At 39.1% G+C, this 269,642-nt stretch overlaps 4 protein-coding genes across 8 annotated transcripts in view; 3 read left to right on the top strand and 1 right to left on the bottom strand.

The window, feature by feature from the left end:
• The first annotated feature begins 18,610 nt into the window (after window positions 1-18,610).
• draxina (dorsal inhibitory axon guidance protein a) lies at window positions 18,611-84,330 on the top strand. Its single transcript, XM_039756156.1, has 7 exons — window positions 18,611-18,779; window positions 34,272-34,772; window positions 34,941-35,137; window positions 57,183-57,306; window positions 70,158-70,253; window positions 73,126-73,215; window positions 84,008-84,330. The coding sequence occupies exons 2-7, from the start codon at window positions 34,286-34,288 to the stop codon at window positions 84,118-84,120; spliced, it is 1,107 nt and encodes a 368-aa protein (XP_039612090.1). The 5' UTR covers window positions 18,611-18,779; window positions 34,272-34,285; the 3' UTR covers window positions 84,121-84,330.
• A 20,292-nt stretch (window positions 84,331-104,622) lies between these two features.
• LOC120531094 (angiotensin II receptor-associated protein) lies at window positions 104,623-130,881 on the top strand. 2 transcript variants are annotated; one of them, XM_039756158.1, is made up of 5 exons: window positions 104,623-104,818; window positions 104,940-104,974; window positions 126,001-126,112; window positions 126,376-126,571; window positions 127,904-128,322. In XM_039756158.1, exons 1-5 carry the CDS (start codon window positions 104,792-104,794, stop codon window positions 127,975-127,977), a joined length of 444 nt encoding a protein of 147 aa, XP_039612092.1. In that variant the 5' UTR covers window positions 104,623-104,791; the 3' UTR covers window positions 127,978-128,322. The 2 variants fall into 2 exon arrangements, with proteins under 2 accessions (XP_039612092.1, XP_039612091.1); XM_039756157.1 differs by lacking the exon at window positions 127,904-128,322 and adding an exon at window positions 129,704-130,881 and having other exon boundaries at window positions 104,666-104,818.
• Window positions 130,882-151,584: 20,703 nt separating this feature from the next.
• On the top strand, window positions 151,585-186,652 carry icmt (isoprenylcysteine carboxyl methyltransferase). Its single transcript, XM_039756163.1, has 5 exons — window positions 151,585-151,833; window positions 158,278-158,366; window positions 177,769-177,938; window positions 182,795-183,012; window positions 186,378-186,652. Exons 1-5 carry the CDS (start codon window positions 151,615-151,617, stop codon window positions 186,558-186,560), a joined length of 879 nt encoding a protein of 292 aa, XP_039612097.1. The 5' UTR covers window positions 151,585-151,614; the 3' UTR covers window positions 186,561-186,652.
• A 1,292-nt stretch (window positions 186,653-187,944) lies between these two features.
• Window positions 187,945-269,642, bottom strand: part of rnf207b (ring finger protein 207b) — an 82,361-nt gene continuing 663 nt past the window's right edge. Inside the window, exons 1-19 of one of the 4 annotated variants that reach the window (XM_039756160.1) lie at window positions 269,344-269,446; window positions 268,214-268,404; window positions 216,453-216,585; window positions 215,984-216,128; window positions 215,710-215,791; window positions 215,185-215,260; window positions 214,933-215,058; window positions 214,476-214,522; window positions 212,593-212,665; window positions 198,212-198,280; window positions 197,614-197,682; window positions 197,189-197,313; window positions 196,310-196,487; window positions 195,708-195,893; window positions 195,533-195,584; window positions 194,222-194,339; window positions 191,980-192,072; window positions 191,506-191,584; window positions 187,945-190,176 (exon numbers count right to left, since the gene is read on the bottom strand). In XM_039756160.1, the coding sequence (XP_039612094.1) occupies window positions 190,066-190,176; window positions 191,506-191,584; window positions 191,980-192,072; window positions 194,222-194,339; window positions 195,533-195,584; window positions 195,708-195,893; window positions 196,310-196,487; window positions 197,189-197,313; window positions 197,614-197,682; window positions 198,212-198,280; window positions 212,593-212,665; window positions 214,476-214,522; window positions 214,933-215,058; window positions 215,185-215,260; window positions 215,710-215,791; window positions 215,984-216,128; window positions 216,453-216,585; window positions 268,214-268,404; window positions 269,344-269,439 (2,049 nt within the window). In that variant the 5' untranslated portion in view covers window positions 269,440-269,446 and the 3' untranslated portion in view covers window positions 187,945-190,065. Of the gene's footprint in view, window positions 190,177-190,715; window positions 191,585-191,979; window positions 192,073-194,221; window positions 194,340-195,532; window positions 195,585-195,707; window positions 195,894-196,309; window positions 196,488-197,188; window positions 197,314-197,613; window positions 197,683-198,211; window positions 198,281-212,592; window positions 212,666-214,475; window positions 214,523-214,932; window positions 215,059-215,184; window positions 215,261-215,709; window positions 215,792-215,983; window positions 216,129-216,452; window positions 216,586-266,980; window positions 267,892-268,213; window positions 268,405-269,343; window positions 269,447-269,642 lie in introns of those variants that run through there. The other 3 variants (XR_005634060.1, XM_039756161.1, XM_039756162.1) reach the window with 3 other exon arrangements.

Genomic DNA, 269,642 nt, shown 5'->3' on the forward strand with positions numbered 1-269,642 from the left:
AACCTGTGCTGTTTCTAGCAAAGAGGATTTAGCCGAGTGGCCTGCAGTGGTACGAAAAGTGCAGCCAACGGACTTGGTTAAGGTGTGTTGTTCCTTTAAGGAATGTACTGTTGAAGAGACTCATCTTAAGGACTTTCACATCTGGAAGGTGCAGGTACAGAAGACTAAAGATGTGCAAATTCTCGTCCTCTCACACTTTATTTATTTTCTGGTATGTTTTTTCTTCTATTCCTCCATTTTTTTGATAAGCTGCTGCTCCTATTTTTTCATGTTATTCGTAACATTTCTGATGTTATTATAACACTAACCAAGAATGAAAAGAAGTGTTGATAGATGTCAAATGTTAGAATAAGCAGCGTTGTAAGACATTTGAAAATGATTAGTTGTTTGACGGGATATCCATGTAGGCCAGCCAACTGAGGGGTGCGATGAGCCAGGAGAGTTCTTGAATGTTACATAATAGAAGATGAAGGGTGAACATTGAATATCACTGTTGAAATGCACAGATGTTAGGATTCTTCATGGTGGGTCACTGGCTGGCATGTGGAGTCAGTCTGTGAGACTTTCTCAAGCAGACTCATGGACAAAGTTCAGGACAGTGGGTGCTACAAAACTGAATGAGGGTTTGGAAAAAGCCAAAGATCTGCATGGGAGAAGGAGACCTTGACCTGTTTAAATTCAGAAACACCAAAGCCCTTTGGATCTTTGGACAGTGGGCTAGAAATCCGCAGTGTAGCCTTTGACGTAGTGCAGAATATGGGGCCCTCCCTGAGAAAAACCATTTACAGATGATCCCTGATTTAACACTCCTATTTAGCATTCTCGCACATTTAACATTCTTTAAATGCAAGAACAAAGTCTTCTAAGGCAACATTCATGCTGCAGCTAAAAGCTACGCAATCCTGATTTTTTGTATTTTGACTTCTCAGATTAATTTTATGTCTGATTCAAATCTGCCAGTCCTGAATATACCCCGCATACCTAAAATGAAGCAGTTGCAGACTAAAAGATGTTGGTTGCTGCTCTGCTTCACATCATTGTGGTGGGCATGTATTAAATCATGAAACCATCTTGATGGCAAGTGTGAACGCCTCCCGGGCACAGACAGGCGGACATCTTGTTTTAAAACCACCGCACGTTTATTATACAAATTATTTACAGTACTTAGGTCACCAAGACCCCCAAATAATGGTCACAAAGACCCAGTCACGTGCACAAACCCCAAATAGTCCTCAAAATCCTGGCCACAATGCCTTTCTTCGGGCCGCCTCCACACTCCTCTTGCTTCGTCCTACTTCCACCCGACTCCAGCCCCGAATGAATGGAGACGGCCCCTTTATAGACGACCCGGATGAGCACCTGGTGTTCCCGGCATTCCTTCTCTGACCACGCCCCAGCGTGGCGGAAGTGTCGGCTGTCCTCCCGGCTGCTCTCCGGGCATCCTCCAAAGTCTTCCCCCCAGCACTTCCTGGTGTGGCGGGAGTGCTGGGGAAACAAGTCCCCAAGGCATTGGGGTGCCTCCTGGCGGTGACCACGGGCTCCTACAGGGAAGGGCTTCCATGCCCTTGACCCGTGGCCCCCAAAGCAACCCGGAAGGCAAACCCCACGTGATCCAGGCAGGGCTCTGACCCTCTTCCGGTCCCTCCTGGCGTCCCGGCCGGGTCATGGCCCCTGGCATCCCTGACACAAGGAAGAGAATGAAGAAACAAAAAGCTCTGAGCTGCTGGTTTGTACCCGTTTATGACTAACGGTATTCTGTACATAGACATCCTAAGGACTGAGAAGAGCGTGATGGGACAGATTTCAATACAGAACAGTTGGTGTGAGCGCAGAGTAAATCCCTTTGAAAAGTTTTTGATTCCATATTGCTAATCACACTTCTTGAAAGATCAGATCAGTTTCAAATATGAGTGAAAATGCAGGAATGGAACTGGATATTTGGTTTCAGAAATTAAATGCAAGGTGGTGGTTTAATAACGGCGCAGTTCGTACCCACAACATGGTGTCAGTCATTAAAATAACAAGCAGAAACAACAAAAATGACAATAATAATTGAACAGATAAATTGACTACTTCAAGCTGGGGAATCTTAAATTATTCTAAATCTCTAAATTATCTGTAGTTAAAATGTATATAAAAAATCTAAATTGGACTTCACTAATGGGATCAGAGAAATGTTTTGGTTTTTATTTTCTTGTCGTGAGTCCCTATAATGGCACCACATGAACGTCTTATTGTATTTCAAACTTTCCTGCCTCTTGACTGAATTCACTAACTGTTCAAAAGAACGTTTCTTCACAGACCAAATTAAATGAAACCCACATCATGCTTGGTCAGTTTGTTGTAATTTGGGAGAAAACTGCTTTTTGCATTACCATATAATAATGAAACATTTTGAGACTCCAGTGCTGACGTTTCCTTCATTCTGTGTTATTTTGTCCTCGGTCAGGTTGCTCTGCACGGCTTTTACTAAGCTTGTGGTCTTCGACATCTACGGAAAAGCCTCTTCTGCCACATTTGCCGCGATGCTCAATTCACCTGACGTGCAGAATAATAGTCTGCTGCATTTGTGACATGGGCAGCACTTCACCAGTTCCCTTTTCCAGTGAAGACGTTCTCTGTAGCAGTTTGGCCTGTTGGGCAGCGCTCAGTACTTTTCTTTTTATTACAATGGATTTCTTTTTTGTCAGCCTGCTAACTTGTGCAGATTTTAAGCTTTATCGCACTCACCCATCTGATGCCATTAATGTCTCACATCAGACACACCAGATACTCGCACAATATATATTTTAATTTTTTCATAAATATATTCTGATGAGGGGGCACTTTGGGTCTGGAGCCATAAAGGCATCATTGCATCGATTGGTAGCATTTGTGAATAAATGAAAAAAAGTACTGACTGAGAGAGTGGACTCAATTTAACCAGCCCCTAGGCAGTATGGCTTCACCTGTTAGCACTGCTGCCTCATACTTCCAGAGCCCTGGGTTCCAATCCTGGCACAGTCACTCTTATCGTGCATTGGCCCAGTTTTCCCAAATGCGTGTGTATTAATGGATGACAGTAAACACAGCAGCAAGAGTGAGTGTCCTCTGCGATGGACTAGCACTCCGTCCAGGGCTGCCTTATGTCCCATGAAGGTTTGAAGATGGAGGGACTGCTACACCTTTCACTGACTTCTTCTAGAGACACCACTGCTGGAGCTAAGATGATGGCACAAACAAGCATGTCTGAATAAGCAGCAATTTAGAAGAATGCGTCCATGTTTTTGTAATATCACAATGTGGCCCTTGAAATTCAAGAACCTACAAGTACACTTTTTTTCTGAAGTTTGCTATTGAAGAGGATAATTTGTGTATTTGACTCCAATTCTTTCCTGGTTTAATGAAAGTTCTGTGTTTGCTGTTGATCTGAAGGTTCAGAACCCACCAGCTGCATGCATTGTTCTTGTCCAAGATAAAGTTAAGAGGTGAGCTGCATCTGCAGATCGCTCTGTGCATTTCCTCACTCATTTTCAATTTACTCCTCCTTCTTTTGGCTGCTCCTGTTAGTGGTCGTCACAGCGGATCATCTTCTTCCATATCTTTCTGTCCTCTGCATCTTGTTCTGTTACATCCATCACCTGCATGTCCTCTCTCACCACATCCATAAACCTTCGCTAATAGGCCTGCGTCTTTTCCTCTTCCCGTTTAAAGCTCTATCCTTAGCATCCTTCTCCCAATATACCCAGCATCTCTCCTCTGCACATGTCCAAACCAATGCAATCTCGCCTCTCTGACTTTGTCTCCCAACCGTCCAACTTGAGCTGACCCTCTAATGTACTCATTTCTAATCCTGTTCATCCTTGTCACACCCAATGCAAATCTTAGCATCTTAAACTCTGCTATCTCCAGCTCTGTCTCCTGGTTCCTGGTCAGTGCCACCGTCTCCAACCCATATAACATAGCTGGCCTCACTACCATCCTGTAGACCTTTCCTTTCACTCTTGCTGATACCCGTCTGTCACAAAATACTCCTGACACTCTTCTCCACCCATTCTACCCTGCCTGCACTCTCTTTTTCACCTCTCTTCCACAATCCCCATTATTCTGTACTGTTGATCTCAAGTATTTAAACTCATCCAGCTTCACCAGCTACTCCCTGCATCCTCGTCATTCCACTTACCTCCCTCTCATTTACAAACATGTATTCTCTCTTGTTCCTACTGACCTTCATTCCTCCCCTCTCTAGAGCATATCTCCTGCTGTCCAGGGTCTCCTCAACCTGCTCCCGATTATCGCTACAGATCACAATGTCATCAGCAAACATCATAGTCCATGGGGACTCCTGTCTAATCTCATCTATCAACCTGTCCATCACCATTGCAAATAAGAAAGGGCTCAGAGCCAATCTCTGATGTAATCCCACCTCCAACTTGAATGCATCTGTCACTCCTACCGCAGACCTCACCACTTTCACACTTCCCTCGTACATATCCTGTACAACTCTTATGTACTTCTCTTCCATGCCCGACTTCCTCATACAATACCACAGCTCTTTTCGAGGTACCTTGTCATATGCTTTCTCCAGGTCCACAAAGATGCAATGCAACTCCTTCTGGCCTTCTCTAAACTTCTCCATCAACATCCTCAGAGCAAACATTGCATCTGTGGTGCTCTTTCTTGGCATGAAACCATACTGCTGCTCACTAATCATTATCTCACTTCTTAACCTAGCTTCCACTACTCTTTCCCATAACTTCATGCTGTGGCTCATCAATTTTATTCCCCTGTACTTACTGCAGTCCTGCACATCCCCTTATTCTTAAATATCGGCACCAGTACACTTCTTCTCCACTCCTCAGGCATCCTCTCACTTTCCAAGATTCCATTAAACAATCTGGTTAAAAATTCCACTGCCATCTCTCCTAAACACCTCCATGCTTCCATAGGTATGTCATCTGGACCAATGGTCTTTCCATTTTTCATCCTCTTCATAGCTGTCATTACTTCCTCCTTGCTAATCCATTGCACTTCCTGACTCACTATCTCCACATCATCCAACCTCTTCCCTGTCTCGTTCTCTTCATTCATCAGCCTCTCAAAGTACTCTTTCCATCTGCTCAACACACTGTCCTCGCTTGTGAGTATGTTTCCATCTTCATCCTTTATCACCCTAACCTGCTGCACATCTTTCTCAGCTCCGTCCCTCTGTCTAGCCAATCAGTACAGGTCCTTTTTTCCCTCCTTAGTGTCCAACCTCTCATACAACTCATCATACGCCTTTTCTTTAGCCTTTGCCACCTCTCTCTTCACCTTGTGCCTTATCTCCTTGTACTCTTGTCTACTTTCTGCATCTCTCTGACTATCTCACTTTTTCTTTGCCATCCTCTTCCTCTGTATACTCTCTTGTATTTCCTCATTCCACAACCAGGCTTCCTTTTCCTCCTTCCTCTTTCCAGATGTCACCCTTACTACATCTGCTGTAGTTTCCCAGCTGTCTGGTAACTCTTCACTGCCACCCAGTGTCTGTCTCACCTTCCTTTTTCAACTTCCACCATTTGATCCTTGGCTCTGCCCTCACTCTCTTCCTCTTCTTGATCTCCAACGTCATCCTACAGACCACCATCCTATAACTACACTTTCCGCCTGCCACCACTTTGCAGTCTTCAATCTCCTTCAGATTGACTCTTCTGCATAGGGTCTACCTGTGTGCTGCATCTTCCACTCTTGTATATAACCCTATGTTCCTCCCTCTTCTTAAAATCCATATTCACCACAGCCATGTCCATCCTTTTGGCAAAATCCACTATCCTCTGACCTTCTTCATTCCTCTCCTTGACACAATACCTACCCATCACCTCCTCATCTCCACTGTTTCTTTCGCCAACATGTCCACTGAAATCTGCTCCAATCACCACTTTCTGTCCCTTGGGTACACCGTTTATCACTTCATCCAACTCACTCCAGAAATCTTCTTTCTCATTCATCACATATCCAACTTGCGGTGCATATGCACTAACAACATTTATCATCATACCTCCAGTTTCCAGCTTCATAATCATTACTCTATCTGACACTTTTTTCACCTCCAAAACAGTCTTGACATACTGCTCCTTCAGAATAACTCCTACCCCATTTCTCCTCCCATCCACACCACGATAGAACAATTTGAATCCACCTCCGATCCACCTGGCCTTACTCCCCTTCCATTTAGTCTCTTGCACGCACAATATATCAACCTTCCTTCTCTCCGTCATATCGGCTAACTCTCTCCCCTTACCAGTCATACTGCCAACATTCAAAGTTCCTACCCTCAGTTCCACTCCCTTTACCTTCCTCCTCTCCTCTTGCCTCCAGACACATCTCCCCCCTCTTCTTCTTCTCCTTCGGCCAACAGTAGGCCAATTTCCTCCAGCACCCTTTTTCATTTTACTCCACTTCTTTCTTTTTCATCTTCATATGTTTATTCTAATTTAAGTGCTTCAATTGCAATGTGTATGACTTTTTTTTGTAATTATTTCAGGGGAGAAGCCACAATGACAAAGGAGAAGCTCATCTATCGTGCAGCACTGCAAGTAATTGGCACCTTAACATGGAAATAGTTCTTTGTGAGAAGTTTCTGATATCTCTGTGAATTTATCCTGTTTCACATGTTATCGTATAAATAGGACTAAACTCTGCATTGTCGTCATCGATAATTCATGTAATCGCCAGTTTAACAGTGCTCTCTGCTGCTTCAGGAGACTTGCCTAACATTGCAGGTTGCACTCAACAATTCTAAAGTGGCATTTCACTGCTTTGTGTGGTTCTTCATTGAAGCCTTACTTGACAGAAGCACTGTTTCATTCTGGGAAGGGTTCCTCGCATGTCAGATTGGCTTCTTGAGTTTTGGAAAGGTTCCCAATGTGTCGACAAAACAGAAACCATTAATGTATGGTAGGTGACCGAGCTGGGTACTAACAGATCAAGAATACCAGAACTTAGTTCATGTTGATGGATGCAGCAAGCATCCTTATAATATCAGGAGCACACTGAGAAATTATTACAGTTCAGCGAAGGTTTTTGTGGAGCCTGATACTAATCTCAATAAATAAAGGTTCTTTCTGGAACCTTCCTGTAGACGGTTCTTTAAGGAACCAAATATGGGTCCTCAACGGCATGGCTTTGAAGAACTGCTTTGGCACTGTTATTTGTTTCAGATTGTGGACACTGTCAGTGTAATGTTCATGTAAAAGTAATGGCTGGTGATGACGTTTAACTCTTTTTTGCTTAGTTTATTGATGTTGTACCATTTTGCCAAAGGAGAACTCCATAGGTGGACTTGCATATGTAAACGGGGGTTTGTAAGAAACCACGTCTGCCTTAACAGAGTTACTCACCTCATCCCAGTTTTGTGTGTGCAAGTAACCTCACTCGGTGTGGTCTGTTGTGTGCCAGGCAGGTAGTGGTGGTGCTCTGATGGTGCAAACGCTGGCCTTTCAACCAAGAAGTCAGAGTTAAATCCTGCCTGCTACTTTTTCATTATTCAAAGACATCCCTTGATACTTTTGTCACAGCCCTGAGCCCTTCAGGATGGGGCCATGTTTTATCTGGGTTTATTAATATTCTAATTTGGGGTTCTTTGCATTTAAAGGAAGAACTAAGAGAATTTTCTACAAGGAAGCCTTCCAATATTAAGAACTGGTATGTACAACATGCAATACATTTCTGGGTAAAAAGGTTTGCTTGTACAGTAGCATGCAAAAGTTTGGGCGCCCAAGCTTGAAATGTCTGTTACTGTGAATAGTTAAGTGAGCAGAAGATGAACTGATTACCAAAAGGTCAAAGATGACATGTTTATTTAATAATTTAATCAAGATTACATTTTTATTTCCATCATTCATAAGTGCAAAATACCAAAAAAATGAAAAGGGTCTGAAGCAAAACTTTGCCACCTGACATGGTCCATACTTAGTAAGACCCTCTTTTGGCAAGTATCACAGCTTGTAAATGCTTTTATAGCCATCTAAGAGTCATTCAGTTCTTACTTGGGGTGTTTTTGCCCATTTGTCCTTACAAAAGGATTCTAATTCTGCAAGATTCTTGGGATGTCTTTTGAGATCTGTCCACAGACTTTCAATTATGTTTAGGTCAGGGGACTGCGAGGGTCATTGCAGAACTGTCAGCTTGCACCTCTTGAGGTACTCCATTGTATATTCTGAGGTGTGTTTCTGATCATTATCTTGTTGTAGGACCCAATTCTCTTATTAACCTCAACTTTTTTTACAGATGGTGTGACATTTGCTTCCAAAATTTGCTGGTATTTATTTGAATCCATTCTTCCCTCTACCATTGACATCTTTCCTGTGCCGCTGGCTGCAACACAAGCCCAATATATGATCGATCCACACCCATCTTAATACGTGGAGATGAGTCCTTTTCCTGGAATTCTGCACTCTGCTTTCTTCAAACATAGCTTTGCATACTTTGGCCTAAATGTTTTATTTTGACTTCATCAGTCAACAGAATTTGTTTCCAAAATGTATCCGGCTTATTTAGATGTTCATTTGTAAAATTCAGGCATTTAATTTTGTCTCTAGGATGCAGAAAAGATTTTCTTCTGCTGCCTCTACCATGAAGGTCACATTTGTTCAGGTGTCCCTGCACAGTAGAATAGTGCACCACCACGCCACAGTCTGCTAAACCTTCTGGAAGGTCTTTTGTAGTCTAACAGGGTTTTTTACTTGCGTTTCTAGCAATCCAATGAGCACATCGTTCAGGATGTTTTCTTGGTCTTCCAAACCTCAACTTGAACTCCACAGTTCTTGTTAACTTTCATTGAAATATGTCATCTTTTAATTTTATGCCTTTTGGTGATCAGTTCATCTTCTGTTCACTGAACTATTCACAGTAACAAGACATTTTAAGCATGGGTGCCCAAACATTTGCATGTCACTGTATATAATTTGTTCTTGTGCTTTTATATTTCCACTTTCTCAGGTAGGGTACCATCTTGCGGGGTCAGACATGATTGTTCAATGTGAGCACACAAATAAGGACAATGCGTTCAAAAGTGTGTAGTGAATAGTGATGAAATCTGCTACTGAAAAGGCTCTGGCCACAGGACTTCTTCCTAAAACACCCACCCCCAATTCCTCCAGTCCGTGCACTTTAAACTTTCAGGATTTCAACGAGAGAGCAAAAGCAACTAAATAAAAGACTTGACGGTGAGAGAAAATAAAAAGCTCAAATTGGTGGTACCTTTTCAGGAGCTCCGTAGCACAAGTCAAACGAAGCGTAATGATTGATCTAATTAATATGACATCTCTCTGTCATTCTGACTGCTGCATCACTTATATGACATAAAAACAACAAACAGAGTTTAGATAAGCAGTGTGGTCTGTGGATATACAACATGTTAAAAAGCTTTTCCAATTAGACACTAAGGTTTCTTCAGTTATTCATTTAGACATTCATTCCAAAGGTGGATGTTGTGTAGATTCATCTGCGCATCTACTGGAGTTGTTACACATATTAGTTAGTTCGGGTGTTTTGAGCACTGAAATCTATATCTCCTGTGGCTCTTTGTTATCAACTCTCTTAACGGCAGTCCTTTTGACAGAGTGTGGCACACCGTTTACTCCAAACGTATATATTTTGCAATTCATAATATCACAAATGTAGCAGCTAATTCTTTCAAATTCACATGGACTCCTACACCAGCGATTCTCAAACTGTGGGGCGCAGCTGAAGCTGTACAATAGGGCGTCGAATAAATGAACAAGACATCAAAATTAATTTTTGACATTTTTATTTCAAATTTAAATTTGCAAGCATATAATCACAACGAATGCATTATAACTAAAAGTAAAGTAAAACATTTCTAAGGTATAGATCTAATGGCAAATGTGTGCCTGCTTTAAAGTACACAGCCTGTCCAGGTTTGGTTTGATATTCGAGATCGACACTCTGAGCTCCTTTTCTATTTGAAGTTTGTTTCTATGATGAGCGGCGCTGCTGCTGCTTTTATAGTCACGTATTTTCAATCCAGAAAGTTCGAGATGTATCGGTATCTGTCGCGAACATTCGGGTAACAGTAGATCAGGTGATAATGCGGCACAACTGCACCACATTGGCAGCGTAGCCAATATTGCCAAATTGAGTTAAATAATTTACTGCATATTGGGTTATTTTCATTATACAACTAACAGCGGTATAATATTTGTCAGACGAAAATACGTTCGTCTCACACAGATTGACTTCGTTTACGAGATTTTAAAAAACTAAAACATATTTAATCGTTTCTTTACATAAAAAATAATTAAATAAGAATAAATAATGTATTCTTTGTTTTTTGGGATTAGAATTGCTACCAAAAACCACACAAGGCATTTTGATAATTATTAAAGCACTTTAAAAAAATACGAAAGTTTGAGAACCGCTGTCCTACACTATTGTTGTAACACTGAACAAGGGAGAGCGTAGACAGGACCGCAACAACATATCACTCTGTTCGACTAGTCGTCCATTGATGTTTTTGATTGCCAATGGATAATCTGTTGCAACACAAAAGGTTTTCCCTTGCAACAGGCTATTTTTATTTATGACACATGCAATGTGCTCTCTGCACCCACAACACACATTTATATGTTGAATGAGAGTCTTTTTAGGAGACTTTTCGACTTTTTCGAGCAAAGCTTGCTGTCTGTCAGAGCAGGTTAACGAGCGCACCTCTGCTCTTTGCAGTTTAAAATCACCACCCCTGCTTTGAGTGCCGCCTTCACAAGGTATTGGATTGGTTTAATGGTGTGACACTCAGTGAGCCGTCTAACTGTGTGCAGTTTTAGACACAAATCACTCATGGCTGTCTCTAGACGTACAGATTCTACGTATGGCTCTGAGAGACTAGGTACTTTCTAACTGCTGAGCTCAAGCTCCCTTCAGTCCTGAACAGATTTGAAAATGGACTTGTGGATTTCTGTGTTTGCTCATTTCTTATCTACAGGAGTCTGCTGGTCACGCATTCAGCAGCCCATTGAAACACCAGCTTTAGCTCTGAGTGTATGCCAGCACTGCAATGGCAATTTAACAAGCAAGTATGTCTATGAGAGCTAACACAACCCCAAGCGGCAGCACACACAAGGTGAGCTTAGACAAACACTTCTTCTTAGACATACCCAATATGGAAGCACCAAAATTTACTTAAATAATATTTTTCATTTGCAGTCAGATTAACAGCTTCCTCTAAAATTTGGTTTATGAAATTTTCTTAACTGTAAAATAGGCTTTCAAAATATTCAGGGAATGCTTTACCGGCAAGTGACACTAACAGATATGTTGGATCAAGTGGGATGTGTGCTCTCTTTTTATTTGTATTATTTTATAACACATGCCTGACAGTGTTTTTTACCTTCCAGAAGCATTGATATTTTCTCGTTGTAATTATCTAGTCCAGAAGTTGTAAGGGTTTTCCTGGCGCTCATCCTCCCCGAGGTGTCACTGGCTCAATAGAGAGCTCTTGATTCATTAGGTTTCCTGCCGCTATTATTCATAATCCACAGCACTAATGACTGCTATTGTTACATGGGAGATGCTCTACTTAGAATCATTTGGTGCTTTTTGGTAATGATGAGCGCAATTCGGGGGCTACATATTTTACTAGTGATCATTATGCCTGTATGTTAAAATAGCTTTTCAGGTAATGGCAGATTGCCTTTAGAAGTTTACTTGAAATCAAAAAGCCATGTAAACCAGAAGTCCCAGATGCAGACCCAGAAGTACACTTTTGTGTTCATGGAGCCAGCAATCCGTCTCCCTGTAATTTATGTCATTAATTCTCTGCCTAATTGCGTGTAGTCCCCAGCTGTTCGTCATGAGTTTGGACGAGCCCTTTCGACCGGAGATCATTCAGGCCACCTGCAGAAGAGCGTCATGAGGGACACAGGTGTAGGCCAGTCGGTCTAACAAGCTCAGCATGGAGGGAGAATTCAGTCAGGATGGCGTCTACAGCTGCCAGAAGTGGTAGTGGGGGTGGAGGCGGGGTATTGATCTCAAGAGACAAGCTTGATAGTAGAGAATAAGCAGGGCAGCCTTCAGCAGGTTTAGGAATTAATGCCATGAAGTGCTTACGTGCAGGCTGGCCAGTAAAAAGACACTTTAGAAGAAACAGTTGCTAGAAATCTCCAACCATTTGGTGTTTTTCTTTCCTCGAAGTATATATACATGTGTGCTTTTAAACACATGTGGGTGGCTGAAGATGATTCAATTAAGTGTCTACCCATTGTCGAATTAGTTCAAGACCTTGACACTTGCACCCTGTCCTGGATGAGTTGCTACACATGGCTGTGGAATTTGGAAGGAAAAGTTGTGCTGACCATGGGGAGATGATGTGAACACCATCCAGAGAGCATCTGGGTCAGGATTTGATTTCAACCTGGGCAACAACGCTAGCCATTGTGCCTGAGCAGGATTTGAAGGGAAATATACAAAAACTGTATAAAGGTCCCATCTTGTACACCATGTTGCATTCATCTTGTAGATTGTTAGAATAGACCTGAAGACAGTGACTTGTAAAGCCACAGAGTGTTGTAGAGTCAGCTACATCTGGGGGGTCAGTTGGCGTAGTAGGCATAAGTTAATGCCACAACACTGGAAGAAGGCAATGCCCATCCATGAACAGACCTATAAATGAGCTATCCGGCAAGTATGGAGTCAAGTGTATCCAGCAATTCTAAAGCTTCCATGACCTTATAAAATAACATATAATCATATCTGAGGTGGAATTAGAGATATTTTACAATGGACGCTTATCTACTATGCATGGATGTGAAATACCCATTATTACATGAAACTGGTAAAAGCCAAATTGTGTTTGCAAGATTGACAGCTAGTGGGATACTAAGAATTTTAAACTGGTGGCAGGGCTAAAGTGCAAGCAGGTGTTACTGTAGAATAAAATGGAGGGGTGGACAGAAAGGTTTGAGCCTGACGGGTTAAGAGAAACACCAGTAAGACTAAACACATTTTATTAATCATTCTAATCCCGTTAACACTACCACACTCCTTATGAAGCTCACAAGAGTAGCAAAGGTTTTGCCTCACTTGTGCAACTGCCCTTCTGCACCTGACTTGATGTCTTCATTATTGGCAGAGCATCATGTCCCATGAAGGAACACCTTCGGATTTAGCAGTGGGGTAGTCACCCAGGGCCAGGTGTGGTGTGACATCTCTTCAAATCCACAGTTTTGCAGAGTGGTCTTTATAACACTTGAAGTTTGTGAAGCAGCATGGAGAAGGTCATCAGCTTTCCTTCTTGCTTTTTCTCTGATTGCCTCAAATGACAAAGGAAACCAACATAATAGGGGCAGGACAGCTTCTGTGAGCCGATTGACATGTGTAATCAATGAGGACTACACCCACCCTCGCCATCATAAGACACATTGTACATGTGATCTTGTCAGCACTGGCTTTGACTTTTCATTTTTTGGTGTGTAGAGTTATTACAAATCCATAGGCCACATTGTTATCTACTTGTGGGAATGCATCCAAGTTTCATCTCCATCATCTTCAGTTCAGGAGTCAACATTCTACCTACTCCATGTGCCCATACCTGGCCCATGTCTGATTATTCTGAAGAGTGGGTTCAGGTACCACCCAGTGCAGGGGTAATGAAGTCCTGTTCTGGGGCCCCTTGTGCTGCAGGTTTTCATTTCCGTCACTTTCATATTCAGTAAGACATTTGACCTAAAACTGATCTCATTGTTTCATTGGCCTGACTTTTTATCTTTCTTCTCAGTAGAAAACCTCAGGAACGTAAGATTTATATTTATCAGGAATATACAAATATTTGAGGGTGGCACGGTGGCGCAGTGGGTAGCGCTGCTGCCTTGCAGTAAGGAGACCCAGGTTCACTTCCCGGGTCCTCCCTGCGTGGGGTTTCCTCCGGGTGCTCCAGTTTCCTCCCGCAGTCCAAAGACGTGCAGGTTAGGTGCATTGGCGATCCTAAATTGTCCCTAGTGTGTGTGCGTGTGTGAGTGCCCTGCAGTGGGCTGGCGCCCTGCCCGGGGTTTGTTTCCTGCCTTGCGCCCTGTGTTGGCTGGGATTCGCTGTAGCAGACCCCCGTGACCCTGTAGTTAGGATATAGCGGGTTGAAAAATGGATGGATGGATATAAATATTTGTATTTTTGCCATAGCACTTACCTCTCTTTCATCATTTTCTATTAAACTACCTGTTTTGCTTCCTAAAGTCAGGCATTTTCTAATCCACTTAGTCTTGAACAGGGTCACTGGAGTCTATCGCAGATAGCACAGGGTGCAAGGCAGGAACAAACCCTGGACAGGGTGCCAGTCCATCACAGGGTGAACACACACGCACGCACACCGAAACCACATACTAGGGCCAATTTTGTACACCAACCCCTTGGCATCCATGTCTTTGGACTGTGGGGGGAAACTCACACAGACACAGCGAGAACATGCAACATTGAGTTTATATAAGAATATTGTGAGATATGAGGCAGGGTGCCTCATATCCCTCCATGCAGGTAGGCCTCCTATCTGCAGCAGCACTACCACTGCACCACCATGCTGCCTTACTCCCTAAAGTGTATCCTCATAATGACAACTGATGACAAGCACAGCAGACATGACAGTGCACAGCACTGAATTCTGAAGGGCGTTAGGTGTGTGAAGATGTCAGTCCCACTAAAACAATCATCAGTAATTAACCAAAACAACTGGAAAAGTGGAATGGAAATTATCATTGTTATCATGATTGTGATAAAAGACATGAAAGGATCTCTAACTCTAACTCTACAGAAATGCTTTCTACATTCCAATTAAACATTTCAGAAAACCAGTTTTGTCCTTTCCATATTGACCCCAAAACATTGAAACTGAGAAGAAAGCAATTTGTTCAATTAATGCAGAAGCCCAATTAAAAGCAAATGGACTGAACTTGGGAGCCATAGCCTCTGCCATCCCATACACCATCACTCTTTGATTCAACATCACAATCCACTCTCCTGTGCCATCAGTGTCAAAGCCTGGCCATGCTATGGGTCAGCTCAAAGAGACATCCTGCCACAGTGGAGTTCAGCTGCTTGTCTCTTGATTGGTGCCGACTGCTCTGATCTCTGAGCGCATATTGTTCTCCAGTGTTACAAACTCCATGAAAAAGTATAAGCCATCGCTGCTAGAAACTTATTCTCATATCCAAAAGCTCATTTTGGGCCATATTTGCAAAATCAGGACTATAGAGCATCCCTTTGAGGTTCAGGCTCTTGATCAACCCCTCATACACTTATTGCTTGTCCATTCATGAGATTAAAGTTTAAAATTAATTTCAAGATTGTGCAGAAACTTAAGCCTAATCAAAAGCATCGAAGGAACCAACCCCATATTTGGTACCAGTCAATTGCTGGACACCCTGGCGTGCAGGCACACTGAGGTAACTTAATGTCACAAGTCATCTTTATCTGCATGCCATCTGTACGTGGAAGTAAACCAGCAGGTCAGCGGAAGGGCCACCCAGGCAGTGACCAGGCTAGGAATCAAGTTAGTATACACACAGTAAAATGATCATCATTATAATCATCATCTGCCTATCTAGTGGAGAATCCTAAAGAACCTAACCTGTACGTGTTACCGTAGGTGTGGAGTGTGGGAAGAAAATGTGCTAATGCCATAAAGGCCAGGAGTAACACAGTGTTTTATAGCTAAGACACAATTCATGAAATGACTCCCCGTTTCCCCAAAACCATCAACACAATTTCAAAATCACACACTCGTCTGTGTAACCCTTAAATGTCCATGTCAAAATTAAATATAACTCCCAAAAACTTTCACTTTCCATCAAAATCAACCTTTGCCATCATATGACACACACATGAAGTCAAAAACACAAACACTGGTGCTAACCACAACACATTAAATGAAAAAAATCATAAACTTATAACAAAAACCTTTCATGTTTGGGAATTTGTGCCCTTTTTTAGACTTGTAACTGACAGAAAATTGCAGGCACAGCAAAAATACAACAAATTGTTGTTTGAGTCAAATGTTTTATTTGCACTGAGTATTCCCAGCCTCATTGTAAACACAATGCAATACACAGGACATTGCAATGTTCCAAAAACACAAAACTGCAAAGAGCAACGTAGTCTAAACAGTACAGTGGCCAGCTTTGTCTCCATCTCTTCTTTGAAAAGGGTTGGCCACCACACTTCGTCCACATCATGTTAAATGTCATCCCTTGTCAGATGGTGAGGAAAATATACTTGTGTGTGTCGGACCCACCCATGAAATGACTGAGAGCACAACCTCCCACATTAGCACTGTAGATATGAAATACCAAAGCACAGCCATTGACATGTTTTCTTGTCTGAAAGTGCAGACAATAACTGCCACTGTGTAGTGGTTCACATTTGACTGGACATGTCCTTCAGCCTCTGCCATTGTTGTAGCACAAACCAATCAGGAATCAATACGGCATGTACCAGTGTGGCACCTGTTTCATCTGAAATAAACTGTCTACCACCTCTTCCTCCTCTTTTTTCTCACTGTCTTTTTCTTTGATGTTGTTTTCCACAAACTCACACTAATCACACAGGACTTGACACGGAAGACCGACATAGACGCCATAATAAAAAAGGCGCAGCAGCGGCTGTACTTCGTGGGACAGCAGTCTACCACAGGAACTGCTGACTCAGTTCTACACAGCAATCACCAAGTCAGTCCTCAGCTCATCCATCACAGTGTGGTTTGGATCACCAACTAAACAAGAAAAGAAAAGGCAACGGCGAATAGTCAGGTCTGCTGAAAAAATCACTGGCACCATTCTTCTCACCTTATTGGACCTGTGCTAATGTAGAATCATGAAGGGGGCCAAGAAAGCTATCAGTGACCCCTCACATCTGGGCCACAAACTTTCTGAACTTCTCCCATCTGCCAGGCATTATAGACATGAGAACAGGTTATAGATATAAGAAGAGGGCCATCAGGCTCACAAATTGTTAATGGTCCTTGCTCACTATGGGCACCTTGCCTCATATCTCGCAATATTCTTACATAAAGTCAATGTGTATACATTTCAGTATTTCCTGCACTGCCTTGCACCTTGTTTACAGTATGTGTCTTGTATTTACTGTAAGCCATGTGTGTAATTATTGTGTGTGTGTGTATCTGTCATGTAACTGTACCGGGGTGCTGCCAAAAAAAAAACTCAAATTCCTTGTATGTGTGCAGTATTGGCCATAAATGTGAATCTGATTCTGATTGTCTGTCTCACACCCTATCACTCTCACTCGCACTATGTTTCTCCCTCTCATTGTTTGGATCCTTTGTTCCCAAAACATTGGGGTATCCCTGAGCCTATTTACAGTCTCAAATTCTGACTGGTGAGTGAACCGTTTTGCAGAATCGAGGTTACACCTGGATAAAGGAGTGTGAACCGAATTCAGGTTGTGCTGGCTTGAGTTCAGTGTGTTGATTGCTGATGTTTGCAGAATGAGCACAGGGGGAAATCTGAGATGAGGACACTTGTTTATGAAGTAAGGGCAGATCCAGTGAGACCTGAAGTGATGCAGTAGTGGATTTTGTTGATTGAAATAGTTTTAGTGTATTAGCAAACCAAAAAAGACTGCAATATTGCTTAAGACAAATATTACAAGTTACAGTAGTAAACAAATATGCCCTCCATCAATTGATTGGTAAGCCATGTCAATCCAGCCCATGCACCATTACTATATGGCTTCTGTAAGGTTTCTTGCACCCCACCTCTCTCCCTCTCTCTGTCTCTGTTCTCGTGATATATTGAACATATTTTTAGAGTTTAGTTCATGTGTGGCACAGTGTGTTTGCATTGTAACCATTTTAAATATTTACATACTCCCAACAAGAAGAGAAGCGTTGCCTCAGGGTGCATCTTTTAAAGGTACTTAAAGGATGACGGCACTCAGGCAGGGCGGTTGATCCGTCCTCAGGTGTGTGACTGAAGTGGAGAAGGTAGATGAGAGACAGAGATTGGAGCAGTGTTGGGGATATGCCTACGCAGTTTAGAAATTTGAATTCCTCAGATTTTTGGCTGGAATTAATGCATTCAGGTGACAGAATGGACACAAAGCGACAAGGCTTTCAGTCAATGAGTAGGAGAAGGCAAATGTGAAACAGCAGAGAACTTCGACTCTACAGTTCTTTTGAAGGCAATATATACAGTATATAGTAAATGGCATCCAATCATCCAGTATATGAACGAAAAATGAAAACATTTTTAGTTAGTTTATATATATTGTACCAAATACACAGCATGGCGCTGATTTTATCCACTCGCCAATAGTAGCGTAAATTTGTTTAATTGTAAATACTGAGGAAATGCTTCCTTTGCAGTTTATGGGAATTCCCAGGATGTGTCCGAGAATGAAGTTTAGACCGGTAATGAAATTTTTAAGAAATGATTCTGGATCGTCAGGAGTCGCACAATTCCTGCAAACCAATTCCAGTTTGTTTCATTACACGCCTACCTGTACGCTGCACTTGCTGCTGTTCGCTAATAAACCCCAATTCTCCGTTTCTCTTCTTTCTGTTCGTTTCCTCCTCCTTTGTCTAGGGGGGCTCTTTGTCCACTGCCCCACCCCCTCTTCCTATCTGGAAGGTGCGCTGACGCGCGGAGCGGAGGCGCGCGCACTGCGCACTACTCCAATAAAAGAAGACGCTAAACTGCTTCCGTCCACATTCTACACCGGCAACACCAAGTGTGCGAGTTCGCAGTGAATGCAGTCGACGTGGAGTAACACTTTCGAACATTAAGCTCTAAACTGTAAAGGTAAGGAAGTTTACGGCTTCCGTTCCCCGCATTGCTCTCCTACTCCACACGCAGTTTGACAGCTGCCGGCGTGCCACTTGGTACGAAGCGCTAGAGTGCCGGAGAGCAACGAGCCGAAGACTGCTGCCAGAATTAGATTTCCGCGCTCTTTTTTATATGTGTTGCACCATATTCATTTGAGTTCGTAATTGTTTTCAGGTTACTACTTAATTATTTTCAAAGGAAGCACGAAAAAGCCAACGTGTTGCAGTGTGGAGCTACATATGAAATATATGAGCTGACCAAGCAGATGGTGACAGATCCCGCATCCGATGGGCACGCTGATTTAATGATTGAATGCACAGCTGCGCGCGCCGCTCTCTTGAACCGGAGGAACGCTATGACATCTCTGATTCGCCGCGACTTTCTCCGCCAACCTTGCAAAGTTTCCAAACGAACTGCCCATGTGCTGAGCCGTAAACCGAGTGGAACCCACCTCAGGTATAATGCATTAATAACAAAAGCCGTCACTTTACTGTAAATACCGATCCCGGTGTCTGCCACGAGCGGGGTGTCAAATGTTGAGTTTGCTGGCTGGAATCTTCTCACCCGAGCGCGATAGTCCGGCACACACTGTCAAAGCTAAGATGTGCGCCAACGGGGTTTGACCCCCGGCATATCGGCTTTAATTTAAAGCCAACGGATGCGAAGAGTGCGGCAACATATGAAGTACATGAGTGAGAAATCAAAGCGAACAGTGTGAGATTAAGCTGAACTGTAACGACTAATGATGTTGTAATCAGGGGGTCCTCCCACAGCCCCAATAATGTATGTGCTGTTTAGACTAATGTGCGACAGTCGATACGATGTGACTGACTGTGTGGGGACACCTTGCGCTACTCTGGCGATCAGTCCGGACTGGACTGGACTGGACGTGACTTCAGACAGATGATGCCGGCTCTCTTACACCAGGCAGGTTTGAAAATGGGTGATAATCAGACAAAAAGAGAATATCAGTATTGATGCTCATGGAGCGTTTTATACCCAACAAATGACTCCTTGTGTTACAGTTTTACGAATTTATATTTTAAAAAATATTTCTCTGTTACTAATATTCTCAAACTATAAATATCGCGCGCAGTCGGAGCCCCTTCCAGCGGCACTGAGAGCTTTTCAGGAAACAACAATATGCTCGCCAATCTGAGCACATCCTGTCACATCATTGAATTGATCTGGTCATTAATTGAAGTAACAATTGGTGAAAAGCCATTTAGCATGGCGCTTAGTGATCCTTCTGCCCACTTAATTTACATCCTCATTCAACTCCAGAGTCGCGGGGAGCCGGAGCCGATCCTGGCTGCATCGAGCGGGCGGAGGTTACCAACAGTAGCCCTGGCTTAAGTCGATCTCACAAAACCGTTGATTAAAATTTAAAAGAACGCTTTTCGGACACAGATCATCTTATAAAGTACAATCATGAATCAGGCGGCAAACATTCGCAAATTTTTCTCCTAGATCACAAAACATAACAGGAGCAAGGAACTGACAGACTTGGAACGTTAACGAAAAATTAGACCAAGAATGAAGAATAGATGGAATATCTGTAAGTGAATAACTATATTTGAACAGGAAAACTGAAAGAAAGAGAAACTTGAAACAGATAGGATAAACAACAGTTACATGCAGGACTGATAATGTGAAACTTTCAAATGGGAAAAGTCAAAGAAGCGTGAAGTTAAACAACGAAGGGGACGAATTGATAATGAACTGAATACGGCAAGCTGGCGAGAAAGGGCGAGGAGGAAAAGAGCCGCGGCAATGAAGATATGCAAAAATTTAGGGAAGGGAGGAAATCTTAGAAGAGAGAAATCGATATATTTATGTAAAAGGTTACGCCAGGAGCCGCGGACATGTGCAGTATGCCCATATCCAGAGGTGCTTTGTAATTGTATAATTATTATTAGTGCCATGTTATTTAAAAGTATTAAGTTGTAGTTCATACTATTATGATTATTTATATAAGCCAACCTCCATTACTGCTTTATTTATTGTGCTTCTGTAAAATGCCAAATTTCCCTTTTGGGACAAATAAAATACCTCTCTCTCTCTCTCTCTCTCTACATAAGTGAACTACTTGCACTATTTATCAGCCTGTCAGTTTTTCCGCACGCGTTCACATTGTTCGTTCAATCTTTCTTATCGATCTGTTCTGTCCATCTAAGGCAAGTGTGTTAGAAACAGGATACGTGCCCGACGTAAGCCATATTTTTGTTTGCACTCTACTATCTCAAGATTTTATCACGTCCCATGAGATATAGCTTGTAGTGTCGTACAAGAGACGATGGGCTGGAAAGAATGCGTTTTCTGGTGTCTGAGAACCGATACTCGTCATTGCTATAGTTGAAATAAAATGTATTGTCTTCATCTTAAAGGTTCCTGCTAATTCTCAATTCAGTTGTTTAAATTAGGAGATGCGGATTAATGTGTGAATCCTTTCGATTCGTGCCTTCTTATAAGTTTTTAATTTTTATATAAATAGAATACATTTCTGTGAATACATAAACCGTTGTCCCAAGCGTTGGTGTAAGAAAAGCCGAATTTAATGAGATCATTTTGTCGAATGAGTATTAATTGTGCCCTTTTACAATTATTAGGTAGAGTCTGAGTCATCGATCATTTCTTCTTTGGCCGAGGGGTATTAAGTCTAAAGTGGCTCGCTCTAGCGAGACGCCAGATATAAAAACACAAATGCGGTGTTGTCAGCTGCTTAACTCGAGCTTGGTGGCAGGCAGCCTCTTCGAGCACATATAATCTTCTAATAACTTCATATCAAGCATCCATCAGATCACTGATGCGCCCAGTTCAGATCGGCCTGACCACAGAAACACTAGTTATTCTTAAAACTTATTGTTTACCGATGAAATTGTAAATTGTTTTGATGCGATATCTCACATAAATGTAAACTTGACGTAAGTATAACGGTGAAAATCACATATATGCCAAGCTAGTCTATAATTGGCTTCGCTGGAAGCTTCTTTCTTTCTTTCTTTCTTTCTTTCTTTCTTTCTTTCTTTCTTTCAGACGCACTATATGGTTAGGTCCTTAGCCTCCTTATGACAGTTTCTTTTCTTGTCGCAGTGTGGATTCCCGCGTCACTGTTGCTTGAGCGAGGTGCCACCCGAGGGAGTGAGCTAAGAATCCTGTTAAGGAAAAATGAAAATCATCCAACGCACTGCTGCTAATCTGTTTTTATAATTGGTGGTACTGGCCAGCATTTACTGGTGCTTGTAAACTTGTATGTTTATGGATCATTTAATGCCTCGTATTATGTGTGATCTTTGTGGAGATGGTTTTGTTCCTCTAAAGCAAGGTCAATAACTTTCTGATGCTAATAATGTCTTATTTTTTAATAGTTTGATTTGTATGGCAAATAATTGACAATCACGAAATCTATCTATCTATCTATCTATCTATCTATCTATCTATCTATCTATCTATCTATCTATCTATCTATCTCTTACTCAGGGACATGTAGGGACTGTTTTTGGAGGGGGTAGCTCAGGACATGATTCATAAACTATGAGCAATCAGTTGGAACTGTAATAAAATATATTTTAGGGGGCTGTACTCCTATGTTCTTCCTAATCATAGATCAGTGTTAGTATTCACTTTTTGGTGCCCCACTGTCACTTTGCTAGAACTGTGTATCTCATTTTCTGTTCTATAAATTATTAAAGGCACAAAACCTGAGCAGACTACCTAAAATAAACAGAAAAGGCTGACTAGAACTGCACAGTATCAATTTTAATCATGAAATTGCACTCACAATGCAATACCCCTTCTTGCTGGTCACCCAGACTGTCTTTTCTACATCCCCTTTGGCTCTTACTTTTGACATTTTTTAATAGAAGATTGTCACAGAGGGTACTATGACAAATTGGTGTAGGCAGTGTTGAATTAAAAGCAGAATGCCACAGGTTCAAATGAAACTACAGCTCAATGTGAGATCCAGAACTTAATACTGTATTTAATTTCTGTGTTCCATACTAAGGATCTGCATTAATGCAGTAGAATTGAAATTTCTTTGCAAAATTCCAGTGAGATGATGCCTATAATGAAGGGCACTTCATAAAATACAGATTGCTTGAAATGTTCTCTCTGACTCATTCTGGCTTTTGTGCTGTGATTCCATAAGCACCGGGAGGGTCTCTGCTGATTTTGAGGTCACTAAGTTATGGCTGACCTTGCGAACTTCTCCGCTGTTAATCCGCTAAGACTGAATTCACTTCTTCTTCTTCTTCCCTCTCCCATGGAGAAGGGTGTTACAAATAAGGTTACCGTATAAGATTAAATAATAAAAGGAGATTGGTGGTTCTTTTTTAAGGCACTCCACTAGAATAAAAATCCTGTATGAACAACCTTGTTCCTTTTCCCATAACATGCTCTTTCTAATGATCGTTTATCCCCTCATCTTCTGGCCTGTTTGAGTTTGTGATACCTTTACTTCTCAGTGGTCGGAGGTCAACACACAAAGCTCAGGTCGGGAATTTGCTCATATTTGGGCCTCCCATGCTGGTTGCCGTTAGAGATGGATAGACCAGATGGTTACTGGATGATGGGGGTCTCAGCAGGTGAAGTAGCAGCGCTATTATTGAACACAATGAACTCCCCCAGCATTTCAGCATGTGCAATATTCTCCTGCTATTACACTCCTAACAGCTCTCCAACCACCAGAGCCCCCTCCTGTCATCCATGGAGGTGCTGGGTAATCCTGCCGCCTCCCGTGAAAATAAGGCACACCATTCAGAATGTTGCATGATTCATACTGGAACAGACAATGCTGACCAACACTCCTGTGGTCAGCCAAACATTTATCTCCCCAGAAACCACACATTCTAATCACTCATGTGAAAAGCCCTCTGTTCCCAAAAAACAGCTGATTGGTTCCCACATCCATAAACTACTGCATGCTGAGACATTATGGTTGGAGGAAAATTGGGACGACCTTGCCTTTCACTTTCTCCTCTGAATGCAGAACTTGGCTTTGCACTGAGTACGAGTACGTGCGTGCGCATGCGTCCCTCGCTCCCAGGTGACTGGACAAAAGTCGTCCATTTCAGATGAGTACATTTTGATATCACTAGCTTACAGATTTCTAAGATTATTTACCCAGGCATTTTTCTAATAGTACTCAATTGTAAGCTCCCTGCTGTTTCATTTTTTTCTACTTTGACAGTTTATTTTGTCCCTTTCTTCACTCACATGGTTTTCATAAAGGTAGTTTCATCCAATGAAATGCTGGAGCCTGAATGTAGACAGACGAGTGCACCCATTTTATCAAGCTTTAGTGCAACCATTTCTTTCTATCCGCAGATGGTGTGGGATTTAGTGTTCATTTTGACGCTTCTGAAGACCGTCTATACAAGTAATATCTTGTTGAACTCTTTCACATTTTATTTATGGAATAGCTAGACAATTCTGTAGCTCCAGAAGTCCGAACTTCACTAATTTTCATAATGCTTGACAGATGTGTTGCATATACAGTAGATGCAAGTAGACGTTTTACTGTCCTCTGTAAATGTGCCAGTAATGACACTAGAAACTGTAGAAACCTAGCATTGTGACACGGTCACACTACCCTCGCCACAGTCCTGTCTTCTCCTGGATTTAATTGTGCCTCCTTGCACTTAGATGTACACCTTAGTTCTGTATCTCAGCTGATTGGGGTACAAAGTCTATTTTGCTCAATTTTGAGTCATTGAGGTGTTACTCTTGTTTATTGTTTGCTTTCTTTTCTATGCCTGTGCTATGTTCCATGTGTTTTTTGGGTGGTCCCCCATGAGGCAAGGCCACCTGCCAATTACAGACATGAACTACCCCCCACCCCATAAATCCAGCGGGTCTTCCACAGTTCTTGGTGGTTCATTTTGAATGTGCCCAGGAGTTTTTGTGAGTTATGTTTCTTCTGTGCTCACTGTGATTTGTTGGATTTTCGACCGGTTTGCTCTGCTTTTTGACCTTTCTTTGCATTCTGTGTTGGGACTTTTGTTCAATTTGGATTGCCTTGCTGGCAGCTCCTTTATGCCTTTTGTGTTTTTTGGAGCTTCATAGTGTGATAGAGATTTATTTGTGAAAATTACTTTTGATTTTATTAAGATCCTGTGTTTGTCCCCATTTCTAGCCAGGGTTTGACAGTAACTTTTTAGGACTCTTGTCCTTTGGGACAAGATCGTAACACTGAGGAGCTACAAAAAAGTGACTGAAGCTGTATCTTCAGAATAAGCAGCTGTTAAGTTTTTCTAATCATTCAAGTTGTTTGTATGAAGGTTACTTTGTTTTACCTCAGTTAACATTTAACAATTATTTTATGATATATTTGTTTGAAATTGTGTCAATTTCTATTATTGCTGTTTTATAGTCTACCATTCACCATTTTGTTTTTGCTGTCACCATCATTTTTGGCTCCATTTCCACAATGTTTGCCCCCAGAAGTTGCATCATTTGAGATCATTAGCTTTTTAAGGCGAATCTGCATGCTTTGTGGTATCCATGACTGTATTTATATCCTTTCTCAGACGTATTAAGTATATACTTTTAATAGAATTTCTTTTTTTTTTTTTTTACTTCTCCCAAAATTTGTGACTATGAAGTTTCCCTTGTGCTTTGGCTTTGATGGTCATTATTTGGACTTGCTGGTTTCAACGTGGTTTGGATCAGCTCCCGGTCCTTTATTTTTAGCCCTCCTGGTCTGTCTACCTCTGGGAAGAACAGCAGTTTTGCAAGTGGTAATTGAGACAAGAGAACACATTAACAAACACAACAGTAACTCTACATAGATGTGGATATCCAGTAGAATAATGTTCTCTCAATGTTCTTTCACAATGCATTCAACAGATAAAGCAGTTCAGATGTAACATCAATGTATTCTTCATCCAGAAGTGAATTCTGTGTACTCCACATGTCCAAACTTGAGCAACCGAAGTACAGTTAAAGTAGAAAGGTACACGCTACTCTTGAAAGCCTGTTTGCAAAATAGAAAGATGGAGGGCTGGAAAATCTTATTGCAGAGGAAATTCAGACATGATTGCTCATGGATGGTGAAATTGTGGTGGCTGGGAATCCAAGTAAGAATGCTGGTTATCAAGGCTGACAGTAGTTTGAGCTCATTTTTGTTTATTTCTTTACTGCTTCTTTGTTATTTTTATGCTTGGGCATCTCCTAATGTTTTCCAAAATTCAAAATGGGCACACTATTGTGAGTGAATTGAAATGACAGGAATCATGATTATAGTAATTGCCCAAAGCGTGCATAGATGCTCAGCATATGATGTCACACAATTTTTGACACGGCAAGATTGTCAGCTTGCTATACAGTACAGGCAACTAATTTCTTATTTTTTGACTTTTACAAAACCTAAGTATTAGTCTTGTGTACCTTTGCCTGTCGCCTTCTTTCTTTGTGCTCAGTAGCAGCTAGTAATGTGGAGGCACTTTCTGCTCAAGTGAGTAAAGCAAGTTTGTGATTTCTACAATAAGGCCATTGTGTAAGCTGCTTGGTTTCCATTCTGGTGCTAGGGACTGCCAGGGATTGCTTTGGTTTTATTCAGATTGGTCAACAACAGTAGTTCCCAATCTCAGCCCTGGGAGTCAGCTGTTATTTCCCAGTTTCTATATTTTGGGTTAAATTAAGAAATTACAAAACTCAATTTTGTAATTTTTAGTAAAATGTACTAAGCAGTTATATGTACTGTAGATGTTATAGTTTGTTTGTTTTTTTCTTTTCTTTTTTACTTTTTAACAATATTTTCATCCCGATTTTCATTCTGCTTTTCCAGGTTTTCTGGTTATTTAATCCATCCATCCATCCATCCATTATCCAACCCGCTATATCCTAACTACAGGGTCACATGGGTATTTAATTAATTTACTAATTAGTGGGTCTGAAGCTTAAGTAACTGCAGCCTTTCATCATTTAGTGTTGGCTGCCTGGGTGTCAGCTCTGCTTGTTTTTAATTGTCATTAGGGTACAATGAAGGGAGCAAACTCCACAGAAAAAAGGGCAAAAGTATAGAAAACAACAAAAGATAATTAAGCATTTAAAGCTATAGTAAAAATAGAAATATTTCTAAACTAGCCGTCCCCTGTGGCTTCACCCACGTAGTAGTGAAACAGGACAGTGAGGAGGGGCTTGCCCAGCTCCCTACTCCTGACGTCCCGCTTCCCCCTCCCCTCGGCCTGCAGCCTCTGTCTCAGATTAACGCGGATATATCGCTCCTGCAAGCAAACTATGATTCTTAGCCCAATGAGAGAAGTCGTAAAATCAACCGGAATGTTCAAGCAAATTATAGAAAATACCTGATCTAAATCCATTAAATAGGTCTCTCATTTGCTAGCTAAACCGAGGTAAGGAACGCCCCAAGGCTGGTGTGTGAGTGAGGAGGGCACTGCCCCCCTCCCCTTGGCCCACTGCATGTCTCTTGGATTCACGCAAATAAATCAGTATTGCAAGCGAACTATGATGTATAGCACAATGAGAGAGAATCAATCGGAATATTCAAGCAAATTATAGAAAAAAACCGATCTAAATCTGTTAAGTAGTTCTCTCGTGAAAAGCAGACAGACAGATGTTGGATTTTATATATATATATATATAGCAGGGGTCCTCAATCACAGTCCTGGAGGTCCACAGTGGCTGCAGGTTTTTACTCCAACCCAATTGCTCAAGTAACACTTCTGCTTCACTTTGGTTGTCTCACTCATTAAGGTTTTGAACCTTTATTGCTTATTTTAGTCTTAAACAGCTGTATTCTTGTTTTTTAATTGCTCCTAATTGGGAATAACATGCAAATAACAAAAGAGACCAGCATTTCTCCATTTAACTTGTTACCATTTACACCTCTTTGTATTTATCATGCACTATTGGGTTTAATTAAATACTTGGAAGGAAAGGGAAGAGAAAAAAGTGAAGGACTGAGAATTACTCATCCGTTTTAGCCTTTAAATCATTTGGATGACATCCTTAGAAAGGGGAAGAAAATCTAGGATATGAGAATGACCTGACATAGCAGTGTTAAAGCACTAACAAGCCATGAAATTAAATTATTGGCAAGAATTGCTTTCTAAATAAGCAACCGGGTTAGATCAAAAACCTGCAGCCATTGTGGCTGTACATACAGATGTCTTATAAATGTAAAAATCCTACTGCTGTGGTTTTCTGAATGTAGAATAAGAGAAGAGATAACAAGACCTGCTAATTAAATTAGATCAGTTAGTTTCACTGATTGTGAATCTAGTTAGAACAAAAACCTGCAGCCACAGCGGGTCCCAAGGACAGAGTTTAGGAACCATTGGTCAGCAACATCTTGAGGCCATTATGCTGTTTGTGCTACCTTATCTAAAATAAATCAATTCATTGCCAATCTCTAATTTAAAATAAATGGTGTCACCCGGGGTGTTTGTCTTTTTCACAATGTAGTAACTTGATATATTGTAATGATAACTCATTTGTATCTAAGAACTGCACTGTCTACCTGCTCGTTATTAAAAATGTGAACAATTTCTGCTTGTAAGTGTGATGTCTGGCTTAGCTCAGGCCAGCTGAAGCTCATCTTCAGTCCAGCACATAAAGCAGGGTCATGAAAGTAAAAATGACGAATCATGAAATTTTACCCTTTGTAATTCTTTCTGCTTCTGTAGGTTGGTCTTGAGTCTGCTGAACTGAAAAGATGTTCCTATTGCTCAAGTATCTACTATGGCTATTCTTCAGTCCACAGGGATGTTGTGACTGCATTCCTTAATGTAAAAGATTAAAGTATGTTAAGAGTAGTTTATACTATGAGCGGTCACTGCTACATGTGCACCAAATAGTATCATTTAACCAAAAACAGAGATGAACACGAGGGAAGAAGCTCAAGTGATATCGAGATCAGTGGTTGATCCTCTAAATGGCATCATTTGTGATTGGTTAACAGCATTACATGTAGTTGTTAATCCATTTTTGTACTTTGTAGCTCTGCTTCTGTGGCAGATATCACATTGATTCACAGAAAAGTGTTGAGCAGGTAAACCATTACACAAAGAATTTGTGATATGAAAGTTGCTATGGATGAAATCATCAACTAAACAAATACATGTAAACATGACATCCTTTGTTTGTACAAGTTGACCAGCAGCAACAACGCTAACTTTTTTTCTCTTTTGACACTTGTTTTCCTTTTCTCCAGCGTCTCCATCCTACCCAGCCACACCTCATGTGGTTTGCTGCTATTGTGAGAAACATACTGCATCATTAGACAAAGAAAGCATTTCTCTCACTGTATCAATTAGGCTGTGTTGTTTTCCTGACTCAAAAAATCTTGGTGTCGAACTCCTGCTTGAAAGTGACCACAGAGGACCCTGTTAACAAAATGCAGATGGACATATTCTGTATTTCATGGTGCATTCTTTGTAATACAGTAGTGTGTAGCCCTTCAGGCGTCTGCTGACTGCATGCTGTGTGCAGTAAAGCAAATTATACAATGTTCACAGGAGCTGGAATAAGTGTAAGAGCTATGGCCTCTTCTCACCTGTCAATATTATTTTTATTGCTTATTTTAACAAAGGTTAACACAGGAAGTTTTTTGTCTGAGGGATGCTGTTTTTTTATCCAGACATACCATGCTTAGTTATGATTCCTATTCTAACCTCAATGAAGGGCATCTCTGATTTCTTGTCAGACGGGCTCGTTGTGTTGTCAACCATGTGCATGGAGTAGTGCTCATTTAAAAGGTATCTGGCTGAACTCTGCTGTGCTGCTGGCTCTGCTTGACTGGAGCAGAGGGCACTGCAATGGGCAGGCTAGGCGTTAGAGAGAGGGCCAGGGTTGAGGCTTTCTAAAAGACGTTAGCCTGAAATTACTGGAGCAATCATTGTGAAGGTCTGTAATGAGACACGCCGCATAAATCAAGTGAATTGATTGTAAGAGCACAACTACAGCGGCCCCATTCCCGGGAGGGTTACACATACACACACACGGTATCTTTACTGACCTCTATATGTTTTTTGTGTCCTTGTGGACATGCACATATGCCATTTGGCTTTTTTACACATTATCAGCTTTTTTTCTTGTCTTTTGTTAACCAGACTTTTGATTGGCTGCAATTGCCTGCCAACCTAAGAGCTGCCTCTTAGAGGGGTCCACATTCGCTCTCCTCATGCATCTATAGTCAGCTCTTTGTGAAGGGCAGCTATTGATTATGTGGAAGCAGAGAGCAGGCCAAGTAATAAAAACTACACATTAAATCTAAATTAGAGAGTCTCAGCAAGGTAGATTTTGTTAACCCCTTAAGTGTGTAAGTATTCCATTTTTCTGTGCATTTCATTTTATATGGTAGTTTTGCTGCTCCCTGTTTATCGGTTATGTCATAATATAATAGACCTTTCTTGTGATTTTTATTTTTTTATTCAACAGTTGTTGTCTGTTTGTTTTTTTTTTCTTTGGGTACTCTGGTCTTTGCTCACAGCTCAAAGATGTGAAGAATAATCTTTTTTGAATGTTAATCATAAAACTTTTTTTTTCTCGCGATAATGGAATGTAACGCATATAGTTTAACACTTAGCTTTTTGGATACCGTATGATTACTGGATAGCTGGACACTAAAGATTTTGTGTATGAAGTGCAATCATGTTTGGGCAAGAGTGTAAAGAAGATGTAGGAGACTCTGAAGGAGGGCACCAAAGTACGTGGACAGCTACTGTATGATAAACTCATAACTACAGAAGCAGGTTGGGGTTGCCCAAAAATAATCAGATTGAATCTCGGTACTGAACCTGTGTTTATGTTGGTCATTGCAGTTTGACATAAAGTATTGCAAAGCACACATGGAACAAATCGTCCAACATGATTACACTGCTAGCAGCAACACGTGATGCAAACAGGCTTACATGCAGTATGTGTATACATCACACACATTGTTATCACTTGCTATTATTGTGGTTTTCTGTTGTCAGCTTGGCAGTTTATGGTTGCAGGAGCACCAGGCACAAGGAATAAACTAACCTTGGATGGGCAATGACTCATGATTTGAGAGGAATGTAAAAACAAGCATCCTTATTTTCCAATGTCTAAAATAAATTCAAGGAGGTTTGTAACTCGTGTTCAGAGAAGCCTATCAGACCTCATTTTGGCCCTTTTCTACACTATATAAGCAGGCCTCTTTTTTGGCAGTGTATTTTTTCTGGTTTACTTTAGGCCTTTCCTAGGATCTAGATCTGGTCTGCATCCTTTCATAAAGCCTACTAAGAACATTTCACTGAAGCAGCCTTCTTATAACGAGGATTCTCTAGAATGAAACCTGAAATTTTCCTGAGGCGAGGTTTTACTTTCATAAGAGAAGTACCAGACTGGGCAGAGTATCCACGATATTACAGTTCAACTGACCTGAGGAATGACAAGGGAATATTGTGCTTTGGGGAATCAGTAATACTATTGCTGTCTCTGATAGAAATGGGCACTGTATGTTACGAGAATGCAGATTTTATAACCTATGACACAATCTTTTTCTTTGGAGTAATCCCAGAAGTGATGGCTAAACACTAGATCCTGGCTCGGAAGTGACCCATCAGCATCAAAAGCAAGGTTTTGTGGGACTAGAGTCAGGAGCAGCTGTAGAATGAAAGTGGCCTGTGAGAGGGAGTGCTGTTGTGTTGTACTTTGGAGGTGGGCAAGTCAAAAATCCCACCAAGATGGACAGGCACAGACTGTAACAGCTAGACCCAGTAGGTATGTGGGGTTTACATTCCCATTTTGTCATTTGTGTTAAATAGAAGACAAATAAACTCACAGTTTTGACACTTTGGTTCCCTTGGTGTCTGTTCTGAATGTTGCGAGACACCAAAATGGCACTGTTTGCCACAGGTATACTGCTGTCATATGAGTTGTTTTTGTAGAAATTTACCAATATATTTAAAAGTACTTTTGTGCTGATACGCTGTGATGCAGACATCCCCCTGCTAAGATGTTTTGACTGTGAAATTTTACTTGATTCGTATACTTTGTTTTTCATATTTACACACTTTTCATCCATAACTACAGTTTTCTAAATTGAATTTTCAAGTGCAATTCATGATTATTCAAATTCTTGGTGGCACTGTGTCTTTCAGCTCCAAAGTCTTGGTTTCAGATTCTCACTTGGACAATGTCTGTTTTTTTCTCCAACATTACAACAGTGTGTCTGTTAGATTAATTGGTGACTTTAAATTATTGCTATTAGAGAAAGTTTGGGTGTGTAAATGAACTGGGTTGGGCTGGTTGGAAAGTGTACACATGAGTACAAATTCTTAAACCCACTTCAATTCAGGGCAGTTTAGAGCAGTGGGATGTGTGGGAATAAAGCGACAGCACAAGGTGCAATTCAAGAAACAAATGTGTGCTGGGTTGTTTTGAAAATGAATGGATGAATTTAAAAGAAGTGCAAAAGATAAACCATAAAGTCATATTAACTTCACACAAACAAGAAAACGGTCAGCCAGTAATGTAAAAGTGTGATGATTGCCTGGAATATCCCACTGACAAAAATGGTCTCAATGGAAACATGGAAGAAGTGTACCTCTCTAGGACCAGTAATGATCATTAATTGTTTCAAGAAAGGGGGCCTTTAGTGAGAGGCATGATCAGTCCAGTAACACAAGTGGACTTTACTTTAAAAATCCCAATCTCACCCACAGCATTTTTATTCTGAGGTTGATTAAAATGTACTGTACAATAATCAGATGTGTCAAAGTGTAACATAACGGAAGAAGGTTAAGAACACTTGGTTTAGAGGATACAGTGAGGACTTACTGTCTTTTCCTCCGTGCATTGTTGAGAACTGGCTAGCTCTCTGGAGGCTCCTAGATGCTGCCGTGCTAGGCCCAGGCCTTTCAGATGTTAATTAGTGTGGAGTCTCACTTCTGAGAGAAGAGACGTCTCCCCAAATTGGAATTATTGATGTTTTCTTGGGGCTTACATTTTCAGAGACCAGGCAGCGCTCTGTGCAACGGGGTATGTGACTGATGAGTCTGTCAAGTCAGCCTGTATAAGTGGAGTATCAAGATCACCCTGGGGAGGAGGGGAGGTCGAGGAATTAAGGCACTGGCTGTCATTAGGTGATGATGATCTCTGGTGGGGCGCGAGCACTCATGCTGCTCAGCAACCGTCCTCAAGAAGGTGGTCCCTCGTCTGATAGCTGGGACGCTGAGAGGGCAGCCTGGTCTCACTGCGATGCTTGCTGTTAATTGCTTTGATCCACTGTGTATTTACATTTCAAATTAATGACATCCAGATGTTCCGGCTTTGCTTCTCTTTTCTGTCCTTCAGGCATTATCTGTGATCTTTTAAGTGGGAGTGCAGAAGAGAAGAGCTGCCAAAACGTCCACAGACATGTGACCCTCAATTAAGCCACCTTGCTTATTACGGCTTTCATCTTGTCAAATTCAGAAGGATCCTGCCTATGGCAGAAATAAGGCAAGAGTGCAGAGAAAAAGAATGAAGCCAGTAGCCAGAAATCTTGGATCTATAAATTGAGGTCATAGTCGTCTCCAGGGCCAGAAGGTTGCACATATGCCATATTTATTACACTTCAGTGAAGGTTTTTCATCACTGTCTCACTCCAAGTCACACTGTCAAGTCACAAGTCACATCAACAAAACCAAGGATATGATTTTTGACATACACCACACCAAAGAGCCTGTGCACTTGTTCACTATTCAGGGAGTGGATGTCAAGGTGATACACTGCTACAAGTACTTGGGTGTTCACTTCAATGACAAGCCGGACTTGTACACAATCTGTAGCAATATATAAGAAAGGGCAAATCAAACTCTTTTTTCTTAGGAATGTAGGTAGTAATATCCTTTGCGTATTTTATAACTTTGTGACAGCCAATGCAGTTTTCTACACTGTACTGTACTGTGCCAACAATATCACTTGAAGAAATGTCCACAAATCAACAAGCTGATTAAGAAGGCAGGCTCACTTATGAGAAGTGCTCACAACATACTGTAAGTAGTAGAGGAGGATAGAATGAACACAAAACTGATGGCCCATGTGATCAATGCTGCACTTTCCTCTCGCTGACACAATATCTTTGAGAACTTTTAACCCAAAAATTATTCAATAGATGTTTGTCAAGAAACACTAATGGGGCTCCTTCATGCCTATGGCAATATGTCTTGAGTGGTCTATAATTTTTAACCAAATGAAAATATCTTTTTTTGGGGGGAATTTTTGTGGATATTTTATGGGGTTGTTGTTGATGTTGTTGGTTAAATATTTTTATATTTATTGAGCTTCTGTAAAGAGCTACATTATCCACTTTGGGAGAAATAAAATGTTATTGGTCTATACTACATGTATACATTGAACCCACAAAGAAATGTTGTAAGTTATTTTTTAAAACTATAACATCTTTGACTTACTCAACTTTATTTTACATAACACCTTCCCAGTAAGCATCACCCAAAGCAACTCAAATCCATGTTCTTCTTCATCCTACAGGGAGCATTGTGGAGATGATGGATTCCTTTTCATACTGCCTGCTCCCTGCTCTTCTCTTCGTACTTTTACTTGTGCCCATCAACAGTTTTGAGTTGGAACAGATAAACACTAGAAAAGCTTCTTCTTCCCAGCAAGTATCAAGTGGAAACTCCTTGCAAAGCTTTCAAAATCCAGACCTATGGCATCACCCCCTGCAATCCTCACACCGCCGCCGGCAAGGCGTCTCGCCCACAACTGGCCGCAAAGATAAGTCACAGGCTGGGATGCCTCCAACAGGGACGAAACAGTTGAGTCGCCTAGATGACGATGCTGCTGGCCTGGAAAGTTTGAGTCATGGACACCAGGAGCGAAGACCTGCTGGTCTGCAAGATGGCAGTGAAGGAGTTTTTATGGGCTTTGGAATCCCATTCCATGACAGTGATAACCACGCCCCAGGGTCAGGAAGAAAGCACAAGGAACACAAGAAACATGGGCGCAAAGACAAGAACAAGCATAGCAAAGGTAAGTTTTGAGAGGAATGAGGCAAAAAAGAAATGAGGGCAAAGATATCAGTAGGGAATCTAATAATAAGAACCAGATAAAGTGGGGAGTTAGGCATAGTTCATTGAATGCACTCCAGGAAACCTACTTATTATTATTTCAGCTGGTCTCCTCTTTATGCTTCTGCAGGACGCTACACTGAACCAGAGTTCAGTCCACTGAATAAGGAGGTTGAGGTGTTCGGAGCAATCCCATCTAGGCATCCAAATGTGGAGGAGGAAGTCCCCTCGATGACAACATCCAGTAGCAGCCCTTCCAGCAACCAAGTGACTGCAACAGTGAGCGAGGAGCCTCTTGCAATGTCCTCGGCAGCCCCACAAACACAGGTACAGCCCGGTGGGTTATGCATGCTTTCCCATTCTTTGTTGTCTCCTATCCGATTCTGCACTCCAGCTGAATAAATAATGGCAAGAGCAATGTGTTAGATAATCCATTCCCACCAGGAAAGGTCAAAAGTCAAGGTGACCTCAGATAGAACACAAAACAGGAGGAGTAGGGTATTTTTTGCTCATTTTTTCTTGACTATGACAGTAATTTCCATCTCCCGCCTGCTGTGCAGCGCTGATACAAGTCGTAATTAAGCCGGATCACAGCAGAAGGTAAGCAGCTTAATTAATATATGTTGAAAGGAAGACTAATTGAATCAGGATGGGGAGTTTTAATTAAATTTGTCCCCAGTTTTCATCTGTTTTATTTCTATGTGCCGCTGATTCAGCTCTCATAGGACCAGCACAGCATCTGCTCACCTCCAAGCTCAGAGTGTACATTGGCACTTACATGCAAAATGGAGAGTGCTCACAAATATTGAAAGAGTACCGCACACTTCACACACACACTGAATGTGTTTACATACACTTTAATAACCTAGTTATTCACATAAACCTGATTTCTAAAATGCCATGTAAACCCGATTAACAGAGGTATATTTGTCAGAGAATAACCCAGTCATGTGACAATTGTGACAGTTTAGGGTTTCCTCGCACCCCTGTACCCTCAGACCACACGTCAGACACCAGATAAAAAGTCCAATTATTATTTATTATAATAATAATGTGCACAAAGCACGCTCCTCTCTACAATACTCAATAAACAAATACACAATAATCAATAAACCAATCCTTCACTCCCAGACACTTAGCCACCCTGCCTCCCAACTCAGCTCGTCTGTCTGGGATTTCCCACAGTCCTTTATAGTCCTTGACCCAGAAGTGTTTGACCCTCAGTCTATGTGACTTTGTATCACTTCCGGGTCAGGTAAAAACTTTTCTTCAACCTGGAAGTACGTCATTCCTCCCGTTCACGTGACCAGGACGCAGGTTATAGGGCACATATGAGTCTCCGAGCCTCACTACAGCGACTCCTTGTGGTCCCCAAGGTATCCAGCAGGACTGTGTATACAAACTACAAAGTCCATGAGGCCCTGCTGGAACTCAGGGCACGTCCATGCTGTTGGGAGATCTCCTCCTGGCGGCCTGGGGGTGAGGGCCGGCAACTCTTGCCGGACATCCATCACGCAATGTATAAACCCTTAACTTGCAATAAAGTATTTTATAGTCTGTGCATGTCCATTAAACTCTATTTGCCAGCTTTGCTTCGCACACACTCAACTGCCACAGGTTGAAGGATCCACAAAGATCAGTTTCCTAAGCAAAATGCTCAGACATTCACATTATTGCTCCTTCTCGTTGAAATAACCGGTTTCAAAATTTCAGATATTGCTAAATCTATATTAATGAACTGGACATTCAATGCTAAATTCAGCAGCACAATTTCAGGAGCAGCAGCGTATTAAAAGTAAGGTTACATTATTTGATTACTTTTTACAGTAACAAGTAACCTAACGCAATACTTAATTGAAGTTAAAATATCTATGTCCCTCAGAGTTCAGTGCAGGGGCCAATGCTCTTTTAAACATAAACAGATGATATGGATAGGAATATAAATAACAATCTAGTTAAGTCTGCAGTTGATACTAAGCTAGGCAGAATGGCATACTATCTAGGATCAGTCGAATCATTACAGAGGGATCTGGACAAAATACAGGAAGTACAAATGTTAAGTGTAAATACACAAAGGTACACAGTATGAGAGGAACCTGGGTTTATGTTTGACTTGACCATCCAGACTGTGTACAGAAGCTATTATGAACGCTAACAGAATGTTAGGTTATATAGCATGAAGCTTTATAAAGCAATAGCGAGTACCTGGAGTACTGTGTGCCATTTTGGTCTCCTGGTTGTAAAAAGACATAGCAGTGCTAGAGAAAAGAGGGACTAGGTTGTTTCCCAGAAGTTTTGAGCTATGGTGAAAGATTAAACAAAGTAAACTTTTTCAGTTCAAGAAAATGAAGACTAAGACGTGACATGAATGAAGTGTTTAAAATAAAGAAAGAATTAGTACAAGTGGATCCAGGCTGTTACTTTAAAGTTAACTCAACATGGGAACATAGCTGGAAATTTGTTAAGGGTAAATTTCTCACAAACACTGGAAAGTTTTTTTTTTTCACTTGGAGAAACATAGACATGGAATAAAAAAGTAGTAATCTTTGAGACAGGACACGAAACTTAGCTCTCAGAAAAGGAAAAAAAGTCAGAATTGAAACCTAGATCCTCAGAGTAATGTGGTTAATTAAGATCATTACCCCCTGCACTTCCCTTGACAAAATGTGCTGTAATGAAAGGCAATTTTTTAGTACATGTTTTTTAAGAAAGTCAACCACTCTTTTTCACCTTGTTGGTTAATTAGCCAGAGACAAAGCATACACATAAGAGAAGAACACTCCATATGGGATGAGGTTATCAATGAAGCCCCTCAGGGAACTATGCTTGGACTGTTACAGTTTCTAATTTGTATTAATTACATTGATCCTGATTTTTTGGTATTTGTTACACTATATAGTTAGCAAACATAAATAATTCACAGATGACTATGAAATTGAAAGGGGTGGTTAGCAAACATATTTCAGAAACATTTAAATAACCCTTAAAACTATGTGGACACTTGGAAAATGCAGTTTAACATAAAAAATGTGCAAAGTTCTAAATGTAAGTAAAGAAACATGTTGTAAATACAGCCTCTGAGAGGGATTTAGGGACTTGCATTCTTAATGTGCAGAAGAAGTTTAAATGGAAAATGAAAATGAAATATTAAGTTATACTGTAAAAATTGTTGAATATAAATTAAAGGATGTTATTCTTAGACTGTATACAGTGCTAGTGAGACTGCACCTGGAGTGCCATGTACAATTCTGGTCACCACGCTACAATAAAAGAAAAGCAGCAGGAGATCATCCAACAGCATCTCTGGGCTGAAGGCACATGGCATTAAACCTCTTTATTCTTGAGCAAAGAAGACTGAGTAAGGACTTCTTCCAGGTCCTTAGAATTCACAAAAGCTTCAAAAAAGATGATTCAGTTGAACATTCTCAGCTAAACAGTGAAGGACATACTCAAGGACACTTGTGGAAACTAAGAAGAATTGCACTTAAGACAATCGAGAAAGCATTTCTTCACACAAAAGTTTATGTGAATCTTGAACAAGCTAATGAATTATGAAGATGAAGCATAAGCCTTAACAACTTTAAAATGTAGTTTGGATGAGATGTTAGGACAACTTAGCTATTAGAGCTAACCAAAACAATCTAAATGGACTGACTAGCCTCTTTGTTTATGAAACATCTTTTATTAAATGTTTGGCTTAAGGAGGTGCAGGAATTGATTTACAAAGTAAGGATGTGCCAGTCATGTATAGTTTGTTGGAAAATGTTCTTAAAAAGTATTCTCCCTGTTTATAAGAAGGAAGCAACTTCTTAGTGATTAGTTCAGTTGCTTTAGTGCTCCAGACACCAGGGTTTGATTCATGGGTGTTGTCCCCTTACTAGGGCTGCAACGATTAATCGATGCAATCGACGACGTCGATTACAAAAAATTGTCGACGCAGATTTTTTTATTGTCGACACGTCATGAACAGAACCTTCAATAGAGGCTCCAGTCACAAAGAACCACATTGGCTTTTGTAACTGCAATGCACTACATGAACGTCTGGGGGCAGTATCATTTGTTATTGTTTGGCAAGACTGCACCCAGTCCTACCAACGAAGAAGAACATCTGAGGAGAAGAAGAATGCAGAGGAAAATACCCATGGTTGCAATGGCGAGTCAGATAGAGAAGGGGGAAGAAGATGGAAAAAAATTGAGACAGAAACTTTCTAAAGTGTGGGAGCACTTCACCAAAAAGAAAAAAAAAAAGTTGAATGCAGATTATGCAAAGCGGAGCTTTCTTTTCACGGCAGCACCACCACGATGCATCTAAAATGCAAGCATCCTGGAGCTGTGGTGCCGCCGTCTCTTGAGAGGTAAGCTTTAGCGAGTAAAGTTAGTGTCACATGTTAACGTTGATGTTTGTACTATAATGTGTATATCAAGGTTTCGACAATGATAGTTAACCCTTAAATCGACACATACTTGGAGGATAATGCACCCCTGGACACCAAATACTTTTTAGCTGCACCTTTTAAGTAAACGTCACAATTCACAAAGAAACTGTAAAATTTTAATTGAACACATTTTTTTTATTGCAAAGAGCATCACAATTACTGCAACACTGATCATTTTACACACTGCAAATTAACTGTAAAAACTATTAAAAAACTACTGCAACAATCTATTATTATATGTTCAAGGCGCAACTGAAGCCATTGATGAAATTCAGTAAATCACCGAGCCAACTACACTTGAAGTGGCTGCATGCAAACACACAGAGGTAAACACTGATGATTGCAGGCTCATCTAGTGCAGTGGCTGAATAACAGAGACAGTGGTGCTGCAGTTCTGCCAGGGTCGGCAGTGGTCATGAGATGGCTGCTCAACGAATGTACAGCACTGACTGATCAGCTCCGGCTACAGCCGGTTGCAGTATTCAATGAATATACATCGCTGAATATACTCGGCTTCGGTGTGCTAGAAAATTGCACTGAGAAACAACTTTAGCAGGATGCGGAGTTCAATGAATGTACATCACCACATGTATGTCGCCGCATATACTCCGCTTCGGCGTGCTTCCAAATTGCACTGGAAACTGACTCTTGCTAGTTGCGGCGTTCAACGAATGTACATTTCCGAATACACTCGGCTCCAGCGTGCTGGCAAATTGCATTGGAAACCGACTATAGCCAGTTTAAGGGTTAAGTGTATATAATTTCAGTTATGTTTGCTAACATGTTTGGAGCTATAGTAAACGAGTGAATAGGAGTAGCTGAGCTGTCCTAGTTTTTTTTCTTCTTTTTTTGTATAATATTTGAGTTCATATGAATAGTAAACCATCTCTAACTAACGTTAGGTAACTTGTGTTTTGGAGTATATCAGTAATTAGCTTGTTACATATTTTAGTCCATTATTTTTTTTTATTTTGGCATAATATAGTACATGATGTGATAAACTACAACACTTTTCCTTCAGAGTGTGATGATTAAAATATCTTCCTCTGTCTGCAAAATCATTCTTGTGTATTCCTGCTACCTCTACTCCCTCTGAGCGTCTCCTCTCAGCAACTGGGAACATTGTCTCAAAGGAGAGAGCCAGCCTCACACCAGAGCACGTCGAAATGCTCACATTGCTGCACTGCAATCAGGAATATATGAACTGAATCTTTTATAAACTCTACATTATTGTTTTATTTTATTTGAATTGAAGCTTTATTTAAACTTATGGACTTTAAGACACACCAGTGGCCATTTTTGGTTAAGTTAAATGCACTTTTTTTGTTTAAACACTATGTGCACTTTAGTTTGTATTGTTTAATGTATTTCTTGTTAATGTGTTGGTCACACTAATATAAAACATCTGATTATTTTCAAATTCATATGTTTCACTGATTGTTATTTTAACTTGATTATTATTCATTTTAATCGTATTAATGCAGAGACATCAGGGTGACATTCACAGGTGGACAGACGTGAGCAGATGAGGTAAGACATGCACTGGAGCCCAGAACAGGATGTGCAATCACAGGTCAAGGCATCAAAATAGTCAGGCAAGAAATAATCATGACTCATCGACTAATCAAAAAAAAAATTGAACGATTAGTTGACTATCAAAATAATCATTAGTTGCAGCCCTACCCCTTACCCATAAGCATTTTCTCTGTGCATTTTAAGATGATTGTTTAACTAAAACAAGTCTAGCATGAGTAAGTGTGTGGCACCTGATTAAGCCAGGAGAGATATGTAATAGAAAATAATGTTTAGAAAATTGAAAGGTGGATTTTAACAATAATACAGTACTGTATGGCCTAATTGGTTTAATGGGTCATTATAGTCATGAGTGCAGTGTATATTGAAATTATTATTTGCATGTAGTAATCAACATGTTGCACATCACCACTCTAGGATTAGTGAATATTACTTCCTCACCTCAAAACATTTGTATTCTTTATTTGAGTTGGTCAGTATTTCACATTTTGTAGCAGACAACTGAAGTTTAATCGATTATTAAATACTTTACTAACAAATGCAGTGAGATCTGCTTATTTTAGAACAAAATCACAGTAATAAGGGTATTTCCTCTTGGGATAAATAAACTGCTATATGTCTTTTTGCCTGGTATATAAATTTATAAATGATCTGTTCAGACTCACACATGTAAGAAATGTCACGGATAAAGGAAACTGTTCAGATCAACCAGGCTCTTCTGGTATAGTCCCTCTTGTGACAAAAACACTACAACGAAGGAGGAATGTGAAATAAGGTATGTCCACAGTTTATATCCACAAGTTAAGGCTGCATTTTGAAAATCTGCAATGATTCATTTATGTGAATTGTTCCAGAAGCCAATTCAAACATGTAAAGGCATTTTATTTTTTTCTGAACATATCTGCAAGTTGTCTGAATCAACAAATTCAAATTCAGAAATCAGCTTAACAGAATTTGATAATATTCCTGCTCATTGGGTAAACAAAAACAAAAGCAAGAATTGGAAAGTGATTTTGATAAATGTTTATACACCCAATGTCGATCACAGGGAATTCATGCAAAATGTGTTTGCATCCATTCCTAATGTAAACACTCACAAAATTATAATGGCTGGGGATTTTAATTGTGTTTTAAATCCACTCTTAGATAGGTCTCCTGTCACAGGGGTGATAACATCTAACACTGCAAAGACAATTATAAAGTTTTTAACTGACCACAACTTATCAGACCCCTGGAGGTTTCTAAAGCCAAACTCAAGAAAATATTCCTTCTACTCACCAGTGCATCATTGCTACTCCAAGAACTGATTATTTCTTTATAGATAATCATTTCTTGCCTACGATTAAATCTTGCAAGTACGACACTATTGTTATTTCCGACCATGCCCCTCTGATCTTGGAGCTTAAAATCATTATGCCCCACATAATCATCTTGCAGATGGCGTCTTAACCCACTTCTATTAGCAGACGAGAACTGTACAGAATTTATATCAAAACAAATCAGTTTCTTTCTAGAGACAAATACATCTTCAGAGGTCTCTGCAGGAATACTCTGGTAAACTCTAAAGGCCTTCTTAAGAGGACAGATTATTTCATATCTTTCCTAAAGAAATAAATTAGAAACCAAGAAGGTATCAGAGCTAACCAGCGAAATTACTAGAATAGATCAAGAACATGCCAGGTGTCCAAGTGAGGCTCTTCATAGGAAAAGGCAGGCTCTGCATGTAGAGCTCAACCAAAGAAACTGAACAACTCATTTTTAAATCAAGACATCAATACTCTGAAAATGGAGAGAAAGCTAATAAGCTCTTAGCTCAACAAATCCACAAGCAAGAAGTTCGCAATGCAATCCCAGCAATCACCAACATGAATGGAGATAAAATCATTGACCATAAAAATATAATGCACACATTTAGAGACTACTATAAATCCTTTTATTCTACTGAGTTTAAAGAAGACAACACACAATCTAATGTATTTCTGGATGCATTACAGATACCACAAATAGATTTACTCTTTTTCTTATTCTATACTTTTATTGCAGAGGAATTGGATAAACCTCAATCAGAATTACTAGATGCTATAAAGTCACTTCAGAGTGGGAAAGCAGCAAGCCCTGATGGCTACCCTGTCGAATTTTATAAGAAGTTCTCCACTCAGCTAGCTTCCCTCTTATTAGCAACATTTACAGAAGCTAGATACAATCAAATTCTACCTCAAACTTTTTGCCAAGCATTAATCAATGTCTTTCCTAAACAAAATAAGGACTTATTACAATGTGCATCATACAGACCAATTTCACTTCAGAATAATGATGTTAAGATACTCTCCAAAGTCCTAGTCAGAAGGATGGAGAAAATGCTGCCTTCGGTAATATCACAAGATCAAACTAGATTTATTAAAGGCCGACACTTAGCATCTAATCTTCGTTGCCTGTTTAATGTAATATATTCACATGCAAAGTCAAACACCCCGGAGTTATTATTATCGTTGGATGCAGAAAGAGCATTTGATATGATTGAATGGAACTACCTTTTCACTACAGTAGAGAAATTTGAGTTTGGCCTGAACATTTGTGCATGGATCAGACTACTGTATACCAACCCAGAAGCTTCATTTTGTGTTAACAACATTTATTCAGACTACTTTAAACTAGAACGTGATACCAGACAAGGATGTCCCCTGTCACTATTACTTTTTGCAATCGCCGCTGAACCACTGGCAGTTCACTGTCAAAATGCTTATCAGATAAAGGGGATTATCAGAGAATGACTGGAACAGAAAATTTCTCTATATGCAGATGATATTGGTTTGTATATATCAGACCCACAAAATACTGTGCCTGCGGTCTTAACAGCACTTACAGAACTTCAAAAGATTTCTGGTCTCAGAATTAATTTGACTAAAAGTGTGCTCTTTCCAGTAAATTCTCAAACATACAATATTAGATTGGGCACCTTCCCTTTTATCATTGCAGATCAGCTTAAATACCTAGGAGTAAATATCATAAGTAAATATAAAGCTCTTTATCAACAAAATGTCGCTGTCTGTATGGAAAAAATTAAGCAAGACTTGCATAGATGGTCAACCCTTCATCTCACTCTAGCTGGAGGAATTAACATTGTTAAGATGAATATCCTTCTCTTTTTATTTCAAAACATTCCAATATACATCAATAAATCATTTTTTAAGCAATTAAAAAGCATAACCATTTATTTGGAACTTAAAACATCCACGTATCCAAAGAGCGACCCTACAAAGACCTAAGGCAGAAGGTAGCATGGCTCTACTTAAGTTTCAGTTTTATTACTGGGCAGCAAATATACAAGCTATAAAAACCTGGACACAAATAGATGAACATACACAGGCTTGGTGCGTAATAGAAATAAAATCCTGCAGTACTACTTTATATTCCCTGTTTTGTGCCCCTGATAAATGCAAGTTATCGCCAATATACTAATAACCCAATTGTGCTTCACTCACTCAGAATATGGAACCAATGTAGGAAGCATTTTAAGATGGGGAATCTTTTATCTGTGGCACCTCTGCATGAGAACAACCTTTTTCAACCCTAGCAAATATATGCAGTTTTTAATATCTGGAAAATATCCATCCATCCATTATCCAACCTGCTATATCCTAACTACAGGGTCACGGGGGTCTGCTGGAGCCAATCCCTGCCAACACAGGGCGCAACACACAAACGCACCCACGCACACTAGGGACAATTTAGAAACGCCAATGCACCTAACCTGGATGTCTTTGGACTGTGGGTGGAAACCGGAGCACCCGGAGGAAACCCACACAGACACAGGGAGAACATGCAAACCCCATGCAGGGAGGACCCAGGAAACAAACCTGGGTGTCCTAACTGCGAGGCAGCAAAGCTACCCACTGAACCACCGTGCCACCCTATCTGGAAAATATTTGGGATTAAATTACTTAGAGATGTTTATATAGACAACATCTTTGCATCCTATGAACAATTACATTCCAAATTTAACTTTCCAACAACACATTTCTTTCACTATCTTCAAATTAGAAACTTTGCTAAACAGAATCTGCCCGATTTTCCTAATCACCCACCCTCTATGCTGGAAAAAATATTGATCAGTTTGAGGAATCAGACAGTATTTCTGCAATATATAAAATTATTTTACAGTCCCTCCCTTTCAAAGATCCAACAGGACAATGGGGAAAAGGATCTCTCACTCATCATATCAGAAAAGAAGTGGAAGGTAGTAATGCAGAGAATTTACTCGAGCTCCATATGCACAAAGCATACACTTATTCAACTCAAAATTATATATCGAGCACATCTATCTTGCTTAAAACTGTCCAAAATGTTTCCAGGGCAAGATCCAACCTGTGAACACTGCAATCAAGTACCAGCCTCACTGGGTCACATGTTTTGGGCCTGCACCAAATTAACATCATTCTGGACAAAATTTTTTAAATGCCTTTCAGACAGCCTTGGTGTCCCAGTCCCTCCTAACCCATTAACAGCTGTGTTTGGTGTTCTTCCAGATGGGCTTAAAGTGAAGAAGGACAAACAAACTGTAATTGCCTTCATTACACTATTGGTACACAGAGTTTGCTAACCTGGAAGAATCCTAACTCTCCTCTGTTAAGTTAGTGGGTAACTGATGTTTTATATTATTTGAAATTGGAAAAAATCTTATTCTCACTTTTTCAAAACCTGGCAGGATCTAATCAATAATATTTTAGAATAAGCTCTTAAAGCATTGAGGAAGCAGATTCTTTTCTCATTTCTTTTTCTTCTCCATTTATCTTTATCCACTTATTAAACTCATCAATTTACTTATTTTTGCTATCTTTAAGTTTTATTCCTTTGGCCATGCTCTCTTTCTCAGGGGTGGGGGGTTGATTTGTTTTCAATCCTATTCTTTGTAAAAATTGATCTATTTGTATGGAATGGTTACAATAAAATCAATAAAATAAAAAAAAAAAGAAAGAAACTAGCCTATTTCAGCACCAGGCTGCAGTGCGTGCATAAATAAGTGGTTACAACATATTATGAAAAATGTACTAATTAAACAACATTAGCCATGTTCCAAATGTCTGGCCCTGATGACCCACTGTGCCTGCTGTGTTTGTAGTACATGAACTGACGGTCTTTGAGTCCTTTATCTAATAGGACCAGAATTAGTGCCAAGGCAGGTTGATCCATTATAAGCAAGAATGTTCATGTACTCATGCCAGAAAATGTGTTTGCCAACTTGCCACACAGTAGCTACTGAGACCATTACTGCAGTGAAATCATTGTTTTTGCAGCACATTATACCCTAGCTTTTATTTTGTTCTCTGGATTATTTTTACATTATGCACAACAACATTTTTCATTCATCTTCTTCAATATTTGCCTATACGTTTAGGTAGTGTGGTGTAGTGGTTAAGGATTTATACAAATTTCAAACTTTAAACCCTGAGGTTATGGATTCAAATCCTGTTACTGACACCATGTGACCATAAGCAAGTCACTTGAACTGCCTGTGCTCCAATTGAAAAAGGCAAAGAAATATAACCAATTGTATAATAGATGTTGTAAGTTGCCTTGGATTAAGCCATCAGCCAAATAAGTAAAATGCAAATGTAGATTTTTATTACTAATCACAGTTTCTTAGTCTCTTGGACCCTCAGCATGAGTGCTGTTTATTTTCAGTCCCATTTTACTTTTAATTCAATTTTGCAATAAACAAAACCATTGTAAACAATTAAACTGAGTGATTATTAACATCACTCATACAATAGCAGCAATACTTCAACTGCTGTCTTGATGTCTGCATGGAATTTGTGAAGGCATTCCTATCAGCATACCTGAACATTCCATTTAACACAACTTTTCCACTATCAGCCATTAAACAGGGAGACACTAGCCCTGGGGTCTCCAACCTTTTTTCCCTTGAGTGCTACTTTTACAAAATGAAAATTGCCAAGAGCTACTCATGTTTCCTAACATTTATTCTCATACTTTATTTCAACCCAGACAAACTGAATAAGCTTGTTTTGCCTGAACATTTACAAAGTGTTGGTGTCCACAACTCACATTTTGCATTAAAACATCACAAAAAAAATATTTAGTCCACCTGAAAGTGCATTTTGTACGTCTGTATGCATTTTCTAGTGTATCTGACACTATTGAATTAAAACATGAATGCTGTCAAAACAAAACAATGCAATTACAAATACACAGATATGACTTATTCATTTGTCATTTTGTTCCATGTCACTGTTTCACTTTATTCACATGTCCAGTTGCATGTGTGATGTGTTTTTCAGTTAGTCAGATGACTGGCACTGCATGGAGTCAACAAGAGAGGCAGGTGTATGGTGGAGTGAAGCTACTTAGGTTCACTCTTATGGAGTCATTTAAATGTTCATCTGTTAGTCTTGTTCTGAACTTTGATTTCATGACATTCATGTCAGAAAAGGCAGAAGTATGGAGACCCAAACAAAGTAGACATTTTCAGAGCTGCGTGGTGAAGATTCTTATAATTATCTGGCTCTACTAAGCTCCAGAAATGCTGAGAATGCTGTTGAGACTTTAACTGCACATTATTTTGATGGTTTACTAATATATGATATATACAATCCAATGTCTCTCTGTCTGTCAGCTTTTCACGAGAGAACTACTTAATGGATGTGGATCGGGTTTTTTCTATAATTTGCTTCCAGTTGATTCTGCGACATCTCTCATTTCACTATGTATCATAGTTCGCTTGTGGTACCGATTTATTTGTTCGAATCCGAGAACCACGAAGCGGGGCGAGGAGTGGGTGGGCTCTCCTCACTTACTCGCCAGCTTTGGGGTGTGTTCCTTAACTCCGCTTAGCTAGCGAACGAGAGAACAATGATATTCAACTTTGATATTTAAAATAAAGTGTTACTTAGGTCTTGATGAGTTTGATTCTTGATATTCTCTTAAGTGTATGCCACATTGAAAAGATAGATTGCAATTCAGATTGTGGATCGTGATATGATTTTTTTAGAAAGATCGCCCACCCCTAATTTGTCTAATCAAGTTTTCAGATTTATGTTGGATTCATTAACCCTTTGGCGAGCTACCGGTAGCTTGTAAGCGACGTGTTGGAGACCCCTGCACTAGGTAAACCTGGTTTCTGTTTTGGTTGCATTGCATTTTCCTGAAGAAAGTTTGTTTGGTAACAAAGTGCAGGATATAGTTGATCATCAAATAAGCTGCCAGAAATTAATATTGTGAGCAGCATAAAACAGTGGGTAAAAATCAGGTAAAGTTAAAAGAAAAACATCAAAAAGAACAATTAGTTCTGCAGTAACTTCCTCCATATCACCTTTGTGAGTAAGTAAACAAATGTTTATTACTTGAATATAAAGTAATCAGCATACAGTTCATGCCTCTTTTAGCTTTCTTGTTTGCAACTCTAAAACACCTGGAATTTTAGCCTCATTGTGTTTTCTGGTGTTTCTTGGGTCAGTAAAAGCTGTTATATAGACAGTGTTATAAACAAACTGTTTCAAGGAACCTTCAGAAGAACGTTAGTAGAAATAAACAAGAACCCTTTTAAGCTGCCACTAGCTGAAAAGCGACTAGTAAAATGTTTGAGAGAGGATACTTCACTTGCATTGCTTCTGGTGTTAAATCTCAACAAGTCTGTGTAGCCAGTTTCACAGTCAACTGAGTGTGCATGCCTGCAAAAGAAAGAAGTGCCAAATTCAAGAATACTTTGTAGAAAAACTTAAGGCAACAGGTACAGCAAAAACTTGCAATTATGAGACTGCAGAATGAAAACTGAACACAAATGTCAGCTCATCATTTTTTAGTTGACCTGTTACATTATTAGGTAGTAAATGTACACTCACTGTGCTGGCTTGAGCTGTGGTATTCTAAAAATGTGCTGTTTTTTACATATACCAGCCTTGAGAGGTCAAACTCAGACTATGCAGACTAAGTAAGGCTTACTTTACTTGATGAGATTATTTATTTATTGGAATTAAAGTAACACCAGCTATAATCAGAGAGACAATGTCTCTGCACTTTGTCGGTATCTTCTGACAGGCCTTTATTCTGGGACCCTCAAAACAAGGCAGCTGCTGAAATACACTACGTGTGTTACAGCACAAAATAAGTGTTTCACTAATTAAGATTATGAATATTTGGCAACCATTTCCAGTACATTTCAGGTAGTTTACAGCAGTTGTTCTCATACTCCGGCTCATCGACCCAAATGTGGATATAGGATTTGCTCAAACTGACTTCTGTTTTTACTTGGACTTCAAGCCAAGTTTAGCAAGCTGTTATTTCCTTCTGTGTTTTGTGATCAATGTAGAAATAATAAAACTCATTAATTTTGCATTACTTACCCAAGACCAGGACACAGGGGCAACAGCCTGAACAATGAGGCCCAGACATCCCTTTCCCCAGCAAAACCTGCCATTTCATACTGTGGGATCTCAAGGCACTCCCAGGCCATCTGGGAGATATAATCCTTCGAGCGAGCCCTGGGTCTTCCCTAGGGCTCTTCTAAGTTGGTCATGCCTGTAAAACCTCCACTCCATGCTGGAACCACCTCAGTTGGCTCATATTAATGTGGAGGGTTAGCTGCTCCACTCAGAGCCTCTCCCAGATGTTTGCAATTCTCACCCTATCTTTAAGGAAAAGCCCACCCACCCTGTGGAGGAAGCTCATTTAGACCACATGTTCCCTCAGTCCCATTGTTTCTGTCATTACCGAAGGCTCATGACCATAGGTAAGCATACAGACATGGATTGACTGGTAAATCAGGAGCTTTGCCTTTTGGCTCAGCTCCTTCTTCACCAATACGGATAAGTATAGCAACCGCATAACTACACTTGCTGCCACTATCCATCATACAGTCTCACCATCCCTTTACCCCTCATTTCTGAACAAGACCCTTAGGTTCTTAAACTCCTCCATTTGAGGCAGTAATTCACCTCCCACTTAGAGAGGACAGTCCACCTTTTTCCTACTGAGGACCACTGGCCACAGATTTGAAGGTGCTAATCCTCATTCATGCTGCTTCACACTTGGTTGCAGACCGAACCAATGCATACTGGAGTTCAAAGCCCAAAGAATCCAACAGGACCATGTCATCTACAAAAAGCAGTGACGTGATTCTAAGGCCATCAATCTGCTTAAATAAGTTTGTTAATTTTTTATTAAAATGTATCACGCATTTATGTATGATACATAATCTTTTGTTAAACTTGGTTTATAAAATTTTCATCATTATCATGATTTTAATTCTCCTTTTCCAAGTCGTCTGGTTATTCAGTCCATTATTTATTCAAGAAAATATTAGTGGGACTGGTGCTGAAGTAGTTGCTACCGTTCAGCTTTCAGTGTCACTTGTTTTGCTCATTGTTAAATGGTTGAATGAAAAAAAGAGAAGAGAGAAAAAAAAACACCTATCTAGTTAAACGAGATACTGTATGTTAGAAAGAAAATGGTTCATTCAGGCTCCATCCACACTGGTATGTTTTCTGTTTAAAAATTCATAAATTTGTCTCCATTTTTGCCTGTCGTTCATACTATCCCAGTGTTATTAGCTGACAGCAACAAATACTTTTGAAAATGCTCTCCAGAGCCAGAGACTTTTCAAAACAACAGCATAGCATTTCAGTGTGGACAGGGAAAAAAGATTTCTGAAAACGCAGACTACATTGCACTCTGGCTAGTTTGTGCTTATTATGCGGCTCTTCCTTTATTGGATCCTGTTCTTTACAATGTCTCATTTTCTGGTTGGTCACCCATCATGGAAGAAAATCATAGTCCAACATAGTGGGCATAGACGAGTTGCTTTCCATGTCACTTGTTGTATTGCTTACCTGTGTGCATCTAAATTGCATTTTGTGTAACTTTCACAAACTGTGGTTAAGCTACTATTCACAGTGAACCAAGAGTCGCCAGTCATGTACTGTATATTCTCAAATTCTCCCACACATTCCATCCAATTGACATGCTACAATGTGGGTACGTATACTTAGACTATACTTGAATGATGCACACTCACTGTGGTCACTGTACAATTACTTTTGGAAAATTTGATGGCCATATCAGAAAATTGGCTTATGAGACTGCTCACACTACAAGACAAACTGACTGAAATTCTTCCAATCATTTGACAGCCCAGTTGTGAGAGGCAAGCAGGCATTACAACCACTCTCTTACTGTAAATGAAATGATGGCAGATGAAGCTGAAATTTGGGCCAACTCAGAAAATCAGTTGGCGATCTCCAACTGTGCCAAAATTGCACGGTGTATGCCTGGTTTAAGACGTCTATGCTGTGCGCATGGCCAGTATAAAAGAACGATTATGTCATATGCTTTTTTTTTTTTTTTTATGGCTGAATATAGTTTTATAAACAATGAGAAAATTGATGATTTTTTGTTTAAAAATGTAAGTCTTAAATGAAAAAATAGTAATGCTGATGTAGCCTGAGTATGAAAGTGAATGGAATGAACATCTACAAAGTGTTTTATTTGGGGGGAGAAGTATAAGATCTCTTAGATACTACACATTTTCTATATACTGAAAAAGTAATTTTAAAACTCCAGAATGGGTCGTTATTAAAGAACTATTTTTTTCTAATAATCACTACTGCCTCAAAGCACATGGACTGTGGTTCACATCTTATCTAGCATTCCCACTGTCAGGAGTTTGCTTGTTCTCTCTGTATTCACACAGATGTCCTTTCACGCTGCAAAGCTATGCAGTTTTTAATGAAATATTTCCTGCAGTTAGTAATTCACGTATGACTGATGAGTTTTGCAAATACCCTTGATATTACATTCAGTGTGAGATAAGTTAACTTGTATTTGTTCATCAACATTAGACATCCACATTATATTATTTTTATACAGTATTATACATTTGATTTACTTTCTGTTATTATAACACATTGAAAGTCCCAGCAGTGCTCATTTTAGCTACTTTTATCAGCATGCAGTAAACACAAAGTCTGTGTTTGTACGTCACTGCTGGTTTGACACACAACATAGCTGTAAAGAAGAGATGAAAGAAATAGAAACTGCATTTTGTTTAGTTTTGTATGCTATTCACTGATCAGCTTCTGTCCAATGGACTCAACTGGTGTCTCAGATGGTCTGCAAAATCAAATCGGTTCAGGTCCAACACACCTAATCTGTTGTTTACTTTTTTTTAAAGTATGTTTAACATGTATGAGAAATCACAACCTACTCTCTCAGGGTTCTTTGGGTGGGAGCTGAGCTTTCGTTTTGATCTTGTCACTTGTTTTGTTTTTGTTAAGTGTTGTATTTTATGTAAGTGTTTGTGTACAAGACATAAGTATACCAAGCTTTGTAGATACAATGCAAAGATAAAAGTAAAAATACTAATAACAAACACTTTTGAAAACAATAGCAAAAATGTTTGTGTGGCGCTCAAAATATTTGCATATTCTAATCTTACTTTTTGTCAAATCTGACAGGCTTACTGCAGATTTGTTTATTGTATTCTGAAAGATGAAAATTAAACCTTTAACTTTAAAACAAACTTTGATAATAACCTTATCGACACACCTCAAGCCACTTTGCGACACCAAATTTGGAAAGATGTGGTCTAACCAGCCCCTGTTGTAAACCATCATCCTGTGTTTCTACCCCCCGAAAGAAAGACAATCATGCAGTTTTTGAGTACACGGTTATCTGTGCCAAGTCATCTGGTGGTTCAGTGGCCTCGGTGGGTGATGTTGCCACAGAGGTGCTACCAGTGCTACCCTCCTGAGCCTGGCTGTTAGGTCCTCTGGCCTCAAGCTTGGTCCAAGCTTATCTCCTTTTCTATTGTGGTTTGTTCTGCTCTACCAAACCGTTTCCTAATATTTGTGTGGCTTATTTATGAACCAATTGTAATTTGTATAAAATGAAACTAGAGGGCAGTGGTAACTGCCTAAAAGAAGACTTAAATTCAAGGTGTGAACAATATTTTTAGTTTGCAATAACTGATGATATACAGTATTAATTTGCTTGCTGCATTCACATAATAAAATCACAGGAAAACTATCACATTTTACATGTTTTCCCTTATAGTATTTTTTATTCAGTTAATCTTTATTATGTACATTTTTATTATAGAAAATACATGTACTATGTAAAAATGTTTGTTCCCTTGTGGTGCTGACCATGTCAGAAGCATATGGACAAGAAGACAGGAACAAGTGCCAGATGTGAAGCACATATACTGATTGTTTTAGGCTGAGCATAAATTATAGACCTATCCATTGAAAATAGTTATACTGTACTGCACTACAAAGCTGCTAATTCAGTATTAAGAGTTTCATTCATCAAAATGCTGTACAGTATATCATTTTCAGACAAATTGAGGAAATGACCATTACTTTCTGGTTAAATGCAAAGCAGAACACTGACAATTTTCAATTTATTTTGCTTTGAAAAAAAATATTTTAGAGCATAGTACATACAAATGCACAAACCTGCTGCTACATTATTACCAATACCTGGCAAACTGTGAAATTTTAAGCTCATCCTAAATCCTGTTACAGTTCACTATTAAAAGTATGTGTACACAATATACAGTATAAGACAAAATCTCAGCATACAGTTTATGCTGAATGATTTCCACAACCACATCAGTGCAATATTCCCTGCAATCCAGTTCACTATGAAGAAAAAAAAAATAAACCAATGCACCAATTTCCTGGACATTTCCATTGAAAGAGGTAACAATGCCACCCTGATTACAAGTGTTTATTGCAAGGAATGTTTTGCAGAGAAAATATTACACTTTGCTAGAAATCACAATTCAGATGAATTCACACCCATTGTAATACCAAGGAGACGAAAAAGAATCGAAGATGCTCTCTTTTCCAACTGTTCACATCAAACGGCTGTCCAAAGACATTCATCAAACAATGCTTACATAGTCGATGCCAGAGACCCCAGCAAACAATCAACTGTAACCTGAATCCCCATCCCACTTGGCACACTCTTCCTTATCATCATGGGGTATCAGAAGATACTGCATGTATCCTGTCCAGATCCCTCAAACACTTTGCACATAGTCCTGTTTAATGCTAAAAACAGGAAATTGTCAGCACAGACACAGAACACGGTATACAGCATAACATTTCTAACATATATACAGGAACATCACAACGCTGTCAGAAGGAAGAATTCAGTGTCTTTAATTTACACACATACAGGTTCCACCAGACACAAATTTAAATGGGAAACTAAAAGTGCCAGAGGACTGGCTGCATCTTGGCTATCCAATTAAATTGACATTAAGAAACATTTGGATATGAACCAAGCATATCCAGGCTTGAAAACAAGAACATACACAAAATAAATAAGACCCTCTGATCCCCTCCTTATTAATCCCCCTCACACATCCACCTACCCTCCTCTCCTTATTTGCTATATATTGTCTTATATTCCTGTATGTCTAATTATTTTCCTCTGATGATGAATCCTGATAGGAGTCACAAGTTTAGAAAAAAAAAAACTATTTTAAGATACGTGAATCATTGTCTCCCTTGCGGATTTCCAGCTACAAATATGCCTTTAACTATAAAGTGCATTTCACTATAAATGTTCAGTGTATGTGTTAGGAATTAACCAGTTCCAAAAACATGGTTTATAAATGTTGCCAATTCATAAGTCATGTGTATGTGCTGATAAATAGTAATAAATAACTTAATAAAAGTAACACTTACGTCCTGGGTTCAAATAAATGCTTTCATTACCAATAAATCTTCACATTGGCTTCCTATGAACAAGGAAAAAAATCCTTCTTTCTTCTTACTTCTCTTCTTCTACTCACCAGACAAGCATTGTCCTTTTCCTCTCCCAACTACAACCTGCCTGGATGAGGTGGAGGGCTTCTTTAACCCGGGGCCCAGAAGTACTTCAGATGCATCAGCAATGTAGTGAGGAATTACTGCCATGCCAAGCTGAACCTGCCTTTGACAGAAGAGATGTCTCTAAACAGCACCCTCTAGTGGCTTCAAAGGACCACCCTGTATTAAGGAGGGAAAAATGAGACTAACCATGCTCATTACTAGGCTGGTCTACTCTCTCACCGTAAGATTAATACACACACACACGCACACATATCCTGTTCACACATGTACAGACTCATGAAGGATACCTATTTGCCAGTCACTCTGTAATTCTACAGTATATAGCATCCCATCCACATAAGTATATGTGAGTGATGCTTACAATGCCTGTCACTTCTCAGTACTCCATGTAGAGACTCACAGTCTTTGACACTAACAATGTACTGGTGTCCTTGAGACACATGAAGCTTCATACGCCTTTTGGTTATATGCCACTTACTAACCAACGTTATCTTCCTTCTTCTAAACTTGTACTTCTTATTGAGGTTTGATCTCTAAGCCTTGATAAACACTGCAGGGATGAACAAATGGCAATCTCACCCTGCATCAGGTGCCCTAATATTTATATTATTACTTCAGTCATTCTTGATATAAGACAAGGTATACATATGTAAAAGCAATGTGGTAGGTATTAAGATTTAATAATACCAATAGAAGAAAATACAGTGCAATAGAAAATAAAATAGATAGCAAAGTCTGGTTATATAATCCTTGAAAAGCTTACTGAAAATCAGCAATGTTAGGAGTGCCCACTATCCTAGTGGCCATTTGATTCAGTAATCCGTGTGATGCATGAGTTTCGTACTTGGGCGTCTGGATGAAACGGGTTCTTTGTTTTTTTCTGACATTTCTCACTCTATGTTGTCGATTCCCATGTCATTCCTTCTCTTTTAACCTCAGACAAGCAATATTTACTGTGTGTTAAAATCTCATGTGGTGCATTACACACATGCAATAGTTTATAGCTATCCTGGTGACTGATGGCACTTCCCAAAACATTTGATTCTGTGCATATCAATACAATCTCTTACTGTATCCATTTTTTACCATGCTTTTATAAAATTGTCTGACTGTTTTTAACTAAAAGCACCATAAGTTTCTTCAGTAACAAAGCAGATATATTAAGGTTATACATTACTGGTATAATACAGAAAGAATGTACAAATGTTTTTGGGTTCTGACTGGGAAAAAGAATAGCAACCATCCCAGCTGGGATGCACATTCCACCGATCTATGCCAGGTAAACTTACACCATCCACCCCAGTCATAATGTCAGTCCATTTTTAACATCCATCCATTATCCAACCGGCTGTACTATTACAGTATTTATGGCAACTCTTCTGAAAGGGAAGTAACTCTTATCACATTCTAAAAGAGAAACGTACATTTGAACATACTGGACAGTAAAATAGGTGACATTTTCTAAAGTATAATGTCATTGTGGCATGGGACTCTTAGTTGACAATTGTTCTACACCAGTAGTTCAAAAAAGTTTGAATATGGCATTTATTGTGTTTTGCATTAAAACCCTTATAGTCATTCTACATTAATGTGACCTGAACCTAAAAGAAAACTGCACTGTTTTAGGCCAAGATTTATTCTTTCCTGTGCCAGGTATAGAATATTTCAGAACATTGTGGCCTGCAGAGGGTGCTCCTGCCGCCCAAACCAGACACAGACAGATGCAGAACACACATGCTTTTATTTTTTCTTTGTAGGCAATGCTTTCCTTCGTTTCCCACCTGTACAGTATAGTTCAACACTAACACAGTACACAAGACACACTTCTCTTCCTTTCTGTTCTCTCTCTCTCACCTCCACTCCTCCTCCTCCTCGAGCAAGCTTTGTCCACCTCTTCCCGACTCTGGCTCTCAGAGTAGTGAGAGCTGGCTCCTTTTATAGGGCACCCGGAAGTGCTCCAGGTGCTCGACGATCTTCTTCCAGCAGCACTTACGGGTGTGGTGGAAGTGCTGTCACACAGGGATCAGCCATTCCTGCAATGCCCCCTGGCAGCACTCATGGAACCCAGTAGAGCTGCTCCAAACTCCAACTCCCCAGGAGCCCTTTGGGGGTCCGAGGCACCGCTGCAACACAGCGGGGCTGCCCTCTAGCAGGAGCAGGAAGGGGATGGTCCTTCCACTATATAGGCATCCCGGCCGGGCAAGGGCCCCAGCCGTACGCCACAATGTATATTTTAAATGTAACTCATTTTAATTCATGGCAACAACTGAGGGTTTTTTTCTGTATTAGATTCTACAGTAGATTATTCTGCTTCAATTTCTAGCTAAATCTGTCCTTTTCTAACTTTGGTACTTTAAATGATTCCTGTTGTGTAGTAGTAGTTCAGACTGTAAACTCAAATTCGTTTATTTCATTATTTATCTATCTAGAATAGCAGTACGTATGTTGTAAACTGAACAATCTATGGTTTCCATTTCTACTTCCTTCTTACAATGTGTCATGCTTTTGCTAATTCTTTGCTTCTTTTTTTGCTGTATTTGCAAGAGGCCTTCAGAGACCCGAGTGAGACCAGATGGTGAAGTGATGCCTACGCTGGACATGGCTCTTTTTGACTGGACGGATTATGAAGACCTAAAACCCGATGTATGGCCATCTCCCAAAAAAAAAGGTGAGAAGGACTGCTTGATGAGGACAGTAACTTAGAATATTTTATTATAATGTTATGAAAGGCAAGTGTATTTACCGTCAGTTGAGAGGAGCTGTTGACATTTTATAGAATGTGCTTTTGATTTTATCACATTTTCCTTAGTGGTTCTTCCAGTACTTTGTTTTTGGTGTTGGAATTTTTGTCTATTTCTTGACTGTGCTAAAATATTCCTTTGGACATACTCTACTTACATATTTAAAGACTGACTCGTGCCTGACCCAAACAATTAATTTTTCCTGAAGCAGTTCTTAGCAGTCAGACCACCTCAGCAAGGTTGTACTATGGTTGTAGAAGAAGAAGAACTGTCATGGAGAGTTGTGATACCTTGTGGCACAGACTAACTTTATATATTTATGAAACCTACAGTAGTTAGTTATGAACATGGCTTGCTTTTATCTTTTATTGAGACAAACCAATTCATCATCCTGAGCAGCAGACTGTGTGTGTGGGGTGTTTGAAAAAAGCAGCTTCTTCTTTGTTCTGTCTTTGGTTTAAAAGCATCTGTTTTAGGTTTAAAGACTTTTGAAGAACAGTACTTAATTTTAATGAACTAATGTCCCAATGCTTGAGAGCTTTAAGTGTAGGCTCACAGGTGCATAATGCAATAAACAGTAATGTTTAAATTGCAGCATTTTCCTTTTCCTTAGAAAGTGAAACATTAGCTTACATAACTTCTGTTTTAATGGTAGGGTGCTTTTTGACATTACCATAAGAACTAACAAGCTCTGGGTTGCCTCAATTGAATTTCTATATGATTGTGTACACTCATTTTCAATATACCAAAAAGAAAGGTGTTAACTTTAAAAAGATTTTTACATTTATGCCAAGTTATGCATAGTCATCCACCCATTATCATTATTATTAAACTACATAATGCAGTTTAGGGTGGAGACCAGAGCCTGTCCCGGCATCCATGTCACTAAAGATCATGCACAATCAATGATTTTATTCCCACATCCCAAAAACCTGTCAGGTGTATTAGGTTAATTAGTTACTCAAATTGATCCGGTATGAATAAGTGAGTGTGTGCTAGTATAGCTAATGAAGTCCGGATGAGCTCTGACACCTCACCACTACTGTATTGCCCAAAATGACTAAATGGATGGACAAAACCATTGCTTTTCCAACTAGCAGAATATAAGTTTTCCATATACAATTGAAATGCATGCTTTCCACTGCAATAATACAGTGGGGTCCTGGATCAGTGATCATTCGGGATATTTATATATATATATAAATCTATACTAATAAAAGGCAAAGCCCTCACTGACTGACTGACTCACTCACTGACTCATCACTAATTCTCCAACTTCCCGTGTAGGCAGAAGGCTGAAATTTGTCAAGCTTATTCCTTACAGCTTACTTACAAAAGTTAAGCAGGTTTCATTTCGAAATTCTACACGTAACGGTCATAACAATCGATAACGGTCGACAACGTCCGCCATGTTGAATTTTCTTATTTATGGCCCCATCTTCACGAAATTTGGTAGGCAGCTTCCCTGCGCTAACCGAAACAGATGTACGTACTTATTTCAGTGGTATGAAACCACTGTCGGCCACCATATTGAACTTTCCAACGTCACTAATTCTCCAACTTCCCGTGTACGTAGAAGGCTGAAATTTGGCAGGCTCATTCCATGCAGCTTACTTGCAGCAGTTAAGCAGGTTTCATTTTGAAATTCTACGCATAACGGTCGACAGTGTCCGCCATGTTGAACTTTCTTATTTATGGCCCCATCTTCACGAAATTTGGTAGGTGGCTTCCGTGCGCTAACCGAAACCAATGTACGTACTTATTTCGGTGGTATGATGCCACTGTCTGCCTCCATATTGAACTTTTCAACGGTCTTTGTTACATATGGGTCTATCTTCAAGAAATTTGGTACGCGGGTTCCCAACGCTAACTGAATCCTACTTACGTACATATACACCGTACGTCCATAGCCTGCAGCTCGGTCATCGTGTGAGGCGGTGTTGGGTCCCCCATTCCAACGCCTCCCACGTTGTTGGCTGCCTGCCTATATAAGGCCGTCCGTCGCTCCAGTCTCTACATTCCCTTCCTTGCTTCGCCACGGGATTCACGTCTCCCTGTTGATAACTACATCCTTTTTATTTAATCCACGGCTTCTCCGCTGTTTTATTGTTCATTTATTATGATTATAGTTATTGTGTAGGTATTTTAGACTTACTTTACATTGTTCAGGTACCCATTTCCTTTATCATTCCAACCGTACCCTCATTAACATGTCTATCGAGGTGATCACCATCAATCAAAGAACTGTCACTTACCGAGTGGTTTCCATGCCTGGAGATGGCACCTACCTTTTCCATTCTCTTTGTTACATATTGCCATATCAGGCTCACTCTTGATATCCGGAGGAACATTGTGTCTTATGTATTGAATGACTGGGACAGGTTCAAGGTGTGGAATGATGACAGTACAGTAGATAATTATACTACACAGGAGCACTATAGGAGTGAAATGCTCAAGCCCTTCACCTATGGATCTGCATGTGAGTTGATGGCTGCCACTGAATTGTTCAGTTGACGCTTTCAAGTGTACCGAAATGGCCAAATATTTTACACCTTTCGACAACCGCCTATGCCTCTTAAACATCTTAGATTCACAGGTGACGATTTCAGTAGTGGACACTTTGATGTTAATGAATGTTTAAACTCTCAAAAGCTGGATGTGAAGTTATCAACGAAACCGGTTGTATACTTACAATGCTTGACAGATGCCGAATGTCTCTTCAACACAAGTTCTACAAATACTGTTGTAATTGAAACAAACCACGAAACTCAAACCGATTATGACAGCAGCAATCCAAGCTGTGAGATTTGAAACAAGATTACTGTTCACATGGCCAACTGTACGTTGCATGCTCAAGAGTAAGCTCAGCGCACAGCTTGGTCATATTACAACCAGAGGGCCGAACTCACAATGTGGTATACAAAGAGATCCTTAACAAATAATTATTGGTATATTTTCCCTCAGTTTAAAAAGGTTTAATTTTCTTCTTAATAAAAATTTTAAGGCAGTACTTCAGCCGCTGCGAAGCACAGGTATTTTGCTAGTATATATATAAATATAAATATACAATATAAGTATACAATATACAAATATAAATATACAATACATATATTGTGGAAATGGCCCAGACACAGACAGGAGGACATGTTGTTTCACCCGTAAACACGTTTATTTACAAATATTTACAAGTCTTCTGTGCACACGCATAACCCCCCAAAGTCCTGGCCAAACAACACCTTTCTTCGGGCCGCCTCTACTCTCTCTTCGCCTGCCTTGTCCTGCCTCCACCCGACTCCAGCCTCAAATGAAGGGAGGCGGCCCCTTTTATTAGCATCCAGATGTGCTCCAGGTGAATTCCGGCAAACATCCACCGACACGCCCCTGTGTGGCGGAAGTGCCGGCTGTACTCCCAGAAGCTCTCTGGGCGTCCCTTCTTCTCTTCCCCCCAGCACTTCCTGGTGTGGCGGAAGTGCTGAGGTCCAGGGCTGCAAAGGCATTGGGGCGCCCCCTGGCGGTGACCACGGGCCCCTACAGGGTTGGGCTTCCAAGCCCTCTACCCGTGGCCCCCAAAGCAACCAGGGTGGCGGCCCCCACGTGATCCAGGGCAGGCGCAGACCCTCTTCCGGTCCTTAAGGGCGTCCCGGCCGGGTCGTCGCCCCTGGCATCCCTGACAATATATATATATATATATATATATTGTGGCAGACGACCAGGGATCTTGCCCCACTGGGACGTCTGGAAGAAGGATGGACTAGGAGAGCGGCACTACTCTTTCCTGGGTGCCTGGACGGTCCTAGAGCCCTGGTGGACAGTGCTTCCACCACACCAGGAAGTGCTGCCGGACCAGGTATGGTGTATGCCCGGAATGCTTCCGGGTGCAAGGGCAGCACTCCTCAGTGTGGCGGAAGTTCATCATCGTGCACCTGGGGCACATCCAAGGCAAGATAAAAGGGGCCGCCTCACTCTATTTGGGGAACTGGAGTCGGGTGGAAGAGGACGGGAGGTTGCGAGAGAGGAGTGGCGGCGGCTAAAGGAACAAAGACTGAGTAAAGTGTATAATTAGTGTAAATAAAGAGTGTGTGTGTTTGGACATTCTGATGTCATGTCTGTCTGTGGTCAGGCTATCTTTTACAATATATATACAGTATATACTAGCAAAATACCCATGCTTTGCAGCGGGGAAGTAGTGTGTTAAAGAAGTCATGAAAAAGAAAAGGAAACATTTAAAAAATAACGTAACATAATTGTCAATGTAATTGTTTTATGACTGTTATGAGTGTTGCTGTCATCAAGGATTTGATTATCATTATTTCTTTCAACTAGGTTCTTAATTGGGAGGATGTGTTGTGTTCAAGTTGCATTCCGTGTTTATCAAACGTTGTAAAGATAACCGGTTACATTCATTGAAGTATTCACTACCCAAAACGGCACTCGTGAATCTAAGATGTTTAACAGGCATTCCCGGTATTAAGTTGTGGATTTGCCTGCGAATATTTAGCGGCAGCGTGTCTATGAACGTAATTTAAACTTAAGCTTTACACCTTGCTTTCCTATTGATATGCCTACAAAGGCTTGTTCAGCTTCAGAGGGTTGATCCTTTCTTACTGCATCAATAAGCAGCTCGTCTTCCTCTTTATCTGAGACATCACACACTGCATGCACGGGTTTACCTTTCCCAGTCCTGCAAACTTTAGCGAAGTGGTTCAATTTACCACATTTTTTACACTGTCTTCCTTTAGCTGGACATTGACTTTTTCCACCGTGTGCTTTGTTTCCGCAGTACCTGCACTTATGAATATGCTCGTATGCGTCACTCGCTTCATCTTCTTTTGCTGCCTTCTGAATTGTGTAATCCGTTTTTTGTTCATGGCTCTTTAGAGCTCTTGCTTGTTGTCTGCGTACTGTGTTCACAGTCAGTTCACGTGAGGTGCTCGGAGTACATGCATCGAAGGTTCTCAGCTGTGCTTGTGCTTTCTCGCACGATCTTGTGATGTCCACGGATTTATTTAATGTTAGCTAAGACCCAGCACTTAAAAGTTTCTCTCGCACTTTCGCTGAGTTTGTGCCAAACACTAGTCTATCCCTGACCATCTAATCTTCTTCTGCATAAGCACAGTCCTTCACCCGCGAATGTTTAGCGGCAGAGTGTTTCTATTGGTTTGCCGCTGACAGACGGCCTTATATGGGCAGGCACTCAATTACGTAGGAGGTGTGATGATGAGGGACGCAACTCCGCCTCACACAGCGACTGAGCTGCAGGCTATGGCCAGTATATATGTACATAAGTAGGTTCCAGTTATGACCGTTACGCGTAGAATTTCGAAATGAAACCTGCCTAACTTTTGTAAGTAAGCTATAAGGAATGAGCCTGCCAAATTTCAGCCTTCTACCTACACAGGAAGTTGGAGAATTAGTGATGAGTGAGTGAGTCAGTCAGTCAGTCAGTCAGTGAGGGCTTTGCCTTTTATTAGTATAGATATATATATACTGTATTCCTACACTTTAAGTTCTGTAGTGAAATGAAGTGAAATGTCCGTTTATCCTATCCCTTTCTCATTCTCAAATGGGTAGCTTATGAAAAAAATAATACAATATCAAGGTTCAAAATACACAGAAGAGGTGTAGTACTTTATTTTGCATTTCTCATATGATTCAGTTCTTTGACATTTCAGCTGATAATGTACATTAAATAGGCAGATATATTCTGTCATTTACCTTAAGTGTCATAGACATAAGTGTTTTTTGTGTAGAGAAATATATTTGAAGTTAGTGTTCTGATTAAGGATAAGGTATACAATAATAGCAAGACAGGTAAACAAAATAGAAATTCTGTACATCCTGAAGATTCATGAATAGTATCTTATCTTTATATTTAATGGTTCACCCTGCAGGCAAAGTGATATTTGTTTAGTCTGTTAACCAAAAATGTTTTGTTTCTTAAATTGGGCATTCACATCATAGATATAGAGTGTGGTGAGCGGCTGGGGGCTGTGCCCAGCCGGGACACCTAGAAGGACCGAGAGAAGGAGTATGCCTCCCCCGGACCATGAGAGGGCAGCCGCCCTGGTTTGTATGGCGACCACAGGAATGGAGCATGGAGGCTCAACCCTATAGAGGCCCGTGGCCTCCACCAGGGGGCACCCAGACAAATAAGGAACCCTGGACGTCAGCACGAAGAAATACCAGGGACACCCGGAGTGCTTCTGGGTGCTCATGTGGCACTTCTGCCACACCAGGAAGTGCTGCAGGAAGCTCATAATGAGGCACCTGGAGCACATGCAGGTGGGAATAAAAGGGGCCGCCTCCCTCCAGTCATCAGCCGGAGTAAGGTGGAAGTGGACGAAGCTCAGAGGAGAGGAGTTGAGGTGGTGAAGGAAGGCTGGACATTGGAGAGGCCCGGACTGGGGTGATTGGTGAAGGAACATTGGGTTGTGTGCGGGACTTTATTTATTTGTAAATAGTGTGTAAATAAACGTGTGTGTTGGACATATTGGTATCTGCCTGTCTGTGCCAGGGCTGGTCTTCCACATGAGGAAAAACAAATAGAATGTTAGCACAACAGGTACATATAGTAGAAAGAAGGCTACATGCCTCATTACTGAAATTAATGCTGCTAATGGATAAAACATTGATTAAACATAATAAATCAAACAAGGTGTTTAAGAATTATATAATAACAGTATGTGAATAATCTGTCTCCAATAAACAGTTTCCACAAAAGAACTGACTTCTTCAAACTAGTAATCAATACAGGGTTTGTGGAAAATTTTGTCGACTGAAATTCTAATCAGTATTTCAAGAAGACCTGAGAAATGAGTTGCTACCAGAAGCATACCTCTATGTCTGTTTTTATTTAAAATAAAACAAAACCCTGAATCTTAAAGACTCATTTCTATTTTAAAATGTGACACCAGGATTCTGGCAAAAACATTCTCATCAAGAGTAAGAGTTCTCTATCTATATACTGTATGAACATTTTGATTCTTTTATTTCACACTAACACAAATATTTATGAATCACAATTTGGCAAATCCTTTAAAGACGTTCAAACTGAGAGCTTAAAGGAGGTGCATTCTAAATGGTTCAACATATCTCATAGATGGGAAATTAAATGCAGTTAAAATTATTCTCTTTCTAAAACTCCAATATGTTTTCAGTGTATTTCTGTTTAGGTAGCTAAGTCCATTTTAGAGACTATTTACCATAATCTACTATACAGAAAAACACTAAGGTCTGTGTGTCCAGTTCATTTGAGCAGTCTGTTTGGTCAGTACAAGTTTGAGACACATAAGGATGAGTAAAGGCATATGAAGCATACTGGGAGAGTCACCTTCAAATACAAGAAGTATAAATGCGAACATTGTGAGAACAGCGCCTCAAAAATAGTGATAGAGTTTGTGAAGCAGGCTTTATGGGAACACGCTTGAAAGAGAGGGAGCGCCAGTTAACAGGCGTTCTCAGTCACAAATACAGAGGAAAACCACAGAAGGTAGATGTTGAGGAAGAGATAGCAAATATTTTTTAATTATTCTATTACCTGTCTTTGACAGGTACCATGGCTAGTTTAATTATAAAAACATAATAATATATCTAGAATCATCAGAAGCAAATCCTTCTTGATATTGTTTTTTTCTCACAAGATTCTGCCAAATGTTTCTTTTCTTGGCTTTTTCTAGACATTGAAAAGTCCAAAGTTAAGTGAACATAGGTTCATCTTGGATGGTTTCGAGCCACATGTGCTTTGGTCTTCCATCTGTACACTTTCATTCTTGTAGTAGTTCTACAATACACATCCACAGGGTTGTTATGTGATCAGGCAATTGATTGTTCCAAACAGTGTACCTGAGTGGTCACAGTTGTCTGTTTCTCATGATAGTTTTCTGATGTGTTTGCTAACCTCTTTATGTATCATACAGATAATATTGAAAAGATTTGTCATGGACACTAGTTATTAAAAGCATCTAGTTTGTTCTTATCTGAGTTTGCCATTGCCCACAATCCTGCACATAGTGCAGGGACTGGTATTATATACCAATTGTACAGAAAACTTTTGGTCACAAGTGATATGTTTGAATGACAAATAGCCCTGTCTGGTGTTTTCATACAGTTACAAGCACTTGCAGTTCTTTGAGTGACTTCTGATTTGCTGCTGTCAATATTGTTTATCATATTAATGAGACAGATGAATGAGTCAACCATCATTATACTGTGATAGCAAATGTGAAATGTACTGGAATTTATTGTGTCTGCCCTAACTCTGTCTCAAAGCAGTTTAGTTCTACGTCAACTGGACTGGCTTCATGCTGTGTAATATGGAGAATGGGCAAAAGCACCTCCACCATTTAAAATAGCAGTGCCATAGCAGATGCAAAGTCTGGCTTGGTAAATGTTGTGCCTAGCAGTGAGGTGTTTACTTGAGTCTTGAAAAATGCTCCAATTGATCTCAAATCAGTCTGACAGTTGACCATCTATGGGCATGAAGCTGAATACGTCAGTGTCCTGATCTTTCATTAGACTAATGGTGTTTTTTGAAAACCCCTGGACCTATCAGTATGATTAAACCCCAGGTACCCGCAGACTTGGCATATCCTATCTCCTGGGACATTGATAGCCATGTCCCAAGGATGGTCTAGGACAATGAGGACACAAACAACAACAAATGGTGAGAAGTGCTTTGTGCATTTTATTCTCAATTAAACCAGACAGTGTGCAAAAGGTGCAGTGCAAATCTTTAATAAATAAAATAATTATTGGAAAAAAGTATTGTCTTTGTGGAGGATAAAGTTCATGAATAAATAAAGTTAATAAATAGGTTAAAATCAAGGATTAAATAAAATAGTTAGATTCAGCTATTGTTTTTTCCTTATCTTTTGTCCAAGCCCCAGTGTAACTCTCTCTCTTAGATCCGATACCTCTGTTCACCAAGATGGCCTGTTCAGCAGACAGAGATGCTGGAGTGCATGGTCCTCACTACCATCCCTAAACATATATGGTGGCCATCAAGCTCTGATCCCTTATCCCACCATCATCCTTTGGGATATGTGAAACAACTACCAGAGCAATCAGCCACTCCTGCTCCTTCACAGTGCTCAGCAGGAGTCAACTGACCACTCGAGTGACGTTCCCTTCACTCCACATGGGGCTTCCCAAGCATCTTGCTTCCTTTCCTCTGCACTGGCCTATCAAGGCATTCATTCAGTTCATCTCTCTCTTGAGTTTTCTCCCCCCACCTCCTCCACATCCTTGAAGTATTTTCTTTCCTTTTCACTTTCAACCCCTTTTACGCCCATTAAGTACAGGTGTGGCAAATGACCTACAGAGCATCAATGAGGGACAGCCACACTTACTGCTTAGGTGCATGTTACACATAATTCACTATTTCCCTAATGGCTTTCACCTACACTCAAGGGATTGGAGCTGCCTCACTGTTTTACTAAAACCCTGCACAAATCCTGGACATGCTTCCACAGTCAGAAAAAGACAAAACTTTCACTGAGTCGATCATTCCTTGAGGTTAAAGTAGGTAATCCAAAGTGGACAGTTGTGCTCAAGTCTTGCTTCAAGCAGAGTCAGTCGTATGATGATTCTGTGGACTATTGAGTGGGCTCTCTGGTAATGCACTTGGACAGGAGCTTGGCCTTTACACACAACAGTAATACATGTGTGAACAGAGTACTTGGGCTAAACAGCAGAATGAGGTTTTTGTAGGTCGTGCATTCTGTTTTCTTTTGTTAGTTGGGACATTGTGGGAAATGCTTAACAGCCAATTAATACATTCACTGCTACCGGCTTTCATTATCTCAAAGTAATATTGCAAGTGCCTCAGGCTTTTCCATTTTTTATTTTGTTCAAGCATTTGATTATCTGCTGGACAGTTGGTTTGCTTCATTCACTATCTGGATTATTAATCAGCGATTGTGCAGTCACCATACTAAAGCACTAGGTCAATTGAGAAGATTTGCATGGTATCACACCACTGCCATTCCAGCTTATGTATTTAACTGCTGATTACATTTTCACTGGTATAAGTGATTGGACTACAGATTGTATAGGTGCAATGGCCAGAATGTTTTTTAACCAAAATGTAAGGGGCAGCACTAAAAATACCAGGGTTGTCTACTTTTATTTTTTCTTGTTCTAAAACTGTAACAGGACACTCTGCTCAGTTACAACAAGGTTTCCCACCAGCATGATGACAGGCTGTCCATATCACTATTTTTTGAGATTTCACATTCCAGTAGAAAACTGAGCAGCTCCTTCTGGAAATATACTGTTTTTGCTTGGCACTGCAGTATGGTCTTCAGCATCTGCTGATCTCTTTGGCTTTTGGTAAGGAACCTAAGAAGTACCCGCATATATAAGTGAACGTGTGTGAGAGAGACAAATGAATGTAGCTTAATAACATAAACATTGTATATGACAAAAAACTATATATGTAGTGGACATCATCTGAAGCTGCTTCACTCTACGTAACTTCAGAACTTTGTTAATCTATGCAGTTTATTTTATAGTACCACAGACAGATTATTTATCTCCATTAGAGTTGCACAGTGTTTCAGTGGTGAGGATTGAACCATAAGTTTAATTATTTCTAGTTCAAAGTGTCTATCCATACCGACAGTATGACCTCCATTACATTGTTTCTGTATATATGATAGAGTGATTTTTAAGGAGTATATCTTTCATAATGGCTTTTCACGTATAATTTTTCCATACTTATGTAGTAGAATGTGGAACACTTGCAAGGTACACTCTAATAGATTTCCAGATCAGTCACCTATCAGTCAGCCTGACTACAGCAAATTGCATAATCTTTAAATATGGTAAACGTCCAGAAACTATTATATATTTACTCTTAAGAATCACTTTTTTATAAAGCATAGTTTAGCATAAGTTTACAGAATGGTTATCAGAGTTTTGACTGACAGTGAAGGCATTGTGAGAAAATCAGTGTCCAACCCACTATATCCTAACACAGGGCCACAGGGGTCTGCTGGAGCCAATCTCAGCCAACACAGGGTGCAAGGCAGGAACAAATCCCGGGCAGGGCGCCAGCCCACCGCAGGGGAGACACACACACACCAAGCACACACTAGGGACAATTTAGGGTTGCCAATGCACCTAACCTGCATGTCTTTGGACTGTGGGAGGGAACCCACGCAGACACGGGGAGAACATGCAGACTCCACGCAGGGAGGACCCGGGAAGCAAACCCAGGTTTCCTAACTGCAAGGTAGCAGCGCTACCCACTGCGCCACTGTGCTGCCCACATGACTATTTCTGTAATAATTCAAAGCCTTTTGTTTAATGTAGTGCATTGCTAAACTGAACACAATCCCAAACTTTTTTTCATGAAAGAATATACAAAATATCATAGTTTACAAATACAGTATATTGTTTATAGTTGGAGTATACGGTGTCCTTAGCTATTTGCTCAGGATCACACAATGAGGCGTCACCTCTGCTGTTCAATGTCTGGTGCTTTAGGCACTATAATAAAATTAAAATGAAAAATCAGCCTCCATGTTAAGACTGTATCCTGTTTCTTTCCAGTTGTCATTCTGATTATATAGCCCTGATAACAGTGAGATATGGGATCCACTCTGCAAAACTACTTGCATGACAGAAACCACCTTAAGAGTTTCTGCATACTAAATTCCTAGTCTCTCATCATCATGCACACTATCAATATACAAGCTCTCAAATTTCTTAACCGTCAGATAAGTACTGTGGCAGGCCATGTAGCAATAAAATGCATACACACCGCAGCTGTTGTGAACAGTACAGACAAGAAGCAGAAAATGTCCTGACCAAATACACCTAATACTAATTTCAGCAGAAAACACAAGAAAAGGCAAGTCAGGCTTCTCAGACAGTACGAACTATCAGACAAGGGTCAATGAACAGGGAGAAGCACTCACTGCTATGCTTTATCACTTTACCTTCTTTTTCCTGTAATAGTTATATTTGGAAGGTCACAAAGAATTAACTGGGTGAGGGAACTACTGGTTTCCACAAGGAGACAGGCATGGTGAGATGACAGTACACACATCTATGAACTGCACAGTACTGTACAAGGTCATGCTACCTGCTTCATGTATACATCATGTAGTTAAGTTCTTCATCTAAAGAAACACTAATACAGTAAATGTAGCAGTAGGAACTGAAGAAAATGACTAAAATACTGTATATAATTATATAACTGATGATAGATATAACAATAAATATATGCCAAAGTATATTTGATGTAAAAATTATATCACGGAACATTTGTTTCTCACATAAACTATGGAGTACAGACAATGAGGACCATTAGAAATCTGTACTGTGGCACATTTACAGGATGTTTTAAAAAAGGGAAAATGTTATTTTACTGAATGTAGTTTAACAAGCAGGGATTGCAAAAGCATCATGTTAAATAATATATTTGTAATCTTAACACACTCATCTAGACGAAGGATCAAGAAAATCCTATTAGATAATACATAAGAAATTCCAGTTGCAATGGACAACTTTCCCTTTCAAAACAAGGAACTATCAACCTGAGTGGTAGAGATGATGATTTTTTGTCATGGTAGTCAATCCTCAAGGCTCCTCCAGACAATTGATTATTCTGTTTTGCCTTTGTGATGGCTATACCCCAGGACCAATTACAAGCATCCAGTGTTAGAAAAGCTTCTTTAAAGCCAGGATGTACACTGTAAAAGCATGTACGTGAGACAGGGAGACCAGTTTCTTGACTTGTTCTTAGGATCATTTTTTTTTACTTTATTGACAGACAAGCGCCGAAGTAAGAATCTCAGTAGTGGGAATGTCACTATAGGAATAGAGGCTGAAGCGGAGCCATGTGATCATCACCTTGACTGCCTTCCAGGTAAATTTTACTCCTTTCCTAACTGTTTAGGCAAGACAGCTTACATTTATTCAATAGGATGCCCTCTTAACATAATTAATAAAACCCACAGAACAAACTGCAAAGTAGGTACTCTACATCAGATGAGACATGCACTCTTATGATTGTGTTTCCTCAGAAGGGACTGCATGGAAAGGACTACATACCATGTCACCAATGGCAGACTTAATTTCACTAATGCACCAAACTGACAATTGCTTATTGAAAATTATATTGTGGTGAAAGAACAACCAATGCAGAACCCCTACCCCCTGAGGGCATTTTTCAGCAATCTCCAACTGAGCAGGGTCGGGGTGGAGTACCTCAAAATAAAGCCTTATTATTCATAAAATAAAGGCAGGACAGTCAATTTTTCAATAAAACGTGACAAATAACTTCTCAAATATGATAGAATATGTGTTTGTGTCAAATTTAAACATTCCTTTACTTAGAACCTGCTACTAAACTAGGAAAAAAAGAGGCGCTCACAGTCTTCTTCTTCTTCTTTCAGCTGCTCCCATTAGCAGTTGTCACATCGGATCATCTTCTTCCATATCTTTCTGTCCTCTGCATCTTGCTCTGTCACACCCATCACCTGCATGTCCTCTCTCACCACATCCATAAACCTTCTCTTAGGCCTTCCTCTTTTTCTCTTCCCTGGCAGCTCTATCCTTAGCATCCTTCTCCCAATATACCCAGCATCCCTCCTCTGCACATGTCCAGGCTAACGCAATCTCTCCTCTCTGATTTTGTCTCCGAACTGTCCAACTTGAGCTGACCCTCTAATGTAACATAGCTGGTCTTACTACAGTCCTGTAGACCTTCCCTTTCACTCTTGCTGATATCCATCTGTCACAAATTACTCCTGACACTCTTCTCCACCCATTCCATCCTGCCTGCAATCTCTTTTTCACCTCTCTTCCACGATCCCCATTACTCTGTACTGTTAATCCCAAGTATTTAAACTCATCCACCTTCGCCAACTCTACTCCCTGCATCCTCGTCATTCCACTTACCTCCCTCTCATTTACACACATGTACTCTGTCTTGTTCCTACTGACCTTCATTCCTCTCCTCTCTATAGCATATCTCCACCTCTCCAGGGTCTCCTCAACCTGCTCCCTACTATTACTAAAGATCACAATGTCATCACCAAACATCATAGTCAACGGTGACTCCTGTCTAATCTCGTCTATCAACATGTCCATCACCATTGCAAATAAGCAGAGCTGATCCCTGATGTAATCTCCACGTTGAATGCATCCGTCACTCCTACTGCAGACCTCACCACTGTCACACTTCCCTCGTACATATCCTGTACAACTCTTATGTACTTCTCTGCCACTTCCGACTTCTTCATTCAATACCACAACTCCTCTCGAGGCACCCTGTCATATGCTTTCTCCAGGTCCACAAAGACGCAATGCTACTCCTTCTGGACTTCTCTATACTTCTCCATCAACATCCTCAGAGCAAACATTGCATCTGTGGTGCTCTTTCTTGGCATGAAACCATACTGCTGCTCACTAATCATCACTTCACTTCTTAACCTAGCTTCCACAACTCTTTCCCATAACTTCATGCTGTGGCTCATCAATTTTATCCCCCTGTAGTTACTGCAGTCCTGCACATCCCCCTTATTCTTAAATATCGGCACCAGTACACTTCTTCTCCACTCCTCAGGCATCCTCTCACTTTCCCAGATTCCATTAAACAATCTGGTTAAAAACTCCACTGCAATCTCTCCTAAACACCTCCATGCTTCCAAGGGTATGTCATCTGGACCAACGGCTTTTTCATTCTTCATCCTCTTCATAGCTGTCCTTACTTCCTCCTTGCTAATTCGTTGCACTTCTTGATTCACTATCTCCACATCATTCAACCTCTTCTCTCTCTTGTTCTCTTCATTCATCAGCCTCTGAAAGTACTCTTTTCATCTGCTCAATACACTCTCCTCGCTTGTGAGTACGTTTCCATCTTTATCCTTTATCACCCTAACCTGCTGCACATCTTTCCCAGCTCAGTCCCCCTATCTAGCCAATCGGTACAGGTCCTTTTCTCCCTCCTTAGTGTCCAGACTCTCATACAACTCATCATACGCCTTTTTTTTAGCCTTAATCCCATTGAAAACTTCTGGTCAATCCTCAAGAGGCAGGTGAACAAACACAAACCCACAAATTCTAACAAACTCCAAGTATTGATTATGTAAGAATGGACTGCCATTAGTCAGGATTTAGCCCAGAAATTGATTGACAGCATGCCAGGGCGAATTGCAGAGGCCAACACTGCAAATATTGACTCTTTGCATAAACTTAATCTAATTGTCAGTAAAAGCTTTTGAAATTTATGAAATGCTTGTAATTATACTTCAGTATACCATAGAAACATCTGAAAAAAAGATCTAAAAACACTGAAGCAGGAAACTTCGTGAAAACCAATACTTGTTTCATTCTCAAAACTTTTAGCCAAGACTGTATCATCATAGTGTTGTAAAGGTCCAGTGTTGCGATGTATCATTGGCAGTGTCATTTGTCCAACTTGCTTTAAACATCTTTTCCAAAGACTGTAGAGACTCCTTTGGTCAAGTATCATTAAAGCCAAAGAAGGTATGCAAGAAGACTTTTTATTATAGCACCTCACATAGCCCTTCTAATAAGCTGTATGTTGTAGCAGACAGTATGCTCAGGACTGATAAGCAATCTGGTTATGCAGCAACACAGTCTGTTCTCTTGAGTATCAAAATGTAGTAAAGTATCTTCACCAAAGGAATAACAAAGTTAGGCTGTAAGAAGAAAGCCTGCGCATGATGTGCCACTGGATTCATTATGTACACAGAATTCTTTTGTTTTTTCAGGATCTTGCTGTGATTTGAGGCAACACGTGTGCAACCCTCACAATCGTGGGCTCAACAATAAATGCTATGATGACTGCATGTGTGAAGAAGGTATGTACTTATGGATTCATATTACAATTAGAACATGTACTAAAATAAGAACTGATAAACTTATGCTAATTTCTTATTAATTCTAACATTTTTATTTTTACTACTGTATTGAAACATATGAATTGTACATGTCTATAGTGTCAAAAATATCCCATGTAAAGAGAACAGTAACATTTTAACTTACATGTGCAAATCAGAATGCAATAAGTAGCTTTACCATAATTAATGTGCATCAGCTACCTTTCCTCAAAACATTTGTCTAGATTCCCTGAAATATCTGAGAGAATTAATATTACATTTTTTTATTTCATTAAGACTTCAAAAACTGATGATGTACATTGTATACATATGCATTTGCATTCCGAATTTAGATTTTAGAAAAAGCAGAATATTATCAATAGAAAAGACAATTTCTGAAAAGCCACAATAAATTGTGAGAGAAAAAAAATGTAATGGTGGAATGTTTCCTTAAGCTCAAAATTCTACCCTACAAGTCAGGAAACTAAATAAAGCAACATTTTTAATTTCAATCTATTTTCCAAACCTTTTTCACTACAGGATCATGGAAGGTCACAGCCAATGCAAGACAAGAACAAAAGCCTAGGGAATATATCAGTTCTTTACAGAGTAAACTCAAGCACACACTCGAACTGGGACAATTTAGAATCCAATTAGCTTTACTTGTATTTCCTTAGAATATGGAAGAAATTCAGAATAATTAGGTAAAACCAATACAGAAACTGTAGAAAGCATGAAAGCTCCACATTGACAGTGAACAAACTGGGAACCAAACCTGGATCATCAAGCCACCCTTTCAAGTAAAACATTTTGTTATCATAAATACATTTCAGAATAATGCAATGGGGTTTGTATATTTAGATCAGTCTAAGGAAGATTTCGGTGTGCTATGCAACTGATGCAAGGTTCAGTCCAAACTGCCAAGAAAGACAGGTTTCTTTAGCTTGGACAGGCCTTGCATCAAGCTTCCTACTCATTTACGTAATAAAAAGTTGACTTTCTGTAAACAAAAGCAGAACAAGGGTATCATGTAGTAGAGCAGCAGCTCACAGCTGGAGGAAGACAAACTATACCACTTGCCTAAATGTTGCATAAGTTCTGCATTTATTGTAACATTTCTGAATGCCGTTACGTATAAGTGATACTCAGGATGGCAGAAATTCTTTTACAGATGAATAAATCTGCCTTTTTAGGTGCAATACCCTAGTGAACTAATTTCAGCCAAGTTTTTTTGGAGGTATAAATAATGAAATAAAAAAAGAGGGCAGTCCCTCACTATATCTTTAACATTATTTTAAAATGATTGTATTGATTTCACACCATTCTAAAATTCTTATAGTAAACTCTTTCATAAATGCAAAAAGGTAAGCAGTTCTTTGATGACTATTAAAGATTTCTTTGGTGAGAAATCAATAGTTAATATATCAGAAATGACAAAAAGGGAGCTGCATAACAGCAAGGAGGAATTGGGTGGTGGTTTGAGGCGTTCGATGCTCCATGGCGGCAGGGTTTCCCTGTTAGTAAAATGACATGTGAGACTGGCTTAAGAGGTAGAGGCGGAGGGGTTCATGGATTTGGCAAAAATAAGATTTATGTGTATTATTTATTTAAACTCCACAGTGGATTAATAAGAGGTTAAAAAAGAAGCTGCAAAGGAAAAAACAGCTGTATAAGGCATACAAGACTATAAACTCCAATGTGAATTATAGGGCGTATGAGAACATGAGGGCGACCATATAAATGGTGTTAGGGAGGCTAAAAGGGTAGTTAGAGAGAAATAGCAGATAAGGCAAAAGATGACCAAAAGAGATACTTTTAGTATTTTAGTAGTGAAAGAACAGTCCAAGGGGGAGGTGAAGGGCATCAGGAAAAAAGTCAATGAGAATTAAAAAATGCAGACAATGAAATAGCAGATGCTCTAATCTCACATTTTTCTGAGGTCTTCATATGTGAGAAAGCAGATAACCTCCTGGAGGTAAAGGGACTACTAAAGATGTATTGAGTGATTTGGGAATTGTAGATGGAGAAGTACTGCTTAAACAGGCTGAAATCAAACAAATCACCTGGACCAGAATAACATTTATCTTTGAATAAATTTAAATATGCATATTTGATGCATATCTTTAGGAAGTCACTGCACTCTGGGGAAATTCCAAAGAACTGCAGAATGACAAATATTACCCTGTTATATAAAAAGAGTGACTAGACAGATCCAAGCAATTATAAGCCAGTAAGCATAATGTGCATCACAGAAAAATTAATGGAAGAAATTATTAAGGGAAAGAGTTTTACAGATTGAAAGATTGAACAGGAGTTTCACTGAACAGTCAGCACAGGTTCTAGAAGAGGGAGGTCATGTTTTACCAACATGTTGGAATTCTGCGAGGAAGCAAGAAAGGATATGATCAAAGTGGAACATATAATATTATTTATCTTGACTTTCAGAAAGCATTTGATAAGGTGCCATATGAGACGTTGGGCATCAAACTAAAAGAAGAGTTTTGGGTATTGTTTGCAGATGGATTCAAAATTGGCCCAGACATAGGAAGCAGAGGATTATGGTGTGAGGAACCTTACCAGAATTGGCTGACATTAAGAGTGGTGTCCCACAGGGGTCACTGCTATGGATGTTGCTATTTTTATATATACTGCTCAAAAAAATGAAAGGAACACTTTTTAAACAGACTATAGCATCAAGTCAATGAAACTTCTGGGACAATGACCTGGTCAGTTAAGTAGCAGAGGGAGTTGTTAATTAGTTTCAGCTGCTTTGGTGTTAATGAAATTAACAACAGGTACACTAGAGGGGCAACAATGAGACAACCCCCAAAACAGGAATGTTTTACCAAGTGAAGGCCACTGACATTTTTCACTCCTCATCTTTTCTGACTGTTTTTTCACTAGTTTTGCATTTGGCTACAGTCAGTGTCACTACTGGTAGCATGAGGCGATACCTGGACCCTGCAGAGGTTGCACAGATAGTCCAACTTCTCCAAGATGACACATCAATACATGCCATTGTCAGAAGGTTTGCTGTGTTTCCCAGCACAGTCTCAACGACATGGAGGGGATTCTAGGAGACAAGCAGTTACTCTAGGAGAGCTGAGCAAGGCTGTAGAAGGTCCTTAACCCATCAGCAGGACCGGTATCTGCTCCTTTAGGCAAGGAGGAACCAGATGAGCACTACCAGAGGCCTACAAAATGACCTCCAACAGGCCACTGGTGTGAATGTCCCTGACCAAACAATCAGAAATAGACTTCATGAGGGTGGCCTGATGGCCCGACATACTCTAGTGAGCTCTGTGCTCACTGCCCGGCACCGTGGAGATCGATTGGCATTTTCCATAGAATACCAGAATTGGCAATCCACCACTGGTGCTCTGTGCTTTTCACAGATGAGAGCGGGTTCAGCCTGAAAGGGTCTGGAGAAGCCATGGAGAATGTTATGCTGCCTGTAACATCGTTCAGCATGAACGGTTTGGTGGTGGGTCAGTGTTGGTCTGGGGAGGCATATCCATGGAGGGATGCACAGACCTCTACAGGCTAGACAACGGCACCTTGACCGCCATTAGGTATCGGGATGAAATCCTTCGACCCATTGTCACATCCTATGCTGGTGCAGTGAGTCCTGGGTTCCTCCTGGTGCACGACAATGCCCGGCCTTATGTGGCGAGAGTATGCAGGCAGTTCCTGGAGGATGAAGGAATTGATACCATTGACTGGCCCCCACACTTGCCTAACCTAAATCCAATAGAACACCTCTGGGACATTATGTTTCGGTACATCTGATGCCACCAGGTTGCACCTCTGACTGTCCAGGAGCTCAGTGATGCCCTAGTCCAGATCTGGGAGGAGATACCCCAGGACACCAGCCATTGTCCCGAAGTTGTCAAGCATGCCTACAAGCACGTGGGTGCCATACAAACTACTGAGTATGATTTTGAGTTGCACAATGACATTTTGGCAAAATGGACTAGACTAACCCATCATTTTTTCAATTTGATTTTTGGGGTGTCTTTGAATTCAGCCCTCTGTAGGTTGATGATTTTCATTTCCATCAAACAATGTGGCATCCTTTTGTTCCAAACACATTGCCCAGTCCATATCAGTATAGATATCCAACATGATTTTTTTCCCATTGAGATCTGATGTGTTTTCAAAGTGTTTCTTTAATTTTTTTGAGCAGTTTATATAAATGATTTGGATAGGAATATAAATAGCTAGGGGGCTTCTCCCCCTGCTTGCTTCACTCCCCAACCCCCCTTCCTGCGCTTTACGTCTCTGCTGCTCGTGTATGTGGATTTCACTTTCACCAAACAACAAATCCAAAATCCAAGAAAACTTCTTTGTCTGTGTTTTGCAGTGTCACAAACTCAAACAATAGCGATAGCAAGGTTTGGGGCAGCCTCCTGTATATTGTTTTCCTGGCTGCAAAATTGCAAACAAGTGATAGCACTGATGTGCACAAACCGGAGTCCAAAACAGAACTGAAGAGATAGGGGAAAGGTGGTGGCTTTTAAAGGTCAGTATAGGAAGTAACGTCAAAGCAGCTGGGATCAGAAGGGTCTTCATCCATAGGTTCGGACGCGGAAATGACATCAAAAGGGCCAGGCGGAATTTCCCAATTAATGGTCTACAGTAAAGCAAGAAAAAAAATCAGTGCAGTCTGCCGCATCCCAGTCTGATTCAGAATTGCGCACATGTGTGACAGCAGATAAATTTCGTGTAAAGTGTGATACTTTTGGACATATGGATTTGTATCCATTATTGGCTGTAGAATTTCTAATACGTCCGATCGATTACTCTTTCGATTCTATGCTGTATCACTTCTCTGTGATCAGAGATATAAACCTGACCGAATTGTGTTTTCTTCGAAATTAAAATTGTAGTAGCTTTAATTGTTGTGGGACCACAGATTCTCATTGCATATGGTCCTGAATCGTGTAAGTCTATGTTCTGAGCATTGAATGATGCAAATGCAAACAGATTATTGTAGATTCAGATATTTTGCCTGTAGTGTTTGTGGATTTCACTTTCACCAAACAACAAATATTTTAATTCTCACGGATAAGCCTCTTCATTGGGAAGAAACACTACTTTTCCCTGATGGCAGCACGAATTAAACGATCTACAAGTCTCCGACTTAAACTTAAAAGCTGAACAATATCTACATACTTCTATCATATCACCTATGTCCATATGTTCAATCTCTTTCCGCTGTTCTGTTATTTCACCGATTAATAATTTCCATATGTTAGTGCTCATGCGTTACTATCATTTTTGTTGAGACTTTTGAATTTTAGTACTTTCATAATCTCTACCCGGCTCTGCCTCTTTACAACGTACTACTTTGTCTTCTACTCTTTGTCTTTTATTTCCGACCCTGCTTGGACCTGCTAGATTTTCAATTCCACTTGTTCTGGCCTGATTATTACTTTTCTTATTTTCTGAATTTGCACTTAGATTATTACTTTTCTCTCCAACGCTCTTGGGCCTCTTTTCAATACACTTCCCTTTCTTCTTCGCTTAATCTTTGACGTGTCATCTTGAACGTATAAAATTATCTATACTAATAAAAGGCAAAGCCCTCACTGATTCACTCACTCACTCACTGACTCATCACTAATTCTCCAACTTCCCGTGTAGGTAGAAGGCTGAAATTTGGCAGGCTCATTCCTTACAGCTTACTTACAAAAGTTGGGCAGGTTTCATTTCAAAATTCTACGCGTAATGGTCATAACTGGAACCTATTTTTTCGTCCATATACTATAATAGACTTCTGCTCGATGCCCGTGGGAGGCGGAGTTACGCCTCCTACGTAATTTAGTGCCTGTCCATATAAGGCCGTCCATCAGTGGCAATCCAATAGAAACACTGCCGCTAAATATTCACGGGTGAAGGACTGTGCTTATGCAGAGGAAGATGAGATGGTCAGGGTGGTGTTTGGCACAAACTCAGCGAAACTGCGAGAGAAACTTTTAAGTGCCGGGTCTTAGCTAACATTAAATACAGCCGTGGACATCACACAAGATAGCACCAGCACAGCTGGGAACCTTCGATGCATGTACACTGAGCAGCTCACATGAACTGACGCAGTGCACAGACAAAAAGCAATAGTTCCAAAGAGTGCTGAACAAAAACCGAATTACACAATTGAGAAGGCAGCAAAAAAATATGAAGCGTCTCATACATACAAGCATATTCATAAATCCAGCTACTGCGGAAACAAAGCACAAGGTGGAAAAAGTCAATGTCCCGCTAAAGGAAGACAGTGTAAAAAAAAACCTGTGCATGCAGTGTGTCGGGTCTCAGATAAAGAGGAAGACGAGCTGTTTATTGATGCAGTAAGAAACGAATCGATGAATGAAACCGGTTATCTTTATAACGATTGACAAACACGGAATGTAACTTGAACACAACACATCCTACAAATACGAACCTGATTGAAAGAAATAATGATAATCAAATCCTTGATGACAGCAACACTCATAACACTCACAAAACAAATACTGTATATTGAGTGACAATCATGTTACGTTATTTTTAAAATGTTCCCTTTTTCATAACTTCTTTAACACACTACTTCTCGGCTGCGAAGCGCGGGTATATACAGTGGGATGCAAAAGTTTGGGCAACCTGATTTTGTTTGAACAATTATTGCACACTTTCTGTAAATTCAATAAACTTCATTTCACTTCTCAAATATCACTGTGTGTGTCTCCTATATGATATATTTCACTGACATTTTTTATCGTAACAGCCAACAATTTACACAGGAAAATGACTATTAACAAGGTTGCCCAAACTTTTGCATCCCACTGTATTTATATATATATGTATATATATACCCCGATCTACATACTCTCTCAAATAGACAAACTACACGCCGTGGCGCAATGGTAGAGGCTTTGCCTTTAACGCCGACGTTCGAGGTTCGATTCCCGAGAGGGGGTGCACTGAGTATGTACGCGCGCTTCCCGATTCATTTTACCCTCGCATCCCCTTGGTTTGAGACGTATGAAAAAATATGCGGTTAACGCAGAAAGACAGATCACCAATTGAAGCTTTATGAATAATGGATACAAAGCACATTCCTAAGACTGATCGGAGGCAAATTTCATTTCAAAAGACTATCCGACGAAAGCCTTGATAAAAGAACAGCTGAGAAGCTTCGATGCATGTACTCCATAACGCGTTAAAAAAAATAACACATTTAATCACACTTTCAATTCCAAGCAAAGGGGAACTTTTGTCAATGCATGATTTCCTGGTACATCCATTACACTGATGCACACATCACAGCTACAAAAATGTTAGAGTCGGAATAAAGCGCGTTCCTACGACTGATCAGAGGAAAATTTCATTTCAAAAGACTACCCGACGGAAGCCTTGATAAAAGCATGGTTTTGTGCACACTGAAAAGCAAGCAAAATTAGATGCATTACAGAAAGCGGACTTTGTGGCTCTTACTGGGGATCATTGGACTTCCGTGACCGTTAGTAATTCTAATTACATCTAATTATAAAATGTTCAATGATCACACTGTTTTAGCCTAATGTACAAAATAATTTTGGCTAATGTTACTCAGAGTTTAAAGATTAAGTTGGTCAAATTAACTTTTATGTTTCTGACTTATTTTTTTAAGAAGAAAAACTGCACTTTATGTTGAAATTTTGGTTATTATTATTTAAAGACAATACTATTCTGAAAATGTACTTAAAGTACCACTTTATTTTTAAGTCTGCCCAGTTTTAGCCAGGGATGATATTTTTGTTTCTGTTTTGAATTGAAATGCAGTTTAAAAGCATTTTTATTTTTTTCAGAAATTAAAACAGCTTGAGTTTACAATATTCCTGTCCATGTCTATTATTTGATTCTGTCGCCCACTAAAACCCTTTTAAATTGAAAAAAAAATTTGCGATTTGGGACAAATTTTCATGTGTGATTACATACGATTAATCAAGATTTATTTATTTATTAATTAGATTATTTTTTTTAATCGAGTCCCACCCCTAATATATATATGTAGATTTGTATATATGTATATATATGTGTATATACAGTATATATGTAGATATGTATATGTATATATGTGTGTGTGTGTGTATATATATATGTATATACATGTATATGTATATATATATGTATGTGTATATATATATATACTGTCAGGGATGCCAGGGGCAACGACCCGGCCGGGACACCGTGAGGGACCGGATGTGGGTCTGCGCCCACCCTGGATCACGTGGGGGCCACCTTCCTGGTTGCTTTGGGGGCCACAAGTTGAGGTCATGGAAGCCCCACCCTGCAGGGGTTCGTGGTCACCGCCAGGAGGCACCCCAATGCCTTGGGGACCTGTTGCCTCAGCACTTCCGCCACACCAGGAAGTGCTGGGGGGAAGAATTAGAAGGATACCCGGAGAGCTGCCGCGAGGTCAGCCGGCACTTCCGCCACGCTGGGGCATGGCCAACGAGGGAATGCCAGGAACCACCTGGAGCTCATCCGGGAGAGAATAAAAGGGGCCGTCTCCCTTCATTCAGGGCTAGAGTCGGGTGGAAGACGGACGAGGCAAAAGAGAGAGTGGAGGCGGCCCGAAGAGAGGCATTTTGTGGCCAGGACTGACTGTGTGTTTGGGGTTTGTGCACATGACTTTTGTAAATATTATTGTAAATAAATACGTGTGGTGGTGAAAAACAACATGTCCACCTGTCTGTGTCCGGGTCGGCTGCACAGTATATATATATATATATATATAAATGCCAGCAACACTCGTGACAATGACAATCATGTTACGTTATTATTAAAATGTTTCCTTTTCTTTTTCATTACTTCTTTAACACACTACTTCTCTGCTGCGAGGCACGGGTATTCTGCTAGTCATCCATAAAAGGAAACAAATAGATTGTATGTCTAAAAATACTGTCCACAAAAGTTTAATGGATGAAACTGAGTACTTTTCAAAAATGAATTTAAATGTGTAAAATGCAAACATTTACAGGAGCTAAGAGCACATGAACTGTGTCTGACAAAGCACATGAATGAGAAATGATTGTACTGTGTGTGTGGTTGTAAATGTTTGAGAGTAGGGCAGGACTTTTCAAAATCTCTTGTCTCGCAGGACTTGATTTTATCTCCGAGAATGTCTTGTCGCAGGATTTCCTTTTATAATAAAAAGACAAGATGGTTAAGTTTTCAGATGATATCAAACTAGGAGGATTGTCAGATAATCTGGAATCATTACCGAGGGACTTGGACAGCATACTGGCTTGGACAGATTTGTGGCAGATTAAATTGAATGTAAGTAAATGTAGAAGTAAAAATGTTAGGTTTGAATACACAATGACAGATCTGAAAATCGAAAGTACACCTTATGAGAAGGATTTAAGAGTCATAGTGGACTCAACACTATCAATTTCCAGAAAGTGTATAGAAGCCATTAAGAAGGCAAACAGAATGTTAGATTATATAGCACGATGTGAGGAGTACAAGTCCAAGGAGGTTCTGCTCAAACTTTAAAATGCACTGGTGAGGCCTCATCTGGAGTACCGTGTACAGTTTTGGTCTGAAGCCTACAAAACAGACTGGAAAAAGTCCAGAGAAGAGCAACTAGGCTGACTCCAGGGATACAGGGGATGAATTATAATGAAAGATTTAAAGAGCTGAGCTTTTTCAATTTAAGCAGAAGAATACAAAGAGAAAATATGATTTAAGTGCTTAAAATCAAAAAGGGAATTAGTACAATGGATTGAGACTGTTACTTTAAAATGAGTTCAACAGGAACACAGAGACACACTTGGAAACAAGATAAGGGTCAATTTCACAGAAACATTAGGAAGTTTTTCTTTACACAAAGAAACGTAGACGCATGGAATAAGCTACCAAGTAGTGTGGTAGACAGTAGGACTTTAGGGACTTTCAAAACTCAACTTGATGTTATTTTAGAAGAATTAAGTGGATAAGACTGGTGAGTTTTGTTGGGCTGAATGACCTGTTCTTATTTAGATTGTTCTAATGTAAAATATTTCATCATGCATAGGTATGTGTTCATACTTTTATGCATGCATGAAATGGGATTGCAGATTGTAAAGGGTGTGTATGGGGCATCACCCTCTTCACTTGCTTAATGACAGCTCTGGGATTATTTGGTATTTTTTGGTAGCTTTTCTTCTCCATGGTCAAGATGGCAGTAACTGAGCAAAAATCCTGTGTCTGATAACAACCCTTTGTAGAATGTGGCACAGTTATGCAAGGCAGACTAAAAATAAAATTGAAAAACAAGAATGCTTATACAAAAACACAAATGCAGTATGTCCGTAATTGTGCAGGACTAGCCAGGAATATCACTGCACACCAATTGTTTTGAGTCAACACAATAGCCTCTTATTGTGGCATGAGCTGCCATGCTCTTGTGTGCTTGGCACAAGTTACTCACTGTCTGCATGGGAATTTAGCTGGGCATTTGTGAGGCCCTTCCCAAGTGAATCAGCAGGAAAAAAGAGAAAAAGGTATAGTAATGTCTCAGTTCAGTTGTTACAAAAACTACAGAACCTACAAAGTTGCAAAAGTATAAGCCTAGCATAGGTTAACATGCTAGTAATTGACAGATTGAATCTGAATTATCAAACTCCTTGTCCTTCAAGCTTTTGATATTTACTTATATATTACATTTTAATTTCAAATTTAAATATACAGTATATTACTAGTTGCTACAGAAACACTGCTGGGTAGTTGATCCAATGTCTGCCAGTTACATTTCACTTTGTTTGTATTCCAGGTCTCCGCTGTTATGCGAAATTCCACAGGAACAGGAGAGTGACACGACGGAGAGGACGGTGTGTAGACCCAGAAGTAGCTAACAATGAGCAGGGTTCCTTCATTACAGTCTGAGAGGGAGAGGAGTGTGGGGTCTCCTCGTGCCTTTTTTACTTAAGGACCCTTTGCTTTGCTACAACCTGAACCAGATGGCTGGGACGATTCCTCTGTTGTTTAATATCTGTATGTTCTGCTACTGTAAAGACATACAAATGGCTTTCAATGTAACACTTTTTCTATATAAAAAAGTGGTTTCTGTGTCTGTTGTTGTTTAACATAACATCATAACATTCTCAAAACCAATTTTCTTTGTTTTAAGTTCTTGTTAGTTAATCCTTTATGAACTCTTAGCCCATTAAAGTACCCATATCACTTTTAAACACAATTGCTGATATGGTAGGATTATACTCCGGAAAGCTGTTTGGAAGTCCAATATGCTCCTTTCCCAACTGTTGCAGATCATCTTTGAGAGTTCATGTATTTTTTTTTTTACAAATTACTGTGTTTTCACGGAAGGAGGCTCATCCCTGATGTTTCTTTTTTGGCTTCAATACTATATTGACAATTGGGCTTACTTCTCTAGTGGTTTCAGATTCAAGAATTTACTGCCTTTCCATCAATTTTTATTAATCCACAGTGTGTGCAGCTTTTAAGTGGAGGTCAGAGCTCACCAAAAAGTCACCACAAATAAGAACAGTGTTGACCTCACAGATATAGAAGACAAGTGTATAGCTAATGTCAGCTAAAATAGAATTAAAAGAGCAAACCTTCCATCAATAAATCCATCCATCTTTAAAAAAAACAAAAACATGAGAATAGCAGCTCATATACTAGACCACATTATATGCTAAAGTGCAGGCCCTTCAGGCCATGTCATTTACTTAGAGGAAAACAGAGCAAAAACTAGAGTAAATCCATTTTCAATGGAAGTCAAATGCCCCTGTGTTCTTCGATATTAGCTTGATAAAGTCACCCTCATAGTTTGAGGGAATGATTAGGAAATGAAAGCAGAATGTAATAGTACTAGATTGTATAAAGAAATATTCCATAAGGGTCTTTCCCATTATTATTGAGAATGGATCTGACTATCAAATGCAAAACTATTAGTCAAGCTATAAAGTCCAACATGCTCAAAAACATTAGGTTATAAATACTCCTGCTTTAAGGCTTGGGGAGAAGACAGAAAACATATATACCGTATACTGTGATAAATTCTGTAGAATAATAAAGACTGTGGGCGTGCACAACATGCACAAAAATTTAATAGATTGAAGTCGGCACTTGACTATAAATATTCTATGAGTGCAGTTTATACCACTATAAAGATTTAATGTCCGATTTCACAAACGAACACGTACACTTTTGACTGTGATCAAATACCCATTCATGGGGTAATAAATGCTAGGGATTATAGGCAACATGCATTTTACTTTCTTTACTATATATAGTATAGCCACTCATTTAAACTGCCTATGACAGTGGAACAAAAGGTGATAGAGCTTAAAGAAAAATGAAGATATTACAATTCACCCCTGAAGGCACAGCAAGTTATATATATACAGTATATATATATATATATATATATATATATACACACTGTGACAGATAGGGGGCACTATCGCTCCCTTGAACCCTTGTCCAAGATGCCAGACAAGACAAGTAGACTTTATTAATACTGCACAGTGCACCAAGCACCCTCCTCTCCACAATACTCATAAATAAACAAATCACTACAATAAACAATCCTCCACACTCCCAGACGCTTGCCACCCTTCCACCCAGCTCAGCTCGTCGCCTGGAGTTCCCAGAGTCCTTTTGTACTCCCTGACCCGGAAGTGTTCCCAATCCCCAGTCCATGATTCCTTATCACTTCCGGGTCATATAAAAAGTCCTTCTTCACCCCGGAAGTACATCACTTCGGCTGTCGCTTTGTGTATGACGCACTTCCGGGTTATAGGGCACATATGACTCTCTGGTCCTCCCTGCAGCATCCTATGTTGGCCCCTGGGGTATCCAGCAGGTTTGTAGGGGAAAACTCCATAGTCCATGATTCCCTGCTGGTATCCGGGGCACTTCCATGCCGCAGGGAGAGCTCCATCTGGCGGCCTGGGGGTATTGGCCGTGATGACAAGCCGGCCATAGACCACAGTACTCTCCCCCCAGCAAAAAACTGTGGTTTGGAGCGTCCAGCCCCGCGAGGGACATCTTCCTTCAGGAGGATCCATCGGTCAAGCCTTGGTGATGTCTTTGCCACTCCCGTGCAAACCTAGGAGAAACAGTATAAAAATCTGGTCTTTGCACCCCTGTCCTCTTAGGACAGCTTCGCCATCCGTGGCCCGGCCTGCGGCATTCGTAGCACAGCTGCTGTCCCCCTGGTTGCATCCCTCTGTGAGACTGAAAGCACCTCGGTTCTTCTAGCTCTGCCCCTTTCTCCGCTGAGGAGATTTCACCGGCCGCCCTTGTATTTTTATGGCCCTCTTCCACTTTGTCAGGAGATCCCCACTTTACTTTAAGGATCTCCTGTTTAATCTGGGGCTTGTCTACAGTTTGGGTCTCTCTATTAGTTGAAGAGAGCCCTTTTACTGTCTGAACCCCTTTTGATTTACAAATGACCGGTGGCGGTGTCTTTAGGACTGCCTCGCTCCGGGATCCAGCACTATCCAGGTGCCCCGGCTCGATCAATCCTTCCCCCGACCTGTCTGTCATCGTTTCACAGTCCCTTGTAGGGCACGCAGTGATTTGGCACCCGCTACTTATTAAATGCGGGCCTGGATCACACCGCGTCCCTCTATTATGTACGATACAGGTCTCGCTTACCTGTATCGCCGCATTGTTTAACACTGGAGGCTCCCGACTGATCCACCACAGGTACTCGTTTACCTTCTTTATTGGCGCTTCAGCCGTCGCTCCCAGATCTCAGATTATCTTCTTAATCGCCTCCAACATCTGAAAAATAGCTAGTACGGGCTCGATCAATTCCTTAAGTTCCCGCACGTTTAAAGAGTTAATTAATTCGACCGGCAGTAGGCTTACTTCCTCCTTCTGCCTACTTACCGGTCGGGAGCCAATGAGCACGTCTGCTGTCGGCACATGCTCTGACGGGTCTCGCGGAGGCTGCTGGGACTTGGAGTTTAATTTGGAGGACCGAGCCGCCATCTTTGGCTGACTGCGATCCGCCTGTATCAATTTGTCAGCGGATCGATCAGCCATTTCCCGGCCCTCCTTACCTTTTCGTGGATTGAGCGGTGCTTCGCTCAATTCGCCCTTCCCCTTCGGAATGTCCAAGTCCGTCTTTTCCAGGGTGAGGCTGTAAGCAGTAGGACGCGGACTTCCTCTTTCCCGCAATGCTTCGGGTTGAGTCACGTGTCCCTCGCCAGCAGCCGACATGCGAAAGTCCTTCTTGCTCGTCTGCTGGACCAAGAACGTAGCCCTTTCGCTGGGTTTTTTGTCTGCATCCTGCAAGACCTCCGGATGATCTTCCTTGAGATATGTGCACGCAACAAAATGTGTTATTTTAAAGATGTTAGTATCTGAATCCCCGGCACATACCTTTTGGCAGTCGTCCTTCTCCGGATGCCTTTCCCGACAAGTGCAGTCGTTCTTCAGCTCATCCCGAGTGTCCTCTGTGACGAGCGTGGAACCTCTGCTTACTCATCTTCTTCCCCATAACGAATTTGAGAAACGGGTTTTCTGCCGATGTTTTGGTGAGTCTGAATGCCGTCTTCTCAGGGTTCTCTGCCTACAGAAAATTTGTAAACAGGTCTTCTGCAAGTGACGTTAGATAATCCTGCCGACTATGCCACTGTGACAGATTGGGGGCGCTATCGCTCCCTTGAAACACTTGTCAAAGACGCCAGACAAGACAAGTAGTCTTTATTAATACTGCACAGTGCACCAAGCACCCTCCTCTCCACAATACTCATAAATAAACAAATCACTACAATAAACAATCCTCCACACTCCCAGACGCATTGCCACCATTCCACCCAGCTCAGCTCGTCGTCTGGAGTTCCCAGAGTCCTTTTATACTCCCTGACCCGGAAGTGTTCCCAATCCCCAGTCCATAATTCCTTATCACTTCTGGGTCAGATAAAAAGTCCTTCTTCACCCCGGAAGTACGTCACTTCGTCTGTCACTTTGTCTATGACACACTTCCGCGTTATAGGGCACATATGACTTTCTGGTCCTCCCTGCAGCATCCTCTGTTGGTCCCTGGAGTATCCAGCAGGTTTGTAGGGGAAAACTTCATAGTCCATGATTCCCTGCTGGTATCCAGGGCACTTCCATGCTGCAGGGAGAGCTCCATCTGGCGGCCTGGGGGTATTGGCCGTGATGACATGCCGGCCATAGACCACAACACATACATACAAATGTCCAAACATATTCAAATGTCCAAAGTCCAAAAATAAATAAAACAGAAAGAAGTGTAGAATAACACAAGGACAGAGGCGGTATCTATCACTTGGGTGAGAGCAAAAGATGACAATGCTAAACACTAAAAGAATAAAGCTAGAGGACTGAAGAAAGCCATTCTTCCATTTTTATTTTCTCTTACCTTTTCAATCACTTGCTGTTGCTAGACAGGAGAGTCAGGTGTTGTTTTTTCTTGTTTTTAAAGGGTTTTATTTAAATAGAATGAACTACATGTAAAACACTTTCATAGATGGCTGAAAAACTGCAACTTGCCCTTCTGAAGAAGCTAAAAACTCAACAGCTCAGGCATAATAAATCTATTTTAACAGCACTTTAACATAGAGATCACGTTCACAATATGTGTGATAATTTCATTGTTTGGTTCTTCAGAATTGCTTTTGCATTACAATCCTTGTGATTTTTCTGATTGCATGGATTATTAACAACTAGCAAAATACCCGCACTTCACAGCAGAGAAGTAGTGTGTTAAAGAAGTTATGACACTGCTATTGTGGGCTGCATCAGGAGTGGGCAGGAGGAGGAGTACAGGAAGCTAATCAAAGACTTTGTTAAATGGTGCGACTCAAACCACTTACATCTTAACACCAGCAAAACCAAGGAGCTGGTGGTGGATTTTAGGAGGCCCAGGCCCCTCATGGACCCTGTGATCATCAGAGGTGACTGTGTGCAGAGGGTGCAGACCTGTAAATATCTGGGAGTGCAGCTGGATGACAAATTGGACTGGACTGCCAATACTGATGCTCTATGTAAGAAAGGTCAGAGCAGACTATACTTTCTGAGAAAGTTGGCATCCTTCAACATCTGCAATAAGATGCTGCAGATGTTCTACCAGACGGTTGTGGCGAGTGCCCTCTTCTATGCGGTGGTGTGCTGGGGAGGCAGCATAAAGATGAAAGACGCCTCACGCCTGGACAAACTTGTTAAGAAGGCAGGCTCTATTGTAGGAGTAAAGTTGGACAGTTTAACATCTGTGGCAGAGCGACGGGCACTAAGCCAACTCCTGTCAATCATGAAGAATCCACTGCATCCACTGAACAGTGTCATCTCCAGACAGAGGAGTAGCTTCAGTGACAGACTAAAGAGATCGTTCCTCCCCCACACTATGCAACTCTTCAACTCCACCCGGGGGAGTAAATGCTAACATTACTCAAAGTTATTGTCTGCTTTTTTATTTATTTTTTTATTTTTCTTACTACTTAATTTATTTATTTTTTTTTGTATCAGTATACTGCTGCTGGATTATGTGAATCTCCCCTTGGGATTAATAAAGTATCTATCTGTCTATCTATCTATCTAATCTATCTATCTAAAAAGAAAACATTGTAAAAATAACGTAACATGATTGTCAATGTAATTGTTGTAGGCTTATTTTAGTATTGATAGTGAATTTCATGATTGTAAAGAGTTTAATTTATGATTGTAAATGTTGTGTATGAGAAATGGACATTTTTAGGATGTAAGAATCTGTTTGTAAACGATGTTTGCAGTATGAGGCAGGTGCAATCTTGGGGCATGGAAACCACTGGTTATGGGTCGGTGAAATTGTGATCGACAGTGATCACCAGAATAGACGTATTATTCGGGGTAAACTTGCACCCGTTGAGAAATAAAGCATGAAGGAAGGCGAGAAGGGATTGAAAAGCAGAAGTCAGCACCAGGAAGATGTAACTTGTAATTGACCACCTTAAATACCTTTTCTCATGATTGGACACACCTGTCTATGAAGTTCAAGGCTTAACAAACAAATCCAACCAATTTGGTGTTGCAAGTAATCAGTATTGAGCAGTTACATGCATTCAGATCAGCAAAATTACAAGGGTACCCACATTTTTGAACAGCCAGTTTTACACATCTATATATATAATTCACTAAGGGCACGCAAGACAATGAGCGCAAGCAAGACAGAGAGCCCCACCCGCCATCTCTAATCCTACTTCCGCGTCCACTGACCCTCTCGATCAAACAGCAATAATTAGCAAACAAACAAAGATAACTGGCAGTAACAGTGCAAAGTTCACAATTGGTATGCCAGTTTGAAAAGATAAGTTTTGAGGGTAGTTTTAAAATGTGTTATTGAATCAAGCTGATGTATATGAGAGAGAAGAGAATTCCCGAGTTGAGGAGCACTATGAGAAACGCTCGAGCTCCCACAGCACAGAGTTTGATGTGTGGTACAGAAAGTACAGCTGCAGATGAGAATCTGAGTGAGCGAGACGAGTGTCAATCTGTAGGAGATCAGTGAGGTTGTGGAGAGCTTTAAATGTTAAGAGCGGTATTTAGTATTGTATTCTGTAGTTAACAGGGAGCCAGTGAAGTTGAGAGAGAATAGGTGTAGTATGTTCATTGGATTTAGAACAGCAGGTTATTATCCTGGCAGCAGAATTTTGAATAAACTGTAAGCGATGGATACGATTTTGTGGGATGACAGATAGAATAGCATTACAGTAATCTATACGTGAGGTGACTCGGGCATTAACCAATACTTTAGTACTGTGTTGCGTAAGAACAGGACAAAGTCTAGAAATGTTTTGGAGATGGAAGTAAGCAGTCCGAGAAATGTTACTTATACGGGAGGAATTATTTAATAATAATAATAAATTATTATTATTATTGTTATTATTTAATAATTGCCATTATTAGTGTATAAATGGATATAAATAATTGCATGTAAACGATTCGACAAAATCTGTTGTATGTAAACGATACTGTTTAAAACGTTATTGTTTTTTCATCAGAAAACCCGGTTTCCATGTCTACCTGTATTAGCACTTTTACCACTCGCAATATGGCGGACACGCTGACTTATCGTGTCGACTGGGCAACACAGTGAATGCGGCGTCTATCTACATGTCTATTTTTTCCGTAGCCTGCTACGGGAAGGTACTCTCTCGTTATACTGCGACGGTGGTTTCCTAAGCTTTTGTTATATTGAATTCCTTTCTCACCGTTTTCCGTTGCTACTCTTACACCGCCGTATGCTACGCCGGGCTTCGGCTAGTTTGATTTAATTTCATACAACTAAATACTGCTTCACTAAAAATCTTTGTTCGGAAAACACCCCAGTACTCAGGAAATGAAAGACATACCACTGTTATCTTTTTTGTTGAAAGTTGAGTAAATTATTATGCAGGCTGAGAGAGGTTCCCAAATTTTTTCATATGACTGTATATATAGATCATAAAGAATAGATATTTAAATTGTGTCCCCCCATTACCCTGCCACACTTTTAATAATGGGTTAACTTTTTGCTTTCAAGTTACTAGCTTACAACACATGATATGATGGGGAGCAAGTAATATAAAAAATGAGAGCAATTTTCAATCTTATGCCATGGATGCATTTATTAATATTTTTTTATACACAGTTTATTTATAAGATGTGTCTGACATTTTGCAAAGCTGCCATCTAATGTAATTTTATTGCAGTACAACCACACCTCATCAGATTTTCTAATTGCTATAGTGCCCAACAGGATAATAAAATCTCCATTTTCAGTTTTAATTTAAGATATACATCACTTTCAGAAATTGGTCAATTTATCTATGGATTCTAGCATCAATTTCCACTTGGTTGAAATTATTTTGAACTCCACTTGCCAAGTTTCAAACAAATTACACCCAATAAAAACATTTACAACAGTAACTTAACTCTGAAGATTTAAAAACAAGGTTAGTGAGAACTACTGAGGCAAGAAGGGAGCATTTGAAGCATGTGATGATGGTGATCCTAGCAGCTATAAGCTTGAGCTACTCAGAGATGACTTTGTTAAGCCAACCACCTAAAAATGCAAGCATTTGAAGATGAAAACTTGTCAAAAATGCAGCCTAGGAAATAGCTCACGACTATCAGTGCATGCTCCCAACCTCTCTCTAAATGAAGGCGTGTGTAGAGGCAGTAGGGAAGAGTGGAGCAGTGAGCACTGCACAGAACACACACTGACAATATGGAGCACTCCAGTAGTGAAAAGCTGTTGCAGGGTTAAAAGGAATTGCAAAATATTTTGACAAAACATGTACAAATCAGGAAGGGACTTTCCCAAAGTAAAGCTGTCATTTTGAAATTTTGACCTTATCAGAATGCCGTCCTTATACTGGTTAAACACCTGTTTTATGTGTTATTTTTGTAGAGAAATTCTACTACTACAGAGTGATATTGATCAAAATGAATTGGCTTCCATTAATTTACAATACTAATAACTGTGACAAGTTTCATTTGCACTGAGTGATTTACATGTGAGCTACTGTGTCCACTGACCACCATCCTAACATACAGGCTTCAGTCCAAATGGGGTTGAAGTGTCTTCAGGGATGCCTAAAATGTGGTAATCATTTAAAAACCTGAAATCATAATTGAGACCTAGTTCATACTACTATTCCTACTACATACAGGATATGTAAATGTGCATTTTATATACATCTCTCTATTATAAACGAGATTTTTTCAAGTCCCGCCCTCCTCTTAACCATTTTTCACTCATGCCCATGGGCCTCTCACCTCTCATTTGTGTGAATGCTTTTGTCAGAGACAGTTCCTGCACTCTCGGCTCTTATAAATTTTTATGTTTTCCTCACTTTAAGTTCCCAATAAAAGAAGACTTATTATGTCCAAATATTATTGAAGAATTTCATCCCGAAGGGTTATCTACAGTAGAAATGAATACACGGGCAATCCTAGCACCGAGAATCGACGATGTCAAACAAATTAACGCGAAAATTGTCGATCGGTTACACGGCAGATTGGTTAAATGTGTATCAATAGACTATGCTGTCAAACAATTCTGACATGTAAAATTTTAACAGGCGACAAGAAAGGTAATGTAGTACATCTTAGACACCATGTATGTGCCATTTGTATTAAAATGTTTAGCGTTACCTGTTAGAATAGCTTTTGCTATGACAATTAACAAATCACAAGGACAAACATTCGAAAAAGTCAGATTATTTATTAGAGAGAAAAAAATGATATTCACTCATGGGCAGTTATACGTTGCTTTATCACGATGTAAGTCCAAACACGGAATCAAATTCAATGCAATATTGATGAAAAATTTATTCAAAAAATTGTTTTACAGTAGAAGTGTAGGTTTAAAAAGTATTTGCACGTTAACTTCAAAGCCAAACAGAATGAAAACGTATAACGCAACGAATACCTTTAATGCAACATGAACCATAATTTTCTTTCAATTTATTACGTTTTAGTATTTTTTACTATGGTTAATTACTCACTATTATGTAAAATAGTTCTATTATGCACATGTAACATTTCCCATGAAAATAACAATCTGTTTAAATGGTACGTCCACTTCCCCATACGTGAGCGGCAGATCCGCGAAGTGGCTAGCGTGTAGCGCCTGCCCAGGGTTGGCGAGCGAAGCGGGCAGGGTGCAGAGCCCCCTAGTGTTTGTATACAGTATATATAATGTATATTTACTGTATTATATAAGGAAAGTATCCAGCCATGTAATATGAAATATAGATACAGTTATTGAAAAAGATACGCAATACAAGGAACATTGAATGTTGGACAATGATGCCTCAGTCTCCTTCAAAGTAGGCACCTTGGGACCTTACACAGTTATTCCAGCATCTCTTCCACTGTTTAAAACACTCTGCAAAATCCTTTGTTGGAATCGCCATCAGCTGCCTCTTCATATTTTTCTGAATCTCATCGACAATCTGAAATCTCTTCCTTTTCAAAGGTGAGTTTAGTTTTGGGAAAAGCCAGAAGTCACAGGTTGCAAAATCAGGGCTGTAGGGGGCTGAGTCACTTGGGTTATTTGATGTTTCACCACTCATTGCATCTTCCCCGAAAGTCTCATGAATCATCTAAAAATTTTTCCATGGACGAATGTTCAAGCTTAACTCAAAATCTGAAGCAGATTTGTTGCTCTACTCACTCAGTCATTTAGAATGCGACAATCACACAGTAAACAGATACACCTGTTCAACTTCTTGTTAATGTACATACAGTATCTAATCAGCCAATCACATAGCAGCAATTCAATGCATTTAGGCATGTAAGACATTGTCAAGATGACCTTCTGAAGTTCAAACCAAGCATAAGAATGTGGAAGAAAGGTGATTTAAGTCATTTTGATGGTGGCATAGTTGTTAGTGCTAGATGGGCTGGTCTCAGTATTTCAGAAACTGCTGTTCTACTGGGATTTTCATACACAGCCATCTCTAGGGTTTACAGAGAATGGTCCAAAAAAGGAAAAATATCCGTGAGCAGCAGTTGTGAAAATGCCTTATAGATGCCAGAGGTCAGAGGTGAATGGTCAGACTGGTTTGAGTGGATAGAAAAGACACCGTAACTGAAATAACCACTCGTTACAAACCAAGTTATGCAATACAGCATTTCTGAATGTACCACACATCAAACCTTGAAGCAGGTAGGCTACAGCAGCAGGAAACCAAACTGGGTGCCACTCCTGCCAACTAAGAACAGACAGTTTGCACAGGCTAACCAAAATTGGAGAACAAAAGATTGGAAAAATGTTGCCTTGTCTGGTAAGTCTCAATTTCTGCTACGACATTCGGATGATAGGTTCAGAATTTGGAGTAAACAACAAGAAACCATGGATCCACCCTACCTTATATCAATGGTTCAGGCTAGTGGAGGTGGTGTAATGGTGTGGGGGATATTTAATTGGCACACTTTGGGCCTCTTAGGACTAACTGAGCAATGTATTATTGCTGACTATGTTCATCCCTTTATGATAGCAGTGTACTCATCTTCTGACGGCTACCTCCAGCAGGATGACACAGCATGTCACAAAGCTCAAATCATCTCACACTTGTTTCTTGACATGAAAAATGTGTTTGCTGTACTCAAATGGCCTCCACAGTCATCAGATCACAATCCAATAGAGCACCTTTGGGATGTGGTGGAATGGAAGATTCACACATCATGGATATGCACTCGACAAATCTGCAGCAACTGTGTGATGCTATCATGTCAATATGGACCAAAATCCCTAAGGAATGTTTCCAGAGGCTTGTTGAATCTATGCCATAAAGAATTACGGCAGTTCTGAAGGCAAAAGGGGGCCAACCCGGTTCTAGGAAGATGTACCTAATAAAGTGGCCGCTGAGTGAATATATGCTGTGGATTCAGAAAATATTCAGACTCTTACACTGTTTTTCACATTTTGCATGTTGAAGCCATGTGCTAAAATGATTTAAATTATTTTTCCCCACATCAAGCCGGAGTCAGTACCTCAGAAAGACAATGTGAAAACAGGATTTGGGGAATTTTTGCAAATTTATTAAAAATAAAAAACTGAAATATGTCATTACTGAAGTATTAGGAGCTTTTACTCAGTACTTTGTTGAAGCACCTTTGGCAGTGATTACAGCCTGGAGTCTTCATGGGTGTAACGCAACAAGCTTCACACACCTGGATGCGGGATTTTATGCCATTCTTCTCTGCAGACCCTTTTAAACCCTGTCAGGTTGAACGGACACTGTTGGATGACAGCTATTTACAGGTTTCTTCAGAGATAATCGATGAGGGTGCAAGTCCAGGTTCTGGGAGGACCACTCAAAGACATTCCCAGAGTTGTTTTATTTGCGCTGTCTAGGGGTCTTTGAGTTGTTGGAAGGTGAACCTTCAGCCTAGTCTGACATCCAGAGTGCTATGCAGCAGGTTTTTATTAAGGATATTAATGTAATTGCTCAATTCAGCTTTCCCTCCACCCTGTCTAGTTTCCCAGTCGCTGTCTCTAAAAACAACCCCACAACATGACACATGACACAACCATCCTTTAGTGTTGGAATAGTATTGCACAGATGATGAACAATGCCTGCTTTCCTGCAGACATGACATTAATCTTACTTTTATCAGAACAGAGAATCTTGTTTCTCTAGTCAGTCCAATAGTCCTATAGATGCCTTTTTGTAAACTGTAAACTTCAAGCAACATTTCATTTGTCTTTTATTGAAGAGAGGCTTCTGTCTTGCCACTGTGTCATAAAGCTCAGAGGACTGCGGTGATGTTAGGTGAAATGCAGGACTGGCCTCAGGACCATGGGTGCAAAGATTCAGCTAAAGTTATAGGTATACAGTACATAGAGTTTAAATCAGGTTAAAGGTTAGTACAGATTTTTTAACAAACAGGCAGAGTTGTAGTGTTAAGGGTCCTGCTCAAGGGCCCAGTGGAGTGGAATCATTTCAGGCATTTACAGAATAAGAACTAATTGCTGAAACAGAGCCCTAGCCTCAGAGCCACCACTCCACAGGCTAAGAGCACAGGTAAATTGCAATTACAAACTTTACCAATAACTAATTACATAATGCATACACATAAAGATACAGATTAGTTTAAACACACAGTAAAATAGAGCCGTTCCAAACCAGATCAACAAAAATAGAACCTACCAATATGTGACAGCCCACACAAAATAAAAGAAGGTAATTCCATCTTGGTTCCACACTTTGAATGTGTACAATAGCATAACAAGCAAGGCTGCACTATAACTCCCATATGGAAGGATGTTAGTTTATGGTAAGGTGTAGATAGATAATACGGTTTCATGTCTAAATGCACATAAAAAAGTTAATGTTTTGGGTTGTTTCATTGTTATCTAGCAAAATACTCGCACTTCGCAGCGAAGAAGTAGTGTGTTAAAGATAGATAGATAGATAGATAGATAGATAGATAGCTAGATAGATAGATAGATAGATACTTTATTAATCCCAAGGGGAAATTCACATAATCCAGCAGCAGTATACTGATACAAAGAAACAATATTAAATTAAATAGTAATAAAATGAAAAAAATGAAAAAAAATAAAAATAAAATTAATGTTATAGCATTTATTCCCCGGGGTGGAATTGAAGAGTCGCATAGTGTTGGGGAGGAACGATCTCCTCAGTCTGTCACTGAAGCTACTCCTCTGCCTGGAGATGACACTGTTCAGTGGATGCAGTGGATTATTCATGACTGACAGGAGTTTGTTTAGTGCCCGTCGCTCTGCCACAGATGTTAAACTGTCCAACTTTAATCCTAAAATAGAGCCTTCCTGCCTTAACAAGTTTGTCCAGGCGTGAGACGTCCTTCTTCTTCTGCCTCCCCAGCACACCACCGCGTAGAAGAGGGCACTTGCCACAACTGTCTGGTAGAACATCTGCAGCATCTTACTGCAGATGTTGAAGTATGCCAACTTTCTCAGAAAGTATAGTCTGCTCTGACCGTTCTTACATAGAGCATCAGTATTGGCAGTCCAGTCCAATTTGTCATCCAGCTGCACTCCCAGATATTTAAATGTCTGCACCCTCTGCACGCAGTCACCTCTGATGATGATATATATACATATACACATATACATACACATATACATATACATATACATACATATCTACATATATACAGTATATCTACATATATAAATACATGTCTACATAAATATATATACATATATATACCTATCTACATTTATATATACTGTATATATTTATATATATATATATATATACACACACATACACATATATATATATATGTGTGTGTGTGTATATATATATAGCTGATTACCCATTGGCTTTGCTCACCGAGTGCAAGAGAGAAAAATAAAATGTAGTCTATAAGTTATTAAACAGTAAAACATTAACGTTTTAAGAAGTACAGGTACATTGAGCACTACTCGAGTGGTTGCAGGTAAACTACATTTTAAAGACGGTATAACACAACAGGTAAGTAGTACTAACAGCAGCTAAAATGTATATGGATCATCTCTCGGTAGTAGATCCCTTTTGAAAGGCGCTACACGACGGCTGTGGTATAGAAATTACATTTTCTGTGTGAACGTCCAAATTTCTGCCTGTGGTAATGTGCCTTACCGGCATTACCAGCAATTAAACAAAATTATTTTTGTGTTCTCTGCAGTGTTAAAGAGAGAAAGGCTTTGGTTTGGGATCAAAGGAAAAAAGGTGTAAAGAAAGGAAACTTGCCTTTTTGTTTTATATAGTATAGAGAGATGTCTTCACTGACGATATGAGCGCCTTTTGGGGAGCGTCACGGCGGGTCTCGTGTAGACTGGAGAAACGGCCCTGCCATTAACCGGCCAGGATGGCACTGTCGGTCCTCCACTCCTGTGCGTTTCTTCCATGACCTCATAATCGTAAACGTGCAAAAGAAAGTGCGAATCACCTTAATATTAGTTTGCCGCGGTCTAGAAAAGGGATCCCGTGTTTGCCATTGTCTGGGCTATAGCTCAGGGGAAGGAGGAAAAAATGAAAAGTGCTCACTTTCACTTAAGGCAGAAGCGCAGTCAGCGTCTCAAAGGCCGGCACAGCTACACCTGCGCGCCAGCTGCTCAACTTTTATAGTATTTTTGCAGGGCAGGAGACGCCACTTTTTGCAGACACATTCACGTGATCAAAAGTCTCTGCACTCTTTGGAGGTCTTGCTTGTTCTCTGCGTACTGCGTTCACAGTCAGTTCACGTGAGCCGCTCGGAGTACATGCATCGAAGGTTCTCAGTTGTGGTTGTGCTATCTTGTGCGATCTCCACAGCTTTATTTAATGTTAGCTAAGACCCGGCACTTAAACGTTTCTCTCGCACTTTCGCTGAGTTTGTGCCAAACACTAGTCTATCCCTGACCATCTCATCTTCGTTTGCATAAGCACAGCCCTTCACCCACGGATATTTAGCGGCAGCGTGTCCATTGGATTGCTGCTGACTGACGGCCTTATATGGGCAGGCACTCAATTACGTGGGACGCAACTCCGCCTCACATGACAACCGAGCTGCAGGCTATTGCTGTACATATGTACATAAGTAGGTTCTATTTACCATTACACGTAGAATTTCGAAATGAAACTTGCCCAACATTTGTAAGTAAGCTGTAAGGAATGAGCCTGCGACATTTCAGCCTTCTACCTACACGGGAAGTGGAAGAATTAATGATGAGTCAGTCAGTCAGTCAGTGAGGGCTTTGCCTTTTATTAGTATAGATTCCCATGCATCTCAACTTCTAGCTTAAACAGGTGTGATGTATGGCCGGCCGTTCATCCCGGCCAATAGCCCCACGCTGCCAGGTGGAGCCCTCCCTGCATTATGGAGGTGCCACGAAGACCAGCAGGGCATCATGGACATTGTAGTCTTTATGCACCGCCCTGCTGGATACCATGGGGGCCACTAGAAGACGCTGCAGGGAGGAACAATGACTATTTGCCTTACGCCCCGGAAGTACGTCCGAGTCACATGGACAAGGGTTTAAATAAATAAGGTATAAATAAAGTCAATATTTGGACTTTTATCTGGTGTCTGACATTTAGACAAGTGTTCAAGGGAGCGATAGCAGACCCAAACTGTCACACAGGGTAGACACGTATGTAGACTAAGACCCCATTACACTAGTGTTGTCAGTGTAAAGCCCAGTCACAGAAACAAAGGACTTTGACTGTTTCCTAATGAGTGTACCGTGAACCTAACACAAAATCTGTGATCTACTTACAAACACAGATTTTTCACAGTAAGGTTGAGTCTAACGCAACTTTTGTTTAATGGATTTGTTAACAGGCAGTAAATCAATAAATCTAACATTAATTCTTCCTGTAAAGATGTGTACATAGCTGATGTAAGAAGTAGGGGTTGAGTATTTGTATTATCCATGCCAACATTTTGTAGTAAAAGTGGCATACAATATTAGATGACGAATGCATAGTGGGCACCTTTCAAAACACAATAACTTTCTACAAGTAGGCTGAAAGGCCAACTTTTCAAAATGCATGATCTACAACTGATTTTTACATATTGTTTTTAGAATTTAAAACAAATACCATCAAAATTGGGTAGTGTATTTATTGTTTTTGTGAATGTGAAATGGTGAATCCATGAATCTGTCAGGAATGGACTAATAATTTCTCATTTTTTGTAACTACTTATTTATCATTTTACTGTTATGATGGTGACATCATTAAAACATTTTTGTTTAATTAGTTAAGAGAAACAAAACAAATGATGTTTTTGCTTATACTGAAATTGCCATTTTGTGTTACTGGTTTTTATGAGCTCTATTATTGAGGCGGCTGACCGGAGCTGTGGCCTTAAGGTGGTCGGTGCCTGTCGTGGCGGCAATCCTCGAACCCGTTGGTGGACACCGGCGGTGAGGGATGCCGTCAAGCTGAAGAAGGAGTCCTACTGGACCCTTTTGTCCTGTGGGACTCTGCAGGCAGCTAATAGGTACTGGCAGGCCCTTTATCCCACTCCCATCTCCTTAATCCCACTAACATGCCTTCCAATGAGGAAGCAGAGCCTGGGGACTCGGAGGTGGGCTACCCCATCTCTTGGACTGAGGTCACCGAGGTGGTTAAAAAACTCCTTGTTGGCAGGGCCCCAGGGGTGGATGAGATACGCCCGGAGTTCCTCAAGGCTCTGGATGTTGTAGGACTATCTTGGTTGACACGTCTCTGCAGCATTGCATGGACATCGGGGACAGTGCCTCTGGATTGGCAGACCGGGGTGGTGGTCCCCCTCTTTAAGGAGGGTAAGGATCATTGCTCAGTCTTGGTTGGGATGCCAGTCCACATGTTCTGCCTATTACAACAGACAGTACATAATAAGCAACCTTAAAAGAGAGAGGGTTTGGGAGGATGTGCTGATAGTGTGTTGCTGCACCCACCACACAATGAATCACCTGGAGTCAGACCCAAGTGCAACAGGTGACACCTCAGCACCACACTGGAACAGTGTGAGGTTTTTTATGGTGGCTGATGTGCCAATTCTGACACCAATGGCCAAGTCTTCCCTATAAGTTAGAAGATCTGCTTGCAGGATGAAGCAATTGCATGTTAAGGGGCTTGCTCAAGGGCTCAGCAGATCAAAGTCACTTGTGGAGTTTAAGGGTTTTGAAGAGGCAACCTTCTGATTGACAGAGCAGATCCCTAGCCTCAGACCCACCACTGAGGTAAGACATAAACATATCGAGACAATATGCTGTTTGTGATTTAGAGGTCAGCATAAGCAAATCTGAAGTATCTCCCATCACAACAGACTTACAACACACTAGTCAGAGCAATGAAGAACCAAATTAAATCTTCTCCAGTGGCAATTGTTTCCACCAAAGTCTATGATTATCATGCAGAGAGCACACACAAACCCTAAAGTCCATCATATACACACTGTTTGCTGTAGCATCATCTAAGATAGAGTTTTCAAGCTTCGGAGATGTATTTCCACAATCTTTCACAACCAAGTAATGCTTTTCCTATTAGTGGCACACTGTCCAAATCATTGACATACCAAAACAAAAACCTCTGCAAAAGTGTATTTACAAGAACAAAAAATGGTACGCAATTCATACATGTGAGAAATGTGTCATTCAATGGATGAAGTTATATATTTACTGAAATGCAAATAGCACAAGTCATTCAAGACAATCTCACAGCTTTGTTTTTATTAAGCAAGATGCAGATGTAAACTTAAGTCCACAAATAATGGCCAGTAAGTACCCAGCTTTCTTACTTTATGACTGAATTCTGCAAAAGTTTTATATGGTGTTGTTTCCAAACAAACATTCATCTGTAAATATCATACCATGTAGTCGACCAGAGGTTTACATGCTGCCATGTTGTTAATGACAGTGAGTGTGTGTCAGTATATATCAATTATTTTCACCTAATATGAGCATTGGGCCCTGTGGCACAAAATTGGGACTAAATGCATTTGGAAAATGAATGAATGGACAGATGATTATATACCAAAAAATGATCTAATTATTTATTCAAACAATACATACAAAACAAGTCAGGTTCTTCTGTATTCTGAGAACTGGACACTGTGTCACATGTATTTTCTAGTTTCCTTGTTCTGTTAGTTGCATCACAATTGGGTAATTGTCAAGCAGTGATTTCACAAGATGAGATGCAATGCCCATGAAAGTGTAACTAAGTGCAACTAAACTACAATTCCATGTTGTAAAACCTTTAATGCCCTAAATCCATTCTTTTATCTATGACAGTACTGCTGTCTATGGCCAATATACAACAGCTGCTGCATTAGCGGGCACACAGGATAGAGGGGCTAGAAGCAGTGTAGTGGTTTAAACACACCTAGAAAACAAAAACAAATCTGCAGTCTCATTGCTAGAAAGAATAGATATTTAGAAAGAGATCATTCTGAACGCTGTGAAGGAACAGATACGTTTGTCAGAAAGAACATTTTACTTCAGAAAGACAGTTTTGTATGACAGAGGCAAAACAAAGCAGGAGTCAATAATATTGTTGGGGGCTACACATTTTGTAAATAATTGTCTGTCTGGCGTCTAGACAGACTTCTAGTTGAGTTCCTAAAATTCCCAAAGTTAAAAGTATTTACGGTTTCAAAGATATGATTTTTCTAACAGGCCTTTCTGTACTTGAAGTTCAAGTGAACTACAAAATCATCCTGCTTATGTTGCATATTTTATTTATAATATCTTTTATTTATACATTGGTCTCCTTGATGCACATTTAGGTTCATAACAGCAACATTATTTTTTACTTCTATTGCTTTGTTTATCAATCCATGTCTACTCCACTGTGTCATTGTGCCATACATTGTAGTGTCACTGCATGTCTGGTGGTTCTGTGCAAGTATAACAGGTATAGCTTTCAATATGCTATATTACATCACACAATCAAAATAAATTGAATGTATTACTATGAACATTTTTGTAAAGTACAGCCAAATGCCACATTAATTCTTATACTGATGCACATAAATAACAAAAAAACTTCCCTTATTTCTGTCACTTTTCCAGTAACAGGAATACAGAAAATTAAAGCACTTTTAAACATAATTGATCGGCATTGCAAATCTGGTAGTAATAAAAGGAGGAAGATTATTAAAATAGCAAAGCAAAGGCCACAAACCAGGATATAGTAATTTTATACCAGGGTAACGCTTTAAGCAAGTGTTAACAAAAAGTGGGCATTACTTACATCTGCTGCACCAGAAATCCTCTTGTTGAATAATTTAAAATCACTTTGTTAAACAAAACCCTGCTGTCATAGCCAATAAATGCTTCATGGTTTCATATCTACAAGATATCTGTATTTCACTGAACACGCAACTGAGTCCCCAAACTCATTGTTGACTGATGTTGTAAAAAATGAAATACTGTATATATTTAAAAAAATCGTACCTCCTTTTCTATGTTTGTAAAGTTATTTAAAATTTATTATAATCATGTAAATGGTAAAATGTATGGAAAACCTCTTTTAGCTTAGGAGGTTTCCTTTACATTTTACTATTCATATGATTATAATAAATTTTAAATAGTTTTACAAGCTCAAGAAAAAGTTCGAGCAGGTGTTTGAAGGCGGTAAGATTTATCTAAGGTGGTGTAGGTCCAGAGGGCTGGTCAAAAAGTACATTGCGAAAAGGATATTTAATTTTCATATTTACTTGAACAGTCACGTATACAGCACACTCACAGCATGCCAACACTCATATTTTCACACATATTCTGACGAAAACATACGTGTGTTTCCAAGATGATTATTGCAACTCCATGGACGTTCAAAAGCCCGTGAAGAAAATGAGAAGCACACCTTTACTACAGAGCGGTGTTTACAGTTTGGGTCGCACAATTTCTATAAATATATCGCGCTGATTCCTGATTTACAATGGTATTGAATGAGAAAGGGTCGATAATGGTTTGCGGAATGCTTTGCGATGGGTCGCCTCTTGCAAAGGGAACAGCGGACTACGATTGAAGGCGATTCTCCAAAGGGGAATCAGTCGATCGGCGACAGTTTCGCAAGAGGCGGTTGGATTCTGTGAATGACGCTCCGCGTCGATTGCGAGTCGCGAAGACAAGGAACAGGGGAAACTGGGTGGCGATAAAAAAAAAAAAAGTTTAAGAACCACTGCGATAGAGTTTTGTAAATTTGCCTTGGATAAAGGGGGTCAAGTTGTCATTAAAAGGAGGTGACTGCAGCGGATAAGGCGTGGCGATATGATAATTCCTAAATAATGTAACATTAAAAATTAATGGTAATGAGCAAACTTGGTCAAGATTTAATACGCAGACAAAAGCCGATTACCCACAACAGCAGGAATAGAAAAATAGGCAAAACTGATCTGAATCGGTGTTTCCCGGCGTCTCCAGAAATGGCGTTAGCTCCGCCCACATTCCAATGAGTGAGAGGCCGCAGGAGAGAAATACTAATACACACTTGTGACTGGGAGGGTCATATCGATCTCACATGCCAGCCTACTGTTGAAGGAGGGTTTCCAAAATCACGAGAGAGAGAGAGAGAGAGAGTTCCTGTGTGGGCCCTGTTTTGAGATGTACGTGTTGTGAGAGCTGTCTAGGTGGGTTATCATGGAGATTCCGGCCATCAATCTTAAGGTAGGAAATAGCGATGTTGAATAGTTGAGGAGGTACTGGAGGGCGGAATGGGGCATTGACGCTCAGTTCGAGCTCAACAGGTCAGCGCTAGATTGTTCTGATCTTGCTCTTTCTTTTACAGGCCATCGTGTTGGTGCACTGGTTGCTCACAGTCTGGTGAGTTGCTGAGCCGATACGCATGCATGTGGGAGGGCAGGTGTTGAATTAATTCGAGCGGTTAAAGTGAACCCCCCAGTTTCGACCGATTAACTTATGTTCAGTGTTCATTATCATCTTCTTAGCTGTAAAATAACGAGGGCGTGACTGTTTTGACAGCCTTCACACGAACCATCTACCCGTCACCTTCCCTGTGACCACCAGTCACATGGAGGTGCAATTTCTCTGGTGGAGCAGTTCTCAGATGTCTGTTAAAGAGAAGTTTCTGTTCATCTTTTCTACCATTTGCACAAACATTACTGGCAAGAGGTACTAGGTGGATATGGGGACTGCTGCTTGAACTGCAGAATACTGTCTTAAGCTGGCAAATGTTTCTATACCTTACATTTGGGACTGTGATTATTTAATGCCATGGTGCGATAATTGTTACAGCTGCTTCACAGCACCTACTTCAGTTTAAATGAAGTTTGTTCAGTGTTAGTGTGGTGTGTTTTGTTGTGATGTTGTTGAGTACTCAAGTTTTTCTTCCCCATCCCAATCATATCCTGACGTGGTTAGGTTTATAAGAACGCCCTAAATCGGCAAAATATTAATAAACGAGTGACTGGATCAGTGTCGGTGTGTGCATGTGTACCGTGGTGCCTACTTCCATCCAGTGTTACGGGGATCTGCTTTGAAAACGGATGGATGGTCAGTGCAGGCAAACCTATGCCAAGAAAGTACCTGTCTAGAATGCTGTATGTGCTTATTCGGTTTGTGGTTTAAAATGTATGCTCTACCCACTAGAACTAAGCAGGTCAGTTTAAGGAGTGCTTATCATTATGGCAGTTGTTTACCTGATTTGATCTTTAAACTACTGCATTAAAAAGCTAAAAGTAAATCTGGAAGTATTCTGTACTATCAGGTGATTCAATTAATATTTTGCGCTCTTTCACCTCATCTTGTTATTTGATTAACTGTTCAGAATTTATAAATATGGTTTAGTGTAACCTTCAACATTCTGGGTAGAGGACTATAAAAGTCTGTTATCCTGTGTATGTAGACCTAAAGTGGGGTTACAAAAGGCAGAATGACCTTTTTTGTTTTATATTTTGCTTAATTTTAAAATCGTTCTTTTGAAAAACATTTTTTTCTACTTTATTAGTTTATTGTAGATATATCATAGTTTTTTCCATAGCACTGTTCCCAGTGCTAGCTTGGATAGGCTGCAGCACATCCCACAATCATAGTGGGATTAAGTGGGTTAAAAAATGATGTTTTAGGATTTTCCAGAATACATGGGGAAACAAAAAAAAACAATTTATTATTCGCTTTGGCCTGTTTCAGTAAAAGGCCATTTTATTTTTATTTAAAAAGTTTTATTTTTTTGTTTTGACTTGGACCATCCTCAACACAGTTTTAAGGACAGAATTTAATATTTTTATTAGACTAGGGGGCTTCGCTTTCGTTTGGTTTTCCAGATACACACTTGTAAGATTTTTTTTTTCTTTGAATTATTGCTATTTTATTGGTTTCACTTTTATTTCAGAACTTCTGTAAAAACAATATTTGGAATTTTTGGAGTCCCTATATCAGGGGTGCCCACACATTTTTGGCTTGCAAGCTACTTTTAAAATGACCAGGTCGAAATGATTTTATATATATATATATATATATATATATATATACTGCTCAAAAGAATTAAAGGAACACTTTTAATCAGAGTATAGCATAAAGTCAATAAAACTTATGGGATATTAATCTGGTCAGTTAAGTAGCAGAGGGGTTGTTAATCAGTTTCAGCTGCTGTGGTGTTAATGAAATTAACAACAGATGCACTAGAGGGGCAACAATGAGATGACCCCCAAAACAGGAATGGTTTAACAGGTGGAGGCCACTGACATTTTTCCCTCCTCATCTTTTCTGACTGTTTCTTCACTAGTTTTGCATTTGGCTACAGTCAGTGTCACTACTGGTAGCATGAGGCGATACCTGGACCCTACAGAGGTTGCACAGGTAGTCCAACTTCTCCAAGATGGCACATCAATACGTGTCATTGCCAGAAGGTTTGCTGTGTCTCCCTGCACAGTCTCAAGGGCATGGAGGAGATTCTAGGAGACAAGCAGTTACTCTAGGAGAGCTGGAGAGGGCCATAGAAGGTCCATAACCCATCAGCAGAACCAGTATCTGCTCCTTTTGGGCAAGGAGGAACAGGATGAGCACTGCCAGAGCCCTATAAAATGACCTCCTGCAGGCCAATGGTGTGAATGTCTCTGCCCAAACAACCAGAAAGACTTCATGAGGGTGACCCAAGGGCCCCATGTCCTCTAATGGGCCCTGAGCTCACTGCCCAGCAGCATGCAGCTCGATTGGCATTCGCCATAGAATACCAGAATTGGCAGAAGCACCACTGGTGCCCTGTGCTTTTTACAGATGAGAGCAGGTTCACCCTGAGCACGTGACAGAAGTGAAAGGGTCTGGAGAAGCCATGGAGAACATTATGCTGCCTGTGACATCATTCAGCATGAGCAGTTTGGTGGTGGGTTAATGATTTTCTGGGGAGGCATATCCATGGAGGGTCACACAGACCTCTACAGGCTTGACAAAGGCACCTTGGCTGCCATTAGGTATCAGGATGAAATCTTTGGACCCATTGTCAGACCCTATGCTGGTGCAGTGGCTCCTGGTGCACGACAATTCCTGGCCTCATGTGGTGAGAGTATGCAGGCAGTTCCTGGAGGATGAAGGAATTGATACCATTGACTGGCCACCACACTTTCCTGACCTAAATCCAATAGAACACCTCTGGGACATTATGTTTTGGTCCATCCAATGCCACCAGGTTGCACCTCAGACTGTCCAGGAGCTCAGTGATGCCCTGGTCCAGATCTGGGAGGAGATCCCCCACAACACCATCTGTCATCTCATTAGAAGCATGCACTGATGTTGTCAGGCATGTATACAAGAACACAGGGGCCATACAAAGTGCTGCGTACAATTTTGAGTTGCTGCAATTAAATTTTGGCAAAATGGACTAGCCTGACACATACTTTTTTCACTCTGATTTTTGGGGCGTCTTTGAATTCAGGGCTCTGTAGGTTGATCATTTTCATTTCCATCAAACGATGTGGCATCCTTTCGTTCCTAACATATTACCCAGTCTATATCAGTATAGATATCAAGGAGGATTTCTTTTTCCCATTGAGATCTGATGTGTTTTCAAAGTGTTCCTTTAATTTTTTGAGCAGTTTATATATATATATATATATATATATATATATATATATATATATATATATATATATATATATATACTGAGTGTACTTTACAGTATACATAAAATATATGTTGTCCTACCTTGCATATCTGAGTAACCTTTATGGAACAATAACAATTCAATACATTTATGGTCACTACAGTATTTAGATTTAATAATCTTCCTGTGGGAAAAGGGTGACTCGCATAAATAAGTAGAGCTGAATAATGCAGTGAAGGAGGTAGCACATTTCCTCATGTTTGGGTACATTTCCCCTGTGAGTTGCAAAACTGTCCAAAAGACCCAGACTTCAGCTGAATGTCATCCTGTAGTGTCAAAATCTCATCCTCCACTGTAGAGGAGTTTTAGGTGAAACAGTGTTGCAATTTTTGATGCGGGTGAATCGCCCTCAACATCTTCCCTAAATGGATAGCACTTAAATGCAGCGATTGGCTCAAGTAAAGCTGAGTCTTGAAACCATCTGTCAAAGTCTGACAGGCAATTTTCAATCTGCTCTGTGTAGCGAATGCTGTCAAGCTGCGCACACGAATATGCTACAGAGCAGATTGAAAATTGCGTCTCCAGCTCTGATGTGACGTTTTGGATGTTCCCCAAATATCACCCGAAACGATGCTTTGTTGTGTCTGCCTTTGCTTTCGAATTCAGCCGAGTGAAAAATGACGCCTGTCCGATTAACCGCGATTTTAGTTCCCTCTCCTTTCTCTTTCTCAGATCGCTTTTCAGAAGGAAGTCAGTTTTGTAGTTTTTATGAACAGTTCGAAAGTGCCTTTTCACATTTTCCTTCTTTGAAATAGCAATGATAAATTGACAGATCAGACAAACGCACTTCGATTGTGACATTGTGAGAAAAAAAAATCCCCTGCCCTATATGCTGAATATTTTAAATGAGGTCAGTGAGACATGTGTTTAATGACTTTGTACCATAATTCAGGATAGATTTCTCTGTTTGGAATTTCAGCACAAACAAAGCGATCTACATCATCAGCAGTTAATAATTTATTTTGCAAAGTAACTAATAAATGCATGTGAGGTAAACTCAGTTTTTGAAATTCTCTGACTTTAACTTCAAAGCCTTACAATATTTGCATACTTCTGACATATCACCTATGTCCACATATTCAATCTCTATTCGCCTTTTCGTTATTTCTCAGAGTAATAATTTCTCTTTTTTTGCGCTAATGTGATGTTTACTTTCTTTGTTTTGACACTGTCGTTTTTTCTGCTTTCATATTTTGTATCTTTCGCTGCGTGTGTTTCACGCCTACGTTTTTTTTTTGAGTCTTTCCAATTCCACTGCTTTCATAATCTCTAACCTGCTCTGCATGTGTTTGGCTCCCTTGTTTTTGAACCTCTTTATGACGTTTTACTTTGTTTTCTACTCTGTCTTTTATTTCTGACCTCACTTTATCCTGCTTTTTTTTCAATGACACCCGGACCGTGGTGATTACTTTCCCTTTTTCGAGTAATAATTTTTGTTTGCACTACTGCAATCTTTCCTTTCTTTTTTTTATACTTTCTAATTTTTCTGCTTTCATATTCTTTAACTTTCTCCACATGTGTATCATGCCAATTTTTTATTTTATGTTTTTTTTTTGAGCCTTTCAAATTCCACTGCTTTCATAATCTCTAAACTGCTCCGCATGTGTATAGCGCCAACATTTGTGAACGTCTTTATAAAGTTCTACTTTGTCTTTGCTCTGTCTTTTAATTCTGAGCCCGATTGGACATGCTTTGTTTCAATTCCAGTTATTCCGGGCTGATAATTACTTTCCTTATTTTCTGAATTTGCAACTTGATTATTCTTTTTCTTTTTTCTCTTTTCTCTACACTGCTTTCTTCTTTGCTTAGTCGGCAACGTTTCATTTATAACGTATTGTCCTTATACGCTTTATATGCGCTGAGACCTGGATCTGTGTGTGCACAAAGCCTTGGTTTACACGACTGATTGTTTTGCTGCCCGTGGTCTTATTTGATATTGATTGTAAGTAGGGCATGTCTTGCAAGAATCTCATGTTCTACGTCATCGCAAGGCGGTCCTGGGTCAATCTCTTGGCACTATGTCTCATGTTCAAGGTCCCCGCCAGATGCTCCGTGGCCAGTCTTTTAAGTGTCTTCCGTGATCTTAATTTGAAGATCACGTTTCACGCCCCTAGTGTTTCTCACCAGGATTTTTTTTATAATAGAGAGATAGCATCATCTTATTCCTAGAACACCTTTTGACATAGATTCCATCCATCCATTTTCCAACCCGCTGAATCCGAACATAGGGTCATGGGGGTCTGCTGGAGCCAATCCTAGCCAACACAGGGCACAAGGCAGGAACCAATCCCAGGCAGGGTGCCAACCCACCGCAGGACACACACAGCACACACTAGGGCCAATTTAGAATCGCCAATGCACCTAACCTGCATGTCTTTGGACTGTAGTAGGAAACCGGAGCACCTGAAGGAAACCCACACAGACACGGGGAGAACATGCAAACTCTACACAGGGAGGACCCGGGAAGCGAACCCGGGTCTCCTAACTGCAAAGCAGCAGCGCTACCACTGCGCCACCGTGCCGCCCTTGACATAGATTATTGTTACCAATTTCCCACTGGTTATTTGTAGTGTTTTTCCTTCAAAATTCCATACATCACTAATCCTTTTTTAATCATTATACCTTAAATATTTTCTTCTATTTGTTGACAAATGCTTTGTGCCATTGTACAGCCCCATTTTATAGGACTTTTAACCACTTTTTACATAAATGTGGGTTTATCTGTGCACATCTCCACAGCTGTTTTTTTAATAGTTTTGTTTAGTTATGTGCAATTATTTCATGTTTTTTTATGTTGTTCTTGTATTTATACAACACTGTTTTAAAATGTAATTGGATTCTGCATAGTGTAGAGTGACTTTAAAAGACGTAGGCTTTTTGTCTGAAATATTATATTGATTACATTGTCTTAAGACTTTAATATAAAGTAATTGTCCCACTTCTCTTTTGTCCATTACTTCCTAACACCCAAGGAGATATTGAGTCTTTTGGTTTTTTTTTGGGGTAGTTTTCAATTTTTTCCATAGTCAGGTCTTCTCATAACCTAAGCAGTTTTCCTTTTCTAAATATTTTCACCATGTCTGAGATAATTCTTCTCTTTGTTCCTTCCTTATTTCTTTGATTGCATAACTGTACATAGTATTGCCCTATTAACCTTATTTTTGTCTAAGATCTTTTAATTTATTAAGTTAATCTTTATTTCTTTGAGATAAATTTTCCTAAAAGACACTTAAATACTTTTCACCTTCTTCCCTTTCTTGTACTCAGAATTTTAATTCTATGGTTTCTTCATTTTATTTGTGTATCTGTTCTTGTTGTTCTCATTGTCTGTAATTTTAAACTTTCCAAGCTATTTCTAGATGTTTTTATTGATTGTTTTTCATTTTCTTACAAAGAAGACTTGTATTTTATTTATTGCTTAAGACTTTTCGATGGCTCCTTTAGTGTTTGCTATTCCTCATACCTCGCCTCATATTGTTTTGATCATAAGATCATTTAGTATTGCCATATTAAGCATTTTCTTCATTTTACTTGTTCTTCTTTCGGCTGCTCCCGTTAGGGGTTGCCACAGCGGATCATCTTCTTCCATATCTTTCTGTCCTCTGCATCTTGTTCTGTTACACCCATCACCTGCATGTCCTCTCTCACCACATCCATAAACCTTCTCTTAGGCCTTCCTCTTTTTCTCTTCCCTGGCAGCTCTATCCTTAGCATCCTTCTCCCAATATACTCAGCATCTCTCCTCTGCACATGTCCAAACCAGTGCAATCTTGCCTCTCTGACTTTGTCTCCCAACCATCCAACTTGAGCTGAACCTCTAATGTACTCATTTCTAATTCTACAATGTATTCATCCTCATCACACCCAATGCAAATCTTAGTATCTTTAACTCTGCTACCTCCAGCTCTGTCTCCTGCTTTCTGGTCAGTGTCACCGTTGCCAACCCATGTAACATAGCTGGCCTCACTACCATCCTGTAGACCTTCCCTTTCACTCTTGCTGATACCCGTCTGTCACAAATTACTCCTGACACTCTTCTAGACCCATTCTCCCTGCCTGCACTCTCTTTTTCACCTCTCTTCCACAATCCCCATTACTCTGTACTGTTGATCCCAAGTATTTAAACTCATCCACCTTCGCCAACTCATAGTCCACGGGGACTCCTGTCTAATCTCATCTGTCAACCTGTCCATCACCATTGCAAATAAGAAAGGGCTCAGAGCTGATCCCTGATGTAATCCCACCTCCACCTTGAATGCATCCGTCACTCTTACCACAGACCTCACCACTGTCACACTTCCCTTGTACATATCCTGTACAACTCTTACATACTTCTTTGTCACTCCTGACTTCCTCATACAATACCACAGCTCCTCTCGAGGCACCCTGACATATGCTTTCTCGAGGTCCACAAAGGCACAATGCAACTCCTTCTGGCTCCTCTAAACTTCTCCGTCAATATCCTCAGAGTAAACATTTCATCTGTGGTGCTCTTTCTTGGCATGAAACCATACTGCAGCTCACTAATCATCAACTCACTTTTTAACATAGCTTCCACTACTCTTTCCCATGACTTCATGCTGTGGCTCATCAGTTGTATTCCCCTGTAGGTACTACAGTCCTGCACATCCCCCTTATTCTTAAACTAGCAAAATACCCGCGCTTCGCAGCATCGAAGTACTGCCTTAAAATTTTTATTAAGAAGAAAATTAAACCTTTTTAAACTGAGGGAAAATATACCAATAATTATTTGTTAAGGATCTCTTTGTATACCACATTGTGAGTTCGGCCCTCCGGTTGTAATATGACCAAGCTGTGCGCTGAGCTTACTCTTGAGCATGCAACGTACAGTTGGCCATGTGAACAGTAATCTTGTTTCAAATCTCACAGCTTGGATTGCTGCTGTCATAATCGGTTTGAGTTTCATGGTTTGTTTCAATTACAACAGTATTTGTAGGACTTGTGTTGAAGTGATATTCGGCATCTGTCAAGTGTTGTAAGCACACAACCAGTTTCATCGATAACTTCACATCCAGCTTTTGAGAGTTTAAACATTCATAAACATCAAAGTGTCCACTACTGAAATCGTCACCTGTCAATCTAAGATGTTTAAGAGGCATTGGCGGTTGTCGAAAGGTGTAAAATATTTGGCCATTTCGGTACACTTGAAAGCGACAACCGAACAATTCAGCGGCAGCCATCAACTCGCATGCAGAGCCATAAGTGAAGGGCTTAAGCATTTCACTCTTCTAGTGCTCCTGTGTAGTATAATTATCTCCTGTACCGTCATCAGTCCACACCTTGAACCTGTCCCAGTCATTCAATACATAAGACACAGTGTTCCTCCGGATATCAAGAGTGAGCCTGAAATGGCCGTGCAATATATAACAACGAGAAAGGAAAAGGTAGGTGCCATCTCCGGGCATGGAAACCACTCGGTAAGTGACAGTTCTTTGATTGATGGTGATCACCTCAATAGACATGGTAATAGGGGTACGGTTGGAATGGAAATGGGTACCTGAACAATGTAAAGTAAGTCTAAAATACCTACACAATAACTATAATCGTAATAAATGAACAATAAAACAGCGGAGAAGCCGTGGATTAAATAAAAAGGCTGTAGTTATCAGCAGGAGACGTGAATACCGTGGCGAAGCAAGGAAGGGAATGTAGAGACTGGAGCGACGGACAGCCTTATATAGGCAGGCAGCCAACAACGTGGGAGGCGTTGGGATGGGGGACCCAACACCGTCTCACACAGTGACCGAGCTGCAGGCTATGGACGTATATGTACGTAAGTAGGATTCAGTTAGCGTTGGGAACCCGCGTACCAAATTTCTTGAAGATGGGCCCATAAGTAACAAAGACCGTAGAAAAGTTCAATTTGGCGGCCGACAGTGGCATTATACCACCGAAATAAGTACCAAATTTCAGCCTTCTACCTACACGGGAAGTTGGAGAATTAGTGACATTGGAAACTTCAATATGGCGGCCGACAGTGGCATCATACCACTGAAATAAGTACGTACATCGGTTTTGGTTAGCGCAGGGAAGCTACCTACCAAATTTCATGAAGATGGGGCCATAAATAAGAAAATTCAACATGGCGGACGTTGTTGACCGTTATGACTGTTATGTGTAGAATTTCAAAATGAAACCTGCTTAACTATTGTAAGTAAGCTGTAAGGAATGAGCCTGCTAAATTTCAGCCTTCTACCTACACGGGAAGTTGGAGAATTAGTGACGTTGGAAAGTTCAATATGGCGGCAGACAGTGGCGTCATACCACCGAAATAAGTAGGTACATCGGTTTTGGTTAGAGCAGGGAAGCCACCTACCAAATTTCGTGAAGATGGGGTCAGCCTTCTACCTACACGGGAAGTTGGAAAATTAGTAACGTTGGAAAGTTCAATATGGCGGCATCGAAATAAGCAGGGCTGTGGAGTCGGTAGATAAATGCTCCGACTCCGACTCCTCAGTTTCTAAATCTTCCGACTCCGACTCCCCGACTCCGACTCCTCTGTATGTATATACTATGCTAATGTATTTTCTACATCCATTGAAGGAAAGGAAGGCAACATACATGTCATTTCACCACAGAACTACTGGCTAGGAAGCCAACACTCTACTATAATGCCAGATTAAAGACAAACACAATGAAAACAAGGTTTTGTTTATTTTATTTTTTTTTAAACAAGTGTCTGGATAGTAATAGCAGGCATAAAATCAGGAACAGGAAATGTATTGGTTCAAAAATACAAACCACATTCTTTGGTAGTTTTAACTTTTAAAACAAAAAAAAAAAAGCTTAACTATATGAACTAAAAACAATATCTGGAAAACCTATATTAAACTTGGAATACAGTTATAGTTAAAGGAAAGGAAATAAATATGGCAGCCTCCATATTCCTCTGACCTCGGGTTCCCTTTAAATGCAATCTAAAATCAGTGGGCTTTAGGCTAGGTTCACAGTTCCCTGTAACAGTGGAACACGACACAATGGAAAGCGGTGCCGCACCTTACCTGTGCATTACATCCCATAATAGTGACGCATACAGTCAATGAAAAGCATGCTTCATGGTTACTTGACATGTTCGTTTTGTGGTAACATTAAGCACTGCATGCATTGGGCTTTATTCTTACAGCAGAGAAGTAGTTCATTATGACTGTTTGTGAATTGGGACATTTCAACTTACTTTTTTAATTCCCATTTAAATTTAGTAGGAGTCGGAGTCGGTTAACTTTTTGCCGACTCCGACTCCAGGTACCCAAAATTGTCTCCGACTCCTCGACTCCGACTCTGACTCCAACTCCACAGCCCTGGAAATAAGTACGTATATCAGTTTCGGTTAGCGCAGGGAAGCCGCCTACCAAATTTCGTGAAGATGGGGCCATAAATAAGAAAGTTCAACATGGCGGACATTGTCGACCGTTATGACCGTTACGTGTAGAATTTCGAAATAAAAACCTGCTTAACTTTTGTAAGTAAGCTGTAAGGAATAAGCCTGCCAAATTTCAGCTTTCTACCTACATGGGAAGTTGGAGAATTAGTGATGAGTGAGTGAGGGCTTTGCCTTTTATTAGTATAGATATCGGCACCAGTACACTTCTTTTCCACTCCTCAGGCATCCTCTCACTTTCCAAGATTCCATTAAACAATCTGGTTAAAAATGCCACTGCCATCTCTCCTAAACACCTCCATGCTTCCATGGGTATGTCATCTGGACCAACGACCTTTCCATTTTTCATCCTCTTCATAGCTGTCATTACTTCCTCCTTGCTAATCCATTGCACTTCCTGATTCACTATCTCCACATCATCCAACCTCTTCTCTCTCTTGTTCTCTTCATTCATCAGCCTCTCAAAGTACTCTTTCCATCTGATCAACACACCCTCCTTGCTTGTGAGTATGTATCCATCTTTATCCTTTATCACCCTAACCTGCTGCACATCTTTCCCAGCTCGGTCCCTCTGTCTAGCCAATCGGTACAGGTCCTTTTCTCATTCCTTAGTGTCCATCCTCTCATACAACTCATCATACGCCTTTTCTTTAGCCTTCACCACCTCTCTCTTCACCTTGCGCCTTATCTCCTTGTACTCTTGTCTACTTTCTGCATCTCTCTGACTATCCCACTTCTTCTTTGCCATTATCTTCCTCTGTATACTCTCCTGTATTTCCACATTCCACCACCAGGTTTCCTTTTCCTCCTCCCTCTTTACAGATGTCACGCCAAGCACCCTTCTTGCTTTCACTCTTACTACATCTACTGCAGTTTCCCAGTTATCTGTTAACTCTTCACTGCCACCCAGTGCCTGTTTCACCTCCTCCCTAAACTCAACCTTGCAGTCTTCCTTTTTCAGCTTTCACTGGTACTGGTGCCGATATCTATACTAGTAAAAGGCAAAGCCCTCACTCACTCACTCACTCACATGCCCATTGAAATCTGCTCCAATCACTACTTTCTGTCCCTTGGGTACACCGTTCATCACTTCAAGATGGCGCCGACTGGTGTGGCTGGCCGTCTGCTCGTCTCTCTAGTCTATGTTTTATCTTTTTTTTATGTTTTTTTTCTTTCCAACGATCTCTGTCCTATGATCGGGAGTCTTTACTTAACATATTTTCTGGCCTACTTTCCTCTCAATTTTCATCTTCTGATTGGATTTTTTATGAACTTCCACCTTTGTTTTATTCATCTCCTGACTTCTTCACCTGGATGCCGGTGTTCACCTGTATCAGTCAGTTGAATGCTCCTCGGAGACGCACTCGCCGCCGTCGTAGGAAAAGAGCCGGAATTGCTGTTAAACAACGACGTCTCCAAGAGGACACTGGGAAAAAGGTCTCTCAATTAATATATCAGAAAAGGAGTGGAAAGTAGCAATGCAGAGAATTCACTCGAGCTCCATATGCGCAAAGCATACAATTATACAACTCAAAATTATATATCGATCACATCTGTCTCGACTAAAACTCTCCAAAATGTTTCCAGGGCATGATCCAACCTGGGAACGTTGCAACCAAGTCCCAGCCTCACTAGGTCACATGTTCTGGGCCTGCACCAAATTAACATTATTCTGGACAAAAATTTTTAATTACCTTTCAGACAGCCTTGGACTCACAATCCCTCCTAACCCATTAACAGCTGTGTTTGGGGTTCTTCCAGAGGGGCTTAAAGTGGAGAAGGACAAACAAATTGTGATTGCATTCACTACACTCTTGGCACGCAGACTCATTCTGATAAACTGGAAGAACCCAAACTCTCCTCTTTTAAGTCCGTGGGAAACCAATGTGTTATATTATTTGAAATTGGAAAAAATCAAATACTCAGTTAGAGGATCCGTACAGACTTTTTTCAAAACATGGCAGGATCTAATCAGTAATATTTTAAAATAAGTTTATAAAGCACAGAGATTTTATTAATTTAGGTATGTTTACAAGCCTTAAATTTTACACCATTTGGCTTGCTCTCTCTCTCAGGGGTGGGGATTGATCTGTTCTTAACTCAATTCTTCTTTTTGTAAAAACTTGATTGTTTTGTATAGATTGTAATAAAATTTAAAAAACACGACGTCTCAAGTCCCAGAGCTTTGTTTCCCGATGCCTGCGAGTTGTCTGTGACCCATCTTCTCCTGCTCAGGAATCCATCACTGATTCATGGGTGCTGGACACCGGATTTAATTTGTCCATTTCAAGACGGCATCACTCTTCCTCAGTGTGCAATCGGGCAGTAATCGCTGCTAATCTTTGCACACTCACCCATGCTCATCCTGCAACGAGCTCTTCTACTTCTATCAAGGCTGCTCTCCTGAACATGAGATCAGTGTCTAATAAAACTTTTATTCTGCAAGACTTTATTACATCAAATAATCTGGATTTCTTCTTCATCACTGAGACTTGGATTTTAAATGGTGACTCTTCATGTTTTACTAAATTGGTTCCATCAGGTTATTCGTTTTTAAACTCTCCTCGTTTGACTCGTCGGGTTAGGTCATTGCCACTGTTTTTAAAAGTATGTTCCTTTGTCGGAGCATTACAAGGGGTCCATTTAGCAGCTTTGAACTTCAACTATTCGAAGTGTGCAGCTCCCCTCCTTTGTTGTCTGCCGTGGTTTATAGACCTCCTGTAATTAATGATACTTTCATTTCTGAATTCTCTGATCTCCTGGCTGATATCACCGTCTCCCATGACAAAATATTTATTGTTGGTGATTTCAACATTCACGTTTGTTGTCAATCAGAACCTTTGGTCAAAGACTTTTTTATCACTATTGGACTAATTTGATTTTATACAGCATATTAATACGTCAACTCACTCTCTCGGTCACACCCTTGATCTCGTTCTTACTCGTGATATTTCAGTGAATAGTATTGATTTATGTGATGTTTCTTTCACTGATTACTTTTCTGTAATGATGGATCTGCATATTACTGCTGATCTCCCGACTAATAGCCATCCACCATCTGCTCACGCTTTTTAAATTCTTCCATTATATCTGATTTTAAAACCTTTTTCTCAAATCTTTATGTGCATGACCAAAATAATAATATCGATGATTCTGTCGTAAAATTTAATTTCTCTTGTAAAACGGTTTTAGACATAATTGCTCTGCCCAAGATACGCAGTAATAAGGTAAGACCTGCTCCCTGGCTAAATGAAACTACGTGATCACTGTGCCGCGCCTGTCGAACTGCTGAACGGCGTTAGAAAAAAGATGGACTGACTATCTCTAAACATATATTCAGGTCTTCTCTTTTCAATTTCCAGACTGAAGTTAAGAAATCGAAACATGACTTCATTGCCGATTTAGTATCCCGACATTCAAACAATCCTAGGGGTTTATTTAATTCAATTAATGCGGCCATTCACCCTCATTCTATGATGGGATTAAATAGTACTGTTCATTCATGTGAGCAGTTTCTATCATTCTTTGTCAGCAAAATTGTCGTGGCCGTGGCATTGTTCAAACTGGTTATGAACTTTCTACTGTTAATCATGTGTGAACGATAGGGGCGCTCTCGCTCCCTTGAACCCCTGTCCACGACTCCAGACACCAGGTAAAAGTCCATATGTTGACTTTATTTTCTTGCCACAGTGCACAAAGCACACTCTCCACCACAATTCTCATTAAACTTACAATAAACCACAATAATACACAATCCTCCAGCTCCCAGACGCGTTGCCACCCTTCCACCAAGCTCAGCTCATTGTCTGTGAGTTCCCAAAGTCCTTTTATACTCCCTGACCCGGAAGTGTTCTCAATCCCCAGTCCATGTGATCCTCAATCACTTCGGGTCAGGTAAAAGCTCTTTTCTTCAACCCGGAAGTCCGTCGCTCTTCCTGTGACAAACCTCCAGGTCACAGGGCACGAAGAAGCCCTCGGTCCTCCCTGCAGCTCCCTCCTGTGGCCCCCACGGCATCCAGCAGGGCTTTGCATAAAAACTCCATTGTCCATGATGCCCTGCTGGTCTTCTGGGGACCTCCACGCTGCAAGGAGGGCTCCACCTGGCGGCTTGGGGGTATTGGCCGGGATAAATGGCCGGCCATCCATCACAGTATTCCCCAGCGACGAATTATTATTCGGAGCGGCCTGCCCCGAGAGGGAAGTCTTCCTCAAAGAGGACGTCCTGGTTGAGCCTTGATTAAAACAAACATCTTGGTCCCTGGAGAATCTAGGGGGAATATTATTCCAAATTGACATCTTGTCCCCCCTCTCTCCAAGGAAAGTTCCGCCAAATATGGCCCAACCTTCGGCACCCATAACACTGCCCTCTGTCCTCCTGGTATTCTTCCCCTACGGGACTGAAAACAATAAGGAAATGTTAGGTCCGCCCCTTTTACTGGGAGAGAAACCCCTGCCGCCTCTACTGGTGCTTTTTCTCTTTTTGCTTCTTTCCCTTTCTTGTCAGGAGACCCCCGGTTTATTTTCGGGATCTCCTGCTTGATCTGGGGCTTGTCCACAGTCTGAGTCTCGCTACTAAATGAAGAGAGCCCCTTTACTGTCTGCACCCCTCTTGATTTACAAATTACGGTGGCGGCGTCTTAGGGCGCCTCTCGCTCCGGGAGTCAGCACTGTCTAGCTGCCCCGGATCGATTAGCCCTTCCGCCGACCACTTTCGGTTAACGTACCGACCTCTCTTGTAGGGTACGCCGTGTATTGGCACCCGCTACTTATTAAACGCGGGCCCGGATCACACCGCGTCCCTCTATTATGTACGATACGGGTCTCGCTTACCTGTATCGCCGCATCATTCATTACGGGAGGCTCCCCACCAAATCGCCGCACGTAGGCCCTCACCTTCTCCAACGGCTCTCTGGCTGCCGCTCCCAAATCCCCGACGATCTTTTCAATGGTCATCAGGACCTGTAAGACACTCGCTACGGGCTCGATTAGTTTTTCGAGCCCCCGCAAGTTAATATAATTATTTATTTCGACCGGCAGAACACTCACTTCCTTGTTCGCGTTACCTGCCGACCGGGAGCCAATGAGCACGCCCGCTTCAGGCATGTGCTCTGACGGGTCTCGCGGAGGCTTCTGGGACTTGGAGTTCTCAGAGGGTCGAGTTGCCTTCTTCGGCGAACTGCGGTCTGTCTTTAATATTTTTTCGACATCCCGATCAGCTACTTCCCGACCCTCCTTACCTTCTTGTGGGTTGAGCGATGCCTCGCTGCGCCTCCCCCTTCCCCTTCGGAAAGACCAAGTCCATTCCTTCGGGCTCGAAGGTGCAAACAGCAGGACGTGGAGTTCCTCCTTCCCAGAATGCACTGGGTTTGCTACCGTGTCCCTCGTCGGCTGCCATCATGCGGAAGTCGATTTCTAGGCGCTCTGGCTTCGACAAGAGAAGGCCATCGTCTTCGGGGCAGTCTCCTTTTCCCCTTGGAGCCTCCAGGTGGTCATCTCCAAGGTACATGCACGGGACAAGGTGAGAAACAATAAAAGGATTTTTGATGTCGTTCCCTGCACGTACCTTAGAGGGATCGTTGCTTCCTGGAGGTTTCTCCGGACTTGTAAGGCCTCTCCTTAACTCCTCCCGAGCGTCGGCCATTGCACCTATGGCACTCCCGCTGGCGTTGTCGCTTTGCTTGCCCTTCTTCTTTCCCATTTTGGACTTGGTTTTTTCGGGTTTTGGCGATGCTGTGGTGATTCCTGATTCCGTAGTCTTCTCGGGGTTCGTTATCCACAGAAATATTTTATTCAGGGCCTCTGCAAATGACGCTAGAGTATCCTGCCGGCTACGCCACTGTGAACGATAGGGGTGCTCTCGCTCCCTTGAACCCCTATCCACGATTCCAGACACCAGGTAAAAGTCCAAATGTTGACTTTATTTTCTTGCCACAGTGCACAAAGCACACTCTCCACCACAATTCTCATTAAACTCACAATAAACCACAATAATACACAATCCTCCAGCTCCCAGACGCGTTGCCACCCTTCCACCCAGCTCAGCTTATTGTCTGTGAGTTCCCAAAGTCCTTTTATACTCCCTGACCCGGAAGTGTTCTCAATCCCCAGTCCATGTGATCCTCAATCACTTCCGGGTCAGGTAAAAGCCCTTTTCTTCAACCCGGAAGTCCATCGCTCTTCCTGTGACGAACCTCCGGGTCACAGGGCACGAAGAAGCCCTCGGTCCTCCCTGCAGCTCCCTCCTGTGGCCCCCACGGCATCCAGCAGGGCTTTGCATAAAAACTCCAATGTCCATGACGTCCTGCTGGTCTTCTGGGGACCTCCACGCTGCAAGGAGGGCTCCACCTGGCGGCTTGGGGGTATTGGCCGGGATAAATGGCCGGCCATCCATCACACATGACGTTGTTCTAGATTCCTTTGATCAAGTCTCACTTTCAATGCTAAAAAGAACTATTGACACCTGTAAACCAGCTTCCAGCCCCCTCCATATTGTACCACCACGTCTCTTAGTGGAAGCCTTTGATTTGTTGGGCCCATCTTTACTAGCCATTATAAATGATTCTATTAGTTCGGGGGTTGTGCCCTCATTTTTTAAACATGCTGCAGTCCGTCCCCATCTAAAAAAGGCAGGATTAGATCCTGGAGTTTTAACCAACTTTCGTCCAATTTCCCAGCTCCCATTTCTGGCTAAAATTCTAGAAAAAATTATTTATAATCAATTAGTTGATCACTTTAACTCCAATAATTTATTTGAGATCTACCAATCTGGTTTTAGGCGTTATCATGGTGTTGAAACGGCACTCCTGAAAGTGTTCAACGACATCTCTCTTATTACTGACTCAGGTGATGCGGCAGTCCTTCTCCTCCTTGACCTGTCCGCTGCCTTTGACACCATTGACCATGAAATATTGCTGATGCAGCTCAAACATCTTGTTGGGATTAAAGGGGCTGCTCTAAACTGGTTCAGGTCATATTTAACTGGTAGACACTTTTCAGTGACTTTAAATTCCTCTTTTTCATCTACTGTTCCTCTTAAACATGGTGTTCCTCAGGGATCCACTTTGGGTCCTATTTTATTCTCTATATACCTTCACCCTATTGGAGCGATTTTTAGGAAATTTAACATTTCTTTTCACTGTTATGCTGATGATACTCAGGTTTATTTTCCCATCTGCAACTCTGCAACAAATGAACTCCACAACTGTCTGTCTGAACTAAGATGCTGGATGGCTAACAATTTTCTTGATTTGAATCAAAATAAATCGGAGGTGCTTATAGTGGGTCCATCAGCTAAAGCCCAAATTGATCTTGGACTTCTCGGCTCTTTCTCTGCCTTTTCCAAACCTCAAGTGCGCAATCTTGGTGTTATCTTTGACAGTAACCTCTCTTTTGAGAAACAAGTAAATTCTGTGGTCAAGAGTTGCTTTTTACAACTTCGTCTATTAGGTAAGATAAAGCCTTTTTTATCTTCTAAAGATCTCGAGAAAGCTACTCATGCTTTTAGTTTTTCTCGCCTCGATTATTGCAATTCGCTGTATTCTGGGATTAACAAATCTCTGATACACAGGTTACAGCTGGTCCAAAATGCTGCCGCTCGCTTTCTGGTTGGCGCAAGGAAGTATGACTCTGTTTCACCTATTTTAGCTTCTTTACACTGGCTGCCTGTCACTTTTCAAATTGATTTTAAGATCTTGTTGCTTGTTTTTAAATCTTTACATGGGCTCACTCCTGCCTATTTATCTGAATTGTGTGCTTTACACCAGCCATCCAGAGTGCTTAGATCTTCTGGTCAGTTGTCTCTTGTTGTCCCTCATACCAAATGTAAAACCAAGGGGGACAGGGCCTTTGCAGCTACTGCCCCTCGCCTGTGGAACTCTTTACCTCATCATATAAACGTGTCATCTACAATTGAACTGTTCAAGACAAGATTAAAAACTCACTTCTTTTCACTTGCATTCAGTGACCTTCAGTAATACTGATGGTTTTCCTCTTTGTGATCATATAACATTATTTCTATTTATTATCTATCTTATTTTATGTTTATATATTTTATTACTATTTATGTTTTATTGTTTATTGTTTTTGGTTTTTTTATTTTTCTTTTATTCTATTATTGTAAAGCACTTTGGCCGCAGCATTACTGTGTTGTTTTAAATGTGCTATATAAATAAATTGACATTGACATTCCACCATTTGATCCTTGGCTCTGCCCTCATTCTCTTCCTCTTCTTGATCTCCCAACGTCATCCTACAGACCACCATCATATGCTGCTTAACTACACTTTCCGCTCCCACCATTTTGCAGTATTCAATCTCCTTCAGATCAACTCTTCTGCATAAGATGTAATCTACTTGTGTGCATCTTCCTCCACTCTTTTACGTAACCCTATGTTCCTCCCTATTCTTAAAATACATATTCACCACAGCCATGTCCATCCTTTTGGCAAAATATACTATCCTCTGACCTTCTTCCTTCCTCTCCTTGACACCATACCTACCCATCACCTCCTCGTCTCCACTGTTCCCTTCACCAACATGCCCATTAAAATCTGCTCCAATCACTACTTTCTGTCCCTTGGGTACACTGTTCATCACTTCATCCAACTCACTCCAAAAATCTTCTTTCTCACCCATTGCACACCCAACTAGCATAGTGCATATGCACTAACAACATTCATCATCACATCTCCAATTTCCAGCTTCATAATCATTACTCTGTCTGACAGACTTTTCACCTCCAAAACACTCTTGACATACTGTTCTTTCAGAATAACTCCTACTCCATTTCTCCTCCCATCCACACCATGATAGAACAATTTGAATCCACCTCCGATCCACCTGGCCTTACTCCCTCCCATTTAGTCTCTTGCACGCACAATATATCAACCTTCTTTCTCTCCATAATATCTGCTAACTCTCTCCCTTTACCAGTCATACTGCCAACATTCAAAGTTCCTACCCTCAGCTCCACTCACTTTACTTTCCTCCTCTCCTCCTGCCTCCGGACATGTCTCCCCCCTCTTCTTCTTCTTTGGCCAACAGTAGCCCAATTTCCGCCAGCATCCTGTTGGCTAACAGTACTGGTTTTGGTGGCGGTTGTTGTTAACCAGGGGCTCGACTGATCCAGTATGGAAATTTGTATTGTTGTCCGCATATTGATTTGGCAAAATTTTACACCAGATGCCCTTCCTGAAATAACCCTCCCCATTTATCTGGGCTTGGGACCGACACAAAGAAACACACTGGTTTGTGCATCCCCTGTGGCTGGGTTATTTTCTTCCTTCTACTATATTAGTTTATTTTATTGTTGCTATCACCAGTTAGCAATCTGAAAAAAACACTGTTTGAAATGTAATGTACTGCATTGTAATATGGGTAGTAAACAGAATTAAATGTATTTTGGATTTTTCAGTGACATAATTAAAATATCTTGTTTTCATTGTTTTCTGTCTTCTCTGATAATATTACATTTAATTTCTTAAAAAGATCTTGTGTACAGGTTACATGTTTATAAATATAGTTTTCTGCAGTTGCTTTGTTATTTCTGATGTTTCAAGTTTTTCTTTAAAGAATTCTTTACATTTCCTTCATTGTGTACTATCATTCTTTATTATGAAGCCAACTCCAGAACATCTGCTGACATTTGTGTACAATGAACTTTTACAGTTGCAGTTTTCATTTTGTTTGTAAAAGATTGCTGTCTTTCTCTGACATACATTTCTAGTATTTCTACTTTGGTGTTTTCTCATCCATCATTTCTATATTTCTATTTCCATTTCTATTCAATTGTTTCTTTAAAAAAATCAGTACTTTTTTGGGATAACTTCCAGCATTCTTTCTTTTCCCTCTTTAAACTGTTTTCTTTAAAGGATAGTTCAAACTGCCCCTAGTTTGAAAGAGGCTCATACAATTTCTTCCTACTCTTCCTGCTCATTGTCCTTGGTTATCTCTAGCTTTAAAAATTTAACATTTTTTACATAGCATTCTAGACAGTCCAAAGCATGACTACCCTTTCCTGGAAAATTGCTTTCCAATACATTTAGGTTTTCTGGCATATTTTCTGCAAACTCTAGAATTTCTTTTCTAATATCCCCTACTTGCTGACATTTCTTTCAAGCTTTACATTGTCCTGCATAGGGCCACTGTCCACACCTGTTAGTGGGTGCAGCACAAAAATGGGTAATATCTAGTATAATAAATATTTTTGTAGATTGTCTTTATCAAATATGTTTTAAGGCATAATTTTCATTTTCTAATTTTAACATTTTTAACACTCCTTGCACCCTAGGAGTCAATTAGAGCTTTAAACTTGCTCTTTCCCTTGGTCTATAGGAGCTGCATCATTCCCTGGTTACCTGATTCCTTTCTTTGGAGCAATTTCACAGTTTTGGCAATTGGGGTATGGGCTATTGCACAGAGAGATTCTGTTGATGCCATCATTATGGTAAGTTCAGGCCAGTTATCTTAAGATGTATTTTAAGATGTAACCTGGCTTGAAAAGATGATTCTTCTTCTGTCATACTAAGTCTTATTCACATTTTCATTTCCAGTTTTTAAAGCAGAGACACTCTTCGTGGCTAACTTTCTTAATTATAGATCACTTGAATTTTTCCCTTTACAAGGGAGACTTTAGATTCCTTTGATTCCTTAGCTGAGTAATGTGTCAGTTTTTCAAATTATTGTCTCTTTCTTCTGTTCTCTCTTTAGCTCCTCATTGGGATGTTGCTTACCATCATCACAGATATAATCAACATCAGCTTGTATTTTGGTATACATCCACCTAGTGACACATTCCGCTTCTCAGCAGGCATGGCCATCTTGAGCCTCCTGCTCAAACCTGCCTCTTGCTTCTTCATCTACCAGATGTATCGGGAGCGGGGAGGAGAATACAATATCAACTTTGGTGCGTATCATTTTCCACTTGTTACTTTGACATAGGTCGATTTTCATCCAGTGAGCAAGGTTACAGCACAGCCTATCTAGTTGTCTGCTGTAGCCCTCCATTCATCTAACTTTAAATATATCTTTTAAATTGATGCATATGAAGCTGTAAGTGTATAGCATGTATGTTATTCTGGAGAGGAGTATGCTTGGAGAAGAACCTCTTTTTTTCTTAAGAATCTGTTGGATGTCCAATGTTATGCTTTTTGGCTGTAGATTAGGAATGACAATGTTCTGTGACAAAGGCAAAAAATGAACCTTTTGGTAAGCTAATGTCTGATATATATATATATATATATATATATATATATATATATATATATATTTTTTTTTTTTTTTCACTATTGTATGGCAGATGTTAAGTAGACAGCTTTAGCTGCTATAGGACACACTGTCAAATAAAAAGTCACTCATACCAGGCCAAAAATGAACCTTTTGGTAAGCTAACATCTGATTGATATATATATATATGAAATATAAATATATATATATTATTTTTTTCATTATTATATGGCAGATTAGTAACAGAAATCATCGTCTCTGTTTTAAAGAGGTATATTAAAAATCCTTCTAACATCACTGTGACCACTGAATAGTTTTATGTGAAAATACAATGTTGAGCTTTTTAAAAACTCCTGAACACTGAATCTTTGTCAACACTGTTGTGGATCCATACAGAATATGTTTATCTGTGTACAGTCATCCAGCCATCTTATTTTCCTACCATGATGCATTTTCCCATTGTTTTCCCATTTTTGTTTTTTTTTCTCACTGACAAACTTTGTGTTGGCAGTGTTGTTACATAACATATACTTTAACCACTACATTGCAAAACAGGTATTAAAACAAAGTTGTAAGTAAAGAATTTAAAAAATATGTTAATTCGCTGTCCTAATTTTCCAGAACTCCTCTCCTTTGTGTCCATTTCTCAACTTTGGCTAATTATTGGTATCAAAGTAGAACCCTTGACCTTAAGTAGAGGAACATTTTTCTAGCGGTATGGAAAATAGATAGGGGTGCAGCTTGTCTCCACCACTCTTGTCTGATCACTGATACTATAGTATAGCATTTGGCAAAGAAAAAAGTTAATGAGTCAAAAGCGCATTTTTTGCACAGGCTGTGGATGTGGAGATCAGGTGTTTAATACTGGTAATTTGTCACAGCCCTTGGGGCAAGTAATCTACTCTTGACCTCTTTGCCTACTGTCCTTGTGATCAACTTGCTCACCAATTTTTTTCTTTCTTTTTTTTTCCTCCTGTTTTTTGCGTTCTTCTGTTCACCTTTTGATCTTCAGACTTGGAGACTTCCATAGACAGCCGCTACACAACAGACAGTGCGGAAAGCGTTCCCTTCACCCGCCATTACTGACTCCTTCCCTGCACCACATCTTCCTCCTTTAGATGCTGTGCTTCCCTTCCTCTGCTGGATGTGATACCTCCTGCCTGTCTCAAGATACTGGCTTGTGCAGATCTGCCCTTTCTCCTCTCCTGTTTTTCCTTTACTGACCCCAAGTACCCCACCCTTCCCTTTCTGTGTAAGTTCATCAATGTCACATTTGTGCTGTTGTGTATTTTGTTTTTTGTTTTTTTTCCCTTCATAATACAGAAAATTTACAGAGGATTCCATCTAGCAAAGCATTCTTCTAGTCAGGCAGCTTCTTCTTTTTGTCATCTGATTGTCCTTTTTCATGTTATTTAGCTCTCAGGGGACACTTCTTTGTATATTTATGTTTATTCATTAAATGTATGTATATATTTATTTAAAAGTTTGTGAAATAAATCCATTTATTAAATGTTTTCCCTTTTTTTGGATCGTTTGTTGCTGAAGTGGTTTACATAAGTTTAATCATAAAGTTTACACCGGTTTCATTTCAGTGTTCATTTTTGTTTATGTCCAGTCCAAAAGTAACATCTTCCTTCATTTCCTGCATTTCTTTGGTCTCATTATCTTACATGATTTATCATTAGTAATTTAATTAATAGTAGTTATAATGCATATAGTGTAAGTGGAAAATGTAGTTCAGGAAGTACAGTGATGCACTGGTTAGCATTGTTGACTCATAGATGAGTATCTGGAGCTTGAATGTTGCAGCTGTGCTACTTGTTTTTGAAGTTTGAAAATTCTCACCATGTCCCTGTCAGGTTTACTCCCACATCCCCAAGAAACATGTAGGTTTGGTTTACTTGGGATTCTAAAATGAACCAGTGGGGTGTACATGCATGAGTGGACCCTGTGATTTATTGGCACCCCATTCCACCTGGACTCTTGCTTAGGTTGACCATGGCACACCGCAATCCTGTTTTGAAATAACCAAGGTTTACTATGTAATGGGATGTTTTGGTTTAAAAAATAAATTCTAAAAAAGCTATCCCTATATAGCTGTTTGTGAGAGGCACCAATAATCTGTGGATTAAGCTCATTTTGAAATGTAAATATCCTGATGTTAAGCCTTTTACCACAGTAGATGCTGCTTTCTGTTCCTTCCAAATAACAAAACTATATTAAATTTTAAATAACTTCTATGAATCCCTTTAACATATTTTTCCAATTTCTGCATGGAAATTTTATACATACTTGGAATGCTAACAACAAAAAAACTGTGTCTACTATGTAAAATATAAAATGTTCTCTGGACATATTTGAATAGATAGATCTTGTCTTCAGTCTGGAAGAGAATACCAAAGAGACTCCAGTACTTTAATGTCTCTTGAATATGTGACTTCTCAGGAAATACTTAAGAAACTACGTGTCCTGTAATTTTGCTTTTGATTAAAATTATTAAAATTGAAATGGGGCAATTTGAAGAGAGAATGTTCAATTCCATATTTTTAATCAAATTTTGATTTTTACATTCACTCTTATTGGGCACAACGTACCTTACATGTGTATTTGGTTGTTTAAGGCTGCTATGAAATAGATTTGCCTTATTTATCACTAGTAATGGTTTTAAAGCAGAAGTCTTGTCTGTGTGACATACCAGGATGACACAATCTATGAGGTTATCCTCCGACTGGCTACCCTGCACCATTGTTTGCTCTCTCTATCTTAGCAGTTCATGTTAAAGTTTTAATTTTCTCCCTCTTTTTAATTGCAGGTCTTCCCACTGTGAACCGGGATCGGGACTCTTATGAGTCTATTGATAGACAGGACTCCTCACTGCCTCCAACAGACAGCACAGGACCCAGAGCTTATTAGGGGGAAAGGGGAGACATGAAAGGATCACAGTAGAAGAGGTGGAAATGAGATGGTGTACTGCATATACATCAGCATTGATTTATTGGATACATTTCTGATAGTGTTCACTGGCGCTTGCGTACAGCTAGTTGGCCATTCTTTTTGGAAGGAACATGTATCCATTGCAGCCAGTTTTTTATTTTTTAATCTTACAAATGGAGACTTTGGGAAATATTGGTCAGCTTACAATGGGTGGCCTATTTGAAACTTAGTGGGAAGCATGTTCCAGTTTATCATAACTGTTACTTTCGGACCAATGGGGAGGATCCCTGATTCTTGAAAAGCAGCCAAGCCATCTAGTAGATTATAGTTCATTCACCTAAGAGTGTTTAATGCACAACTGTTAAGCCTTGTGAAACAGATCTTTGAGGTAATTATTCTTACGGCTGGGGCTTCTGAAACTTAACTGAAGCTTGCACAGTAGCATTTCTTCAAAAGTAAAGAAAGATGGCATGTTACAATGCAGTCATGAAGATGTTTTCCTTGGGATTGAGTGGATATGGATGTTTGTGATGCTTTATATTTTATTCAGTGATGTTAGTGATGAGACCACTTCTAAATTGTTTTGAGACCATGTCTGAAATGTTTTACTTCGTTATAACCACTTGGTGTTTTCATGAGGACTGTAATCATTGCTCTCCTTGTTTGCACTGAACTAATAGACATTATATTATTTATATTTAAATTGATTGTTTAATTACATTGGAGTGAGCATCAGTTTTGTCCTCAGGATGATACCAGTGTTTCTGAACTGTGCCAGTTATGGTTTAATGATACAGTCACTGTCTTAAAGAAGTTTGGTTCCTCAGAAGTTCAACATAGTGTTTGTCAGCATTTTTGTACTACTGTGATCTTAGTTTCCCAGCCAATGATTTTAATTGTATTAACATATCTGTACATTATTATTAAATTAGAAGAAGTTTACCGCTGCCCATACATTCTACTGCCTTTTCAACTAAAATTGACTGTCTAATATGTTGTAACTGGAATCATGAAAAACATGAAGTTTCATAATAAAAGTTAAAATTTTGGTTCATATTATTTTACTTTGAGTTTTTTTTTTTATTATTTAAATTGCTTCACAAAAATTGGGTTAGAAACATGCAGAGGAAATGTTCAGTTGAAGAACCCTTTCATTTTGTCATATACTGTATTTGTGTGCTGGCTTCTGTTTCATAGTTTGTCATGTCCACTGTATACAGCTTCATGTTAATTCCCTGATTGCAACTCTACTTGTAGCGTTGAACACTTAATGCTTTCTAGCCTTAGGAAAGTATTCCAGACTCCCATACTTATAATATTAGCACTGATATGCACTATTCATAAATCTGAATAAAAGTATCTTGGCATAATTTTTAAATATGAAGATGGCATTTGTTTTCCAAGCTGTGCAAGACAGCATTTATGGTAATTAAAAAGTAGCAAGACAGTTTGTCAGCTGAGTGTGGATGGTTTTTGGAGGGTTAGAAAATGTAGTTGTTCACACTTTCTGTTTTAGCTGGCATTAAAATGAGCCTTTTGTCTGAGCTACTCTCAGAATACCTCATTTTGAAAAAGAACACCAATAAACTTTCAAGAAGTGTGGTCAAGTAAGTATTTTGTATATAAAAAAAAAAAAATCCCTTAAATACTTATAAGGCCTAGATGTATTAAACCTAGACTGTCCAAGGATGTGTATTGCATAGTTCTTTAAGATCAGAATTGTTATTTTATACGATTGAAATATAAAATGTGAGTAGTGTTCAACTGTTGAACAATTGAACATGATGCATGTTAACTTGTGAGATGTGGGGCCTAGTATAAAATCAAACCGTACATGCAATTCTGTGTTAAAAAGGCCATACACGCTGGATTGGGGGAATGGCAGGAACCAGCTGAGGGTTCACTCTGTGCAAATTTAGCCTCAATGATTTACATAGCATGAAAATGTTTGAAGATGCTGGAACTAAAACCCATGCAGGTATAGGGAGAATATGCAAACTCCATAAAGATAAGTACATAGGAGTAAGGCTCGAGCCCCAGAAGCATGGTATGTGTAGCAGCAGTGCAAACCACTGTACCAAATGTAAGTATAATTAACAAGAAAGGAAAAAAGAGAAGAGAAACTTTCAAGTATGCACATACATAAAATGGGTGGCACAGTGGTATGGAATGCTGTGTCACAGCCTGTGTGGAGGTTATATATTCCCCACATCTCTGTGTGGATTGTTCTCTTTAGTACTAGGGGGCCTCGCTCACCAAGGACCTGGATTACATGCCAGTTTGATCTTGGATACCTTTATTTTCAACATTTGAACATTCATCCAGACGCTTCATTCCTTTGACCATGAGATGTTAAGGTTGTACTTTTGTTTTGTAGTTTTTTTTTTGTTTTGTTTTTGTTTATTTCATAGTGAGAAGTCAAGCAAAATGACACCTTTTATTGGCTAACTAAAAAGATTACAATATGCAAGCTTTTGAAGCAACTCAGGCCCCTTATTTCATGTAATTTCCTCCCACTCTCTTGTCTATCTTTACATTTTTTGTATTTTTGGTAATTTTGCCCTGATCCTGTTCCTCACTAATTGGAAAATAGGTTCATTCTGGTGTGACCTGGCCTTATGTATTCCTCCTGATTGCCACAGATCTTTGCAGAGAAGATAGCTTTTCCTTGCTTTTGTTGTTCATTCCCCGTTTTCAAAGCTAAAAATGGAAAACAAAGTTCAACTTCATTGCCAAGCAGTATAGTTGCAAATAATGTATCTTTGTGTTGCATCCTTATTTAACAAAGTAAATCCAATTACAATAAATATAACAGCCAAATGTACAATAAATAATGTCATTGCAACTTTATATACAATAGTAATAATAAGCTTCTGTTGTGCAAAACATGAATATTTAAAACAATTTTGACAATGTGAAATTGCACTATATGTCAAGTACGTTTTTATAAAATCAACATCACTTAGTTTGGATGGAGTAGTTTGGAGATCAGGAAAGGACAGAGAAGCATCAAGGGACTGTGTTTAACTAGCCTCTTTCCAAATGACTGCAATCAGCAAGAAACTATGTGTCTAGTAGTTATTGCTTTTAGTGATCAATAATATGGTTTCCTTAATGATAATAATTGAAAGAGAGAGGTAACTTGGTCAATAAGTCTTTGATTATATTTTTGCATGTTTCTTGACACATGGCATACGGTTCCTCAATAGAGGTCAGTTTCAGGCCTACAATCTTTTCTGCTGTCCAAATGACACACTGCAGTTTATGTTTTCGGTGTTAAGATGCACTGTCATATCAGACAGTTATGGACAAGCAGAGGATGCTTTCAGTACCTCTTTAAATTTGTATCAGCACTGATTGGGGCAGGTTAAACATTTTAGGCTGATGGAAAAAAGACATGCTGCTGAATTTTTTTGATGAGAGAAGATGTTTTTATCCCAGTCCAAACTGAGTGATAAAGGCGCCAAGAAATTTAAATGATTCTGCCCAACTGATGATGAAATTACTTATAATCCGAGGAGTAGGAGGTCCCCATATAAACTATAACCATTCACATTGTTCTCAGAGCATTCAAATTGAGATTGTTTTAAGTGCAACATATGGCCTGCCGATCACACCTCCCTTCTGTATGGCTCTTTGTTTCCATTTGTGATCAGGCCAATCAGGGTACTGTCCTCAGCAAACGTCCACGGTTTTACAGAGCACATGCAAAAATGTAAAAACAGCCTGCACGGTAGAGAAGGAAAGAACTAGAAGATCAGAAAGGAAGAACAAAAAGGAATTGAGAGAAGGACAGAAGTGAAGGAAGACAAAAGATGCAAAAATGAGAAGGAGCCTGTGCAAAGAAATGGAAGCAGCCTGCTGTGAAGATGGCCTTGACAAAAGCCCATGGCCTTTGATTGAAGGGCAGGGGTCACTCCTGCTGAGTTATGTTTTTGGGGAGCAGGAGTGACAGATCACTCCAGCAAGGCTCCTGCGTTAAGGCTGAAGAGTGGCAGCAGGAGTCAGAGGTACAAGGCTCGATGCAGCACCCTGCCAGGAGCTTGGGACTAGGAGGGACCCGGAGCCATGTTAGGGTTGACTGTGCCTGTTGGTGAGCATCTCCTCTGGTTGCTGAGCTCCCATCTGAGTTAAGCAGAGGAGAAGTCAGTTTTTAGGGAGATGGCACGGTAGCTTGGGATTGTTTTTAATGAAAGAAACCTGCTTGGGCTTTTAACCTTGTATTTATAGGAATTACTTATTTGGACATTTTAACCTCCACTTTTTTGGCACCTGGTTTTATAGATTATTTATTTATAAAAGACTGGCACTGTACTTTTGAACATTTTATTTGGTAGGTTTTAGGTAAAATCACTTCTCCAGTTTGCACCAAACCCTAGATGACTGTGTGTGTCCTCATTTGCCCGGCTCATCTGTGATTATGCTACTGATACGGACGTGACTGTGTCACACCCCCACAGTATGATGCTTCACAGTTCATGGTCGGGATGGTGCAGTTTTGATAATGTGTAGTGTTTATAATTAATTTCGACCACTTTGCAAAGATTTGTTTTTACTATGACATCAACATTTTTTTGTTGATAAGTGTCAAAAAACAATATTAAATTCACTGTGATTCCATGTGCCATAAAAGTAAAATGTGAAAGCTTTCAAAGGGTGAATACTTTTTATAGGCACTGTAAAGAGAGGTCACTTTGTGGCAGTGAACACTTTTGTTTCTAACCAGTACTCACTTGTAAAACATTCCAGACAGAGGAGTGGAGATATTCTGTTCCAGCTTGACCTTGTATCTGATTTTGGCTTCCATATGCCAATGTCACATTACATGACTTCTAGTCATAGGGTATATCAGATGTGCTGACCACAGTTGTTAATCTTGTCTCTTGACCATGTTAATTTAAATGACAGAAAAATCACTGTCCATGTCACATTACCACCTGAGTGCCAGACTTTAGTACAGGCATGCTTGCCCCTTTATCTGACATCTAATTAGGTGCTGCCTAATGGAGCTGGCGTGGTATGAAGGGTTAACAGTTAAAATAAATTCAACCGCAATCTGCCCTTTTTCTTTCTTTTGTTCTGTTTTGTCATGATAGGTAAAACAAGCAACATCACATATATGAACTTCTCTTTTGTTTGTGAGGTCCAAGACACCTGTGTTCCTCTTCTTCATTTCTGAATTGTATGCATTGTATTTGGGGATGAACTTACATACACAGTCCGTCCCTAATGATTAACAAAAAATCAAGCCTATTTGATTTTATCAGAGTGAGTCATTGACTAGTTGGACTGAGTAGCTGACTGTGTCACAATGTGCAACTTGCTTCACAGGAGCATGCCACTGACTCCTCTAAGATAATGTAAATGAAGGCTACAACTGAAAATTGATGGAAAAATCATGTAATGTGATATGGTCTTTAACTGCCTTGTTTAGTAGATATTTAACTTCTATGTAAACAGATCCTTATCCCCACTTTTGTAAGCTTCTTCTTTAGCTGTTCATAACCCTCTCAGCTCTTTAGAAAGCGATGATTTGTCATTATTGTATTTCATGATTGTTGTAGGCTTCCTCTTTAGCTGTTTGTAAATACTTCAGCTCTTAAAAAAACACTGAACTCTTATGTGAGAAGTAATTATGCCCATATACTCCTCTTATCAGAGTTGAGTTTAGGCCATTTTATAGTCCCTCCACAGTCTCACTAGTCCACTCATGCACTGTTTGATTTCCACATCATCTGATACTGTATCACTCTCTGACTATATGAGGAAACAAGAAATATCATGGCATGGTCACATTTGCCCAATGGGGTCTTTGGAATGGTATGGTAATCATCTGAGAGTGCTGCAACAGTGGCCTAGAGTTTTTCCCTCCCTACTGGCAACCTTTAAGAAGTATCTGGATGAGATAATTGGAACAGCTTGGCTATTACATAAACAAACAAGCCTGATGGATTGAATGATCTCTTCTCATTTGTCTTATTTCATCAGAACGTATTCACTAAGTTTTAATACTTTTTTTACATTGGGACACTGGTACCCATTAGCTCCATTAAACACAAGAAAAGGCTAGTAATTTTTAAAATGTATAAAATATGCTTTCAATTAGCAAATTACTACCTGTATATACTATGATTGTGAAGAAATAACTGACTGGAAAACTACCAAACGTATCCTGTTTATTATCCACTTCTCAGCACATTGGGACTACTTAAGCCTTGTTTAGTCACTGCAGCTTAGCTTTCATGTTCTCTTTTGGTTTTGTCGGCACTCTTTTGACCTTTTTGTTTTTCTGAATGTCAAGTCTATACACTCACCTAAAGGATTATTAGGAACACCATACTAATAAGGTGTTTGACTCCCTTTCGTCTTCAGAACTGCCTTAATTCTACGTGGCATTGATTCAACAAGGTGCTGAAAGCAGTCTTTAGAAATGTTGGCCCATATTGATGGAATAGCATCTTGCAGTTGATGGAGATTTGTGGGGTGCACATCCAGGGCACGAAGCTCCCGTTCCACCACATCCCAAAGATGCTCTATTGGGTTGAGATCTGGTGACTGTGGGGGCCATTTTAGTACAGTGAACTCATTGTCATGTTCAAGAAACCAATTTGAAATGATTCGAGCTTTGTGACATGGTGCATTATCCTGCTGGAAGTAGCCATCAGAGGATGAGTACATGGTGGTCATGAAGGGATGGACATGGTCAGAAACAATGCTCAGGTAGCCCGTGGCATTTAAACGATGCCCAATTGGCACTAAGGGGCCTAAAGTGTGCCAAGAAAACATCCCCCACACCATTACACCACCACCACTAGCCTGCACAGTGGTAACAAGGCATGATGGATCCATGTTCTCATTCTGTTTACGCCATATTCTGGCTCTCCCATTTGAATGTCTCAACAGAAATCGAGACTCATCAGACCAGGCAACAGTCTTCAACTGTCCAATTTTGGTGAGCTTGTCAAATTGTAGCCTCTTTTTCCTATTTATAGTGGAGATGAGTGGTACCCGGTGGGGTCTTCTGCTGTTGTAGCCCATCCGCCTCAAGGTTGTGCGTGTTGTGGCTTCACAAATGCTTTGCTGCATACCTCGGTTGTAACGAGTGGTTATTTCAGTCAAAGTTGCTCTTCTATCAGCTTGAATCAGTCGGCCCATTCTCGTCTGACCTCTAGCATCAACAAGGCATTTTCGCCCACAGGACTGCCGCATACTGGATGTTTTTCCCTTTTCACACCATTCTTTGTAAACCCTAGAAATGGTTGTGCGTGAAAATCCCAGTAACTGAGCAGATTGTGAAATACTCAGACCGGCCCGTCTGGCACCAACAACCATGCCACGCTCAAAATTGCTTAAATCACCTTTCTTTCCCATTCTGACATTCAGTTTGGAGTTCAGGAGATTGTCTTGACCAGGACCACACCCCTAAATGCATTGAAGCAACTGCCATGTGATTGGTTGATTAGATAATTACATTAATGAAAAATTGAACAGGTGTTCCTAATAATCCTTTAGGTGAGTGTATAAGGTTTTTGATTTCAGATATTGGGTTTTGGCTTGGTTTGTTTAATCTCAATATTCTTTTGCTTTATTGGATTGAGTTTGCCTTTCTATCGGTTCTTTGTATTTTGTAATTTTGTTTTTCTTACTTTTTTTTATTTTTGCTTCTTTAAAATGTCTATTTGTTTCTATTTCCCTACATTTAATTTAATAAATTAAGTGACTAAATTTTGTTTTGTTGCCAGAGTTTTCAATGTGGTTTTCCTCCATGTGTGGCTATTCACTAAAACCAATAGCCCCAGGCCTCCTGAGACCTTAAAGTGTCCTTAATACCTGCACTGTTACAAAGGCAGCATAGTCCCATAAATTCATACCTGGTACAGGTCATATCCCGGGCATACTGTCTCCTGCTGGCTGCCTGTAATACACAACTGATATATGTAAGATGATTCTTCCAAAGCTTAGAGCTCCCCAGGCAACCTACCTGGCCTGTGCCAATTTCATGATGCTCCTACCCATGAACATCTTTTGCCAGCAGGGCATCTTCCCTTGAAAATATGTCTATCTGTGTTTAATTATACAAATTTTCATTAAATTGTCCCACACTAACATTGTATGTGTCACAAACAGCACCACTGGTTACTAAGACTTTCTAAGGACTGTTGTAATTAGTGACAACCCCACAAAAATACAATTATGGACAATTTCAGTGCATTTAACATACCCATCCATTTTCTGAACTCATGTCTTCCAATATAGCATCTCAGAAAATAGCATAATGTACAAACCAGGAAACCATTGTAACACAGGACACACCCACATAAACACTTTTACTGGTCCAAATTTAGTCTCCAATTATTGTCGAAGGAACATCTGTGGAATGTGAGGGGAAAACAACAGCACAAAGATAAACCCTCATGCAGCACCTAGTAACCCAAAGTCTTCTCTCTTAGATGGAAATGACTGAATCTTTCCTTGTTTTATGTCAACCAAGTGCCTTTTCTGGCAGCTGTGCAACCTATAACCTCATGTATACAAGACTGTCTCAAAAAATCTACACTAACTGAAAAGATTAAATATTGCACGTTGAAATTGAAATGAAGTGTCAAATTTGAAATCAAACTAGAATCAGATGTTAAAAAGATCCATTAGCATTGCCAAGGCATTTTTGAAAACAAATTGTAACAGAGTTGCATGTGTCTTGTTATGCAATTTCAATTGTAAGCCTCAGGTACTACAGTACTCATGTCTTTATGGCACACATAGTGTTACTTTGCATACTCAATAGAGTACTTCTGCCAAATACTTTTACTCTGTATTTATTTGATGTTAGAGTTTAAAATGTAAGAAGTGTGTAGTTCTTAGGACTCTCACCATGTATATATAATCCATGCTTACCGTTGATCTGCCAAATCCTCTGGTGTTGTAAGCCTACAGCACAAGGTGCCTCTCCACCATCCCACCTCTTACAGGTGACTAGAGTAGTAGAAGACATGACATCCTAGAGCACCCATACTCCATTTTAGATATGCAGTCATCCTGCAGCTGCAGTATTAAAGAGAATACATGTAAATTAATACAACTGTAGTGTCCTCAGTTTACTGTATTGTGCTCGAGGCTCTTTATTCTGGTTATGAAAATGCAAAACACAAACTATACTGATATTTCAGTAGAAGAACCTTAAGGCAAAAGTAGATCACATGATCTTGAAAGACAGGCAGATCTGCGAGGCAGCAACACCTTTACTTTTTTAATTCAGGCTGAGTGCACAATGACACTGACTTCGTGTTGAAGGCAGATTCATCTTTAAGCACTAACACTAACTTACAACACTGTATATGCCTAACGTGTTGTCAATCATTCTACATAAACTGATTTCACATCTGAGATCTTCTAATGGTAGTCTTCATGGTTCCTTAAAGCGTCACTATATAACTGTCAACCATTGTAAATGTTAGGAAGTTTTTCTTTGCACAGAGAACCATATACACATGGAATAAATTACCAAGTAGTTCGGTAGAGAGTAGGGTTTTAGGTATCTTTAAAATATGGCTTGATGTTATTTTTAAGGATTTAAGTGGATAGGACTGGCAAACTTTGTTGGGCTAAATTCAACAGTGTTGGTCCTGTTCTCGTTGAAATTTTTATACTCTCTTCTCTCTGTTAACTTCCATCAATTATAATGATCAAATCCCACCTGAAAACCCACCTTTTCTTCAACTTGTCCAGTATGAGTGAGTGCAGGTATGCGCTAGGTGTGCTCTATGATCTTGTGGCTTTGGCCAGATGTGTTTCCTGTCTTGCTCCCAATGCTGCTGGGACAGACTGTGGCCATCGCTATCCTAAACTGTTGAAAAGAATAAGTAGGTACATAAAATGAAAGGATATAAAAGTGTCCGTATGGAGTTTATGCCTTCTATTTGTATCTTAATGGATTCCTATGGATACAATTTTACCGTCATAACCCCAAAGATGTGCAGTTTATCTTAACTGGTGAATCCAAATTGGCAAGTGTGAGTGTTTCGGTGTGTGGGTGAGAGAGCCCTGAAATCAACTCGCTTTTTCTCCAGGGCTATTTCCTGCTTTAATGCCCATTGCTAGCTGCACGAGCACCATCCCCACCTGTGCCCCTGAATTGCATTATGAGGGTCTGAAAATGTATATGTAAGATTTAGGAAATCTTTCATGAAACCATTGAAATCAGTCAAAAAATTCAGGAACCTAAAAAAACTAAATATTCACTCAACTTACAATGGATTCTAGAGTTTCTTGCATATTTACAGAAGCACATTTGTAGATATACAGTGCCCTCCATAATGTTTGGGACAACAACGCATTTTCCTTGATTTACTCCTCTGCTCCACAGTTTAAAATCAAACATCATACAATTCAGATGTGATTAAAATGCATATCGCAGCCTTCAATTGAAGGGTATTGGCACACATTTCAGTCACAACAGATAGATAGATAGATAGATAGATAGATAGATAGATAGATAGATAGATAGATAGATAGATAGATAGATAGATAGATACTTTATTAATCCCAAGGGGAAATTCACATAATCCAGCAGCAGTATACTGATACAAAGAAACAATATTAAATTAAATAGTAATAAAATGAAAAAATTAAAATAAAATTAATGTTAGCATTTACTCCCCCGGGTGGAATTGAAGAGTCGCATAGTGTGGGGGAGGAACGATCTCCTCAGTCTGTCAGTGGAGCAGGACAGTGACAAAAGTCTGTCACTGAAGCTACTCCTCTGCCTGGAGATGACACTGTTAAGTGGATGCAGTGGATTCTTCATGATTGACAGGAGTTTGCTTAGTGCCCGTCGCTCTGCCACAGATGTTAAACTGTCCAACTTTAATCCTACAATAGAGCCTGCCTTCTTAACAAGTTTGTCCAGGCGTGAGGCGTCTTTCATCTTTATGCTGCCACCCCAGCACACCACCGCGTAGAAGAGGGCACTCGCCACAACCGTCTGGTAGAACATCTGCAGCATCTTACTGCAGATGTTGAAGGATGCCAACCTTCTCAGAAAGTATAGTCTGCTCTGACCTTTCTTACATAGAGCATCAGTATTGGCAGTCCAGTCCAATTTGTCATCCAGCTGCACTCCCAGATATTTAAGGTCTGCACCCTCTGCACACAGTCACCTCTGATGATCACAGGGTCCATGAGGGGCCTGGGCCTCCTAAAATCCACCACCAGCTCCTTGGTCTTGCTGGTGTTAAGGTGTAAGTGGTTTGAGTCGCACCATTTAACAAAGTCTTTGATTAACTTTCTGTACTCCTCCTCCTGCCCACACCTGATGCAGCCCACAATAGCAGTGTCATCAGTAAACTTTTGCACGTGGCAGGACTCGAGTCATATTGGAAGTCTGATGTATATAGATTGAACAGGACCGAGAAAGTACAGTCCCTCGGGCGCCCTGTATTGCTGCACACAATGTCAGACCTGCAGTTCCCAAGACGCACATATTGAGGTCTGTCTGTAAGATAGTCCACAATCCATGCCACAGGTGTGAATCTACTCCCATCTCAGTCAGCTTATCCCTAAGGAGCAGAGGTTGGATGGTGTTGAAGGCGCTAGAGAAGTCCAAAACATAATTCTTACAGCACCACTGCCTCTGTCCAGGTGGGAGAGGGATCGATGAAGCATATAGATGATGGCATCCTCCGCTCCCACCTTCTCCTGGTATGCGAACTGCAGAGGGTCGAGGGCGTGGCGGACCTGTGGCCTCAGGTGGTGAAGCAGCAGCCGCTCCATGGTCTTCATCAGATGTGACGCCAGAGCAACAGGCCGGAAGTCATTCAGCTCACTAGGACGTGATACCTTTGGGCCAGGAGTGATACAAGATGTTTTCCAAAGCCTTGGGACTCTCCCTGTTCCAGGCTCAGGTTGAAGATGCGCTGTAGAGGACTCCCCAGTTCCAACGCACAGGCCTTCAGCAATCGTGGCGATACACCATCTGGACCCGCTGCTTTGCTGGCACAAAGTCTTTTCAGCTCTCTGCTCACCTGGGCTGCTGTAATTGTGGGTGGGGATGTCTCACCTATGCTGGTATCAGCAGAAGGATGGTTGGAGGATGCAGTACTCCGAGGTGAGAGTGGGTTACTGTGATCAAACCTATTAAAGAAGTTGTTCATTTGGTTTGCTCTCTCCACGTCTGTCTCGATGGCGGCACCCGCTCGAGCTGCAGCCAGTGATAATCTTCATCCCATCCCACACTTCCTTCATGCTGTTGTTCTGCAACTTCTGCTCCAGCTTTCTCCTGTACTGCTCTTTCGCCGCCCTGAGCTGGACTCGGAGTTCCTTCTGCACGCACTTGAGCTCATGCTTATCACCACCTTTAAAAGCCCTTTTCTTCTGGTTCAAAAGGCCCTTGATGTCACTTGTAACCCATGGCTTGTTGTTAGCATAGCAGCATACTGTTCTTACTGGAACTACAATGTCCATACAGAAGTTGATGTAATCAGTTGTGCATTCAACAGCCTCTTCAATGTTCTCACTATGTGACCCAAGCAATATATCCCAGTCTGTAGTTCCAAAGCAGTCTCTCAGAGCCTGCTCTGCCTCAGGGGACCACTTCCTGAATGAGCGTGTAGTTGTAGGTAGCGCCCTCACTCTTGGTTTGTATTGAGGCTGAAGCAGAACCAGGTTACGATCTGCTTTCCCAAGCGCAGGCAGTGGGGTCGCACTGTATGCGTCTTTAACGTTTGCATATAGTAGGTCAATAGTCCTGTTTCCCCGAGTGTTACAATCCACATACTGGGAAAAGGCAGGTAATGTTTACTATAGAATTTTATATAGAAATGACAAAACTTTTTATACACTGTCCCCCTTTTACATGGCACCATAATATTTGGGAACATTGGCGCCACAGGTAATTGTGATCACTCAAGTGTGTTTCTTTGCTTTATTAGTGCATAAGATATTTATGCCTGCTTATACCCTTTCAAGTCTGTACCTGTCATTGTTAAAGATGAGGACAAGAGCTGTGCCAATGAAAGTCAAAGAAGCCATTACAAAGCTGAAAAACAACAATACAACTGGTAAAACCTTAGAATTGCCTAAATCAACTGTCTGGCATATCATTGAGAAGAAAGAATCCCCTGGTGAGCTCAGTAATCACAAAGGGACTAGTACTCCAAGAAAGACCTCCACTTTTGATTACAGAAGAAGAAGTTCCAAATGACTGTCTGGCAGATCAGAAAACATCTTCAGGAGGTAGATGTGGATGTGTCATAAATACAGAGGCTACACTGCAAGATGCAAATCACTACTTAGCCACAAAAACAGGATGACCAGATCAGAATTGTGAAAAAGTACTTAAAAGAGCCTGCAGAATTCTGGAAAAAGCTCTTGTGGGCAGATGAGACAAAGATGAATCTGTATCAGACTGATGGTAAATGCAAAGTGTGGAAAAGAAAAGAAACTGTCCAGGTTCCAAAGCATACCACCTCATCTGGTGGGGGTGTTTTGGCTTGTGCATGTATGGCTACCACAAGTACTAGCACACTTTTTCTTTATTGATGATGGAACAGCTGACAGTAGTTGCACAATAAAATCTGAGTTGCAAAGAAACATCTTATCTGCTGAAGTTCCAGTAAATGCCTCCAAACTCATTGACAGTGCTTCACCTTACAACAAGACAATAATCCGAAACATACTGCTAAGGCAACACAGGAGCTTTTCAAAGCCAAAAGATGGAAAATTCAATTTAAATACAAATGAGCATGCCTTGCGTATGCTGAATAGAAAATCAAAGGTGTCAAGCCTACAAAACGCGGAGGAGGTGAAGTTGGCTGCATTAGAGGCTTGACAGAGCATCACCAAAGAAAATACTAAGGACCTGGTAATGTCTATGAATCGCAAACTTCAAGCAGTCATTGCATGCAAAGGATATGCAACATAGTACTAAATATGTCTTCTTTAATATACCAATCATTGCTATGTCTCAAATATTATGGTGCCCTGAAATGTGGGGACGATATAGAAAAAGTGTCGCAATTTCTACAAGGTGTCACCAAAACATATGCAAATACCCTTACATTAAAGTCTACAATGTGCACTTTAATCAAGTCTGAATTGTTCGATTTGCAATTATAAACTGTGGAGCAGAGGGGTAAATCAAGGAAAAATGTGTCTTTGTCCTAAACATAATGAAGAGTACTATATGTAGTCTCCAAACTGTCAGAAACCACCTGTTAAAATAAAGAGAACAGACAGGCTACTGAGGCAGCTTCTGTTGGAATAAACACACACCAAATGAAATGCCTTCGTACGATCCATGGATATGCGATTTGATCTAAAAACAACCTCCAGATTTTGTTTTCAAACGTTCACAAAATAAAATAGTGGAAGTGGGAAAAGAAACTCTTTACTTTAGACCAAAAGCAGCAAAAGTGGCTTACATATATAAAAATTGTGGAGGTCAAATGCCTGTAGTATGAGTGCAACTGGAATCTTGTGATATTTTAACAGGTCCACACCCCTGATAATGCCAAAGGGATCAGAAATGGGATTTTTTTTTTATTATTTCATTAATTTTATTAGAATCCATACAAAGCAATCAAGTTTTTACAAAAAGAAAAGTTGAGTTAAGAACAGATCGATCCCCACCACTGAGAGAGAGAGCAAGCCAAACGGCGTAAAATTTAAGGCTTGTAAACATACCTAAATTAATAAATTCTCTGTGCTTCATGAACTTATTTTAAAATATTACTGATTAGATCCTGCCATGTTTTGAAAAAAGTCTGTACAGATCCTCTAACTGAGTATTTGATTTTTTCCAATTTCAAATAATATAACACATTGGTTTCCCACTGACTTAAAAAAGGAGAGTTTGGGTTCTTCCAGTTTATCAGAATAAGTCTGTGTGCCAAAAGTGTAGTGAATGCAATCACAGTTTGTTTGTACTTCTCCACTTTAAGCCCCTCTGGAAGAACCCCAAACACAGCTGTTAATGGGTTAGGAGGGATTGTGAGCCCAAGGCTGTCTGAAAGGTAAAATTTTTGTCCAGAATAATGTGAGGCTGGGACTTGGTTACAAAGTTCGCAGGTTGGATCATGTCCTGGAAACATTTTGGAGAGTTTTAGTCGAGACAGATGTGCTCGATATATAATTTTGAGTTGTATAATTGTATGCTTTGCGCATATGGAGCTCGAGTGAATTCTCTGCATTGCTACTTTCCACTCCTTTTCTGATATATTAATTGAGAGATCTTTTTCCCAGTGTCCTCTTGGATCTTTGAAAGGAGGGATTGTAAAATGATTTTATATATTGTAGAGATGGAGTCTAAGTCCTTAGAATTGAGCAATATTTTTTCTAGCATGGATGAGGGTGCAAGATGAGGAAAATCTGGAAGGTTCTGTTTAACAAAGTTCCTGATTTGAAGATAGTGAAAGAAATGTGTAGCTGGAATGTTAAATTTGGAATGTAATTGTTCATAGGATGCAAAGACGTTGTCTATATAAAGATCTCTAAGCAAGTTAATTCCAAATTTTTTCCAGATATTAAAACTGCATATGTTTGTGAAGGTTGAAAGAGATGGTTCTCTTGCAGAGGTGCCACAGATAGAAGCTTCTCCGTCTTAAAATGCTTTCTACATTGGTTCCAGATTCTAAGTGAGTGGAGCACAATTGGGTTATTTGTATATTGCCGATAACGTGTTTATTGGAGCACAGAGCAAGGAATACAAAGAAGTACTGCAGGATTTTACTTCTATTGCGGTCCAAGCCTGTGTATGTTCTTCTATTTGTGTCCAGGTTCTTATCGCCTGTATATTTGCTGCCCAGTAATAAAACTGGAAGTTAGGTAGAGCCATGCCGCCTTCTGCCTTTTGTCTTTGTAGGGTCGCTCTTTTGATGCGTGGATGTTTTGAATTCCAAATAAATGAGGTTATTGTTGAATCTAATTGCCTAAAGAATGATTTATTAATGTATATTGGAATGTTTTGAAATAAAAAGGAGCTTAGGAAGAATATTCATCTTAACAGTGTTAATTCTTCCAGCTAGTGTGAGATGAAGGGTTGACCATCTATGCAAGTCTTGTTTAATTTTTTCCATGCAGACGGCGAAATTTTGTTGATAAAGAGCTTTATGTTTACTTGTGATGTTTACCCGAGGTATTTAAACTGTTCTGCAATGATAAAAGGTAGGGTATCTAATCTAATATTATATGCTTGAGAATTCACTGGAAAGAGTACACTTTTATTCAGATTAATTCTGAGACCAGAGATCTTTTGAAATTCTGTGAGTGCTGCTAAGACTGCAGGCACAGAATTTTCTGGGTCCGATATATACAGTACCATATCATCTGCATATAATGAGATTTTCTGTTCCAGTCCTTCTCTGCTAATCCCCTTTATCTGATCAGTATTTCGACAATGTATTGCCAGTGGTTCAATGGCAATCGCAAACAGCAGCGGTGACAAGGGCATCCTTGTCTAGTGCCACGTTCTAGTTTAAAGTAGTCTGAGCAATTGTTGTTGATGCAAACTGAAGCTTCTGGGTTAGTATACAGTAATTTAATCCATGCACAAATGTTCGGGCCAAACCCAAACTTTTACAATGTAGTAAAAAGGTATTTCCATTCAATCATGTCGAATGCTTTTTCTGCATCCAATGATAATAATATTTCTGGGGTGTTTGATTTAGTTGGTGAGTATATTACATTAAACAGGCGTCGAAGATTTGAAGATAAGTGTCGGCCCCTAATAAATCCAGTTTGGTCTTGTGATATTACCGAGGGGAGCACTTTCTCCATCCTTCTAGCTATGATTTTAGAGAGTATTTTAACATCATTATTCAGAAGTGAAATTGGTCTGTATGATGCACATTGTAATAAGTCCTTATTTTGTTTTGGAAAAACAGTGACTAGTCCTTGGCGAAAGGTTTGAGGAAGAGATTGGTTATCTCTGGCTTCTGTAAATGTTGCTAATAGGAGGAGAAATGGGATTATTATCTATCTATACAGAATTACAAAATGTCTGGCATCTGTACCTGGGTATAATGCCATCTAGTTGCAAGAAGGCTGCTACAGAAGCTTAAAGAAACTGCTATACTTTCTGTCAGAGAGACACCAGATAGTCCTCACTGTAATCACCATCATGCTGAGTACCAGTGCTTCCCAGGGATACATACTCAGCCTATTTCTATTTACTCTGGTGATCCACGACTATACGGTTGAATACAGGTCTAACAACATTATTAAGTTTTCTGATGACATAACAGTGGTGGTTCTTATCAGCAATGTGGACGAGTCGGCTTACAAAATGGAGATATGATGTTTGGTGGACTGGTGCAAGTGCAACAATCTGTCGTTTAACGCGTACTAGAGAAAAGAGATGTTTGTTGACTTTAGAAAGGCCCATGCTCTCCATACCCCACAGAACATTCAGGAATCTGTGGTGGAACTGGTCAAGAAATCCAAATTTCTTGGTGTGCACCTGGCAGATGACTTTACTTATAACACCAGATATAATACAGATTGAGCCACCTACATAGCCAAGAAGTTGCAGCAACATCTCCACTTCCTTCAGCAACTGAGGAAGTCAAGCCAACTCTCCCCATTCTTACCACATCCTAATGGGACACTACCAAGAGCGTTCTGACCAGTTGCATTACTGTCTGGTTCGGGAACAGCAGTGTCTCGAACTGAGAGGTCCTATAAAGAATACTACACACAGCAGAAAAGATCTATGGGATCTTTACACTCTCCATTAAATACATCATTATTAATAGTTATTATATTGCAGAAGGTACTGTAGCACCCGAACCAGTTCTGCCAGGTTCTGCAACAACTTCCACCTCTTGATTGACTCTGAACTTTGTGTTGTCCCCCACCCACCCCAGATCTGGTCTAGTTGTTTATTTATATGCTATACATTTTTTATTATTGTTGTTTTTTATTTGTGCTATTTATGTATTACTATCTATTCATTACCTAGTATTTAATTAGGAATCTATTATCTGTTGTAATATAGTATACTATAGTATAGTTCTTTACTTATCATGCTTTGTCCTGTGTTTATGTGTATGTTGCACTGCAGTCTCAAGGAACATTATATCATACCACTGTATTCTGCAATACTGTATGTAGATGGTATGACAATAAAGCTACATGACTTGACTTGACTCTACCTTAATATTAACTGGTTTGCTTTTTAAGATCTGGAACCCTCAATTGTTTATTTTTTTCTTAATCAGCTGCAAAACAATAATGAGATGCAAAACAAACCAACAAATGAACAGTTAATTTAGGGCTGTTAAACACAGGTCCTAGATGTCCACCATTATTGACACAGCCAATGCTTTAATTAGAAGCCAATTCTTGCTGAAATACTAGTCAGGCCTATAGCAAGTATAAAGTATCCTGATGCAAGAGTCATAATATATATTGCAGAGGTGTCAGCTAATCCAAAATAATTACCAAAGGCAGAGGACATGGACCTGAAGTAGTGGGGGTATTATTTTGGAGCTATGCAAATACATCTAGTGATGCTTCTGAACACATCAAGATGGGTGAAGTAGTGGATAGATTATTTTGGAAAAACTATTGCTTCTTTCTGAATTTATTGTTGTGGAGTGATTACTGACTGAATGTGTCCAGCTGTGCTCATTGCTGGTAGTGGCAAAGTTGACTTAACGCAAATTAATTTTTCCTCATGCTCATTCTAGTGCACACAAGTGTATAATGCATTTTCTCAAACAAAGCTTGTCCTACAGAAGTACATACATTGATAAATGATGCATGATGTAGCGTGAATAATACACACCGAGCTATAGTGAGCTTGATAGCACATTGAACATAAGTGGTATTTGATTGATATGGAGATATTGGATCTACTTACTTACTGACCCAGTATAACTTGTGTAAAGAAATAGACATTTCTTTATACTTATTTTTGCCTTACTGGGAATATTTGAATTTTGCTCAATAACATCCTCTAGAGGTCACATTTAAGTCCTATGTGATTAATGCAGAGATGCTGGGCATATACAACTGTTTCAGAAAATTTTCAAACCCCTTCGCTTTTTACACATTTTGCTGTGGCAGCCTTGAGTTAAAATCATTTAACTTCATTTTTCCCTCATTAAACAATACTCAATACCCCAGATTGACAAAGTAAAAGCAAGCTCTTAAACCTTTGTTCAAATTTATTAAAAATTGAAAAATGAAATATCACATTATTACAAGTTTTAAAACCCTTTATTCAGTACTTCATAGAAGCCCATTGGGCAACAATTACAGCCTGGAGTCCTCTTGGGTATGAATGGATAAGCTTCAGATCAAATCAAGTTCTGTCAGGTTGGTTGGACAACCATTGTTTGACAGCTATTTTCAGGTTTCTCCAGAGATGTTCAATTAGGTTTAAGTCAGGGCTCTGGCTCGGCTACTCAAGAGCATCCACAGAGTTGATCCTAAGCAACTCTTGCTGGCCCCAAGCCTAGTTCACCAATATGTGAGGGCCAACCTTTTCTGGAGCAGGTTTTCATTAAGGATACCTCTGTACTTTGTTCAGCTTTCCCTCAACTCTGCCTAGTCTTTTAGTTTCTGCTCTGATAAACAACCCTATAATGTGATGCTGCCACCACCATGTTTCATCCCTGGAATAGTATTGCGCGGGTGATGAGCGGTGCCTGGTTTCCTCCAGATGTAATGGTTAGAATTAAGGCCAAACAGTTCCATCTTGGTTTCATCAGACTACATAATCTAGTTCTCAATGTTTTAGTGAGAAGCCTTTAATGTGCCTTTTGCAAACTCCATATTGGCTTATATGTATTTTCTGGCCATAAAGCCAAGTCTAATGAATCATTACAGTGGTGGTTGTCCTTCTGGAAGTTTCTTCCATACTGGTTCTCTGGATTTCAGTCAGAGTGCCCATTATCTTCCATCTCCATACTGGTTCTCTGGAGTTCAGTCAGAGTGGCCATTATGTTCTTGGTCGCCTTTTTCATCCAAGGTCCTTGCCCCACAATTGTTCAGTTTGGCCAGGCAGTCAGCTCTTTGAAGAGTTGTGGTTATTCCAGACTTATTCCATTTAAAAATTATGGAGGCCACTTTACTCTTGGGAGCCTTCCCCAGATTTATGCCTTGACACGATCCTGTCTCTGAGCTCTGTAGGTAGTTCCTTTCACCTTATGACTTAGTTTTTTTGCTGAACTGTGGGACCTTCTAGAGACATGTGTGTGCCTTTCCTAATCATGTACAATCAATGGAATTGACCACAGGTGCACTCCAAACAACAATCATTTCAACAATGATCAACAGAATGGGAAGCACCTGAGAAAAATGTAAAGTGTCATAGAAAGAGGTCTTAATTCTTGTGTCAATGTGATATTTCAGATTTTTTTTTGTAAATTTGTAAAAACTACTAAAGTCCTGTTTTTACTGTGTCATTGTGAGGTAATAAGTGTTGCTTGATTAGGGAAAAAATGTAACTTAAAATGATTTTAGCATAAGGCTCCAACGTAACAAAATGTAAAAAAGTGAAGGGGTCTGATTACTTTCTGAAACCACTGTACTTACTTATTTACCTACCCAGTAAAACTGTCACATAATGGAATTTGTGTTATATAATTCCATGACTTTTTAGCACCACACCAGACATTTCCTAAACTTTTTTTTCCTAGAAAACACTATCTTTTGTGTACCTGAGCAGATGAATATTTCTCACACCTTATTTTTTTTTCTTTTCGAATGTTTAATTGAAACAGAAATTGTATGGCACGTTATTTTCAAATGGTATCAAGTTAGCTGGTTGCCTCTTGGTTTACTTTGGTTAAGATAAATAAAAACAAGCAAAGGTTCTGAATTTTAAAAAAAGCAAATCAGTTACAATTGAGGTAAAAGAAGTATGTTCCGTTAGCTCCAGTAATTGCTAATTAAGAAACTGGTTGGAATGTAAACACGCCGCCATCATGGCCTTACAGGATCTGAATTTTGCCAGTAATCCCATGACAGACTCTGGTTCCCTGCAGCCCTGTTTGAAAAGATGAATAACTGCATAGAACTTGACATAATGTCAGCTATGCTATGTTGACACAGGTGTTTCAAACCCACCCATTGTTGCACAGCATACCTACCACAGCATAAAGATGAGCTGAACACATCGTGAATGAAGTGCACGGTTCTGGTGATCAAAGGGATGTGCATCGCCACGTCCTGCAGACGACGGCGTGCCAGTAAGCTGTCATCAGACCAGTCTGCACATGACTGCCTGCAGAAAACAGCCCGCGTCTGTATGTTTATAGGTTCTTTACTGTACAGTGAAGGGCTGGGCAAATTTAAGCAACGTTGACGGGTTTTTTAAAACGCTTTCACTTGCAAAGAACCAAGGTTTGGAGCATGCGCTGATAGTGTTTTGCCGAACCCCCAACACGCCGAGCCACCTGGATTGGGACACGAATGCAGCGGGCTACAACTCACCACCGCACTGGAACAGTGGGAGGTTTTTAAGAGATAATAAAAACAACTACATTTACATAAACCGTCATTTACACGCCATGTTATCAGAAGTGCAAGTGCAGCAAAGAAATTTTCCCTATTATAACTAATTGTACAGCTTTGAATTCAATAAAGGTTTCTATGTAAATACTTTAAACTAAATTATTTTACCAGGGTTCTTTCAGTTTTTTGACAGGCGCTTCCTTTGTGTTGATTTTCAAACAGACAGCGACATCTAAAGGAAAAGACCACAGAGTGCCAAACCCCGCTCGTTTTCTGCGACCTATAACCCCGCCCCTCCTCGCGAGACTTGCGCTGTCCCGGGCTGAATGCATCATGGCTGGCAGTAAGTTGGTATTGGAGGGTAGGATCAGTGCATGCTGCTTTCTTTTAGGTATCTCCGTGGTGGGCATCCCGTTGTTGTCGGCGCTGAGCTTTCGGTTCCACTGGGTTGAAGAGGTGCTTGGAGGCCTGCATAGTAAGGCAGCCATCGCGGGATACATAGCACTTTGTAACGGGCTGCTGCTGCTGCTGTACAAGGGAGCTCTTTACCAGGTGAGGCACCCGTCCGTTCGTTACTGACTGGGGTGTGAGGAATAGCGTGTAGGTTAATTGTGTGAGCTGTGGTGATACTGTGTTCAGAGGCAGGGAATTAAGTATTTAACGTAAGTGAGACACTGCCAAAATGAAGTGCGCACCGTACGTGCGGAGTAAAAGCCCAGAGACATAGTCGGAACACCGGTGCTGGGAGGCGGAGTGTGTGCAGCTTCAAAGTGACACAAGTGTCAAACTCCTGCGTCTGCCTATAAACGAGACTCCACACTGCAGGAACGTTGGCCCAGATTTAACTCCAAATCAGTTCATACTTTAAAAAGATTCGTATTTTCATTTTGACTGCGTCGCAGAAATGTCAATTTCTTGTTACGCTCTGTCATGCCAGTAACTCGCCTTTGAAAGTTAAGAACAAAAAAGCGTTAACACTGTGCACAATTAAAAAGTGTCCGTTAGACCGCAAAAACGACGTCAGGCAATGGAGAGGAAGCATTGTGTATTATGACATGAAAAGAAACCACACGTTGTCTTCAAGAAAAACTGTAAGCTGTGGTCGTAGCGACTATTGCAGGGTCAAGGATGGCACACACGGACCTCAACTATACCAAAAGATGAATACCGATTCTTTATATCTTATGTTTCAAATACTCCAGTCTTTATATCAGAACGTGCATTTAGAATTGATAGTCTCCAATAAAGCCTTCATTATTTCCCTACTGAACAGTAGTGGACCTCTTAATAAATCAATTAAGACCGTTTTGTCTTAGTTTCATTAACGTTATGTGAACACATTAAACATTAAGACTTCGCATTTCATGTAATGGTTTTAAGACATTGATATTAGTCTGCATTCAGTTGGTGTTTAAATAGTTTATCAAAGTTGCATGTGTTCTTGTGATAATGTTTTCATCTACATCTTCACCCAATGAGCATATTGTGAGAAAAGCTAGCTTTGAATTGAGAAACTTGAAAGATGCGATTAACAGCTGCCTTACAAAGACATATGCTCAGGCAGGTTGGTTTCAATTGTCCTGCCCGCATGCCTTTTAAAGGTAGTACTGTGCAACATTCTCCTGAAAAGTTTAAATAATAATTTTAGTCTCCTGGACATTTTGTATTATCCATCCCCACCCTAAAGACAGCAAACTAATATAGTTCCAAGAAAAAGTGTGTTAATATTTTTCATTTTCATTACCTGGTTTTCTGCATTAATTGCTCGTAACAATGGGGGTTTCCTTAAGCTACAATAATAGTCAGACCCAATCTGCTTAAAGGAATACTCCCAACCAAAAATAATTTTTATGTTACCCCATGTAGTCTATACTGTGGTGGCCAAGAAAAATGTTTAATCTCATGTCTTCATTGAAGTAAGTGCATCAAAACACAGATTTATGGGAATATGTCTTTCCTATTTATCTCTCATGCTGAGTTTTATGGAAGTATTAATATTTTAGCAAAATAACAACATGCATTTTGCACATTTTGAGCATACAAATTGACAATGTGTTTTTACCATAGACATTTTTCACATCATTTGTCATTGTACTGCATGGTTAATATTGGGTTCTGTTCAGTGTCAAATTTTTGTTATATACCTTTTTCATGAAAACATGAGATTAAAGTTTTTTCTTGGCCACAGTTACAAACTAGGGGTGGGATCCTGTGTGTCTGAGAGCTGACATCCAATAATCACTTATCTGGAAGTACAAAGCATATAGTGAAGGAAAAAAGGAAAGCATGTGTACTGGACCATGTAAACAGAGCAGTGGCTTGTTTGTCTATTGTGCTCATTAGTAAATAATGGCATAAATATCTGGAAAGTGAAATTAAATCCATGGCGATGATGATGAAAATCATAAAAATCAAGGTATAAAATACCAAAAATAATTTTCAAGTAACATATGCAAATGCTAGCTACATTTCAATACAAACTTAGCATATCCATTTGTTTAATTTGTGAAATGACACCAAATGTTATCAAGCTGTTATTTCCCAGCATCCAATGAAGGTAAGGAGTGCAAATAAAAGCAAAAGTTGGTTTGGCTTAGCACTGGTAGTTCCAGTACAATGCACTCCCTGGACTGTGCTTAAGGACCAATCAGTTAGGTGGTTTATTTCTTGTTTCTTTGTCATTTGCCTCTTATTATTAATTGGCAGTTGGTTATGAAACCAATAAGTGATTTTAAAAAGACTGAATGTGGCTGTTGAAGCGACTAAGCGAGGCAATTAAAAATCTTCAAAAAGCAAGTTAAGTAAAATGGAGCATCAATGACTTTGAAATAAGAAATAATTTTGGTGTCCTTATGTGAGTCTGAGAATCCCTGCTGTAGTATATGGTGTGGCATGCCATATACACAGTTATGTAACAGTTTACTAAAACTATTATGGTTAAGCCATATGTTGTCCGAGTAAGCGCAGGCACCTGTGTGTAAAAGGAAGAGAGGCATGCCTATTGTTTTCTTTTTTGTTCATTAATAAAAGTTGTCACTTGTTCATTAATTGAATTCTTTCCATGTGACAAGGGAAACCAACCTGGCAGTTGTTTTTACCAGCACTTATGGAACCAAGTTCAGTTTGTAGCATTGCTGTGCAACGGCAGTCTGGCAGTTATAAATTCCTATATAGCAGAATAGTGTATCTTAACATTTTAAAAGTTACTTTGTAGACATCTTATTTCATGCCTGTGGACAATATGTCTACACTTTGAGAGCTATTAATACAAGTATCCAAGCTGGATTACTGATGTAACATTTTAGATAGCACTAGTTTGCCAGTTATCTACCCAGATTAACCTATTCATAAATCCTCCTTGGAGAGATTAACCTTTCTTCAATGCACGCAGAAATATAATGTGTGATTAAGTGCTCCCACACTGGAAAGCCAAGTATTTTTTTATGTTTTCACTGCCCTTAATAAAATCAACAGCAGGATTAGCACTACCGTGGTTATTTTATCAGTATGCATTTTTTTATTTTGAGCCAGTGTAACTTTGTTGCTTTAATGGTTGGTAGATGGTCTGTTTAATAGTCAGTCGCCACTGAAACAGTGAAGCTGTCCATTTTAAGAGCTAGAATGCTGAACACAGTCTGCTGTACATGAGAAGGCAAAAGAGTGAGGAAAAGTACAATAAAATAATCATAGATGTAAGCAGAGTGCAAAAGTACCTGAAATATATATTAAATTACTAATTTTGCATTTAATTTTGCTCCTGTCCTTGTGTTTTAAGTGGCAAAATTGTTTAATTTGGGGGTGGTTTTGCCCTTTGTAACCTGATGCCCCCCATTTTTTCCAGTGTTGGTGCATACATAGCTTCACATTATTTTACACTGATAAACACGTTTTAAGGTTTTGCGCTTTCTGTTAACATCATGCTTAGGGCTGCAACTAATGATTATTTTGGTAGTCGACTAAGTGTTCAATTTTTTTCCCCGATTAGTCACGATTATTTCATGGCTGACTATTTTGATGCCTGCGACCAATGGTTGCACATCCTGTTCTGGGCTCCAGTGCATGTCTTACCTCATCTGCTCACGTCTGTCCAACTGTGAATGTCACCCTGATGTCTCTGCATCAACACAATTTAAAATGAATAATAATCAAATTAAAATAACAACCAGTGAAACATATGAATTTGAAAATAATCAGATGTTTTATATTAGTGTGACCATCACAATAAAAAAGAAATACATTAAAGTGCACATAGTCTTTAAACACAGAAAGTGCATTTAACTTAACCAAAAAAATGGCCACTGGTGTGTCTTAAAGTCCCAAAGTTTAAGTAAAGCTTCAATTCAAATAAAATAAAACAATAATGTACAGTTAATAAAAGATTCAGTTCATATATTCCTGATTGCAGTGCAACAGACTAAAATATGTAACAAGCTAATTACTGATATACTCCAAAACACAAGTTAACTAACGTTAGTTAGAGATGATTTACTATTCATATGAACTCAAATATTATACAAAAAAAGAAGGAAAAAAAAAGGGCTGCTCAGCTACAACTATTCACTCGTTTACTATAGCTCCAATCACGTTAGCAAACATAATTGAAATTCAATTCACTTAAACCGCCACAACCATCTAGAGTCAGTTTACAGTGCAATTTGGAAGCATGCTGAAGCCGAGTATATGTGGCGACTTACATTCATTGAACTCCGCAACCGGCTAAAGTTGTTTCTCAGTGCAATTTGCCGGAACGCCGGAGCCGAGTATATTCAGCGATGTATATTCATTGAATGCTGCAACCGGCTGTTGTCATGTCTCAGTGCAATTTGCCAGCATGTAGGGGCGAGCATATTCGGTGACGTACATTCATTGAACTCCGCAACCGGCTATATTTGCTTCATAGAGAAATTTGGCAGCACGCTGGAGCTGATCAGGCAGTGCCGTACATTCGTTGAGCAGCCAGCTCATGAGCACTGCCGGCCCTGGCAAAAACTGAAGTACCAATAATAATAATAATAATAATAATTCTTTGCATTTATATAGCGCTTTTCTTTCTACTCAATGTCTCTGGGATTCAGCCACTGCACTAGATGAGCCTTCAGTCATCAGCGTTTGCCTCTGTGTGTTTGCATGCAGCCAGTTCAAGCGCAGTTGGCTCAGTGATTTACTGAATTTCATCAACTGGCTTCAGTTGCGCCTTGAACATATAATAATAGATTGTTGCAGTAGTTTTTTTAATAGTTTTTACAGTTCATTTGCAGTGTGTAAAATGACCAGTGTTGCAGTAATTGTGATGCTGTCTGCATGAAAAAAAAATGTGTTCCATTAAAATTTCACATTTTCTTTGTGAATTGTGACGTTTACTTAAACTGCAGCTAAAAAGTATTTGGTGTCCAGGGGTGCATTAACCCCCAAGTATGTGTCGGTTTAAGGGTTAACTATCATTGTCGAAACCTTGATATACACATTATAGTACAAACATCAACGTAAACACGTGACACTAACTTTACTCACTAAAACTTACCTCTCAAGAGACAGCGGCATCACAGCTCCAGGATATTTGCATTTCAGATGCTTGTGCATCGCAGTGGTACTGCCGTGAAAAGAAAGCTCCACTTTGCATAATCTGCATTCAGCTTTTTTTTTTCTTTTTGGTGAAGTGCTCCCACACTTTAGAAAGTTTCTGTCTCAATTTTTTTTCATCTCCTTCCCCCTCCTCTATCCTACCTGCCATTGCAACCACGTTTATTTTCCTCTACATTTTTCTCCTCAGACCTTTTTCTTTGTTGGTAGGATTGTGTGTAGTCTTGACAAACAATAACAAATGATACTTCCTTCAGACGTTCATGTAGTGCATTGCAGTTACAAAAACAAATGTGGTTCTTTGTGACTGGAGCCTCTATTGAAGGTTCTGTTTGTGACACATTGACAATAAAAAAAATCTGCATCGACGATTTTTTGTAGTCGATGTCATCGATTACGTCGACTAATCGTTGCAGCCCTAATCATGCTGCTGTTTGGATACTGACCTCTGTAGCATCTGACTACAACTGATGGTGAAAGTAGTAGTAGATATTTATATTCATTTTGGTAGCTTGGCCATTTCCACACTTCAAAAGTATCAACATGCACTCCCTTTTCATACCTTCCATCTCTTTGTTTTTTGACCTTGGAGTCTTCCTTATCTCGCTTTAGCCTTCATCTCTATTTGTTTTCTTGTTTATGGATTCTACTTTATCTCTGTCTCAGGTCACTTCTGGTCAAACATAATAACAATTCGTCAGGTTTTCCATGGCTCTGTTTTTGTTACAGATACACCAGCCTAGAATTCCCTTTAGCAGCTCTTGGCTTGTCTGTACTCCTGATCCTTTTGTATCCCACCAGTCCTGTCTGGACTCACCCTTGAATGGGCTAGCAATTATGTGCTGCCTGTTGTTGCCTAGGCGATGTAACAACTTATTGGCAGACTTCTCCCACTTTAAAATTCAGACAGAGCTTTAGGCAACTGCTGGGTCACTTGCACTTTAGTGCCCTGGTAAAACATATGTTTCTCCCTATGCAATGACTACTGTGTTTGACTATTGTATATTTAGAACTAGTCACCCTTTAGCTACTGCCTTCCACATGGGTACTGTATGTCTAGTTGTTCTGTACCTGCCAATGTAGAGGATTCCTTCTGCATTGAAGGGTTTTGCCTTTCTTGTGTCAAACAGGTGGTGCCCTGGCATCAGACAACCCCCTTTGCCAGCAGGGCTCACCTTCACAAAATGTGAAAAAATGCAATACTACTTTTTGTGTTAATGAAATTCTATACTTTATTTTAAATACAAATAATATTAGCTGTCTTTCAATAGGTGGGAACTATGAGGCTACTGGCTGTGAAGGTGTATGTGTATATATATATATGTAAATATATATGTATATATATTTATAAATTTTTAATAAATAATTTATAAATAAATTTTTTTTTTTATTCTTTGCATGTCTACTTTTTTTCAGGTGGCAGTTCGGGCATTTTTCTTGGGCTTTGCATTTGGCAGTGGCTTGCTTATTAGTTTTGGCCACACAACATGGACGCACTTTGGCTGGTGAGTGGTGGACATCGTCCTATGTGGACCGCTCTCCATTTTGGTTATTTAATTTTTAATGTTACCTTTCATGATTCACATTCACCTCAAAATTGTTAAGGTATAAATTAGTGCTGGGCGGTATGACCAAAATTCTATAGCACGGTATTTTTCGAAATTATACCGGTTTCACGGTATTGGATGGTATTTTTTTCCCATGCATGAGTGGATGTTAACCACATTTTCCACTGTAATTACTGGCTAAGAATAACCTACTACACTGTCATGAGAATTGTACAAAAAAAAAATTTAATGTGCACACAAGTGTTAATACAGGTTTGCATGGCCCCATAAAGTGATAGTTTTCAAGGGGGTGGCACTAATGAAGAGAAGGAATCACATTGCATGACAGATGCAGTCAAAATATAGAGCCTTTTTATTTAACAAAGTTTGCAAACAACTTAAACTAAAAATTTGACAACATATTTTCAACCATCCAAAGAGGAATTTAGACTTTTAGTTGTCAAAAGTTGTATTGCACTGAAAATGTCTTAGAAAAAGAATAAACAGTAAATATTTTTTGTAAACCAACTACACTTTGTTAATGTTAACAACCTCTGTCCAATGACACATTAAAGTGACTTTTTAAACAACTTTGCCATCATCAAACTGCAAAATATTTAAACTAATAAATAATAACCATAAAATAAATAATAGTGCAACTTCCAGTAATAATACTTTTACTTCCAAGACTCTAAGCCCAGGTGTATTACACAGCATTCACCAAATAAAAGTAAAATAACACGAGTGCAACTTGGTGAGACATCTTTACCAACTGAGCCATCATAAGGCAAATTGCATTAATATGGACCTTGCTTCAAGCTAAGCTATATACATAAATAATAAAACTGCAACTTGCATTTATAGTGCTATTTGTGGTTTAGCCCTACAGAAGCGTGTTAGGGCCACGGTGAAGAAAAAAAAACCAATGTTGAGAATAAAGTCGACATTTCTACTTTATTCTCGCTGTTTATGTTTAGGTTAAAGTTGACATTTCCACTTTATTCTCATAGTTTATTTTGTCATTAAAGTAGAATGTCGTAAACTAAACTTCATTCTAAAATCAATGTTTAATTTACTAGATTTTCTCAAACCCCGTCATAAGTTAATGTAGCACATGAAATGCTTTGTGTTGTGTTCCCTGACCCAGTTGTTAATCACTATGCACTTCTTAAACTGACTTCCTCTGCACTAAGAGGAGGCGCAGGCAGCGATCGCTGCACAGAATACATTCACTTCATGATATTCCTGCTCTCTGAAAATGTAGAATGCTAAGATAAATTTTCATGATGAAATGGATTAAAGCAGGTATTAAACATGCATAGTAGTGAGGCAGTAGTGCTGCTCCCTTGCAGTAAGGGGTACCCAGGTGTACGTTCAGTGTAGAGAACTTTATGGCAGGTGTGACGAGGCTCCAAAAAACTGGATGCATGAATGGGTATCGCACAGATTTAACTTAAATATTGTGTAAATATTGGTTCGTGATCTGATGGTCGGAGACACAAACACAGATTTCAATGGATGTTTTTCTGCATGGGCTTTCTTTATTGCATATGTGCTGTCTCTGTCTGACATACCAAACCCCCAGTTCCTATCCTTCCTTTTTCTTTCTCCACATAACCAATCACCACGCGATAAACATCTTTGTGAAATTAAAACTTGTTATAAACTTAGACCATGGAGTGTTCAGAACTTTAAAAAAATCTTCGTTATACATGTTTAAATATGCCATCCATTCAGGATTGCGGCCATCCCAGCAAGCATTGTGTGCGAGGCAGGAGCAAATCCTGAACGAGGCGCCAGCACATCACATGGTGAATACGAGCAAAACATACACTAGCAGGGTCAATATAGCATAACAAAATCCCATATCCTACATGACATTGAAATAAACTGACGCACGCCAAGTAAACCCACAAGAAAAACATGCAAATTAAAGACAGGGAACACCCGGCTTCTGAATGTTCACGGAGCAGTAATATCATGAAATTAATGTATTCTGTGTGGTAATCGGTGCCTGCACTTCCTCTTAGTGTAGAGGAAGTCAGTTTAAGAAGCACGTAGCGATTAACAACTGGGTCAGGGAACACTTAACACAAAGCATTTAATGTGCAACATAACTTATGATGGGGTTTAAGAAAATCTAGAAAATGAAATATTCATTTTAAGATGAAGTTTAGTTTACGATGTTCTATTTTAATGACAAATTACGAGAATGAAGTTAACATGTTGACTTTAATCTCAACATAAACAACGAGAATAAAGTCAACATGTCGACTTTATTCTCGTCGTAAGCGTCGAGATTAAGGTGGAAATGTCAAGAATAAATTCAACATGTCTTCACACTATTACACAGTACCCAAGTACATTACACAGTATTGAAAAAAAAATAAAACAAAAAAAAAATAAAACAAGTACAACTTGGCTTGCAGTATTATCCGGTAGTACAGAAACAGTATTCACACATTTGAACATAATGGTCCACATCCGACCTTTTAAAACCAAAATATCTCCAGACAACAGACACAGCTCCTTTTTTTGGCAAAAGTTCTTCTGTGTCATCATGTTCAACTTTATCGTCTGCTACAGCTTCAGTTTCAGAATGTTCTCTGTCCATTTTCACTGTTCTGTACCTCCACTAACGCATGTACTCCGGTGCAGCAGTGAAAAAGGTCCCCCCTTAAACAGTTTCCCGCTGTACCATGTTCCAAATGTTATTTAGGCCATTTACGGTACCGGTGTTGCGGTATAAGAAAAATCCATATCATAACAAAAATGGTTTTTGGTATGGACCGGTATATCGCCCAGCACTAGTATAAATCACAATAAAATGATAATAACTAAAGGTGACTTGTCTAATGTTAGGCAACCTCACAGTGCTGCAGTTTGAATTTGGGTCTTTGAAATATATATTTGATATATTTTTGTCTGTATTCTTTTTTTTTTTTTTTTTTCACTGCTGAAAATTGAAAAAAAAACTACCAGTATAACTTGGAGAAGTTTGCTTCCATTGTGAGCGGGTGACAGACGTTTTATTTAGTTACTCCTAGAATAAATTATTCATACGCTATACTCAACAAGTACTTACAATTGCTTGTAGTTGTATTAGCCAGAATGTAATATAAAAATTGCTTGATTGTCCGCATTTTCAGGAAACAAATTCAACAACAAAACATTGATGTCTGCCTTTTTGTTCCATCCATCTAGCCCTGCATTTGCTTCTCTGGCTGATTGAAAAGGTATATGGCAGGGTATTTAACCATAATAAAAGGAACTGTAAAAACAGGCCTTTCCTTACTGTCACCCTTGTACATTTTAATTAAAAAGGTAGTTATGGTAAATTTCAAGGGTTTTGCCATGTTTAATAGTTGCTAATAGAACTACTGTATAATATAGATTTAAAAATATATATCCTGATAACATTTTTAATGTTTTTATATATATGTCAGCATTTCTGTCTGGATAGATAGATATGCATAAATGGATATGCACCTCTACTTTCCTGAGAAGTACAAACTGAAATTTAGTTTGTAAAGTAAATACAGTAGAGGTATTTTGGATGAAGACTGAATATCATAAATGTTTTCTTTAAACTTGATAATTGAATGCATATATTAGATAGATGGATATAGAGTAACTGTATTTGTCACCAGGGGGATATTTGGCTTTTTACAAAAGCTCTTTAGATAACTTAATCAGCAAGAAAATTAAATGACAAGTAAGCTCAGAAACAAAAAAAAGAAAAAAAAACAAATAGTGGAAAACAGGGAGCTTCTGTAATAGGCTGCTGCTGCTTGCACAACGCACAGAAGCAGTAAGTGTGGAAAGGTTTGCTAGTTTATCATTGCATTTTATAGTCACACACTCGTCAGTATAAAATGTAATGGTAACAGGAAATGTAATTTTAGTAATAACAACTGTTTCAAAAGTGTAGGTCTCATTTTCGGGTGTTTATTACCAAAATGTTACTGTGTGAAGTATTGTACATTATGTCAAATTATCACATCATAATATGTGCCCTTCCTGTCCAAGTAATTGATAGCTGAATCAATAACAAAATCATTTGTGCAGAAAATTGAATTTGAATAAGGTGAATATTAATGAATTATGAGCATCTTACATTCAGAGGAAGATTAAGGAGGATTAAACATTTAAATTACTTTAAGTGCAACATTGAAGTAAGTGCCAAGCGTGATGGCACAAGTTTAACAGGAACAGCTACGCTGCTGAAACTTTCACACATTCCCCTAACACAAGCATATTGGGAATGGAACACTTCTCAAGAAATCTAGGGTGTGAGTGGAAACAAAGCCACTGGTGGAAGTGTTAGGATTTAACCTCTTTTCTTACTTTGTGCTATAGTCCGTCTAGTAAGAGCATATTAACTTGCATCTTCTCAAGAATACATACGTCTGCTGATAACCCATGAGTTCCACTACTCTGAATTAAAAAGTGTATATAAGGCTGCAGAGACAACCGTTTAAGGATGGGGGTAAAAACAAATGGATTCACAGCATCTGAGTCAAGTGATTGCAGGGGAGATGAGCTACATTTATGACAGTCATGTGAGACTGATGTGCCTGTGAGAGATTTGCCTACTCCAATGTAACTAACATTAGAACAACTTTCTGTCTCCAGAGTCATTAAAACCAATTTAGTTCACCTTTTCATTCTTACAGATTACAATATTCTTTTCTCCTTCCTTCTGAGAATTGAATGCTGTCCTTATCTACAAACTGCATTCTGCTCTTTAACTCTTTATACTAAATATTCCAACATATTCTTCATTAATCTCATCATATTCTTTATATTATAATGTTATGTTTTGTTCATCAATTTCCAATTGTGCTCATGTGTCATGCTTTCTTGCAAAAGTCAGAAAGAAGAACTACTGTTTGTGGAGGCTGGCAAGATGGTCATTAGTAGAAATGCTAGCACAGTGTGCAATGCTCAGAGTACTAAAGGATTTCTTTGCACTAGTTATTTCACTTATTAGGAACATTATAGGCTAAAGGCAACACAAGTTGATGCAATGGAACATCATTATAAAGAGTTAGAAATAAATCTGCTTTTAACAATGTGTTTTTCAAGTAATTCATATGACCTGTTGGACATTCTTGATTCAGTAATACTCCTGCACACTCTGCTTTTTAAAATTGATCGACTGAGGCAAAGAGACAACAGTTGTGTGAAGACATGAAGTTTTTTGACTAATGAGGCCTGTTGTTTTACCTTCTTGCTTTACCTTCTTCTTTTTCAGCATGTTACAGTTTTAAAACCCTTCACCGAATTTTTTTTAAAAACAGTGCAAACACATTTTTTCTCCCTTTAAATTACAAGTTTTCAATTTTTTTTTATATGAATTCGTTTTTTAACAGTCATAGTATGTATTAATTTGCCACCTAAAATTGTGTTTTAAAGTGAAGCATTTTTCATACATTTTTAAGATATTTTGTGAGAATAAGTGTAAGGGAAGAATACATTTCCTCTTCATTTGTCTTCTTTCTTTTGTTTTTTTACCCTGGGTGCATCAGATTAAGCAATAGAGCCAAATCACAATGAAACAGACTGAAGCGCCACATACCAGTTACTGAATTTTTTTACATGTTGAGTGATTGTGCAACATTTATTTCAGTGATTATTGTCTAGCTGTTAAACAGAAGAGAGACTGCAATTCATATCTGAGTATCGGCATTCAGTAATGTCAGTAACAGGGCTTGGAAGCAACTTTTCAAAATGAAACCATGGCCCCTGGGGCTGAAAGATAAAAATATTTTGCTATTTGGTTTTATTTCATATCTAAAACAGGATGGATACACTGTTTTACAGAATGTGTGAAATCTCAAGATGCAGATCAATGCTTGATAATACTTTTGGCTTGAAAAATGAAAGTTTTCGGTAAGTTTTAAAGCTTTTTGAAATGGTTGGGCTCTGACCGCATCAGCTATTTTTTAAAACAAGAAGCTAGACATTTGTTTAGTTTATAAATTGTATTCCACTTTAGAATGCAATTTCATGTGGCTAATTAATACATATCATGATTGTGAAAAAATAACTTAATCTTGAAAAATACCGAACTTCTCCTTTAACTGAGCTCCACAAACCTGAATACCTACATTAATTAGACCTTACTCTTGTTACTGTCAGTGTCATACTCAAAGTACTCTCAGACAGCTCTTTTATATATTAAGACCAATTTTTTTTTCATGTGTGTCCATATTGAAAAACATGTTCTTTCTAGCTAGCTGACCACTTATGTGTTTTTGGTTTTTGCAATGAACTCTAGCTAAGATGTCATGTGTGTGTTTTTAAACAGTGGCTTTCTTTTTGCCAATCTCCCTTCTAGATGATGCAACCAGGTAACAGCTATTATGCGCAGGGCCTCTCCAATCTCAATCACTATAGCTTGTAACTCCTTCAGTGTTCCATAGGTTTCCATAATGTCTTGATGACCTTCCTTAGTAGTCATCTTCTGAACAATCAGTCAGTTTTTGTGGATGGTTCTGCTCTAAACAGAATAACAACTCTGCCATACTCTTTCCAGTACTTAATTGATTTAACTGGATATTCAGTGACTTGGTTATTTTCTTGTCTCTATCCCCCATTGTGTGCTTTTCAATGCCCATTTCTTTGAGTTTGTGGAGTGTTCTTTTGTCTTCATTGTCTAGGTTAACCCACCAAACTGACTGACCCCAAGACCTTCCAGATAAGGTGTAATTATACTAAAATCAATTGAAACCCCTTGAATACAGACCGGTGATCTCCATTGAACTAATTATGTGACTTCCAAAACCAGTTTGCTGCACAAGGAATGAGTTAGATGTGTCATATTAAAGAAGGAGAATGCTTATGTGATCAATTATTTTGTGTTTTATATTCGTAGTTAATTTAGAAGACTATTCATAGATCTCTTTTCACTTTGACATTAAGGAGTATTTGTCAGTTGATGTGTATCAAAAAAGCCAGAGTAATTCCACTGTGATTCAGTTTTGTATAATAATAAAATATGGCATTATATGTTGCTCAAAACCAGAAGTTTCAAAAAATCACATGGGCATCTTACACTATTTAAAAAGGTATGTGTTTATTACATATTCTTAAACATCATTGAAAGGTTATTTAAAATTGCCAGAAATCCCAACTTTTGATTTCAGTTTAATTTTAATATTTCACTTAATTTCAATTGCATTTCTATTTTAATTAACAAACATTTTCTTAGTAATATCAATGTAGAGAAAAGCCAAGCAAAATTACACCTTTTATTGGCTAACTAAAAAGATTACAATATGCAGGCTTTCGAGGCAACTCAGGCCCCTTCTTCAGGCAAGATGTAATACAGAAACTGGAGTTCCCTGTGTTTATATACACACACTAGGACAAGAAACAACATTCGTAAATCTTTAAATGAAAAATCCTAAATGTAAAAAATTAATAGATTACTTCAGGCTAAGATTAATTTAACAAGAGAGAGAAGAACAATGTATGGTCAAGATCTTTGGATAAGATAACTGTCCAACACAGTCCTTTGAAGTAATATCAATAAATTCATTGTTAGAAATAAAAGCCTTGATTTATTTCTAATGGATTTGTGCCAGAAGATGCATTATCTATCCATCCATCCATCCAAAATAAGCAGTAACTTTGCATAAGGCATGGCATGTGGAGTGTAACCCACGCCAGGTTAGGTACTTTTATAATGTGTAAGCACCACTTGAGTTTTTGCTTGGTCATTTTATAACAGAAAAGTATTGTGAACTCAAAAGTTCACAAAATAATTAGACAAGAAAATGAAACTTACTAGAATTTATCAAAGTAGATTTACAATATGACAAATACTTAAAAGAACTGCTTTTAAAAAAAAGAGTACATTAAAATATTGGCTGAATCATAAGGTACAAGCAGCACCAGTGAGATCTTGATTTCATTTTGTAATTGATATGAATACAGTCAAAAAGTATTTCTTTGGTTTGGAGAAGAAGGCAGTGAAAAACACATTGGGTTATTAAATATTAGGGCTGCAACTAATGATTATTTTGGTAGTCAACTAATTGTTCAGTTTTTTTTTAATGCTTAGTCACGATTATTTCATGACTATGCTGACTATTTTGATGCCTGCAACCTGTGGTTGCATATCCTGTTCTGGGCTCCAGTACATGTCTTACCTCATCTGGTCACGTCTGTCCACCTGTGAATGTCACCCTGATGTCTCTGCATTAACACGATTAAAATGAATAATAATCAAATTAAAAAAACAACCAGTGAAACATGAATTTGAAAATAATCAGATGTTTTATATTAGTGTGACCATCACAATAAAAAAGAAATACATTAAAAAATACAAACTAAAGTGCACATAGTCTTTAAACAAAAAAGGTGCATTTAACTTAACCAAAAATGGCCACTGGTGTGTCTTAAAGTCCAAAAATTTAAATAAAGCTTCAATTCAAATTTAATAAAACAATAATGTACAGTTTATTAAAGATTCAGTTCATATATTCCTGATTGCAGTGCAACAGACTAAAATATGTAACAAGCTAATTACTGATATACTCCAAAACACAAGTTAACTAATGCACTAGATGAGCCTGCAATCATCAGCGTTTACCTCTGTGTGTTTGTGTGCAGCCAGTTCAAGCGCAGTTGGCTTGATGATTTACTGAATTTCATCAACTGGCTTCAGTTGCACCTTAAACATATAATAGATTGTTGCAGTAGTTTTTTTTATAGTTTTTACAGTTCATTTGCAGTATGTAAAATGATCAGTGTTGCAGTAATTGTGATGCTCTTTGCATGAAAATAAATGTGTTCCATTAAAATTTCACATTTTCTTTGTGAATTGTGACCTTTACTTAATAACTGCAGCTAAAAAGTATTTGGCGTCCAGGGGTGCATTAACCCCCAAGGTAACTATCATTGTCAAAACCTTGATATACACATTATAGTACAAACATCAACGTAAACACGTGACACTAACTTTACTCGCTAAAACTTACCTCTCGAGAGACGCCGGCATCACAGCTCCAGGATGCTTGCGTTTCAGATAGTCATGCATCGCGGTGGTGCTGCCATGAAAAGAAAGTTCCGTTTTACATTATCTGCATTCAACTTTTTTTTTTTTCTTTTTCGGTGAAGTGCTTCCACACTTTAGAAAGTTTCTGTCTCAATTTTTTTCCATCACCTTCCCCCTCCTCTATACGACCCGCCATTGCAACCACGTTTATTTTCCTCTGCATTCTTCTCCTCAGACGTTCTACTTCGTTGGTAGGACTATGTGCAGTCTTGACAAAGAATAACAAACAATACTGCCCCCAGACGTTCATGTAGTGCATTGCAGTTACAAAAACCAATGTGGTTCTTTGTGACTGGAGCCTCTATTGAAGGTTCTGTTTATGACGCGTCAACAATAAAAGATCTGCGTCAACGATTTTTTGTAGTCGACGTCATCGATTACGTCAACTAATTGTTGCAGCCCTACTAAATATGTGATCCTAATGGTCACCTGCTGAGGTCCAGGAATTTGCTCTAAATTTTAGAGTGAACTGTATTGAATCTGTTGAATCTGTTCAGTGGAATTGGGAGAGTTTGTTAAATACCCTCCAAGAGCACCTTCTGGAGGGGAATTTTTCATGATGACATCCAATTTTGCCACCATCCTCTTTTCCAGAACGGCTTCCAGTGTGTCCAGGATTAGCCCTGTGATGGAGCAGGCTTTCCTTATTAGTTTGCACAGGCGAAAACATCTCCAGCTGTTTACTGCATACGTCAATAGACCATAGTCTCCTCAGGCAGTACAGTCTTCTCTAGCCCTTCTTGAAGAGTGCCACTGTGTTGTCGGACCATTGCAGTTTGCTATTTATGTGAACCCCAGGTACATAAAGTTCTGCATCACTTTTATGCCTGAAATAGTGACTGGTCTCAGATGCTCTTTGGTATTTTGGAAGTCCACCACCATCTCTTTTGTCTTGCTCCACAAGCTTCCTGTACTCCAACTTGTTTCTATTATTAATGCAGTCTATGATGGACGAGTCATCTAAGAAGTTTTGTAGATGGCAATGGTGGTATTGTACCGGAAGTCCATATTGTAGAGGGGTAAACAGGAAGGAAGACAGGACAGTTCCCGGAGGTGCCCCAGTAACACACACTATCATTTATGATGCACACACCCTAACCTCACAAACTGCTGTCTGTTGGTCAGGTAAGGTTGTCCATGATCCAGGAGATTTTGGGGGTATCAAGATGCATAGCTTTGAGATTTTTTACCTAGTTAATGAGGCAGAATGGTGTTCAAGGCGCTGGAAAATCGCATTACCCTGACTATAGTGCTGGCTTTGTCCAAATGGGAGTAGGCTTTGTGGAGAATGTAGATCAGAGCTTTCTCCAAACCAGTATGTGCCTGATAGGCAAGCTGCAGAGGATCAAGATTCCCTAACACCAGGGGTCAGTGCTATTTCAGGACCAGCCTCCCAAATGGCTTAATGTCTGCATGGCCTGTCACTCCTCAGTGATATGTTATTCCTACATTGCTGTCTCCCCTGCTAACCCCGTGTAAAAGAAAGTGTCAGTCTCTCCACACTAGGTGCCCTCTATCTACTTTATTCAACCACTCAAGATATTCATAGAAAGTATAGAAATTTTAAAAGTGAAGCAGTATTTATATAGATTATGTATATATAGGTTATACATATAGATTATACAGTTGTGTGAAAAACTATTTGCCCCCTTCCTGATTTCTTATTCTTTTGCATGTTTGTCACACAAAATGTTTCTGATCATCAAACACATTTAACCAATTAGTCAAATATAACACAAGTAAACACAAAATGCAGTTTTTAAATGATGGTTTTTATTATTTAGGGAGAAAAAAATCCAAACCTACATGGCCCTGTGTGAAAAAGTAATTGCCCCCTTGTTAAAAATAACCTAACTGTGGTGTATCACACCTGAGTTCAATTTCCGTAGCCACCCCCAAGCCTGATTACTGCCACACCTGTTTCAATCAAGAAATCACTTAAATAGGAGCTGCCTGACACAGAGAAGTAGACCAAAAGCACCTCAAAAGCTAGACATCATGCCAAGATCCAAAGAAATTCAGGAACAAATGAGAACAGAAGTAATTGAGATCTATCAGTCTGGTAAAGGTTATAAAGCCATTTCTAAAGCTTTGGGACTCCAGCGAACCACAGTGTGAGCCATTATCCACAAATGGCAAAAACATGGAACAGTGGTGAACCTTCCCAGGAGTGGCCGGCCGACCAAAATTACCCCAAGAGCGCAGAGACAACTCATCCGAGAGGTCACAAAAGACCCCAGGACAACGTCTAAAGAACTGCAGGCCTCACTTGCCTCAATTAAGGTCAGCGTTCACGACTCCACCATAAGAAAGAGACTTGGCAAAAACGGCCTGCATGGCAGATTTCCAAGATGCAAACCACTGTTAAGCAAAAAGAACATTAGGGCTCGTCTCAATTTTGCTAAGAAACATCTCAATTATTGCCAAGACTTTTGGCAAAATACCTTGTGGACTGATGAGACAAAAGTTGAACTTTTTGGAGGCAAATGTCCCATTACATCTGGCATAAAAGGAACACAGCATTTCAGAAAAAGAACATCATACCAACAGTAAAATATGGTGGTGGTAGTGTGATGGTCTGGGGTTGTTTTGATGCTTCAGGACCTGGAAGGCTTGCTGTGATAGATGGAACCATGAATTCTACTGTCTACCAAAAAATCCTGAAGGAGAATGTCCGGCCATCTGTTCATCAACTCAAGCTGAAGCGATCTTGGGTGCTGCAACAGGACAATGACCCAAAACACACCAGCAAACCCACCTCTGAATGGCTGAAGAAAAACAAAATGAAGACTTTGGAGTGGCCTAGTCAAAGTCCTGACCTGAATCCAATTGAGATGCTATGGCATGACCTTAAAAAGGCGGTTCATGCTAGAAGACCCTCAAATAAAGCTGAATTACAACAATTCTGCAAAGATGAGTGGGCCAAAATTCCTCCAGAGCGCTGTAAAAGACTCATTGCAAGTTATCGCAAACGCTTGATTGCAGTTATTGCTGCTAAGGGTGGCCCAACCAGTTATTAGGTTCAGGGGGCAATTACTTTTTCACACAGGGCCATGTAGGTTTGGATGTTTTTTCCTCCCTAAATAATAAAAACCATCATTTAAAAACTGCATTTTGTGTTTACTTGTGTTATATTTGACTAATGGTTAAATGTGTTTGATGATCAGAAACATTTTGTGTGACAAACATGCAAAAGAATAAGAAATCAGGAAGGGGGCAAATAGTTTTTCACACCACTGTATGTAGATTAATAGTAAATGAAATAGTGAATTATATTAAAGTCTGCATGTCAAGCCCTAATAACAGACCCTTGCTTCAAAGTCAATAAACCTACTGAACAGTAACAAACATCCATGTCAAAGAGTAGTTGTCTTGATTTGTGACTTTTAGATTCAGGAGTTGGCCTGATGCATGAATACCATCTTTATCATCCAGATGGATGGAGTGTGTATATCATTTATAGAATGAAGAGTTTTTGATCTATGTGTAGACCATTCTTTATGCCTGATTGCTGTGTGGGGTACTGGACCTTGCAATGCTTTACCCAGTGTGAAAGGCACTATATAGATGCCTGACCCGACACAGACTGACAACGGAGGTATGTGTAAAAATCAATGAAAAAAGGACTTTTATTTTTCTTTGTCTGTGGCATACGTTTTCCCCATACCCACAAACACAACACAGTCCCGCACAAGCACACCAAAGGGAAACAAAAACACAACAAAACACTCTTCCTCCACTCCTCCCAGGCAGCTTTGTCCTCCTCCTCCCGACTCTGGTGCCCTGAGTAGTGACTGCCAGGTTCTTTTATAGCCCACCCGGAAGAGCTCCAGGTGGCGTTACAGCCCACATGGGCTCAGGTAGCCTTGCAGCTCCCCCTGGTGGTGTTCACGGGCCCAAGAGGGATGAGCTCCGGTGTAACACAATTGTGGCCCCGATGTAACCCAGGGGAGCTGCCACCACGTATTTCGGGGGACGTAGTGTTCATCCCATGGCTGCTCCCCCAGATCCAGTGCCAAAGGGGTGTCCCAGCTGGGCATGGGTCCTAGCTGTCACCCACACCAGATAATTGACTAACTACTCTGCTGATAGGAAGTTTCTTCTAGATCCTTTAAAAGTATGCATAAAACACATTTTCTTGTGACAGGTGCTTATCTGTTATGTTGTATTCCTTTGGAAAAAGAGATACTACCATCTAACTTGAGTTCTAGGCTGTCTGATCATTCTATCCTAAAAGTGTAAGGTGAGTTATGCACTTAGATATTATAAAACAAAATTAACTAAACTAAAACATTGTTTCACAGTGTTGTTCTGTATCAAGCATCTCATTGTAGAGTTTGATTAACACTTGCTACAAATGTCAAAGTTACTGTGCCTCTGCATGTGCATTGAGCTCAAAAACCATTTGCGCTGCACTTCACTTTCATGTTGTAACGTTAGGCGTATTTTAATAGACTTATGTGCTTGGCTCGGAGGCTGAATCAGATGCTAGGCTTGGTCTGATTCATTGGTAACTATGCAAATTATTTATGCAGATTGTGTTATTTGTACATTTTTGCATATTTATTTTTACCTTTATAATGCTTCTTAGCCCACGACTCATTATGCTGTGAATGGGATTCACTAATTATCAACAGCAGACAAGTAGCACGATTGTAACAGCATGCACACTGAACAGTATTTCTATAGTAAGATCAGGCCCATACTGGCTGACATTTATACCTCATGCAAATCACTCCAGGGTTCGCTTTGGTGTGGTTGTTTTGGTCCATGCTTAAGTGCGATTGGCGTATTCACATCTATCCAAACAAACCAGACTTTGGGGGAAATCGCACTAGACTGAGAAATCTGCACCAAACAAACGAGGTGTAAAAATGCCCTTTAAAGTAGTAGTTTATTTATTTATTTATTTTTTTATTTTTAATTTTTATTAATTTTATTACAATCCATACAAAGCAATCAAGATTTTACAAAAATAAATTAGTTAAGAACAGATCGATCCCCACCCTGAGAGAGAGAGCAAGCCAAATAACGTTAAAATTTAAGGCTTGTAAAATACCTAAATTAAAAAATTCTCTGTGCTTTATGAACTTATTTTAAAATATTACTGATTAGATCCTGCCATGTTTTGAAAAAGGTCTGTACAGATCCTCTAACTGAGTATTTGATTTTTCCAATTTCAAATAATATAACACATCAGTTTCCCACTGACTTAAAGAGGAGAGTTTGGGTTCTTCCAGTTTATCAGAATAAGTCTGCGTGCCAACAGTGTAGTGAATGCAATCACAATTTGTTTGTCTTTCTCCACTTTAAGCCCCTCTGGAAGAACCCCAAACACAGCTGTTAATGGGTTAGGAGGGATTGTGAGTCCAAGGCTGTCTGAGAGGTAATTAAAATTTATTGTCCAGAATAATGTTAATTTGGTGCAGGCCCAGAACATGTGACCTAGTGAGGCTGGGACTTGGTTGCAACGTTCGCAGGTTGGATCATGCCCTGGAAACATTTTGGAGAGTTTTAGTCGAGACAGATGTGCTCGATATATAATTTTGAGTTGTATAATTGTATGCTTTGCATATGGAGCTTGAGTGAATTCTCTGCATTGCTACTTTCCACTCCTTTTCTGATATATTAATTGAGAGATTTTTTCCCAGTGTCCTCTTGGATCTTTGAAAGGAAGGGATTGTAAAAGGATTTTATATATTGTAGAGATGGAGTCTAACTCCTTGAAATTGAGCAATAATTTTTCCAGCATGGATGAGGGTGCAAGATGAGGAAAATCTGGAAGGTTCTGTTTAACAAAGTTCCTGATTTGAAGATAGTGAAAGAAATGTGTAGCTGGAATGTTAAATTTGGAATGTAATTGTTCATAGGATGCAAAGACGTTGTCTATATAAAGATCTCTAAGCAAGTTAATTCCAAATTTTTCCAGATATTAAAACTGCATATGTTTGTGAAGGTTGAAAGAGGTGGTTCTCTTGCAGGGGTGCCACAGAAAGAAGCTTCTCCGTCTTAAAATGCTTTCTACATTGGTTCCAGATTCTAAGTGAGTGGAGCACAATTGGGTTATTAGTGTATTGCCGATAGCGTGTGTTTATTGGAGCACAAGCAAGGAATACAAAGAAGTACTGCAGGATTTTACTTCTATTGCGGTCCAAGCCTGTGTATGTTCTTCTATTTGTGTCCAGGTTCTTATCGCCTGTATATTTGCTGCCCAGTAATAAAACTGGAAGTTAGGTAGAGCCATGCCACCTTCTGCCTTTTGTCTTTGTAGGGTCGCTCTTTTGATGCGTGGATGTTTTGAATTCCAAATAAATGAGGTTATTGTTGAATCTAATTGCTTAAAGAATGATTTATTAATGTATATTGGTATGTTTTGAAATAAAAAAAGGAGCTTAGGAAGAATATTCATCTTAACAGTGTTAATTCTTCCAGCTAGTGTGAGATGAAGGGTTGACCATCTATGCAAGTCTTGTTTAATTTTTTCCATGCAGACACGAAATTTTGTTGATAAAGAGCTTTATGTTTACTTGTGATGTTTACCCCGAGGTATTTAAACTGTTCTGCAATGATAAAAGGTAGGGTGTCTAATCTAATATTATATGCTTGAGAATTCACTGGAAAGAGTACACTTTTATTCAGATTAATTCTGAGACCAGAGATCTTTTGAAATTCTGTGAGTGCTGCTAAGACTGCAGGCACAGAATTTTCTGGGTCCGATATATACAGTACCATGTCATCTGCATATAATGAGATTTTCTGTTCCAGTCCTTCTCTGCTAATCCCCTTTATCTGATCAGTATTTCGACAATGTATTGCCAGTGGTTCAATGGCAATTGCAAACAGCAGTGGTGACAAGGGCATCCTTGTCTTGTGCCACGTTCTAGTTTAAAGTAGTCTGAGCAAATGTTATTGATGCAAACTGAAGCTTCTGGGTTAGTATACAGTAATTTAATCCATGCACAAATGTTGGGCCAAACCCAAACTTCTCCAATGTAGTAAAAGGTATTTCCATTCAATCATGTCGAATGCTTTTCTGCATCCAATGATAATAATATTTCTGGGGTGTTTGATTTAGTTGGTGAGTATATTACATTAAACAGGCGTCGAAGATTTGAAGATAAGTGTCGGCCCCTAATAAATCCAGTTTGGTCTTGTGATATTACGAGGGAGCACTTTCTCCATCCTTCTAGCTATGATTTTAGAGAGTATTTTAACGTCGTTATTCAGAAGTGAAATTGGTCTGTATGATGCACATTGTAATAAGTCCTTATTTTGTTTTGGAAAGACAGTGATTAGTGCTTGGCGAAAGGTTTGTGGAAGAGATTGGTTATCTCTGGCTTCTGTAAATGTTGCTAATAGGAGGGAGCTAGCTGAGCGGAGAATTTCTTGTAAAACTCTGCAGGGTAGCCATCAGGGCCTGCTGCTTTTCCACCTTGGAGTGACTTTATAGCATCTAGTAATTCTGATAATGCCAGAGGTTTATCAAGTTCCTCCACACTAATAGCGTCAATTTGTGGTATCTGTAATGTATCCAGAAATGCATTAGATTGTATATTGTCTTCTTTAAACTCAGTAGTATATAGGGATTTATAGTAGTCTCTAAAGTGTGCATTATATTTTTGTGTTCGATGATTTTATCTCCATTCGTGTTAGTAATTACGAGATTGCGTTGCACTTCTTGCTTGTGAATTTGTTGAGCTAAAAGCTTATTAGCTTTCTCTCCATGTTCATAATAATGATGTCTGGATTTGTAAATTAGTTGTTCAGTTTCTTTAGTTGTCAAGAGGTTTAATTCTGAATGTAGAGCCTGCCTCCTCTATGTAGAGTCTCGCTTGGTAGTCTGGCATGTTCTTCATCTATTTTAGTAATTTCGCTTTTTATCTCTGCTACTTTCTTGGCGGATTTATTTCTGTGGGAAAGATATGAGATAATCTGTCCTCTTAAGAAGGCCTTAAGAGTTTCCCAGAGTATTCCTGCAGAGATCTCAGGGGATGTATTTGTCTCTAGAAAGAATTTGATTTGTTTGGATATAAATTCAGTACAATTCTCGTCAGCTAATAGAAGCGGTTGAGGCCATCTGCGGGTGAGTGTATGGGGCTTAGTAATTTCAGCTCCAAGATCATAGGTGCATGGTCTGAAATAACAATAGCATCGTATTTACAAGATTTAATCTTAGGCAAGAAGTTATTATCTATAAAGAAGTAATCAATCCTTGAGTAGCAATGATGTACTGGTGAGTAGAAAGAATATGTTCTTGAATTTGGGTTTAAAACCTCCAGGGATCTGATAAGTTGTGATCAGTTATAAACTTTGTAATTATCTTTGCAGTGTTAGTTGTTCCCCTGTGGAGGAAGTCTATCTAAAAGTGGATTTAGAACACAATTAAAGTCCCCAGCCATTATAACTTTATGAGTGTTCAGATTGGGAATGGATGCAAATAAATTTTGTATAAATTCCTTATCATCAACATTAGGTGCATAAACATTTATCAAAATCATTTTACAGTTAGATAAGTCTCCCATGACCATTACATATCTCCCTTCAGGATCCAATACTACATCTGATGCTACAAATGGTACTGTTCTATGTATGAGAATTCCCACCCTCTAGTTTTCTTTGTAAAACTAGAATGGAACATTTGGCCAGTCCAGTCTTTTTGCAGCTGGAACTGATCCTTGCTTAGTAAGTGGGTTTCCTGTAAAAATACTATTTTAGCATTTAGACCTGTTAGGTGAGAAAGTACTTTCTTTCTCTTTAATTCGTGATTCAGGCCTTTAACATTCCAGCTTACGAAGTTAACTGTCCCATCATGGAGACACTGATTCTGAGTTTTTGATGTCATTTTATAGTCTTAACTGGAAGTGAGAATAGTTTAGGTCTTAATTTCCTATTTCCCCTAGAGTTGTTGCCATGCAGCTTATTATTACGTTGGTAGTTATAATTATAAAGATTGTGAGGATAGATTAGGTATAGATCTGGCCTGCTCTCTTTCTCTCCCCCCCTTAACCCCCCACCCTCCCTCTAAAGTAGTAGTTTAAGAGAAACTTGGAAAGACTTTCTCAGAGTGCAAATTACCAGATATGGGTAACGTTTTTCTGACTTGACTATGTCACTTACTTTTGACCAGGCCATAAATGTGCAGCCCATCTAAAACCTTTTTCTTACCCTCAGTCTCGAACAAAAGCTCATTACTCTGTGTAAAGGTTCAGAATTTTCAGTTAATTATTGACCTGAAAGACACACCTGCAAGTTGAAAAAGAGGTTTGTCCATCGTCAAAAAATATTTAATTTAAAAATAATATATAAAGCCATGTGTTTGGCTCAAGAAATTAATCTTTGTGGATGCTTCATACCTGTGGCTGACAGATGAGTGTGCAAAGCTAAAGTGCAGGCGAACAGAGTGCAGTGGACATGCCGGGACTACAAAATTCTTAATTGTAGCCTGGTTAAGGGTTTACATGGCCACATAACTGGGCTACTTGTGAAGAAATCTGCACGTGTTAATCTGCTTCTATTTTTAGAGGCCTGTAACCCAGTTTCTCTAACTGGAATAAGGGTTTACATGGCATTTTACAAACCTAGTTTTCCGTGAAGAACCAGGTTATTAAAGTGCATGTAAATGCTATCATTGTTTCCTTTACTACCTGAGACTGTTTACTAAATTTAAGTGTTAAATACAAACAGTATATTTGAAAAATTGTGTTAATTCTGTGTATGAGAAAATTATCATTTTAAGATTTACCTGGCAAATTTCTTGTTAGGTCAGGCAAAGTGGAAGAGCAAGAGAAATAAATGTAATTAACTTATGGTAGATGATCATCTTGTTATATTTAAAATATTGGTTTCTAGACATTTGAAGCTTGAGTGCACTTTTTATAAACATTCTAATAAATTGGAAAGGTTCTTACTTAATTGAGAAATCAAGTTGTTCTGTGGGATTCACAATAATATAAAGAAGAAAAAAATAAATGTAAAGAAGAAACAAAATGCATGTAGACTGTTGTGGTGGTGTTTTTGCATCTAGTAAGACACAAAAACATTGGACACCATTTTTTCTCAGATATTTTACCAAGAAAGTCCTAACAGGTTACGTTTTTTACCTAAGGTTGTCAGGTCAGTGGCAGGGAATGAAATGGAAACACTGAGGCTCATAGTGCAGAAGCTTTGCTCGCATGTCACACTGCTAAACAAATACATCTGGACTTTTTTCTTGTGTTTCCTTAACTTTTCTGGAGGGAGCTGCTAGTAACTAAAATGACTTCCTTTTTAATTTTTGCAATCATCTTCCCATAGGTATATGTGCTCCCTTTCCTTCTTTCACTACTCGGAATACCTGGTTACAGCAGTTATCAACCCCAGAAGTTTGTCTTTGGATTCCTACTTGATCAACCACAGTTTGGAGTACTCCGTGGCAGCTATGTCATCCTGGATTGAATTTGCAATTGAGAAGTTCCTTTTTCCAGGTGACTTTCAGCACTGATAAGGCCACACAGTGTAGAATGAACTACGTACCTTAAGGAAAAGTTTTTTATTTTTCAAGTCAAAGTTATTCGTTCACAAACATGTTCTCTTTGCATTTGCTTCGTAAAGTTGTTTTTTAGAAAGAAATGAAATTCAAATTCAGTTATACGTTGCGTTGTCACAATGAAAGTCCAAACACAGAATCAAAATTCAGTATGATATTGATGAAAATTTAATTCAAAACATAGTTTTTTTACAGTAAAAGTGTAAGTTTAAAAAGTATTTCCGTGTTAATTTAAAAGCCAAATAGAACGAAATCGTATTATTCAACAAATAACTTCTAACGCAACATGAAACATAATTTACTTTTAAATGATTACGTTTTACTGGTTTTTAATATGGTTAATTACTTGCTGTAATGTAAAATAGTTCTATTATGCATATGTAACAATTCCCATAAAAATAAAAATCAGCTTAAATTGTACATCTGCATCCCCATACGCGAGCAGCAGAACCACAAAGAGGCTAGCCCGTAGTGCAGGCCCATGGCTTGACGAGTGAAGCAAGCAGGGGGCAAAGCCCCCTAGTTTTCTATAAATCTGAAAAAATACATAGCTAGTCCTGGCATTTTACAGTGAACCACTATGGGGCTACAATTAAGAGTAAAATCCCAAAAACTTACTGCATGCATCTTCTTTGAGTTTTGATAAAACATATCTTCTATGTTTCCCACACATGAATGTGACAACAAAAATCATAATTTTATTACATATTCCTGGTACTGTACTATTTTTCTCGAGGTAAGGATATATTTTCGTTATATATATATATATATATATATATATATATATATATATATATATTCGTTTGTGTGCGTTCTCACATAAATGTGGAAGTACAGTGGGTACGGAAAGTATTCAGACCCCCTTCAATTTTTCACTCTTTGTTATATTGCAGCCATTTGCTAAAATCATTTAAATTAATTTTTTCCCCTCATTAATGTACACAGAGCACCCCATATTGACAGACAAAAAAAATAATTTTTGAAATTGTTGCAGATTTATTAAAAAAGAAAAACTGAAATATCACATGGTCCTAAATATTCAGACCCTTTGCTCAGTATTTAGTAGAAGCACCCTTTTGAGCTAATACAGCCATGAGTCTTCTTGGAAAAGATGCAACAAGTTTTTCACACCTGGATTTGGGGATCCTCTGCCATTCCTTCTTGCAGATCCTCTCCAGTTCTGTCAGGTTGGATGGTAAACGTTGGTGGACAGCCATTTTTAGGTCTCTCCAGAGATGCTCAATTGGGTTTAAGTCAGAGCTCTGGCTGGGCCATTCAAGAACAGTCACAGAGTTGTTGTGAAGCCACTCCTTTGTTATTTTAGCTGTGTGCTTAGGTCCTTTCGGATAAATACTTGTTAAGTTTTCAATCTTTCATTTTAAATAGGAGCCCATTGCCCCATAGGTTTCATTGTAAAACACCATGACTAGCAATGTATTTTTTAAAACTTTTAGAAAACACTATACTTTAGAATACATTTATTTATGGCAAATGCTATATACTGTGTTTGTTGAAATAACATTGACTTGAAAAATACCAAATTTATGCTTTAACACTAGAATTACCAGAGCCTACGAAAAAACTCGTAATTCCGTCCCACCTTAAACTGCTTCTTAAATCCCTTCACACCTCTCCATGCGTCCTTTGTTCTCTAAATGTGCTGATAAAGAGAAGCTCGGAGCAGCCGGCTATTCCATCCCCCCAACAATTTAGAACGTGCACGAACTTCTCTCAGCTCATGCCTTGATTGAGTATCTGGGAGTGAAGTGGAGTTTTAGAGTGAAATAATAGATCGTTGTTTGGAACACACGCATTTCATGTCTGTTCCGTTTCTACAGTAATCTGTGTCAACACATTGTTAAAACAGAAACTTTTTTTATATTCTAGTAGTAGATGACAAAATGTAGGCATAAACTATATAATGTATGAAGCCTGAAGTCCAAATAGCAAAGAAACATTTTCACAAGAATAACACAATTGCACTTTTATTCAAACATATACCTGCAGAAACAAAAAGCCGCCTTAACATGCGACATTGACGCCAGTTTACTATAACTGACTCCGTGATTCAATAGATACAGCCCCCGCTTGGGAATCAAGGGGTCACGGGTTCGATCCTGGCCCCTCCCTTTTGAGAAGTAAACTGTTCTTAGTCTTACTGTTTTAGAAGAAAAACATACATTTGATTTCAGTCTGTAACAGCCGGTGCAATTTATGATCTTTGTAAAGGTTAGCTTTTTTTTTTTTTTTATTCACTTTTCACTCTCTCAGTCGCGTTCAGAATCAATCCATACAACCCCATCTGACACGGCGTTTTCACTAAAGGACGCTATAGCTCTGCAGTGTACCACGATGCATACTAACGCCCCCCCCCCCGGTTCTGACACACAAACGCTGGCGAAGCTGCCTTCTTCGTATCTCACCGTCACTTGCTTTTCTTTTTATTCAGTTTTATTGAGTGTTCCTGCCAGTCCCGCATGTTGCTGTATGCTTTTTCTTTTGCACCCCAGGACATGCAGAAGAAAGAATGGTAAAGACCAACTTCGGCGCTATATGCAATCATCAGACACTCCCCATCTGCCTGTGTCGTTCAAACACAGGAACATATATTGGTGTAAAAGTATAACAAAAGTGCACTTTTATTCAAGTGCACTTTTTCCATCGCCTTTTTCTGTAAGAAGCAATGTACACACTTCTCTCTATGCTGTGGTTTCTATTACACACCTGAAAGAAAGAGACAATACATATGAACATATCCAGCATACAGCAACATGCGGGGACTGGCAGGAACACTCAATAAAACTGAATAAAAAGAAAATCAAGTGACGGTGAGATACGAAGAAGGCAGCTTCGCCAGCGTCTGTGTGTCAGAACCGGGTGGGGGGGCGTTAGTATGCATCGTGGTACAACGCAGAGCTATAGCGCGTCTGTATTCTGTTTCTTTTGTACTCCAGGGCACGCAGAGGAGAGAATAGTAAAGAGCAGTAAGTTCGGCGCTATATGCAATCATCAGACACTCCCCATCTGCCCGTTGTTTTGTTATACTTTTCAATACTTTTATACTGCTCAACGGGCATGCTCAAAAAATACACGTGTAATGCCACGAAAAGTGCACGCAGACGCTTCATTTCGCAAACAAAACAAGTGCACTTTTATTCAAAACTACCTGTATAACCGAAGAAAAAAGAAAGCAAGATACAGTAGGCGATTGATACGACATCTTGCATGGTGCAATGCTAAGAAGTGAAGATTTTCATTCCGTGCTATATAAAATCATCACATTCAAATATTAACAGTTCCCACACACCCAAGGACCGTCCTTCCTACATTTACGACACGTGTACTTGTTGCCGTGTACACACCTCTCTGTGCTATGGTTTCTATTACACTGAATGAGCACCTGACACTGTACTTTCTTCCCTGGGGGAAGGTCCCGCATCAGAGAATTTCCAGTTCCTGCATAAATTCACACCCGATCTGATGCTGTTCGTTTTCAAATAATATTGCATTAGTGCGATTATATTTTCACATATATTGTCTCTTTCTTTCAGGTGTGTAATAGAAACCACAGCATAGAGAGAAGTGTGTACATTGCTTCTTACAGAAAAAAAGCGATGGAAAAAGTGCACTTGAATAAAAGTGCACTTTTGTTATACTTTTACACCAATATATGTTCCTGTGTTTGAACGACACGGGCAGATGGGGAGTGTCTGATGATTGCATATAGCGCGAAGTTGGTCTTTACCATTCTTTCTTCTGCATGTCCTGGGGTGCAAAAGAAAAAGCATACAGCAACATGCGGGGACTGGCAGGAACACTCAATAAAACTGAATAAAAAGAAAAGCAAGTGACGGTGAGATACGAAGAAGGCAGCTTCGCCAGCGTTTGTGTGTCAGAACCGGGGGGGGGGGCGTTAGTATGCATCGTGGTACACTGCAGAGCTATAGCGCGTCTTTAGTGAAAAACGCCGTGTCAGATGGGGTTGTATGGATTGATTCTGAGCGCGACTGAGAGAGTGAAAAGTGAATAAAAAAAAAAAGCTAACCTTTACAAAGATCATAAATTGCACCGGCTGTTACAGACTGAAATCAAATGTATGTTTTTCTTCTAAAACAGTAAGACTAAGAACAGTTTACTTCTCAAAAGGGAGGGGCGCAGGATTGAACCCGTGACCCCTTGATTCCCAAGCGGGGGCTGTATCTATTGAACCACAGAGTCAGTTATAGTAAACTGGTGTCAATGTTGCATGTTAAGGCGGCTTTTTGTTTCTGCAGGTATATGTTTGAATAAAAGTGCAATTGTGTTATTCTTGTGAAAATGTTTCTTTGCTATTTGGACTTCAGGCTTCATACATTATATAGTTTATGCCTACATTTTGTCATCTACTACTAGAATATAAAAAAAGTTTCTGTTTTAACAATGTGTTGACACAGATTACTGTAGAAACGGAACAGACATGAAATGCGTGTGTTCCAAACAACGATCTATTATTTCACTCTAAAACTCCACTTCACTCCCAGATACTCAATCAAGGCATGAGCTGAGAGAAGTTCGTGCACGTTCTAAATTGTTGGGGGGATGGAATAGCCGGCTGCTCCGAGCTTCTCTTTATCAGCACATTTAGAGGACAAAGGACGCTGGCGGAGAGGTGTGAAGGGATTTAAGAAGCAGTTTAAGGTGGGACGGAATTACGAGTTTTTTCGTAGGCTCTGGTAATTCTAGTGTTAAGGAGAGAAGATATATTCATATATTGACTGTTGTATTCCTTATTGCTTTTTCCTTTCTGTTGTACAGATTTGAAACAGCTACGATGGATTAGTGTGCTTGGCCTTCTCATGGTTCTTTTTGGAGACTGCTTACGCAAAACTGCTATGTTGACTGCTGGTTCCAACTTCAATCATATTGTACAAAATGAAAAAGCACAAAGCCACATTTTAGTCACCAGTGGCGTTTATTCCTGTTTCCGGCACCCTTCATATGTGGGCTGGTTCTATTGGAGTATTGGTACACAGGTGAGAATTTTGGCTGTGTTTTTCACTGGGAATTGTTTATAGAGCTGCATAATGATTTAATGCCATATGTATAATCTGAAATAAATTGAAACTTACCTCCTTAGATTTAAATGGCACATATTTTCACACACTTTGGGTCAGAAAAATATCTCCTGCCATACTGTACACCTCCTAATTTTATACAAGGTAATTATTTAAAACTGGTTAGAGTGAAAATGGTCGAACTCAAGTGCTGTTTAAGACCCCTTATTTAGTTACTTTGTATCTCTTTATTGTTTGGAAAAAAACAGGTAAATGAAACCTAATTATGGCTTATCATGTGATCTTAATCAAACTGCTCATCTAAGAAGTGTTTAGCCTCTTTAGTGTTATGTTTACCCCAGGAAAAACTAGCCAGAAACGTTTTCAACAAGAAAAAATTTTTTATTATGTGTAACAGAAACATGTAAATATCAAAATATCAATACAGTAGAAAAGGTCTGTCTGGTGTCCACTACAGGACCAATGCAGATTTAGTACACGTCCTTCAAGTTGCATGTTTTGAGATGGTCACCAACACAACCAAACCTAACCTAACCTAGTCATGACAGTAGAACCTTGTTTCTCTGTGCACATTTCTTGTATTTTTTTGCAAATGAAAGAGTAGAATGTCTGTGCCTGACCTCAGAGTGTTCCTTGTGTTATTGCAGACTACCACAGGGTAAGGCTTAGTGACTTCCACATTTTCCCAGACATGAACATTGAGAGTTGAAGTACTGTGAATAGTGATTCAGTGGTGAACGTCTTGCTTGTCTTTGCACTTGATCGCAATTATTTTACTTTTTTGCCACATAGCTACTGTTGCACCACACTGAAGCTTAACGTGACCAAATTCACAAGGTATATCACGATGGTGTGGTCACACAATGCTGTGTCATGTGTCACTTTCACTTTCTGTACCAAAGTCTGATGACCAATTCACATCGTCATCACTATTGCTCAATTCGAACAGTGGTCCATTTTCAGTTCATTTTAAAACTGCCTTTTCCATTTGTGTTTTAGTTGGAGGATCCACCCACTTTTTTAATATATTAATGAGTTACTTTCGGGGGTAAAATGCAGAGAAATATGTGTTTTTTTTGTTTTTTTTTGTAGCTTAAAGTTATTTAATCCAATAGATGGCAGCAGAATACTGCCCTGAGTGTTAAAAATGTAAAGGGAATTAGTACATGTCACCCCAAGTCTGTTTGTGCCTAACCATACCTGTGTAGAATTCTGAAAACAAGTTATGCTCGGGGTTAATACCAGTGATGTTTAAGATGAGGTAGGGACCCACAGGGAGAATTTGGAAGTTAACCTTGAAACATTCAGGGAATTACTATTTGTACAAGAATACTCTGTGTATGTTGTGTTTTTGTCCTAGTTTAAGCTGAACAGAATGAGTACAAGGAAAAAAAATATTTTTGTGGACCAAATGGGGAAGCATATACAATTCCATGCAAAATTTTTGACAACCCTGGCTAAATTACATATATAGTTAATATCTGAAGTAAAAAAAAAAAAAGACAAAAAAAGTAAATACTGCTCTGACAGCAAACAAACTTAAACAACAGTATTTTTATGAAAATGCTATTTTACAGTTATGATTTATTTGATGAACTGAAAAAATGTGAAACATTTTTGTGCAACACTCAACAACCATGGGCAGCCTTAAACAGCTTTCTGAGGATCTGGAAATTTAAACCAACTGATGCCTACAAAGCAGGGGAACTCTATAAAAAGAATGCTTCCATCTAGTCATTTCCACAGTTTGAAATATAAATAAGAAATAACAGTTAAGGAGACAAGATCTTGAAGACCAAGAAAATCAACAGAACAGCTTGCATAACTGTACAGGAAAATAAAGCAAACCCCCATATGACTAACAGGGACCTGCAGGCCGGTTTTGCTGAGAAAAGTAGTGGCGGTGCTCTGTGCTGCTGTGCAGTATTACTTACACAGCCATGGTCGTCTTAAATGAGCCATCAGAAGGAAACCTGATGAGCAATTTCATCACAAAAAACAATATCTTAAGTATGCAAAACAACATCTGCATAAGACCACAAGTGCAGCAGACATATCAAGTTAAAGTCAAACTCTTTGGTCACAGAAGGTTTCTTTGGAGAAAAAAGGAGCAGCTTTAGTAGAAAAGAACACCTTGTCAGCTGTCAAGTACAACGGTGAACCTGTTATGGTTTGGGATCGTGTGGCAGCTAGTGGCACAGGAAACCTTGTGTGAGTACAGGGAAGAAAGGATTCTACTAAATAACGTGTCTTTGAGGAGAATGTTAGACAGTCTGTACTGAAGTTGGGGAAAAAAAAGGATTGCTTTTACAAGACAACATACAAGACACTCTCTATACAAGAATCTACTATAAAGGAACTCGAGAAACGCAAGGTGAGGGTTATGGAGTGGCCCTCCCCAGACTTGAACATATGTGGGTACATCTTTTAAAGTGCTGCACACACAAGAGAGCCCAAGAATATCTCACACAGCTGAAAGCAATCTGCAAGGAAGAATGGGGAAAGATTTCCAAAATAAGAATTCAAAGACTCACAACTGACCACAAAAAGCATTTGCAAGTTTTGATTTTTGCCAAAGAGAATGTTAATAACACTTATTTAGCAGGGTGTCCAAACATTTGCAAATGGCACATTTACTCTTACTTTTTTTCTTTACATTCTTTCAATTCATAAAATAAGTCATAACTGCACATTTAACATTTACTGCAAATGTCAACAAAATATGCAATTTGTCCAAGCCTTTGCATGGAAATTTGTGTTTGTGTTATACACACAGTGCTTTGCAGAAGTTTGCAATTCATTTTTCTTCATTAGATTTTTTTCCCTAAGATTAAACAATTTTTAGGTGACATTGTTTCGAGTTTAAGTGCTTTGAAATAAAAATATCACAATGAACAAAATTTAGAAGTTAGGATTTCTTACAAATGAAAGAACTGGTAAAGGGAGTGAACATTTTTATAAGGGACAATTTACATCAACACCAGTCTATGATGCACTCGATGTTCTGTTTAAACTGCAGTGTTAGTATTGATGTAATGTGTGCAATTTTATAAGGAACAAGCACAGAATCACAGCTTGATGACTGAGAACTTCTCAGAATTGACAATTTAAGATTAAACTATGTGGAGCCAGTGATCTCTAAAAGATAAGAATAAACTGTGCACAGTTATTACCCAACATTTGTCATTTGGTGCAGCCTGTTTATGTTCTCCTCATCTTGTTGTGTGTGGCTGAACATTTAAGGTGCTCAGCAGTCTTTCAGTCTGAGCCATCTGTTGTGTGATGATCCCAGTTACGACTTTTTTTTTTTTTTTTTTTTGCAGGTTTTGCTCTGTAACCCCGTTTGTTTGATTGGTTACACGTTAGTATCCTGGAGGTTCTTCCGAGAGCGAATTGAGGAAGAGGAGATGACACTTGTTCACTTTTTTGGGCAGGATTATCTGGACTACAAGCGCAGAGTCCCCACAGGACTCCCTTTTATTTCAGGGATAAAGACTGAGCCATGATCATCTGCCTAGGGTGCTCACAATCACGCATACACAATCATGCACAAACACACACACACTCGCACTTACTCCACCTATAAAGCCCGATTCACCTTGAAAGTTCAAAAACACCCCTGATCCACATCTGCAATTCAGAGCACCCCGCACCTGCACATATGTCAGAGGTGGCTCTTATTTGTCTGTGGGCCGGGTGTTAAGTGAAGATCCTGCACCTTGGTGTGTCATAGAGCTGGTTGTCAAGCTCTTCCAGGTAAAGATGGGAGATCTAAGCTTTCCTCTGTTATGGCTGCTTATTTAGATAGTCCCAAACCTGTCTGGTAGGGATGTTCAAGCTACATTTCTGCCTCATGTGTCAAAGATGGTTCTGATGATTCATTTTAAGACTGGACAGGCTCAGGGTCATCATCCAGGAGACTTATGCTGGGTTTACCTCAGATTTCAGGGTGGCAAAGACAAAGACCTTATGTTCTGCTTTGGCAAAGCTCTGGTTCCTTTTTGTAATCCTGCTGATATAAAATGGATCCGGATCATCTCAAGTGATGAATTTTATCAGTTTCAGATATGACAGAATATTAACCAGACCGAAACCTGCTGCATGATGTAGCAAGTAATTTTATTTTGCTTACTGAAGGCACCTCCAGACCACCTATTCATGCACACTGTTTTTACAGGGTGACATGCCAAAATGGGGTGCTTTTTGTTAACCTGCTGCTGCTTGTTTTCTGTGTTCAGTTTATGCCATACTGTTAATTTTTCAGGTTAAAAACTGTATTCAACCAATTGTTTACACCAAGTCATTACAGAAAAGGGCTGTGTGTGAGTGTGATTAAACCCTATAAAATCTGAGGTATGGGACCAGTTTGGTAAGAGTACGGGTGTTTCTGTTCCAGTCAAGTGAAACAGTCTCACCTAAATCATGTGGACAGGTTTGTTTGTTCATTTTCAGTATTTTCATTTGAAGTTTTCCACTCCATTTTAATACAGAAGTATGTAAATATTTAATTTGGCAAGAGGTATATTGGAGTTTTATATTGTATTTTAATATAAATAATGGATTGGCTGTGAAAGATGGAAAAAGTAGTTGTGCAAATAAAGCTACTTGGAAGAATCCATTTAATTGGGATGTGCCTTTAAATAACAAAAAACATTAGCTGTACTGTGTCTGCATTGGTAACGCTTGGGTAGAACCCTGAGTAAACACGTTCTGCTTCAACACATTGCCCAATATTTTTATGTTCTTTTCTGTTAAAATTAAGATATAACCCTTAAATGTACATGTGCTGCATTATACAGTATTGTGTTTGTGTCTGTCTGCAGGCCAAATATAACTGCATTGTCTGAAAGCCTTTAGAAGTGTATGGGCCAGAGAAAAGTTATGCCAGCCTTGCAGATTCTGTGGCTATTTTTATTGCAGCTAGTTACACAGAAAGCACCTGACATATGTTCCCAAATAAACACTTGTCATAATTAAAGTTAAGTTACTTTTGCACATCTAGGAAATGGTAATATCTGCTTTTGCAACACAGATTTGCCTATGTGGCATATCTCCCCTTATCTTTCCCCTTGGGAATGTCTTCGCGTGGTTTTAGATTAGTCAGTTATTTCCGCTGAAAATGAAATTTCTACAGCTGTCAAGACAGAGGTGATAATGTGCTTTTAGCAGCAGTTAACTCAGTTACTTAATTTTGCATGTTTACCTGCAGAATTTCTACTCCTAATTGCAAAATGAATCCACTAATCTAAAATGCTGGAAAAATATAAAATGTGTGTGAAGATTTCTTAGAGAAGAGCAACTATTTTAAAGTATAGAGAAATAATCCAAATAGTTAAAGTAAACAAAAAAGTTCAGTTTACAAGCATGAGATACATGAGCTATTTATACACTACAGCACTACAAATACTACTGTTTTTTCTTCAATTTATGATCTGTGTATACATAAATTTACAAATAATCAGTGTCTGATCCCTGTGTTTCCATGGGCAGCTCCCTGACACAACCAGCAAGGACACGTTAAAAGGGTTTAGCAATGCAACAATAGTATGCCATTTTAATTTTCTGTGACATAATATTAGCTTGTTTTTCCATAGCATGAAAGCAAGCAAAAGCAATTTCCTTACATTTCAATTTTTTTTTTTTTTTTTTTTTACTGTTCCTGAAATTATCACTTGGATGTTAAAGAAATGAAAATGCACAGAAGAAAAACCCATCTAGTTCAGTTTGCATTGTGGAGTCCTTCAAAGTGAACTCAAAAGTACCACCACCATGTGGGTCCAGTAACCTACTGTTTTCAAGTTTTATTCCTCAAAGTTGAGGAATGTTAGGCAAATAAATCAGCCAGATTTGCACAATCTGACCTTGAAAAATTGCAGCTTCAAAGGGCAATGAGGGTCCACACTCAGACCAGCGTTCTGAACTAAAATTTCAATGAATTTATAAATCTGCTTTCAAGAAGGTATTTTTTTTTTCTTTTTTTTGGCTAATTACACATTGGAAGAAAAACAAATTCCAACCAGTGTTGAATATCCTAAATATTGGACGTGGATCGGATAAAACCTGTGTAAGAAAGCAGTGAAAGCCTGCATTGAGCCCCTCTAGTGCAAAGTTGCTCTACCAGTACTATTAAAAAACAGCAGTATTGAATTCTCTATAAAGTGATTAATATACTACTGGTCAAAACGTTTAAAATATTTCTGTTTTTCTTCTAATTTCATCAGTTGAAATGCAATGAGTGACCTACAATGGTGAAACGGTAAGCAGTAAACTGCCAGAGGTTTAAATTTAAAGTTTAGGTGAGCAAAAACTGAAAAAAGGGAAATTCTTCTGGGAAAGACTAATTCACAACCTACAGATGTTCTGCAACAATTAAAGTTAAGTAAGCCTTGCAATTTGAAGCAGTTTGCACACGTGTCCCAACTTTTGTTTATTACTTAAAAACCACCTGTCTGTCTTAAAGCAGAGTTTGAACAGACTGTGTTACTACACCCTCTGAAGTACTCCTTGGACAATATTACACCGTAGAAAGTTGTAAATTCCAGTGATAAAAGCAAGAAAATGTCAAATTAATAAATTAAATGAGACCGAGCATTATTGCCCAAGAGTAGGTCTTTCATTTAGAGAAACGGCAAGAAATAAAAAACAAAACCATGTCAGTGAGTACAATGTCCTGCACAATCCAAAGGCAATTGGAAACTGGAAGAAACTCGGACAGGAAGAGATGTGGCAGACGCAAAGTCACAACCCAATCAGACGACAAGTTTCTGAGGGTCACCAGCGTGTGTGACAGGCACAACAGCTTCAAGTACAGCTTAACAGTGATCAAAAACTGCAAGTCTCAGTTTCTATTTTGAAGAGAAGCCATGAAATAATGGCTGTGGACTACTGCAGACTGGAAGAAAGTCTTATGGATTGATGAATCAGAATTCGAAATCTTCGGTTCAACACGCAGGGTGTTTGTATGCCACTGAGTTGGTGAAAGGAGTGTTCCTCAGTATGTGATGCCAACTGTTAAACATGGAAGAGGAAGTGTGATGGTCTGGGGTTCTTTTGCTGGAGGCAGAGTGGGTGACTTGCACAGAGTGACTGGCATACTGAATCAAAGGGGTTACCACAGTTTGGCTGTTAAATGAGAAAAAGGTGGTTACTTTGATGAATCAAACATTTGAATAAACTTTTGTACAATTAATGATTCCTTGACTTATTTTTTATTTGAAACATTGAGAAATTATATTTAGAACTGAGAGGTTATAAAACTTTTAACTGGTAGTGTACATATTTATAGTATGCATGTTTATATATTGTGTGTGTTTACAGTATATATATATATATATATATATATATATATATATATATATATATATATACACACACACACACACATGCATAAAATAATTTCAAATTTATTTTCAGTTTTTTTTATAAATACTGCATCTTAAGGTAAAGTCACGTTTTCATTTTTTTCAGAGCTTTGATGTATATGCAGACTTGCACCCTTAAATCACTAGAACTCAAGAGAGTTTACAATATTAAAACCAATGTTTAGATGTCATACACCACTTCATCTCCAAACTTTTGTGATGTCATTTAAAATATCATGACTATTTAATAGTGCAAATGCAAAGTAAATCTGAGGTTTGTAAATCAAAACTAGTGTTTACATTTTTTTTTGGATGTGTAGATGATCTGTGCTTTCATCAATAATACCAAAATGTTCCTTTGGCTTGCCAGTCCAGTAACTTCTTGGATGCATCTTCATGTGTCAGGTTTACAGTCGTTGTGTCTGCTGTTTTTGTTAATGTGTTATTTTCCAAACCCAGTGAATTCTGAGGACCTTGATGTACAGTACGGTAGCACAAGAGTCACTTAAAGATGTAACAGAAACTTGCTCTCTGTTTGCTTTTACCCTTCCATTATGAAGTCCAGCTGTGTTTCTGTTAACTTTTTTTTTTGTTATAATTACTTAAAGGGAAGTTTACTTTATAATGTCTTTGTGTGTGATCTGCACTTGGATAGATACTCTCAATCCATTACAAATGCCAATCCTTTATCAAATCATTGTGGGTGATACTTACAGGCTGCTTGAACCCACAATATTTTAGAAACCTCCCCCATTCATTTTGTCCTTTCTATTAGCTTTTTCAAATGTCTTTTCAACAGTTGTCTTTATACATGAATATTCAGAAATAAACAGGAAATAGAGAACATCCAAGCACTGCAGTCTCAAAGTGGAACTCTTGCTGTAAATCATAAACATGACATGAAGGCTTGGGACTAAAAGGTGTCAGTAATGGTGGATATAGAGCCTAAAGTTAGCCCCGCCATAACAGACCAGTCCTACTGAACTTGAGATTTCTGCTTTTCAGTCAGAAACTTTCTTTGGATCTCTTACACTGCCACAGTATTCTTCTGCTTTCCAGGCCGGTAATAGTCTTTGGTCTTTAACCCTACCTCTTCCACCAGCATATTTAGAGTCCTGTTGTCAATCAGCTTCTCCCGATTTTCATCTGCAACAGTTGATGTGTCGTTCCTTGGATAAAACAACGTGTATACAGTAAGTTCAAACGAAAATGTTCTATAAGACAAATTTGATGCTAGGTGCTCAGGGATCACTCCGTGAGTGTCTGTACTCGAGGGAAATATGTATGTGAGTAATGCAGTAGGTATATGAATAGCATTTTACTGACAGTCATCCCACACCCAGCCCCTCCACCCCATAAATGAAGAGGGCAAAATACGGTTTGAGACAATAAGGTAACAATAGTATAAGAAATACATAATTTAAGTCTTAACTGAACTTCTGATTCATGTTTCTGTTAAGTTATAATGTCAGGAATCACAGCATTTACAGAGCTTGTTGTTTTAGTGTTTATAGCAACATGTCCTGTCATTATAGCTCTGTTTAAAAGACTACACTAAAATCACCTGAGCTGCATTTCTCCACACATGGCACCTTCCTCATAGATTTTCAGCATGGTCTCTGTGCGGTCATCCTTGGCCTCCTTGCGCTCATTTGCTCTGTGTACAGAAAGTGGTGATGAGAACAGGCTCGAGTGCTAGTGTAGATTTATTTTACCTCCAGATATTAAAGGGAGACAATCTTGCATTTAAGAGTGAAAAGGTGCAACTATGGGACAAACTACCCAGTTCTTCAATTGTATATAATACTTTATTGCCTTTTAAACTAAACTAAATATATTCAACATATTTTTACATTTATTATTTACAAGCTATCTAGAAGATTGTAGATAGAACAAGCTCCTCACATTTGTTAAGGATTTATGGCTAAGGCACTGGACTGTAATTCAGTTAAATTGTGGGTTCAATTCCGGTGAGTAACTCACTGTGAGTAATTTATTTAGCCTGCACAAACTGTATTAATGAAAATATAGTTTCACAAGCCAAATAATTTGTGACTGCAAAGGTAAAGAAGTTTAATTGTTATTTTACTAAATATATAAACAAGCGTGATCTAATAGATCTTGACTGTTGTATGATTTTGATTCCAGATGTAGTGTTTTCATCATCACAGAAAGAACTTCTCTCCTGGGATTTTGATTCATTGCAGTCTTTACAAAGAACGTTGCAAAAAACATGCATTTCTGTGAGCAAAACCACCTTGCTAATGCAAGAGGCCATGAGAGAATGACCACAAATAAGTAATAGCTCTTTAAATCAATGGAATGGAGAAGGACATGTTTGAAAGCACAACGTGTTGGACCTTGATGTGGTTAAACTACAGCAGAAGAGTGCCACTGCTGTTAGCTAAGAATAGGAGCATTAGGCTCCTGTGAGAAAGTCGCCGGACAACTGAAGGTTGGAAATGCGTCACTTAGCCTAACAAATCTCCGTTTTTTTTCTTGAATCCACGAACCAAAAGAACTTGAGCTGTTCTTGAAGGAACACTAATATAGTGGCCATTGTATATATTACATGTAAATGACTACTCTAGCTGCTATGCTTTTACTCTGAGAAGTCTTTTTGTTTAGCTGACATTGTTTCTAATTTCTCAAGCTGTTGGCACCATCTTACAGGACAGCCTAAGCCAAGGTTTCTCCAGCTCAATCCTTAGGAAGTATCTATGAAAGGGCTACTTTTCCTTATAACCAGTTTTTTGATTTTTTTTTTTTAATTGGAGGTTAATTTGTCCATTCGAGTGAATCTCTTGTCTAAGCTTGTTTCTCCATTTAATTATACTACAGTATATCAATTCTGAAATGTTTGTACATATGTTTACTTTTCAAAAGAAGTTAGCAATACAACTTAGGTGAATTGGCGTTGCTGAAGTGGACTGGTGCCCTGCCCAGGTGTTTTACCTGCCTTGTACCCTGCAATCCTGCCCTGGAAAAGGGCTTGGGACATAGATGGATGGAAGAATTTAGCAAAGATATGCATGGCACCAGGTTAGAAACTGATTAGCATTTGGGATTGTATGTACTTTCTTATGAAAATGTGCACGTGTTACTGTATGTACTGGTATAAACAAAAGAATAGTTGAGAGCATTAGCGATTTCTCTACAGAAATTGTAAATATGTGATTTCCACATTTTTTAGCACACACAAAAATGTAGAAATAAATAGAAAAAATGAGAATGAATTAACCCCTTGTCTCTGTTGCAGTTAATGGAAAACTGACTGCTGATAAAAGGCTGGCTTCACTTAAATCCAGCTGCTATGGAGCTCCCAGTAACTGTGTTTAGAAAGACTCATTTTAATCAGAAAAGTGTTTTGCTATGCGGTTCATACCCAATTGAAAAGCAGTTGATCCCTTGGTTCTCTCATTGAAGTTGTAAAGTGGCTAATTTTAACTTGTTGGACTTAAATAATGCTAAACCAGCACACCACTGATAAGGAGAGGTCAACACTTCCATCCTCAATTGCAGCCATCAGTCTGTCAATGTAACTTATCATGTAAAGAGATTTTTTCACAGGGACATGAGGATATTCTAATCGGTATCTGTGACCAATGAGTGTTTGTATACTGCTGAGGGATAGGCACACTCTGGAAATACAGTTTGATATAAAACATGTCAAGCCAAGTGCACATTAATAAAACTCTCAGATATTTACAGCCGAGACTGATATCAGCCCCACCAGAAAATAAGAGCTGTTTCAGTTCACATGTCCTAGCGAGAGGTCATCAGCAAACCTTAAGCATGTCAGTTACCTGGGCTCCAGGCGCTCCTTGACTTTGGCGATTGAGCGGATATAGGGGCCTATCTGCTTGGTGATTGTTGTCAGGTAGCTGTTCTCCTGTTTTAACTGCAGCAGGTCGTGTAGTTGAGCTGTAGAAGGGATAGCACAACTCTTTTAAGTTTTTGTGAGGCAGCTCTGCTACTCACCAAGGCTAGCTGACTAATTAGCACATGCAGACCTTTTACTCTTAGTGTCAGTCATAACTGATATAATAAACAAAACTTTTACCTTTTCTGAGCCTGTTTTTTTTTTTTTGAGGGTAAATAAAAAAGTAAAGGCAATTTGAAAATGATGCCATACTTGCAACAGATAGAAATTGACACAATACAACACGTCTGTGATGGCTTATGGGTAGTCTGAGCATAACAGTGTTCTGCCATTAGTCTAGTTGAAGCCTAGGTCAGATGAACATGGACACTTCTCAGTGTAATTGAACCATTGTTGAATGATGCATCATAGTGAGGTTTACTTGTAGAGGGAGTGAAACCTGATGAAATTCACCAAAGGATGTTGGATTGTGCAGAACAGCAAGTTGTTTGGGGACCATTTTGTGGAAACTTTATGGTACCCCAAGTCATCATTCACTATGGTATGTGCAGATCCATAGCGGATACGCAGATGGACAAAGTAATCCTCCATTCTTTTCTGATGAAGGCACTGGCTGTGTCGATGTGAGCTTGTGTACATAATGTTAATGGTTGACCAGATTGAGCTTTGTCAGTTACACTTGTTCTTCCCTCATTAACCCTCTCTGCCCATTCATAAACTTTTCATCGAGTCATGGTGTTTTCACTTCCATAATGAGCCAACATCCTCCAATGAATTTCAGCAGGTTTCACTCCCCCGTCTAAAGAAATCTCACTATCACTACAGTGCGTTGTTCAACAATGGTGCAGAGGGGTGTCCATGTTTATCTGACCTTGGCTTCAGCTAGACTAATGGCACAGTTCTGTGCTGTGTATGTTCAAACTACCCATAAATCATTGTGAATATGTTGTATTGTGTCAGATTTTATCCATTGCAGTTATTAAATTGCCTTTACTTTTTGATTTACCTTTGTATGTCACAGGGTCACAAGGCATTTTAGTGCAGTGAAAGGAAACGCATGAACAGTCTGGAAAAATGTGCAAACCCCACACAAACGTTGCCCAGGTGCCTCAGGCTGTTAAGAAAGAGTGCTAAGCAATCTACTACAGAAGTTTTATGCATGATGGAAATAGCAGTGCCTCCTGTGTCCCTACAGAATGACCTGATGCAGGGGTGCCATGCAGTCCAACTTTACCTTCATAAATTTCTTGCTCATTTGCCACTCTTTGCAGAGTTTCCTCCCAGATCTAAAGGATAACAGCAGAGAGGTTCAGCTAGTATAATTTAATGGGTGTTTTTCCTGGGTACAAATGTGCCATCTGTGCATCACAAAACTTTGAAGAGAGAATGGGTCTCTACCCAATATTTACCTCTTCGAACATAGTCCTCATCATCTCCACAGAAGAGTATTCTGATGCTATCTGGACATCTATCTGCAGTGACTTCTGCATGATTTCAGCCATGATGTCAGTCTTAATGAGTGAGTGGTGCCTGGTCAAATCCCGATGGATTTCTTGCACCTGGTCCTTCAACTTCTGGATCTCAGTTTGAAGAGTCTGGAGGGTAGACAAGTATACAATCTGTTCTCCGTGTGCTTAATTACTACAGAAACACAATGCACCCAGGAGAGCTGTTATGAAGGAGAACTCCAACTACATTTGAGGTATGGAGTAACCTTTCCGTTTTGTATGCCAGGACTGAGATTAAGGCAGGCACAAGTGCTAGAGTACTCAAATTACAAATGGGTAGACAGAATGTGTTTATTTAATTTGAATTATCTTTGTTTCTTGTGCATTATTTTCCTTATCAATAGACTTTACATTTATTAAAATTACATAAATATTTGTTTTGCATGCGATATTCTTATACACCTGGCATTAATAATTTGTAGCTACATTCTTATTTATCCAGTTTTAAGCGAATCTTCTTTTTATATCAAAATCTGGAATATTGATTCATTGACCCTTCTTACCCGGTAGGTGTTCTCATAGTTGCGGCAGTGTTCAGTGAATGATGTCTCTGTCCCCTCAGCCAGCAGAACTTTGGTACTAATGTAGCGGTGTGATGTTGGCTTGCGAACGACGGATGCAGATAAGGACATGTCACTGGTAGACGGGGAGTGGCAGGGTACAACCAGCGACGACTGAAGGCTGAAAAAAGAGCAGAGTGAAAATGTTTGGTAGCAGGTGACTTTGTATAACAGGCACTCTTTAGATAATATTAATGAATACTAAATAAAAAGCAGCTAAGTTGGGACGTGCATGCAGCTTTTTACCTGATGTATCTTTCTGACATCCCTAAGTTCTATATTAATATGTGAGACAAAGATGACCCCTCGCATATTTTGGGTGCAAGGCTGGCTGCCGGGTCTGCTGTACACTTCCAGACACTACTGCTTACTGGTCAATTAAACTATGTGTAAGCATCCTAGACTCTACCAATTTAAGGCATACAAAGGCAGACAGATGTCATTGGTACTAAATTTATATGTGCTGCCCTCTTAAAGTCTTGTACTGGAGAGTTCTGTGAAATCCTGATAAAAATAGTATGGGCTTCTAGCAGGGTGGGACAATGAAAGAACAAGTCACACTCTGTTAATATGCTGGCAAAGAGAGAGCCTCTTAGGAGAATGTGTACCATCTGATGGTCATTGACTAGCTCATTGTATACCTTTGCCACCTTGAATTATGTACATAGGATGGTTCTGGTATAATCTGTGCTTGCCACTCTCTTCTTCAAAAGAAGTTAACTGTAACCAACACACAACCTCTGCAACTGTGAAACACCTGTCTCTATATCAAGCTTTTAATTCAATAATATGTTTAAAAGACAATAAATGGTGTCAACATACAGGCTGCTGGTACCGGATATTCCTGAGGCCCCACTATTTCCTGTTAGGGAAACTGACCGGCGATGATTCAACATGAGCAGGGGCTCCAGACAGCGTGCAAACTCTGAGCGGTAATCAGTGTTGATCTGCACACACAAAAAAGCTGGGTTAAAGGCATGTCAGACCCAATGGGCAGTCAGAACGTATCTCATGCCAAGTCTGGATCAAGCCTCGGCACCATCCAGAGGGGCTACATTTGTCAGCAAAGAAAAGCCATGGGGGTATCTCATTGGCTAGGATTAAGACAACATCTAGTCTATTCACTTACTTGTAAACCTGAAAAAAAAACTACCAAGCTTGGTTATTCCTTACTAAGTTACTTCCAAAGTAAAAGGCACTCCGAGGATAGTATTCAGAAACTGGACATGTCCTCTGTGTTCACTCACCTTGCTACTCTGGCTTGGCTTCAGCCGATGTGGCAGCTTCACAATCTTCTTCAGTCTCTCCATGAGCTGCTGCACATAAGACACAAAAAAGTAGTCCAGGTCATAAGAGCTCCTGCAGCTTAACCTACTGGTCCTGTCTAGTATGTTTAAGATAAAGTCAAGCCTCTGACAACCAAACTCCGGCATTCACAGCATTTGTCTCCTGCTCTGTGTTGTCCAGGCTCTTTTACAAGCAAGCTGTGTCGCCTGAAAGCTTCACTTTTTTCCTCCGCCCATGCCTGTCCTCCATCAAGGTTAAAGCACTGCCCTAAATTCATAGAAACCTGCTCTTTCCAGGAATCTTGGTTCCAGTCAACCTACTGTTTTAAGAGGGAGGTGACCAGCTCAATAAAACTGGGGGAAGGGCATCACATGCCAGCAAGCTGGGCAGATGTCCAGGTGCTCTTTAGTGCATCACTAGGTCTGGTCCCATTGTGGCTTACAGCTGTTATGATGGAAATCATCCCTGGTTCAAAACTTACGCACAAATGAGAAGTGTCAGGCCATGATGACAGAAGGCATACACTGAGTGGTCTAATTAGACAGCAAAGGTACTTACATATCCTAGATCCAGGAATTCAAACTTGTTAGCAGAACTGAGGAATGCAGAACAGGTCACCAGATGAACCTGAATGAAGACACAGATGAGACATGTGACAAAATTACTTGCTGAATGTATGGTTGCTCCTTTTTTTAGCTACCAAGCAAAGCCTACTCATACAATTTGTGTATTTTGTTGACTCAAAATAGGTCTCAAATCTATTTCAAGAGTTGTTTTCTAGTACATATGTAAAACAGTATTTGTCATATTTCTGCCAGGGTTTCTCAACTGGTTGAGGTTCAAATACATGTTTTGTGTCTCAGTTGTACACTTTTTATTTATTCCACTACTTCCACTTCGCCCCCTGCTTGCTTTGCTCACCAACCCCCGTTTTTGTTTTTCCGGATACACACTTTTAAGTTTTTTTTTTCTTTGAATTGTTGCTACTTCATTAGTTTCACTCTTTATTTTATTTCAGAACTTCTGTAAAATCTATATTTGGAATCTTTCGGAGTCCCAGTGTGCTAGATCTTTTTAGTCAGGTCAGTGAGACATGTTTAATGACTTTGTACCATAATTCAGGATAGATTTCTCTGTTTGGAATTTCAACACAGACAAAACAATCTACATCATCAGCAGTTAATAATTTTTTTTGCAAAGTAATCAATAAATGCATGTGAGGTAAACCACGTTTTTGAAATTCTCTTGACTTAAACTTCAAAGCCTTACAATATTTATATACTTCTGACATATCACCTATGTCCATATATTCAATCTCTATTCACCTTTTTGTTATTTCTCCGTGTAATAATTTCTCTTTCTTTGTGCTTTCTTTCTTTGTTTTGACACTGTTGTTTTTTTTCTGCTTTCATATTCTCTATCTTGCTCTGCATGTGTTTCATGTGTTTGGCCCCTTGTTTTTTAAGCTCTTTATGATGTTCTACTTTGTTTCCTACTTTGTATATTATTTCTGACCTCGCTTTATCCTACTTTTGTTTCAATGACACCCGGTCCGTGGTGATTACTTTCCCTTTTTCGAGTAATAATTTCCGTTTGTTTGCACTACTGCGATCTTTGCTTTCTTTTTTTTATACTTTCTAATTTTCCTATTTTCATATTCTTTAACTTTCTCGACATGTGTATCGTGCCAACGTTTTGTTTTTTTTTTGAGCCTTTCGAATTCCACTGCTTTCATAATCTCTAATCTGCTCTGCATGTGTATAGCGCCAACGTCCGGATTGGACGTGCTTTTTTTTTAAGTTCCATTTGTTCCGGGCTGATAATTACTTTCCTTATTTTCTGAATTTGCACCTTGATTATTATTTTTCTTTTTGTCTCTGCAGCACTCTTGAGTCTGTTTTCTCTGTGCTGCTTTCTTCTTCACTTAGTCGTCTATGTTTCATTTATAACATATTGTCCTTATACGCTTTATATGCACTGAGAGCCCTGGATATGTGTGTGCTCAAAGCCAAAGCATGACTGAGTGTGTTCCTCCTCGTGCTGTTATTTGGTTGTAAGTAGGGCGTGTCTTGCAAGAATCTCATGTTCTACGTCCCCACGAGACGGTCCTGGGTCAATCTCTTGGCACAAAGTCTTATGTTTAAGGTCCCCGCAAGACGCTACGTAGCCAATCTCTTTAGTCTCGTGGGTCTTTTAAGTGTCTTCCGTGATCTTATAAGATCAGGTGTCGTCGCCCTACTGTTTCTCTGCATGTGTTACTATTTCTTTTGTTTATGATTTGTATTATTATTTACATTTTATGTATCTGTATCTAAACCTGTTATGTTCCATGAGTTTTGTGGTGGGGCTACCTACCAATACCTTCCAGAAAGTGCTCTCCGTCCTATAAATTTGGAGGGTCTCCAACAGTTCCTGGTGGTTCACTTCTAATATGCTTAGGAGTGGTGAGTTCTTGTGCCTTTTATGAATTCAAAAATAGTTTGAGGTTACTAGATTTTTTTAGATTTTGCTTTAAATTTTGACTTTTCTTGGGATTTTGTATTGGAACTATTTATTGTATAGGATTGTATTATTGTTTTGGGCAAATCCTATCATCTTTTGCTCTCTACAGAGCTTCATTGCTATTGAAGAACATTTTTTGTGAACAATAAAACTTTTGTAAAGATTTTACAAGTTCCTTTATGTCAGGCATGTCAAACTCACTACCATTGGTGGGCTGCTTTGACTGCCACATGTGCGTCGGTGGGCCGCCCTGTAACAAATACTATTATACTATTATACAAAGTTACCGTAGCTTTCTTTCCAATACTGAAAACTTTAAAAAATGTAATACTTAAAGTTTAAAGTTTAAAGAAAAGCAATTTATTTCCATACAATCTCCTTACAACAGCATACAATTAGAGTCTTAGCCTCTTAGCTAGGTCCTTATATAGGATTCTTACAGTCTGAGATCTATTTCTTTTGTCCCGACACTTGGCATCTCTTGTTAGTAACCAGTTCGTCAAAATCAGGCTTGAAATCTTGTGCAGCTGCAACTTTTATGAGGAATGAAAGGTGCTCGACAGTAAATCTTGGGCGATGTGGGGTTTTGGTAGCTTTCATTAAAGAAAATAATTGCTCACAAAGGTAAGTGCTTCCGAACATAGACAATACTCTCGATGCCAATTTATGGATCTGCACATACGAGGGTGGCAGGTAAGCATACAAGCCTGGCACACCAACTTCTTGTATTTTGCCATCAGAATCGAATCTGACTACAGTTCAATCAACTCCATTTGGATATTCTCAGGCGCATTCTCAACGTTGTAAGAGTATGGTGATGTAAACAGAGCAAAGTCGTTCGTGTGAACTGAAATCATGAAAACGCTCACTGAATTCATTGCTCAATAATTCAAGTTAGAAAACAAATCCTCCAAAAATCAAATTATACTTTATTAAGTTTACTTCAAAGTTTATATTGTAAAATAAGCCGATATTCAAAAACCCCCTGACCTACACAAATTTTACAAACTCAAAATCACAAAAATGTGTTAATAAACAACTCACCAACTTCTTGCGTCCACTTCAGATCTTCAGCTGTAGTCTGCACTAACTGTTTGTTACAATACTAGCACACAATTACATAAAACTAGAGCAAAAAAATGTGAAAATATGGAGCTATTACTACTTGTGATGGTCAGTTCTGCTTAGTGGCCAGTCTCAGCAGCCCAGCCAGTAGTGTAGCCTGCCAGGCTGCTGCAGCCTAGCACTTCAGTTGCGACATCATGACTCATTAACTTTGGTCAAGGCTTGAGGGGGAGTGGGTTTAGTGTCATGCCTAGGGTATCAAGGAGCTGACACCACAGCTGCAACTATACTAGCAGATGACGTTTCTGGTACCGTAATGCCATGGGAAAACATGCTTTTGTCAGAAGGCAGAAGTAAGAAAAGTCAATAAGTAATGCCAAAGATGCAGAATGATTCAATCACAAACGATAGTAATCATTTTGTACAAGTTTAGTGCTAACTAGGATCTGTCATGCGGGCCTCGTGTTTGACATGCCTGCTTTATGGGACTAGCTGGGATTTTTGATGGAATTTCCCCCTCTAGTGGGCATTTTTGGAAATGCTTTGGAGATCCTAGTTATGACTGTATTTATCCCTCTTAGTTTTTTTCACATTGTATTGTGTTCCAAAATAAGACCACACTCTTTAAACACACTTTATTTGATTTGTAGTAGTGGTGGGGCCCTGAGGCCATCCAAGCAGTATTTAACACAAGGTAGGAACCAGCCCTGGGCAGAGTGGCAATTCATCAAAGGGCAGTTATACAACATAACATTAATGTTTATTTTTAGGGTTGCTCAATAGAAAAAAAATGATACATTATGATAAAGAGAAAACAAAATTCTAAAGATAATTACATAAAAACAAAAAACAATTGATGTCATTAAGTGTTCATTTTTTTTGTTACGATACCCTAAAATAGGCTCTGGTGTGACAAGTTATCTTCCAAAGTGATATAACTAGTTTACTGGTAAAGTCTTTCCCATGATTGTAAGTTAAATGTACTCCTCTCTGGGAAACCCAACAGTTTATTGGTGCAGCAAATAAGTGAAAAATACAAGACAATTTCTACAGCTGTCAATATTGATGTAGAACAGGACACATCCAAAAAATACTCTGAATCTGGATGAGAAGGGCCGTGGTCAAGGATGTCAATAAAATGCCAATGGTAGCTGGCCATGGCTGAGACAGTAGAAAGTCTGTATACAAACATTAGTCAGGCAAGTCATAAAATTTCACTTTACATAAGTACAAAATTAAATTAACCTTTATTATTAGTTGATTCCTGCTGTGTGCCCAGTGAAGCTGGGATAGGTATTTGTTTCCTGTTACTCTAAATTAGGTAAGTGGATATAACTAGATATGAGTAGAAAATGGGGGGATCAAAGTTGTGCACACTCCGGTGACCGAAAAAAATCTGCTAAAGGTACATTGGAATGTGTTTATATTTTGTGCATTGACCTAGTCATAAATGTGACCCTAATATATAGAAATAAGTTAAAAACTGCTTTTCTCCAAAGGTCTGCATTTAGCTTGGGGAACTTTTGGCAAAAACGACAGTGTCCAGATATATAAACTGGTAGATGATAATTTCCAAAATATTTATGGTTTTAAGCTTGTCCAAAGGTGCCTCTATTAAATGTTGAACCAAAGAGGCATGAAGTGAATAATTAAACATTTTTTTATATTTCAATTTAGGCTTCATTTAGTTGCTGTAAAATTAATTTTCACTCAACAATATATTTTTTGTTAACAGTTTAATAGATCATTGCAATAAATTAGACCTTGACATATTTAATTTCCATATTATAACTACCGGTAAATAAAATAATGCTTTTGTTGTGCATGTATTTCTACATCATTGCAATCCAAGAAATGTATTATCTCCAAATATGTGCTTTATGATATCTTGAACTTTGGAATAGGTGCTGCATAACTAAAATTGTATTATATTTATCATGAACATTAATTGTGCACTATTGCCACCTAAAGCCTCATAAATAGCAATTAGCAATAAGATCCAAATTATCAAACAATGCAGATACTATTGTAAAGCTTCTTCTTCGTCTTCTTTCAGCTGCTCCCGTTAGGAGTCGCCACAGCGGATCATCTTCCATATCTTTCTGCCCTCTGCCTCTTGTTCTGTTACACCCATCACCTGCATGTTCTTTCTCACCACATCCATAAACCTTCTCTTAGGCCTTCCTCATTTTCTCTTGCCTGGCAGTTCTATCCTTAACATCCTTCTCCCAATATACTCAGCACTTCTTCCCTGTATTTGTTGAAACCAGCGCAATCTCGTCTCTCTGACTTTGTCTCCCAACCGTCCAACTTGAGCTGACCCTCTAATGTACTTATAATGTACTCACACCCAATGCAAATCTTAGCATCTTTAACTCTGTTACCTCCAGCTCTGTCTCCTGGTTTCTGGTCAGTGCCACCGTCTCCAACCCATATAACATAGCTGACCTCACTACCATCCTGTAGACCTTCCCTTTCACTCTTGCTGATATCCGTCTGTCACAAACCACTCCTGACACTCTTCTTCACCCATTCCACCCTTCCATAATCCCCATTACTCTGTACTGTTGATCCCAAGTATTTAAACCACTTTCGCCAACTCTACTCCTTCCATCCTCACCATTCCACTGACCTCCCTCTTATTTACACACATGTATTCTGTCTTGTTCCTACTGACCTTCATTCCTCTCCTCTCTAGAGCATATCTCCACCTCTCCAGGGTCTCCTCAACAGGCTCCTTACTCTCGCTACAGATCCCAATGTCATCAGCAAACATCATAGTCCATGGGGTCTCCTGTCTAATCTTCTCTGTCAACCTGTCCATCACCATTGCAAATCAGAAAGGACTCATAAACGATCCCTGATGTAATCCCACCTCCACCTTGAATGCATCCGTCACACCTACTGCAGACCTCACCATGGTCACACTACCCTCGTACATATCCTGTACAATTAATACATACTTCTCTGCCAACTCCCAACTTCCTCATACAATACCACAACTCCGCTCGAAGCACCCGATCATATGCTTTCTCCAGGTCCACAAAGACATAATGCAACTCCTTCTTGCCTTCTCTATACTTCTCCATTAACATCTTCAGAGCAAGCATTGAATCTGTGGTGCTCTTTCTTCGCGTGAAACAATACTGCTGCTCACTATTCATCACCTCACTTCTTAACCTAGCTTCCATTACTCTTTCCCATAACTTCATGCTGTGGCTCATCAATTTTATTCCCCTGTAGTTACTACAGTCCTGCACATCTCCCTTAGTCTTAAATAATGGCACCAGTACACTTCTTCTCCACTCCTCAGGCATCCTCTCACTTTCCAAGATTCCAAAAAACAATCTGGTTAAAAACTCCACTGCCATCTCACCTAAACACCTCCATGCTTCCACAGGTATGTCATCTGGACCAACGGCTTTTTCATTCTTCATCCTCTTCATAGCTGTCCTTACTTCCTCCTTGCTAATTTGTTGGACTTCTTGATTCACTATCTCCACATCATTTAACCTCTTCTCTCTCTTGTTCTCTTCATTCATCAGCCTCTCAAAGTACTCTTTTCATCTGCTCAATACACTCTCCTCGCTTGTGAGTACGTTTCCATCTTTATCCTTTATTACCCTAACCTGCTTCACATCTTTCCCAGCTCAGTCCATCTGTCTAGGCAATCGGTACAGGTCCTTTTCTCCCTTCTTAGTGTCCATCCTCTCATACAACTCATCACACCTTTTCTTTAGCCTTCGCCACCTCTCTCTTCATTTGGTGCCTTATCTCCTTGTACTCTTGTCTACTTTCTGCATCTCTCTGACTATCCCACTTCTTCTTTGCCATCCTCTTCATCTTAATACTCTCCCATACTTCCCCATTCCATCACCAGGTTTTCTTTTCCTCCTTCCTCTGTCCAGATGTCACACCAAGCACCCTTCTTGCTATCACCCTTACCACAACTGCTGTAGTTTCCCAACTGTCTGGTAATTCTTCACTGCCACCGAGTGCCTGTCTCACCTTCTCCCTAAACTCAACCTTGCTGTCTTCCTTTTTCAACTTCCACCATTTGATCCTTGGATCTGCCCTCATTCTCTTCCTTATCTTGATATCCAACGCAATCCAACAGACCACCATCATATGCTGCTTAACTACACTTTCCCCTGCCACCACTTTGCAGTCTTCAATCTCCTTTAGATTGACTCTTCTGCATAGGATGTAATCTACCTGTGTGCATCTTCCTCCACTTTTGTATGTAACCCTATGTTCCTTCCTCTTCTTAAAATACGTATTTACCACAGCCATGTCCATCCTTTTGCCAAAATATACTATCCTCTGACCTTCTTCCTTCCTCTCCTTGACACCATACCTATTCATCACCTCCTCGTCTCCTCTGTTCCCTTCACCAGCATGTCCATTGAAATCTATTCCAATCACCACTTTCTGTCCCTTGGGTACACTGTTCATCACTTCATCCAACTCACTCCAAAAATCTTCTTTCTCATCCATTGCACACCCAACTTGCAGGGCATATGCACTAACAACATTCATCATCACACCTCCAATTTCTAGCTTCATAATCATTACTCTGACAGACTTTTCACCTCCAAAACACTCTCGACATACTGTTCCTTCAGAATAACCCCTACTCCATTTCTCCTCCTATCCACACCATGATAGAACAATTTGAATCCACCTCCGATCCACCTGGCCTTATTCCCCTTCCATTGAGTCTCTTGCACACACAATATATCAACCTTCCTTCTCTCCATCATATCTGCGAACTCTCTCCCCTTACCAGTCATACTGCCAACATTCAAAGTTCCTACCCTCAGCCCCACTCTCTCTAAATTCCTCCTCTCCTCCAGACAAGTCTCCCCCTTTTCTTCTCCTTCTTCTTCATCGGCCAACAGTAGCCCAATTTCCGCCAGCACCCTGTTGGCTAACAGTACTGGTGGCAGTCGTTGTTAACCCCGGGGTCAACCGATCCGGTATGGAAATTTGTATTGTTGTCCGCATATTGATTTGCCAAAATTTTACACCGGATGCCCTTCCTGACGCAACCCTCCCCAATTACCCGTGCTTGGGACCGGTGCGAAGAAACACACTGGTTTGTGCATCCCCTGTGGCTGGGTTAGCAACTATTGTAAAACATTACCACAAAATGTGAAACAGTGTAGGTTGAGTTGAACAGGTTTTATAGCTGGAATATATTATGACATTTACCAATGTCAGTTTCTGATTAGTTCAATTGTGAGTCAATGGGCATAGGAAGCCTGGCATAGGGTACAATATGAACTATGGTTCAACAATGTGCTGAGGGTATGGAGTGACAGAAAAACATGTGAAAGCTTACAGTGTTAAGAAGCACATAAGAGTTTGGTGCACATTGCAGAATACAGAAAGTCAGCTTTATCTAGTTTGATTTTACCTTCAATTTGAAATTGTACAAAAATAAATAATTTGAATCAACAAATCAAAACAGGGCTGCACGGTGGCGCAGTGGTAGCACTGCTGCCTCGCAGTAAGGAGACCTGGGTTTGCTTCCCGGGTCCTCCCTGCGTGGAGTTTGCATGTTCTTCTGTCTGTGTGGGTTTCCTCTGGGTGCTCCGTTTCCCTCCCTCAGTCCAGAGACATGCAGGTTAGGTGCATTGGTGATCCTAAATTGTCCCTAGTGTGTGCGCCCTGTGGTGGGCTGGCGCCCTGCTTGGGGTTTGTTCCTGCCTTACCTATGTTGGCTGGGATTGGCTCCAGCAGACCCCTGTGACCCTAGCGGGTTGGATAATGGAGGGATGGAAATCAAAACAGTGCATTATAATTCTGAAATGAGTTACCCTCAACTCTGCAGGGGAGAAAGGGATGCTTAGCTGTACAACCACAAAGGGAAAGCAAAGTCTCTGGTTTGTCAATATTTTCCATTGTCATCAAAAATAATTTTATTGATGCTAGGAAGGAATGTTTGGTCATTATGAAATTTAAGCATGACACTTTTATAATTCAAGTCCTACAGACTGATGCAAGTACGCTTTCTAGTGGAGTTGCATAGGCTCTCTTCTGCACTTATGCTGTTTAAAACATAAGGAATGGAATGTAAGATATTAAGAATAACTGGGTAATGAAGATAAAGAAATATGAGTGGATATACAAAAATATCAATCACATTTTCAGCCAGTTCCATTTTTTCTTTTCACAGGGCAAGGCTGCATAGAAGAATTCTTCTCCTTATATCAACCTATGGGAAAATGTCATCTTTCAGGCGCCTGACAAGAGTGCTTTGATGATTGTATGGGCAACTACAAGAAATATGATCAACAAAATGTTGATATGTAAAAAATATAATCTGATAACTTCACAAATTAAAATATTTCACTGACTCGTGATGAATCTCAATTTATATTATTACCCTCAACTTACTCAAGTTCATTACCGAGTTGGTCTACTCTTACACCTTAACATTAACACACACATACATAGATATACACATACACACAAACCCTAACCATATAAGTACCATATGAATGACACATGCAACGCCTGTCACTCCCTAGCACTTTACCCATAGAAGTGTCATATGAATGACGCATGTACAGCCCATTACTTCCTAGCACTTCAAGAGACTTGCTTATCATTGGCAGAAACAACATACAATGTCTGAGATATATCTCAGACCTAAATATTAATTGATGTCCAACAATATATGTAAACATGCAAAGGCTCAACATCCTTGGCTATAGGCCATTTATCAAAAAACCTTATTGTACCACACTGTTCCTTCTTGGAAGGAGCTCCCCTCATCAGCCTGATAAACCCCAGAAATAGCAGTGAATGGCAAACTTCCAACTGCTCCGGGTACTCTTAATATTTGCTTTATTAAATTGCTCTAGATATAAACACAAAGTAAAGAAATTTAAAAGCAACGTGGTATTTATTAAAGGATAAAAATACCAGTAGAAGAATGTATAAAATAAAATATAAATAGCAATGTCAAAGACTGGAAGTTCTGGGATGGCTCTTGATCTAGCGGTCGATATTATTCATGAGTGGCTGTTGCTGACGGTCAGATGAAATGGTCATATGTCTCTCTGTCCCCTTTTCTGATGTTGCTTTTGCCCTGTTTTGACGTTGCTGTTTCTTCTTCTCTCTCCCACTCCTTTCTCCCCTCTCTTGGACAAGCCATATTTAAATTTAAATTCTGCACCTTTGTAACGTGTAATAAGGGGCTTCTTTGTGATATGGCTTAGTGATTTGGGCTATTATACACCTCTAATTGGCTGGCTGTTAAAGTTATTTTTCCAAGCAATAAATAATCAACATATCCTAAGGCAAACCATCGAAACAGATGTTTTAAAATGATAGATTACTAGTACTATCAATTACGTTCATCTTGTTTGTTTGAGCAAAATATAATGGAAATATAGGCATCTATTGTTTTAAAAACCACAGATCTGGCACACCAGAAAACTCACAAACATGTCAATACTATACATGAAGCATATATCTGGGTGTTCATTTGAACACTATGCTGACAGTGAAACTCAAATTTTTATTATACCCTCTAGATGGTGCCATAGGCCAATCAGTACTACATTACATGTCAAGAACAAGCACATTCAATTTACATTAAGATGTTAGAAGGCAAGAATCAAATTCTGAAAGTAGGTTAGGTTAGGGTTACAGAGAATGTGTGTCCCCAAAGGGACAGGTGTACGGGTACACTTCCTGTGTCTGTATAATCTATACTTTATACATCATCAAAAAACACTAATCCTAGGTAATTTTGTTATCTCTCATCCCTTAAAAATAAGCCCTATATCAATATTTACCACCAAGTCATCAACATTTTTAAAATATATTCTTAATCATATTGTCACTTTTGCCTCAATCCACATAAAATTTTAAAATGCATATTGCGACAATTTCAAAAGTAATCTATACTAAAATTCTTAAACTGACCCAAAAACTGCAAATTTCAAATATGGCCAAAATTAGGATATGCAAGAATACTAGATATTCAAACTATTTTTACATTAGGGTTTTAAAACCAATCAATTTCAGTGCATTAGGGTTCTATGGGCAAATAAATTTCAGTTCTGAGATCCTGTTAAAATTAGGGTTAGCAAAGGTGGTATATAAACTTAAGATCAGGCACCCTTAAATCTTTAAAGTTAGGCACCTAGTCCGAGTTATGTCCTAATGGTGTAGAGGGATGTTTTAACCTTAAGATTAGGGTGCCCCTTACTCTTTAAGTTTAGGTGTCCCATCTAGGTCTTAACGTAAAATGCTGACTGATTTTAGGCAAAGTGGAACATTACATATTTTCCATCTGTAATTATCTTTTCTAGTAAGGCCACAAAGGTTCACTACACTACAAAAAAAGACATAGCTGCACTAGTATCTGTACAGGAAAGATAATCAGGTTCCCTCTTCAACTAAAGGACATGTCCTACTCCATCAAAAGCAGAGTCTTGTCAGCACTGAAAAAGTTTTCCTTAACAACGGACACAAGACATGTACACCAGGATAGTTTAGGGAAACCTTTTGTTCCTCTGGACTGTGTCAAGAAATAGGGGTCTCTGTAGGAAAAATACATGACTAAGGAAACCATGAAGATGCCACACTCTAAAAAAAGTGTTGTGAGACAGAAGCATGAAGCATATATCACTGTGCCACCAGTAAATACAGAAGAATTCATCCAACTGGAGCATAGTGCTGCTCACTTAGGTGTTCTTAATATTACTATATCATAATATATTATTTTTAGACACTCCCTATTTGAATTTCTGTAGTTATATTCAACGTTTTTCGCAAGGTAGATTGTATTTTGCAAACAAAAGACAATAGTCACTGCTTTTACTATGTACCTGGAATTGCGGCTACTACAGCAATTGATGGCAACAAGAAACACTGCAACAGGAAAAATAGTCAATAATAACTAAATACCTCTGAATAACTTTGTATACTGTTTTAACTGCATTGTAGCCAGTTTCCCGTCTGCCTAACACCATTTCTATTTTACAAAGGAAGCCTACACTCTTATCAGGTTTTTTAAATTTGATCAGGTCTTTCACTGAATTCATAATAATAATATGAATCATTGAATTATGATGTAAACTTTATTCAACTGATAAGTCTTTAGAATACAATACAAATTCAAACAGTTATATCTTTAACTTCACCAGAAGGGGAAACTCAGAATAAAGAATTAAGGCCCAAAAGCTGTAGAATATTTCTTAAATTGTAAGATTCTTAGTTGACTACATGCTGGTGTTTATATTCTGAGCAATAATTACTTAAACAGTGAGTCAACCTGTATTACAGATTGTACTTTTCAAAGCTAGCATAACCATAATTTGCTCTACAAGGGAAACAAAAGGAATACACTCAACAACAGATAGAATCTGAGTGGAGTTTGTTATTTGTGACCCATTGAATGAATGCAGTCTGTGGCCCAAGGGTCAAGAGTTATGGGCTTTCATGATTTCTCATAATTCACCCAGGCCCCCATGGCTCTCAAACCCCTTCTTCTGCATTCACCGCTAACCCTTCCACATGGGCCAAGAAAGGTTTTTATGAACCATGGAAGTTTTGGTTATGTGTGGGTTATGTAGGTGTTCACTGGCAACAGAGGTAAAATAGATTCAAATACATGAAATCGGCTAGAAGAAGAAATGAAGCATAGATGAACAAACAGGTATGGGAAAAAGAACTAGATGAGAACGTCGTAAAAATCAAACAAAAGTTCATAAGTATGGAACGGAATGAAAATATGTTGACAATAGTTACTGAACCATGTCCACAAACATGAAATGCAAATGTAGAGGTGATAAAAAATGATGTGACTCAGTTACCAAGCTCCAGTTGACTTATCAGAGTCTCCTTGAATACAGAGACAAAACTGAACATAGCAAAGCCGAAGATAAATGACAAACTGAAGACATAAGGCACTTTGCCACTGCAGGAGCTCTGTTTTCAGGAATCAATGAATTCCTGTATGATGTAGGTCCTGGGACACTTTCGTGTGTTGCATTCCCACTGCACAACAGGAGCTACATTTTTTTTGTATGAAAATGTGCTATATAAATTAATGTTGTTGTTGTTGTTATTTATGCAAAAGTTGTAACGTGGAAAGAAGAGTGCTGCAGTGTGAAGTGAAATGCATCTCACATGGGACCCCAAGCTGCACAAACACCTTATTGCTGCAAAGCAATTGTGACTTCATGTGAGAGATTATTGCTTCAATACGGTGCATAAAATTGTGAACCAGGAAGGTGGCTATGAGGAGTGATGTGGTACAAAATGAGGTGCTCGATCTTCACTGATAACTCTCTGAAGTCCAAACTACTACCACATTTGTAAGATGGTGCCAGTGCTTGTGGTCAATCATTTGGCATAATTCATTGTCCGAGCACCAACCACAATAGTTCTTGGTTTAACAAAAAGTACGTAGGAGTAGGAGCTAAAAAAAATTACCAGGATCTACGGTGCTGAATGTTACAAAGTTCCAGAGTTTCTAAAAAGTCCCTGGTTCCTAAAAAAGTGCCCATTCTGGGAAAGTGCCTATAGAGACTTTTAGATATTTTGAAGCATAAAGCAGAAAAAGCTGCAGTTTTTCTTTCTAAGGTTAGTTTAGTTACAAAGAAAATACACTATCTTACAAACATACATCGGAAAAATGTGGGATCAGCTAAATGACAACTGCCTTAACACACAAGTGGGAATAATAAAAGATTTTGAAATTGCTTGTGGCTCTAATTCCCCAGTTGGGGTTCTTCTGTTTTTCAGAGCCATGCGAAAGGTAGCATCCCCACCCGGAGAGCAGTTATGAAGAAGACATCTTTGAATTTTATTAAATCTGAGAAGACAGTTTTGTTGAAGATTAAGTTTTCTTCCCTCCTTTACTTTTTGTCAAGATACTCTAAAACTGTTCTAGTAACTTCAAGAATAAATTATGATTGGAAAAGAACTGTTCATTAATTTTGTATGTATAACATAGAGCCCACAATGCAACAATACCAACTCAGAGTAATGACCAAGAACATGGTCAGAGGTGAGATAGGAAATGTGACAATGGACAATTTAAAACTTACAACACTGAGGAAGAGAGGCTCAAAAATACCACGTTCTTTGGATTTCTGAATCAAACCAAGGATGGGATCAAGTTTAGACTAGGCTAGAAACTGGTAGTACAGGAAAAATAGCAAGTGGAATTAGAAAATTCTTTTAACCAAAATGAAATTATATTATTTTTTTAAATGAAACATTTACTTTATGATCATTGCTACATTTATTTGAACAATGATCTTTGTCACATTATATTTCAAAACTTGGATTGTACTAGACAATTGTACTCCTTAGAGATTGAAGCTGGGTAACTGAGAGCTCACCTGCAGAGTTGGTAGAAGAGCTGATAGATGAGACAACTGCTCTTTAAAGGCTCGCTCTTTCTCTTCATGCTGACTGGGAATTCAAGAGGAGATTAATCAAACACCTAAAAAGCCATCTATGCTCTTCCAGATTAAAACTATATGCTGGAGAAAAATAGTTAGATACAAATTTTCAGCAAATCCACTTTTCATTTTATAAACACAATCTGAAAAAAGTATGGTTTGACAAAAAAATCAATTACTTCAATAAAAATCTTTTTTATATACATTTACATATCTTTACAAAGAGTAAATTGTGTTATATTTAATGCATTTTCTGTTCTCAAGTAGTCTTGTGACTGCTGACTTTTTTCAAACCCTTATTTAATTAGCAGTAAATTTCTGGTTTCATTAGATGAGTTTCTTTTCTTCTCAGTTTTAGAATCAGGAATGTGCAAATGTGTAAATTTTGCCCTAAATGTGTCCAAATAACAGTGAATGAACAATGAACTGACACAGTGCTTCTAGCAGAAGAGATACTGTATGAAATCTTTCTTACTGATTTTCGTGAGTGGCCTTCACCCAGCAAGTCCTCTTTAAAAGAAATAATTCAGTGAAAATTTACTTCTGACCATAAGGCACAAGCAAAAACAAGCTATCATAATTAAAAGGCAGGTACTCTTGAGGGTCAAGCTGAAAACTTGGGTATTGTCAAATTTCAAAAAACCACTATTTCTAAATTATGCATATTACATAATGTTACATTGACATACCTTTGGCATTTCAATTAATGCATGTTACAGATGCTGATTAACCAAGAAAATGTATCATTTCCTTCTTTAATGGTTTCAGCCTGCCTGTGTTTATGCTAATAAATATTATAAACAAACACCATTCCACCACAAAGCAAAAATAAATATCAAGTAACAAGTCTAATTTTATGTGGAAATGGATATTCAGGCACCAAAGGATCTCACTCCTACGGTGACTGTCCATAGCACCAAACAAGCTAAAAGATGTACAAATCCCTGTAAAGTAATAGTGCATGAAGATGGTTCCTCAAGTACTGACAATTATATACATTATAATATACAGTACAATAATATTGTAGTTTCTCTTTGACTGAATTTATGTAGTTTATTATTAAATGGAAAAGTTTCACTTGCATAAAAAATAGATCCAACTTAAATTAAAAATAACACTATCATAAAATTAAGAACATTTCAAATTTTTTTTGCTGTGTGTGGTTTTTAACGATTGAATGATCTTATCATAGTTACTCACTTGGGGTCACTGTGGTTTCAATCCAGCAAGAGGGCTACAGTGTACGGGAAAGCATGAGATCCTTCTTTAACTACTGGCAGTAGCCTAATCTCATTCCAGCATGTCGGTCAGCAGAATTTGATCCCGTCTGATTCACCAGTCTAATGTGCACACTAAGTGCCATGTCTGCACTTTTTAAGTCACTTAATAAAAAAAGCAGTGTACAGTTTTCACCAATTCCACCAGGAGGCAGAATATAACTACCTTATCCTTGTCTTACCCATTCTGAGTTGTTTGTGGCTTCTGCTTGTGTGTTCTCTATAGCAGCAATGTACCATTAAAATCTTGACTACTTGGTTATTTGAATCATCTGTATAGTTTCAATAATGGTAGGGTGTCCCAAAAAGTGACCTTAATTCCTTTCTTAGGGATATTACTATACAAAGCAGAAGCTTTTTATCTTACATTTAAATCTACATACTAATTTTCTCTATTGCATAAGTCCCAATTTGTTTAAAAGCCATGAATTGATCTTATCTCATATTATATGACAAATTAAACTTCTCATTCCAGATCTGGCCATTCAGTTGTCTGATGACAGAGTATTCTGGATCATGATAGCAGTGTTAATTTCAGAATACCTCTGTGCAGCCTTCAGTAAGATCTTCTTTCTTTCAGCCAGTTTCTCCTGTGGAATGAGAACACTGGATTAAATTAAAAAGTGTAGCGAGTCCCTTGTACAGTACCTATGAGAGGCCATGTTGCTCTGATGTTCAATGAAATTATATATATATATATATATACATAGCTTAAACTGAATTTACAAGTCTGACTTCTGCTTGCTGAGTTGTGACATATCTCAGTAAAACTCACACAGGCAGTCCTCAGTTTAGCACCCAGGAATTAGTAATGTGAAGTTATGGGGTTTCAACATATCAGCACACACTCATATACAGGTAGATCCTGAAAGAAATCTAACTCTGTGCCTTTTGACTTCCCTATATCTGTCACTGGAGGCATTATCTCAAATGGATTACAGTACAGCCTATCTATTATGATTCACTCCTGGTGCTGTATGGACATTTTAACATATTTTACCTGCATGCTGTTAAAGAGTGTGCTGATTGCACTTTCTTCCTCATCCACATTTGTCCGCACCTCCCCAATCATGGCTTTTAGCAATATGATGGCTTCCCGTGCAGAAGTCTGAAGTTCCTTCACAGCCTTGAACAACAAGTAATGGACAGTTTTGTAGTTGTGGTATTAGTAAATAATAAGATTACCATCACAGTACTAACCCAATCATTAATGTTGTAGCTAAGCAAATCTAGTGGACAAAGAAAAATTTACCATGACAGCCTGGTCCAGTTTCTCACAGCCCTGCATGTATGCTGTCTCGATGTCAATACAGTGGGCTCGGCTCTCTCTGTAGATTATATCGACAAGTATTGAATTATATGAATGAACTCAAGGAGTAGATATCATAGAGAAAACTGTTGCAGAAAATCTTTAGGTGTGCTGAGACCAGAACATTCATATAAAAAACTCAATAAGATCCATCAGGCCAGCTCTTATTATGACCAAGTGATTCTTATATATACTGAACGCTGGCATTTTGAAACTTTTCTTGTTTGTGTAACATCCAGCAAAATGTGTCTTTAAACGTAATTGTTATATTTTATTAATTTTTCTTACCTTTGTTGTTAATCAGGGCTTGAACTTTTATCAAAAGTATATTTTAACTTTTATATGTATATAACTGCATAGTTATAGTATGATTTTATTGTAATATCAAAAAGGTAACTTTGAAATGAATAAAAAATCAAGTTAACTGAATGTAGACACTTTTACAACAGCATAGAATGTATCTCTTACACTTGCATATCTCGAAAGCAGTTGATGCACAACATGGATTTCTTCTCAGTAGAAAACATGATGTAGAGCTCTTCATGGAGGGCTGAAATAGGATAATGTGCATTAGTACTGAAAACTCAAGTTTATTACATCAGCTTAGAAACAAATGCTACAATCTTGGATATTAATGCCTATAATCTACAGAGTCTGAGGTTATATGTTCAAATTATGAACTTGACCTGATTGTGGCTGAAGTTAAAGGAGCTCACTATAGTTTAAGGAGTAACAAACTCACAGCACTTTTTGTGAATTTCCTTAGTCCGTTTGGCCAATGATACGATCTCGTGACGGGAGAACATTTTAGCTTTATGGGTGTCCTCTCTGCAGGTGCCACACAAGGGTTGGTTACAAGTATTGCAATAGTACATGCTGTCCACATCCTGTGGATCAGAAAGGAAGAGGGCAGGCTAGATCACCATCTGTAGAGCTAAGCTACAATTAACTGACAGCAAATTGAAGCAGAATACTCTTCAGTAAGCAACAGAATGAAATATTGTACATTACATCAACTCACTATAGTCAACTTTAAATTATCAACAGAGGGTTGTGAATATCTCATCACCATTACCAGATGACAGTTGTCATTTCATTAATACAGCAGGTTGTTGGAGTCTGTTGTTGCATGACGTTTATCTGTTGGTGGCTGTAGGTAAAACTACTGCCTAATTGTATTTCCCAGATTCTAACAAACTCAACAACATTACCTGGTTTTTGCATTCTAGGTCACAGTTGGCACATTGGACTGTTTCCTCATTGTCTGCAGAGTTGTCCACCAGGAATTTCAGAAGGCGATCCTCAGGGGGCAGCCCGTTGCTTCCCTTCACAATTGACTGGTGTCTGAAATAAAAAGTAAAGCTGAGAAACTAATTTCAAGTTAGAAAGGAAAGGACATTGTCAACTACAATGTAATTCTCCCTGTAGTAGTATTAGTATATTACTGTGATTTATGTGGGTCTATTTTTGCTTTATTTACATTAGAGTGATCAGAGAAGCCATCTCACACTGATGAACGCAGTTTATTTATCATAACAGTTTAACTTCAGAGTGGTGTCTTACTAGAACTCATCAAGCTACTTTGCCTTTGGATCTTGTCCTCTAAACCAAGCCATTTGGACACAGGTGAAGAGCCAAGGAACTCAGCAATAGACAGGAAATTCACCCATTTTCTTATTTTCAACATTAGACAAGAGAATGTTTTCTGAAAACGATATTCTACCTTCTTGTGCCCTAATGGTTGTTTGTTTCTAGAAATTAAATCAGCCTTAAAAGCCATGTTAAGTAGTATTTTTAAATGCCCCAGTTTTTACTTCTCTCACCTTATACTGATTGTGTGAAAACATTAGACCATTAGTAAAGCCTGTGATATAAAAAAGATATAAACAGGGTATGTTTGTGCCTCGTAAAATAAAAATCTAACACAGAGAAAGCCTTGGTTAATTTTATTGTCATTGGTTAAAAGAAATCTTTTTATTCTCAGTCAACAATGATGGAAACACAGGGTATCCAGTTGTGAAAGGTTTCATTGTGAAGTCTCAGCATACGAGAATATTAGCATAAATAAAGAAAGTTCTACACAAACTTAAGTATGCATAGAGAGAATTCAGTACGCTGTTATATTATTTACACAAAGAAACAACACTATCATGTAGAGAATATAAAAGCTAAAGTATCATGACTGACATGGTTGTGCATTGATTAGTGCTGCTGTCTCACAGCTCTGGAAATGACCTCCGTTCTTGGCTTTGTCATTATCTTTATAGAGTTTGTATGTGTTTTGCTATGTCCCTGTTTGTTTTCTCAGAGCAACTCAATTTTTTGCCACAAGAAGCAATGACTGGGAGTTGAAATAAGACCTGGGAAATTAAATATAGTCAGGAAAACAGATGTGGTTTGTAACAAAAAAGTCAAATAATCACTGGAACATAAAAAGTAAAATAAAACTCGCTATTGAGAATATTTTGAGAGTCTTAAGTTGCAGATCAAAGCAAAAAAAGCAAAAGATTTGTTACAATCCACAATTTTGCATAACCAGTAGAATGCACAACACTGTCCTTTATACTTTTGATCAGGTGATATCACATGCAGCATAATTCCAGTTGACATTACCTAACCATGTCATAGAAAGAATAAACAAATAAACACAAAAATGCAGCACCCTTCAAAGGAAAAAATGGTGTCATAATAAAATGTGAATTCATTTTCAGTAAGTCAAAATTAAAATGAAACTAAAAACTAATGGCAGAAATAAATATAGGGAATCCAAATTCTATGGAATAATGAACACTCCAACAGGAATAATGAGTAGGTCAAAAATGTAAAAATCAACAGATGTAGATATGTACATTAGTGTGTGTTTTTGCAAACTAACATACTGTACCATCCAATGCTGCTCCATCTCTTCTTAATGCTATATTCGAAAAAATGGATTCAGATGAAGTATGGTTAAACAAATGTTTCCCTCACTGCATAAATTAACAGAATGTCAGCTATAAGAACAGAATGTCTGCAATGGACTAGCATTCCATGTGGGGTTCATGACTGCCTGTACCCAGTCCTTTCAGGATAGGTTACATCTCCACATTCCTATAATAAAATATATTGATTTTGGAAACATGATGCATGGACAGACACAAGAAAATATCTACCCACAAAGTATCAATGCAGGCAGAATAGCTGAAGTATTTAATGACAAGGACTTCCTGTGCTGAAAATCTGTTGTCACACATGTGCGATTAGGAGGCAGTCAAAGAGCCTGAAGGTGTGTGAACTATCGCGAGATAAAGGGTCATCACGTGGTACTTACCTGAATCTCTTTTGTCAACAGAAAAACAGAAGAAAAATAATTACCTCTCCTTTCAGGTACCAAAATGGCCGTGATTACGTCACATCTGGTGTGCCTTGATGACGTCACTTCCGGCTCTCTCAGATCACTTCACTTCCATCGCATCCTGATGACGCTGGTTCCAGTTCCTGTCTCCAACGTCACACCATGCCAACCATTTCCCGTCCCCATAATCCTTTGTTATAAAAACGCCATTTTTGTCATCAGTAAAACGTTCATTGTGCTGAAAAGACTTTGAATCCATTTATTTCTTTGTTGTCTTGACAACAATATATGAGGATGGTCCCCAAAACTTTATTGTTTATTGTGCAGTATTTTTTCTTCAAGAATAATCTCTACTCTGTATACATATATTTTGGACAGAGAAAGCATCTAGTGTTCATCATATTACTACCCTACTACACATCTACAAAGATTTTGAACACAGATGGTAGATCCACAAAAATGTATTCATATTTTTTCATGTAGCTGTTCTTACAGAAATAAAATTATAAATGAGAATTCAGGGATATCTGTGCAGTTAACCAATTAATTATTGTATTTCCTATCCAAAAAGTGAAAGGAAAAGTACAAAAGTAAGCTGTACCACAGTCTATTGGATGGCTGAACTGTTGATTGTAGGTAGCTTTTAATTTTATTGCAAAAATCTGGGTGTGCATACAGAAAACTACTCATAACATTTTAACAGTCATGTGCAGACATTTATAATGCCTTAACATGAACATTTGCAAAAACCCTTCTAAAATTCTACACATGACAAGGGTCTGGCTTTTTACTTTACTTACATGTACTTACGGTACACATTGTAAAGGAGTCGAATTTTTCAATCAATGTACCTATTTTAGGCACCCCTATACATGAATTGACCACTTTAAGGGTGTTTTCTGTGTGTGTATATCTCTTCTTTAAAATGTAAATCTGTGGCCATATTAACAAAAAAAGACTCACTCTATCCAAATGAAACCTTGGACAATTACTAACACTATAAAGTTCTAGAGGCCTATTGATTTTAGTTCAAAATCACTATAGTATATTTTCATCATAGTAATTTTGCATTTTTGCATAGTTTTGTTTTCTAATTACAGTACAACTAGGGAAGATGAATATACATTTTTCAATGAAATATGATTTTTCTATTTCATTTCAACATAATAAAAAATATCATGCTACAATCTTTTAGTACTAAAATCACAAATTTATGTAGAGAAACTCATTGCTGGATGGACCAGTTTTTGAAATTCATATAATTAACAACAATGCAGCAAATATTTTTCTCTGAAAATGTGCCAACTGGAAAAAATATGCAGGCAAATGTTCCTCCATGGATGGCACAAAGGTGCAACATTTATGTTTCTGGGAAATAAACTCTTGGCAAAAGAAGAGGTGGCATTTACTTAGCTAATTGGCTATGCAATAATCATGTTTTATAAGTTTCAATTCATGCCTATATTTAAGTTTGGATTAAGCAAATTTTGAATTCTAATATAAACACCATGAAAAGCTGTGAGTATTGTACAGTAATTTTAAAGCTTGAGTCTTAAATGTATCCTATGTACATTTTAACATTGACAGCAATTTAAAACCCCTTTCTCCTTGGGTTACTAAATTGATTATTACAATTGCCTGCTATTTCCTTACTGTTTCAGATAGCAACCCTTATAAAGTGTAAAGATGTCTGTTTTGGTAAATTCAAGTCCTTTGAGTATTTTGCCATTGCTATTCATGGAGTTTCTCAGTTTCTAGTATTATCTGTGTATAGACCTCCTAAATACAATGCGTCTTTCTTTGAGGAATTCTCAGACTTGGTGTCAATTATAATTACGAACTATGGCACGCTCCTAATAGTTGGTGACTTTAACTCTCATATCGATAAACAGTGTGACCCAAAAGTAAAAGAATTTATGGACATGGACTGTTTTGATTGGAGACAGCTCGTTAATCATCTTACACATACAGCAGGTCGTATGTTAGACTTAGACTAATATCAATGACCTGCTTTACATCAACTTTTAGTCCTGTGGTATTTACTATCAGACTATTTTCTTTTACTATTTAATATAGAAATAATAATAAAAAAATTCACGAGAAGAAAATTGTTAAAAAACGCTTCTTTGATTCATTGGCAGCTTTAAAATTTACAAACATTCTAAGGAACCAGTCTGTTTGTAGTGCTAATTACAATAGCGAGGATAATGTAAATAGTAAGGTGGAAAGATTTAATACTAAGGTAAGAGCTGATGCTGACATAGTCACACCTGAAAAGACAGTTTATATATATTTATATATATAGCAGAATACCCGCACTTTGCAGCGGAGAAGTAGTGTGTTAATGATGTATGATGTATGTGTGTGTGTGTGTGTGTGTGTGTGTATATAATGTAGATAGGTGTGTGTGTGTGTGTATATATATTGTGAGCCGGAGGGCTGATCGCACCCCAAATAGAGACAAACATCCCTGGGAAAACCACAAACCCTGAAACACTGACTACCCTCACATTGCTCCTTATCCTTGCACTATAACGCGTAATACAAGCCTCGCGCGGTACTCCGCCGAGTGATAAGCCGTGCGCAGCGCCTGTCAGTTTGGAATTGATTGTTTGCTTTTATCTCTCTCTGCTCCTAGCGGAACTGTCATCTCTGACTTGTCATGGAGCACGTTTAAGCTCATGTGTTTGCGGTGTTTGAATAAAAATCCTTCTTGTTTCTACGACCTCCTGTGTCTCTGTGCAAATCTGTGACCCAAGTGTTACAAAAAGCCGCCGAAGACTTATTTTAGAGGTCTAAAACTTATGCACTTAAAGACTGGAAACTAAACATGGATGACCCAATCCGTGCGCAAATTCAAGATTTGATACATAAAGTGCACTGTTGGGTTGAAGGAGACGTGATGGAAACAGCTGTTGTGAATATATTACTGGCCAGCATACCTGAACTTCTTAGAGATGAATTTCTACTTCATGATATTAAATCATTAACGATTATGTCCAGACGATTAGAGGGTTCACAGTCCGCTTGGAGAAAGAGCGGTGGATTTTGTGCTGCTTCGCAACCTGTGAGCGAGCGTCCAGGACATTCTCGCCGTTCGATCGACAAGCTGCAGGACCTGAAAATCGAATGGGGTCAGGTAGGACCCCGGGAAATCCAGTCGTAGATGAGATGCCTGTTTCTGGGGAGACAGCGACAGCGGGCCGAGGAAACCGTGGATACTACAGAGCACGTCGACGTGGATGTCGCAGAGGATATTTCGGAAACGGAGCCGACCGTAGATGTTTCCGATGTGATCAGCTCGGCCATTTGGCAAGAGAATGTCGCTTGTCTCCAGCTCATTCAATGGAGATTGGACTGGCCGAGATTTGTTGCTCAACTATTACATATCCGGATGGAAAAGATGGCTTGTTGATCCCGGTGAAATTGGGGGGCAGAGAAATCTCAGCATTGTTAGACTCGGGAAGTGACCTTTGTATTGTGAGACGAGACTGTCTTAATGAACAATGCCTTAGAGACTGTAAAAATACGCTGTGTACATGGTGATGTTAAAGATTATCAGACTTTACTTCTTCCTTTAACTTATAGGGGTCGCCACTTTAAGGTTTGGTCTGCCGTTTCAGACTCGTGCCCTTGGCCATTACTCATAGGACGGAGAAATGCCCTTTTTCGAAACTGATTAATAAATGTAAGGGACCAGTAGTCCAGTCCACTAATGAACTTAGTGGGGGGGGAGAAGAAGAAACCAAGACGAAGAACTGGTAGCGGCCGGGGAAAATCTAGAGCCCAACTTAGATATTGAACCCGATCTCTCCAGCGAGACGGAGGAGGTCACCCCCGACAATCTTCCAGAATGGGCTGGTCCTTCTACATCTTCCCAGATTGCAAACGCCTCTGAACACAAACCAAGCGTTAACGAACAATCAGATTTTGTGCGTTTGCAGCATACTGATAGCTCATTAGAATATGCATTTAAACAGGCTCGCCCTGCTAATGACTCTTATTACCAAGAGTGTAATTCCGGGGGTGTGAAAACCCCACACTTTATAGAAAAGGACGGTTGCCTTTTCAGAGTGATCTCAGATCATTTGGAGGGGGAATTTATTGAACAACTGGTGGTACCTGAAGCACATAGGGAAACTGTTTTGCATCTGGCACATTCACACATCTTGGGGGGCACCTCGGTGCCGACAAAACTAGAGACCGGTTATCAAAACGATTTTATTGGCTTAATATGGGAAAAGATGTTGAACGATTTTGTACTTCATGTCCAGACTGCCAGATCGTCTCTGCTTATAAGCCTCCTCGGGCTCCCCTTTGTCCTATGCCCATATTGGAAGTTCCCTTTCAGCGTGTGGGATTAGATATTGTGGGACCATTACCTAAGACTAAGGATGGGTACCAATATTTGCTGGTGTTGGTTGATTATGCACGATATCCAGAAATGATTGCACTGAAAAGGCCAACTCTTCGACTGTAGCCAAAGCACTATGTGAAACTTTTACTCGTATTGGTATCCCTAGAGAAATCTTAACTGATCAAGGCACACCTTTCACTTCTCGCGTGATGAAACAATTGTGTGACAGCTTTGCTATTAAGAAATTGAGTACTACTGTTTACCATCCTCAAACGAATGGTTTAACCGAGCGATTTAACAAAACATTGAAACAGATGATCAGGCGAGTTGCTCATAATGATCCCACAACATGGAACACTGTCCTACCTTTGTTTTGTACGGTGCGAGAATCACCACAGGCGTCCACTGGCTTGAGTCCCTTGAGTTGTTATTGCAGGCGCGCGAGGCATCCTGGATGTGGTGCGTGAGGAATGGATAGGAAACGAGAGAGCAGCTAAGGTCCAAGCTTTGCAGATCGACTAATTTCGTTGCAAGACAGAATTTCTATGCTTTCCTCTATTGCTGTGGAACACCAACAACGAGAACAGGAAACTCAGAAGCGTCTTTACGATAGTCGCAGCAAGCTCCGTGAGTTCAAACCTGGCGATCGTGTTTTGGTACTGGTTCCCTCGGATCCACACAAATTCTTAGCTAAATGGCAGGGCCCCGCCATTATTGAGGAGCGTATGAGTCCGGTAAATTACAAGGTTAGAATACCAGGCGGCGCAAACCATTCCAGATTTTACACATTAACCTCTTGAAGGAATGGCACGACCGACAAGAGGTTAACACTTCCTTGGCTGCTGTTTCTCAGACCGATGTTACCATTGGTAACGATCTTACTGACACGCAAAAGACAGAACTGTTATCTTTGATAGAACGGAACACTGATGTCTTTTCAGATTTACCAGGCAAGACTAACATTACAAAACATAAAATTACCACTGAACCTGATGTTCGCGTACAGATGCGGCCGTTCGGATACGAAGGGCGAAATATTGTGGCGAAGAGGTAAAAAAGATGCTGACACTGGGTGTAATTCGTGAAAGTAAAAGTGACTGGTGCAGCCCAGTCGTATTAGTCCCAAAGCAAGACGGTTCGGTTCTGTATCGATTTCAGACGCTTGAATAAGGTCTCTAAATTCATGCTTATCCCATGCCCCGTGTCGATGAACTGTTGGAAAAACTGGGTCAGGCGAGCTATATCTCCACGCTAGATCTCACGAAAGGCTATTGGCAGGTGCCTTTAGAGGCTAGCAGTTGTGAGAAAACGGCATTTGCGACTCTGACGGACTCTATGAATTTATAAGACTCCCGTTTGGTCTTCACGGTGTACCTCTAACTTTTCAGCGTATGATGGATCAGATCCTACGTCCTCATTCTGAATATGCTGGGGCATACCTTGGCGATGTCGTGATTTTTAGCAATGATTGGAAAACACACTTAGAGCGGCTTCAAGCCGTTCTTGAAAGCTTGAGACAGGCTGGCCTTACTGCTAACCCTAAGAAATGTAAACTAGGCATGTCCGAGACTCATTACTTAGGCTATTCTATGGGCAAGGGTTTACTTAGGCCACAATTAAGGAAAATAGAAGAAATGCTTGTTTATCCGAGACCTGGGACACAGAAACAAGTACGCGCCTTTCTGGGACTCGCTGGTTACTACAGAAAATTCATTCCAAATTTTGCACATAGAGCTGCTCCTCTTACAGAACTTACTAGAGGCAGAAAAACCGACCTACCTTGTGGACAGAAAATTGCGAACGTTCTTTCAACGATTTAAAAAAAGCATTGTCTTCTTACCCGGTTCTAAGGAACCCGGATTTCACAAAAGATTTTATCTTGCAAACAGACGCAAGTGCATTTGGTGTGGGCGCAGTCCTGTCACAAATTTTTGATGGAGAAGAACATCCAATCACATATTTGAGTAGGAAATTACTTCCTAGGGAACAATTATTCTACAATTGAGAAAGAATGCTTGTCAATTAGGTGGGCTGTGGAAGCGCTTCGCTATTACTTGTGGGGACGAAACTTCACTTTGGTAACTGATCATGCTCCACTTCAGTGGTTGTACCGACAGAAAGATACAAACTCGTCTAATGAGATGGTTTCTGGGTTTACAACCTTATAGTTTCACAGTAAAGCACCGACCAGTTTCTGAACACGTCAACGCAGGCGTATTATCACGACTACATGAACATGGTACAGAGAGTTGCTTGATTCACAGGAATGTGAATAAAGCTGAGGGGGAGGGTGTGAGCCGGAGGGCTAATCTCACCCCAAATAGAGACAAATGCCCCTGGGAAAACCACAAACCCTGAAACACAGACTACCCTCACATTGCTCCTTATCCTTGCACTATAACGCGTAATACAAGCCTAGCGTGACATATATATATATATATATATATATATATACACACACACATACATACAAACATACACACAGGTATATATATGTGTATATATATGTATGTGTCTATATGTGTGTGTATAGCTTTGGTCACTGAGTGCAAGGGAAAAATAATAAAATATAGTCTATAAGTTATTAAACAGTAAAACATTAATGTTTTAAGAAGTACAGGTACATTGAGCACTACTGGAGTGGTTGCGGGTAAACTACATTTTAAAGACTGTGTAACACAACAGGTAAGTTGTACTAACAGCAGCTAAAATGTATATGGATCATCTCTCGGTAGTAAATTCCTTTTGAAAGGCGCTACACGACGGCTGTGGTATAGAAATTACATTTTCTATGTGAACGTTCAAATTTCTGCCTCTGGTAATGTGCCTTACCTGCATTACCGACAATTAAAGAAAATTAGTTTTGTGTCCTCTGCAGTGTTAAGAGAGAAAGGCTTTGGTTTGGGATAAAAGGAAAAAAGGTGTAAAGAAAGGAAAGTTGCCTTTTTCTTTTATATAGTAAAAATAGATGTGTTCAGAGGACTTCCGGGATGTGGTCTACTGAGTAGACGTGTATTCGGCTCGCGCTGCTACACTGTACTATATTTATCTTACAAACCTCACACTTTTTGCTCTGAAACCCAGATTTAGGAACTTTTACGTGTATTACTTTGAATCCAGCTGTAGAATGCCTAAATCGAAGGATAAATCCGAACGAGACCAAGAAAACTCACCACCGTCGGCTCCTGCAACTATGGCGCAGATTAGCTTTTGCTAGAAGATCACAGAGCTGCGCTGTCTGCGGACTTTAAGCCTTCTTTTGAGAACTTATCGTCTAAACTGGACAGTGTTCAATCTGCAGTACACGACCATAGTCTGCGTATTAGTTCTCTCGAGCTTGCTCATACCGATTTTGATCAACGTTTAGACCAGATCAAGGCGGAATGCTCTGCGCTCCAAAAAGATAACGAGTGGTTAAAATCCAAGATGGCAGATCTAGAAGGGCGCAGCAGACGCAATAATATTCGGATTGTGGGTTTACCCGAAGCTATTGAGGGTCCACGCCCTACTACTCTTTTCTCTCAACTCCTTGTCGATGTCCTTGGATCGCAGGTGCTTACTTCGCCGGAGCTGGACAGGGCACACGGAGCCTAGCTCCCAAGCCGCCGGGGGGAAACCCCGGCCGGTTATCCTTCGTTTTCATCGCTACCAAATAAAGGATCTGGTGATTGGCGAGGTAAGAGAGATGACCTGGTCTATAACGGCCATAAGATTCGGTTTTACGAGGACTACACCCCTGAAGTGGTAAGGCAGCGCGCGAGGTTCAAGGAGGCCATGGCAGAGCTCTACAAGAGGGGATACCGGCCTGCGCTTCTTTATCCAGCTAAACTGCGCATCGTTCTGCCGACGGAGAGAGAAAATGGCTGCAATCTGTGTCAGGCGCCGACAAATTTGTGCAAGATTTGTGCAGAGACAAGTAATTATTTTTCACCTCAATGATCCTTTATCTGCACGGTTGCAGGGCTCATTCTATGTGACACTGAATTAATGGTTTTAATTAATCATTGAGGACATTCTGCTGGTTTTGAGGTGTTTGTTTTATTCTCTAGACTGGTATGTTCATCTTACCGGGTGAGGTTACTTTTTTCTTTTCTTTTTTTTATAATGTTATGTGGATAGTGTGGTGGGAGTCAGAGATAGGAGGTTCTAGATGTTTGGATTATGCTGATGTCTTCTTCATTTGGGGAAGGGGACTAAGAGGGTGAGGGGTGGGGGGGGTTCAGGCCCATGTTTATGTGTTTTTGTTTGTTTTCCTTTGCTTCTTTTCATTTACTTGGTTTTATTTGGATTGCAGTGTGTCATTTCCTTCACAGTGTCGGTGCTTAATGTGTTGCAATGTTTGCTCTATTCTTTCCTTCCAATTCGGTACTAAAATACTGCTGTACAGTAACGTCGCTTGGAAAAAAACAATATGGTTGACAGTAACATTATGGGGAGCCCGATTAGGTTTCTGTCCTGGAATGTGAAGGGCATGAATGGTCCAGTCAAGAGATCTAGAGTTCTCACTCATTTAAAGCGTCTCAAAGCAGATGTTATTTTTCTTCAGGAGACTCATTTGCGTATTAAGGATCAGAAAAGACTTAAAACGCCATGGATAGGTCACATCTTTCATTCCAGCTTTGATTCCCGAGCAAGAGGTGTTTCAATCTTAATTAGTAATAAAATACAGTCCTCGCTCTCCGAGACGATAACAGACAAAAATGGAAGATTTTTAATTATTGTAGGGACTATCCTGCACAATCCTATTGTCTTGGTGAATGTTTATGCCCCAAACTTTGACAACGCCCAATTTGCTAATAACCTATTGAGGATGATCCCCAATTTGAATACACACCTTCTGATCTTTGGGGGGGATTTAAACTGTGTTATTGATCCGGTACTAGATAGATCTAGTATAAAAAGCATAAAAGCCCCATCTGCCATGTCAAAGTCATTTTCAGACTTCATGACTCAAAATGGATACATTGATCCATGGAGATTTCATAATCCACAAGCCAGAGAATATTCTTTTTTTTCCCCATGTTCATCACACATATTCTCGTATAGACTATTTTTTTATTAATGACTCTTTAATTTCAAAAATCCATAATTCTGAGTATCTCCCAATTGTTATCTCAGATCATGCGCCTTTGGCTATAGACATCGCTTTGTCCACCTACCATACAGCTCGACCCACTTGGAGGCTCAATTCCTTGCTTCTTTCAGACCTAGCCTTTTGTGAATATATTTCTGTTTCCATTGATGACTTTTTAATTACGAATAGGTCAGATACCATCTCAAATTCCTTATTATGGGAGACTCTTAAGGCTTATCTAAGAGGCCAGATTATCTCATACGCATCTCATCTGTCCAGATCTAAGAAATCCAGACTAAAAGACCTATCTACAGAAATTCTTAAACTTGATCACCAGTATGCCCTGAAGCCTTCTCCAGAAATATATAAGCAGCGTCTTAACTTGCAACTTGAGTTTGACTTGATGTCAACAAGTGAGGTGGAGCAGCTGTTATTACAGTCTCGTGGTAACTATTATGAATATGGGGAGAAAGCTTCTCGTTTGTTAGCTCATCAACTAAGGCATCATAATGCTGCCCGTCACATTATGCAAATAAAAAATACATCAGGTACTTTGACGTCTGACCCAATTGAAATTAACTCTGTCTTTAAGGCATTTTATACCAGTCTTTACACCTCAGAGTTTCCTCCCAACTCAGGAAAAATGCAGCAGTTTCTTGACAGTTTAGTTATCCCCACAGTTGAGGCAATTAAAGCAGTAGAAATTGATGCCCCCCTTAATTTGGATGAGGTCATATTTTCGATTAAATCCTTACAATCGGGTAAATCCCCTGGTCCTGACGGATTCTCTTCAGATTTTTATAAGAAATTTTATCCCAAATTAGCCCCATTACTCTTGTCTGTCTTTGAGGAATCATTAGAGCAAGGTTCTCTCCCCATGACGCTGAGACAGGCCTCTATCTCACTATTACTTAAGGAAGGGAAGGATCCGACTTTTTGTGCTTCTTACAGACCCATAAGCCTTCTTAACGTGGATGTGAAAATTCTGGCAAAGCTGTTAGCTTCTCAAAGAAGGAGTCCTCCCATCTATTATTTCAGATGAGCAGACAGGTTTTATCAAAGGAAGACACTCCTTTTTTAATATTCGCACCCTCTTTAATATATTGTACTCCAAACATCATAGTATTCTCCCTGAAGTGGTCATTTCATTGGATGCTGAAAAGGCATTTGATAGAGTGGAGTGGGAGTACCTCATTGCAGTCCTGAAGAAATTTGGCTTATGCGATAAATTTATTTCTTGGATTCGTCTCTTGTATACTTCCCCCCTAGCTTCTGTTTGTACCAATAACATAAAATCTGACTTTTTTCCTCTATCGCATGGCACACGTCAAGGCTGTCCTCTCTCCCCCTTACTTTTTGCTTTAGCTATAGAGCCACTTTTGATAGCTCTCAGGACTTCCTCTTTGTTCCAAGGCGTGACTCGTGGAAATATAGAACACAGGGTGGCCTTGTATGCAGATGATTTACTTCTGTATCTCACAAACCCGACTAATTCCCTAGCACATGTTATGGAAATACTAAAAGATTTTGGTTTCTTCTCTGGATATAGACTTAACATTCAAAAGAGTGAATGCTTGCCTATAAACAAAGCTGCAGCGGCTCAGACAGACTGACCTTCCCTTTCACCTGAGTTATACTGGTTTCAAGTATCTGGGAGTGAATGTGACTAGCTCACCTAAGGCTCTACGGGTTGCTAATTTCACTCCTCTACTGTCTCATGTAAGGTCAGCTTTTCAAAGATGGGCTAATTTGCCGGTATCTCTATTGGGCAGGGTTAATGTAGTTAAAATGAATGTTTTACCCAAATTTTTATACCTTTTCCAGTGCATTCATTTGTTCTTACCCAAATCTTTTTTTTAAATCTATTGATCAAATGATCTCTTCATTCTTATGGAGAGGTAAGTCTCCCAAAATTCGCAAACCATTACTACAAAAGTGCCGACTCAGTGGAGGTCTGTCTTTACCCAATTTGATGTTTTATTATTGGGCAGCTAACATCCAAAAATACATTTATTGGCTAAAAGATCCTCAGGCATTTTGGTGTCAGCTAGAAGCTCAATCATGTTTTTCAACCTCTCTCCCCGCTTTATTATTTTCATCCCTCCCTGTATCCCTTACTCAATATACAGATAACCCTGTTGTACTTCACTCTCTTAAGATATGGCATCAATTTCGACGCCACTTCAAATCTGTTTCTGCTTCAGCTTTGGCCCCACTATGTAATAATCACCTTTTTCCCCCTTCCCTTTTAGACTCTGCATTTAATTTATGGGATAAAAAGGGCATTACATGTTTTTCCGATCTTTATAAGGATAATATCTTTCTTAACTTTACGGATATGTCGTCCCTATATGGTTTGCCTTCATTTCATTTATTTCGTTATTTTCAGGTTAGACACTGGGAAACTCAGAAAAAATAGTGGAAGCACATTCGGCCACCTAAACAGTCTTGGGAAGACTTGTTTGAACTTTCTTCACATAAGAAATCTCTTACCTCGCAAATATATAATACTGTTCTTTCAATGGACAGTTGCTCTGACAGTAAAACTATTTCAAATTGGGAAGAGGAGTTGGGTCTGGACTTCAGAGAGGGCTAATGGGATAGTGTAGTTAAGGGGATTCGTACTTCCTCATCTTGTGCAAGGCTTTCTCTTATTCAGTTTAAAGTAGTACACAGGCTACATTGGTCAAAGTCTAAACTATCAAAAATTTATCCCAATGTTCCTGACCTATGTGACCGATGCAACTCCTCTGCCTGCAATTTAAGCCACATGTTTTTTCTTTGCCCCAAAATCCAGTTATACTGGACCTCCTATTTTGACATTATTTCTCATGTTTTTGAAATCCGACTGGAACCCTGTCCTTTGATCACTATATTTGGGGTTCCTGGAGATCATGATACGTCTTCTAATAGTACACAATTGAATGCAATCGCTTTCACTTCACTGTTAGCACGACGTAGAATATTATTGTCCTGGAAGGCTCCGCATCCCCCGACCATAGCCCGCTGGCTGAAGGATCTTATGTTCTTTTTAAAACTTGAAAAAATCAAGTTTAGTCTGAGAGGGAGGGCTGATGGGTTTTTGTTTCTTATTTTAGATCCTTGGAAACAATTGCACCTGATTGAACTTTATTTATTTATTTCCTATTTTATTATTATTATTATTATTATTATTTTTTAATTGTTAGTTATTTATCTTCTTATTTTTGTAACATCCTGTGTATTAGCGTTTTTTTTTTTAATTGCTTTCTTGTTGTTTAATTATTTAATTAATCATTATCTATTTTATCTATTTATCTTTTTTGTGGGCCTATGGGTGGGATATGGGGTTTAGGCATTATAGGTTTATTGTTTGTATCTGATAGTCAACACTAAAATGTTTATCGATACCTTTGGCATTTTTATGTATTTGAAGAGATGTGTATTTATGTTGCTGTTAAATGGAAAACTGATAAATAAAAGGAAAAAAAAAATAGATGTGTTCGCTGATGATATGAGCGCCTTTTGGGGACAGTCGCGGTGGGTCTTGTGTAGACTGGTGAGACGTCCCTGCTATTAATCGGCTGTGATGGCACTGTCAGTCCTCCACTCCTGTGTGTGTCTTCATAATCGGAGCTGACGACCTCATAATCGTATGCGTGCAAAATAGAAAGTGCGAATCGCCTTAATATTAGTTCACCGCGGTGTAGAAAAGGGGTCCCGTGTTTGCACTTGTCTGGGCTATAGTTCAGGGGAAGGATGAAAAAAATTAAAAGTGCTCACTTTGACTTAAGGCAGAAGCGCAGTCAGCGTCTCAAAGGGCGGCACAGCTATGCGCTAGCGGTTGCTCGACTTTTGCTGGGCAGGAGACCCCAGTTTTTGCAGACACGTTCACGATATCAAAAGTCTCAGCGCTCATTCATATATATATATATATCTCAAAATACCCGCGCCTGGCAGCGGAGAAGCAATATGTTAAAGAAGTAATGAAAAAGAAAAGGAAACATTTTAATAATAACGTAACATGATTGACATTGTCATGAGTGTTGCTATCATATATATGCCTGCCTAAATAAGTCACCTCGCTTCGCTCTTACTTTTTTACCGTTCATTTAATCATGGCTAGTAGCGGAAAAATTATAAAATGGAAGGAGGATTACACTGAGTATGGCTTTACCAAAACAATTATTGATGGCGAATCGATTATTCATAAAGCTTGAATTGGTGATCTGTTTTTCTGTGTTAACCTCATATTTTTCATACTTCTTCTCAAGCCAAGGTGGTGCGAGGGTAAAATGAATCGGGATGCGCTGATCAATGTAATCGGTGTACCAGGAAATCATGCATTGACAAAAGTTCCCTTTGCTTGTAATGCAAAGTGTGATTAAATGCATTATTTTTAACGTTATGGAGCACATGCATCGAAGCTTCTCAGCTGTGCTTGTGCTAAGAAAAGGAAAGATTTTAAAAATAACGTAACACGATTGTCAATGTACCCTTTTGTAAGTAGTGCCTGGAGGATTCAGTGTGGAGAAACTCTAGAGACAACATGTGTATTAACTTGTGGATTTTTCTGTGAGTATTTGGTGGCAGTGTGACGAAGTTGCCGCGGAGCTAAGCTCAGAGCGAAATGAGGTAAATGGGAGGGGAGATGATGACGTGACTCCCCCACCCGCCTTAACTGTCAATCCCCCACAAACACAGTCTCTCGGAATTTGCATAAGCACACCCCTTCACCTGCAATTTTAACTTAGTTACAAAGTGATCAAAACTCTCGTTTATATCCTGCGTCCTCTCATTAAACTTGTATCCCGCATTACCTGTGGGCATGAGAAACGCCAGCGGCAGCCTGTCTATGAACTTAATTTAAATTTTAGGTTTACACCGTGCTTTCTTTCCGAGGTAGCAGCACTCATGAACATGGTAGTATATGTCACTCGCTCGCTTCTTATTGTTTCGCTGCCTTCTCAATTATATAATGCATGTTTTATTCAGCGCTTTTTGGAGGTCTTCCTGGTTTTCTACGCACTGCGTTGACAGTCAGTTCACGTGATTACGTGGGAGGCGTGATGATGTCACACGAAACTCCGCCCCACGGCTTTCAAGCTCAACTCCATTACAGTAAATGGAGAAAATACCTTCCAGTTATGACCATTACACGTAGAATTTCGAAATGAAACCTGTCCAACTTTTGTAAGTAAGCTGTAAGGAATGAGCCTGCCAAATTTCAGCCTTCTACCCACACGGGAACTTGGAGAATTAGTGATGAGTCAGTCAGTCAGTGAGGGCTTTGCCTTTTATTAGTATAGATTAGGATTGGTCTACGAATTATCTTTACAACTTAATGAGGCTCATTATTAAACAACATAGTAAGCTGTCATGAAAATAATGAGACAGATACTAAATTTAAACATGAAAGAAAGGGCTTTAATTTTTTAAGTGATGATGATATGCATACCATGTTACATGATAATATTTTGATTAAAAATACTTTGAGCTTTATATTGTTATATAGTAGTAATGTACAAGTAATGAGGTACTAATATATTTTGTAATTATGACATATAAATGTGTTATTTAAGCATATATTCTGTAATGTTTATGTTACTGAGGATCTGTGTAAATATTGTGTTATCACCTTCTGGTAACTTTCTTCATACATTAAATGTTTTTTTTGTTATTTTTTGAGAACAAAATGCAAAGAATAGTAGAGATGTAGAAAAATATAATACAATGAGGCTATAAACTTAATAGGCAGAGCTTAAATTAATCTCTTAATTACAATGACTGCTTTTGGATATGTTTAGCTCTTTTCACATCTTAAGCTTAGGATTTTTTAGGAATATGAACAAGAAGAACTGTCTTCACTATGGTTTTGTGGGGATCTCAAGATCACAAACAGATAACTCAAAGATAAGAAGTAGACGGAAGCTGATGGATATATTAGCAAAAAAGACTAATAGAATATACAAAATCAAATTTAAAGAATGTAAAGCTTGAAGCATAAGATATCAAATAAATGTCAGTAGATGAGTGTCAGCACTACATTAAATGGAAAAAGCTGCAATATGCTACATCATTTCACAAGCTACTGAGGCATCCTAATCAAAATAATAATTCATATATTTATTAGGAAATTATCTTATGGTATCTGTAGAAGTTAAATTTAAAACTTGGTTCGATGTGCTGTAGGTGTGCTGTTAAAAGGAAACCAGCTTTATTTAGTTCCTGAGTTTCAGTCAACTCTCTTATTCTTCTGAGTTTATGATTAAATGTGTTACTTTAATATTCACTATTATAAAGGTTTGAGTTATTAAGAAAAGGTGTTTTAAGTGACTTTATAGCAAAAAAATATTTAACAGAAATAAAGTAAAGCATGATCACTGCTCTATTGTTATCGTCAGGTGAAGTTTTCAGTTCACACACATGGCCAAACTAAGAAGGAAACGTATGGTCATGCAAAAGGTTCATGTCATCCATGTAGTATACTTTTAAAACACCAAAAAAAGTTACCTACTCCTAAGTTAACAAGACTGTCAATCAGCCTAGTGGACCAGGTTATTTGTAATCATTTAAGGTATCAATGTTCTGCCATGTCTTGTTAGCAACTGGATGCAACCAATCATGTTAAAGGTTTTTTGATTATGTAATGAATTCCTTGGAATTGTGATCTAATCCATGAAGTGTATATATATATATATATATATATATATATATATATATATATATATATATATATATATATATATATATATATATATATATATATATATATATATATATATATATATATATATAGTGCAGAAGGTGCCCCACCTTTGTAAAACTTGCTAATAAGATGTTTGTGCTCCTGTAAGTGTTCCCTCTTGTAAGACTTAGATAATAAAGAAGACTGATTGATGCTTTCTGTGTTTTATTGCTTCCATTACAGAGGGAGAACAGGGCACCCTGTGGGGGTACCTGTAAATTCCTACTACATAGCTCATTTTTAGCCTTAAAAAGTAGCTAGTTTGGTCTCCATTTCGAAGATTTTTTTTTTTTGTTCCATGACCTTATGAAACCTGTAAATGCAAAACAACCATAAGAAATACCAGTATGTAATTGTTGGGATGCACTGAAGATGATAGAGACCTGATTGGCAGACATATGTCTTCAGCAGATTTTTGGAAAGAAAAGAGAAATGTTGTCCGTTTGTTCTTGTTAGTTGTTCAAATCAGAAAGCATACAGTAAAAATGTGTACATTTATCAGTTAATTGCCAGAAGAGTGAAAACCTGCCTTCAAATTGCCATGGTAACCTCAGGAGGAGTTTGTGATTTGACGTGACAGAGGAGCACCTCTGAACACTACTGTACAGTATACTGTAAGATTGCTTGCCAGCAGAACTAAACTATTTGTTTTTCACCTCAGGATCTGCTGGATGTTTATTTTCTGATTTAGATAGAAAGGAGAACACCCTGAAGACAGTGTGAGAAACAGAAACAGCTGAGAGAGCTCCTGCAGCTTTCTGTTTTCTTTTATTTGAAAAATTACTGCTGTAAGGTAATCTGCTTGTGTGATAAAATCAACTTGATAGTGACACAGCAACACGGTCATCCTGCAAATACTGATGACAACAGTATATGAAAATTGGAAAAAGTGAGTGAAGCAAACAAATACAATACAAATACAAAAACTCCATATGTATCTACTTGGTGGAAAACAGCTTTTTTAAACAGTTTACTCAGTGACTACAGGTCATGAGTACTTTTAAAAAGTATACTAGGTAGGAGATGTACTTTCCAAAAAAGATATGCCTGTATTTCCCAAAGGGCACAAAAAAGATGCTCTTTCATTTGTACCCAAATTGCCCTTTCATCTTGGTGGAAACAGAAGTGCAAATTTTTTGTCTGTTTCTGACTTCTTTGCTCTTCTGTTGTGTCCCAGTGGTATAGCTTGGAAATTAAAAGAATCCCACAGTTGGAAGTACTGTACTTTCTTAATAGCAGTCTGATGTTGAAACATATAGTCACACAGACAGACAATGAATTTGGTCTAAGCACCCCTTCTTCTACCAGCTTCTTTGAGCAACCAGAGCATTCTAGAAAGGATTTCTTTATATAAAAGATGTGTTTGGACATAATCTGTGTCTTGTAGGTCATTGTAAAGATAGTGTTGATGACAAAGAGTGTACATTAGTACATGCAATCGGAAATACAACCCCTGGGGCAGGTGATTCAACAGCTCCTTTAATTCTAAAAGAAACTGTTTAAAGATAAAGGTTGTCTGCAGACAGTGCCATACACTGCTGTTATTTCAGTTTATTTTGCCAAATCTTGATCCAGTAGCCCTGTGTTTATAGCCAATGACAAGATGACCCGACAAGGACCACAACAGACCTCTAGCCCTGAACAACCAGCTGAAATTCTTCTGTGAGGCGCATAATGTGGAGTCTTTCCTGGAAAAATACATTTCTTCAGATGGGATGAAGTGCACCCCAATAGATTCAGTGCCAGGATCCTCTCCACAAACATTACAAAGGTAATATAGCATTAATGGCTTTCTAACTTTATATAACAAGTAGCCTTGAACTTGTATCAAAATATAATAATATTCAGTGGTTACCTAAAGAGGTGAATTAAATTTAGCCTATAATAATGAAACTATACAGTAGTCTTACTTAACATTAGAGCTTTAACAAGTAAAAAGATTTATGTAAATGATCTTATCACTGATAGAAAGTTCAACATTTTATTTCTGTGTGAATCATGGCAAAAAAGGTGTTGACTTAACAGAATATTTTCTCAAGTCGTGTTGATTGTAAAGATGCCAGCATTCTGCCCCAAATGAAATTGACAGGCTACAAAAACAAAAGAAAGTTAAAGCCAAGGAAATAAAATCTCAATCAAAAAAAAAAAAACTCCATGGTTCAAAACCAGGAATAAAATGGTCATGTGATAAAGCCCAATATACAATCCAAAAATTAAAGTCTCAAAAAACCTAGCCAAGAATTCATTATAACCAAAAAACTACAAAGAAATGCTCAGGAGTTTTAAATTGTAACCACAAACTTGGACAAAGAAAGATATGTGGCATTGGTTTAAATATTGCCAATAACATCACATGGCCACCAAAATAAAACAGGCGAACTAGGCATTCACCTAGGGAGGCAAAGCTATTAGGGTGCAGCATTTTGTCAACTATAACAGACCTAGCCATTGGCGACAAAAGGGTGTGGTTTGGTGATTTTTGGCTACCTGCCCCTGATTTTCCCTGCTGCCCAACCCCTCCTGAAATACAACCACTCTTTGATATGAAATGCATGAATGGCTCACTTGAAACTTTAAGGGGCATTCCCCTTCACTCTTCAATTATTCATGTACAATATTCCTGAAAATCTACGGGGATCCCTACCATTTACAACTCATGTGAAATTCTAAAGACCCCCCAGTCTTCAATCCAGCATCTGTAAAACTTCAAAGGGGTTTCGACCCCCTCCCAAATTTATTAATCTGTAATAATGTATATAACAATTGCCTTCAAGACTCCATGGTTTGGGTGTGACTTTTGCCTAGGGCAGCAAAATAATTACAGCCAGCACTGCACAAGGCAAAAAATTCCAGGGCCTTGGCCCAATGAATATTTTGTCATTTTCTGTCAACAACTACCAAAATTAATGGCTCATACTAATAAAAATTAAGATGGCATTGTGATATTTCTAAAACATAAGGATAAAATAAAATATCAAACACTAAATCAAAATCAAAGTAGACAATCAAGATGAAACTGCAATCTACAAGATTACAAACCTTAGAAAAAAATTAACAAGTTCCAGAAAAAAAATGTATAAGGCCCTAGAAAAAACTTTAGAGAGTTGCAACATCGTAAAGCTAGCCTCACCAATTCTGAGTCTTTTTATTGTCCTGCTGTCTGTTATAATATAGGCCAAAAGGCCTAAAAAGTGCAATGACACAAAGGGCATAGGAAATCACCAAAACATTGATCCAAATGTTAAAACAATTGATTAATTATTAACTTATTAAATTAAATAAGGATTTAAAAAGAACAAGCAAAAATACCACAAATAATTCCAAAATGTCATAAATGAGGAAATGAACAAAAAATCATTTTCAAAAAGGAAATAAAGAAAATAAAATCAGTTTAAAATCCATCCATCCATCGTCTAACCCGCTGAATCCGAATACAGGGTCACGGGGGTCTGCTGGAGCCAATCCCAGCCAACACAGGGCACAAGGCAGGAACCAATCCTGGGCAGGGTGCCAACCCACCGCAGGACACACACACAAACACACACTAGGGCCAATTTAGAATCGGCAATCCACCTAACCTGCATGTCTTTGGATTGTGGGAAGAAACCGGAGTGCCCGGAGGAAACCCACGCAAACACGGGGAGAACATGCAAACTCCACGCAGGGAGGACCGGAAGCGAACCCGGGTCTCCTAACTGCGAGGCAGCAGCGCTACCACTGCGCCACCGTGCCGCCCCAGTTTAAAATACCAAAAAAGATAGCAAAGTTTTTGAAAGACAAATCAAAATAAACAAGTAAGTTAAAATCAAAACACAGTCCTAATAAGCAAGCCAAATCCCTTACAGACAGACTGCCCAACATGGGCTATTGCAATAAGTGCTTTGTACATTAGATATGAATACACCTTAAAAGGGATGATCTTATTTACATAATATAGTGACAAGTAATATATGCAAGAAATACAAATATGACCCATATTTCTGAAAAATATATGAGCAAATCAAAAAATCAAAACAATATTAGTTGTAAGTAAAAAGGGGTATACATTGGATTAATCAAAAAATATACTGAACAAGAACCCAAAAAAAGTTATTTTTAACACATTATATATATTATGTATAGACTGAAAAATAAATAGGAAAGAAGTAAACTTGACTACTGCCTCACAGTTTATTATAAAATAATGATCATGTTCTAATGGTTTAAAGTAACAGTAAAGTGATAAATGGATTGTTCACAACTGAGGTCATTAACTGTCCATTATGCCTCATTGAGTACATCAATCCCAACAAGAGACCAGTGGATGATAACAAAACTGCAGATAACAGTCTTAGGTGTGGAAAGTTAGGGATCCAGTTGACATATTTTCACTTTGATTTTGTGATATTTTCAGCCAACACGTTCCAAGTTAAGAACTCTTCCTTAGAGCTATAATTGTCTAGCTGAATAATTGAGAAATAACATTTGTCACACACATGCGCTTCAGAGACAGTCAACAAGCCAAAAGGTGAGCGAATACAAAACAGATAGGGGGTTATTGTATGGTAGTAATGCCTCTCTTTCTGACCCTTCAGAACTAAAGGAGAAAAATGAATCAATCCTACCATCCACAAACAATAAGCCAGAAGACGCTTCCTTATCCACTTCCTCATCAACATCACTTCCGGCTCCTCGAGATAACATCAGTTCCGGTCCCTTCCTGATGGCATCACTTCTGGCCTTCGATGAGGACGTCACTTCTGGGCCCTTTCCGATGATGTCACTTCTGGCCTCCGATGATGACGTCACTTCCGGTCACTCATTTCCTGCAGTCATTTTGTACTCTGTATAAAAGCCATCCACTTTCCATCTGTATTTGTCGAATGTCTGATAATTCTTTATCATCTTGACCATCAAATCTCAAAGAGATTATACAGGGCAATTCCCCAACACTTAATATTGGAGGTATTGTGCTGTTGCTAGCCCCTTGTCATTCCCATGTTCGGGAACAGTTATTTTGAATGGTTACAAAGTCACTGCATTATTTGATTCTGGGAGTAATATATCTATTGTTGCTCGCTGTTTTGTCTTACCGCAACAATGGAAAAATCATCGGATTAGCCTAAAACGTATACATGAGGACACCGCTTGGTAATGGATAGTAAAAATGATAATCCGACTGTCTCCACACCGTGTATTAGCTTCCCAAATCATGAAAATAATAGTGTAGATAACAGTGATGAAGGACCCTCAGGCATGACGAGAGGCACTCCACCTTCCGTAATGTCTGAGGCGACTGAAGCTCCGCCCATAGAAGTAGCCCCAGACCCTATTAGCGAATTAAACTCTCAATTTAAATTTACACCCTCGTCCTTTAAACAGGAGCAATGGAATGATGATTCCTTAAAGTTTGCAAGAAATGCAGTAGTCTCAGTAAACGGACAGATGTCTGACAATTCTATACCACGAATGCCTTGCTTTGTCATAAAGAATGATTTATTGTATCGCGTGGCTGGCTGAACATGAAGGTTTCATAAAAGAACTATTACTAGTCCCACACACTTATTGTCAACAAGTGTGTGTTATCATGCTCATTTACTCTGAGCCCATTTGGGGACTGAAAAAACATTAGAATGAATAAAGTTCAGATTTTATTGGCCTGGGATAAATGAGGAGGTCAGACGATTCTGTACATCGTGTCCAGAATGTCAGATTCATCAGATTCCCCGAAGGGACCATGCTCCTCTTATCCCTCTTCCCCTAATTGATGTAACATTTGAAAGAGTAGGAATTGATCTCGTAGGACCCCTTGAGCCTTCACTACGAGGTCATAAATATATATTAGTTATATGCCAAGCAATTTCTAGAAGCTGTTCCCTTGCGCTCAGCAAATTCTAAAACAATCACACGGGAATTAATAGGGATTTTCGCTCATGTTGGGATTCCAAAGGAGGTATTAACAGACCAGGGAACTCCCTTCACTTAAGAGATGTTCAGCTCAGTTGCTAAGTTACTATGTATTAAACATCTGAAAAAGTCTGTCTGTCATCCGCAAACTGATGGGCTGGTTTAATCAGACACTGAAACAGATGTTGCGCAAGGTAGTTAGCGAGGATGGCAGGAATTTAGATCAGTTATTGCCTCTCGTGCTGTTTGCTTATCGGGAAGTACCTCAGGCCTCCACAGGATTTTCTCCGTTTGAACTCCTTTATGGAAGGCAACCCCACGGTCTATTGGACATGTTAATAGAAGGATGGGAAGAAGGAGGTCCTCCCATCCTCCAATATTTTAGAATACATCGTGCAATTACATGATAGATTAAATAAAATTAGACCTGCTCTCAAAGAACATATGCAAAAGGCTCAAGCAGCACAGGCACGTTATTATAACAGAAACACCACCCTCCGGGAAATTTCACCTGGGTGATCATGTTATGGTGCTCGTTCCTACTTTACATTCCAAATTGCTGGCACATTGGCAAGGGCCATATGAAATTAAGGAACGAAAAGGGCTGGTCGACCTAGCGAGCGTGTATATGACATTAATTTGCTGAAACCGTGGAAGGAAAGAGAAGAGAAGCCTCACTCCGGTCAGCCACGCTCCCTTTTTGTAGAATATCAACCCCTTAACTTCTAATTTGTCATGGAGGCAGTGTCAGGAGTTGGAATCAATTATCCTGTCCGTACCTAAAGTAGTAAGTGAGCAACCGGGACGCACTGCACTGATTGAGCATGACATAATTACCGACCCGGGTGTGATTGTCCGGCAAAGTCCATATAGGCTTCCTGAAGCAAAGAAAACCGAAGTGGAATTGGAATTTAGACGAATGCTAGAGATGGGCATTATTGAGGAAAGTTGCAGCCCATGGTCTAGTCTAATCATCTTAAATCCTAAGTCTAACTGATCCTGGAGATTTTGTAATGATTTCCAGCTACTCAATCAGGTTTCCAAATTTGATGCGTATCCCATGCCCAGGGTTGATGATCTCCTTGAGAGATTGGGTAACGCTCAGTTCCTGACTACTCTTGATATGACCAAAGGGTACTGGCAAACTTTTTTTAACAGCCTCTGCTAAAGAAAAAATGGCTTTTAATACCCCTAGTGGACACTGGCAGTACAGAGTCCTCTCATTTCATTTGTATGGGGCACCAGCGACTTTTCAACGTTTGGTGGATACACTGTTATGGCCCCACAATTCCTATAGCGCCGCCTACCTGGATGATATTGTCATCTATTCTGGCACATGGAAGGATCATGTACAGCATGTGTTGTCTGTTCTAACTACACTAGTCAAGGCAGGACTTCGTATCAACCCAAAGAAATGCTTCTTTGGCTTGAATGAAGCCAAATATTTAGGCTCTCTAGTGGGGAGTGGAACGGTACAACCACAGTGATTGATGCCATAGTAAATTAGCCCCATCCGATTACTAAGAGGCAGGTGTAAGCTTTCTTAGGATTAGCGAGTTACTATCGTTGTTTTGTTCCTCGTTTTTCTGAAAGGGCTACTCCTCTAACTAATCTGACAAAGAAAAAGGCTCCTATTAAAATGGTATGGGGTGATAATACTGAAGCTGCATTTTATGACTTAAAGTTGGCCCTGATGTCAGCACCTATTTTAAAATCACCTAACTTTTCTTATCCTTTCATCCGCCAGACCAATGCATCGGACACAGGATTGGGTGCCGCGTTAAGCCAATGCATCGATGGTGCTGAACACCCTGTGTTATACCTCAACCGGAAACTATTGGATCGAGAGACCCAGTATGCAGCAGTGGAATGGGAGGAGCTGCCGATTAAGTGGGCTGTGACACAACTTTGGTACTACCTGATGGGACGCGGATTTACTCTGGTGACGGACCATGCCGCTTTACAGTGGATGGCTCTGAATCGGGAGACTAACCCTTGTGTCACCAGGTAGTTTCTGGAGCTTCAACATTACAGATTCAAGGTCAGTTATCATCGGGGTTCTCTTCAGGCCAAAGCTGACGCCCTCTCCCGTACCTTCAACCTCTCCGTGCAGGCTGCCCGATCTGATGGGTCTGGGTCTGGGTCATGTCACACACACGCACTTCGGAGACAGTCAACAAGCCCAAAGGGCAGCGAATACGTAACAGATGGGGGGGTTATTGTATGGTAGTAATGCCTCTCTTTCTGACCCTTCAGAACTAAAGAAGAAAAATGAATCAATCCTACCATCTACAAACAATAATCCAGAAGACAGTTCATTATCCACTTCCTCATCAACAACATCACTTCTGGCTCCTCGAGATGACATCACTTCCGGTCCTTTCCCGATGGTGTCACTTGTGTGGCCTCCAATGATGACGTCACTTCTGGCTTCCGATGATGACGTCACTTCCGATTACTCATTTCCTGCAGCCATTTTGTACTCTGTATAAAAGCCATCCACTTTCCATCTGTATTTGTTGAATGTCTGATAATTCTTTATGATCTTGACCATCAAATCTCAAAGAGATTATACGGGGTAATTCCCCAACACTTAATATTGGATTTTGTGGAGTTATTTTCTCACACATTGTATTTGAAAAGAAGCTATGAAACAAGAACAAATGTACATTCTGTGAACATTAGCTCAGTATTTACACTATTGTCCCAATATAGAATATTTTTAAGTAATCACTAGAGTGTTGAATTGAGCTGAGATGTAAAACTATGAAGGAAAGTTAAGGAGAAACAAGTTTGTATTTTTTTTAAAGGAAATGATTCTACTGTTTATAAAAATAAAAAAAAATGAAAAAAGAGAAAGGAAAAGCTCACCTCAAAACAATAAACATACTTTTACAGGTAAATTCAAGCTATTGGTATTTTACTTTGGTATTTTATTTGCCTATACTTTTTTCAAAATATACATCATATTTGTATTCTCTACCAGTAATTCCGTATATTATTTGCTCTGCTTATTTGTTCTGTAAATATGCCTTTATCTTTTCTAATATTTTTAACAATCAGTCAGATTTTACTACCTACAGTTGGCAATGTAATAGTAAGATCAACAATTTTAATGTGAAACAGAGAGCAAAGGTCGACATATTAGACCTTGAAAATTCTGGTAAAATGTTAGCTACAACTTTAATGCTATAGAAAACTCAAGTTGTCTGAAACTGAAAAGAGGGTACTCTAGGAAAGTACTGTATGGAATGAGAAGAATAATTGATTGAGTGAAGTTTCTTAGTCAGTTAATTAATTATCAGTGTTGCCTTTGTCGGTGGCAGTAATTAATTAATTAAAAAAATCGTAAGACATCCACCTAAGGAAGCCAAATTAACATACGGAATTTGAGGATTTTAACTTTATGAACAAGATTCATAAATCAGCAAAAGCCTACATTAAATATTTCACTTTTTCTGTTCTAGTTTGTGGTGATAGATTTATTTTTAACAAATAACCCAAACATACTTTCTGCAATTAACTAAATAAGAACATTTATTTATAACATAAGGATAATAGAAGATGGATGTATGCAAATATATATTGTGAGATGTGGCCGGCTTGTCATCCCGGTCAATACCCCCAGGCCGCCAGATGGAGCCCTCCCTGCAGTATGGAGGTGCCCCGAAGACCAGCAGGGAATCATGGACGCTGTAGTTTTTATCCTCAGCCCTGCTGGATACCTAATGGGCCGCAAGAGGGTGCTGCAGGGAGGACCGAGGACTCATTTGTGCCCTATGACCTGGAAGTTCGTCACAGGAAGAGCGACGGGCTTCCGGAGTGAAGAAAAGAACTTTTACCTGACCCGGAAGTGATTGAGGATCACATGGACTGGGGATTGAGAACACTTCCGGGTCAGGGAATATAAAAGGACTGTGGGAGCTCCCAGACGGAGAGCTGAGCTGGGTGGAAGGGTGGCAACGCGTCTGGGAGCTGGAGGATTGTAGTATTTGTTATTATTGAGTACTAGCAGAATACCCGCGCTTTGCAGCGGAGAAGTAGTGTGTTAAAGAAGGTACGAAAAAGAAAAGGAAAAATTTTAAAAATAACGTAACATGATTGTTAATGTAATTGTTTTGTCATTGATATGAGTGTTGTTCTCATATCTACCTATATATATATATATATATATATATATATATATATATATATATATATATATATATATATATATATATATATATATATCTATCTATCTATCTATATATAGCAAAATACCCGCGCTTGGCAGCGGAGAAGTAGTGTGTTAAAGAAGGAAAGAGAAAGAAAAGGAAACATTTTGAAAATAACGTAACATGATTGTCAATGTAATTGTTTTGTCACTGTTATGAGTGTCGCTGTGATATATATATATAGCAAAATAGCAGCAAGTTAGCGATGTCATGTGTTAAAGAAGTTATGAAAAGAAAAGGAAACATTTAAAAAATAATGTAACATGATTGTCAAAGTAATTGTTATGTGTATTTGGTGGCAGCATCACAAAGTTATTTTCGTCTAGCTGCATCAGAAAATGTACCACGACGTCTGACACGCCTCCTTTTTACTGTTATCTCACAGAGTGGATTGCTGCTGTCATATACACACACACACACACACATACATACATATAATTTGTGTGTGTATATACAGTATGATGTAGATAGGTATATATATATATATATATATATATATATATATATATATATATATATATATATATATATATATATATATATATATATATATATATATATATGTGTGTGTGTGTATATATATACACACACACACACACACACACACACACACACACACATATATATATATATATATATATATATATATACATACATATATATACACATACATATACTTGTGTGTATGTTTGTATGTGTCTATATGTGTGTGTATAGCTTTGGTCACTGAGTGCAAGGGAAAAATAATAAAATATAGTCTATAAGTTATTAAACAGTAAAACATTAACGCTTTTAAGAAGTACAGGTACATTGAGCTGCGGTGGGTTGGCACCCTGCCCAGGATTGGTTCCTGCCTTGTGCCCTGTGTTGGCTGGGATTGGCTCCAGCAGACCCCGTGACCCTGTATTTGGATTCAGCGGGTTAGAAAATGGATGGATGGAGGTACATTGAGCACTACTGGAGTGGTTGGGTAAACTACATTTTAAAGACTGTGTAACACAACAGGTAAGTAACTAACAGCAGCTAAAATGTATATGGATCATCTCTCGGTAGTAGATCCCTTTTGAAAGGCGCTACACGACGGCTGTGGTATAGAAATTACATTTTCTATGTGAACGTTCAAATTTGTGCCTCTGGTAATGTGCCTTACCGGCAATTAAAGAAAATTAGTTTTGTGTCCTCTGCAGTGTTAAGAGAGAAAGGCTTTGGTTTGGGATATAAGGAAAAAAGGTGTAAAGAAAGGAAAGTTGCCTTTTTCTTTTATATAGTATAGAGATGTGTTCGCTGGCGTTATGATCGCCTTTTGGGGACAGTCGCGGTGGGTCTTGTGTAGACTGGTGAGACGTCCCCGCCATTAATCGGCTGTGATGGCACTGTCAGTCCTGCACTCCTGTGCGTATCTTCATAATCCGAGCTGAGGACCTCATAATCGTATACGTGCAAAAGAAAGTGTGAATCGCCTTAATATTATTTTGCCGTGGTGTAGAAAAGGGGTCCCGTGTTTGCACTTGTCTGGGCTATAGCGCAGGGGGAGGAAGAAAAAAATTAAAAGTGCTCACTTTGACTTAAGGCAGAAGCGCAGTCAGCGTCTCAAAGGCGGCACAGCTATGCACGCGCTGGCTGCTCGACTTTTGCTGGGCAGGAGACCCCAGTTTTTGTACACACGTTCATGATATCAAAAGTCTCAGCGTCTTTGGAGGTAATTCATATATTATATATATAGCAAAATACCTGCCTAGCAGCGGAGAAGTAGTGTGTTAAAGAAGTAATGAAAAAGAAAAGGAAACCTTTTAATAATAACGTAACATGATTGACATTGTCATGAGTGTTGCTGTCATATATATTTCTGCCTAAATAAGTCACCCTCGCTTTGCTCTTACTTTGTTACCGTTCATTTAATCATGGCTAGTGGCGGAAAAATTATAAAATGGAAAGAGGATGGCTTTACCAAAACAATTATTGATGGCGAATCGATTATTCATAAAGCTTGAATTGGTGATCTGTTTTTTGTGTTAACCTCATATTTTTCATACTTCTTCTCAAACTAAGGTGGTGCGAGGGTAAAATGAATCGGGGTGCGCTGATCAATGTAATCGGTGTACCAGGAAATCATGCATTGACAAAAGCTCCCCTTTATTTGTAATGCAAAGTGTGATTAAATGCATTATTTTTTAACGCGTTATGGAGCACATGCATCGAAGCTTCTCAGCTGTGCTTGTGCTAAGAAAAGGAAAGATTTTAAACATAACGTAACACGATTGTCAATGTAACCTTTTTTAAGTAGTGCCTGGAGGATTCAGTGTGAAGAAACTCTAGAGACAGAGTGTGTATTAACTTGTGGATTTTTCAGTGAGTATTTGGTGGCAGTGTGACGGTTGCTTGAAGACGGCGTTAGCCTGAGCTCAGCTCAGAGCAAAATGAGGTAAATGGGAGGGGTGATGATGACGTGACTCCCCCACCCGCCTTAACTGTCAATCCCCCATAAACACAGTCTCTCGGAATTTGCATAAGCACACCCCTTCACCTGTAATTTTAACTTAGTTACAAAGTGATCAAAGCTCTCGTTTATATCCTGCGTCCTCTCATTAAACTTGTATCCCGCATTCCCGTGGGCATGTGAAACGCCAGCGGTAGCCTGTCTATGAACTTAATTTAAAGTTTAGGTTTACACCTTGCTTTCTTTCCGAGGTAGCAACACTCATGAATATGGTAGTATATGTCACTTTCGCTTTCGCTTCTTATTGTTTCGCTGCCTTCTCAATTATATAATGCATATTTTCTTAAGCGCTTTTTGGAGGTCTTCCTGGTTTTCTACGCACTGCGTTGACAGTCAGTTCACCTGATTACGTGGGAGGCGTGATGATGTCACACGAAACTCCGCCCCCCCCACGTCATTGCAGCTCAACTCCATTACAGTTAATGAGAAAAATACCTTCCAGTTATGACCATTAGGCGTAGAATTTCGAAATGAAACCTGCCCAACTTTTGTAAGTAAGCTGTAAGGAATGAGCCTGCCAAATTTCAGCCTTCTACCTACACGGGAAGTTGGAGAATTAGTGATGAGTGAGTGAATGAGGGCTTTGCCTTTTATTAGTATAGATTTATATGAGTATTGTGGAAGAGAATACACTGTGGCAATTGAATAAAGTCGATTTGAGGACTTTTACCTGGTGTTTGGAGTCGTGGACAGGGGTTCAAGGGAGCGAGAGCGCCCCCTATCTACCACAATATATATATATATATATCTATACTAATAAAAGGCAAAGCCCTCACTGACTCACTCATTACTAATTCTCCAACTTCCCGTGTAGGTAGGAGGCTGAAATTTGGCAGGCTCATTCCTTACAGCTTACTTACAAAAGTTAAGCAGGTTTCATTTGGAAATTCTACGCATAACGGTCATAACTGAATCCTACTTACATACATCTATACGTCCATAGCCTGCAGCTCGGTCGAGGTGTGAGGCGGAGTTGTGCCCCCCCATGCCCACGCCTCCCACGTTGTTGGTTGCCTGCCTATATTGCGTCCCCTGTCCCCACGCCTCCCACGTAATTGGCTGCCTGCCCATATAACGCCATCCGTCGCTCTGGTCTCTTCATTCCCTTCCTTGCTTTGCCACGGTATTCATGTCTCCTTGCTGATAACTGCAGCCTTTTTATTTAATCCACGGCTTCACCGCTGTTTTATTGTGCTGATAACTGCAGCCTTTTTATTTAATCCGCGGCTTCTCTGCTGTTTTATTGTTTGTTTATTACTCTTATAGTTATTGTGTAGGTATTTTAGACTTAGTTTACATTGTTCAGGTACCCATTTCTTTTACCGTTCCAACCGTACCCCGATTAACATGTCTATCGAGGTGATCACCATCGATCAAAGAACTGTCACTTACCGAGTGGTTTTCATGCCCGGAGATGCCGCCTGCCTTTTACATTCTCTGTGTTACATATTGCACGGCTTTATCAGGCTCAATCTTGATATATGGAGGATCATTGTGTCTTATATATTGAATGACTGGGACAGGTTCAAGGTGTGGACTGATGACGGTACAGGAGATAATTATACTACACAGGAGCACTATAAGAATGAAATGCTTAAGCCTTTCACCTATGCTTCTACATGTGAGTTGATGGCTGCCGCTGAATTGTTTGGTTGTCGCTTTCAAGTGTATCAAAATGGCCAAATATTTTACACTTTTGTAGAACCGCCAATGCCTCTTAAACATTTTAGATTCACAGGTGAGGAGTTCAGTAGTGGACACTTTGATGATTATAAATGTTTCAACTCTCAAAAGCTGGATGCCAAGTTATCGATGAAGCCGGTTATATGCTTATAACGCTTGACAGATGCCGGATGTCACTTCAACACAAGTCCTGCAAATACTAACATAACTGAAACAAACCATGAAACTCAAACCGATTATGACAGCAGCAATCCAAGCTGTGAGAAAACAGTAAAAAGGAGGCGTGTCAGACATTGTGGTACATTTTCTAATGCAGCTAGATGGAAACAACTTTGTGACGCTGCCACCAAATACTCGCAGAAAAATCCATAAGTTAATAGACACGCTGTCGCTAAATACTCGCCAGCAAATCCACAAGTTCATAGAGACGCTGCTGCTAAATACTCGCAGGCAAATCCACAAGTTCATAGAGACGCTGTCACTAAATACTCGCAGGCAAATCCACAAGTTCATAGACATGGTGCCGCTAAATATTCGTAGGCAAATCCACAAGTTAATACCGGGAATGCCTGTTAAACATCTTAGATTCACGAGTAGTGATTTGGGTAGTGAACACTTCGATGAATGAAACCTGTTATCTTTACAACTTGAACATAACACGTCCTCCAAATACGAACCGGATTGAAAGAAATAATAATAATCAAATCCTTGATGACAGCAACACTCATAACAGTGACAAAACAATTACATTGACAATCATGTTACGTTATTTTTAAAATGTTTCCTTTTCTTTTTCATAACTTCTTTAACACACTACTTCTCTGCTGTGAAGCACGGGTATTTTGCTAGTATTATATTATATTATATATATATATATATATATATATACACATACTAATAAAAGGCAAAGCCCTCACTCACTCACTCACTCACTCACTCACTCACTCATCACTAATTCTCCAACTTCCCGTGTGGGTGGAAGGCTGAAATTTGGCAGGTTCATTCCTTACAGCTTCCTTACAAAAGTTGGGCAGGTTTTATATCGAAATTCTACGCGTAATGGTCATAACTGGAAGCTGATTTTCTCCATTTACTGTAATGGAGATGAGCTTGAACGCCATGGGGGCGTAGTTTCGTGTGACATCATCACGCCTCCTACGTAATCACGCAGTACATAGAAAACCAGGAAGACCTCCAAAAGCGCTGAAGAAAACATGCATTATATAATTGAGAAGGCAGCGAAACAATAAGAAGCGAGCGAGTGACATATACAACCATGTTCATGAGTTCTGCTACTTCGTAAACAAAGCACGATGTAAACCTACACTTTAAATTAAGTTCATAGACAGGCTGCTGCTGGCGTTTGTAATTTAGTGCCTGCCCATATAAGGCCGTCCGTCAGCGGCAATCCAATAGCAAACTCCCACTAAATATTCACGGGTGAAGGACTGTGTTTATGGAGAGGAAGATGAGATGGTCAGGGTGGTGTTTGACACAAACTCAGCGAAACTGCAAGAGAAAGTTTTAAGTGCCAGGACTAAGGTAACATTAAATACAGCCACGGACATAGCACGAGATGGCACCAGCACAGCTGGGAACCTTCGATGCATGTACACCGAGCGGCTCACGTGAACTGACGCAGTGCACAGATAAAGACAACAGTTCCAAAGAGCGCTGAACAAAAAACGAATTACACAATTGAAAAGGCAGCAAAAAATATGAAGCGTCTGATAAGCATATTCATAAATCCAGCTACTGCGGAAACAAAAAACACGGTGGAAAAAGTCAATGTCCCGCTAAAGGAAGACAGTGTAAAAAAACCCGTGCATGCAGTGTGTCAGGTCTCAGATAAAGAAGAAGACGAGCTGTTTATTGATGCAGTAAGAAACGAATCGATGAAAGAAACCTGTCATCTTTACAACGATTGACAAACACGGAATGTAACTTGAACACAACACATCCTACAAATACGAGCCTGATTGAAAGAAATGATAATCAAATCCTTGATGACAGCAACACTCAGTAACACTCACAAAACAAATACTGTATATTGACAGTCATGTTACGTTATTTTTAAAATGTTCCCTTTTCTTTTTCTAGCTTTTTTAACACACTACTTCTCCGCTGATACACGGGTATATATATATGTATATATATATCCCAATCTACATACTCGAATAATGGATACTTTATTCGCCATCAATGATTGTTTTGGTAAAGCCATACTCAGTGTATTCATTAGATGAACGGTAAAAAGTAAGAGCGAGGGAGGATGCAGGCTGTAGTGCGTCAACTCTATCTGAATTGCGCGATCACATTTCAAAAATATATCTTTTCAAGTTCTATTTAGTCCATATTTGTCAAACTCAAGGGCCACGGGCCACATCCGGCCCGGCGTGTAATTATATCCGCCCGAGATCATTTTATATACTGTATTATTGTTATTAATGGCCCAGGTATATGAAGCGCTGGTAACACAATAAACTACAGATCCCATAATGCAGCGCTTCAGCTGCCTTGCCGAACACTTACGCGTTAATCAAGTCTAGCTTATGATGCTGCAAGTTATTGCGAAGCTAGCTCACACGATGCTGGAGAGAAAAGTTCATTCTGAAAATAGAGCCTTTAAAAACCGATGGGAGGCTGAGTATATGTTTACTGAACCCGTGTGTCTCATTTGTGGAGCTAATGTGGCTGTAATTACAGAATTTAATCTAAGACGGCACTATGAGACAAAACATCAGGGTAACCTCAATGCAATGCAGAAGATACAGAAAGCAGAAGAATTAAATAAGAATCTGACACTTCAGCGGACGTTTTTACCCGTGCACAATCACAAAGTGATTTCAAGTGAAGCTGCTTTTATGGGAGACACAAATGCACCAGTGCAACTTGCCCTACTTTCCCTGTTGCCAAGTAATGTTAAACCAAGTCGTCACTACGGTGTTCCCAAATACGCACTTTGCTGATAAACTGAGCGCACTGAGTTTGCACGGCGCTTTGGTGACTTTGAAGAACAAAAAAAGTCCGTCTACATGCGGCTCGAACCTTGTGCATGTTTGGTAACACATATCTGTGTGAGAAGCTCTTCTCAGTGATAAAGACTAACAAAACAGCACACAGGAGTCGCCTCACTGATGAGCACCTGCAGTCCATCCTGAGAATCTCCACAACACAGAACTTCACACCAAACAGAAACGAAAACGAAAAAAAGATGCCAGGCGTCCAGCTCTAAAATGACATATGAGCAAAGACAACTGAATGATTTGATTTGTTATTGCTGAAAGGAACACATTTTATTTATATTTCCAGGTTTTGTTATGCAGCATGTTCATATTTGAATTTGTATAATTTTGACAGGATATATTTTTATGGAGAGCAAAATATTATAAGTTGTTTAAGGTTTGAGTAGATTTATTCAGGAATAATATTCCTGTCTGTTTTTACCATTCCTACCAAAGATATTTCTGTCGACTAAATAAAAATTCCTTCTATTTAAAATTTAAATAGAACTTGAACAAATATGATAGTTCATAATATCCACGCAGACTTGCACGTAAGAGCAGGAGTTATCCATTTTAACAAGCAGCGTATTGCACTGATACGAAATAGCTGTGTGTGTATATATGTAGATATGTATGTATATGTATATATATGTTTATATATGTGTGTGTGTATGTATATATATATGTATTTGTGTTTATATATGTGTGTGTATATATATATATATATATATATATACTAACAAAAGGCAAAGCCCTCACTGACTGACTCACTGACTGACTCACTAATTCTCCAACTCCCGTGTAAGTGGAAGGCTGAAATTTTGCGGGCTCATTCCTTACAGCTTACTTACAAAAGTTAGGCAGGTTTAATTTCAAAATTCTACGCGTAATGGTCATAACTGGAACCTACTTACGTCCATATATACGGCCATAGCCTGCAGCTCGGTCGCCGTGTGAGGCGGAGTTGCGTCCCCACATCATCACGCCTCCCACGTAATTGAGTGCCTGCCCATATAAGGCCATCTGTCAGCAGCAATCCAACAGACCCGCTGCCGCTAAATATTCGCGAGTGAAGGACTGTGCTTATGCAAACGAAGACGCTGCTGCTGGCGTTTGTCATGCCTACGACGAATACGATAGAAGTTTAATGAGAAGACGCAGAGTATAAACGAGATTTTGATCACTTTGTAACTGAGTTAAAATTGCTGTAACGGAGTTAAATTGCTGGTGAAGGACTGTGCTTATGCAAACGAATACGAAAGCAAGGTGTAAAGCTTAACTTTAAATTAAGTTCATAGACACACTGCCGCTGGCGTTTGTCATTCTACCCCTTGGCTTAGGTAGATCTTTTTCTCTCCTATTGAATAAAGCATGTAATGTATGAATTCTGATCTTTAAATTCCTGTAATCAAGATGGATATGTTTTCTACTGGATTTAGGAAGAAACTTACAACAGCCAAAGACATATACTTCACAAAGGTTATTATTGTTGTGGATTAGGATGGTCAAAGAACGTAAATCCAAAATGCACTTCTGAAAATGCCAATTGAGAGAGAGATTTAGTGCCAGAAAACCCAGCTAGTCACAATAGGGCCTTGTAGAATCTTTATAAAATAAAAAGATTTATTCTTAATGAAAAATTCTCAGACACATCACGAAGCTCAGTTGAGAACAAACAAACAAAGGAATTGCCAAAAGCCATAAAACAATCCCAAGCAAACAAAGGCCTAATACTAAATTCAGGTGCAATGTCAAAAACAGAGCAGAAAGTCGAAGATCCAGAAATTCAATTAAATCACACAAGAACAAAAAAATTACAAATCAGCTCCTTAGCACATTCAAAATGAACCTCCAAGAACTATAGAAGACCTTCTGGATTTATAGGGTGGAGGGCGGCTCCTGCCAGTGATTGACAGATGAATCATCCTCGAAGGAACGACCCATAAAACGCACAGAACATACCAAAGTCAACTGCAAAACATAGAGTCTAAACTTAAGAATGATATACATAATCAACATAAATAAAAGAATAAAAAATTAACAAGATAGACACAAATTAATCTGAACCCCAGCCACAGGGGGAAACCTGGCTGGGACTTCAAAATTAATTTTTAGTTGCAGTGCTACTAATAATACACAAGCTAGTCTTATCCTAAATACTAAGTTACATTTAAAAGTTTTTTCTGGCCCATGGAAGAATCTTCAGCGCACTTTTCTTTTTTTTTTTTGTTCAGAAGCACTTCTCCTTTGTTGCTTTCATTGCGAGTGGTACTGCAGCTTCCTATTTGACATTTTTACATACAGTGTCCTCAAATGCTAACAAAGTTATGCCTATCAAAGTTATGATCCCTTGTCTAACTTCAGTCTGGCAGAGGATCTTTTCATAGTCGAAGACGTTGTTCCAATCTTTGTTATGGCCAGACCCTATAGACACTGTGGTCTCTGCTATAGACAGCAGTAATTATGACCAGAAGCAAAGATCTTGGTTGTGTAAATGCTTTTAAAGGAAGAATTACACATCATGTCATTGGTTTCCTTTTTGGTTGACTATTGGAGCAAAGTTTTGTCCATTAAGGTGGCATATCACTGAATTGTGGCTTTTTGTTCAAGTTTGGGTGTTTAGATGGCATCTCGTAGAACAACTTCTTGGATGTCACTTAAGTTTGTGATTGATCATTTTTATCAGAAACAGAATAGAGGCTGCATTCTAAAGAAAAGCCCAGGCAAGAAGTAGCTGATATTAAGAGTGTCTAGAGCAGCCATAACAAAATGGATAATGTCAGTCTGTCTGACAGTGCCATATGGCTTAGCTTCGAGAAAAACTAAATTAACAATCCACTATGATATAATGAAGTTTTAGATTATCAAACAAAAGATAGTAGTCCATTTGAGATGGTCCTTCTTCTCCATAATTATAAAGAATAGTCCAGGAAATGCAATAATGTTATTTCTAACTATTAACAACCTCTGGAGCCCACCAGAATCAATGCTGTAATTGATTAAATGTGAGACATTTGCAGCATTTCTTCATTAAAATAAATAAGTTGTATTATACCATAGATCTGAAAAAAAACCTAGTTTAACCTGAACATAATGAACTGTAGAAGGAGAAGAGGATCAAATAAATAACTTTGTACCTGACCAGTGTAAATTAATGGATGGACCAGAGATAGCCAGGAGTCAGAAGCAGTTCAATTCCTTAATATGATAGGTGGCAGTTGTCCTCATATAGGCGCCAGTTGGGGCACCAATAAGGATGCTTGGGAGTTGGAGTCTGGAAGTGCAGTCCCTGTCAGGGTCCCTGGGTATCGTTATAGGGCACTGTCGGAGGAGGACCACCTTACTTTTTATATGGACCTGAAGTGCTTCCCAACTGGAGGAGAAGGAGGGAGAATTGATTTGTATAGAGTATTAGTTGTGCTTTGTAAATAATAACTGGTGTGAAGATTGTGTAAAGGTGCTTTTCTGGAATAAATATCCATTTTATTCAGACAACGTATGCTGTGTTACTGTGCCATGGTGTCTATGGTTTGAGGCTCTTTGGCACCCCCTTATGGTTACAAGACACAGTGAATTAAATTCCACTACTAAAATAAGCCTAACTGGTCTTCATAGAATGCTTACTCAGTTAACATCATCCAGTGTGTTCTTGATTCAGTCTTCATAGGGTTTGTAAAGAAGTCTGTAACTAACTAATTAAACATGTCCTGAACATATTATTAACTCTTCATTGGAATTTGGTATTTTTCCAAATTTTTCAAAAACCACAAAAGTTAATCCACTAATTAAGAAAAATAATGTTGACTGTTACAGTATATCTTGGGCAATTTTAGAACTATATCCAGGTTTTATTCTTAAAATAAAATTCTAGAAAAGGTTTCCCAACAATTAGATGATTATGTCACTAATTCTGCTTTGGATAGGTATCAGAGTTTGGATTAAATCATAATATAGAAGCTGCCAAGGTTAAAGTAGTTAATGATTTACAGCGTAATTCTGACATAAATAATATATCAGTGCTTGTTCTATTAAATCGGTAGCACAGTATTTGATACCACAGATCATGGCATTCTTATTAACAGTCCTTAGACAATGAGAGGAACATTCTGGCAGTGACTTGAATTGGTTTCACTGCTATATAACAAGCAGATCATTCTTTGCAAATTGTGTTGATTATATGTCAGCAATTCATGATATTATGTACAGCATGTTGTACCACATGGGTCATGCTCCAATTAGACCTGATCATTTTGAAACATAAAGTGATGTAGCATAGCTATGGAAACAACAGCACCAGATGGCCCAGAGGCTCTACATCCTAAGATCAAGTGACTTACTAGAACTACAGAAGAGATAAGTATTCATTTCTTTAAACACAGCAATTAAAAACAAAGACATTTCCATCACTGGCAGCAAAAACTAAAGATCTTAGAAATAAAATAGGTCATCTGGCTTTACAAATAAGGCCAAAAATAAAGCATCTAGGCATAAAAATAGATTCAGAGCTAAATTTCAAACCATACATTAATAACATTATTAAATCTGCATTACTTCAGTTATGAAAAAAACAGTATTTAGATTTCTTCTATCACTTCAAGATGCTGTAAAGTTCATCCATGATTTTCTCTTTAGAAAACCCACCTATCAGGATTATCTAAGAAAGATAAAACCCAAATACAGTTTGTTCAAAGCACAGCAACAAGTGTACTGACTGCACAGAGGATGTAGCAGTTAAAGTGGAGGAACCAGGTGATGAATCAAGGTCAAAACCAGGCTGAGAATCCAACCAGGAGATGTGTAAACAAATCACCCGAGTCAAAATGCTAAACTTATAGTCAGAAAACAGAGCATTAATTTGTGAATCAGAAGTTCCAATATAAAAAAAAAGAGATCACTAAAAGGTTGGCTAAAAGCCACAATCTTGGACCAAATGTCCAACAGCCAAGCCTTCTTAAATGTGGTCATGTTGATGGTATCATGACTTGACTTCAAGTACAGTGCAAATGAAACCAGAAAATGGCAGCACCCAAAGCAATTCTAAATTACAGGAGTGAGTGATTAATTTTTAACATTGTTAAATTAACATCGTTAAAAAATGACAAAATTATTGACCATAAAAATATAATGCACACATTTAGAGACTACTAAAAATTCTTATATTCTGCTGCATTTAAAGAAGACAAGACACAATCTAATGCATTTCTGGATGCATTACAGATATCACAAATAGATACTCTCAGTGCAGAGGAACTGGATAAACCTCTGGTGCTATCAGAATTACTAGATGCTATAAAGTCACTTCAGAGTGGGAAAGCAGCAGGCCCTGATGACTACCCTGCTGAATTTTATAAGAAATTCTCCACTCAGCTAGCTCCCCTTTTATTAGTAACATTTACAGAAGCTAAAGACAATAAAATTCTACCTCAAACTTTTCGCCAAATATGGAAGAGAAAAATTTATATATTAGCATAAATAACCATAAAAGTAATTAAAAGATTCTGAAACATTCGATTAAGCATAAATTAGAATGTTAAGCAAATAAGATAAGTCAAGCAAATGGTTAACTAAAAAAATCAGTCATATTGCATTATTTTTTAAAGCTTGAGGCAGAATTGCTAGTGTGGGAAAGAAGGACAGAACAGGACAAGAATGATGCATAGAAACTGCCCGTGCACCTGTGGTCGGCAAGATAGGGAGCTAAGAAAAAGGTGGCCTTGGTAGACGTGTGAGAAACCAGCTGAAATGGTGAATCAGCAAAAAGACAGCAAAAGCCTCTTGCTATAAACAAGGTCACAATGATGTAATGCATGAAAGTAAAAATTAGTATATTCAGGCACTAGCATAAATAAATATAGAAGAATATATTAGAAATTAACTTTAGCGCAGAAATTAAGGCAAGTCAAGCATAGTAAGCAAATTATTAAATAAAAAAATATCCCATATTTCTTTTTAATTAAACCTTAGCTTTGAGCATCAGACAAACCAGCTTAAAAGTCCGAGAAAGAGGAAGTGACTAGAGGAAAGCCCATAAAAGGAAGACAGAGAATGTCTGTACTGGCCTTGGCCAGTGAAAGAAATAAGCAAAAACAGAAACTAGAGATGAACAATGGACAGTGAGGACAGGTGCAGAATGAGCTCATGGAACGAGGTCGGTGTGATAAGAAATCTATACTAATAAAAGGCAAAGCCCTCACTCACTCACTCACTGACTCACTCACTCACTGACTCATCACTAATTCTCCAACTTGCCGTGTAGGTAGAAGGCTGAAATTTGGCAGGCTTATTCCTTACAGCTTACTTACAAAAGTTGGGCAGGTTTCATTTCGAAATTCTACGCATAAGGGTCATAACTGGAAGCTACTTTTCCCCATATAATGTAATGGAGTCTTGAGTTGGAGATGGCCGTGGGGGGCGGAGTTTCCTGTGACATCATCACGCCTTCTACGTAAGTACGTAGAGAACAAGGAAGAACTCCAAGCACAAAACGCCATTTCACAATTGAGAAGGCAGAAAAACATTATGAAGCAAATGATGCATATGCGGAAACAAAGCACGGCGTGAACCGTAAGTTTATATTAAATTAAGTTCATAGACAGGCTGCCACTAGCGTTTGTAATTTAGTGCCTGCCCATATAAGGCCGTCCATCAGCGCAATCCGATACAAACACTGCCGGTAAATGTTCACGGGTGAAGGACTGTGCTTATGCAGAGGAAGATGAGATGGTCAGGGTGGTGTTTGGCACAAACTCATTGAAACTGCGAGAGAAACTTTTAAGTGCCGGGTCTTAGCTGACATTACGAGATGGCACCAGTACAGCTGGGAACCTTCGATGCAAGAACACCAAGCGGCTCACGTGAACTGACGCAATGCGCAGACAAAAAGCAACAGTTCCAAAGAGTGCTGAACAAAAACCGAATTACACAATTGAGAAGGCAGCAAAAAAATATGAAGCGTCTGATACATACAATCATATTCATAAGTGCAGCTACTGCGGAAACAAAGCACACGGTGGAAAAAGTGAATGTCCTGCTAAAGGAAGACAGTGTAAAAAAAAAAACAAAAACCCGTGCATGCAGTTTGTCACATCACAGATAAAAGGAAGACGAGCTGTTTATTGATGCAGTAAGGAACTAATCAATGAATGAAACCTCTTATCTTTACAACGATTGACAAACACGGAATGTAACTTGAACACATCCTACAAATACGAGCCTGATTGAAAGAAATAATGATAATCAAATCCTTGATGACAGCAACATTCAATAACACTCACAAAACAATTACTGTATATTGACAATCATGTTACATTATTTTTAAAATGTTCCCTTTTCTTTTTCATAACTTCTACTTCTCCACTGCGTACGGGTATATATATATATATATATATATATAAATGTATATATATACCCCGATCTACAATACATACTTTAGCATAGACAAGCCACACGCTGTGGCTAATTGTAGAGTCTTAAGCCTCTAACGCCGACATTGAGGTTCGATTCCAGAGGGTGTACTGACTATGTAGCGCTACCTGATTCATTTTACCTTCGCATCTCCTTGGTTTGGGACGTATGAAAAATATTAGGTTAACGCAGAATCATGTTACGTTGTTTTTAAAATTTTAAAATTTTCCCTTTCTTAGCACAAGCACAGCTGAGAAGCTTCGATGCATGTACTCCATAACGCGTTAAAAAAAATAACGCATTTAATCACACTTTCAATTCCAAGCGGGAACTTTTGTCAATGCATGATTTCCTGGTACATCCATTACACTGATGCACACATCACAGCTACAAAAATGTTAGAGTCGGAATAAAGCGCGTTCCTACGACTGATCATTTCGACTTCCAGCGAAGCCTTGATAAAAGCATGGTTTTGTGCACACTGAAAAGCAAGCAAAATTAGATGCATTACAGAAAGCGGACTTTGTGGCTCTTACTGGGGATCATTGGACTTCCGTGACCGTTAGTAATTCTAAATACATCTAATTACAAAATGTTCAATGATCACACTGTTTTAGCCTAATGTACAAAATAATTTTGGCTAATGTTACTCAGAGTTTAAAGAGTAAGCTGGTCAAATTACCTTTTATGTTTCTGACTTATTTTTTTAAGAAGAAAACTGCACTTTATGTTGAAATTTTGGTTATTATTATTTAAAGACAATACTATTCTGAAAATGTACTTAAAGTACTTAAACTACCACTTTATTTTTAAGTCTGCCCAATTTTAACCAGGGATGATATTTTTGTTTCTGTTTTGAATTCAAATGCAGTTTAAAAGCTTTTTTTTCAGAAATTAAAACAGCTTCAGTTTACAATATTCATGTCCATGTCTATTATTTGATTCTGTAAGCCCACTAAAACCGTTTTAAATTAAAAAAAAAAACATTTGCGATTTGGGGCAAATTTACGTGTCGATTACATACAATTAATCAAGATTAATTCTTACACAGCCTCTAATTAATTGGATTAATTTTTTAATCGAGTCCCACCTAATATATATATATGTAGATATATATATGTAGATTTGTATATATATGTGTATATACAGTATATATGTAGATATGTATATGTTGTATATACAGTATGTATATATATATATGTGTGTGTATATATGTATATATATGTATGTGTGTATATGTATATATATATATATAACATAACTGTATATATATGTGTATAGATGTGTGTATATATATATATTTATATATATGTTTATATATGTGTCTGTGTGTGTATATATATATATATATATATATATATATATATATATATATATATATATATATATATATATATATATATATATATATATATATATATATATATATATATATATATGCCAGCAACACTCATGACAATGACAAAACAATTACATTGTCAATCATGTTACGTTATTATTAAAATGTTTCCTTTTCTTTTTACTTCTCGCTGCCAATCGCAGGTATTTTGCTATATATATATATATATATATATATAAAATATAAATAGATAGATATGACAACAACACTCATATCAATGACAAAACAATTACATTAACAATCATCTTACGTTATTTTTAAAATGTTTGCTTTTCTTTTTCATAACTTCTTTAACACACTACTGCTCCGCTGCGAAGCGCGGGTATTCTGCTAGTGTATAAATATATCCCGATCTACATACTCGAATAATGGATACTTTATTCGCCATCAATGATTGTTTTGGTAAAGCCATACTCCGTGTATTCATTAGATGAACGGTAAAAAAGTAAGAGCGAGGAGAGGATGCAGGCTGTAGTGCGCGTCAACTCTATCTGAATTGCACGATCACATTTCAAAAATATACCTTTTCAAGTTCTATTTAGTCCATATTTGTCAAACTCAAGGGCCACAGGCCACATCCGGCCCGGCGTGTAATTATATCCGCCTGCGAGATCATTTTATATACCGTATTATTGTTATTAATGGCCCAGGTATATGAAGCGCTGGTAACACAATAAACTACAGATCCCATAATGCAGCGCTTCAGCTGCCTTGCCGAACACTTACCGCGTTAATCAAGTCTAGCTTATGATGCTGCAAGTTATTGCGAAGCTAGCTCACACGATGCTGGAGAGAAAAGTTCATTCTGAAAATAGAGCCTTTAAAAACCGATGGGAGGCTGAGTATATGTTTACTGAACCCGTGTGTCTCATTTGTGGAGCTAATGGCTGTAATTACAGAATTTAATCTAAGACGGCACTATGAGACAAAACATCAGGGTAACCTCAATGCAATGCAGAAGATACAGAAAGCAGAAGAATTAAATAAGAATCTGACACTTCAGCGGACGTTTTACCCGTGCACAATCACAAAGTGATTTCAAGTGAAGCTGCTTTTATGGGAGACACAAATGCACCAGTGCAACTTGCCCTACTTTCATGTTGCCAAGTAATGTTAAACCAAGTCGTCACTACGGTGTTCCCAAATACGCACTTTGCTGATAAACTGAGCGCACTGAGTTTGCACGGCGCTTTGGTGACTTTGAAGAACAAAAAAAGTCCGTCTACATGCGGCTCGAACCTTGTGCATGTTTGGTAGCACATATCTGTGTGAGAAGCTCTTCTCAGTGATAAAGACTAACAAAACAGCACACAGGAGTCGCCTCACTGATGAGCACCTGCAGTCCATCCTGAGAATCTCCACAACACAGAACTTCACACCAAACAGAAACGAACCTGTTGCCAAAAAAAGATGCCAGGCGTCCAGCTCTAAAATGACATATGAGCAAAGACAACTGAATGATTTAATTTGTTATTGCTGAAAGGAACACATTTTATTTATATTTCCAGGTTTTGTTATGCAGCATGTTCATATTTGAATTTGTATAATTTTGACAGGATATATTTTTATGGAGAGCAAAATCTTTTGGGATATTTAAAATCTAAGTTTATTTTTTATATAAAATTACATAAGAGTAAAGAAATTTGAATGTTTGTTCTTTTAATGTTTACTTTATTTCTAACTTGTATAATTTAGACAGGATATATTTTTATGGAGAGCAAAATATTATAAGTTGTTTAAGGTTTGAGTTGATTTATTCAGGAATAATATTCCTGTCTGTTTTTACCATTCCTACCAAAGATATTTCTGTCGACTAAATAAAAATTCCTTCTATTTAAAATTTAAATAGAACTTGAACAAATACGATAGTTCATAATATCCACGCAGACTTGCACGTAAGAGCGGGAGTTATCCATTTTAACAAGCAGCGTATTGCACTGATAATGAAATAGCTGTGTGTGTATATATGTAGATATGTATGTATATGTATATATATGTTTATATATGTGTGTGTGTATGTATATATATATGTATTTGTGTGTATATATGTGTGTGTATGTATGTATGTGTGTATGTATATGTATGTGTATATATGTAGATATATATATGTATGTATATATATGTGTGTGTGTGTATATATATGTGTATATGTATAGATATGTATACTGTATATATATGTTTATGTGTGTGTGTGACAACAACACTCATCACTCACAACAGTGACAAAACAATTACATTGACAATCATGTTACGTTATTTTCAAAATGTTTCCTTTTCTTTTTCATTGCTTCTTTAACACACTACTTCTCCGCTGCGAAGCCTATTTTTTAGTATATATATATATATATAGATATATATATATATATCAGTGATCAATCAGGGGTCAATGTTGGGTCTAATTTTTGTCTCAATCTAAATGCTCCTATTTTTAAGTTGGACATTTACTTTCTTATTTTGACTGTCTCAAAGTACCTTTTATAAGTTATTATTCTTTAGTTTTTCCATTTCTTTTTGGTAACTCTTTTTTAGCTATTCATGTTGTAAAGCATTCTGAACTACTTTTGTGTATGAAAATTTGCTATAAATAAATGCTGTCAGGTGTGTTGGTTGTTTTATCTCTTTATCATAGGCTTTGCCCCCACCCTTCCACTCCGATTGTATTTATTAGTAGTACATGACTGTTAGACCGAGAACAGGGTGGAAGGGAGTTCCACCCCTGTGGGGTTTCAAATGAGTCATATTTGGATATCATTGAATAGCAGGGGGTTTTCGAAGATCAGGGACTGAACACCAGAGATCAGAGATTTAAGCCAGTAAAGCCCCCCAGTGTGGTGTCACTGGTTGTTTTTGTAGTTTTGTAGTTTTACTGTGGATTTGAATAGTCTGAAAAATGAATTTCACATAGTGTGTTACCTTTCTAGTACAAGCTAAAAGATGCATATGCATAATTTGTGCACAAATGTAAACTAAGTGTAAATGTGTAAATACCACAAAAAATCAAGGCCTTTTAAAGCATAAACCATTGTGTTGTTGTCATTTTTGATTATTAGGGGGCTTTGCCCCCTGCTTGCTTTGCTCGCCAACCCCCGTGTTTGTTTTTCCATATACTCCCTTTTAAGATTTTTTTTTTTTGCATTATTGCTATTTCATTAATTTCACTTTTATTTCAGAACTTCTGTAAAAACAATATTTGGAATCTTTAGAGTCTCAATATGCTGAATATTTTAAATGCGGTCAGTGAGAGATGTGTTTAATGACTTTGTACCATAATTCAGAATAGGTTTCTCAGTTTGGAATTTTAGCACAGACAAAACGATCTACATCATCAGCAGTTAATATTTTTTTTGCAAAGTAACCAATAAATGCATGTGAGGTAAACCACTTTTGTGAAATTCTCTGACTTAAACTTCAAACCTTACAATATTTACTTCTGACATATCACCTATGTCCATATATTCGATCTCTATTCGCCTTTTTGTTATTTCTCCGAATAATAATTTCTCTTTTTTTGCGCTAATGCGATGTTTACTTTCTTTGTTTTGACACTGTTGTTTTTTTCTACTTTCATATTCTGTATCTTGCTCTGCATGTGTTTCGTGCCTATGTTTTTTTTTAATCTTTTGAATTCCAGTGTTCATTATCTCTAACCTGCTTTGCATGGGTTTGCCCCCCTTGTTTTTTAACCTTTTTATGATGTTTTACTTTGTTTTCTACTCTGTCTTTTATTTCTGACCTCGCTTGGTCCTGGTCCGTGGTGATTTTTATCCTTTTTTCGAGTAATAATTTCCGTTCGTTTGCACGACTGCAATCTTTTCTTTCTTTTTTTATACTTTCTAATTTTCCTATTTTCATATTCTTTAAATTTATCCACATGTGTATAGCGCCAACGTTTGTGAACGTCTTTATGAAGTTCTACTTTGTCTTGTACTCTGTCTTTTAATTCTGAGCCCGATTGGACATGCTTTTTTTCAATTCCATTTGTTCTGGGCTGATAATTACTTTCCTTATTTTCTGAATTTACACATTGATTATTCTTTTTCTTTTTTGCATTTTTTTTCTCTCCAACGCTTTTGAGTCTCTTTTCTTTGCGCTGCTTTTCCTTTTTCGCTTAGTCGTCGACATTTCATCTATAACGTATTGTCCTTATACACTTTATATGCGCGGAGAGCCCAGGATCTGGGTTTGCTCAAAGCCTTACACTCACACGACTGAGTGTTTTGCTGCCCGTGGTCTTATTTGATATTGGTTGTAAGTAGGATGTGTCTTGCAAAAATTTCATGTTCTACGTCATCGCAAGATGGCCCTGGGTTAATCTCTTGGCACAAAGTCTCATGTTTAAAGCCTCTGCGAGATGCTCCGTGGCCATTCTCTTTCGTCTTGCAGATCTTTTAAGTGTCTTCCGTGATCTTAATGTGAAGATCGCGTCTCGTCTCCCGTTTTTCTCTCCCAGGATTTTTTTTTTTATAATAGAGAGATATTTGTTGCTCTCTACAGAAGCATGGCTTAGGTGAAATATACATTACAACAGTAAAAGGCTGCATAACTAACAAACTTTTTTTAACACATAGACCCACAACATCATGCACAATTATTTAACAACATAAGTGTCTCTTTTTAGTTTTCCTCAGCATATTTATGCACATCTGAAACCTCCTACAAATTGCCACCAAACTGAAATTGGCTGTAAATCAAACATGCCTTTGGAAATAAAACGAGAAACCCTCTAGATTACAAAACTGTTTTGAAAAATGTGAATTGTTAAGTGTCCCACTTAAACTGAATTTAATGCACTCAGTTAATATGTCTAATATTTCAAATATTAAACAGACTTCTAAGATGTAACTACTACAATGATTTCAAATTAGATGACTTTCAACAAACTCTGTTTGATCAGTTATGTGATTAAATATTTTCTAGACAAGCAGAAAATACAATATTGACTATGGCTGAGGGAAAGAATTGTGTAGAACTCAAAATTACAATTAAAAATGACACGCCAAAGAATGCTGTATAAAACAAGAAATAAATGAATGAATTTGAATTTTTATGAACACCTACATTGTTGACGCCGTTTTAGTTTAGTCTATGTGTTTTTAGTAATGTATTACATGTCAGAGAAAAAAGAAAATAGTTATCCTGTTCACACAGAATACCTTTTATTTAAGTAACTCCCAAAAAAGAGAGGCTGACAACTACTGATATAAACAAAGTAAAGGGGTACAAGACATCATCATCTACAAAAAGTTACTTCTTAGAATTAGTTGTGGAACAATCAGCATTTCCACAATCAACATAACACTGAACTTATCCCTTCATTGGCACTCCTGAGCCAGTGCTATATTTATCTGCTGCTTTCTCGCTGGTTTGTTTTGTTGTCTAATAATGTTTAAAGGTCAGACACGTGGCAGTGAAGCACTATTTATACAGTTCACTACACGGTTATCGATCCCTTTCCTCATACCAAGAAATTCAGGTTGTCACTAGACTGGTAATCCTTAAATCTTCCTCATCAGTCTGCATATCATTACAGTACTGAAACATGATGAATGGGGGAGGTAGTAAAGGTTGGGTTAGAAAAGACAGCTTGAAGTTTGTGACAGCAGAAACATAGCACCTTACCAGTATTACTTGATGAGACACTCATGACCCACATTTCACTATCTTGTACTCGATAAATGCTATTACTGAAGCCTGTATATGTTCAAACACAGGAGCAACATTTAAATTCCACACGGACAGTAACTGTGATATGACGTGAACCCAGATTTCTGAAGCAGTGAAGCACCTTCTATACAACTACTATGTCACCAAGATTTTCTAAGAACATAATTAAAGACAGTAAAGCAGCTGAGGTTTAGGTCAGCTTGTAACACAATTAAATGTAATTAGCAACAATGATTAAGCAACAGTAACAACTTAAGAGATTTATACAGATTGATAACATTTTGCTTATTCCTATCAGATACTTGCATAATTAGAAGAGATACAATGTCTTGGCAGGGCTGCTCATTCACTTTTTCTGGTTTTAGACAGGTAGACACACTATAAAACTGAGGAGTGAATCATCTCTCCAGGTCAATCAGCATTCATTTGCATGCACAACACATTCAAACATCAGAATATTCCCATCACCCTCAGTGTTTTCTCATATTCACCCACCTGCAAGATACAATAGCTTTCAAGAGAGGTTCTTGCATTTCTATTGCAAACCACTATCCTCTGCTCTCTATTTTCTTCATTCCGGACTAAGTCCAGCCTGCTGAGCAGAAATCTGCTTAACTACTTTTGGAGAACTGCACCATCAGTATCTCATGCTGACCACAATGTTGTTAGTGGAATGACTGTAAAAAACAAATTCCAAGTTTCACTGCATGGCATCTTGCTGTCCATCCGCTTTGGACTATACAATACAATGCTATGTACTGATCAACTCATGCTACTCCTCACCTCACCCTGAATTCCTCCTGTTCTAAAACAAGAGCTGGATTTGCTGTGCAGCTGTCTCTGGCTCAGATGAGAGTAATTATGTCTGTTAAAGGAGAAACTTGGCACCAAGGGCCAGTGCATGCCCAAACTGTATCCTTTGAATATGCTGGTGGTTCATTTGCACTTACACATCTTTAATGGTATTCACATTTCTTATTCAATCAAGAAATACTGTAACTCTGTATGCTTTTAGTTCTTTCCTGTTATGATTGAGAATAACACCAGTCTGTAGGTTCATTTGAAATACCCACATAGGTGATAAATATTTGTTTTTTTACTGTTATTATAAGTTCTTTTCTACAATAGATGTGCATCATCTCAGATCTTGGATGTAAAAGGCTTTCTTTGCTGGTAGTCTGACAATAGCAGATCACTTAGGCCTGATGATGATCTTCCTTAAGGTTTAATCACATCATACTTAAACACTTTCAATCCACCCATCCATTTTCCAGGATTATATTCTAGGATCTGTGTCTGTTACTAGCCATATTAAACACCCATTCCCATGCACATAAATCAGCACAAATTGGTATGAGCAAGATTTCAGTCCTAGAAGTTCAATGGAATACCTAAAACTAAACAGACTTAATAACATGCATACTCTGTACAGAAAGTAGCCCATTTCTGGAGTTAGGGTTTCTGGTCCCAAAACTATAAACATGGAACAATGTACTGTATATAAGAGCAATGTGATCTATTGTGTTTTCTATCTTCTCCAACTTTGCTTCTGATGCTGTGAGAAGTTAGTTTTTTGCCAAGAATGTGATCACACTGGATATTTAATTTGCAGACAAAGGAAAGTAATTAGCAGACAGGGTAAAGCAACGTCAACCATATGAATGAAACACATGATGAATCAAGAATAACATCCTCTAGGAGTATCAACATTCTTTATCCTATTCTTACCCACAGAGGGGACAACTGAGTCGACTGTCTACAGCTCGTCCACGCAGACAACTGGCACAGAAGGTATGGTAGCAGTCCAGCAGACACGGATGTTCATACTGCTCATGACATAGATGGCAGACCAAAGGGTGGCAGTTGGCACTGTCAATGTTGCAGAAACTGTCCATGGGAGAGAATATCCCTCCAGACATCTAGGACAAAAACAGAAGATTCAATTAGTCATGTTTCCCTGTTGTAAGAGAATCAATAACAGAGAGATCAACCAAAAATGTTTACTTTAAACTGTGAAATTAGAGAAGCCATTACTCTCCTCAACCTGGAAGCTTGTAGTGAAGAATCCCAAAAAATGGGTAGTGACAGTTACAAATCTGCTGTCTTTCTTTCTTTTATGGAGTGAAATGAATAAATGAAAATCATACATATGGTTTTCATACTTTCAATTTATATGACAACATACGATAATGTCATCATTATTAAAACAATTAAAATCATTGACAATTAATGTTGTGAATACATAATTTTCAAGTAATATAGAATTTTTCCAATATCAAGCATAAGTTACAGTAAATATATCAAGTGAATCAGGTAACATGGTACTCTATTTGTGTCACAGCCTTTGGAAACAGTGTGTCTTCTATGTTATTATTTATTTTCCCTTTGTATTCAGCCTACCTCCGCTTATATAAAGTTTTTTCGGCATTGTTTGTTTGAATATTAGGTTTGTTTTTAAAGATGCAGTAATGAACACTAATGGCACCTATGGCAAAATCCTGTTACTTGCCTATTGCTGCCAGGTTGTAGTTTCGGTGTGACAGTGGCTGGGACAAGGCCAGGTACTAAAATAATACTTTTTATTAAATATATATTTTTAGAAAACATGCTATACATATAATAAATAAATCACAGAGTGTGATTCCAATTATACAATAAATACAGTTCTATGAAGACTTCAATTTTTATTCATTAAATTGCATGGGTAGCATACCAGTACATTGGCTAGTGGTACAGACAGGGATTGTAGTGGGATTCTTTGCTTTTGTGCTTTGATGTTCTAATATATCTTTGTGGATTTTCACTGTATATTTTATTTTTTTCCCACATCCCAAACATATGCATGTTAAGTTAATTACCATCTCTAAATTAACCTGATGTCTGTGTGTGGTCTGCCTATCTTGACAACAATGGGCAGAAAGCAGGAGCCAGTCCTGTGCAGAATGCCAATCCATCACAGACCTGTAATAGATTAAATCTGTTTAAATAATGGGCAGATGAATTAATAAAAATATGTAGCAGGTTTCCAATTTGATCTTGCCTTTCTCATATTTTTGTCGGAATAGGCCATCACGAGCTGTTACAAGTATACAGTTTGTAATAGGAAAGAATGAAGTAAAAATACAAAAAAAGAATAATCTTATTAAAAAAAATAATG

Source organism: Polypterus senegalus, chromosome 6 (genome assembly GCF_016835505.1).
Source record: "Polypterus senegalus isolate Bchr_013 chromosome 6, ASM1683550v1, whole genome shotgun sequence".
NCBI lineage: Eukaryota > Metazoa > Chordata > Cladistia > Polypteriformes > Polypteridae > Polypterus > Polypterus senegalus.

Coding starts and splice junctions, on each gene's coding strand:
- icmt (XM_039756163.1), top strand. CDS start 151,615: ATGGCTGGCAGTAAGTTGGTATTGGAGGGTAGGATCAGTGCATGCTGC. Junction 151,834..158,277: donor ACAAGGGAGCTCTTTACCAG/GTGAGGCACCCG, acceptor ACTTTTTTTCAG/GTGGCAGTTCGGGCATTTTT. Junction 183,013..186,377: donor ATTGGAGTATTGGTACACAG/GTGAGAATTTTG, acceptor TTTTTTTTGCAG/GTTTTGCTCTGTAACCCCGT.
- LOC120531094 (XM_039756157.1), top strand. CDS start 104,792: ATGGAGATTCCGGCCATCAATCTTAAG. Junction 126,113..126,375: donor CTGTTGATGCCATCATTATG/GTAAGTTCAGGC, acceptor TTCTCTCTTTAG/CTCCTCATTGGGATGTTGCT. Junction 126,572..129,703: donor AGAATACAATATCAACTTTG/GTGCGTATCATT, acceptor TTTTAATTGCAG/GTCTTCCCACTGTGAACCGG.
- draxina (XM_039756156.1), top strand. CDS start 34,286: ATGATGGATTCCTTTTCATACTGCCTGCTCCCTGCTCTTCTCTTCGTA. Junction 35,138..57,182: donor CGGCAGCCCCACAAACACAG/GTACAGCCCGGT, acceptor TGTATTTGCAAG/AGGCCTTCAGAGACCCGAGT. Junction 70,254..73,125: donor TCACCTTGACTGCCTTCCAG/GTAAATTTTACT, acceptor TTGTTTTTTCAG/GATCTTGCTGTGATTTGAGG.